The 287,289-nt window shown below is 45.1% G+C and overlaps 10 protein-coding genes across 43 annotated transcripts in view; 6 read left to right on the top strand and 4 right to left on the bottom strand.

Moving 5' to 3' along the window:
* The first annotated feature begins 4,659 nt into the window (after positions 1-4,659).
* On the top strand, positions 4,660-9,939 carry LOC147236733 (arylsulfatase I). 2 transcript variants are annotated; one of them, XM_086173027.1, is made up of 3 exons: positions 4,660-4,685; positions 6,672-7,004; positions 7,703-9,939. In XM_086173027.1, the coding sequence occupies exons 1-3, from the start codon at positions 4,675-4,677 to the stop codon at positions 8,778-8,780; spliced, it is 1,422 nt and encodes a 473-aa protein (XP_086029153.1). In that variant the 5' UTR covers positions 4,660-4,674; the 3' UTR covers positions 8,781-9,939. The 2 variants fall into 2 exon arrangements, 1 of the variants encoding a protein (XP_086029153.1); XR_015108736.1 differs by lacking the exon at positions 4,660-4,685 and having other exon boundaries at positions 6,116-7,004; positions 7,703-8,989; positions 9,090-9,939.
* A 9,224-nt stretch (positions 9,940-19,163) lies between these two features.
* Positions 19,164-79,412, top strand: camk2g2 (calcium/calmodulin-dependent protein kinase (CaM kinase) II gamma 2). Of its 19 annotated transcripts, none has more exons than XM_086173140.1 (21): positions 19,278-19,471; positions 20,250-20,344; positions 48,062-48,121; positions 51,083-51,137; positions 51,331-51,396; positions 54,055-54,127; positions 56,779-56,881; positions 57,406-57,489; positions 57,587-57,681; positions 60,287-60,409; positions 61,308-61,391; positions 61,482-61,524; positions 63,011-63,070; positions 64,913-64,953; positions 68,761-68,835; positions 71,003-71,047; positions 71,805-71,850; positions 75,882-75,957; positions 76,459-76,553; positions 76,625-76,869; positions 78,940-79,412. In XM_086173140.1, the coding sequence occupies exons 1-20, from the start codon at positions 19,407-19,409 to the stop codon at positions 76,855-76,857; spliced, it is 1,617 nt and encodes a 538-aa protein (XP_086029266.1). In that variant the 5' UTR covers positions 19,278-19,406; the 3' UTR covers positions 76,858-76,869; positions 78,940-79,412. The 19 variants fall into 19 exon arrangements, with proteins under 19 accessions (XP_086029308.1, XP_086029266.1, XP_086029259.1 ...); XM_086173133.1 differs by having other exon boundaries at positions 71,805-71,859; XM_086173182.1 differs by lacking the exon at positions 68,761-68,835 and having other exon boundaries at positions 19,164-19,471.
* A 6,580-nt stretch (positions 79,413-85,992) lies between these two features.
* Positions 85,993-157,138, bottom strand: ccdc88ab (coiled-coil and HOOK domain protein 88ab). 11 transcript variants are annotated; one of them, XR_015108746.1, is made up of 38 exons: positions 156,751-157,138; positions 156,535-156,635; positions 145,377-145,485; positions 129,464-129,533; positions 120,731-120,789; positions 119,928-120,011; positions 119,683-119,823; positions 117,823-117,995; positions 114,114-114,195; positions 113,458-113,616; positions 113,226-113,372; positions 113,003-113,147; positions 111,512-111,690; positions 109,267-109,404; positions 108,973-109,156; positions 108,762-108,892; positions 108,380-108,673; positions 108,068-108,250; positions 107,584-107,862; positions 107,153-107,277; positions 106,429-106,567; positions 105,778-105,954; positions 105,521-105,682; positions 103,989-104,266; positions 103,773-103,916; positions 103,504-103,690; positions 103,276-103,421; positions 103,113-103,205; positions 100,530-100,732; positions 100,007-100,054; positions 97,852-97,929; positions 95,744-95,980; positions 95,611-95,664; positions 94,013-94,102; positions 92,116-92,405; positions 89,739-90,186; positions 87,541-87,689; positions 86,812-86,930 (listed from the first exon to the last, which is right to left on the bottom strand). XR_015108746.1 is itself a non-coding variant. In XM_086173105.1 (37 exons), exons 1-37 carry the CDS (start codon positions 156,811-156,813, stop codon positions 86,905-86,907), a joined length of 5,646 nt encoding a protein of 1,881 aa, XP_086029231.1. In that variant the 5' UTR covers positions 156,814-157,138; the 3' UTR covers positions 86,812-86,904. The 11 variants fall into 11 exon arrangements, 10 of the variants coding, with proteins under 10 accessions (XP_086029241.1, XP_086029231.1, XP_086029249.1 ...); XM_086173105.1 differs by lacking the exon at positions 87,541-87,689; XM_086173115.1 differs by lacking the exons at positions 87,541-87,689; positions 94,013-94,102 and having other exon boundaries at positions 85,993-86,930.
* A 9,840-nt stretch (positions 157,139-166,978) lies between these two features.
* On the top strand, positions 166,979-174,818 carry pnpt1 (polyribonucleotide nucleotidyltransferase 1). Its single transcript, XM_086173010.1, has 28 exons — positions 166,979-167,230; positions 167,456-167,516; positions 168,225-168,299; positions 168,409-168,514; positions 168,591-168,640; positions 168,715-168,778; positions 168,859-168,906; positions 168,988-169,101; positions 169,182-169,368; positions 169,477-169,528; positions 169,693-169,750; positions 169,889-169,985; positions 170,086-170,188; positions 170,345-170,415; positions 170,606-170,642; positions 170,769-170,835; positions 170,939-171,028; positions 171,111-171,164; positions 171,540-171,649; positions 171,772-171,843; positions 172,061-172,124; positions 172,206-172,289; positions 172,670-172,753; positions 172,843-172,949; positions 173,052-173,107; positions 173,192-173,270; positions 173,619-173,666; positions 173,742-174,818. Exons 1-28 carry the CDS (start codon positions 167,103-167,105, stop codon positions 173,895-173,897), a joined length of 2,322 nt encoding a protein of 773 aa, XP_086029136.1. The 5' UTR covers positions 166,979-167,102; the 3' UTR covers positions 173,898-174,818.
* A 1,480-nt stretch (positions 174,819-176,298) lies between these two features.
* Positions 176,299-185,993, top strand: ppp4r3b (protein phosphatase 4, regulatory subunit 3B). Its single transcript, XM_086172969.1, has 16 exons — positions 176,299-176,721; positions 177,307-177,362; positions 177,831-177,929; positions 178,112-178,735; positions 179,484-179,561; positions 179,784-179,900; positions 180,014-180,130; positions 181,091-181,222; positions 181,430-181,532; positions 181,665-181,706; positions 182,452-182,610; positions 182,849-183,018; positions 183,102-183,241; positions 183,335-183,483; positions 183,585-183,721; positions 183,948-185,993. Exons 1-16 carry the CDS (start codon positions 176,580-176,582, stop codon positions 184,047-184,049), a joined length of 2,367 nt encoding a protein of 788 aa, XP_086029095.1. The 5' UTR covers positions 176,299-176,579; the 3' UTR covers positions 184,050-185,993.
* A 293-nt stretch (positions 185,994-186,286) lies between these two features.
* cfap36 (cilia and flagella associated protein 36) lies at positions 186,287-196,234 on the bottom strand. Of its 3 annotated transcripts, XM_086172997.1 has the most exons (12): positions 195,876-196,234; positions 195,375-195,439; positions 195,179-195,280; positions 192,250-192,364; positions 192,080-192,167; positions 190,829-190,988; positions 190,555-190,644; positions 189,364-189,454; positions 189,066-189,214; positions 188,820-188,984; positions 188,264-188,356; positions 187,725-187,952 (listed from the first exon to the last, which is right to left on the bottom strand). In XM_086172997.1, exons 1-12 carry the CDS (start codon positions 195,979-195,981, stop codon positions 187,869-187,871), a joined length of 1,308 nt encoding a protein of 435 aa, XP_086029123.1. In that variant the 5' UTR covers positions 195,982-196,234; the 3' UTR covers positions 187,725-187,868. The 3 variants fall into 3 exon arrangements, with proteins under 3 accessions (XP_086029107.1, XP_086029123.1, XP_086029115.1); XM_086172981.1 differs by lacking the exon at positions 190,555-190,644 and having other exon boundaries at positions 186,287-187,952; positions 195,876-196,172; XM_086172989.1 differs by lacking the exon at positions 188,264-188,356 and having other exon boundaries at positions 195,876-196,126.
* A 554-nt stretch (positions 196,235-196,788) lies between these two features.
* On the bottom strand, positions 196,789-271,198 carry LOC147236727 (inactive phospholipase D5-like). 2 transcript variants are annotated; one of them, XM_086172947.1, is made up of 10 exons: positions 270,990-271,198; positions 222,545-222,681; positions 210,144-210,330; positions 207,557-207,665; positions 206,949-207,076; positions 205,981-206,178; positions 201,386-201,522; positions 201,058-201,223; positions 200,881-200,971; positions 196,789-200,572 (listed from the first exon to the last, which is right to left on the bottom strand). In XM_086172947.1, exons 1-10 carry the CDS (start codon positions 271,152-271,154, stop codon positions 200,034-200,036), a joined length of 1,857 nt encoding a protein of 618 aa, XP_086029073.1. In that variant the 5' UTR covers positions 271,155-271,198; the 3' UTR covers positions 196,789-200,033. The 2 variants fall into 2 exon arrangements, with proteins under 2 accessions (XP_086029073.1, XP_086029081.1); XM_086172955.1 differs by lacking the exon at positions 270,990-271,198 and adding an exon at positions 255,846-256,364.
* A 6,263-nt stretch (positions 271,199-277,461) lies between these two features.
* LOC147236726 (SLC35A4 upstream open reading frame protein-like) lies at positions 277,462-278,802 on the top strand. Its single transcript, XM_086172934.1, has 3 exons — positions 277,462-277,515; positions 278,258-278,356; positions 278,448-278,802. The coding sequence occupies exons 1-3, from the start codon at positions 277,501-277,503 to the stop codon at positions 278,643-278,645; spliced, it is 312 nt and encodes a 103-aa protein (XP_086029060.1). The 5' UTR covers positions 277,462-277,500; the 3' UTR covers positions 278,646-278,802.
* Positions 278,803-280,159: 1,357 nt separating this feature from the next.
* LOC147236725 (uncharacterized) lies at positions 280,160-284,973 on the bottom strand. 2 transcript variants are annotated; one of them, XM_086172923.1, is made up of 8 exons: positions 284,866-284,973; positions 284,723-284,788; positions 283,700-283,869; positions 282,769-282,836; positions 282,386-282,416; positions 281,667-281,879; positions 280,988-281,033; positions 280,160-280,861 (listed from the first exon to the last, which is right to left on the bottom strand). In XM_086172923.1, the coding sequence occupies exons 2-7, from the start codon at positions 284,770-284,772 to the stop codon at positions 280,990-280,992; spliced, it is 576 nt and encodes a 191-aa protein (XP_086029049.1). In that variant the 5' UTR covers positions 284,773-284,788; positions 284,866-284,973; the 3' UTR covers positions 280,160-280,861; positions 280,988-280,989. The 2 variants fall into 2 exon arrangements, with proteins under 2 accessions (XP_086029049.1, XP_086029041.1); XM_086172915.1 differs by having other exon boundaries at positions 280,160-280,864; positions 284,866-284,969.
* Positions 284,974-286,899: 1,926 nt separating this feature from the next.
* The window catches only part of srbd1 (S1 RNA binding domain 1), a 50,412-nt gene continuing 50,022 nt past the window's right edge, over positions 286,900-287,289 (top strand). The window contains exon 1 of the mRNA XM_086172903.1: positions 286,900-287,231. Coding sequence (XP_086029029.1) covers positions 287,170-287,231 — 62 coding nt within the window. The 5' untranslated portion in view covers positions 286,900-287,169. The remainder of the gene's footprint in view (positions 287,232-287,289) is intronic.

The raw sequence follows: 287,289 nt of genomic DNA, 5'->3' as shown, positions 1-287,289 counted from the left end.
TAAAAACAAATAACAAAGAGGGGTTTATTTGTTTTATTGTTATTATTATTATTTTTTATTTGTTTATTTTTCATTAATTTATTTATTATTAAGTTATTTATAAAGTACATTTTCTTATTTACAAACAAATAACAAAAAGGGGAAGGTGGAACAGATTAATAGCATTTCAGATCTAATTTCACATACGAGCAAACTGCATCGGCTCGCAGAAACAATCATGCTCTTAAGTCGAAGTTGTTACCGCCAAGAAAGTCAATGAAATACACACAGCTGAACTTTAACCCCAAAAAACATAAAGTGACCCTGAAAAATACACCCCGATGTCCGAATGCTTCCACCTTAGCCGGAATCTTTGTCCGATCTTCATAGTAAATAAATCAACTTTATTTCTTTACATTCTGATATAAGAGCAAATTGAGTCGGAAAGAATTAAACTCATCAGGTATCACTGTGTTCTAAAGGCGTAGTTGTTGTTGTTGTTGTTGTTGTTGTTGATGTTGTTGTTGTTGTTGTTAAAACGCAGTTTCGACCTTCAGAATCAGATTCAAAGTTTCATCCTCTTTTTCTTTAAATCGCACAAAACAACGTTTTCCAGCGGAGACGAGACGTCGCGTCCTCGCTCTCAAGAGAGCTGCATTCCCGCTTCAGTCCACACGGCGGCTCTCTCCGCTGACTCTGCCACTGCTGCACACACACACACACACACACACACACATACGCTGACACTGAGCTTGTGTAATCCGTTTTTATTTTTGATGAGTCAAAGCCAGCAGTCACTCTCCTCTGGGGAAACGTCTGATAGATGCAACAAGAAGGAAGGGGAGGAGGAGGAGGAGTTCTCCCATGTCGGACCAACAACCGGCTCCGACGCTGTTCGGAGATGTTTGGCTGAACCTGGATGACGGCGAGAGAACCAAGCGTGTCAGGCTATCTCCTGGTAAAGCGAGAAGAAAAGAGAGGTGGATTAAGTTTCTGTTCTCTGGAAGACGATCCTGGTCTATTTCAGGAGCGGCGGATCCGAGGTCTCCGTCAGCGTGACCTTCAGGGCCGGTCAGCTGGACGGGTGGATATCCAGATCCCGGGCGCTAACTTCCCTAGCGCTCCTGGAAGAAAGCGCGTGGAGACCCCGTCTCCGGGATGTTCCTTCAGCTTATATATTTCATCGTTTTTAAAAAACACAATTCGAGCTTTTATCATCTTATTTTATTCCTATTTTCTTCTCTCTTTCTCTGCGTCTCCGTGACGATGACGATGCATTTTCCGGCCCTCTGACTCATGTGAGTTCATGGAGGTGTCAGACTGGCCTTCCTTCCGTGGGCCTATCACACACACACACACACACACAGACTCACACACCCTGTGGTTTTGCAGCAGATGCCACGGACGTTGTTTTTTTTTTTTTTTTTAGGGTTTAACCCATTTCCTGGCTTTAAGGTTGTGTTATTCTGCAGGACACGTCGCCAGGTTTGCGCCACTTTAAAGCTATTTTTTATTTTTAATTCATAACATACGCCTTTTGTGCAGGGATTGCCCTCGTCTGCACCGCGACCCATGGTATCGTACAACATCAACCGCACTGTATCTCATCACTCGTGCTCAAACTTAAAATATATATCGAGGGACAAATTTAGGAATCTGTTTCTGTATTTTATTGAGGCCGGCATCCGTCAGCATCCATTACATCATTTACCATCAGCCGTCCTCTGTGCCGTCACGTGCTTCTGGCAGGAACACACCAGAAAAAAAAAAAAATTAAAAAAAAAAGCTCCGATGGGACTTTTTTGAATATAAAAATAGGGCTTCTTTTAATGTTGGTTTCTGAAAATGAAAGTTATTTTCAAACGCAGTTAGCGAACACACACACACACACACACACACACACACACACACACACCACTTTAGCGCTACAGAGTGGGTCCAGATCGACTGAGTCACTTATTCATTGTCATGAATAAATCACACCCACAGCTACTTTCTTCTACTCTGCACCACTGGCTTTTCCAACACTGACACACACACACACACACACACACACACACACTCAAATGTTTGTACAGCAACTTTCTGTGAGGACATTCATATATAATGGATTCTCTATCCCCTTAAATTAGCCTTAACCGTCAGGACCGAGGCGGCCGAGCATTCGTTCTCACCCCGAACTCAACCTGAAGCCCTCAACTTCAAACCCAAAAAGTTGAACACCTGGAAAAAGGAAAGCAGATCGGACGCCCGCGAGCCACCGTCGCTAAATATTTGAAAATATTTAGGTCACATGCAGAGAAGCCCGGCTCTGGGTCCAGGTCAGTGACATGCAGTCAGGTGAGGCAGGAGAAGCCGTGCCTCATTTGCCAATCTTGGAAAGATAAAGACTTAAAGGGTTATATTTATTGGTTATTTGCACTATAGAGGTATTTTTCATTTATCTTCACCAGCTTTAGATTGTTTTTATATTCAAAATCATTGGATTTTCACATTTACTGCCACAGACTGTTGAGCCTCAGTATCGGGATGCTTTGCACTAAGATTCTATTGCCGTTTCTCTGTCTGTCGCTTTTATTAATGTCGAAACACTTTTTGCTATCTAAACTACATTTCCAATGTACGGTTGTTGTTTTTTTGTCAACAACTGTATGTTTGTTACTAATGTCTTAGTGCTGAGGGATCATAAAACGGCCACTAGGTGAGGCACGCAGTTCCCCTGCCTCACCGTAGGCTGTTGTTTTTGTTTGTATCTAATTGCTTTCTCTTGCCTTTTGAAATCGCTCCACGTCTCCCTCCATCAGCCTCGCCGGGCTCATTTTTACGCTCTTGTCATCCCCCCGTCTCCGGACGCGGATCTCAATCCGCCTCTCTTTCGCTCGGGAGAAGAAAGCCTGTGAAACGTCCCGCGGGGCCGAGACAACGCGGGCCGGCTTCTGAAAACCCACCGTAGGAAATTGACTCGTATTGATTTCCCGTCTTCATTACGGGGCGGAAGATGGCGGCGAGGTGAGGGCCGAGAGCCCCTCCCCCCCCCCGTCTTCTTCTCTGGCGGATCAATACCGATTCTCATCGCAACGCCGGATGTCCCTACGTGCCGGGGATTGGTTTCGCCGTCCCCGCACTCACCGGCAATTGATGTCAGGTGACTGGTAATTGAGCTGTTTGGGGCGGTGAAAGGAAAAGTCCGACTTGGATGCTTTAGTTTCACGGCCCGAGTGTATTTTATAAAATCCTCGTATTCAGTTGAATCGTGGAGAAACTTCCTTGTTTTCCCTTGAATGATGGAGGACGGTTTCCCCGAAGCCCCTGGGTTTGAGAATGTTTCCTGTCAATCTGAGGCCAAAAAATAGAGGGGGTTTGAAAATTAGCCGCAGTTATACTTTGACCGATGGGTTAGATTGTTTCCGTGACCGAGCTGTAACTCGATTTATCAGATTAGATTTCCCATTGAAATTAATTGAAACAAATGTTTCAAAAAATTATACACTTAATGCTACAAAGACATAGGACATATGCAAATAAAACAGAATAGAATAGAATAGAATAGAATAGAATAGAATGTGTATTTAATTGTCCTGAAATGGGGTAATTAAAATAAATGCTAATAATTGTAATAAAGTAATATGGATATAATAATAATAATAATAATAATAATGGATTAATAAGGATATGATAATAATAATAATAATAATAATGATAGTGATAATAATAATAATTGATTAATAAGGGTATAATAATAATAATAATAAAGTCATAAAGAAATAATAATAATGATAATGATAATGCTAATAATAATAATAAAGTAATGAGGATATAGTAATAAAGTGATAAGGATATAATAATAGTAATAACAATAGTAATAATAGTAATGGAGTAATGGAGGATATGATAATAATAATAGTCATAATAATAAAGTAATAAAGATATAATCATAATAACAACAACAATGATTACAATAACAATGACATGACACTTCAGACATGTTTTATTTAATATGTAAGAATCTTCTCAAAAAACACACCTCTTCAAAAATATCAAGCCATCCCTCCAGGACCTCAACATATTGCCTTCTTGTTGTTTGTTTTTATTCCGTTCCATCATTTCCTTCGACATGAGGTCGGGGATTTTAATACAGTGTCCGACAGTCGGGTCAGTATAGGCGGTATACATTTGTGTGTGTGTGTGTGTGTGTGTGTGTGTGTGTGTGTGTGTGTGTGTGTGTGTGTGAGAGAGAGAGAAAGCAGGTACTCCCAGCACATCATACGAGGCGCCTGAGGAATGTGGTAAGGTGCTGCAAAGGGCGAGCCTCTCACAGATACACTCGTCTCCACCCACCCGTCCGGCGCCGACCCATCGGCATCTCATTCCGCCGCCACTCGGGCTGGAAGCCGACGAGCCGGCATTTTCGGACCGGCCGGAGATTTACCCACCGGGGGGATGGAAGGAGGCGGCCGCTCCCTGCCGCTCCTGCTGCTCGGAGCGATCTGGCTCGGCGGGCCGAGCGGCCGCGGCGCGCCGTGGCCCGAACCCCCGCACCTCGTCTTCATCATGGTGGACGACCAGGGTTACGGGGACATCGGCTACCACGGCTCCGATATAAACACCCCCGTATTGGACGGGTTGGCGGCCGAGGGGGTCAAACTGGAGAATTACTACGTCCAGCCCATCTGTTCGCCCTCTCGCAGCCAGCTCATGACGGGCCGGTGAGTGGTGACAGAAAGACAGGCCTTCAGGTCTTCAACCCCGCCGACGTTCTCCTGGTTCCGGTCTGCTTCATAAATGTCAGGGAATCGTCGGTGTCTCGTGAGAGGAAGGACTTCAAACGCGAGCTTCGAAACGTCGGCGCTTTTTCAGATTTATCTATTTACAGCGGAAGCTTGACTTACCAGTGCGTCGATTTAGGGGTTTTCGGTTTGGGATCGGAAGCCCAGATCTGAGCGTTTGACACGTGCATGGCTGCCGTTGTCCAGGAAGCGCCGTTTGAAAACAGTTGGACGCGCCGCCGCCACTTGGAGAAGTTGTCGTGGGTGAGATTCACAAGGATTTGGTGCAGTGGACGGCGGGGATGTTGACGGGCGAGGCGACGGAAGAGTCGTTCATAGCCGGTCGTGGACGGTTTGATGGTTTTAGAGAGACGAGTGGCTTCACTCCGTCCATAAATGGAGTTTATACATACCGTGTAGCAAAGTTTGCATGTTACATATAGCAACATATTACAGCATTAAGTGTGTAGCTCGACTAGAGTGCCAAACATAAAACAAGTTTATTTCTTTACATTCTTTTATTATGATTTTTTTTAAAGATTATTTATTAATTTTTTTATCATTAAGTCATTTATAAATTACATTTTTCTCATTGGAAAAACAAATAACAAAAAGGGTTGTATTTGTTTTATTATTATTAGTTTATTTTTCATTAATTTATTTATTATTAAGTTATTATAAAGTAAATTTTTCTTATTTAAAAACAAATAACCAAAAGGGGAAAGTGGAACAGATTAATAGCATTTCAGTTCAGCTAATTTCACAGACGAGCAAACTGCGTTGGCATTTAGCAACCCGGTGAGTGTATAATTTTTTTGTAAGAATAAATTTTCGTTTTTTAAAAATACACAACAAAACTGTTATTATAATATCCTTATTACTTTATTATTATTGTTAGCATTTTTTTTAAATTACCCCATTCTGGGACAATTAAATGCACATTCTATTTCTATTTCTATTCTATTCTATTCTATTCTATGTTGTTTTATTCGCATATGTTTTATGTCTTTGTATTGTATGTCTTTGTATGTCTTTTGCTTTTTTAAAAACGCACAACTAAACCAGCAGCCCTGGAACGGGTTCATTTCGTTTCAATTAATTACAATGGAAAATTTATTCCGATATACGAATAAATAGAGTTACAACTCAGTCATGGAAACAATTCGACTTAAAAAAAAAAAGGTATAACTTCAGCAAATTTTCAAACCTAATCCATTTTTTGGCCTCACATTGACAGGAAACATTCCCAAACCCACGGGCCTCGGGGAAACCGTCCTCCGTCGACCGTGCACGTTACATTTAGCGACGCATTGTAGCATTTAGGGTGTAAGCTAAGCTAAGCTAATCCGCAAAGTAAATCTTGAAGGTAAGTATCCGGTTGTTAATTAAACAAGTTCATTTCTTTACATTCTCTTTGATTATGACTTTTTTCATTGCGTATTTGCTATTTACGAAGTCAATTTTTCTTATTTAAAAACACTGGATTGGCCCGGAAGAGTTTTATAGCATTTCAGTTCATTTTAATGGGGAAATGTAATTTGATATACAAGCCAATGGAGCTTGGAGGTTTGTCACGGAAACAATTCAGCTTGTTAGTCAAGGGTTTAATGTTTTTAAACGGGCGTCAAAGTGATGATAAATGGGGTAAAGCGGCGTCGCCACAACAGCTAATTGCTCGGCCAACTACAGAAAATCTATGATTTTCACGCAAGATCACGCTAAGTTCAGAATAAATAGGGAGTTAACGCCTGGCCGAAACAACAAACAAGCAGAAACCATACACGTGACGTTGAGGATGAATTTCAAAAACGCCCTTCGTTTATGAATACTTCCTTAAAAGCGTCAGACGGCGTGTGAGCGAGAAGAACCGAACATCTCAAATCTCCTCCGTCCGGACGTCTGCACCTCACGCCGCCTTGTCTCCAGTTACCAGATTCACACCGGCCTCCAGCATTCCATCATCCGGCCTCGTCAGCCCCTCTGCCTCCCCCCGGACGTCCCCACGCTGCCGGAGCGCCTTCGGGAAGCCGGCTACGCCACCCACATGGTGGGCAAGTGGCACCTGGGCTTCTGCCGGCCGAGCTGCCTGCCGACGGGACGCGGCTTTCAGACTTTCCTCGGCTCGCTGACGGGCAGCGGCGACCACTTCTCCTACCGGAGCTGCGACGGCGCCGAGGCCTGCGGGTTCGACCTGCACGATGGCGACAAGCCGGCGTGGGAGATGAGCGGAAACTACTCCACGCTGCTCTACATCCAGAGGTCAGCGTGGAATATCAATGAAAATATAGAATAGATGCATCTTTAACGGTCCAAAAACATTTCGGAAGACGGTAGTGGACATTGCAGGGGAGATAGCTTCGCTGTGGTGAAAATTTCATTTTTATCTATATATATTAATAACAATAATACATTTAATTTAAGGTGCCGTACTCGACACTCGAGGACAACATAAAGACGTATAGGTATACACAAAATGAACCCTCATATTATGTTAAGGGTCAATTTGACCCATTTCACCCATTGACCCAATGGGCCAATTTGACCCTTAACATAATATGAGGGTTAAGTTTTAAAACAAAAACATGGGTGGTAAAAGGGAAAAAAGTAAGAATGACAGCTGTTGGAGTCGGGTGGAATCGGCCGCTTTGAACAGAGGTGTTTTGTGATTTGAAATATTTAGATATATTTATACATTATAATAATAATATCTAATATTTAGATATATTTATACATTATAATTCTTATTCAATTAATTCTTATAAATTAGAAAAAGTAACATAAAAAGTATCAGAAAATATGGTAATTCATAAATAAAAAGGAAAAATTCCTGTTCACCTCAAAGAAATTGAATTATCCGAAATACTGTTTCTATGCACATGTTACATTTTACTACGAGGCGCGTCAATATAAGCATACTGTTATCTAAAACCGAAGGGTTGTTCCCTCTTTCCGACCAGAGTGAAGCAGATTCTGAGAAGCCACGACCCCCGGAAGCCGCTCTTCCTCTACCTGTCCTTGCAGGCCGCCCACACACCTCTGCAGGTTCCCGATCGTTTCCTGCAGTCGTACGGTTCCCGGGGCAACCGGCTGCGGCGCCAGTACGCCGCCATGCTGAGCTGTCTGGACGACGGGATCGGACAGGTGGTCCGGGAGCTGAAGGACGGCGGCCTCTACGAGAAGTCCGTCCTGATCTACTCGTCGGACAACGGGGGCCAGCCGCTGTCCGGGGGGAGCAACTGGCCGCTCAGGGGAGGCAAAGGGACCTACTGGGAAGGGGGCGTTCGGGCCGTGGGCTTCGTCCACAGTCCCCTCCTGAAGAGGAGGGGCGCGGTGAGCAAGGCGCTGATCCACGTTTCTGACTGGTACCCCACGCTGCTGGGGCTGGCCGGGGCGCCGCGCTCTGACCGCGGGCTCGACGGCCACGATGTGTGGGCGGCCGTCAGCGAGGGCCGGCCCTGTCCTCGCACTGAGATCCTCTTCAACATCGACCCGATTTCCAGGAAGCGCGGGGAGACGTACGACAAGGCGCTGGTGCTCAACGGCTTCGGCATCTGGGATACGGCGATTCGGGCGGTGATACGGGCCGGCGACTGGAAGCTCCTGACGGGAAACGTGGGCGACGGGGACTGGATCCCGCCCCGGGCCGTCTCAGACTCCCCCAAAGAGTGGCGGGGGCTGGAGAAGCGGCGCGACGAGCCGGGCAAGTCGGTCTGGCTGTTCGACGTCACCTCGGATCCTTACGAGAGGTGCGACCTGGCCGAGGTCCGTCCGGAGATCGTGAAGCATCTCCTGGTCAGGCTGGCAGAGTACAATCGGACCGCTGTGACGGTGAGGAACCCGCCCGATGATCCCATGGCCGATCCGGGGCTACGTGGCGGCGCGTGGGGCCCCTGGTTGGGCCTGGAGAGCGACGGCAGCGAGGAGAAAGGCAGGAGGGAGAGGGTTAGCAAGCTTAAGCACTGCAAGTATTGCAAACTGAAAGCCCTCTTTCGGAAGATGGGGTCGCGCCTCCAGCGGAACAACATGTTCTTCTAAATATCTCCTCAGGAAATTTTCATTTGCTCAGGAGGTCAGTGTCCTTCTGGGAGTGTACAACTCCTGCCCCCAAAGAGCAGGCCGGCAGGGAGCGAGGTCGGGTACTCCTTTGCCTTCCTTTCCTTTAGCCGGCTCCTTCCAGAGGTCACAGCAGCGAATCACCCTCCTCCATCTGACCCTGTTCTCCACATCCTCTCCTCTCACAGCAGGTAACTTCATGTCCTTCTTCACTTCATTGACCAAATCTTCTCTTTGGTCAGCTTTGACCCCAAAATCCTTCTACCAATATATTCCTTATCCCTCTTCTAGCATGTGCTGTCCCTCTGATGGACTCATTCATGATCTTATCCATCCCTGCCTCCCACAAAAGGAACCTCAACATCTTCATCTCTACTACCTCCAACTCTGCCACCAATGCCACTTTCTCCAAACCATACAGCATCGCTGGACTCACCACTGTCATGTACACCTTTGCTCTTGACTGTTGACAGCAAGAGCTGCAAGAAATCCTCCATTTCCTGTAGCCTCATCTTTCAACTCGGGGTCCTTTCATTCACCTTCATACCTCTCCTGTCCGGAGCATACCTCACCCTCACTCTAGATGTTCCGCCATCTACTTCCTGCTCTCTCAACAGATCACAATGTCATCTGCGAACAGATAGATACTCCTCTGCCTCGTTCAGGACAGGAAATTCACCAAAATCGGTACCTCGAGTACCACCTCGGATGTACTTACGGTCTCTTCCCGCCTCCGGGAGTGGATTTTTTTTTTGCAGACGGGCTCACGGTCAAACGCAAGACGTCCGCGGACGCGCTGATTCACCAACTCTCCCGCGGCCGCGCTGCATCGAGATGACTTGTGACCGAGGCGTGTCATGGCGCGTCTATGTCAAAAGAAAGGCATGGAGGGCGACCTCCGGGTGTCTCATCTCCTAGTCATCAGTGGACATCCACGGGGACCGCTTCCCTCGAATGTCACCTTCTTCTTCTGTTCTCGGGCATGAAGCTGATCCGCTTCTGCTCGAGGTCTGTTCCTCCAGACATCGGACTGAAGCGCAACAGCGACAACCGCCCGCCCCCAAACGCAGAGCTTCCATGGAGCTTCTCCTGTAGGAAACAGGCGGAAGTGGTTGATGGCCGAATCCCTTCACCACCAAGAACACCAGAATCCTGTTTTGTATCAGAGTGTGTGTGTGCACCACTTGTGTCTTGCGCAGCAACAGGGCTATGGATTTCTCCCCCGTGGCTTGTTAATGAATATTCAACTGTCCTCCTTTGCCATTTCCTTCCCCTCCGGTCAGGTACTCCCCCTCCTTCGTCCGTCCTCCCCCCCCGAACGTCCCTCGGCTCTCCTCGCACTCCCTCGGCAAAACCGCCCCCTTGTGTTCCTTCTCGCCCCGGCTCGCTCCCTCATTCCCATCGCTCCCCCCGAAAAAAAAACAAAAAAACATTAGCCGCTTGTAGCCGGGAGCTCCGTGCGCGGAGGAAGGCGAGGCGAGACGTTGTCCCAAGCATTTGCAAATTGAAACATCTTGTTTTGCAAAGAACTTGAGAAAAAATATATTAGAAGACAGTCCCGCACAAACTATTTTCCACCCCAGAATGAGTCAGCTAAAAAATGTCATCTTTTACCCGCACAAACCAAGTTTAGAGTAAACAATTCAAAAAGTATCATCTCTTTTTACACCTGTTGATCTTACGGTACCTCAGCAGAAGCTGATTTGACTGCTATCGTGATATCATGGACTCCTGGGCTCCGGCTTGAAAGTCGTCCTTTCCGTACGGCGGTTCACCTTTGGCGGCGTCACTGGTCTCAAACGATATAAAATGACAAACACCTGTGGTATATCAAAAATTCCACAATATAAAAATATGAAAAAAAAAATTAAAAATCAATTAAAATTCCGGATACAATGTTGTATTTTCATGGTAAAATTAGCACTCTGTTTCCTGAGCTCTGATTGGCTCAGCACGGTTCTCTGTGTAGCATATGCATAGCTTAGCATCTTGTGTAAATTATATAAGAAGTGTTTATAAAGAGGAAACTTTAATAAGAGTGTGGGGATAAATGTAAAGCTTTAGAAAACATAAATATTAAAATAGAGGTGGTCGCTACGTCACAGATTTTCATTTATATTGGCTGTTTACAAAAATGTACAAAAATTTTAAAAATTGATTAAAATTCCGGATACAATTTTTTTTTATTTTCATGGTAAAAATGAGCATTTTCGAGTCTGGCGACCAACCAGAGCCGAGTGTTCTGTATCTTGAGCTCTGATTGGCTCAGCACCGCTCTCTGCTTAGCATATGTATAGCTTAGCATTTCGTGTATTATTATATAAGAAGTGTTTATAAGAGTATGGGTAAATTTTGTAAGAGTGTGGGGATAGTTGTAAAGCTTTAGAAAACATAAAAATAAAATAAAAATGGTCGCTTCATTTATCGTGGCTGGTTCTGGAACGTAACCCCCTTGATAAACAAGAGGAACTAATGTACACTCATTGACGCTGTGCAGCTTGACAACTGAACTGACGTTTACTCCTATAAACACACACACACACACACACATACACACACATAGACACATATATTTCATTTTAATGTCTGTAACCTTTGTGCGTATAATGAGCTAATCAGCGCTGGGATTGGACGTCGGCGTAGATCTTCCCCCTCAGCGTCTGCTAGCCAGAGCCGGGTACCTCCTCCAGATCTGGGCTCTAGAGACCATCAATCTCGGATTTACAAAACAGAGCAGCCTCCGTAAGACGCTTCACACACACACACACACACACACATATACACACGCCGTTCGCCGATAGTAAATTCGGCAATAAATCCTCCCCGTTCCCCTCCGACCTGTTTGCCTGCTGCTGTGGCCCACGAGCCACTGTCACGGCTGCGGCGTTTAATGAAGATTAACTGCACATAATGGCGGCGGGTTTGATATATTTAGGCCGTAAAGGTCGGGCAGCCTCCGGAAAGAAGACATTAACCAGCGCGCGTCGCCTTATTTGTCACCCCGTTCGTCACCGTCGTCACGCGTGGAGAGAGAATAAACCTTTGTTTCTGCCGCACTTTTATCTCCCAAGTTTTTGCCGCCGGGGTTCTGCTTTTTTTTGTCTTTTCATTTTTCTTTTTTTATTCGCGCTTTCGCTACAACTCCACTCGTCGGTCCACTTCCTGCTAACAACAGGTAGCGCCAAACAGCTGGAAATCCTACAACACGTAATTTCTAATCTAATCTTAAAAAAAGTTTTTTGATTGGATTATTTTTTAATTTTTTATGTCATTTTCACAGCAGCTGGACTTGAGTTCCTTCCCCTTTTTCCCCCTCGTCTCTTCTTCAAGTCCGGTTGCTAAACATCACCTGGATGAGGGAGAACACACACACACACACACACACACACACAAACATACACACATTTCATGATATTTGAAACGTGTACCTAAAGATGAACGCGCAAACGCCTCGCCGAGGCCCGAGGGTGCACGGCAGAACTGGTGGGAGATGATCGTTAGATGCCCACTCAACCCATTTCCTGTTATACTGCCATGGCCTGCAGAAATAAGGCACTGTCAGATGATATAAATCACAGCGGAGGTGTCACACACACACACACACATACACACACACACACACAGGGACACGATGCTTTCCAGTTCGTGGGTGGGAGCTGTCACATCCATTGTTGGATCATCAGTTAGCGGGGGGGGAGCTAACTCGCTAAAGTCGTGAATTCAAGCACAAGTTAAACCACAGATGCTCTTTTCCGTGTTTAAAAGTTGGTTTCTCAGTGTGAAAATACGTGTCTTTATGCTAATGTAATTATAATTTTAAAAAGGGGTCACCACAGCGCATCGGATCACAATGTCATCTGCATACAATATCATATAATTTATAATAATATAATGTAATATTATAACAGTTTCACCAGAGATTTCACCCAGATGATTAAATGTATTTAATAATTTTCATTTGATAATTTTGGAACGGAAAATATGTATGCTCTTAATTTGGGGATTTAAAATGTTATTTCCCCCCCGTCCTAATCTACTGTTTGACGAAAAGCACAACAGAGTGGGTTGAGTCAGCGAGCTCCACTTCTGTGGAAACATTTTCTGATCTCCATCCAAGGGGGAGGTGGACGTCCTCGCTTTGTTTAAGAATATCCTTAAAACATTTTAAGTTACGCTTCTGGTTAGCGTTAGCCTAGCCCCCTTGTTAAGCTGCCCCAGACCTACTCCGCCGAGGGATATCCGGTGATGCACTTCTTGCATCCTGTCCGCACTCCTGATAGGAACCTCGCATCTTCTCCCGAGTCCCTCATTGGACAGGCTCCCAGGGGGCGTGGCTTGATCTCCTGCAGAGGCGCCCGCCATCGTCATTTCTTTTATCGGAATTAAAGCTATAGTCGTATCATTTAAGTTATCAGCATGTAGCTGTTAGCACAACAGGTATCAATTTTTGCCGTCTTGCTTTCTAGCTCTTTTCCTGTGTTTGTAAACCAAACGGTTGAGGCAGAAGGACGCTCACATTGAGCTGAGATATATCCGAGGTTTCTGCAACGGTAAAAGGCGTTTCATTTTTTTTTTTTTGCCCCTGTCCCTGCAAGTAGAAGGAGTCACGATGAATAAAACCTGACTTGACTCCACAATTTAGTACTTTTTTTTTTTTCTCATTTATAAAGTACATTTTGCTCATTTTTTTAATCAACATTATAAATTATATAAAAAATATTTTTAATGCTGAAAATATATTATTAACTATTTAAAATTAAAATTAGAAATAATGAAATAATTTTTACAAAAAAACAATAAAAATAGGTATAGAAAATGTGAGTAGCGTTTTAGCAGTGTGGTAGCTGGGAGGTCACCAGGAACCACATAAGAACCATAAGGCCACTTTTTCCATCCCTCTCCTCTCCTTTACTCGGACAAAGTAACGTCTGAGTCAACGTGGAAACATCCGCTAACACGCTGGATGACAAACCTCGGCCCATTCAGGGCTGAAATAACACTTGGAAGATTTTTCGCGATAAGATTCACATTCACGCGGGCCGTTACCGGGGAAACATGTCACGTTGAAACCTTGAGAGAGAGAAAAACTTCCCGAATGATGTCCGCTGAACGGTCGGCGGAAGGCGAATAGGACGGCGGGACCCCTGGGTGCCGTGGCAGGAAATCCTGAGATTAACTTCCAAACCATATTTTGTGATGTCAACGGTCGGCCCAAAGGAAGGAGGCTCTCCAAAGACCCGGAAAGCAGCCGCGAGCCCGGCTCCAAAACAAAACATTCCTACCCGCTGAGTCACCGGCCGAGCGCTAGCATTTTACAGTAAACCCGCTGTCACCGTATCCAGGCTGCACGCGGCCGACGGGGGCCGGCGGGGGCCGGCGGGGGCCGGCGGGGGCCGACCGGTGGCTCTGCCAGCCGGGGGCCGGGTCCAGGACAGAGGACTCACCCACTGCAAGGGGTTCAATATTCAAAAATACAGATATAAATACAACCCCGTTTCCTTTTTTGCTTGTTTTTTACAAGCATTTACTGATTCCCACAGGGGGGTGGGGGGGATTTCTGTGTGGAGTCACCATGTTCTGCCCGTGTCTACATGGGGTTCCTCAGGGTTCTCCGGGTTCCTCGCAGTCCAAGCACATGCAGGAGGTCCTTCCCTTGTCCGGTCGTGTTAATCTGAGGGTGATTGGTTGTTTGTCTCTATATGTGGCTCTGTGATGGACTGCCGTCACCCAATGACGGGGTCTGGAGTGTAGATTGAGAATGAATGAATGAATTTTTAAACATCACCACGGTAAATTCAATTGTTTTCTATAAAAATTCTGACCTTACATCTCCCCTAGCAGCAGCGACATTGCAATGGGGTTTATGGCCGTTGAGGCCAGCAACCATGAGGCAGGAGAACTGCGTGCCTCACTTAGTCTTGGCAGCTGTTTGACGATTGTGCAGCACAAGAAACTAGTAACACACATGGTTATTGGCAAAAACACGGTATATTAGAAATGTAGTTCATATAGCAAAAGTTCCAACATTTTAATAGCGAAAGCATCCAGTCTTAGTGCAGAGCATGCCAGCAGTCAGACGTAATCCGCAATCTACGTTGAGGCTCAACAGGCTGCCGCCTCAAATGTGAAAATCCAGCGATTCTGAATAAAACACAATCTAAAACTGGTGAAGTTAAATTAAACATACCTTTACAGTGTAAATGGCTGATAAATATAACCATTTAATTCTTTTTTTTTTCATTTGACATTTTTTTTTTCTAAGATAGGCAAGTGAGGCACAGCCTCTCCTGCCTCCCCTGACTGAACGTCACTGCCTGGCAGTCGCTTCAAAATCACAAAGCTAAGTGGCTGGAAATCAGAATTTGCAGAAGCTGACCTGAAAATGAACCAAATATAGATAAAATTACAGTCAAATACAATGAGAAATGAAATACAAGTCCAGGTCAAATACTGTCTTTCCTACCGTGGAGGACACGTCATGATTGAACGAAAAAACAAAACCGAAGTTGCCTCCCTTCCGCTCAGAGCTCGCATGGAAGCGCGGAGGTTTTTGCGAGGCCACGAGGTTCGTGCACAGCGGCGTCGACAGCCGGGTCGCCGCAGCTCGGCAATTAATATGAGTCGCCCCTCTGCCCCCTCGCTAATTAAGCTTTCAAATTGAAGCGGCTCCCTGTAATTAGGCGGGAACCGATCGAGCCGCTGACATGTTTCTTGTCTGAGCGAATACCAAAAACAGACAAATTTAAGAAAAAAAAACCATGACAATCCTACAAGATATTAACATGTGAAGGAATTCAGTTTTTTTTTTTAGCCTGCAATTCCTGTTACTGCCACTAGGTGGCGCATCACAATTCCAGACAAGGGCTTTGCTAATGAGAAATCTGTTTTTGTCAAAAAGCCGTAAAAATGCATAGCGAGGGTCACGTTTTTGACACAAAGAGGACGGCTAGGTGAGTTTCAGCCGCGACCGGAGCCGGTGTCCCATTGGTCAGCAAGGCGTCGCCAACAAGAAGGGATACAGCATTTAGCGTGCTAACTGTACTAGCCACTTGTCATCTGGTGAAAGGGCCTGCAAGGTAAGCCGCCCACACACAAAGCTTTTTTAGTCATCTACCTTCTGGAGGTAGGACAGCTTAGGAAGGAGACTTTGTAAGCGGGGAACGTGGATGGAGAAGACCTTACTGAAGGCCACATCGTCTCCAACTCACAGGCAACTGGTAGGAAGATGCCTGCGTTTCTTATCCCTCATTACAAACATGGACAGTGGAAGCAGACTTAACATTTGCAAAACGTTCAAGTTACAACGTGGGGAAAAAAGACGGTTTTGATTCCAGCCCGTCGGAAGAAAAACAAAAGAAACAAAGTTAAATAAAAATGACAACGGGGACGTTAATGACTCGGAAGGAGGGAGCGGAGAAGCGGGCAGATGGGCGACGGCGCCGTCGGAGGGTGGCGAGGGCGAAGGCCGCTGTGAAGGTGACGGGTCGGAGCCTCCGGGGCGACGCTAACGCGGGACGACGCGGCCGCGGATGTAAATTGGGTCTCTGCTGTTAATAGGCTACTTTGACATTTTAAAGGCCGGGCTGCAGGTTGAGGTCCACTACGGTGACGTTCAGACGTGAAAAACACGGCAAAGGCTGAAGGACGAACCAAGAAGCTGTGAACGTCTGAGAGGGATGAACGGGGGAACAGCAAAGAAATCTCCATTATTTGTCTAATAAGGATATTAATCATTTGATTTTTTTTTTTTTTTTTGCGTCCTTAGCTGTAGGACTTGATGGAGAAGTATGGATCAGCTCTGAACTCCTTCTTGTTGCTATGGTGATGGACAGGCTGGAGGACCAGGGTGGACCGGAATCCGCGTGGATTACGATGTTTGCAGATGATGTTGTGATGTGTTGTGAGAGCGGGGAAGCAGGTTGAGGAACATCTAGAGGGGTGGAGGTGTCACCTGAAAAGGTTAGGAAAGAAGGTTTAGCTGCAGCAAGATGGTGTGTGAATGAGAGGAACCCACAGGGGGAGTGGAGGTGAAGAAGATGGAGAAGTAGTCAACAGTCCACAACAACAGAGAAGGTGGAGAGGAACTGGAGATGGAGAAGATGGGGGGAAGAGGTGGAGGCAGCAGATGAAGGTGTGGAGGTTCTTCTTTGGGAGCGAGGAGGACGGAGAGGATCAGGAGTCCGTCGGAGGGACGGCGCGTGGTAGATGTTCTGGAGATCAAGATGGTTTGGACACAGACAGAAGAGGGATGGTGAAGACCTGGGGACCGGGGTTGGAGGAGGTCTGGAGGAAGACCAGAGAGGAGATTTGTGGATGGAGGACAGGAAGTCGGCAGGTGATCGGCTGGAGGAAAAGATGAATGATTTAAATTCAGGAATACAAGGATAAAATGAGAAGTTCTCCTGTGATGATTCCTCCTTTCTACATCACATTTTCCATTCAGCCTTTTTTATTTATGTATTTATTGGGTCTCTATCTTTCTTCTCGTTTTTCCCGGTTTTTGTTATATTTTTTCTCATTTGATGCAAAAAAAAAGGGCAAAAGGGAATGAATGTATTGACATTTGTGCCCGGATGAAGAAAATAATCGTAAAAACAACGTTCCCCATCTGAATCCTTGCAGGTTCTTCTCCAGAGGTGAGGGACACAGAAGAAATCCCATCAAATCGATGCGTTACCAGGTCTGGTTGCTTCCGGTGGCGCCAGGAATCTGGTCTCCGTGCAGCTCCTTGTTTTCTGGCAACATTAAAATATTGCGGCAGCACATCTTGGTCCTTCTCCGAGCTCTGCTGCTGATCTGGAGTCGGTTCCTCTGGAGGGGTTGCAAGGGAGACGAGCTGGCAGGCTGAACCTGGATCTGCAGCCCCGGACGGAACCGCAAAGATCTCGCGTTGCTTGCATCCCACCTCCAATACTACCGGCAAAGAGCGTCTCTGCAAGAAACCTCTCACTCTGAGGATTATTTCTCGCCAGCAGAAAGGTAACGACCTGGGCTATAAGTAGAATCTTAACTCGTTTCTAAAAACAAAACTCCAAGTCAATTCGCAAAAATAGAATGGCAGAAATATCCCATATATTTATCCAAATATTTTAAATGAAATTGATTTTTTAAAAGACCCGCACGAGACCGAGCATGTTATTTCTTCACTAGCACTTTTCTCTGCAGCGCTTCACCAGTTATCTCTGCCAGCTGTTTAACTTAATGATCCAAAATCCTAAAAAGTTCATCTGATGGAATTGAGCGATAATTCATGTGTTTTTGTTTTTATATTCATATTCATATGTTTGTAACTCTATGTCAAAAGTGACAGCGACTGGAGAATTTCTGACTGTTATATTTGAAATTGTTAAGTGGTCGATTTTTCATTGAGGGGGATTTAATAACTGTCTTATTCATAACAAGCCTCTGAATAATGAATGGATTTTCCAGATCTATAAAAATTCAGGTCATGCACAAGAAAACCATGACCATTGTATTGTTGGACTGAATTTTGACCTTTGACATTTACCACATATCTGGAGATAAATGCTTTTCCACTTGTTTTTCATTTTAATTTTGTTTTCAAAAACGTGGATAAAATAGTTCACGCAATGAGAATAAATTTGAAATGTTATTTTCAGTGCAAAGTGAACCACGTCTTTCTACAGAACTTCATACCTTTTCAAATATTATAGCTGTCACACTTGCTCACGAATGCTTTTCTGATCACATCAATTAGAAATATAGGGAAAACATATCTTTAAAAAAAACATACAACCACTTTGCAATCATTTAGAACGAAAACCGATGAGGAATGTTAACCTGTTAACTATAAGTTATTTTATGTTGTTGCTGTCTTTCTGCTACGTGTTTCTATCCCTGTTATTGTCCTTTCAATTGTCCCGTCTATTTATATTTATATTCCCACTTATTGATATTGTCATAGTTACGCTGCTGTGACAAACAAATTCCCCCCGTGCGGATTAATAAAATATTATCTTATTTAATTCAAGGGATTCATAGTGTGCATTGTCACATGTGCGGTGTAAAAACATGTTTCTTTGTAAAGTGAAATTCCTTATTTGCTGTCCGCATTGCATCTTGCATACGTGCTGATAGGAAGAGTGTAAACATTATTATAAATATGAATATGAACGGAGGAATAAAGCAGTGGTAGTGCAAGACGCAATCTTATCTTATCTTGTATTAGATGAAAATACTTTGGATAAATATGTTTAGTATTTACTTCCGGGTAAGGAGAGGATCACGTGTCATCCTTGTTTCGAGAGCCAGTCATTGATTTGTCCACAGCTCCAGTGATATCGCCCCCTATTGGTCAGTTTCCAGAGGTTCCTCTTGGACCCGGAAGTTGCGTCCGGCGCGACGTTTGTTTGTTTCCTTCTTTTCCTCATCTGACAGAGTGAGTCCTCGTTCCGTCGAGGATCTTTGCTTACTACAGCGCTTCTCCCGCCTCCTCCTCCTCCCCTCTCTCCGAGCTCTCGCCTCTCTTCCCTCTCCCCGTCTTCACGAGTCCTCCTCCTCCCGAAATCTGCGTGAGGCGATCCCCCCTTTCTCTCTCTCTCTCCTCCTCTCCTCCTCTTCCTCTTCCTCCTCTTCCTCTCCTCCAACATGGCCACAGTGGTGACCTCGACCAGATTCACGGATGAATATCAGCTGTACGAGGAACTCGGAAAGTAAGCGTCCCTGCTCTGTTGCACGGCGTGTCAGTGCGTGTGTGCGTGCACGGTTCTGCTATTACGCGTGTGTGTGTGTGTGTGTGTGTGTGAGGGGGGGGGTGCTGTCAAAAACAGGGAAGGGTATGCAACCTCCCAAGCAACAGTAAAGCTGCGGGCATGTTCACGTTGTCTGCGTGTTCGTGTGCGTGTGTGCGCGGGTTAATCCCCCCCCCCCCCCACACACACCCCTCCACCCGCTCTGTGGCGTTATTTAAAGGTGCACGCCGCCGTAATTGCGGGTGACGCGACCGCAGGGGACCCGCAACTTGTTTGACAATTCGGTCCTTGAAGGCATCACGCCGCGTCCGGGTCCCCCTCCTTCCCCCTCCTTCCCCCTCCTCTCCGTGCACGTCGAGGTAAAGAATGAGGAAAAAAAAAAAAAAAAGAGCAAACAAGTGCTTTTGCACACACAAACACGCACGGGCGTGTGCGCGCCGCATCCTGGATTCAAACCCGGCCGCAGAAGCCGCGCTCACGTCCCGGATCTGCGCTCCACCTTCCTCCTCCTCTCCCATCTTCTCCTCCACCTTGTCCATCTTCCACCTCCTCCTGTCCTCCTCCAGCCTTGCCTGAACCTTCACCCGCTCCTCACATCTCCTGCAAGATATCAGACAACATTAAATATGCATGTGACCCCCCCATCTCCATCTCCATCTCCATCTCCATCATCTCCATCTTCTTGTTTGCTCTGATGTGGCGTTTGAGTGTTTGAGTTCCTGTCCTGCTGCTCCTCCAGGGGAGCCTTCTCCGTGGTCCGGCGATGCGTGAAGAAGTCCACGGGCCAGGAGTACGCCGCCAAGATCATCAACACCAAGAAGCTCTCGGCCCGAGGTACGTCCGTCCGGCGAGGTCCACCTTTGTGGGTTTATTTTCCCTCCGTCCTCGGCGAACGCCACCGCCGTTTTTTGCGTCGTTATGGCGACTCTCAGCTCGCCGCCGTGGAGTGCACGCGCCTGACCTTTCAGGGCCGTGCGTTCACCCCTGAAACCCGTGCGGAAACTTGACAGAGATCCCTCCCCCTTTTGGAGTTAGCTTAGCACAATGAATGGGAGTCTATGGTATCGCTAGCAACCGCTATCGAATGATACACACACACACACACACACTGTTTATTTATAAACTATTTATATGCAATTATTTTGATGGTAAATACATGCTTTCGTGCATCTCGAGGAACTGATTTTATCAAATTCATACCAAACATCGTTGCAAAAATCAAGGAATTCCTGTTTTTTTTTTTCCTGCTACTATCAAATGATACACACACACACATTTCTTTATTTATAAATTATTTATATGCAATTATTTTAATGGTAAATACATGCTTTCGTGCATCTCGAGGGAACTGATTTTATCAAATTCATACCAAACATCGTTGCAAAAATCTAGGAACTCCTGCTCTTTTTTCCCGCAAAAGACAATCACATGGAGTTTGCGTTGGATCGGTCCAAACCCCCCCCGCAAAACAAGGTGGCGTATCCCGTGAGGTGAGTCTTCGAAGCTCGAAGTCATCGAAGTCTTCGAAGCTCAGCGTTGCTAACAGTCTCTCTGATTTTGTTTTGGCCCTGAATGCCTTGGCGTCGGGGTTGTCGATGTAAACGGACGGCAGGCGAGTCGTCGCCGTCCTGCGGTCCTGGCGATGCGTGACGAAGTGTGTTTCTGGTTTCTCCGAGAATCTGAAGCGTCTCCGTGACGTTTGCGTCGCCTCTGAATCTGCGGCTGCAGTTTGTCCTCATTTTTCTTTTATTTTCATTCTTTATTACCAGACTGAGTGACAGCGTCCGATCCCCTTCGCAGGTCAAATGCCGCTTGTATTTTTTATTCGATTTCTTTTTCCTTCTTCTGAACCACACTGTCTCTCTCCCTCTCTCTCTCTCTTTCTCTCTCACACACACACACACACACACACACACACATTTAAGATAAATACCAATGTTTTAGTCAGAGGTGGAAAACTGGACGACACTGAAGCACCTCAAGTGACACTCGAAGTCGCAGCCCATCTCCTGTTGTATGGAGGCTCCTGAAGTCCAAGCTGAAGATCTTGGGCCAGGCCTGGACCAACTAGAACACACACACACACACACACACACACACACACACACACACACACCTTCACACCTCCCCCTTGTCATTTCCTTTTTTTTTTTTTTTTTTTTTAAACTTGCCCCCCTCCTTCTCCTGGCTCTCCCTTTAAACGGGAAGATTGATTTGAGGGAAAGATCTTAAAATATCCTTCTCGCTAGGCGATGTGACGCTGTGTGTGTGTGCGTGCGTGTGTGTGTGTGTTTGTGTGTGTGTGTGCACATTGTGTGGAGTGCTGTGCTGGCAGTGGTCTGGAGCCAGTAACCCGGCAACAGCAGGGGTGAAACTCCTCATCCCATAGGCTGTCTGACAGGGAGACTACTTTTTCATCGGTGCATGTGTGTGCATTTGTGTGTGTTTTTGTGTGTGTGTGTGTGTGTCTTTGGGTCATGGTCACAAGTCTCACACACACACACACACATTCACACACTTAGATGAATGTTCTTTTCTCACTTGTAGCACAAACACATTCCCTCAACTCTTTACTTCTCGGTTTTCACACTTAACTGTATAGGTCCAAAGCCGACAAGAAAGCCCCTTGCAGGCACTCCACAAACACACACACACACACACACACATACACACACACACACACACACACACTCGAGGCTGGAGACAAATTATTTTAGCTGCTTATTATCATCTTATTGTTTTTTTTTCCCAGCCAATTTCACTTGTAAGAACATTGTACTGACAATCAGCCTAAAAAAATTGGAAAAAAGGAATTAAATATATTTATTATGATTTTTTAATGCATATCATTTTATATGGAAATGTGAGGCTGATGTTCTCCGAAAATTTGTTACATATTGATTTTATTTTATATTTATTTTTCTGTGGAACAGAAACACTGGCAAAAAGCAAATTAGTTGCTTCTGTTGTGTGTGTGTGTGTGTGCGTGTGTGTGTGTGTGTGTGTGTGTGTGTGTGTGTGCGTGAAAGAGAAAGAGGCATGTTTTTGGGGCCTTCGGTTTACTTCTCATCGTCATTCAGTGTGTAATTATTAGTTTGCAAGGATTGTCGGAGAATCCGCGCACCAAATAAAAAGGCAGCGGATCACGAGTGCAAACGCAAAAACATCAATGTGGACAGAAATTCATCCTAGTCAAGAGACGGCAAATAGCGATAGTAACGGCCATTGGACGCTAAATTATTCAGCGAGTCGGCGAAAAGCCCCTTCATGGCCTCTCAGACGGAGTGGTTTGAGGTCTTAGTTTATGTCTTCCGTTGAATAAAACTTCAGGACGTCGTCGACTTATGTTGTCCTCGACTTGTGGTGTCTTGACTTTACGGCTGTAAACCGACGAATAATAAAAAAAAAAGGAAAAAAAACAAAAACCCAAAAGAAAACAATTAAATAACAATTAAATAAATTGTAAACAATTAATAATTAAAAAAGTAAATTTTATGGGTATGCGTCCCGGTCTTTTTCCATAAATTAGTTTTACTTCTTACCCGTACATTAGAAGAAGTACGAGAAGAAGAATAAAGCGCTTTTTATAATTTTTTTTTTTTAAGTTCCCTTCACAGAATATATAGTTTATTTGGGAATTGTTCTCATTTTTACGATAAATTTTTATGACAGTTTCATTTCCCTTTTTTATGTACCGCAATTATATTCCCCTTTAATTCCAATGGCCTTGTTTTCTTTCTGGATATACATATGACTTCAGGGTGTTTCAGGAAAGTGACTTAGGCAAGGGGATAAAAATCGTCCGACCGCAGGAAGGGATCTCTGACGTAACTCAAGCTTCTGTGTCCCGTCTTTTGCGCGGTGATATCGATACCCGCGGTTTACGTGAGGCCCTCCCGCGCCCGTTGATCAGTTTGAGGGCTCAGCGTCAAACACAGACGGAGCGGTCTGTCCGAACTCTTCATTTCCCGCCTAGTTCTTCGCGTTTCCTTCAAACGCAGCCAGCGGAGGGATAACGCTGGAAGTCTAGGCGGGCAGTGTTGCGCGATTGGTCTGAGCGGGACCAGCTAGAGCAACACAGAAGAGGAAGCATACAACATGGCGCCATGCATTTAATGGCCATTGGTGATCATCGGCTCCTCTGCCGCCGCCATGTTTGTTATTATCTGGAACTGGGAATTGAACTTGAGCTTTGCAGCGCCCCCTAGTGGACGTCTTGCTCCACAACCATGGCGACGTAAAGCACGCATTGGAAGTACGCCGGACAACGTTGCCTTTAAAAGGAAGTGTCATGGAGATGATATCGAAATGGATATATTTAGAGATTGTCCATTGCGGTGCGGAAGCTCGGAGCTAAGCTCTCACATTTTAGCTAGCATGCTAGCACGTCGCAGTTAACACCGGTTGGATCCGACACGCGGCAATGAATGCCCGGCATCGAGCAAAAGTGCTTTCATCGTGAGAGTATCCGGGCTGGGCGGCTCCGGAGCGGCCCCCACTGCAGCAGCTGGTGGTCCAGTGCCTCTGTGTGTGTGGGTGTGTGTGTGTGTGTGTGTGTGTGTGTTGACTAGTTACAGCTGTTGCGCAGTGTGTGAGTCAGTTAACACATCCAGCGTGTTTGGACTCATCCCTGCACGCCGACCTCGTCAGTGTTTGCAAACAGCGAATGTACAGCGCGCCGGCGATCGGGGTTTCATGTCTGGGGGAAGTTTGCACTGATGAGGTGTGTGTGTGTGTGTGTGTGTGTGTGTGCCTGCATGTGTGTGCGTGTGTTGGCGCGCGCATGCAGGATTAAGGCATACCAACTGTGGCACATGGTGGGTACATTGGCTGGCAGGCAGGTCAGCGATTACAGTATGGCCCGGCAACAGCATGCATGTGCGCAACACACACACACACACGCACACACACACACTCATCGTGTACTTGAAGGTCATTATGGAAATCATGGCTTGAATTCAGCTTGTAAATGGTGGGAAAATATAAATGTTTAAGGGTTTTACCTTTGCGTACAGTTTATTCAACAGTAACGCCGGTCCTGTTTAAGCTAATAAAGATAGCGGAGCAACAAGGACTGAGTCATTCGGTCGCCCGACGTGTCGAGATCCCAAAACGGAGAAGGAACGATGGTGAACATCTTGCAATTTCTTGCTATGAGAACGGCTGAAAGACCGCAGGCTGAGGCTAAATTTAGTGAGAGATGTAGTGAAGACGCTGTGCAGTGACTCAGGCGCTCGGCGAGGAAGCGGCAACAGCCGTGGCGCCCTGAAATACTGTCGGAAGCAGAAGTTATGAGTTGAACTTCTGTCACTTTTACTTTCACTTTTGCACATCCTGCATCTCGCGGTGGAGGCTCAGAGACGTGAAGAGTCGCCGTTTCCGGATTTGCTCGTATTTTAGCCGCGCTTTACCGTTGCTAACGTTAGCACGTTGCACGGCGGGGCAGCAGACGCCTCGGTTGTCCTCGGTGTCGACCCGCCGCGATATCGGCGAAAGATCCGAAAACCATCTACCTCCAGTCCGCGGCGCCTTGTGTGTATTTTCACCGTTTCGCGTCATGTATTGTGTGGGACTGTAACGTGAGCTCGGACTATTAGGTAAGGGCCCGCGATGGCCGCTGAACGGGAGAGGGAGGGGGTGGCGGCTCTTGTCCCGCTGCTGAATTATTGAGGCGCGAGGCTGCTCTGCTCTTCCGCCAGAGCCGAGGAGGACCCCTCGCGCTCCTTTCCTCCGTTTTCCCCTTTTGCTCCCCGCCGTCATCCCATTTCCCTCCAACATGTCAGCCCCCCTCCCCCTTTAAAACCCCTTTTCTTTTGTGTCTTACATTCTCTTCGCCACTTCTTCCTTCCTTCCTCTTCCCAGTCATCTCGTCTTTGCAAGGCTGCCGCATCGCAGACGAGCATGTGTGCGTGTGTTTTACTTTTCAGGCTTTTGGTGGGCTGTAGTGCACTCGCTGGAGGCTGATTGGCAGAGGGCAGATAAACGTAGCAGCACTGCGCGGTGAATGTTTAATGAGACCAACTGTGAATATTTGATGAGTGAGCGAGAGATTCATATGTGCAAAGAGAAGGATGCAGGTTTCGGAGAGGGAGATCGAGACGGCAGGGGCTCTGTGGCCCAGAACAGAAATAGTTTCATAGAAGTGTAACCGGTACGCGTGCTTGAGTCTTCCCACGTCGTGCAGACCCTCCTCTTTTCTTTATCAAGGCGGACGACGGCGGCTGAGTGGGCGTTGTGTGTGTGTGTGTGTGTTGTGTTGTGTTTTCCGAGCTTCGGTGATGTTTTTTTTTTCCTTTCCAAGTCTTCTGTCATATTCATCTTGCCCTCTTTTCTGTTCTGTCAGCCCCCAGCCCCCCACTCCGAAGCATATGGCACGGTATGGGAGCCAACTTGAATGAAATTTTCATCGGCCATATAGTGCCGGACAGGCGCAGGTTGTCCTGTTTGAAACTGTGACTTGCAGGGGGGGTGGTGGTGGTGTCTTCAGATCCTGAGTCTTAAAAGCAATCTCAGACCTCAGTGGGTGGAATGGAATGTCAAAATAAAAACTAGTATAGGTCATTTGATGAGTGGTGTTCAGTGTCCCAATTCCCATCCAATGCCATCCTAATTTTTAAAAGCCTATCCTATCCCATCCCATCCTATCCCATCCCATCCTATCCCATCCTATCCTATCCTGTCCTATCCTGTCCTATCCTGTCCTATCCTATCCTATCCTTTCCTATCCAAATTTGTCCCATCCTATCCTATCCTATCCTATCCTATCCTATCCTAGCCTAGCCTATCCTATCCTAGCCTAGCCTAGCCTAGCCTAGTCTAGCCTATCCCTAGCCTATCCCATCCCATCCTTTTCTGTCCTAGGAATGGGCAATGCTTTTGAGCTCCTATCTATCCTGTCCTGTTCCATCCTGTCCAATACAATTTTATCCTATCCCATCCCACTCTATCCTATCCTATCCTATCCTATCCTATCCTATCCTATCCTATCCTATCCTATCCCATCTCATCCCCATTCCATCCTTTCCTATCCAATGAATGGGTAATGCCTCTGAGATACTCATTAAATCTAGAAATGTTAAATGCTTCGTGCAGGATTTGCTTTCCTTAAACTTATTTTCCATCTTGATTCCCTCGGCATCTGTTAGGAACCACTGTTGGAGGGTGGCGCTAGTGTGCCAAAACTCCAGAAGAAGAATATTGTGCAGGTTTGGTAAAACGACCCATGCTTTCATTTCCTCCTACTAGCCTTGCCTTCTGTTCAAAGTAAACAACATGGTTTCTATGTGTTTATAAACTGAGTTGAAGCAGCTGAGGATGCGAAAGCATGGCTGGCTGTGGTTCTCAAAGAGATCCCACCCCGTCACAGGTGGAGTTTTTCCTGGAAGTTGCCGTCCCGTGTCGTACAGCGACGCATCGCATCGTCTGTTTAGAAGCCGCAGCGACGGCTTGTGAGTTGTGTGGTTGTCAACTTGTGTGATGAAAATAGGCAAGGACTTGCTTGCTGACTAAACAACCAGGGTAGGTAGCCGCTTTCGGACAGGACGGTTCTAAGAAGTATCCAGGAACTCGCCTCGTCCAGGGGAACCTTTTTGTCCGGCATGCCCACAGGCAGCAAGAGACACTCGGAAACAAGCCACTGAAGACGACCCGAAGAGCTCGGACCTCTTCCTTGGTCCACCTCTCGCCGCTTCCGCCCAATTGGTCAGAAGAAAAGAGCTGACAAGTGACCAGATGGCTTTTAAACATGGCGGTCCACAAGAACTGTCTGATGACCAAGCACCAACATCACATGAGCTCCTATGGAACCGTAAAAAGATTCAGCCTTGGTTCTAGGAACTGTAGTTCCTGGAAAGCGCAGTTCCTGAAAAGGAATTGTAAAAAAGTGCGTGAGGGTACAGATGAGGGTCGGAAGAGATCCGTGACTCGTTTCAATCAGTGACGTTTAGAGAAAAAGCATCAACCTCCCCGTAACTCCGAAGCACTGGAAAGACAAGTAGCTCTTGGATTTGTCCGTAGAACGCGTCTTTGTCCCTGGAGGGTTCCCTTTTTTGAAAACACATGAACGCCGCTCCCATACAAGGCTCTGTCTGCTCTGGGTTTCGCTGAGTCCGCCGCGGGGCGACCCCGAAGAACCCCGGCGACGGCAGACGCTCACACGGCGAATCGCGTTCCTGTGTTATCACACACACCGCGTGATAAGACGGTTCGTCTGTAGGCGGACGTCACAGATGTAGTCGTCATGATAAGGTATATCCTGTTGAAATAATTGAATGTACACACACACACACACATATGTATATATTTGTCTTTTAGTCTTTTTCCTTTGCATTGTGGGAAAAGAGTGTGTAGACGTCCTTGGGGAGAGAAGGCTTCAGCATACAGCAAATATTGATCTATAAGCTGAAGCTGCTTTAGGAGGCGCAGTGTTATACACACACACACACACACACACGCACACACACACACACATACACACGCACACGATGTCTGTGGCGCCAGACTGATGAGAAGTTTTAAGTCCTGAGCAGTAATTACATTTTTGACTCAAGTAAGTTCCTGCCGTTCTAAAAGAGACAACCGTAGATGTTTTTATTTTGTTAATGTATGAAAATTATCGTTATTATTTTTCAAATATCAAGGTTATTTATTGTGGAACTCAGGAGAAGGCAATAAAAACGGTGCATACACCAGGGAAAGACCTCCCGTAATGATGTGTGTGTTTGCGATTGCATCCAATGGAAACGCTCTCCCCTTGAACCGTCTCCTTGTTCACGGCTCAGCATCGTTGTGTTCCTCAGCCTTGGGGGTTTTATGAGAATCGTCCGTGGAGATGCCCTTTGGCGATTTTACATTTTGCTAAATATTTGAGCCGGTCGCAGCCCGAGACCCCGTAGGTGAGGGGAAGATGTTTGCTTTCTCTTGCTGCCTTGGGCCGTCCCGGAACGGCTGTTGTAGCTCAACAATGCTTACATCGGAGCCTTTCGGAGATCCGTTTTGGACAATAACAAACATGGCGGCGGCGGAGGAGCCGGTGAAAATGTACATTCCAAGAAAGAGGAAGCACCGAAGTGGTTCATCCGCCGCCATGTCGTCTTCTTCTTCTTTAGCTGGTCGCCGTTAGCATACCGTTAGCATACCGCGCAACACTGCCTCCCCACAACTGCACTGTTTGGCTATGTATCCTTACGCAGGAAGTGAATATCACGCATCATTGAGACCTTTGAGGGAGTGCATGTTTACAGCGCCAGCAAGATAACGTCCAATAGAAGCCTGCCGTTCCGCTTTACAGTCCATTCACATCTTTTCATTGTTTGAAGGTTGTTTTTGTTTTGCCAAAAAGCGAGCGCCGATCGATGCGCACGGTTACCGAACCCCAGGCAGACGGCCGGACGTCTGAACGTCGATGAGTATTGATAGCCCTCCTCTAATTGCGTCGGTTCCCGTCTGCCCTTGTCGGTGGCTTTTCTGAACGATTTAGCGTTTTAATTAGCTGCGGAGACTCTCAGGGTGAGAAGTTTGTTGTTGTTTTTTTTCGTCAGAGCGGCCTTCAGGAAATTAGCAGCGGAGAAATAAGAGGGGACGACGGGGCCGGCAGACGCTGAACTGTCCGATTGCGATCTCTGACCACCGTTCACGATCCCTCCGTTACTCAGATTAAAATTAAATTTGAATTGCGGTTGTCGCCTGCCGCCCCCTGCCGGCTTGGAGACTCGCCCGGACACCGTCCACGTCCGTCGGCACGATGGGTTAAAATGAAACCTGTCATTTTTTCAAAGCGATTTCACAAATTCACATGTTTCTACATGTTAAATCAGTCACTTATTTATTATCTAAACCGCTAATCCTGCACGTAAGGTTACGGCAACCTATACCAGCTGTGATTGGACGAGAGGCGGGGCCATGCACAGAGACATCCAACCATTCGCTCACTCATTCACACTATTTCGCCTGGATTCAAATTTTATTTCTCATCTATTTGACGCTAATTTTATCCAAATTCATTTCACTTTCAGGTTACTTTTGCAGTTTTTTTTTTTGACTGATAGCTACATGAAGTAACTGCCAGGCAAGATGTCATTTCCCATGATTTTTTTTTTTTTATTTAAAACAATTCCATTTACCATGGTGGTATTTTAAAATTCATTCATTCAGTCAACCACGGAGCCACACAGAGAGACATCAGATTATTCTCCCTGTGTTTGGACTGTGGGAGGAACCCGGAGGAACCCCGCATGGAGATTCCACACAGAAAGGGGGAATCCAACCGGGGACCTTCTCCGTGACTCTTCACGGTCCATTCGTTTTCACAGAGAGAGCAGCAGAGGATACATTTCAGCGCTTGTACTCCGCCACCCTGGACTTGTAATGTTCTAATCACCGTTTATTTATTCATGAGCTCTCTGGCCATGTTTACCCCGGGTTTCCGAATGCCTCCTTAAGTGGACCGCCGCGCATCTGCAGACGTGCGACGGGGGATCGTACGCCGCGGACCGCGCCGCTCGCCGGCGCGCCCGTCAATCAAACGCCTCGTCTCCATGGTAACCACCAGCTCGCGCGCATCCTATCCTTCACACCTGACAGGCAAGGTTATATAAACCCGGGTCGCCGGCTTCACCGGGTGTCATAAACAATGAGCAGAAACACGGCGCCGTCGGAGGCGCTTTGAGTTGTGCGCTCAGGGCCGTCAGTCACCCGGGTGGATGTTTTCCACAGCGTCTGCTCGGAGGGTGCGACACCAGTGCGAGATTCGGGCTCCGACGGGGAATATTTGTTTCTCTTTATGATGCGTGGATGTGTGTGGCTTTTCGAGCCAAATAACGCTTACCCGGATTCAGGCTGTAACATTGAGAATACCTATCCATGAAATATTTTTTGTTTTATTGATTTATTAATGAATTACTAAGGTGCCGCGCATGTTTGTGACACCGTTGGTCCTGTCTGAAAAAAATGAAAAGCCCCGAACCATCGGTAAATATACTCCATAGAGGTTGTTTATCCAGGAAGTAGTCGGGTCCGCGTGTATCGGGCCATTTGACTAATGTACGACGACCGAGAATAATGGGGCCGTCGGTTGGAAGCCGACACCTGCGACATTTCAATTGTGCTTATAATGTAAAGACACACACATATACACACACACACACGCACACACGCCGTCGAGTCATCTGTCTAAATATTGGTTCAACTTTTGTTGTCATTATCTCCATTTACACCGAGGCGTTCTTTGCACAAGGTCGCTATTTTCCCCAGAGGAGGATGTTTGATAAGCTTCGCAGAAAGAGGCCTGTGTTAGTCGCACACACACTTTATTGTTCTCTCCGGCGTGAAATACTGGAGGTAGTAGCAGGTTCACCTCAACAGTCGGACTCTGGCGTGCAGGTTTTCCCCGACGGCGGCCTTCCCAACTTCATTTGTCCTCCAGACCGGACGGTGTGACCTTGTTTGGTTGAAGTGGGCGCTCTCTGTGACGGGAAACCCGCCACCGTTGTTTTTCTGTTTGCGCCGGCCTCCTAGGTTACAATCAGAGCCGCCTCGCTCGCAATAAAAACTCAACCCTCGCTCGGATGTAAACAGGTGTGAAGGGATACGTCACTCCGCCGTTGCAGAATTAGAAAACGACAATAGAGCCGCTCGCTCAGAGGGGCACAAACGCACATTGTTAGGGTTTAAGATAAGATCAGCTATTGCCTTTTAAGGCTCATAATATGCGAGGAATAAAAACAAACATGGGGACCGTGTGAACACATAAGCTAAGAAGAGGTTAAAAGATTATATGGAGACATAAAAAATTTAAAATAGATGAAAAAAAGGCTGCATCATGCCGGAGCATCGCTTTCTGCAGAGCAGGAGGAGCTGCAGGAAGATGAGGACAAATACCACTTGTTTTTTTGTTTTTTTTTTGTTTTTTTTTTCTTTCTGTTTCGTCGCCGTGGTTACTCGAAACATCGCACAAAGGTCACTCCGCTGTCGTCCCAGTCGGGGCACAGCATGTTCGGACGTATCTACGAAGAACCCTCTTTCCCATGGGAATTGTTTTGCGGAGGGGGGGGGGGTTCTGGAATGGGGAAAAATAAGTGTGTGCGATCAGCCAGTGTGTGTGTGTGTGTGTGTGTGTGTGTTTGCTGGTCACGCTGACCTGACGGATTCCTTTGGAAGAGCCGCTCATTGATTAGATACCAGCAAGCCAGGACGGACATGTTAAGGCTGCTAACCTGCACGGGTTTATTTATATGATAAAAGTGAGAAAATAAAAGTAAACATAAAAAGCGCGGATCTATTCTTGGGAATCATTTTGGGATTATTCGACAGCTGGATCCAAAACTCAACACAAGAGACCGGTATTTAAACGGTTTTCAAAAAGTTAAAGAAAAAAAAAAGCAAAAGAAATAAAGAAGGAGGAGTTACATGTAGTACCATCGCTGATGTGGGAAATATGACATTTTTGACAGCGATCAATCTAAATCGAGAATTTTCCTGGTGAAAATGTTCGATCATCGTGACAAATACTGACTTACTGATACTTCCAATACCCGGGTGTATCTTTTAATCATTACCTTCATGCGTTGCTGTATTATTAGTAAAAATGTTTTCTTTGCACTTCTCAGTGCCAATTAATTGTGAATTTCTTCCGGTTTTGTATTTAATTTCTTATTGATTCAAATTTAGTTAGTTCTCAGGTCATTTTTGCCGATTTTTCCGCAAGTTCTAATTTGCAGACGGTTAGCTTCATGATTTTGAAGCGACTCCGAGGTAACGTGATTTCCGACGATTTTTACGATTTTACGATTTTTACGATTTTAAACGACATTGTTTAAAAGGAACCCTCGGACAGTATTTCAGGTCCAGCTCTGCATCACTTTGTCTTTCATCGGTTTGCCGCCCGCGGCTCTCCAACTCTGCCGATCAGCTTTCACGCGTACTTCACGGCATGCGTCGAGGCGGCCGTTTGCCGTGGCTCGAATTTTCCCCTCTAATCTCATGTCGGGGTCCTTTCAGCGCCGCGCAGCTGCAAACACGGCCGTTTATAGCCCCGACGTCCTCCCGCCCCTCCGGAAAAGACCGCTGAACTTCACCGGGGACCGTTGGCGTTGCGTCGCCGGACAGAACTGATGAGCCGTGGCCGCGGGAGGTGGACGGGAGAGCGGCGTAAAAAAACACGCAAGCTGACGGAAGCGTAAACATTATAATGCTAAATCAGGAGCCGCCGGCGAGCTAACGTCAAGAAACGCCGCTGACGGCCTTAAAAAGCCAGCGGAAACACGGCGATGTTCCCGTTTCTGGACGCCGTCGGTCCCTATTTCACTTTTAAATCCCGACCTTTAGCCACCCGGCGGGGAGGCGGTAAGTTTAGAGAAAAACAAAAACCCCGATCTCGGCTTGAGGGCTCTTTTTTGTTTGTCCCGGCAACAGAAGAAGCATCCTGAGGAGAGACGGTGAATTCAATATTAGCGTGTGTGTGTGTGTGTGTGTGTGTGTGTGTGTGTGTGTGTGTGACTCATGGGCCGAGAAGGTAACAAACGCCGTCACATGTTGCCCCGGTGTTTGCGTGCTGATGTGAGTGGCGGTGGCGGCCAAGAACGCAGGCCGCCAACTCGTACTTTATCCATCCATCGGTGAATCTCGAAGTTGATCCATGAATTGTTTTCATGTCTTTGTATGAAGGAACAAATACATATTCATTCATTCATTCATTCATTTTCTACATTCATTGTTTCAGATGCGGGTTCGGATGTTGATTTTTTTTTTTTTATTTTGGATCTTCAATGAATTTTCCCCTTTTAAAATAACAGGAAACAAATTAATTCATTCTATTATTAATACATTCAATTACATTCGCGTGCGAAATCGGTCACACGCTCACCACGTTTTTCTGTTGCTGTTATTATTTCATGCTTAATTTCCATAGAAAGGATCTTCTTTCTGGGCTTTCTTAAGGCTCGTGTTAATTTTTAAATAAAAATACACAAAATATCCTTCAAGGTGAGAGCAGCGCCAATTCAGAAGATGCGGCGGCGTCATGAAGCGTGTTCGAGTCGCGGGGGTTTGCTTGGCGCGTACCGTGCGAATTTTCGAATTTTGATTTTCTCACTCTCGTATTCGTGATTTTTTCGTATCGTGATTTTATTTTTTTAAGCATCAAAAGGATAAAGAATTTGCTCGAATCGTGCTATGTATCTCAAAAAAATATTCACGTATAAAGTGATTCATATCTTTAAGGGACCATTGTACGACCTTTTCGTTCTCACGTTCGGACAATCCAGGGTTTCCGATGAACGTCTCGCCTGCTTTCAGACATTTTGGAGGAACCCGGCCGCCGCCGCCGCACCATGTGTTTTTTTATTACGCATAAATTTCAAGTTTAGATGCCGGCTTCCTGTCACTTGTTGATCCTCTGGAGGAGGTCCTTCGCCTCCCCCTCCTTCACCTCCAGGTACCTCTCAAGGTTATATTCTATATCTGTCTCCCTCTAAACCCCGTCTCCTTGGGTTTTACACCGGGATTTCGTTTGGCTTCGACATGTTTGATATTTATACCTCTTTCCCTTCAGAGAGACGCCCCGAGAAGTGTGTGTCTTTGTGTGTGTGTGTGTGTGTGTGTGTGTGTGAAACCCTGAAAAGAAATCAGCAATGTGGCCAATTTTAATTCATTCCAGCAACGACAAGCCCTTCCAGCTCCGTCTCTGTGTACTCCAGCATGTTCCTTGATTATCCCACAACAACACTGACAGAACCCACGCTGGCTGGCAGGCCCGTGTGTCAGCAGTAAATCCATCTCACGTGTGTGTGTGTGTGTGTGTGCGTGTCGTGAGCGAGCGCGTCACGCCTCTTTCCATTCGTAAACACAGTCGACCTGCCGCCAGAAGAGACAGGGGTCTCTGAATGCTGATGAACCTCCGCTGGTCACCTCGAGAAGCAGCTTCTCTTTGTTTTGACCGAAAGTTTGGTTTTAAATTTATATAAATATCCAGTCTGGGAGTGTCAAAGTACCTTGTGAGGGCTCGTGTCAGACGGGGGATCTTCATCTGGCGAATCCCGCGCCCTCGAGGCGAGGGGTTAAAAAACACGCCGTTCTCCTTCACGACGGTTATTTTTCCCCTTTGGTTTTTTTTTTTCTTTCGGTTGCAAGAAATGCAAGACGCCCTTCAGGCAAAGGTCAGGACCCCCAAAATAACTGCATTCCACCTTGACACTTAGCGAGGTGTGTTACTGCAACATGATGAAGCCCGAGCGCGACGCCTCCTCCCTTCCCTTGGTGTCAAACCCCCCCCAGGGTTTGGGGGATTATAAGGGAGAAACTGTATCCCCCCCATCTGGGATCTCCAGGAAGACATTTAGAGGAGGTGACACCATCGTTTTTTTGTCGTCCTGTTTGCCGGAGTGACCTTACGAGATAATGTTAAGGGTCTTTCTCAGTGAGTCAGCTAATCGGTAACAAGGTACGGGTGTTGGAGCGGGTTTGGGGTCCTGAAAGACCCACCTGCTCACCTGGTCTCGTGTCAAACCTTGAGATGTTTAACCATAAATAGCGTTTGTTTACAAAGTCGACGCCGGAAATTCTCGGTATTGCTAATGTTTCACCACATTAGAGTAAAGTGAGCCTTTGAACAACTCTGAAGTGATTTGTTTGGTCCAGGAGTAAAATGGGAGTCATGTTTATTGTCGGTAGGTGTGTGCGTCGTCACCGCCTTCGTGATTTAATTAAACGTTGCATCCGGAAGCAGGGTGTTATCCGGCTGGCGAATCCCGGCGTTCTTAGTGACGCTACGAAGCCTTCAATCCTTGGCCATTAAAAGCTCCGGCGCACTGAGTTTTCCTCAAGGCTCTCACTTGTCTTCCGGACGCGTGGATCTTTGGTTGGGCTGGGCTGCTTGTTTCCTTTTTTGTCGTTAGCCGAGGCTAACATTAGCTCAGCTTGCCATCGGCTAAAGTGGTTCCTCGTTTTAGTAACCGAAGTATTTAAATTTTTGCGCGGCGAGTTCTACAAATAGCGTGGGTCTTGTCAAGTTGAACCTCCTGGGAACTTCAGAAAAAAAAAAAAAAAATTTCAAGATATCCGCCTTCAAATGCGTCGATATTTTTTTTTTTATTGCGCTTTGGCCGCTGCTGCTTCATTCCTCCGCCATCTTGCATCTTCCTTTTTTTTTTTACCGTGCTTGCGCTGGGCTCGCTCGTGTCCCTCACCCATCATGCAACTTGAATTTTAAAACATAATCGTCCGCCCGGAAACGGGAAATTCAACAATCGAACTTGTTTTATATGAATTAAAAATCGATCATGTGACTGAACCGCATCCGAATCGTCCGGTGAAGCATCGAAGGTGTGGCATTCTTGAGTAAAACGACCGCGACTCTTGTTTCTTCCGGTTCCAAATGATTGACAGGTGAACTGAACGGAGACGTTGGGCGTCTCCGACCTGACCGCCGTTCCGCCGTTGAACCTTCGCCCTCACACTCCGGCCCCGCCCCTCAGGCTCGGTGATGCCGGCCTGGCCAGGTCACTGTGATTCAGGCCTGTAAGCTGCAGGAGGATTGGATCTATTTATAGCCCCGTCGGCTCTGGCCATCGTTGACCCAAAGTCTTTGTGTGTTTGTGTGTGTGTGTGTGTGTGTGTGTGTGTGTTTTCTTTTTTTCTTTTCCTCTTTTTTTTTTTCTTCCTTTCTGCTGGCCTGTAGGTTCCCGTCAATCAGTCTGCCCTCCAATCATCTCGTCTGGAGCTCCGGCTTCCTTTTTATCTTGTAGCTCTCGGTACTGAAATGCTAACAGCCAGTCTGAAATGTCAGGCGAAAATGAGGATCAGGGGGTGATTTTTAAACAATTTTTTTAATCGTCTCTCATCAACATGCAACGGAAAAACGAAGAACATCGATTAGATTAGCGGTGATTTTCCATTTCCGAGAAAATATCCTCACATTTTGTATGAATGAGAGAATGAATGGTTGTAAGCCTCTAAATGCTGCCCTGTGATTGGTCCAGGATGGGCAGGATACATGAATGTATGAATGAATGAATCTCAATATAAATAATATTTTTGTCTCCATCCAGCATAATTGTATTTTTTTTGCTGTTTGGCTGGTTTCCTTCAACGAAATTCACCTCGTGATTCAAAAAGCTGGAAAAGACGTCGTTGTCGAGACGCCCGTAGACGTTTATCCTTTATCCGTGGATTCCCCTGGTGATACTGCGACATGTAAGGAGGAAAAAGGGGCTGCGGGACATATTGGTATTTTGCAGGACATTCTTGCGAGGATGTCGCAGACCCGGACCTCGGCCTGTTTACCAGAATCATGGGAAAATACCACGGGAGGAGAGCGTTGGCTCCAGATTGCCGTTATTATTAGATGCGAGAAGGTCGCGGCTGCTGGACGGCGCTTTGGACGCAAAATCTACAGAATCGTATGATTTCCGCGAGACCTGAAGCGAAGGTTCTCGGCTCCTGCGACGATCCTCATCACCACCGCGCCGGGCATTTTTTTTTTGATTTTCATCAGATCAATAACTACTTGCAAGGCTGCCTAAACACACACACACACACACACAACACCTGCAACACTAATGACGTTCCCATTGGCCTCAGCGGTGCTTAGCGTTAGTGCTGGATTAGCAAACGTTGTCATGCAGGTGTCTTCCTCTAAGCACCGCCGCGCTCAGGTTCAGCCTCCCGGGGCCTCCGGCACGGCTCTGGACCGCCCAGCCTCGCAGATCCAGATAATTCATGCTTCCACTTCCGCCACGTTCCTGCCATTCAGCTCAACGCGGAGCCAAAATAGACCCTTTTCGCTCCCACGTTCTGACCTTGTTGTCGCCAGGATGGTTGCCGTGATTATCCCGGAACTTCGCCGACGTCGTGATATCGACGCGACGACTCTTCGAAAAGTAAAGCGACGTTCGCTGTCCCTCCCTGCTGGCCGCCCTGCGAGTTCAGGAAACGGGTGTTTACTTAACGGATTTGTGATTCAAATGTATTTAAAGCTGAGAACAGGTCACACCTGAGGGTTGAATGGATTAAAATCTGGCAAGAAGTGACTTTAGAATATGATAAAAAACATAGCAGTCACAGGAAAATGACCAATAAAGCCTCTAGAAGCCCTTGACTATGTACGTCAGAGTCCTTGATGCTTAAACAGACTAACCTAGAGTACACTATCGCTGTTAGATGATACTCGATGTACTACTTAGAGTGGAGTAGAAGAAGTGGCCTCACACAAAGAGCAGACGTGTGTGAACACACACACACAAACACACTGGTGTGAAGATTTAATGAGTGACATTGAATATGCCGGGCTGTTTTGTAGCTCGGTTACCTGCCTTATCTTGAGTAACGGGGTAGCTGATGACACTTGGCTTGTTGTTGCGTGCGACAATGTGAGGCAGACGCGTCACTTGGCACGCCGGGGATCCGAGAACCGCCTTCCAGCAGCAACATCACACGGATCTCCACCGGCGGATACCGAGTTTTCTCAATTTGGAGTACCTCGGTATTTTTGTCATCTGTCTGGAGACGGGTTTTAGTGTACGTCTGTTTGCCTTTGCCGATTTGTTTACCTTCTGCATGACCTGATGAAGGCCTGGACCAGGACACCAGGTCGAGATTCTCCTGGTGCTAGCTTGGTTTGCTACTGCTGGTACTAGTACCGATGGTAGCTTCTGTTGGTGCTTGTCCCAATGGAATCCGTGCTGTTCCTGCTGGTGCTAGACCCGATGGTAGCTTCTGTTGGTGCTGTTCCTGCTGGTGCTAGACCTGATGGTAGCTTCTGTTGGTGCTGTTCCTGCTGGTGCTAGACCTGATGGTAGCTTCTGTTGGTGCTGTTCCTGCTGGTGCTAGACCTGATGGTAGCTTCTGTTGGTGCTGTTCCTGCTGGTGCTAGACCTGATGGTAGCTTCTGTTGGTGCTGTTCCTGCTGGTGCTAGACCTGATGGTAGCTTCTGTTGGTGCTGTTCCTGCTGGTGCTAGAACTGATGGTAGCTTCTGTTGGTGCTGTTCCTGCTGGTGCTAGACCTGATGGTAGCTTCTGTTGGTGCTGTTCCTGCTGGTGCTAGACCTGATGGTAGCTTCTGTTGGTGCTGTTCCTGCTGGTGCTAGACCCGATGGTAGCTTCTGTTGGTGCTGTTCCTGCTGGTGCTAGGCCAGATGGTAGCTTTGCCGCTCCTGCCACTGCCAGGTTGTATGGTTATGGAGCTGTTCCTACCGGTGCAAGGTCAAATGGGATCTGGGCAGCTCCTGCTGGTGCTCAGCCGGATGCTAGCTTGGTTGATACAGATACGGTGCTAGCTTGGTTTATGGGCCGCTTTCGAGGTAAAGTCGGGGCAACCGGGAGAGGTGATTGACTTCGGCATGCAATCTGTTATCCCTTTCCAGGGAGTTAAGCACTAGGAAAGGGGTTTTCCGCTTCACCCCTCCGAAGTAATCCTCGTAATATCTTGTCAGCATTGTGTCATCTTCGTGTGGAGGACTTCAGAGAGGTATCTTACAGGGATAATCAAACTTTTTAAACAGTCAATGCGCTCATGATAAAGCCTCTAGCGGCAGCGCCATGAATCCCGTTCTTGGACATTTTTCGGACAAATATCAATCGGGAAATGGAAGTCAGCGACTTGAACCGACTGCTCCCATTCAGCTTTTGTGACCGCATCGTCTTGCCGGCGATCTGCCAAATTTCGGATAAAGAATGAGACGGTTAATAAGAAAGCAGCAGTCCTATGAGTCACTCTTAGTTTTCTGAGCACCAATGAGCAATTTGCATGATATTTTTCTCTTTGTGGTTCCTGGATCCTTTTGTAGCCTCAGAGGACGGCGAGTGTCTCAGCTCCTCGAGGGAAAAAAAAATAGAAAGATTCCGATGTCTCTTCGGTATTTTGTTGTTTTTTTTATTTCTACTTGTTAATCATTAGGATTGAAAATGAGGATTTTTGAAGGAAAGGGCTTTTTGTTTTTGTCTCTCCTCACTGTAGTAACTTTTTGCAGTTCCTAAAGCCTTTCCAGGAAGTCGTCCGCTTCTCCATGTATTAGGACTGTAGGGACCACAGTTCCTAGAACCACTTTAGCTCCTACGTCTGTTTACGGTTCCACAGGAACTCATATGAAGCCCATTCGCAGATACATCTTGAGGCCTGCGGAGCGGCACTTTTTAAAAACCGTCAGCTGTTTTCTTGGGACAAAGTGGACAGCGAGAAAGGGGCTGACGAGGAGGTCCTTCTGGTGTGTTTGGCCTCTGAGGGACTCGCAGGGGAACATCAGCTTTTGGGCAAAAATAAGTTAGCTTACGGCGGGGTTCTTCACACGGAGAAGGAGTGCAGGGAGAAGATAAAACCCTTCAACCGTCTGGTAGCCTACGGTTATTCTTCCATGAACCCTGCGGCAGCTTCCACCTCCAGGTTGTCCGTGTCGTCTTCCTCTTCTTCTTCGGTGGTTTGTTTTAGTGTAGAGCCGAAGGTGCACCTCGCAGAAGCTTGCCGCGCACCAAACTGGGAAAGCAAAGCTTAAAAGCTCCCCCTGGAGGAGGCTACTTTCAGGAACCAAGCTTCAAGCCGGAATCTTGTCCGAAGCGGCTTGGCTTCAGAATTCAGACCTGGCGGCTATTTACCCGTAACGTTTCACCACAAAGTAAACGCGGAAGAGCAAACTCGTGCATCGCAAAGGTCGCGTGAATCCCTTCTGCGACTTTATGCATAAATTAAGAAAAATCATCTCGTGCCAGAGAGCAGGGTAAAGAAGTGCCACCGCCAGCAGGGTACTGGCCCTCTCTGAGCGAACAGTATAACGTAATGCAAAAGTCAACTTGTTAAAGTGGTTTCCGGCTGCTGTGTTTACTCCCCGCTCGGTTTGCTGACATCTGCTATAAGGTATTGTCTGTCTCCTTGCGGGCAAGAGGTAATTAATGTACACGAGGCGTCTGGACGTTTTTTTTTTGTTTTTTCTTTTCCGGCCCGGCCGAGGCGGGCCGGGAGAAGCCATCTATCCATCCACTCATCCGCTGGAGCCGTCTGTTCAAATCTCCCCGAGATGAGATAATAATAAGGGGATGGCCAGATATAAATAAATATGATGATGTGCCACGCCGTTGGCCATCACTCAATCCAATTGGGCTAAGTGCTGTGCATGTGTGTGTGTCCACTCTCCACCACAGACACTATGATATCACAGCATCATCTCTGGAACGCTTGTAAAAGGGGTGTGAGTGCGTGCGTGTGTGTGTGTGTGTGTGTGTGTGTGAGTGAGTGCGTGGGTGGGGCTGGCAATTTGTCCCCTAAAAACAAGAACTCAAGAAATGCTATGAAACGGAGAAGAAGCTGCCTGGGAGTTTCTTTACATTTCGCTCGGTGTGTATTTTCCATTACAGACCCCTCCGATAACGACATGACCCAATGTCACAAACGCTACAACAGTTTACCTTAAATGGTTACAATGTTTACGCCTTGTCATCTGGATAGGTTACTATGCAGCTTGTATCCAAAACATCTTAGCTTTATTGATTTATTTATTTCTGGAGCTGCACTGTCTGAGGGTCCAGAATCAAAAATTGTGACGTTCTGCAGTTACAAGATGCTTCCTGTTGAGATGTTGCGGGCCGCTGTTGTTTCATTTCAGCCGCTTGCATTGAACTGTTAGTGCTTCTTGTATCATTACCGTCATTTTCGGACTATTGGGCGCGCCTGAATATAAGCCGCGCCGGCTAAAAATAACTAAATGAATATAAGTGTACATATAAAGGCCGCACTTGTCTTGAATCCGCAGGTGTCCATGTTGCATCATGAGATATTTACATAGAAAGATGTAACATTTTTTTTACTTTTCATTAAATATATACAAGTAAGATCCACAAATATGTACTGAAAATGCTTTTTTTCCCAACCGGTGCCTATAATACGGCTGATGAAACAGATTAATAATTAAGAACACGAGGAAAAGTCCATCCATCCATTCATTTTCTATCCTCGCTTTGTCCTACTCCAGCTGATCGCTCTGTAACTCACCCCTACTGTTCCAGGCAGAAGGTCGCTCATATTGAGCAGGAATCAAAGTTTCTGCCGGCTACAAAAGGCATCGGGTTCCTGTTAATGATCTTAAAGAACATGGTCCAGACCGGCTCCACTTGGATCATCAGACACGGCGTTGTGATTTGGCGCCATATTGATAAAATCTGACTTAAGTCACTCCATTAGCCATTGGCTTGGATCACATGTGAAGTCAAATCTTGCAAAGTCAGTCCGTGGAGGATTCGGAATTCACTGATCCACCCGGGACGAGCAGGGCCTTCTAAAGCCGCCCCGCCGTCAGAACTTCTAACGGCCTCCTGTTGACCCGTAATTGTTGGGTAAGAACCTCTCGCGTTTGACACGGATCGACTTCTGTTCTCGTACCTCCGCCGACGGCCTCTCAGAAGCCTCTTCCTCGCTCTCTCATCTCTCCGTTTCAACCCCTCCACTTTCTAGCGTATCTGAGGAGCCGCCTGCCAACGCTGTCTGCTAATAAATCCATCATCGTGGGCCAGCGTTGAAAAATAGCCCCATTTTTCGCAGGCAGAGCCAAGTTCTAAGAATACCGTCCGCCAAAATAGTCCATTTATAGTTCTGAGACGGAGGTTTTGGAATGTCTGCGAAAAGCTTTGATTCATCGTCCTGTGAACACGACGGTCGGTCAGATTCAAACCTGGGAACGGCGCTTTTGTTGCGTTTTGGGCCCTGAAGCCCAAACAGGGATTGAACGCCGCACCCGATTGGCTTAGACCCATGGGGTGGAATCCCTTCCATGTCTTTACCCGTCGGTGGCCCGGGCAGGTCGGGAAGGCAGGAACGCTCCGATGAAATCGATTTTTTTTTTCTCCTTACGTGGAAGGGGCTCAACAGCACCCCTTGAAGATGATAGCTGCCGTTAAAATACACGCTAACCTCTTTTCTTGACTGACTTGATATTTTGACCCACCTAGACTCCGGTCCAAACCCGCTCACAAATTTGATGGCTTCAGACCCTGTCGGACAAAACGCTAATATTCTCCATAAAGTATTATGGCATGATAGACATGAACAGTGACGTGCAGTCAGGGGAGGCAGGAGAGGCCGTGCCTCACGTGCCAATCTGGGACAGAAAAACAGAATTAAATGGTTCTATTTATCAGTGATTTGCACTATAAAGGTATTTATAGGTATTTATTAATCACCGGATTCTCACATTTACTGTTCAAATACTGAGAAGAGAGGTGTGGTGAGGCAGCGGACTGTTGAGCCTCAACGTAGATTGCGCAATGACGGCTGACTGCTGGCATGCTCTGCAGTAAGACCGGATTGCTGTCTCTGTGTGTGTCACTATTAAATTGTTGAAACACTTTTGCTATATGAGCTACAGTTCCAATGTACAGTGTTTTTTTTTTGTCAACAACTACTACTTTACTGTGCCGAGCACTCATTAAACAGCTGCCAACGGCCACCAACTGAGGCACGCAGTTCTTCTGCCTCATGGTAGGGGAAGATAGCCGATAATAGATTGTAAACATTTTTTCAACGGATTTTAACTGCTGCCAATCAAATGGTGAATAAGCTACTCTGTAGGGTTCATATGTTTGCAAATCTTATTGTGATGAAGTCACCGCCTCACCAGCCATGATCATCACCGCACGTCACTGGACGTTTATTTTAAACACCCACCACTCCAGCCAATCACCTGCCTCCATCTAACTTTCTGCTCCAGAAAGAGGAACCTCCACATCTTTATCTCTGCTGCCTCCAGTCCTTCGTACCGTCTTCTCCTCTGCAACAACGTGGTTGTTACTCCTGACACGTTCAGATGTTTTCCACTTATATAGCGCATCAATGCTAGGCGCTAACCAGACCATCAGCGGCATCTGGTTGGGTTCATTGTCTTGTCCTTGGTGGCCCCCGAGGCTACGGCTCGCTGACGTTCTTTTGTTTTACATAATAACCGTCTTGAAGGTCGTGTTTGTCCATCCGCCCGCAGGGTTAGACGAAAACGACCCGGACAGTTTGTTACCAAACTTCCGCCAAGACGAGGACCGTTTGAATAACTTGACCGTCAGGTTTTAAATTCTCTATCTGTCGTCTTTCAGCTTTGTCTGGGCAAAGCCCGTATAGAAGACCAAGAAGTGATCCAATATAATTGATCGCCCGCATATTTTTAAACTCTCCCTATCTGCGGTCAGAACACGTATCAATGGCAGTCTTGGAAATGATTTTTTTTTTTCCACCGCTCCTGAAGGCCTTGCTGTGTTTTTACAGAAGAGGAAGAAAGTGTTTCCTATTGGCGTCTCCTGCCGGTTGTTTTTCTGGCCTGTCGAGGGGATTCCGGCAATCTCAAGCCTTGTTTAACCTCCAGGTTACTTCCGAGTTCACCGGGAGGTCCCGCGATTCTTCTTCCTGTTTCTGGTCGCGTCCGACTTCAATTCCTTGATTTTTACGAGGTCCAAACACAGTGACTCTGTTTGAAGGAACTCTCCTCTCCCTTTTTGCTGAACTTTTCTCAGTTCCCTCAACATTGCCATGCACCAGGTTATTGTTTGGTTTATTCTTAATAATTCTTCGCAGAGGATCCAGGGACCATTGACCCGAGGCGAGGTCTTTTCACAGTTCCATAGATGCTCGGTTTTTGGTGGAACTCATAAGCCACGCCCATTATCAGATACTTTTTGCAGAGCAGAACTGCTGTGATCACTAGCTTTCTTGTGAAAAACTGGACAAGAGCAGCGAGAAATGGAGTGATGAAGATGCGTGAGCTCCTCTGGCCTGTTCCCCCTTGAGGGGTTTCCATGGCGCGCAGAGGAACATCAACATTTTGGATCAAAATAAGTGCGGGGTTAGCTAACGGCTAACGAGGTTCTTAATGCGGCAGAGCAGTACCGTTTGAAAGTCAATGGTTATTATTTCATGATCGCTGTTTCTTCTTCTCCTCCTTCTTCTTCTTCTTCTTCTTCTTCTTCTTCTTCTTCTTCTTCTTCTTCTTCTTCTTCTTCTTCTTCTTCTTCGGTGGTTTGTGTGGAGCTTCGGGCGCACGTCGCAGACTCCTAGATCGAGGATTGCGAAAGGACAAGCTTACCCACGGATGAGGCTATTTCCTGGAATCCAATTGGACCTGGACACTTCTTAGAATTCTTCTGTCTGAAAGCGGTTGTAGATCGGAAGAGGCACGTGTCGGTCAAGGAGTTTCCTCCAGTGTGTTTGGAGCTCTGAACTTACTTTAGACCAGCGGTTCTTAACCGTGTTGGAGGTCCTGAAGCCCACCAGTTTCATACGCGCATTAACCGAACCCTTATTGGAAAAATAAAGATTTTTTTTTTTTAATTTAAGACATAGGTATATGTTTTTACTGGTGCACAAAATGAACCGTGTATCAACATCACATTATTTGAAAAACAGAACCAGCAAAACATGATTTTCACACAAAAACAAAAACATAACAATGAATAGGAAGGAGTAAGGAAGTGCTAGACTACAGTTGCTCAACTTAGCGTAAAGTCAGGAGGCTCAACACGTTCCGTTACACATGTGAATCCATATTGTATGTATTCGTCCGACCACTTTCTTTTTTGCTCAACATAATTAGTATGAAGGGATTCAAATATGAAGAAATAAATCACATGACGGTCACAAGTTGACTCCTGAGCGCTCCAAAATCCCTGCAGCACAGCACAGAGAGGGCAAGCTATGTAGCGTGATCACCCGCAGCCAGTGATGGCCGAGCGGGGTGTGTCGTCACGAGTTATATGAGTCGGGTGTGTGTGTTGACCCCCGCTGAAGCCCTGGGGCTCGATCAAACCCGCCGCTTTAGACGGAGAAGACTAGATAGAAAAAGATCTGTTCACACCTGCGAACGCAAGAAGAACAAATGGGTTTGATGCAGTGAGGGATGCTCAAACCACCGCATAACTACTACCACATTTCTTATTTCATTTTTATACGTGGTCCAATGAGGTATCATGTAAATTGAACAAAATGAAAATAGCAACTCAATTCAATTTTTGGGGCATTTTATTTCAACTTTAAATCCATTAACGGCCATATAAATGTACCGACATTATTTTGTATGTACCGTATTTTTCGGACTATAAGTCCCAGTTTTTTTCATAGTTTGGCCGGGGGTGCGACTTATACTCTGCAGCAACTTATGTGTGTTATTATTGAGCTCTCTTGCTCTGATGTGTGTGTGTCTGTGTCTGCGTGTGTGTCTTTAGTGTATCAGTGATTGTCACTCACACACACACGCAAACCAATCAAAATTCAGTGGGGGCGGGTCATGGCAGAAGTGCGTTGTGAAAAAAGAAGCTACCAGCGACTTCTGTACCGATGAAAACTGATCATTTCAACATTCGCGGTAACTTATAAAAACAACTGAGAAGGGCTGAACAAAAATGGCACGGATAAGAAAAATCATATTCTGCAGGTTACAAGCCGGAAGTAGTGAAATATGCAGCCGAAAACGGCAATCAAGCAGCAGAATGAAAGTTTGAAGTTAGTGGGGAAAAACGGAGGTTACTCTTACTGAAATGAAGAAAACTTAAAAAGCTAATCGCTGGCTAAAAGCTAGCTGGCCGCGGCTCGGGGAACGAGGTCACACTTGGATGTTTGAACAACGTGCTGCCGGGAGAGGCTTGTCAACAGAACAGTTGCGTCTGCCAAGGAGATGAATATAAATGATAGTTATTTGAATGACTCTTATCATAATATTTTACGTTAACATAGCCTACCAGGCACGCTCTCAGTTCGTTGTTTATGCGTTTTATTGGCTATATTAGGCTATACTTATTCAGCCTGTTGTTCTCTATTCTATTTTTATTTCAAATTGCCTTTCAAGATGAAACGTCTATTCTGGGGGTCGGATTTTATCAAATAAATTTCCCCCCAAAAATGCAACTTATACTCCAGTGCGACTTGTATATGTTTTTTTTGTTCCTTATTATGCATTTTTGGCTGGTGCGACTTATTATCCGGAGCGACGTATAGTCCGAAAACAGACGATAATCCAGACAAAATTAAACAAATGTAAAAAATAAGGAGTTTCTAAATTCAATATTGATTGAAAATACTTGTTAAAAAATTTAAAGAAAATAGTTTGGCGTGTGTGTGTGTGTGTGTGTCCGGTTGCAAATTATTTTTCTGACACGATGAGGTAATCCTTCAGTCAGCCTTCCTGGTAGCACCACGTCAGTTCGGTCCATCTCTGGGTTTAGAGCACAGCGGCTCCACTAACCTTAACCCTCCTGAAGCCTCCACATCCAGCTCAAGTCAGAATGGAGACCTCAAATGGCAACTGGATCATTTCAGGTTGGAGTCCAAGTCACCTTTTCTTGGAGATACTCAGACTGCCGTGCTTCTGCATGAGTATATCCTTCATTTGGGATGTGCTCCTCACCCTTGCAGATAGGATGCGATAAGGACGCTCAAAAGCGTCAACAACAGAGGGTGTAGATAATTTTGCTGGTTTAAAAACCCCCTCCTGGGCCGGGATCCGAGGATTAGGGACGTCCGGAGTCACTCCATCGCTGGCGCGCACCTAAAAAAAAAACATAAAATGAAGCTGCACAGATGTTTGTGCCTCCATGTGAGCTGCACATCTGTCCACCAGGGTGGCGGCGGCTGGGCAGCTCACGTCCAGCACATCTTCTGCGTGTCCGAGAACCGGTCTGCCTTCGTTAAATACACACACACACACACACACACACACACACACACATACTCACTCACCCATCCTCGCCATTAGAATCATTAACTGGACAATGATTATATTAAGGTTGGACTCAAGACTAATTTCGCTAAGTGCAAAACGTTTGTGTGTGTGTGTGTGTGTGTGTGCCTGTGTGTGTGTGTGTGTGTGTGTGTGCGTGCGCTCACTATACCGCAGTCCACCCTGCTGTCCACTCGTGTGAGCTAATGAAGCCGGGTGTCTTCCTCATCTTCCTTTTCTTTGTGGTCCACGTTCATCTGGTGCTTCTTGATGGACGCGTTATGTCCGGTTTGGAGGAAAAAAACAAGCGGGCCGAGAGGGGAGACGGAAACTAAATGGGTTTTAGTGTATCCATGTGCATCTCAAAGCTTGTTATTAAGCTTTAATGGCTGTAAATATTTTTTGCCTTGGAAAAATTCAACAAGTCATCTATTATTTATTGCAGCCGGTGATTCCGTTGCAAGGCTGCGCAGAAAAATAAAGTTCCTTTTCCTGAAAGTCCCGTTGAAAAAGTAACATTTTACCAACTTGGAGATTAATTGGATTTCTGTTTGACATGTGGATGAGAGGGTGAGTAGACGTATGAGAGGGCGGTATAGATAATGAATGAATGAATGCATGAATCTCAATTTGGGCCTTACAAATGAAGCTATCGGACTTCGGGAGTTTTCAAAAATAGGGTCGTCGTCAGCTCAGGAAACCTCGAGGATCCGTGAAACCGATCAACGGCACAATGTCAAGCTAATCTTTTAAGGCGTTCATCATAACCTCCATCTGCCCGGGTCAGGTTCATCCGTGGTGCTACTTCCTAGCTTTTATTTTGAAAATGCTTTTACGGCCAGCGCTTCATTGTCTCTTCTCTTTTTGTTTTTCTGTCTCCCTCAGACCACCAGAAGCTGGAGCGCGAGGCGAGAATCTGCCGTTTGCTCAAACACCCCAACATCGGTGAGTTGTCTTCACTGACCGACCGCTCGGGTTAGTTCGATGAATCCAAATCAAGCGTGGGGTCGAGAAAGGAGGTACATTTTAGAGGGGAAGTGCAGCGGCGTGGTGGTAAGCGCTTCTTCCGCCTCACAACCAGAAGAGAGACTCAATGCAGAGACTCAATGCTCTCCCTGTGTCTGCGTGGGGTTCCTCCAGGTTCACCGGGTTCCTCCCACAAGCCTAAACCATGCAGGAGGTTCATTGGAGACACTAAATTGCCCGGATGTTGTTGTCTATCACCATATGATGTAGGAAAGAGTGAACGGTTGCATCTCCATATGGTTGTCTGTCTCTAAACTTGACCCCGGGATTGACCCAAGGAGAACTTCTCGCTCAATGAGCCCGCTGGGATGGGCTTCAGCAGCCCTGCAACCCTGAGTGCAGGAGAAGTGCCAAAAATAATGAATGAATTGTACTGTTAGTGCAAGTAAAGACAACCTAGTTTGCATTGTCTGGTTCTTTAATAACAGATTCTGTCGCTGCTGGAGCTCCTCTGTGGTTACGGAGGAGCTCCAGTTTTACTGTTTTGATTGCAACTTGTAGGAGAAAATATAAAGTATTTACATAATAAATAAATACATACATATAAATATTATATGTATTTTATATACATTATTACTTATGAATATATTTTGAATATAAGTATAGTATGTCATTTAGAAATATTTGTAGAAATTAATTATAAATTTTATATATATAAAAATATATTATATATTTATTATTATTTTAAAAAACATACAATTTATAATTATATGTATATATATTTATTTTTTACTGTCAGCACTGTACTTATGTCACTCATGTCACAAAATCATGATCTAGGACATAAAAAACATGTAGTAAAGATAAAATGAGATAAAAAATATTTACGCACGGAGTTTCCCAAAAAATAACACTAGCGCATGAAAGCGAATGTAGAAAAATCCAATTTGATGTGCAGCTGGTGAAAATAAACAGTCATCTCTCTCTCTCTCTCTCTCTCTCTCTCTCTCTCTCTATACATATACACATATATATATATTATATATATATATATATCAGTGACCTGCGGTCAGGGGAGGCACGTTAGGCTCTGCCTTACCAGTCATTATGAAAAAAACTGTGATAAGCCAAGATGAATATCAACATCTTTCTACTGATCTGATTTTTAAGTGTGTTTTCTATACGATTCGAATCATGGTTTAAAATAGCTCAAGGACAAATTGCTGAATTCATGCATTTCATGATCAAATATACACACAGTCCCTCACAAACTGGGCTGTGTGGCACGGGATCGTTTATGTTTCTCAGCATTTCGCCTATAGAATGTTTATCGAAAGCTGTTTATTTTGTTTTATACACCATGACCTTCTACAAGCTGTGTAATGTCTTTAGCGTAAGTTTATGATAAAGTTATTCTTGCAGATAGTAGAGAAAAGTCAAGAGGTGAGGCAGAGAATACTGTGCCTCACCTGAAGGGGGTGTTTGTTAGCTGGCAGGTGCTAGATACTGCTGTCCCTCTAAAATCAATGTAGGATGTAATAAATAGGATACACTGAGGACAATAAGGAGGACTTTAAGAACAAAGTAACAGCTTTTTGGGGAGAAAAAAAGGCCACAAATCTTGTTCAGTTATATAAAAAAATGACTATTGGGAATAAGAAACTCACACATCTATATCTATATCTATATCTATATATATATTTATCTATCTATCTATCTATATATATATATATATAATTATTGCTTTAATATATATATATATATATATATATATATATATAATATAATATTATATCAATATTATATATATATTATATTATATTATATTATATTAATATTATATATATATATAATATTTCTGTGCCTGGCTTTACTCGGCCAAATGCTCGGCTGTGAGTCCACCATGTTTTATCACAAAACACCCAGGAGACATTTCTGAAGGTGATAACGGAAATCGAAAAGCAGAGTAGACCCTTTTTGTTCGGAAAAATTACAATACAATATAATCAGCCCCTCCTTCATAAACCTACGTTCATTTGACCTTTGTGCGCACCGCCTCCGTTCCGAAGGCTTTCCGGCCGTGACTCACGGCCCGTCTGCTGCCGGAGAAACAAACCCCGAGGAACCCGGCGGCCGGCTTTGCTCCGCCGTCTGGCACATTATTAGGTCAATAAATGTCGCGGAATATGAAGTTCCGACGTGAGGCCGGCGAGCTGGAGGCTGCAGTATTTATCGTCTCAATACCATCACCGTACCTGGGAATGTTTTTCTCCTGCACGCCCGCCTCCACGCCTATTTTTCATGCGAGACTGTTTTTTTTTTTTTCTTTTTAATATCTCCGTTGGTCCCCTGTGAGGCTGGGACGTCGGACGTGAATCTAGCCTCCGCTGCAGGAGCAGCTGCGCTCGGTCAACGTCCCGCTTCTTTATTTATTGCTTTAATTCGGAGGGAAAAAAAACACAAAACTCGACTCCTGGAGGGCCTCTGAAAGTCGCTCTCCTGAGAAACGCTTGAAACGCTGAAAAGAAAAAACGCTCCAAATCACAGAGAAAATCCATTTTCTATAACTCTTCGCTAAAAGACGCGTTTTTTCATTGACATCTATATGCGTTCTAATAAAAGTGAAATCCGAACACAAATAACCGGGACTGATGTATTCAATTCAAAAGGTTTATGAAGCTAATTTGTGCTTTCCGACCGTTCACTTCTTGCTTTATCCCGTCGGTTTTCTTCGGAGATCTGGCCGACGCGGCGCCAAACAGTGCAGTACCACTAGGACCCTTCGGGGGGCAGTGTTGCGCAGAACGCTCGAGCATCCGTTCACGTATCGCGAGCAGAAATAAGTTCGTAAAAACCGAGACGAGTTTTCCGAGAAGATTCCTTCAGGGGTTCTCCTCACATCTCCGGCTGAAGGTCTCCTTTCTTTTCCCCTCTCCCCAGTCCGACTCCATGACAGCATCTCAGAAGAAGGCTTCCATTACCTAGTGTTTGACCTGTGAGTACACACACACACACACACACACACACACACACACCACACACACATAACACACATACAGGTTTGTTTTGAGGGTTGCCACCCAAATGTTGCCTGGATCCTCGTCTGTTTGTTTGTCCCAGAGCCGAAACAGAAGGATAACAGTATTTCTTCTGTGTGTGTGTGTGTGTGTGTGTGTGTGTTTATTCAGCGTCACTGGTGGAGAGCTGTTTGAGGACATTGTTGCCAGAGAATATTACAGCGAGGCGGACGCCAGGTATGACGTCCACGTCCATTTTTATTTCTTTTTCTTATCAAAAGGGAAACGCGGCTCGAAATATCCGTCCGTCGCCTCGAGGATTTTTTTTTTTTTTTCTTCATTTTCAGTCACATGACGTCCGTTTCATCAATAAGTAACGCGTTTTCGGGGGAATTTTACTTCGGGCTCAGGAAGAAGTCGCCGTTGTCAGCGTTTCCGCCGCCGGGCCGCGGCGGCTGAGCTAACAGAAATGACGCTTCTAATCCTCACATTAGCTACGGGTTCTAATTTTTTTTTTTTTTTTTTCACTTTTTCGGAGCGTCCGCGGGCACGGCGCTCCTGCTGCCGACCCCGGCATCACCTCTGAAAATGTCAGGTCCGAATTGAGCGAAGGGAAGCGAAGGTGACTTTAATCGGGTGCGGGAACGGTGCGAGTTAAGGACACGCTTATGTAATGTATTCGCCACAACAACGCCGTTGATTTGACATATTTTGACTCTGGCTGTCTTTCCCGTCTCCCCGCCGCCTGTCTCAGCATCCCACCCCCCCACCTCAGGGCCGACCTCGGAGCGCCGAGACGACCGCGGCTAAGCAATATATCGGCTCACATCAAATATTACTTTTTTTCCCCCCTCAAATATGAAGCGTCGTCACGGTCTACGATGTAAACCGGTTGTTTAAACAGAATAAATGCACAGCGGCCCTGGTTTGGTGAAATCAGAATAATAAGATACACTCGTACCTTGACTTAGGAGTTTAATTTGCTCGTATATCAAAATACAATTAACTGAATTGTTGTTAATCCGTTCCAGCTTTTTGTTTGTTCCATTTTTAAATGAGAAAAATGTACTTTATACCGTCAGACTGTAAAATTTGGAAGGGACTTGTGTAAAACTATCATCTCACATTTAAAGACTAGTTTTTTTTAGAGTTTTAAGTCTCAGCCTAGATTTGACAAAAAACAGAGGATGCCACACCTTGAGACTTTGGAAAAGACTTGAGGAGAACTACAATTACCGTCATTTCGTGATTTTCGAGCGCGCCTGAATATAAGCAGCACCGGCTAAAAATAACTAAATACATATATGTGTACATATAAAGGCCGCACTTGTCTAAGTGTCCACGTTGAAACATGAGATATTTATAAAGAAAGTTGTTACACAGAAACATTTTTTTCAACTTTTCATTAAAAACATACCGGTAACATCCACAAATACTGGAAATGCCTGTAACACGGCTGATTAAAAAGATTAATCATAAATAACACAAGAAAATCCATCCATTTTCCGTCCCCGCTTGGTCCTACTCCAGCTGATCGCTATCTCGGTCTTTGTCCTGCGCGCTAAAAACCGTTAGTCGTCTTCATCGGTGTCGGAATTGACCGGCTTCAGAATTTCACTGTAATTTCATCGGTCCGATGTCACGAGGCTAAATGTTTCGGCGGCACGAAGCTTGTCAGCCCCCCCCAAAAAATCCATAAATTAGCCTCTTCAGTAAGACTCTTTATTAAGATCCTCCTCCGAACTGTGAAAATTGCAAGGTATAAACCCGGCATTACTCGCTACACACTTGCTAGAATGCTACTATGTGTTGCTAAACTTGGCTCGCACACTTTGCCTCACTACAATGGAACTGCCGCTTTATTCGGATTCTTTATTTGATTTCGTTTTTCTTTGTTAAAACTCAGTCGTGTCTCGCTCGTCGGTGTTTCTACGTACGGCCGGGGTCGGCAACCCGCGGCTTTTTGATCCCGCTGATGCGGCTCCCGGCGGCTTTTGAGTATTTCATTAAAATGTATTTTAATTTAGTTTGTTCATTTTTGTAAATTGTAAATCTGAAAATTAGGGAGATCTCGTAACATCTAAATAAAATGTGTTAAAATATTTTTCTCGCTCTTTCTGAACCCACCAGTAAAAGGATGATAGCACACAGAGACGGCATTTTTGGTTTGATAATAATTTAGGCTCTGCTATTTTTAATAAATACAGTATTGAGTATTTTGCTTAAAAGTAACCTACAACCCAATGTCTTTTTTCAGAGTAGAAAATGTTTTGTAGCATCAGACATCTAAGGCTTGTTTTTGCGGTTGTTCAGTTATTTAAAAAAATGCATCACATATTTTGGTTATACATAGCGTAAAGGCAAAAAAAAAAAAAAAAACGACCAGAAAACGTTGCAGACCCCTGGTCTTGGTTTTTGTTTACTTTTTACACATATGCATAGATAAATAGAAATAAATTAAAAAAAAAATAGAAAATTACATACATATACAATAAAATTGTAAAATTTTAAAATAAAATTTAACAAAATAAATTCATAAAAATAATCAAATAGAATGGATTTTCTTTTCAAGGGGAAGTGGTTCAGATGTGTTTGATTTAAAATTCCAAAATAGTTTCAAAGAAAACCTGTTTTCCGAAATGCTACCTAATTTTGGGCAGCGCGTCTGACTGATTTTAACCGCCACTTCACGGCACGGACGGCGGCGTCCATGTCGGTGTCAAACGCTCCACCCGCTCGATCCTCAATCCGACCTGGACTTATAACTCCAAGCAAAACAAAAAAAATAAAATAAAAATCCCCAAGCGGCGGCTTGGATCTCGGCCGAACCGACGGCTCCGCTGCCGTTTCTAATGTTTGCCGCTGCGGTGGATAAATGTCTGGTATCTTCTGCAGCCACTGCATCAATCAGATCCTGGAGAGCGTCAGTCACATCCACCAGCATGACATCGTGCATCGGGACCTTAAGGTGAGAACGTGCACGCCGTCGGGGGAGAAGGATCGCAATCGGAGATAAAAAGGACGTCCGTTGGCTAGCAACAGGCCTGCGTTCGCGGCCGACGTCACGTCGTGACGTCGGTCTGGCCGAGCGTCATCCCCCCTTCTTCTCTTCACCTGCTCTGGAAGCCCCCACCTCTTTGTTCAAGCCCCCCCCCCCGCCCGCCGGCGCCGCCGAAAGAGTGACGGAAGCGCCACAGCCGCTATTAATAGCAGGCCGGGATGACGGCCGGCGATGATTCCGGCTGCAGCAGGATCGTTCAACCCGAGCAGACGCCGGCGGCGGTGGCGGCGGCGGGGGGGGGGGGGGGGTTCACGGGGGGTCGGGAGGGGGTGAGACGACCCAAACGCCATCCAGATCCCTGACCTTTAACGGCTGCATAAAAAGGCTAATGATGATAGCCGTTAACATTCAGCTCTTAATGCGACTCGTTATTAGCGTTAAAGCTGGTAAAATATTATGGTCTGTTGTCGGAGCGTGTCGAAAACGGGTGATTCAGCTCGTAGAACCTGCAACCAAAACAGGAGGATTCACTTTCCTGTCACCTCCATTTAAATGCAGAAGGCACAGCGCGGAGTTTGACCGGCTAGCACACCAGTGTGTGTGCGTGTGTGTGTGTCACGACTGGCTGCATCCTCTAGCTGTTTCCTAATATCCCCGTCGTATATTAGCGTCGTCCTTCTCAGTTTTTCTCAAAGCTACCGAGCGTGCTCCATCAGTGACGGGCGCCATCTTGACCCCCGGAGCCTGCAGGCCATTATTACACCTTCACCCGAAGCTCTGCTTCACATCTCCGTGACAAGAGGCAGGAAGCCAGACAGATGAATGGATAATAGCGGCGTGAGGCCCGGTTTCGTCAGCCAAATGGATTCCCAGACTCCCGTATCCATATCGTAACGGCCTGCGCGTCGCCGGAGGTTCGAGAAGCTGCGCGCAGATGTTGTTTTTTTTTTTTAAATCGATTATCAGGGAAGTCGCATTGAAAAAAGCCACCATCGCAAACAAAACGAGGAAGAGCAAAGAGTTACGAGTCGCAAAGTGCAACACCCGAGGTGGTTGCGTGGCTCTGACCTCCTCTTCCTCCTCCATGTTGGACGTCCACCAACACCAACAAAGACCCGCCTAGCAGTGACCCATCTCACACACACACACACACACACACACTGTACGCCCCCTTTTTTTTTTCTTCCTATCATCTCTGGAGGCCACCGGCTGAAGGAGGGGGGAGAAGAAAAAAAAACAAGCTTTGTACGGGAACAAGAGTTGAGTGCTGTTGGCAGGCTGGGTTGCCATGGTTACTACAGGGTGAGGTCACCCGGCTGCTGCAGCGCCAGCACAGGGACTCATTATGCCACCTCCTATTTATCTATCTCTATCTGTCCGTCTCCGCGGTTCCTTCAACATCCTCCGTCTCCGTCCCCCCCGTTGTTTTCGGCCTGTCGGACCGGGACGGAGGGACGGAGACGCTGATGGATGAGAACAAACGGAGCGGCCAGACGCTCAGTTCAAGTGTCACACTTCGGGTCCGTCTGTACGCAAAAGGACGGAGACGCACTCTCACACACACACACACACACACACACACACACATACACCGCCTGACAGTCGGGACTTGTAGTGAAGAATGTCGGACAACCACGCTGTGAGAGACAAGCCTCAATGGATTCGTAGCCATTGGGTCTGACACACACACACACACACACACACATTCGTGCTCATCTTAATGAAGTGCTCCGAAAAGTACTTGCATGGGCGAAGGTGTGACGGACTCGCAGGTTCGTAACACTCGCGCTACGCTCGTCCTGTGGAGAGAGAGAGAGAGAGAGAGAGAGCATGTCTGACATGGGAGTTGTAGTTTTAATCTGTAGTTCCGAAGCTGAGCTCTCCCATCCGTGTGTTTATGGACCTTTTCACGGCCTGAACAACAATCCAATAAGTGGAATGGCCCTTAAAGAGAGCAAACAAAAGTTCTGGATCTCTCGTCGAGCCTTTTCATGGGGGGAAAAATAAAGCGCAAAGAAAAAGGAGGGTGCTGTGAATAAAAATATCAATTTCAAAAATGCTGCACCGCTAAAATCACTAAACGGATGTGACCGCGAGGTATCATCGAACCCCAACGAGGAACAAAATCGGGGAAATAACGAGCGACCTCGGATGCGGTAAACAAGCCGCCGTCTCTGGGAATCGGGAGGAACGTCGGGCCAAAAAAGACAGCATCGAATTCAGAAAAAAAAAAAGGGTCTTTCCTCTCGAGGGGCTGAAGATGGCGGGGCGGCGGGGGGGGGGGGGGCAGCGGGGGGAGCCGGGGTCGCCTGCCGGACCACATCATGCCTCATTACCGCTGGAGATGACGGCCGGCTCCTGCAGCCCGTCCACTCATGCACGCACGGCGGACGGCGCTCCGCAGAGGCTACATGCTCATCACTTTGTGCCCTTAATTAGAAGGTTCTTGCTGCTCGCTTATGTCACGCCGAGGAGTTCGTTCTAGGGGAAATTGAGATTTCGGGGGGTTTATTTCACTTTTTATTTTAGCATGGAAGCATTCAATTTTATCATCTGTTCATTGAAGGTTCATAACATGTGTGTGTGTGCGTGTGTGTGTGTGTGTTGGGGTCCCACAGCCAGAGAATCTGCTCCTGGCCAGTAAGATGAAGGGAGCTGCGGTGAAGCTGGCGGACTTCGGCCTGGCGATCGAGGTGCAGGGGGACCAGCAGGCGTGGTTCGGTAAGACGGGAGGGACGGTAAGGAACGAGATGACGGAAAAAGGGGGTTGTGTTTTTCCGCACCCCAAACTGACACTCGCGCCGAACGCCGAGAAAACCTGCGAATTACGCTCCTTTTTTTTTTTTTTTTTTTTGTTGTTGCAGGCGTTCTTGTGATAAAAACAGGAGCTCTGGCTCCAAACCAAGGCGGATGAGTCACTGCGGTTCAAAAACTGCGGTGAAATGACTCAAAAAAAACACCTCGAGCTTGTCCGGACATGTTCCTCCCCCCTGGAAACTCTTCGTATTTTGTCTTTTTAAGCCGAGTCCTGTTACCACACCTCAGAGGCCTTGCCCAGCATATTTGGGAGGGGGGTTTAAGTTACAGTAAATCCTGCGCGATTGAGAAATTGCGGTAAATTGCCAGGTTGCACAATGAAACTTTCTTTGCGTTCTTCCTTGGAAACTTCAAACACACACACACACACACATGCGGTAATTACTGGTTCCGTTTTGTGAGACGGGGGGGTGTTTTTGACGTCGCAGGTTTCGCAGGAACTCCGGGGTATCTTTCCCCGGAGGTGCTGAGGAAGGACCCTTACGGAAAGCCGGTGGATATCTGGGCGTGCGGTCAGTTCCTCAGCCATCGCCCTGCATCCCGTCGGTGTGTGTGTGCATAAATTAATCTGACATTTTTCTTCTTTGCACGTGTGTGTGTGTGTGTTAGGCGTGATCCTATACATCCTTCTGGTGGGCTACCCCCCCTTCTGGGATGAGGACCAGCACAAGCTGTACCAGCAGATCAAGGCTGGGGCATATGACGTGAGTCCACCCTGGTTCAGTGTGTGTGTGTGGTATGTGTGTGTGTGTGTGTGCGCGTGCCATTTGCATGCTTATCGATTGCTTCATGGACCCTCCCCGATCGTCCATGAATGCACTGCAGGTGGTCTCCTTCCTCTCTCATATTTAAAAATGTTGAAAATAGCCGCTAATTAGCCTGCTAGCTGCTAACTAGCTGGTTAGCTAGTGCGCCTATTATTGTGTATGTTGCAATGAAAACAGAGTAACAGTAAGCTCATGGAATAACATCACATCTCAACTTTCTCACATCAAATGCAGATATTTGATCGCTTGCTAACATAAGGATATTGATTTCTTTCTTTTTAATCAATTCCCATCTATAACGGAGCTCATATTTGTGGCCCCTCCCCCCAAGCAGCTGGAGGGCCCTTAATTACATAACGTCGGTTTCTATTACAAAACATAATTTACATTTACAGGGGGGGTGGGGGGCTTTGAGACCATCCCGACATCCATAAGTGTCATCGTCATCCAAGTAATTTAGAATTCCAATCTTGAATTTTAATTACTTGCTACTTGATATCGAGCGATTTTCCTGAGCGGAATTATAAAATAAGAAAAGAGAGAGAAACGCTTCACGAAACGGCAGTGGTCGTGGTGATCAGATCTCACGGCGTTCCTCCGGGGGACGGGAATTTATTACCCGCAATCATTTTCATAATGGGATGCAACCACATCTAATGAATGTGCGCGATGTGAGCGCTGATATGAAGTGACCAGAGGACGCCGCGCAGACTCTCATCACGAACGCCGGGTTTCCAAGTGAAACCGACTTCAATTGTCTTTACAATAGTGTTTAGTGTTAACACGTCCCCGTGCACGCCAGCCAGCTCAGATGTGCTGTTTTCGGGGGGGAAAGATCATTACGGAAGATGTTTACTTGTCAGAAACAAAACAACAATAAGAGGAGATTTGAATAAACTGTTTTCAGTTTATTTTTAGAAGGTCCCTGGTTGGATTCCTTCAGATGGCCTTTCTGTGCGGAGTTTCCATGTTCTCTGCTCGAGGTTCCTACGGGTTCTCCGGGTTCCTCCCGCAGTCCAAAAACACAACACTTCCTTCCTCGGAGATGTTGTGGAAATTATTCTATTGCTGATCCTGCGAGGCGCAATAAGGAAAACAAATGGAACCCAAAAGAGTCGAGACATTTTATTTCTGGAAGCTCAGAGAGCTACGTGTCATGGAGTGGACAAAAAAAAAAACTTGGAGGTCAACGTCCTTTAGGAGGTGCGCTTGTGTGATCATTTTTGTAAGACACAAGACGGAGAAGAACAACATTGTTTGAACGACAGATAGTTGATTAAGCAAGGACGTCTTGTTCGGCGAGTACAAGCTACGATTTAGACTTTCATGGCTTCTTCTTGTCCTTTGGGCTCCTTCAGGGGTCGTCACAGCGAATCAACCTTCTCCAGCTAACCCTTTTCTCTATATCCGCCTTTCTCACGTCAACTAACCTCATATCCTCTCACACGACATCTGTAAATCTTCTCTTTGGTCTTCTCACAGGCTTTCCAACGCTTGGCGTTGTAGCGTAGCGGCAGTTGTGCGTGCCGCTCCGCATTGTTTACAAGGTTCATCGTTATGTTCTCCTATTATAACGCTTTTTTTTCAGTAAGCTAGCCCTCATTATGGCTCCCAAAAAGGTTAAAAGTGCAAGTCGTGTTAAGAAGGTAAGAATTAGTCGATCTGAAGAAGGAAATAATGGTTAAACGTGAGAACAGTGTTGGTGCTACTACGACACGGCTAAGTCAACCATCTGTACGATCCTGAAGGACAAAGTTGCGCTAAAGAAGGCCGGTGTGGCTAAAGGGGCGACTACGCTAACAAGGTTACTAACTTCGTTTCAAGTCTGAGATAAAGTTAGTTTGGATAAATACAGACGTCTTGCTGGAGATAGCATTAGCGTTAGCGAGGGTCTCATCTGAGAGAGGGCTTCAGTTTTGCTGATTCAGTGAAGGATACGCCGAGTACAACTGCTGGCAAGAACAGAAAGAACACCAGAAACACAGCCATAATTAAGATTATCTTTAATTCCTTCTGAATTTTTGCCACAGATAAACCCACCCCAAAAAGTTTCAAATGTATATTTTGGGGGCTGGAGAATAGATCAGAGGGGTTTGCATTGACTTCAGTGGGAAATATTGATTCATTTCCAAACATTTTGGTTCGCGAAGGGAGTAAAAGAACAAATTAAATTCGTTAGCGAAGGTTCTTTAGTAGGACCTGTGAATGAGAGGGTGAACGGTTGTGTGTCTGTATATGAGGGCCTCTGATTGGTCCAGGATGAACCCTGTCTGTCGCCCAATCACAGCAGGGATAGGCTCCAGCACCCCGCGACCCCCCCAGGTATAGGATAATAGTGAATGAATGAATAATTTCAATAATTGCAAATAAAAACAGATTTTTTTTCTGTTTTTTTTTTTTTTTTGACATTTTCCTGGTTATCTTCTTGTGAGCATTCACAATTTCAGAATATTTATGGGACGCCGCTTCCGTCGGGTTTTCCAGCCTCGCTCATTCCAGGACAGTCTTTTTGTGACACTAAAAGGAGTCTGTCCTCCTCCAGTTTCCCTCCCCGGAGTGGGACACGGTGACGCCCGAGGCCAAGAATCTCATCAATCAGATGTTAACCATCAACCCGGCCAAGAGGATCACCGCCGACCAGGCCCTCAAGCACCCCTGGGTCTGCGTAAGTCTCACCCCGGGCCGCCTCCACGCTCCCAAAGTGGACTTTTCTTCTTCCATTACCTGTGTATATGACATAGGGAGACCGAGTGTGTGTGTGTGTGTGTGTGTGTGTGTGTGTGTGTGTGTGTGGACTGATGTCTGTTTTGTAAAGTTGAAGCCTTCTTCCCAATGACTTTTCTCCATCCATTCCCCATGTGATATGACATGGGGACGTCGAGTGTGTGTGTGCGTGTGTGTGTGTGTGTGTGTGTGTGTGTGAGTGTGTGAGTGTGTGAGTGTGTGTGTGGACTGACGTCTGTTTCGTAAGGTTTAAGCTTTCTTCCCAACATGGACTTTTCTCCTTCCGTTACCTGAGTGATATGACACAGGGACCAAGTGTGTGTGTATGTGTGTGTTTGTGTGTGTGTGTGTGTGTTTCTTAAAGTTTAAGCCTTATTTCAGTGGAGAGACAAAAATCAGATCAATTAAAACCAGGGATCCAAATACTTCTAACCCAAGAGAAACACACACACACACACACACACACACACACACACACACACACACACAGGTATGTCTATGTAGAAATACAGAAAGATGAATTTATTAAATGTGGCAGAACATGTGTAGCAATGAGAAGGTGAGAAAAATATATTAGAAAAAAAAAACAATAAGAAAAAAATTAAATAAAAAAAAAAAAAACAGAACACAGTCAAATATATATTTAAATTCTATATCTTGATATCTTGTATGTTTTGTTATGGCAAACAATCATTTTTAAAATGTCACTTTTTATTTTGATTTTTGGACTTTGATTTTATCGAAATTATGGTTTACGAGAATTTCCCGGTCGATGTTTGGTCTTCGCAGCTTCCAGTCATGGATATTAACCGCTGTCATTTTTCCACACACACATGCAGCAACGCTCCACCGTGGCCTCCATGATGCACCGTCAAGAGACCGTGGAATGCCTGCGCAAGTTCAACGCGAGGAGGAAACTGAAAGTGAGTGCACACACACACACACACACACACACACACACGTAAAACACACACGCCACTCACCTCCTCATGTTGACTCTGCTGTTTGTTTAGGGCGCCATCCTCACAACCATGCTGGTGTCCAGAAACTTCTCAGGTGAGTGTGTTTTACCAGAAGGGACCTTTTCGGTAATTTTTTTTTTTTTTTGTTTTTTGTGAAGAGAACGTCATTTCTCTTCGGCCGAGCCGACGTCTCGGAAACACGAGGCCCCGAACCGTCGGCTTTTCTGTCCTTCTCCAGCCGGACTTCCTGTCAGCAATAAATCTTTTTCCCGCCCGCCTTCCCTTCTGCAACCCCTCCGCCCTCCTCGGCCGCGCATTTTAATTCTTTTTTTTTTTTTTTTTTCGCTCGTCTGCACTTTCTGACTTTGCGCCTCGGGGGTTTTGGCCGGGGTTTTCCTCGCAGTAAGCAGTTTGATGGAACACTTTTGATTGAGCGGCCTGTTTCCCGGGCGGCGGGCGTGCACGGTTAATGCATTAATGCTATCGGCCGCGTGTTTTTTAATGCGTCCATGTAAGTGAAGCCGATCCCGGCCGCCAGCCGGACGCCGACGGAAACCTCGGCGTCGCTTCATACGTAACCGGAAAATCATCCGGTGAAGGATCAAAAGTCACATTTTCTGAACGTGCAATTCGACGAGGTGCCTTTTTCTCCAAGCGCGGGGATTTTTTTTTTTTTAAAACAAATATCCGACCGTCTCGACCCCTCGAGCGCCCTGCAGGGAAATGTTTTTTAATCCCTCTGATGCAGCTCCCTGTGGCTTTTGAAAATAATTAACAAGTAATTAATCAAAATGTATTTAATTTTAGTTTGTTCATTTTTAAAATATAATTTGAAATTTTAAGATTACGGCGATCTTTTAGCATCTAAATAAAATGTGGTAATTATAATTATTATATTATTATGCAATAATTATAATTATTTTTGTCGCTCTTAATAAGCGACTGCACACGCCAGTAAAAGGATGACAGCACACAGACAGAGGACGGCTTTTTTTTTTTTCAAGTCCGGCCTTTTTTTTCATAAATACAAGAATGACTGAAATAGACATTGAGTATTTTGCTTAAAGGTAACCTTCAACCTAACGTCTTTTTTTTAGAGTTCAAAATGTTTTGTTCCATACAGAAATGTAATTTTGTTGTTTCTGCAGTTGTTCAGTGATTTAAAAAATTGCAAACCATATTTTGGATATACATAGCAGAAAGGGAAAAAAAAACAAAAACAAAACGTCACATGCCGTGTTAATTCATTTAAAATTTGAAAAGGGTTGTGTGGCTCCCGGTGTTTTCTTCACGGCGGGTCCAAACCGCTATTTAAGTGGTGAAGGTTTAACCGCGCCACATAAAATAGACTAACCTCAAGATTGATTTTTGTGTTTCCCCATATTTATGTTGCCATCCATGGTGAAGCCAGATATATCATATACATCAAGTTGTGAACAGTGCAGAGAAATGTAAACCAGACGTCTTGTGTCGAGTGCAGGTCCGACGCAGACGGTTTTAAACAAAAAAAAAAAAAAAAAAAAGGGCCGTCCTCCGAAAAACACCTGTGCCTCCCCATTGAATCCCTCTCTGTCCACTAGTGGGACGGCAGCATACGAGTCCCGCTGCCACCACCAGCACTGCCGCAATGGCACAGGAAGGTACGTCTGCCGGAGGGGGAGCCGAGACGGCCACTGCCAACGTGGTATCCGTTGGCATGTGGCTGCTCCGTCCCCTCCACCCGCTGCCTGCTGCCTGCCCACCGGCGGACCGCTTTTGAACGGTCGTCATTGCACTCGGGCATCCGGCACACACTCACACACACGTGAGCTCGTATTAATTGGAAAAGTCAAAGTTCGGCGTTTGGCCTTTCGGCGCCGCTGTGCGTCTAATGAACAGAGCTGGCGATTTTTCATTTTCCTCGCGTGGAAACGCAGGCATGACCCTCCCCCGACCGCTGCGGCCGAGACCTAACCGAGCTGCGTTTGCTAACGCGACGCAACGGCTGCACACACACCGTATCAGATTCCTCTGCAGCGCAATATTTTTCTAATATCACCGCAAACAGGTGAGCGTCCGAGTTCTCCAACGGTTTTTCGACCGTCAGTACCGCACCGATGCCCGGTCGATGCTTGCCCGCGAGCACTGCAACCTTCCCCCCCCCCCCCCCGTGCATGGCCTCGGCGCCGACGGGCCAGCCAAGCATGTGTGTGAGCGCGCCGCGGAGGCTGCCAGCCTGCATGGGAAGCTGGATGAGCGGTGTCCTGACAATGCGAGGTTCCCAGTATGCTTCAAGGACGGCCGAGGATCGTCGTTTAGCTCGCTAAGCTAACTACCGGGCTACACGGCTTTTTTTTTTTTTCTCCACTGAGCGCTGACTTTACTAATAATTCCCTGACATGGAATTGCAACCCCCATTTTCAATTTCGGAACTATTTTTTTTGCGTTTTTGTTTCGCGAGGCCTCCCGAACCAGCGCCAAACCAGCGCCATCTTGTGACAGATGCTCGATTTGAAGCATACTGAGTCTGTTCCCTCCCGCTCCGAGGCCCCGATTCGGACCATGTGGACGGACGGACGGACGGACGCAACGCCGACGGCTTGTCTCATGGTTGATAGTGTCGTGGCCGCCGAGTAAATCTGGACACGTGTGCTTTGGTTTTTTGGATTTACAGACAAATTGGGAGTTATTTTCAGATTTTTTTTTTTTTTTTTGTCTGGTCGAATGCTGCATGCAGACGTGACCACACGCCACCGTGATCGCATGAACCCACCACCATTTCTGTGTAGACCGTCGGAGAATGAACCGTTTTGGTTTTTTTCCCCCCCTGCAGTTTTCAGTGTGCAGACAAATTGCAGAAATTAATCACGTCACTGTCCTCCTGCCCTCCTTCCTCCTTTTTTTGTCAACTGAAGGCGAGGGAGCATCATCCGAACTCAGCACCCAGTGCTTGTATGGGATGAAGGCATGAGTGTGTGCAGGAGTATATGTGTGCGTGTGTGTGTGTGTGTGTGGGCGCGTGTGTGCAAGCGGGTTTTTTCAAACGCATGCATGTGATGCTGAAGTATTCAAGTGCGGTTTTGCTTACAATGAAAACGGTCGCTGCCGGATTTAAATGTATTGAATTTTTATTTCAAAAAAATTCAAATTTTGCCAATTTTTTTTTTTCCTTTCCTGAGTTTGTAGTTTAGAACCTAAACTGGGAATCACGACATTTAATTTGATGCGTTTAAAGAAAAAAAAAAAAAATTTTTTTTTTTTTTTGCTATTCAAATTCAGGACTCCAAACTTTTAGGACCTGGACTTAAATCCCGGGCCCGGGTCAGGGTTCTCCCCGCCCACCGTGCGTCCTGTAAACCGACGTTGAAATGCGAAACCGGACGCACTTGACTTGAAAATCTGCTAGCTGGGTGGCGCTCCGGGCCGCTCGGTGGCCCGGTGGCTCGGTGGCCCGGTGGCTCGGTAGCCCGCCCTCCTCACCCGTGTCTCTCTTTCTCTTCCAGCGTGCAAAACCTTACTAAACAAAAAGTCCGACGGCGTGAAGGTAAGTCCCCCCGATCCCGGCGCCGGCCGCTGCACTTCCTGTCTGACTCCCCCTTCTCTTCTGTCGCTCTTCCTCCTCCACCTCCTCTCCTCTCGGGCTTCACCGCCAAACTGAAAAGCGGCCCCTCATTTGGCGTCGGAGACTTTCAAGCATTTTTTATTGGTCCTTTCTTCTTGATCGGCGGTCAGTGCATGCGGCCAGGCGCCACGACCGACAAGGGAATTTCTCACACACACACACACACACACACACACACACACAGAAAGCACACAGCCAGGGATTTGAACCTTCAACACAAATGTGATAACCCACTCCTGGAATTGCCTTGGCAGCTAAATCCCGTTTTATTTGTTTCCATTTGTTTTCCACCCCCGGCGCTTGGATTCAGCTCTCATGGTTTTTGATCAGTTCCCTGTTTCCCCCACGATGACCCCTTATTTTTGATTTTTTATTTTTTTTTCCCTCCTCCCTTTCGCCGCCGTCTGTCAGAAAAGGAAGTCCAGCTCAAGTGTTTGTTTGATGGTGAGATCGGCTCTGTCGTTTTCAGCTCCTCCCGTCTTGCCTCGTCTCCCCGGGTCCGTCGGGCATTCGGTCCCCCTCTTCCTCTTCCTCGTCCTCGTCCTCCACCCCCTTTTTTTTTTTTTCCTTTCTGGCAGAGATGACTGAGACGTCTTCTACGACAGTTTCCATTCCCTCCAGTTGTTTTTGTTTTGTTTTTTTCTGTTGGAAAACTCCATCCCGACATCGCCCACCCCGCTGCCCCCCGAGAGCCACCGAAAACCATTTCAGCTCCAGACAAGTCACACACACACACACACACACACACACACACACAATCAGGAATCTTTGCATCCTCCGAGGGCGGAAGTGCATTTTAATATTTCTCGCCGGTTTCTGTAACTTGCATGCTGTTCAGACGTGAAATCGGTTTATCGAATCCTGGACCGGTTGAAGGCATCGACCTGGTTGCTTTTAGGTCAGATCAGTTGCCCTTTAATGGCGTGAAACGTTCTCCGCGACAAGAGGCAAAATGCAAAGTTTGTATTAGCTAACAGCTAATAGCTTGATTTGAATTTACTTTTTGGGTTCACTTTGGATTAGCCTGGTTGGACGTGTTTTTCCAGTCGGCCCTGATGTTCTCGTTGTCCGTCGGTCAAAACGTCCTCAACCGTTTTCAGGTGACGTCGACATTTCCCATCGATGTTTCGGGGAAAGTCTTCATCCGTCGTTCCGAGGTTCGGCGTTTGCGAAAACGGATTTCGCACAGGAACTAGTTGGTGAACGGAGGAATACGTCTTTCCACCCCAGCGTTAGCGACTTACGCCCCCTGGATTTGCCAAATCCATTTCCATTGCACTTGATGGACCATCTTCATCTAGAAATAACCGTTATTCACATTGTATTTTTTGCCTTTTCAAGAGTTTCCCGGTTAAAAGGGAACAGCGGAACAGTGGAAACATTACTCGCCTGTCAGCGGTGGAGTCGCCTCTGGTGAAGTCGGCCTGAAATGTAAAGTTAATAAAACTAATCGTCCCTCACATTAGTACAGAGCATTATTTTGTCTAAACTAGGGGTCGGCAACCCGCGGCTTTTTAGTCCCTCTGATGCGGCTCCCTTAGAATATTTAATGAAAATGTATTTCATTTTAATTAGTTCATTTTTAAAAAATCATTTTCAATTTGAAGCTCATGGCGATCTTGTGACATTTAGATAAAACATGTTAAATATTTTGGTTGCTATGCACGCGCCAGTAGAAGGATGACAGCAGAGAGGACGGCATTTTTGGTTTGCCGCAGGTGGATCATTTAAGCTCGGCTTTTTTTCTTTTTTTTTTTTTTCGGAAATACAAGAACGACTCAAACAGACCTCGAGTATTCTGCTTTTTTTCGGAATTCAAAATGATTTGTTTCAATGCGGAAATGTGATTTTCTCTGTTGTTCATTGATTTAAAAAAAATGCAACACAAATTTTGTGTCTACATAGCATAAAGTCAGAAAAAAAACAGCGTTATGTGCCGTTAATTCCTTTTAAATTTCAAAAGTGTTGTGTGGCTCCCGGTGTTTACTTTATTTTGGGGAAAAGGGTTCAAATGGCTCTTTAAATGGTAAAGGTTTGCCGAACCCTGGTCTTGGGTTTTTTACTTTTTACACGTATGCAAAAAAAATAGATGAGAATAGAATGTTCCTTTAATAGCCCCACAATGGGAAAATAAAATTAAATAAATTAGATTAAATTAAATTAAATTAAACAAAATAAATTCATAAAAATAATCAAATTAAGTGTTTGATGTGTTTTATTTACATTACCAAAATAGTCCAAAAGAAAACCTGTTTTCCCAAATGCTCCCTAATTATGGGCGGCTCTTTGGGTGGCAAAGGTTGCCGACCCCCGGTAGATACAGTGGAAACTTAACTTACTTGTGCATCGACTTAAGAGTTTGCTGTCGCTCAGTGAGATATTTTTGCTTTGTGACTGGAGCCCAGATCTGAATTAGGAGCGACCAAGATGGGCGTTTAACTCTAATGTGGTAGCCTAGAGAAAAATCGTGTGTGTGTGCCGTGAAGTTAATTTTGGCGGAGAGCTTCGTCTGTGAGAAGGCGGGAGACGTTTACGGGGGATTCGGCGCCGCGGACGGCGGGAACGTCGACGGACGAGGCGTCGGAAGAGTCGTTCCGAGCCGATCGGTGACGGTTTGATGATTTTAGAAAGAGAAACGGCTTCACTCTGGCCATAAATGAAATTACACATAAAGTGTAGCATTTAGCAACACATGTAGCATTAAGGGTGTAGCTGATAAGTTTAGGACAAAGCGCCAAATGAAAAACTCCCTCAACCTCCTCCACTGATCGTCCGATCTCCCGGGACTTAATAAAACCAATTCATTTCTTCACCTTCTCTTTTATTATAATATCCAGTATTTGTTATTTACAGCGTTTCAGTTCATTTTAATGGGGAAATTTAATTTGATATACGAGCAACTTGAGCTGAGAACTCAGTCACGTAACAAATGAAAGTCATGGTATTGCTGTATTTTTTGGAAGATTCGCACACTCTTTTAAACACCAAAGATCGTAACGGTTGACAAAAAGGGGAGAAATTGCTGGAGAATATCAATGACGGGCGCTTCCCCGCCGCCAACTATGACCTCAAGTTGATTGGATCTGGATTGAACGGGTTTTGTGAAGCCGGTCCTCGTAGGAAAACGAACGGAGACGTTCTCGGGGTGACGAGAAGCCATCTCGACCAGCTCAGACGATGAGATGGGGAATCCTGGCAGACCCTCGGTCGCATTAAGAGGAGCCTTTAGTCCAAAGACAACCGGTTGAAATGATGAACAAGGTCTTTTTCACTACAATCAGCCGAACAAGGCTTTTTCTCCGTAATGAGCGGAGGAAGTGAACTTCCCGCGATGTCCGTTCCAGCTGATTCAGCAGAATGTGAGAAAGGAAAGAATCCACACACACACACACACACACACACACACACTTATATCCACAATTAGAGCAAAAAAAACAACAAACCCCCCTTTCATCAAGGCCTTCACTGCATGCACCGACCTGCCCGTCCAGGTTTTTTTTTTTTTTTTTTTCGTTTGTCTTTTTAGCACGGCTCGATGTCGTAATTCTTCGAGGGTCAAAGCCGTCGGGGTACGTTCGGATCCCGCGAGCCTGAAATTTTGTCCGGACAGATTAACAGATTTAAGGGTTTTTTTAGCCATCAGGAGCTAGCGTAGCTCGGTCAGTTTTTAAAAGCCGACGCACGGCGTCCGGGAGTCATTGTGTGTTGTGTTTCTTTGCCCCGTCGCAGGGGAACAACAGTAAAAACAGTGTAGTAAGCAGCAGCAGCACCAAAGACAGCAGCATGTCATCTTCAGCACCAATGGTACCTCATCTCTACTCGCTTTCTGTGGCATCACGTCTCCATCCTTTTCGGTGTTTCATTCCTTCCGCCTCCCTGTCTCATCTTTGTTTTTCCTCGTGTCACCGAGCGAAAAACCCCTTTTCTTTTCTTTTTTTTTTTTTTTTTTTTTTTTTTTGTAATTGTCGTCTCCCGTCCCTTCATCTTCTGCCTTTTCTGCTTTTTTTTTTTTTTTTTTTTTTTACCGAAACGCGAATTGTGATGTTGGTCGGTGTTTCTTTTTTCTTTTTTTTTTTTTTAAAAATCGAACAATTTTAGTTTGAGTGTCTCTCCTGCCTCGTGTTCTACCCAGATGACCTCCGGACATTTTTCTAATATATATATACATATGCATTCACGTCGATAAATGGCTTTTATTCGAGTTCAGCCAGGTAACTCCTCCGCTCGTGTTTTTTTCGTAAAACTCAAAAAGCGTTGCAAGACACACACACGGCGGTTCCTGAGACGTAGACGGAGATCTGGGTGAAGCAGGAGCCGGAGAGTCGACCGAGAGAGGACGCAGCCCCTTCCCGTGTTCGCACCGAATAAACATCTCAAATCACGCCATTTTTAAATAATAAGTGATTTTTAATAAATGAGACGGCGCAGGATTTGATGGAGATGCTGGTTTTACAGCCTCAAACCCGTAAAGTTTTGCAATCCGTCCCGGAGCGGCCGCTGGCTGCTGGCTTACCGCCACCGTAAAACTTTAGCACATCCCGAGTTATGATTTATTGCAATGGTTAAAATTGCAAATTAAAAAGGTCACGGGGAGAAAGGAGTTTATTTTCCGAGGGGAGATCAATGCCGTTATGCCCGCGCATTAAGTGTACCGCGAGCGCTGGAAAGCAATTAGCTTAGCTTAGCAGAAAAGACCGTTTCGATTAGAGAGCACTCTCGCCCAAATTGAGCGCGCACTTTTACACCAAGCTAACGCTATCATTCTATGCTAGATGGCAAAGTCACGGTTAGCAAAAAAAACATAAAAAAATGAATAAATGTAGCCGAATTTGTTGTTATAACCTTTCTGTTTAACAAACATCAAGGCAAAGACACATAATTATCATGATAATAAGCTTTAAATAGGTCATTTCCAAAGCTGCTATTAAGCTAGCCGTTGCCCGTCTCCAGCGTTTGCGCTAAGCTAACATGTTGTGGGAGTCTCCCTTTCACCAATTGGACATTTAGGTCTAATCGCGCCGCAGCATCTCAGCTCCACTTCGACACCTTTACTTTATTTTTCTTTCACTTCAAAACATTTGTCGGCGAAGGGGCTGCGTCCTCGGCGGTCGGAATTGGTGGATGTGCCGCTCGGCATCGCCGGGGGGGATCGGAGGAGGATGAGCGGGACCCACGAAATGCGTGACCTTGTTTTCCGAAACGGCGCGGTTTCCCGTATCTCGCTTTTTGGTGCTAAATGTGGCCGAGGAGGAGGAGGAGGAGCGAGAACCCGCCGTCGCTGATTTTCAGCAGCGAAGTTCCGCAAAAACTAAAATGTGGACAAAAGTCTCTTATCGTAATAGAGGGGACAAGAACAAACAAATTTAAAACATTGTAATTTGGTTTAGAATTTTTAAATGTGTATATTTCAAATATATTATATTTAAATATTTTTTCTGTTTTCTATATATTTTTTTAATTTTATTTTATTTTATTATTTTTATTATTATATATATATGAAAAATACCCACGGGCTTAAATCAGAGCCTTTTCAAGACCTGCATTTTTATCTGTAAATCTGTAAACTGATCGATTGAAAAGTCGCTGTTGTCTGCTTTCACAGTTCACACATTGTAATTCACACACACACGCACAAAAAACAAAATATTATGAAAAAATTAAATTATGAAATGGAGCAAAGTGTGTGAGGTAAGATAGGGCTAGGGGGGGATTTTCACATCGCCGACGGAAACCCTCCTCCTCCTCAGCCGCGGCGAAGCGAGCCCGTGTCCCGCCGTTCACGGGCCGCGTCCCGTCATCTACTCAATCACCAAAAACGCTCCACGGCTCCGTCCCGTAGCTCCCAAGCTTTTGTTTTGGTGTTCTGGATGTTTACGGTCGGTGCAAGATGTCGGCGTTTCCGACCCCCGGCATCTTACCCTTCGCCCCCGTCCCCTCCCTGCATGGTAAAGTGTTTCCTACCTCCCCCCAGGAAGCCCAGACAACTGTTGTGCACAATCCAGCTGACGGCACCAAGGTAAGCCGCTTCTTCTACACCACCGCCAGCAGCCCGACAAAAAAAACAGAACAAAACAAAAAAAAAAAAAAAAAACAACAAAAAATATTTCAATTTTTACCCGAAAAACCATCAACAGAACTGCCCGGAAACGTGGGGAAAATTGTAAAAAATGCCCTAAAAAAAAAAAATAAATGAAAAAAAAATTGAAATGTTGCTTTTTTGGGGGGGGCCGGAACCCCCCGCCGCCACGCACGCTAACCTGCACTTTCGTCCTAGCATGCAGCGCACACGCCGGGTTGGGCATGGGGGGGGGGGGTGGGGACACAAAAACACACACACATCGCGAGCGAGCGAAAAAAAAAACCCCAAACCTGTCGCCGACGCACCTGCACATTGAAGAGGGAGGGAACTAACACACACCTCTTCCGTTGTAGCGTAAAAGCACCCACTAACTCACACACACACACACACCGCTTTTTAAAACTAAGATAAATTGGCCTGAAACAGGCAGACGGCGGTTTTTCGCTTTGACTTGTGTGGCGCCTCCTCTCGCTGCTGTCCTGGCTGGTTTGTGCTCCTGGGAGGGAGTTGTCTGCCCGTCCGTGTGTCCGTCAGGTCGGCCGTGCATACGTCCGTATGTCTGTGTGTGTGTGTGTGTGTGTGTGTGTGTTGTTTCTGAAGCCTCTCAGCCGCGCCTCAACTGCAACATGTCGGCCTTCCGTCGGCGGCGTGGCTCGGCTCATTCCCTCTTGTCTCCACGCTGTGTGTCCGGCAGGGCTCCACGGAGAGCTGCAATAACACGGAAGAGGAGGAGATGAAAGGTAGGAAAGGTACTTGTCCAGCTTTTGTCTTCTCTGCATGCTCACCGCCACGCGTCCGGGTCGTCTCTCATATCGGCATAACGCCCGGCGGGTGTTTTCAGGGAAACAGACGCAAGGTAATCGGAATCAAGTCCAAGTCAAAGTGTCAATTTTATCATTTTTCACGCATACGGGGGGGGGGGGGATCGAAATGGTGTTTCTCGTGGTGCCAAAGTACAAATAATTATAAATAATTTCACAGACTACGACGAGGTGGTCGAGGAAGTCCCAAAAACGAAGAAAAAAAAAAAATTAGAACGCATCGGTCGAGCCTAGTGGTCGCCAAACCTTTTTTACACCAGGGTCCGGTTTTATAGATGAAAATGTTTGGAGGTGATTTCCTGGCAAAAAAGCTCTCCAGCAACTTTTGTTTCTGGCTTATTTTTTTTCAAGGGCTAGCTCCTTGTAGCTGATTTGTGAATGGCGCGACAGAATGATAATAATAATAATAATAATGATAATAATAATGATAATAATAATGATAATAATAAGATCCAGAAGGTCTAATGGAAAAAACTATAATTTGCACCCGGAAAGATTTTCTCTTCAGACCAGTCCGAGGACCTGGGGTTGTGGACCTAAAAGAAAGCTGTAAATCTGATGGAAAATTAGACCAAAAGAATGTATGAGGGAGGAATCGGTTACAAGGAAATCACCAAGATCTGATTTAAATAAAGCGGAACCTCGACTTACCAGCGCTGCAAAGATGCAAAGTCCGAACCGTTGCTCGTCCGGAAACGATTTCGACGCCAACGTTTGTGCAGCAAAGTGTGCGCGTTACATTTAGCAACACAATGTAGCATCGAGCGCTTAACCAGTAATCTCAAGGCAAATGCATTTGATATAACCAGCTTTTTTCTTTACATTCTCTTATATTGTGTTTTATCACGAACAAACTAGGAGGCCGGAAAGGGGAAATTTAATTCGATATACGAGCAAACTGAGTTCCGATCGAACCGATTCCACACGGAAGTCGACGTATTTCTTTGCTGAGACGAAGTTTCTCCGGTCGCCATCTAGAAGCTTCCCTGCCGTCGAGCGGTTTTCCCTCCCTTGACTGACGTGGTCGATTTGGAAAGATTCAGAATCAGAGCCTCCGAACATCACGCCGATGGATTTATCGCGTTCGATTTGGGCGAGCTGATGAATCAGCGGCGGCCTGATGGAATTTGCTGAGAAACAGTTATAATTCAAACTGAGGCCTCATCTAGGTGGATAGTCCATTAGTGTAATTGATCAGGTTATTTATTGATTGAAATGCATCTCAATTATAACGGCAAACATATTAAAATAGAAAAAAAATGGTAAAAAAAATCAGTTTAATGGCTGCGGTTTTGCTGATAATTTTGATTTTTTTTTTTTAAAAAATCAGTGCACGTAATCGGAAATTGAAATTATAGTGTTGCTTTTTTAAACCACATTTTAATATGAAAATATAATACGATATAAAATATATAAATAATAATAAAATGGAATATTCGCTGACCGACATGAGTCACGTCTCCACGTCCATGATTGTGATCGATTAAGAAATAGGAAGTTCTGCGGAGGCTGACGCTGAGGATCCCGCCGTGTCGGCCGTATTTAGTGTCGGTGTGCGTGAGGTTCCAGTTAAGCCTCTAATTACTGGCCTTGAGCTTTTTGCAGGGTTTACATGTGAATGAGTCGAGCTGCGGCGGCGGCCTGGAGATTTCCAGGAAGGAGGTAATCTCCTTACCCCAGGCTGCTCTCCGCTCACTCGCCGCCGCGTCATCTCATCGCGGATCGTCGGAAGCCGCCGCTTCGTAACGATTTGCGCGGTCCGGAGAAGCGTCGGGTTTTCGTCAGAGATCGTGCGACTCCCCTCTTAAATGATTTCATAAGGTCGCCATCGAAATGTCACCCGGATGAAGCACGATTGTGTTTGCGGACAATATGACATTTCGCCCATTTTTTCCAGCGCGTAGGTGAATGTTGTGCATCTGGTGTAGAGGTTTGAAAAAAAATAATAAAACAAGCAAATGACATTTGCAAAAAACATTTAACGCCTATCCCGAGGGGTTTTCCGAGCGCCGGCCTCCACTCGCGGGTCTGTTCTTTAGCCGGTTTAGCGGTAATTGTTATTGTTTAGCGTTCAATTATGGCTGGGATTAAGTCGTGCTTTTTTGGACCCCCGTTTGTGTTTACACGGCTCGGGAGAAGCGATGAACCTCGGCCCCCCCCTTCCGCTCCTCCCGCCGCGGCTCTGCTCTGAGCTTTACAGTATCAGTATCCTTGTTAAGCCGTTTGGCTCGCAAGTTTATTTTCAGAGAAGCCCTGCGGGGATCCGTGGAGGTTGGGACGAAGAAAACCCAATACCGGAATTGAAATTCAGCAGGTGGACAGAAAAATGTCTCCGAATGATCGATCATCTCCCCGCAAACCACTATGTGCTAATAAGTTGATAATTGTTGAGCGGTGTTTCTGTCGCCCCCTGGTGGACACTTCTGGTTACTGCAGCCGTGACCTCTGATTTCAAAGGTGACTTTATGGCGACTTGGTGGATCCTTTCGCGTTTGCAGGTGGTTTCTGGGGGGATAAAGTCCTGTATTCAGTATAATAACAAAATTACTTCAATTATTTTTGGGGCTGTTGGAATATTTGACATCTAATTGGAGAAAAAAGTAGGGTGTGCAAACAAGCTCCATGCCTCCGTGTGTGTTTTGAGCGAACCCTCCACCACCTTTGACTGTCCTCTTTTGTCCTCCAGACGTCCACCAGACCACTTTTAGCGTGAAAACGACTTCCCGCGCCGGTCGCGTGCTTTTGGCCCGTCCTCCTGTGCCGCCATCTACTGGCCGCCGGGCGCCGCTGCAGCCCGTTTCAATTGCTGGCCTCGGAGGCGCTCGCTTCCCCTTTAGGTGTTCAGACTGTCTGCGCGAGCATCTGGGGAGGATGAACCCAACCGGCTGCATTTAGGGCTTTCTGAACTTCACTCTTTTTCTCCGAGTCCGGAAGAACCGGCGCTCAATTTGAGTTTGCCTCGCCGTTCCTCTCCGATGTGTCCGACTCTAAAAATTGCTGTGGATTATTGGTGCGTGAGAGAGAGACAGTTGGAGTCGTGTCAGCCGGGAACAGCCAGTCCTTTGTTGCAGTGGTTTTCGGTTGCAGTCGATGTTATGCAGCAGCAGATACTCCCGGAGGTGTGTGTTTGTGTGTGTGTGTGTGTGTGTAGTAGGGTGTGTTTTCTGCAGGTCAGCCTCAAATGTCACCCTGATGATTACAGCAGGGATCGTCCACGTGACGCTCACACAGCTCAACCTCCACGTACCAGGGTATCGACTGAGGACTTTTCCGAGATCCGAGCTGTCGGCCGGTGGGATTTTTTTTGCTCGGTGATCCGAGCTGAGTCCGGAGCAAGCAGGATAAGCGTTTGACTCGTGGAAAAACACGAGCGAGGTGTGCGCGCGGTAGATTCGTCCGTGAAGAGCTGGAGAAGTTGTTGTCAGTGAGATACGGTGATGGAGAGCATCGTCCGTGAGAAGGCGGGAGATGTTTTCGGGGGATTTTGCGCGGCGGACGGTGGGAACGCCCACGGGCCAGGCGTCCCATGGAAGAGTCCTTCGAAGCCGTTTGATTGGTTTAGAAAAAGGAGCGGCTTCGCTCTGTCCATAAATGAAGTTTAGACATAAAGTGTACATTTAACAGCACATTGTAGCATTCAAGGAAAAATACTTAATAAAACCGCCGTATTTCTTTATATTCTCTTTTATTAGGTATATGATCATTCTTCAATGGTATTTAGTTATTTATAAAGTCCATTAATCTTATTTAAAAACCCTTTACAAAACCTCGGGGTCTGGAACGGATTCATAGCATTTTAAGAAACCGAGAAAAATTGAATTTGAGTGAACGGAGTTAGGAGCTTGTTCACGGAAACGACTAAAACCGTAAGTCCGGGATCTTCTGTATTCCAAACCTCATGTTGTCCTCCACCTCCTGTGTTAACCCTGCTTTCTCCCTGCGGCCTCCAGCGCGCAAACAGGAGATCATAAAGATGACGGAGCAGCTGATCGAAGCCATCAACAACGGGGATTTCGAGGCGTACACGTAAGTCCGTAAGAGTCCGTAAGAGTCCGTAAGGGTCTGTAAGGGTTTGTTAGAGTCCCTAAGAGTCCGTAAGAGTCTGTAAGTGTCCGTAAGAGTCCAAAAGAGTCTAAATGAGTCCGTAAGAGTCCGTAAGGGTCTGTAAGAGTCCAAAACAGTCCATAAGAGTCCGTAAGATTTTGTAAGAGTCCAGAAGAGTCTGTAAGGGTCTGTCAGAGTCCGTAAGAGTCCAAATGAGTCTGTAAGACTCCGTAAGAATCCGAAAGAGTCTGAAAGAGTCCGCAAGAGTCCGTAATAGTTCTTAAGAGTCCAAAAGAGTCTGTAAGAGTCCAAAAGAGTCCGTAAGGGTCTGTAAGAGTCTGTAAGAGTGCAAAAGAGTCTGTAAGGTTCTGTAAGAGTCCCTTAGTGTCCGTAAGAGTCCAAAAGAGTTCGTAAGGGTCTTTAAGAGTCCAAAAGAGTTCATGAGTCCCGCGTGCTGGTATAAAAGCTGATTTCTCTCGGCAGGAGAATCTGCGACCCGGGCCTGACCTCCTTCGAGCCGGAGGCCCTCGGGAACCTGGTGGAGGGCATGGACTTCCACAAGTTCTACTTCGAGAACCGTAAGTTCCTCGTTCCCGACGTCGGACGCGTTGAACGGCGCCTCGATGAGATCGATCTCCCCTCCCCGCAGTGCTGAGCAAAAACAGCAAACCCGTGCACACCACCATCCTCAACCCGCACGTGCACCTGATCGGCGAAGACGCCGCCTGCATCGCCTACATCCGCCTGACGCAGTACATCGACAGCCAGGGCCGGCCGCGTTCCTGCCAGTCGGAGGAGACGCGCGTGTGGCACCGCCGCGACGCCAAGTGGCTCAACGTCCACTTCCACTGCTCGGGAGCGCCGGCGGCACCTCTGCAGTGAACACGGGCACAGGTAGGACCGCGACGGCGTTGGCTTCGGAGCGTGGGTTTTCACAGCTCACGAACTCTCCGGGAACACAGTTCCGCCGTGTGCATTTCGTGTACCATAATTTCCGGACGATAAGCCGCGACTTTTTTCACGTAAACAACGATGTGGCTAATATATGGACTTTTTTCGGTGGGGGACGCTAACGAGATTCACGCCGCTAAAACGTTTATCCTCGTCACATCGGACCCATGAAATGAGTGGGAAATTCTGAGTCCGTTCAACTCCGACACCGAAGAAGACGACTTTGACGGTTTTAGTGCGCAGGAGGAAGCCCGAGATAGCGATCGGCTAGCCGGTGCGGCTTATATTGAGGTGCGCTCAATAGTCCGGAAATTACGGTACTTTCTTTGCCTCGACTTGGGAGTTTGACGTGTTCAGTGACCGAGCTTATGATTCGATTTACTCGTATATCGGATTAAATGTGAAACGCTGTCAATCCCTTCCGGACCCTGGTTTTGTTTCGTGTTTTTGAATAAGAAAAGTGTACTTTAGAAGAGGGGTATCTGATTTGGTGTCATCAGAATAAGACTCCGAGTACTTTATTGATCCCCAAGGGGGAAATTGCTCACGTATTGAAGTGGAGAAGAATCAAAATAGACAGCAAACATGTGTCGTCCCTCTGATGGACTCATTCCCGATCCTATCTTTTCTGGTCACTTCCAAAGAGAACCTCGATATCTTCATCTCCGCGACCTCCGGCTCTGCTTCTTGTCTTTTGGTCACCGTAACTGTTTCTAGTCCATACGGCCTCGCTGGTCTCACCGCCGTCTTGTCCACCTTTTCTTTCTTTCTGGCTTTCTTTCTATCTCAGAGACACTGGCACTTTTCTCCACCCATTCCAACCCACTTGAACTCATTTCTCTACCTCTTTTCCACTCTCTCCGTTGCTCTGGACTCAAAGTACTTGATATATCGTCATTTCCGGACTATTGAGCACACCTGAATATAAGCCGCAGCGACTAAAAATAACTTAATAAATATATTCGTGCATATAAAGGCGGCTCTTGTCTATTAGCCGCCACGTTATAACATGAAATATTTACACGGAAATATGTTATGCACAAACATCTATCTCTGCTTTGTAAAACCGTTAAAGTCGTCTTTTTCAGTGTCGGGATTAAACGTCCTCTGAATTTCACGGTATTTTCATTGGTTAAATATTTCGGTGGCAAGAAGCCCGGTAGCTGTAAAAAAATCCATAAATTAGCTGCATTATTGTTTAAGCCGCAGCGTTCAAAGCGTGTGAAAAAAGCTGCGGCTTATAGTCCCGAAAATACTGTTATACAAATAATAATAATAATGATAGAGAATGAAAAGAAAAAAATGGTTTTATTAACTGTATTTAAAATAAGATATACTTTATCGATTCCCACAGGGGAAATTCCTTTGCCACAGCAGCCGTTATAATGTCAAAAATATAGAAAAAAAAACGAATAAATATGAATATAAATTTAAATGGAGAGACATTAGAAGGGAGAAGTTAGCAAGACATCAGCAAATAAATAGACAGCAGGGAGATACCTTGAGATCAGACACTTTATTGCTTAACTTAACACTTTAAGCTAAAAGGTGTTGCTAAATGTGATGTTCACATTTTGTTAAACTTCATGTCTAAACTTCAGAAGTTCAGATTCGCTGCATAGCAGCCGGTATTTTACCTTCGGCTGCTTTCCGGATTCGATCCTTCCTCCGTTTCCCCTCTCCGGGCCGCTTCCGTCTGGAAACCGTCGCCTCTTCCCGCCTCCTCCGGGTCGTGACCTCCGCGGGTTGAGGTTTTGGCGCCGGGAAGCGTTCTTGTTTCCTCCTCCGGCCGTTTAAATCCAAAGAGCTCATTGTGAACGGTTTTCCTCGGAAGCGTCTGGAAGGCGGGCAAAGATCGCAACCGTGACATCTTGCGAAAAAACCTCAAATACACTGAATGAAAATGACACGCCGGACGCTGCCAGGGAGTCGGAGAAGGTTTTTTTGTCTTGTCAAGTGAACCGAGCTGAACCGCTAACCACTTTTTTCTTTTCTTTTCTTCTCTCCCTTCAGCTTCGCCTGAACTCAAAAGCCGATTGGAGCGTTTACTCTCCGTGGTCGGATTGGTACCTGGACGCCGGCCGGGACGGAGGTGGCTCGGGATAACGAAAAAAAAAAAAACACACACACACACACACACACACAAAAGGGGAGAAAAAAAAAAAAAAGTTACAATTTAGCGGAAAATCAAAACAAACGTACATTTAAGAAAAAAAAAAAAAAAAAAAATTCAAAAACTTGAGTGAAACGAGCGAGATCACGCCGACCAATCCGGTCTAAACCTTGCTCGCCGGCGCCGGGGGCCCCGGCCGAGGTCGGCCCCTCCCTGCAGACAGTGCATGCTTCTGCTGGGGACGCCAGGGGTGACGCTGTCCTCCCCCTTCCCCATGACAGTTGACCCCCCCGTCCCTCCGCACCCCATCTCTCCGTTCTGTGTCTGCAAATAGTATTACAACATTTGGGAAAATTTAAAAAAAAAAAAGAAATTCTACATATATAGATCGTGTACAGATATTATATACAAGCAGGAAAAGAAGAGCACGTGGTGAAAAACGGCACGGGAAGCCAAATATTACATTGGAGGGAAAAAAAAAAAGGAATTTGTTTTTCCACTTTGAGGAGTATTTTGTTTTGTTTGGGTGGGGGGGGGGGGGGGGGGGGGGCACAATATTTAAAAAAAAAATAAATAAGGGGGGGTTAGGTGTTGTGATATGTTACTCAAAGGGATCTTTATTTTTATTTTCCCTTTTTTTTGTATTATGTTTTACTCGTGTTTTTATCTACTGGATGATGTATTTTGTGTTGAATTTAATCAAAAATGGGGTTTTATTTAACAGAAGTGTGTATGAATAGATATTTATAAGGTTCTTTTTTGGGGGGGTGGGGGAGTGTGTGTCAGGAGTCATGCATGAATGTGTGTGTGTGTGGGGGGGGGGGTTCATTTTAAGAGATCCCTTGATGTAAATAGAAGAACACAAACCAAGCATGCACGCCAACACACACACACACACACACACACACACGGTCTCTGCGCTCCAGCCTGCAGGTGGAGCCTCCCTCTGAACCATCTAGGCAAGTTGCAGAGCTTCCCCGCCCCCCCTTCCCTCCCTCCCCCCTGCAGCGTTGCACCTTGAACACCAGGTGGCGCTGCAGGCCAACATCCTCGCCCCCCCCGACCCCGTCCTCCCGTCCTCCCGCCTCCGAGCCGCCCGAAGAAGAGAAAAGCACTGGTTCTGTTCTTCCTCCTCTGTGTCGTTGGGTGTAACGCATGGTTTAGTGGAACTATCTAATGGCCTGTACTGTTTTACCGCACACACACACACACACACACACACACACACTTAAGACTCGATGCTGTTGCGTTCGCCGTCCCCCCCGCAACTTCAGGCTCTGCTCACACAACCTCCGAACCCCATCTCCCCTCCTTCTACTTCCATCATTCCTGCCTGGAATCCTCCGCTAACCAGCCCCATTACCGTCTTAGTAACACACCGCTGTGTGACCATGATGATGATGATGATGATGATGATGATGATGAAGATGATGATGATGATGTCACCCTTATGCCTGTGTCTTGTTCTGGTTGTGTTCTTAAAATGTGTGTTCGTCGTCCGTCTTTCTTGGCTTGCTGTACTTCGGTGTGAAGTCTTGGCGCTATTATCAGAAAAAAAAATTAGAAATATTAAAAAAAAGAAGCATGTTACAAAAGCCGGGGGTTGCCGCGGAGGAGGCGGGAGCCGGGTTGGACGGAAAAAAAGGTCGCGACGGGACGAGGGCTACGGGACCTTTTGCTGATGGCAATCAATGAATTCGGTCCCTTTTTTTTTTTTCGTCACCGATCCTCTTGTAAATGTCGTAGTTGTTAGTGTTCTGGTGTCGATATTTTTATCCGTTGTTTTAAGCAGAGCTGTTATAAAAGAAAAAAACAAACAAACAAACAAAAAAAAAAGATGAGGGGTTGGAATTAAAAGAAGGCAAAAAAAAACTGCCACAGTTCTTTTCTACTGTTAACTCCACCCCTGGACACATGGACTAAAACACACTCCGGTGGCTAATTCACATCATAAAAAAAGCACATGGGGGCGGGGCAACCATTCTCCCTTTAAAAAGGGAAAAAAAAAAAACATATCTGTCATCGGTTTGACTTTTCCATAATCATCACGTCCACAGTGAAATTGCTGAAGAGATTCTTAAAAGAAAAGGCCTTGTGACATATCTGACATGACGTTAAAACTGTGCCCCCCTCGCATCCCTTCGACATACGAACACCGTCCGCACCGCGGTGAGAAAAACAAAACACCTAAATTCAATACCGTTAAGTTTTCCTTTTTGCTTTTTGGCGTCCCGGGTCGTGGGAATGTCTCGGTCCGCTTCGTCAAAGTAAACTCCAAAGTGTGAATCAGGCCGGACTAGTTTAATTTATAACTCTTAAGCAAAGTGACGCGCAGCAGGAAAAATGCAGGCGCGAGACAAAACTCCAGTTGCTGTCTGTCGTTGTAGAAGCGAATCAGATCGATGGCGAGCTTTTAAATTTAGGGGCGGCGTCCGGGTAGAGCGATCGTCCCTGGAAACTGACATTCCCGGTTCGATTCCCGGCTCTTTTTAGTGTGTCCGGGTGTTGTTGAGCAAGACTTGGCTTTCCTGGAAGCCAACCGCTCAAGGTTCGTCCATGATGAGCTAACTGCAGAGAAGGAATTTCCAACAAGGGGTTAATAAAGTATAAGGAAAAAAAAGTATGTCGAGTTGGAATTTGGAGTTTTGGTTAGCCTGGATATTTCCTGCGGTCGCGAGCCAAACCGGATCTGTAAGGGTCTGTGGAGGAAAAAAAAAAAAAAAAAAAAAAAGCTGTCTCAAAGAGGTTTTTTATATTTCGGACAATCAGTCTGGATCCTAAAAATAAAATGATCCGAAGGTATCCTAGTAGTATTTTACAAAGTTCTGTCAACTTGCTACGTGTACTCGCGCAAAATGAAATATTTTCAATATTTAAACAAAAACATCCTTCGCTATTCAAACGCTTTCACAGGTAAATTTATCGTTTTTGTTTTTTTTTTTTTTAATTCAAATAAGCAACTCTAACCAACATTTCCAAGTTGCTCGAAGGACGAGGTGCTACATGTAAACATGCTAACCGGCTACCGAGGTGCTAACGCTCCACACCAGCAGGGGGCGGTACAGGCCCGGTCCTGCAAACTTAGCAAATTCACATTTAGCGCCTCTCAAATGTTCACGTTTCAAAAATAAACAAAAAAAAAAAAAAACAAAACGATAAAAACAGTTTGGTTTTTCCGGCGAAAGTCGTTCACTTCCCGCTTCCGCAACAGGGTACCCACTTCCTGTCTCCGCAGCTGTACATAGGATATGTGACCAAATGTAAAGGCCTCCAGATTAATCCGGGGCCGGTACTACCTAGTAAATATAAATAAGACAAAGGGAATCCCAACAATGATCCAAGTAGTTACGAAGGCAGCGAGGGGCAGAAGGATCCTTGGAACAATTTAAAATAAAATTATTAAAAAAAAAAAAAACAGTCTTGAACTCCATATATGCAGTTTTACAAACCGGAGAAATATGCATGTCTACTTTCTAGTACTTTTTCACTGTTGACCCGGCGGGAGAAACGGAACTGTGTGTTATTTGCATCCTCCAGGTTTATGAAACAACCCGAGAAACCCAGAGTCAGAAGCCTTAGCTTGTACGTCCCCCTTTGGAAGGCGGTCCGATGCATTGTAACCGAACACTGGAGGGGCTACAAATGTCTACTCTCAATGGGATGCTGGATTTTTGCATGACCATACAGTTAAATAAATAAAAATCATATGTTAAAAACAAAATGTGTTTTTGTTGTTGATGTGAAATTGAAGTTTGCATGCAAGGTTGTATAAAAAAATAAGAATATATAGACATAAGCTTTTAAATTCAGGAAGGAAAGAGGGACAGGGAGAGTTTATTTATATAATTTGTGTCAAATTATTTATACAAAAATTGCTTTTGGGAAATCAATTTTGATATTTAATTTTTTTATCTTAATCCAAATATTAAATTTAATTAATTCCCAAGGTCGGGTATTTGGACAAAAAAAAAATATGGGGGGGCTAAATCAACTCTTTATTCAACATATAGTTCAATTTTTGTGATTTCTAAAAAACTTGAAAAAAAATGACCAAGGCGATTATTTGAACAAGGTAACTCTTTAAAATAATGTTCTAATTTAGGTGTTTTTTTTTCTCGCAAATTTATCTCTTTTTTTACAACAGGCAGTTTTTTACACGTTTAAAATAGAAAAATGAACAGGTCGATATTTTAAGAACTGCCAAAAACAAATAAATATATACATAAAAAACTTCACTGACATTTGAGTATTTTTTTCATCTGTTTTTTTGTATCTTTTATGAGAATTTTTCAGTTTTTGAAAATTTAGCCTAGAATTCTTAAAATAAATAATTTACCTTTCTATTCTCAAAAAAAAAGGGAAAATTAACTGTTCGAAGTTTAAGAACAGGCAGAAAATATGAATTGACTTAACACATATATAAATATATTATATATATAAATATATGAGCAACGCTGTTGTTTTCCGCAGCAAAGCTAACCATACCTAGCAGCGTGCTAGCCCCAACAGGTTTAGCATCGAGGTGCTAAAGGAGTTCGGACGGGATCCAGTGATTCTCAAACTGCTTCAGCATGAAGTGAAAAGTACAGCAATTTATTCATGCCTCAACCCAGGAGTTTATTTTCAAAATTCCCTCGCAACCAGTATTATTTGATAACCAGAGCAATTTCACCTGCCTTGATAATCATGCTAATTACACTGTCCGTCTGTGAAAACTGCAAAGAAATTTTGTTGATGGGTAATTAATGAATCAAAATTAACATGGCAAAGTCCTGGCTCATGCTATGTGGGACACAACATAGATGATTAGATATTTTATACATATAATACTATATTCGTATAAAGTGACGTGCGGTGAGGTTCATGGCTGGTGAGGCACTGACGTCATCAGTCGGATTTACAAACATGAACCCTACAGAGTTGCTTTTTTTGCCATTTTATTGGCGGCTGTTGATGTTATTTGTTTAAAATATCACATCAGCATTCTTTATGTATACAAACTGTAGCATAGAAAAAAAAGCACATTTAAAAAAAAAAAAGCCTTATTTTCTCTTACCTTTTACTTAAAAATGAAGTCCATGCGCCGCTCCCTCTGAAGAAAAGCATCGATAACTTGCTTGTAGAAGTCTTCATTATTTTTCTTCAGTTTTAAAAATCTCTCTGTCTCAACGGAAATCACTTTACATTCATCCCTCACCGTTTTTGAGCTATACAGCCTGATCAGAAAAAAAAAAATGAAAAAATAAAAACTGGATGGCTGCACTTGACTTACTGTCTACTGTAGCTTGCTATTGCTAATTCTATTATTCTGTAGCAGAGTAGTAAGAAGTATCCCTGGGATCAGCGGCGCCCCCTAACATGAGGCACCATCACTGCGTGCCTCACCTCCTGTCTCTTAGCAGTCGTTTTATGATTACAAGAAACATATTACAGTTGTTGACAAATAACATTATACACATCAGCTAAACTGTGGAAATTTAGTTCATATATTAAAAGTGTTTTTTGTAAACAATAGTGTAAGCAATACGGTCTCAGTGCATAGCGTGGCAGCACAGCTAGCAAAATCATTGAGCAATCCATAGTGGGCTCAGCTGGTTGCCAAGTCAACGCACATCTCTTCCTCATATTTGAACGGTAAATGTGAATTTTTTTCAGCGATTTTGGAAAAAAAAAAACTACAAACGATAAAGTTAAGTGGAAACTATAATAACTTTATAGTATAAATCACTGAATAAATTTAACCATTTATTTTTTCATTTTGCTTTTTTTTCTTTCCACAATGTCAGGTGAGGCCTGGCCTCCTCTGCCTCTACTGACTGCACGTCACTGTTTTTATATGTAAATTATGTATTTGTTATATGTAAACTATATACCTATATAGAAATTTCCATAGTGCTGTTTGTTTTCTTTCACATGGCACTTTAAGTACAATTAATTGTTCAGATTTTCCTGGGCAATTAGCTAAAATACTACATTATTGAGAGAAATCAGACAGTTCTTTAAACTGTAATAAACATTGATGAAACTTGATTGATAATTTGCAAAAAAAAATACAGAATACAGAAAAAAAAACTAAAATGTCTGAATAGAGGATTCTTTTCCAGGAGTTTCCCCTGTCAGGATCCAAAACCTCGGATCTTCTGCAGATCCATCGGGAAGCCTTTTCTGACTCAATATTTTTGAAACCCGACCGCACAGTCGCACTTCATCTTGCAAGATTTAGATGACAAAAAAACAAGATGAATATTTTATAAATCCCTTTTCAGGGAAATGTCTCGCAGGTTTCAGCTTCTGCATGAAAGCGTCAGAAAAATAAAACAAAAAAAAAAAGTGTTTTCAGACATGATTTGTTGATGTTCCTCCGTCACCTTGGGTGGCGGTGACTCAGGGATGTGGGCGGGCAAACAATGGTAACAAACAAACCTCCGAGACACCGAAAATCCACTTGTCGGCGTTCTGCTTGCGCTGGATGTCAAGTTTTTGGTGCTTTTATTTTGCAGAGAGACACCCTGGGATTTAAAACCCGGATTATTTTTTTGCTTTAATGACAAATCAACATAAACGGGCGCGTGACAAATTCAAATATTAAAAACAACCTGGATTCTTTTGGTTTGCTACGACCAGTTTTTGTTCATTTGGGGGAAATTTCTGGCCATTTCAAGCACAAATTAGAAAAAAAATTTTTTGGAAAAATTTGTAAAAAAAAAATTAAATTTAAAATTGCTTGTTGATTATCCTCGTAATTTCCAACTTCAGTTTATTTTCTTATAAAAACCCATCAACCTCAATAAAAATTAAATCTCAACAACCTGCCAGCGGATTGCAGCTCTTTGGTTGCTCCTGCTGTTTACGTGTTGGTTCCGCAAATTTTTTTTTTCCATCTTTGCTGCAGCCCCTCTTGCTGCCAAAGACAAACACAAAAAAAAAAAAAAAAAAGAAAAAAAAACACACAAAACGCTTGATGAATTTTAATTACATCAAATGGATTTATGTAAAATTGGAAAAAGGAGGAAAACACCAGGTCCAACCATGTTTCATGATCACAGCAACAGACATCTGCACATTTGCGTTTGGGCGGGGTTAAGGAAGGACAGTTCCCAGGTCAGCTGAACCCTGGAGCTTCAGGAAGTGTGCATTTACTGTTTTGTTTTTCTGCAAAGCGGGACGGGAGGAAAGCGATGACGAGTCCGACTCGCGGCGCAGGGATGCGACCGTCGTCTCGGCGACCTGAAACGTTCCTGTCCTCGGCGTCACGCCGCTCTCTCCGTGATTGACAGGCGAGGAAATCTGGAAAAGCCGACTCCCGACTACCTCGGTGGCTTGGGTTCCACATGCGATTGGAAACGAAAACAAACAAAAACAAAAAAAAGGTTTCGTTGGAAGGCGACTCGGCGTCGCTTCGCATGTGCTAGTGCAGGAGGTCCGTCACCGTTTTCGAAGTTGTGCAGAGGTTTTTGGATCCGAAAGCGTCCGGGTGCGGGTTTGGCTGTCGTTGCTCGAACGTTGGCACTTTTTAATAAATCAATCCACGGGGACTCGTGCACATCCGGCGGTCTGGCGGCGGAGGAAGCGCCAATGCAGTCCTTCTATCCAAAACAAAAAAAAAACAAAAAAAAGGCTTTCATCGCGACATCTTCTAGAGTTCTCTTCTGTCGTTTCCTTGATTCAAGGAAGAAAAAAAAAACAAACAGAGAAGGAAGCCACTTTTCTCTACGGAGGAGTCCTGGGATTAGAAACCCATGAAAAGAAAAACAAAAAAGATCGGGGGGGGAAGAAAGTAGCGAGGGGAGTGGAAACGGGGGGGGGGATACAATCTTTTCTCACTGTTGACGGTCTCAGCAGATAAACTCTACTAGGCTTCAGACTCACAGCTCCAAGGCCACCTTTCTCTCTGAGTCCACGGCGGGCGAAGAGGAGCGCAGACACCAAGAGAAGGAGAAGGAGATTAGAAAAGTTGCACAGGAGGAAAGCAAAAAAAATAAGAGCACAAAGGGAAGGAGGAGGGGGTGAAGACGGTGGATGACGGGAGGAAGGAGGCCCGGGTCGACATGCACCTTTCAAGGGGAAGAGGAAGAAGAAGTAGAAGAGAAGCCATGCGGTAGAACAACAAACAGAGCACATCTGGGGTCGGGGGAGCGTTTTGGGAAACCCGGGACGTCACGAGGGAAGGCGTCCAGGAGGAAGAGCCGAAGGCGGAGGAGGAAAAAGGGGGGGGGGGGGCAAGCAGGCGGAAAGCGATCGGCTGCTCCAGAGTGAGGCGGTAAAAAAAAAACAGCCCATATGCCGAGCAGAGCGTCGGGCGTTTGGCACCGCGGGGATGGACAGGACAGCGGGGTGGAGGGGGTGGAGAGCGTGGAGTGACAGCTTAGCGGAGCGACGGTGCAGGATGGATGACATCTGTTACACCATGTTTCAGGGTTCCCATGGAGACAAAAAGTGAACGCCCCGCCCCGGCCCGAAAGCCCTCCTCCTCCTCCTCCTCCTCCTCTTCCTCCACTCACCACGCGCTCACAGCATGGTAGCACGCAGACGAGGGTCGGGGGTGGGGTCGGGGGTCGCGGGGGGAGGGCGTGGGCGGGTGGGAGGGGGGGGGATCAGCAGCTTTGCTGCGGCTCCCCGCTCCTGCTTTTAGACTTTCTGCCCTCCACATCTGCAGGACAAAGGCAATTCATTTGTTACATCAGTGACATTTCTTTCGCGGCGGCAAAACCCGCAAGACGCGGAATTAGAAATAAAAAAAAAAAAAAGGAATAAATAAGCGTCCGGCGGCGGTTTTCTACTGGCACACAAAAAAAAAAAAAAAAGGCGCGCGTCTTGAATTATAAGTTAACGATTACATAATTCTGTACAAGAGCCGGTCGGGTTCGAGGGATCCTGCAGGAAATGGGCTTCATTCACAGTCTGACGCCGGTTAGCTTTACACCACTTGCTATGAAAACACGAACTCCATCAAACCGCCTGAAACTAAAAATTGGTCTTCCTGGTCAACTTCCGCTTATCCAACCGCGCACGTCCATCCTGTCATCCTGGGAATGAAGCTTCATCATTTCTTTTCTTTTTATAAAACAAACCAAAGGGTTTAAGTCCGGGTTAAACCTCATCGTGCCCAAAGCAGAGACCCCTGCTAAACACAGGTAAGGCTGCGTAAAGCACAGGGACACACACCACAATACACACCACCCACAAGAAATAAAGAGGGTGAAAAACAAAAGGAATATATATATATATATATATATATATAAATGTATATATATCAATCACAGCAATCAATGATTTCCAAAGCCATGCAGTTGAGTGGATAAAGAAACGCAGTCGAAGGCGGTGACGACACCAAGGCGACGCTCCGGGATTCATCCGGATATGGAGCGCGCGTGGAAAGCGAAGCTAATATCGGACTTTTTATTGTACTTAATTTTCATCTTTTTGGATTAGCGTCCCCAAAATCCTTCGCTACCTCACGGGAACTGGAAAGCGGTTTCACGCAGAAGGCGCGGCAGCACGCGGGACGTTCGCCTCGTCGATTTTTTACGACCGACGTCGTCCCTCCCGGCTACGGCTAGCATACCGTTAGCTCGCTGCAAGACAAACGTTGTGAAAACCACCTCGCTAACCACGTTATATTTGGCAGAAGACCAACCCTGCAACAGGGATGGGTAAAAAGCTAATGTTGGTAACATTCTTAGAGTGGCTCTAGCCGCTAGTGTTAGCATCATTTCATAACTCTGACGATCTCTTGACATTTTGGGATGTTCTACGCCTGGTTTTGTTGCGCGCCGCTATGCTGCAAGACCCACAAAACATTGTGTGACTTCTTTTTCTTTAGCATGTCTGAGATTCAGTTGTTTGTAGTGAAATTAACCGGCTACGACTCGGCGGATTTCGGAGCGACGCCTCACATGTTTCTGATGATTCATGTTATCTGGACAGGAATAGCCAGCCAAGATGCTTATTCCCAATCCTGCAGATTATAGTTTTAAATAATTTGGCCCCCGTTAACACCGGCTGAGAAAATAACAATGTGGGACGGAGAGGAAAAAAATAACAAAAAACATTCATGTAATCCCAACATAGAGAACAGAGAAGATGGAAAAATAAAAAGAGTGACCAAAAAAACAAGACAAAAAGAAATCCATCAGCCGGCACCATGGCAACCACCAAAACAACAAAAAAAAAAAAAAAAAAAGACAGTGCTCTGATAAACACATGCGGGATATTTCACACTTCACCCCCACGTCAAGCAGAGTCTGGTTAGTCAGGACGCTCGCGGCCGCCCTTCACACACACCCGTACTCGTACCACAGGGACTGGTTGTCCTCTGTGCCGAGCGTCTGGTCCGAACCGGGATCGACGCCGTCGAAGGCCGGGCTCGACCCGGCCCGGCCGTTGGTTTGGCCCAGCGGGGTCTGACTTTGGGCGGAGACGTGTTTGGGGACGGGCGCTTTACCGCTAATCGGGGGGCCGCTAATGTTGCTGACCAGGGTGGGGTTGAGGGAGAGGAAGGGGACGGGTTTGCCCCCGGACTCGCTGAAGATGGAGTCCATGAACACGGAGTCGACGGTGAAGGAAGGGCCGAGGAAAGACTCGAGGGTGGAGAGGTCGGGGTCGTCCAAGCTCTGGCAGGGTAAGCTGAGGGACTTGGGCAGCGGGGCGACGGCGTTACGGGGTCCCTTTAGGTCGGTGCCGTTGGGGCGGTACTCACTGGGTGTGGGCTGGGAGCGCATCCCAGCCTTTGTGGCCGCGACGGGCGGAGAGGCGTCCACGGAGACGGGCTGCCGGTTGTCCTTGGACAGCATGTCGTGGATGCTGGTGCGGCGCGTGGTGCCCTCGGCGGTGGAGATAACGCTGCTGGCCCTGGGCAGCGCCGACGAAACAGAGTCCAGCCGTTCCGAGAAGGAGGTGGCTTTGCCTTGCGACGACAGCGTGGAGCGGACCGGCGCCGAGCCTTTCACGCGGGTGCTCTCCGCCTTGCGCAGGGTCGGACGCCCCGGCTGGCCGAGGGACCTCGGCGGGCGCTCGGAGCCGCTCGGCGCCGCCCTCCCGCTCGCCGAGCGCAGGATCCCGCGCCCCCTCGTGGTCGTGCGTTCTTTTTGCTCAGAAGAAGCGGAGAGGCGGGGAGAGTCCACGGTGAGGTTCTCCTGACTGCCGGACTACACAGGAGAAAGGCCGCGATGAGATGGAAGCATCTCATCTTTGCAAATGGACATGCTTGAGATCTACAGGATCCCCGCTTTCATCCTTCGGAAACTACACTGCTCAAAAAACATAAAGGGAACACTTACATCCTTGATCTAAATGAATGAAATATTCTTATGAAATACTTTGCTCTTTACACAGTTGAATGTGCTGACAACAAAATCACACCAAAATGATCAATGGAAATCAATTGTATCAACCCATGGAGGTCTGGATTAGGAATCACACTCAAAATTAAAGTGTAAAAACAAACTCCAGGCTGATCCAACTTTGATGTAATGTCCTTAAAACAAGTGAAAATGAATCTGTGTTGCTTCCTGAGTGGACACTATGATTGAACACAAGTGTGATTGACTTGGAGTTACATTGTGTTGTTCAAGTGTTCCCTTTATTTTTTTGAGCAGTATATTATCAATCATCTAGTTATTGGAGTAAAAAGTTGACACTTGTACCAATGGAAAGATTTACCAGAGCCCTGAGCCGAAATCCAGCTTAAGACTTTTTTTTTTTTTTTTTCACTGTTTATACAATTTTCTACTATTATTTATTATTGTTATGTTTTACTTGAAACTCTGGCACTACAATTTCCTTTGGGATAAATAAAGTTTATTCTTATTCTTAGACCCTAACCCTCAAACCAAACCTAACTCAACCAAAATTCAGACAGGCTAGTTCAGGGGTCGGCGACCCGCGGTTCTTTCCTCTTTACACTGCGGCTCCGAGTGGCTTGGGAAAATAAATTATGAATATTTAATTGAAGTATATTTCATTTGTGTTAATTCCTTTTTTTAACTTTTAGTTCTAAGTTGGAAGATTATTGTGATCTTGAAATATTAAATACAATTATATTTATTATTTTTCGCCGCTCAAAATAAAGTCACACTCGCGGAAGCCGGTATATCCGCCAGCCGGTAAAGTCCCGATTTGCCGATGCTGTGCGCAGAAGTTCAGGAGCAGAAGTCCCATAATCCAGGTAAAATAAATATTTTATGAAGATATTTTGCAAATATTTATTTTTTATTGTTTACCGAAGCAGTGATTTTTTCCCGATTTATTTTTAAAATTCAGGTCAAGGCTCTGCTACACGCTCTGAAAGCCCAAAGCTCAAAATGAGTTCATTACATAAATAAAATTTCATTTTCTCCGTAATACTTTGTGAATTTCAGGAGCAACACACTAAACACTTGTTTATACAAAGTGTAAAGGTAATAAAAAGCAATATATACAGTGGTACCTTTATTTTAGACGTCAAAAAGTAATTGCCGCTCCCAGTGTTTTCTTTTCCGAGGAAACCGGGTTCAAATGGCTCTTTGGATGTTACGGGTTCCCGACCCCTGGGCTCGTGAGCGGTGCCGTCGGAAAGCGGTCTACCGGTGTCTACCGGTCGATCTTCAGATAAAGAATTTTGAGCGCCACCCCTTAGGCGAAGGCGGTTATCGCCCCCTTACCCTAACTCGACCGAAAGGACCATCATTTTCATTTTTTGGTTCAATCCTTCGAAACCGGTGTCGATCATCTAGTTAAGGGAGTACAAACTTGGTATCGGTACAGATGGGAAGCTCAGATCTACCAGAGCCCTAACCCTCACCCTCATGCCAAACCCAACTCCAACCAACCAAAAGTGGGACCAGCTTGGGTGCAGTTGGAAAGCCCAACCAAGACAATTTGGGGGGTAGGTTCAATTTTTTTTCCACGTAAACCATTTTGAGAATCCCTACTTTGGTGATCCTCACCTAACCCTTGACTCAATGACCAAGATTCTGGATTTTTTGGAGATCCTTAGAAACTACTGTCAGTCGTGTACTGGACTTTCCGGGGGGGCTCGTTCACAAATCCGCAGGCTACGAAAAGAACGGATAAACGAAGGACTCCTCAGCCCTCACCTCCGAAGGGTCGATCCCCTCGTCCAGAAACTGCTGTAGAGACAACACCTCGCTGCCCGGCGACCCCGTCTTCCGGATCTGTCCGTGGCCGGGGCTGCTGCCGGCGGCGGCGGCGGCGGACGGGTCGAGGGACCTGCGCGCCTGCAGGGGGCTCTGGTGGGACGAGCGCGAGGAGGAGGGCTGCTGCACGGGGCTGCTGCCGCTGCTGGACCAAACCTCCTGGTCCAGACTCAGGCTGAACTCACCGCTGCTCTCGCTGTGAGGCCGGCTCAGGCTTCCGTTCAGCGTGCCTGGCGGTTGGATCAAGGATGCATTCATTAGCGCTAGCGCTACATTCAACAAATGGATCATTCTATTTAAAAACCATGATGTTGTATTTGTATGGAAACAATAACATTGGATGATGAAATCTTATTGATTTATATTTGCTTGGATGTTCAAAGATCTTACAGTTGCAATCTTTGGGTTATTGTTAGCTTTTACTGCCCACGTTTAGCCGGAGACAAAATACTGTCCGAGACAAAGTTGGAGAAAAACGCGCTTGCAACGTTTGGGAAGCGGACGGACCTGACCATCTGCGGCTTTTCACCCGGTTGGCCGTACGGCGAGGTCAGATCTCGTCACGTTACGGAGCGTCTCGACCGACTCCATCCCGACACCCGGACAATTTCATCTTTCGGACCGTACGTAAATCTCCTCTCTGGTGTTCCTCGAGACCTCCTTGCCTGGCCGCTCCGACCTCTGCGTCCTTCTCCAAATAATCTAAGTCTGACTTCATCTCGGGACCATCTGATTGCAGATTAGCTGTTATTAAAAGTGTACAATATAAGGTGCGGCAGTTATATTTACATTCCTTGAAAAAGAGGAGGTTGCTCTACAGCAGACACGACCAAAGTCCGGCCCGCGGGCCAAATGCGGCCCGTGTTCAAATTGACACCGGCCGCATCATAAAATCAATAATATGCAGCCGCCAGCGCGGTTGTGCACAGTATGAAAGAGTGTATTTTATATTTCAACAGAATCTGGCAGTAGATCTGTGGCCACACCCTCGCCGCAGGAAACAAGGGTCAAAGGGCATCGCGTGATACTTTCAAGCCCGTTACAAAAATGGCGACTTTAACTAACAAAAAAAAAAAATTAAAAAATTAAAAAAAAATAAAAAAAAAAGAGACATTGTCCGCGAGTGCCGCCACTTTCAGGAGGCGAGGGAGAACTTCTTTTGACAAAATACAAAAACAACTGTGTCAGTCTGATATGCCAGGAGACTGTTGCTGTTTTAAAAGAATTCAGCATGAAGTGGCGCTACCAGATGAAACACGCTAACTACAACAAGCTAACTGGGAATGAATGTGGTGAAAAATTGAATCTGGAAGCTATGCTTTTTGTTTTTTTATGTTTTTTTTTTTTTTTTCTTCTTACAAGAGCCCACAAATCAAATGAAAATGCCACAAACGCGAGCGACGAGGTGGTAACGCTCATCGTCAAGCGCTGCAAACCTTTTACTAAAGGTAAATTTATTAAAGACTGCGTGATGAAAAAGGTAGAGACTTTGTCTTGAGAAGAGGCAAGACTTCGCTAATGTTTCCCTGGATCGTAACACTGCCGTACGGAGAATTGAAGATGTTTCATGTGACATTAAAAGACAATTAGAGAAAAAAAAAAAAAAAACAAGAGTTTGACTTTCTTTTTTCACGTCAGCAACACGAAGCACAGATGCTTCGAAGAACATCATATCCCGGCTTCTGCATCTCGGGAATAACACCCGAGGCGTTTTTTTTTATTTTTTATTTTGTTAAATATCTGCATGTTTTGGGGTTGTGAAGGTTTACACAGAAATACACACAGGTGGAGGTGGAAAAGTTAGCAGTTAGTCAGATGGAGGGGTGGAGGAGCGTACCTTTGCCCTCCAGAGGGGAGGTGAGGTGGGAGTTATTGTTACTATTACTACTGGTGGTCCTGTTGCTATGGAGACTGGAGGGTCTGGAGGCTGGGTAAGGGACAAGAGGGACGACACACACACACAGAGTTAGATTTATATACACTAGCATGCGTCCACATCGACATGCACTAAAGAAAAAAACCCTAAGCGTGACACAGGACGCCCCCCCGCGGGGGCGGCAGATGGCTCCTGCCAGGACGGGAGGCTCGGCGCCAGGATGCAGAACCAACATGTCCGTCGGTGGGGGGGGAGAGGAGGGGAAAAACAAAGAAAAGACCAAAAGACAACAGAGGCATCGCAATCCCAGGACCACCTGACGGGAAATGGCGGGTTGTGTTGGAAATACAGAGGAGAGGAAGAAGAAGTAAAGGAAACGAGAAGGGGGACAAGGTGACCTTGCTCTCGCCCGTGTTTGCGGTGACAGGTCCGGCCCGGAAAGTGGCGACCGTGAAAGCATCACCGTGGTAACCGAGCGGAACGGCGGCGCGATAAACCCTCCGCGTCGCAGCCCCGGTCCGAGCGGAGGCGGGAGGCTTTCACTTACTACAGATGCTACAGGGAACTCTGCACATTGAGCTCGGGCCGACGGGAGAGGGACACGGGCCTGATGACACACACACATACACACACACACACACACACACACACACACACATGCATGCATACACAACGTGGTACATGCTAACGGCGCGTCACATGTTTTAAAGGTTGCTTATGTAAATCAACTCATTGTTTATGAGCTGAGCAACTCCTGCCATTTTCTGCAGGAAACCACTCAGTACCAAGAGCTAGGTTAAATTAGATTAATAAAAAATAAATTAAACACGTTTTCACATATGTTCAACATCACGTCATGTAATGTAAGGTTTTTGTACGGTGTGTGATATTGTTTAACTCACTTTTCAATTTTGGAGGCATCTGACAAAGTTTTATCTGGTAAAAGCCAATATAAACAAAGTGAATGGGTGAATTATTTTGTCAATTTTATAGAACTATTTCATTTATTATTAAGTTAGCTGGTGCACAGAGTGGGTTTGATGGATTTTTAGAAGAGTGTGTTCTGGGAAGCCATCAGCTAAGTAGAAACCCGACAGGCCCCTAATGCAACGTTAAATATCCAGCGGGATCCTTTTAATGACCTGCGAGGATCCGTAGCTTCTTGCTAAACTTCCAGCGACTTGCGTACGCCGTGCATTAAGCTAATAGCTAATAAAAGAGGATTTTGCAGGGGGTGGAAGCGACGGCGGCAGGACGCGGACGCCGCCTAAGTGTGTCAGTAGTTTGTCCGCCGCTTTACAACTGGGTCACGGACACATGGGAGCGGCCTGGATAACATCCCCGAGCCTGGAACGGAGTCAATCCTCCTCCCGGCTCCCCGCGATAGAACTGATTTTCGGACTGAAGATAAGGATTAATGGAAGTGCAGCCCGAAGATTAACCGCGCAGTGATGATGTGACCTGCTTTTTTTTTTTTTTTTTTTTTTTCCCCTTCTTTTTTTTTTTTCTCACGTGCTCGCTTTTGATTCCCCAAATTTCCTGCTTTTGCTCCGCCTCACCTTGGCTCTTGGGGTCGTCAGAAGAAGCGGCAACGTCCTCGCAGGAGGCGTTTTCTGTTGAAAGAGACGGGTTAGAGGATTTTTCGACGGCTCGGATCCGCACCCCGAATGCAGCCGGCGGGAAAACACCGACCTTTGACCTGCAGCTTGTTCTTGGCCCGCCGGTGCCCTGCAGAGGGCAGCGTCATGGCGGCGCAGTCGATGGCGTTGGTGGAAAAGGCCAGCTCCTTCATGCGTTGCCCGCCTCTCCGGCTTGCGCCCGTCACGCCGGCGTCCCCGGGCTCCGCGCCGTCCAGGTTCTCGGAGCTGCCGGCCCACTGGGCGCCGGGAACCCCGGCCACCGCCATGCTCTGCAGCAGGTCGTTCATGGCTGGACGGACGGAAATCCAAAGAATGAACGTCGCGAAAGGACACATTTCATCTAATCTGGCTCTAAGTCGCGTCTTTGCTAATCGGACGTCTGACCTCCTCCGCCTCGGTCCAGGGGTCCATAACCTCAACCTTCCACCTCCAGGCCGGAGATGCAAAACAAGTCCGAAATCGTTCATTTTCAAACCTTTTAAAATTTCGGTTTGTTTTAGGATCCGGCAAGAAGTTTGGAGAAGTTCTCCACCGATGTCATTAATGTTAGCGCGCCGGACGCGGCGGATCCTGACGTTCAGCTTCCCCACAACTTCTGGAGCAGCTGGTTTGATAATCCGGATGTTCGACTTGGAAAATCCCGCTTCTCTAGTCCTCTCCGGACAAGGCCGACCGACGCAGATGCGGGTGGATTTCACACAGATGTTAGCGCTCTAGCAGCCCGATGGTGACCTGCGATCATCACGGGGGGATCAGGAGGACTTTGGTTTTCCAGAACCCCAAAACTCTGCTGTGCCTTTCCAGGGAGACAGACGGTAAACATCTGTGTCAACACTAAAACACTGATTTCTGGATGGTGGTTTCTTTTTATTCACACACACACACATATATATATATATGTATATAGCATCTGTGTACCAATGCTTGCCATTATAGTGTTTTTAACATTTATTTGACATTTTTTAAACCTGTTTTTTTCAAGACATTTATCTTAGTTTTCACGTTTACCGCTTTTTTTATTTTTATCGCGTCTTTTAAATCTGTATTACGTCGCCCTTGACTGTCGAGTAAGGCCTCTTAAATAAGATGTATAATTATTATTATTCCTCAGAAATGGAAGGTGGAAGGTTGACAGGTCGGCGACCGCCTCTGGGCTCAGATGCAAAACCCCGAAAATGTTTCAACAGGAGCAGCTCTGCAACCATCATCTCAGCAAGCTCAAATATCTCGGAGGTGCATGCAGGCCGGCGGCAATGAAGGAGTCTCCGTCTAAAATCATCCGAAGCGCACGAAGACGACGACGGCGGCGCAGGTCCGCTTTTGGGTGCCTCGCCGTCGTCTTCGCGCACTTCGGGCGATAGATGCGAACGCGGAAAGAGGCGAGACGGCGAGGCGGAATCACAGCGAGGCTCGTCCATGTCGGCGAAACAAGATCTGAAATGCAGCGGCGCTTGACGGGAAGAGAGAGAGAGACGGACAGACGCTCCATTTCAAATCCTTCATGGTGAGCGGCAGCAGCGTTGATCACACGGTGATGTTCGGTAGCCATGCTGTAACCTCCGAAGAAAAAGGAAAAAAAAAAAAAAAAATGGCAGCAAACACGCCATGAAAGGCAAGCCAGCGGTCTCTCACACTCTCGCCTGCTGAACACACACACACACACACACGCGCGCCTTTCATTGGGTCTACACAAACGAAACGAGCATATGACAAAGCCGCCCGATTAGCTGCCTAAAATGAAGATAACCGAAGATCAGGGTGGTGTTTTATCCTCGTGGCACTTTTTTTTTTTCCTCTCTGCTAATGTTACACAAACTCTACGGGAGGTTGCGGAGGCGGCGGGAGCGGGAAGGGGTGAGAGGGGGGGGGGCCAGGGGACGAGGAAAAACAAGAAGAAGAAGCCGCCGGTGTGACGTGACGCAGCAGAAAAGGGGCCCCAGACCTGAACCGCGACAAATCCCGACCGGGTTTGAGTCGCCCGGCTCTTTAACCCCCCCCCCGGATTTGAAACAACCTCGGGTTTGGGGGCGTCCAGGCTGTGGCCCGGCGTGCTGCGGCCCCGGCCGACACCGGCGACCCCTCCCTCTTTGTTTCTCTCGGCACTGGCGGGACGGGGAGGCGGAGGCGGAGGACTAGCGCGGCGGCTAACGGTGATCTTACACATGGAGCGGCGGTAGATGGCCTTGGCCTTGTCTTTGTCCTTGGATCTGTTCCTCATGAAAGGCAACCTTTTTATAGCTGTCAAGAGCGCAGCCAGACGGACGGACGGACGGGAGGGGGTTCACCAGCCAGGGGGGGCGAGGAGCGGGAAGCGGGAGGTGGAGGTGGAGGGGGAAACAAAAGAAAAAAAAAAAAAGGGGGGGAGCAGAACAGAGGGAATTTGTTAACGTTTTGACGAGGAGAGCCGAGGGGGAGACGCGGGAGGAGAGCTCAACACGCCGGACGGCAACGCCGCGGCTACGTCGTTCAGGCCTGCTAAAATATACGAGCGTATTAGCTAGGACTTTACTTCCAGTTGGGAATAAAAAGCAGGCCTTTTACAGATCGGGTCAGATTCGAAGCGAGGAGTTTTAGTCTAATTTACCACTGAAAATTTCAGTTTTTTTTTTTTTTTTTTTTAATGCGCAAGGATCACGCTCACGGGGAACGTTGCAGGATCACTTGTGATATTTCATGGTGTGGAATTTTTTAATTTTTTTTTTTTTTTTTTTTTACTTAAAAATAATCGGCATGGATTCCGAAGCGCTCGTCGCAAATGCATGTTTGCAAACGCACAAAACAAATTTTTGAAAAACTTCCTCAAGGAATGTGAGACTACAGTACGGCTCTTATAAGGGCGCACACACACACACACACACACACACACACACACACACTTTATGCAAACAAATACAAGGACGTGTATTTGTTTGTGTGTGTCCGGAGGTGGACACACACACACACACACACATATATATAAATATACTGAGCCTGATGGGCCGTCACTGATGGCTGATATCTGACATTCAGCGAGCAACAACACACACACACACACACACACACCTACATGAAACACAGGGGATGAAGAGTATTAAAGGGTGCAATCGGGCGGCGTTGGAAAGGCATCGAGGAGGAGTTTTCATTTTATTACTGCTTTTAGGACTCTATTACTTCCTGCTCCTGCCGTGACCTGCAGCCAGTGAGGAATTCTCAGCCGCCCGAATCGATGGAGATACGGAAACGTTTCTGCTGACACGGGAAATAACTCTGGATAATCTGGTCTCCATCTACCCGGTCCTTCCTGGTTATTATATACCCTCATTTCCGGACTATAAGGACTATATACCACTATTCCGCACGATGATGCAGCTAATTTATGGATTTTTTTTTTTGTGAGGGAACGAAAACATTTAACCTCGTCCAATGAAATGACCGTGGCATTTCCGAGGCATTTCAAGTTTGTGGATGTTACCGGTACGTATTTCATTAAAAGTTAAAAATGGGTTTCAGTGTAAATATCGCGTGTTACAACATGAACACCTGCAGCTTATAGACAAGTGCGGCCTTTATAGGAACGCATATATTTATTTTAAATATAAATTTGTTTTTTGTTTTTAGGTGGATTATATTCAGTTACGCTCAATAGTCACAAAAATATCTTATATATTATATTTATATGTTCTCCAGGACATCGTGTCCTCTGTTCACCTGCTATTCTATTACCATCCTTCTTCTTCCATTTCTTCTTTTATTTTCATATTTTGCATATTTCCTATTTTGACTGTTCATTTGGTATCCATATATGCTGCTGTGACAAATAAATTTCCCCGTCTCAGGATCAATAATGTTTTTTTTTTCTCGAACTTGTATTTTAAATCCGTCTGTATGGTGGCCTTGAGGGTCGAATAAGCCACTTTAAATATAATGTAAATTTCTATTATTATTATCATGTTATTATTATTATTATTAAATCTCTATAATTTTCTCCTTCTTGGTATGCAAGTTAGTTATACACCGTAAAAGAAAACCATCTATTTGCTGCTGACTCGACTCAACTGTAATCTTGACTCCTTTTCACCTTCTCGATGCAGATATTCGGGATTTTGCGGCAGAATTTCCCGGCGCCCGAGTCGGGACGCATTGCACCTTTTAATAGCTGCGGAGCTAAACCGGTGCATTTGTTTACGGCCGAGCCGCACGGATCGGCGAATCCGTAGCTCGGCCGTAACCCTCGACGACGGCCGACCGACACAGACAGTGGACTCACGAAAACATGCCCCGAGAGACGCGACCGTCGGGTCACGAGCCCCGCCCACCCTCCCCGTCCGCAGCATACCATTGGAGGAGCCCTGCGCCTGGGCATGGGCCTGCTGCCCTCTCCTCCCTTGTGCAGAGAGAAGAAGAAGAAGAAGCACAAGGAGGAAGTTAGGAAGGAAAGAAGGAAGGAAGTGAGGAAAAGACCCGGTCGGCCACTCACACACACACACACACTTTTGGAAGCAACTTTCAGTTGTTACTCTTTCCTACGGAGAAGGTGATTGACCCCAGACGAGGACGCGACCGTCTCGCCATTTTATCCACGCTTTTATTTTGAAGGGGGGGTTTTGAATACAAACAAGTCGGCTAGCAGGGAGCGGCTAGCAGGGGTCGAGGGGGTCACGGACGGGACCCATATCTGCGGCGGGGGATGGAAAATCATTCAAAAACTGCATTTAATCCAGATTACAGGAACTTCCTGTTTTAGCAAAACGATCATTCTTTTCCTCTCTGCGGGCCGAGCGAATGATTTTGCGCAAAAACGAGCCCCGCCATCGGTTCTGGGGCGTCGATCGAATCCCTTCGCCCGCCCGGTTACTCACTGCTGCTCCTCTTCTGCGTGAGCGCGTCGTCCAGCGAGTTGGAGCCGGAGCCGACGGACGAGCTGTCCTGGCTATCCGGGGGGAAGGACAGGAAGCCGTCGCCGGACTCCGAGCGCGACGGGGTCAGCGTCAGGGAACGCATTCTCTCGCGGCTCTTGGGTTTGATCAGCTTCCGCATCGTCAACGTGATCCAGTTGCCGCGCCTAAACGAAGCGAGGTGGAAGAAAACGGGACAAAAGGAGAAAAAAACAAACAAACAACGAAGCCATTTGAGTGTCATTCACAAACACCCAACGATTATCTTTCACTTCTTTCCTGCAGGACTTCATCCGTTCATTTCCCTTCAGCCTTCTCCATCTAATCCTATTCCTCTGGTTCATCCTCTCTCACTACGTCCATAAATCTTCTCCTTGGTTTTCCTCCAGATCGGGGATGGGCAAATGTTTTGGCTCAGGGGCCGCATTGACTTTTACCACAAGATGAGATACATAAAAAAAAAAAAAAAAAAAAAAAAACCCGAGTGGAAACGGTACATATCAGACTCATCTGACATTTGCTTTGAAAATAAAACCGGCTTGCTTTTGGAGGCTCTGGCGTTTGCTCGCATTTCGTGGACAAACCAGTTTTTCCCTTGTAGCTTCGGGTCCGGCTCATTCATATGTGTCAGTATATTCACAGTAAAGGCTATTTTCAACCTTTTGTGAGCCGCGGCACGTTTTTTTACATTTAAAAAATTCTGGGGCACACAAACAACCAAAGTGACACTAACACAGTACATATAACACATAAAATGAATAACATAGTTTTTAATGTGTTAATACTCACTTAGTGTGAAATCTGGGGCTGTTTGTATGAACATATAATGGATATCCTGGCAGTCAGTTTAGCAACAGTGTCGCTCGCTTCGAGGGGTCTCTCGTTTACCTTTTTCTCCAAAAAAATGCCCGTCTCTCATTGTTTGCACGTAAGCGTACAAAATAGTCCATCGGCTTCTTTTCGATGGAAGGATGTTTCGTTTGGAGACGGGGTTTAAGCTGGCTTGGCACCGCGGTGCTATTGGATAGCTTCTCGCCGCGCACCGAGCACGGCGGAGTCGGTGCCGTCGCATCCCAGCTGAACGTGAATCCAAATGAAATTTGCTTTCACTGCGTTGCCTGGAGCTCACCGTCTTTTTCTTTTTGTCCATCTCCATCACCGTCACTCGCCCGTCTCGCTGCGATCCCAAACTGCCGCTGTTGCGCAGCACCGACTTTAACGTGCCGCGACAGATTGTTGTGTGATTGTCTACGATTGACACTCAACAATCTGTCGCGGCACACTGGTTGAAAATCACCGGACTAAATCACGAACACGATCTGTGTCATTCAGCTCAGGAAAATTCTCAAGTAGCTCCACAAATGAAATAATATCCAGTTTGAGCTCCCACAGTTATCGATCCAATCATTCACATCAAGTATGAATTCTGTACCGAACTTTGGCGGGCCGGATTAAAAAGAGCAGCGGGCCGGATTTGGCCCGCGGGCCGTGGTTTGCCCACCCCTGATCTAGACCTCCTCCGAATTCCAGCATCCGTCTACCGATATATTCACTATCCCTCCTCTATACATGACCCGACCATCTCGGTCTGGCTTCTGTGACCTTCTCCCCTAAGCATCTAACATGATCTATTTGTTGATTCTGCGAACAGAATCATTTTTTCCTGTTGAAATCAATGTAAACCAAAAACACACCGTACTTTTTTTGAAACAATTTTTGTGGACAAAAAAAAAAAAAAAACAGGAAGGAATCAAAGATAACCTTAATTATTGCTGTGTTGCTGGTGTCCTGTCTCTCCTAGCCAGCACTTTTCCCATGAGTTTCCTTCATTAAATCAGCTAAAATAAAGCCTTCTCGTATATGAGATCCTTGCTAACGCTAACTCCAGTAAGCTATCCGTCATTCATCCTAATCAACTCATTTTTCTACGTCTTCGAAGACTTGGGTCCTTTACTTCGTTAACGTAGTCGCACCTTTAGCCACATCAGCTGTCTTTAGCGCATCTTCGCCCTTCCGGATCGTACAAACGGTTGACTTAGCCGTGTCGTAGTAACGCCAACACAACAAGTTTAAGCTATTATCTCCTTCTTCGGATCGACTGGAATTCTTAACTTCTTCTGAACACCCCTGACACATTTTCGTGAGCCATAATGAGGGCTAGCTTACTGAAAACACAATACGGAATAGCACGCATGACTGCGGCTACGCTACAACACGGAAAGCCTGTGAGTTTGTTTGTTTGTGTTTTCGTGTACCGAAGCTCGCTCGTATCTCGATTTGAAATTCGACGGAAAACTGTTCGTAGGCCGATTTGTTCACCATCTCGTTCACACGTCTGAACAATTTAAGGTCTCCAATGAAGCCATTGGATGATTTTGGACCATCGGGGCAACTTGGGTCTCATTTTTCGGCCTCCAGGAGGAGCATCGGCTAGCCGCCCTCGATAGCCAATATGGCTTCTATAAGCCCTTGGCATCCCGTCCACAAGCTAGCCGAGATTCTGACGCCGCCGTTCGCCTCAGCGCCGACGTCCGCTCGGGTTCGTACCTGCGTGGAGGCGAGGGGTCATAGAACTTGTACTGGTCCATGATCTTCTCCTCAAGCTTCTCCTTCTGCCTCCTCAGCTCGTTCAGCTTGTCGCTGCAGAAGGAAACCTGTCACGTACCGTTTGCGTACCGGAACAAACGTGCGGCGAGGCGACGGAGCTCACATGTACTGCCGCTGCTCCACGTGGAAGAGATCTTTGCTCTCCATGGTCTGCTCCAGGAGCGTGCGGTTCTGGAGCATCAGCGTCTGGATCTGGTCCAACAGGTGGCGGTTCTCCTCCTCCAGGTTCCCTTTCACCTGACTCAGCAGCTGGAAAGGCAGAAAGACGGCGTGTCAGATGGGGGGGGAAGGACGGCAAGGAGGAGGACAGGAAGGAGGAGGACCTCCTGACCTCGCACTGGTTGGTCAGCTTGGTGGAGGCGATGTCCAGCTGCTGGTACTGCTCCTTCAGTTTGGAGAACTCCGCCTCCAGCTTGGTCTGGTCCAGCTTGGCGCTGTTCAGCTGGCTCTTCAGGTTCTTGTGGTCCAGCTGGAGATTTTCGTTGTCCTTCATCAGCTGCCGATACGTGTTGTTCAGCCTGAAGAGGAGGATGAACATTGAGAAGGTGAAGGGGATGTTCGACGGCGTCGCTCGCTCGCGTCCGTCCGTCCGCCGCCGACCTGTCGTTCTCCTCCTTGAGCTGCTTGCAGTGGTCGGCCACGGCCTGGTGGCTCTGGTTCTCCAACGCCATCTTCTCCTGCTGCTCCTTCAGGTTCTTCTCCAGCTCCTCCAGCTCCCCCTTCCTCTGGAGGAGCTGCTTGTACCTGCAGGCGTCAAAACTTTGGATTCATGATCGTTCCCTGACGGAAGAACGCCGTCCCGGAACCCCTCCTCACCTGTCCTCCAGGTCGCGGTGCTGCTGCTCCAGGCTCTTGTGGGAGGTCTTCAGGCCGCCGTGCTTCCCGATCAGGGCTTCGTACTCGGCCGCCTGTCTCTCGTGGAGCGCCGCCAGCTTCTCGTGGTCCCGCAGGAGCAGCTCGTAGGTGGAGCGCAGCTCCTCCTTGTCCCTCAGCGCCGCCTCGCGCTCGCCCTCCACGCCGCTCTGCTGGCTCTGCAGCTGGGCGTTCTGGGCCATGAGAGCGGCGCCCTGGGAGCTCAGGGTGGAGTTCTCCACCTGGAGGAGGTCCCGGGAACATTTATTCCATTTTTTTTTTCATCCATTTAGAAACAATTCGTGACGGCGCTCGATAAAACCCCGCTTAATCCGATAAAATCCGCCCGCCTGCCTGACCCTTTGTTTACCGCCGAACGGCCTTTTGACGCAAACACCTGTCAGCAGACGCTCAGGTGCACAAACAAGCCACTTTGCACGGCACGCCTTTACACGCGCACACACACACACACACACGCCGGGGAGGTGGCAGGATTCACGGCGAGGTCAGTCTAAATCCTGCAGCAACCTAAGCCGGGTTTGAACGGCTGCCAAAGCCAACGCCGGCGAAAAAAAACAAGCATGAAGCAGATGAGTTGGTACTCCAGCGCTTCTTTTATGAAGAGGGATATTTAACTCTGAGCTGAGTTGAATATAGAGCCGTACAACCGTTCACCTTCATATTCAGGGTCTCCGGTGAACCTCCTGCATGTGTTTGGACGGCGGGAGGAACCCGGAGGAACCTCATGCGGACACAGGGAGGACATGGAGACTCCAAACAGATCCACCTTCTCACCGTGAAGCAGAAGCGCTAACCGCCGCTAATAAAGCTGTGGATCTGATTTACGCCTCTCTGGTTTCATTTGTTTGCCCTGAGAAATATACAGTACAGGACTGTCTCAGAAAATTAAAATATTGTGATAAAGTTCTTTATCTTCTGTGATACAATTAAAAAAACAAAAATTTATTTTTCATGATATTCTAATATTTTGGGATAGGATTTTTGAGTTTTCTTAAGATGTAAGCCATAATCAGCAATATTAAAATAATAAAAGTCTTGCAATATTTCAGTTGATTTGTAATGAATCCAGAATGTTTTTGTTTTTGTAATTGCATTACAGAAGATAAGCAACTTTATCACAATATTCTAATTCTCTGAGACAGTCCTGTAGTACAGCATTGACCCAATTACATTAAAAATAAACTTTGGTTTTGTTAAAAAGAAATTTTAATCCTTCCAGGTTAAATGGGTGAGCAAAACCGGGCTGCAGATGTTCAGCGGGCGTCAACTCCAATGTCAATACGGATGTGTGTTTCACACACATAGAGGATTGAAAGTGTATTTCTGAGCTCCACGGTGCAGTCATCCAAATAAAATGTTTAAATTATAAATAATTTGGGGCTGCAGATCTGCGGTCGGCACGGACAAATTTATCCATATCTATTTCCCCTGCTAAGAGTGACAGCGCGCGTCTTTCTGCGCGTGCAGCCTCGTACCTGCAGCTTGGCGTTCTGCGTCTGCAGGCTGGTGTTGTTCTCCTGCAGGGAGGCCGCTTGTCTCTGCACGGCCACGATCTGAGCCTGCAGGTTGGAACTCTGCGTCTCCAGCTGTTTGAGCTGCGACCTGAGCGCCGCCTTCTCCGCCTGTAGCGTGGCATTCTGGTGGGGGGGGGAAAAAAAAAAAAAAGAAATAGAAAGGATACCGGACGTGCGGGAATTTTCCGAGGGATAAAGAGAACGTAAGCCCCGCTTACATTCCTCTCCACTTCGATGAGCCTGTCTTTGACTTTCAGAAGCTCCCTGGTGGCCTCGTGGCTCTCCTTCTCCCATTTCCTGACAGCCTGCGGGTCCTCCCCGCCTCTAGGGGGCGAGCTCTGCACCATCCTCTCCTCCTCCTCCCTCTGCCGAAGCGCTTCGTAGTTCTTCTTCACCTGCGGCCAGACCCGTCAACCCGTCAACGCGGCACGGCCAAGTGTTTTTTTTTTTCTGCGTCTTTCAGCACTTTTGCATTCATTCCCGGGACGGCGGGGGAGTCGAGAAACTGCGGCGACGGGCGTTCGGAAAATGTGATGACGGGAAAATAAAAATAAAATTGAAAAAAAAAAAAAAAAAAAACGACGAAAACGCTCATCTCATCTGGCCCGTGACGTGAGTGACGGCGTAATAACAGCAGACACGATCAATTTACAGTTTCGCGTCTGGAACCTCATCATTAACTTTTCCGCGCCGAAGCTCGGGTTCCGGACGGGACGCGTGTCAGCCGGTCGGCGCTCCGACGCCTCCAGCCTCCTCATGAATTGATAAACCCGTAAAAAGCGGAGGAGCGGATGAATAAATGATGCGTTTCTGGCGTTTGAGACCGTTTATAAATATGGACCCCGTGCACGTCGGGCTGCGCCACTGACCGTCTTGAGCTCCTGGCGAAGCTGCTGGTTGAGATTAGAGGACTCCTGCAGCCGGGCCTCCAGGGCAGCGATCTTCTCCTCCTTAATCTCCAAGGAAGACTTCAGTGTCGATTCCAGTTTGGTTTCCAGGAGCTTAAACCTGAAAATAAAGACCCGCGTTAGCTCTGTGTGTGCGTGTGTGTGTGTGTGTGTGACCGCACTGCCGTAACCCTACATTAGTGTACAGCCATATGTTCGGCAGGGAAGTCCCCGCTCAGTAGACGAATTTAGCTGTTGTAAAAAAGGGAGCTAAAAAAAAAATAATAAAAAAAAAAAAATCATCTTTTGGGATTATTTCTCCCAAATTATCATTATTATTATTATTATTAAAGGGCAGCGGAGGTTATAAATGAAATGAGTTAAAAAAATGAGTGTACAAAGTACAGGAAAATATATAAAATAAATAAATAAATGGAAAATTGAAACTCTAATTTAAAAATATCTAAAATATATATATATATATATATATATATATATATATATATATTAAATTATTACTTTAAAAAAATAAAAATAATTAGAGCTCCTATTGTGGGTTTCATAACACTTGGTGCAGAATTTTGACTGTGCCATGCTGGTGAACGAACAGTAGGGGGAGAAAAAGAAAAAACAAAAAAACATTTTTTTTTTTTAGCTTCTGTGCATGTGCCTGTGTGTGTTTGTGTGTGTGTGTGCGCGATCGTACCTATCGTCAGAGTTCTCATCGTGCAGCAGCCGTTCCTTGTTCAGCCCGATCTTCTCCAGCTCGTGGGTCAGCTTCTCCAAGTCGTTGTTCATCTGCTGAGTGCGCAGCTTTTCGCTCACCAGCTCCTGCACGAAACACACACACACACACACACACACACTTTTGGGTGACCCTCAAACCTCTCCATAATAACATGCGAGCAGATCCGAGCTGCAGCCTCATGTTTTGGCTTCCAGACTGAGGGGGGCAGCACCTCACCAGGAAGGCGGGTCAGAAGATCTCCCCTAGCGTGAGTCACAGGCACACCACTTTCCCGGCCCGTTTCCGTGCCGACGCAAACCCACGGCCGCCGGATGGAGGAAAACCCAGCGGATACCGGTGACTCGATGTGCCGGTTCCTCTCCGACCCCGGAGAAGGTCCGTACGCTCACCTCTCTCAGCGTGACGAGCGTTCTCTTGTCGATGGTGGCCTGCTTCACCAGCTCCTTGTTCTCCCTCTCCAGGTCTTTGACTCGGGTGCAGGAGTCCCTGAAGAAGATCATCTCCTTGCCCATGGTGCGATTCTCCTTCTCCAGGCCGGCGATGCGCTGGTTGCTGTCGTCCAGCTTGGAGTCGCGGATCTCGGCCTGCTGCCTCAGACGCTTGTTCTCCTTCTCCAGGAGCTTCTTGTCCTTCTCCAGCTGGGAGCTCTCCTGCTCCAAAGTCTTGTTCTGGGGGGAGAAGACCACCACGTGGAGATCATCTGACTGGAGGCGGACAGAGGATTAACTCATGGAGGCCCCGAACCGGTTTCGACAAATAATCCAGTATAATCCGACTGTAATTTTAGGAGCGTGGACCAAAACGGGGCGACCGGGAGAAGAAGATGAGCGGACGCTTGCGAGGGTTTCGGACGATCCTCCTCGTGAGACTTACCTCCTGCTCCAGCTGCTCCAGCCGTTTACTGGAGATCTTGAGCTCCTCCAGGTTGCGCTGGAGCGTCTGGTTCTCCGACTCCACCTCCTGCAGCTCGGCCTCCAGCTGCTGGATCTTCTTGCTGCTGTTCTCCAGGGCCTTCTGCAAACGCTGGTTCTCCGTATCCAGGCCCTGATAGCTCACCTGTGGGACCGATGGAGATATTAAAAGCCCCGGTGAACTAGTTGAGGGCCACAATGGGCGACGTGAACTTTTTCTTTTTTTTTAAATCCCTCAGAAGGGAAATCGGGTTAAAAGAAAACCTCCGGTCACCTCCAGTCTCTCGGTCTTCTTGGAGGAGGCCTTGAGGAGCTCCAGGCTGCGCTTCAGCTGGCTCCTTTCGCTCTCCAGCTCCCGGTTCTCCGCCTCCAGCTGGATGGCCTTGGCGCCGGCCGAGCGCAGGCTCTCCGCCGAGCGCCGCAGCTCCAGGTTCTCCTGCTCCAGCTGGGAGTTCTCCTTCTCCAGGGCCTCCAGCTGGAAGGCCAGGTTCTTCAGCGTGTCCAGCTTCTTCTTCAGGCGCCGGCCCTCCGCCTCCAGCTCGGTGTTCTCCTTCTCCAACGAAGACACCTTCACACACACGGTATTAAGACAGATAGGGTCGAGGAACCGGCTTCGGATAAAAAAAAACAAAATCGAGAATGTGCATCTCGAGAACCTTATCGCAGGTGATCCCCAGACTGGCGACCTTCTTCTGCAGGCTCTCGTTCTCCCTCTCCAGCTTCTGCATCAGGACCTCCAGCTCCTCGGCTCTCTCGCCTTTCTCCTTCATCACCTCCAGCTCTTTGCCTGCGCGACCAGAGCGCGTTCAAGATCCTCGACGCGGCGACGCCCCCCCCCCCGGAAGACGCCGGCGCCGAGCTACTCACGCAGCTGCTTCCTCTCGAACTCCACCTTGTTGAGTTTGGCCGTGGTCTCGCAGATCGACTCGTGGAGGACGCGGTTCTCCTTCTCCACGTCCTTGACTCGGGCCTCCGCGCCCACCTGGCAGCGCTGCCGCAGCGACGACACCGTCTGGCTGAGGTGTTTGTTCTCCTGCTCCAGACCTTTCAGCTGGAGGACCCACAACGTCCGGTCACCGACGCGCCTCGCTCTCATTTTCTACGTCGGATTTCACGATTCAGACGCTTCCCGCCTTCGCCGCAGATCCCCCGCCGGCGTACCTGTCTCTCCGAGTTCTCCCGCAGCGTTTCCAGGGTTTTCTCCAGCAAGGCCTTCTCCTTCATCAGGTCGGTGCTGAGACACTCGGCGCCGCGAAGCGACTCTCTGTCGGCGCTCAGCTCGCCCTCCAGCATCTCCAGCTGCGCAGAAGACACAGCCGAAGCTCTGACCGCCGTCTATTTTTCCCAGCGCGATGATGATGACGACAAGATAATAAAAAGCTCTCCTCTCCGAACTACCATATTAGGTGTTAGGGAGCAACTAGTTGGCGATAAATCTGACCCTGATGGGAAAACAGGACGTTCGGGGCGTCCCGGTAAGTTGGAGTCCGAATCCAAGTGAAGTGTTTCCACAAAAATGGTCAACGTCTGCGTCCAATAGTTGCAAATGACAAGGTCGTCTTCTTCTGGCTGCTCCCTTGCAGTGGCACCACAGCCAATCATCTTCCTCCGTCTAACCTTCTCCTTTCACACCGACCGCCTTCATCTAGAAATCTCAGAATCTTATTCCAGCCTAGTTTCCCCAACCTTCCCCCCAGACCTGCACCATCCCTCCAAAACCGTCTCAATCCAACTCCAGAACATCCACTGCTATGCTGATGACACTCAGCTCTACATAAACACCGAAACAATCACTCCCGACATCCTTTCCGCCCTCACCGACTGCATCACAGACATAAAAACCTGGATGAGCCCAAATTTCCTCAAACTCAACAGCAACAAAACAGAAATGATCATATTCGGCCCAAAATCCATGTTCAATTCCTGTCACAATCTCGCACTCTCCATTGATGGTCACTCTGTTACCCCGTCCCCCCTGGTAAGAAATCTTGGGATCTACATGGACCCTGCACTCTCTTTTAGGCCACACATAAACCACATCACCAAAACATCTTTTTTCCACCTCCGAAACATAGCACGCCTCCGACCCACTCTTTCACCCTCTGCTGCTGAAACACTAATCCATGCATTTGTCACCTCCAGACTCGACTACTGCAATAGTATCCTATATGGCCTCCCCTCTAATGCCCTTCAAAAACTGCAATATGTCCAAAACTCTGCTGCCCGACTCTTCCCACTAACTATGTGTATGTTCTATGTCTTCAGTCGTCAACTTGTAAAGCGTCTTTGTATGCCTTGAAAAGCGCTATATAAATCTTATGCATTATTATTATTATTATTATTATTATTATCTAACGGAGTAGAAGGTCCCTCTGATGGCCTCCTTCTTGAACCCAAAAGAGGAATCTCGACATTGTTTTACCGCTAGAAGAGCCATTTGTACCCTTTTTCTTGCGGTAAAGAAAACACCGGGAGCCGCACAACCCTTTTGAAATTAAAAAATAAATTGACACGGCATATACATTGTTTTTTTTTTTGCTTTATGCAAAGTATAAACAAATTATGTGTTGCATTCTTTTAAATCAATGAACTGCACATTTCTGCACGCAACCGAACGTTTTGAACGTCGGGAGGCCAAAAATGTTGTCATCCTTTTATTGGCGCTTCTACAGGGCAATAAAAATATTTGCACATGTTTAATTTAGATCTTACAAGAACGAATCAAAATAAAAATAGTGAAATACAAGTTGGTTATGTTCACAGAGCCACGGGTTGCCGACCTCTGACCTAAAGCATCTGCGTGTCTGGCTCTTGTGAAATAACTTAACACTGTTTACGGGATTATTCTGTCCCTCGGCCGAACGACTTCCCTCCCTCTGGATTCCCCCGTTTTGTCACAGGAAGGCACGAATTAAAATGTCGGAATCCAGAAACGGCGGCGTACGTTTCTGAAAACGATCCTCTTCCGGGAGGCGACGCGTTGATTTATAGCTTTCCTTTCGCTGCGCCGCCTCCTCCTATTCACCCCTCCTCTTCCACTCCCCGCCCTTCTTTCTCTTCTTGTTCCTCCCTGTCGCCGGTAAAAAAGATCTGTGGTTTGTGTTGGGGTGATATACCGTGTGACGCCGCCGCTCCGACGCGCTAATCCCGGCGCCGCGGGAGCGTGAAACATTTTTAGCTGCACATTCAGGGTCGGCGTGCGCACCCTCCGCACGCGGCCAACTCCTTCTCCTGAGGGCCCAAGACCAAGCCCCGCGGCTTCCCCACAAGATTTAATATCGAAGATATACGACGTTGGAAATTAACCTCCTCGCTAGAAAAATGGACCCGTTTGAGCCCATCTGGATGAAGGTGGTGGCTGTGGAAATATCAGGGGTGTGTGTGATTTATTAACTCAGTATCTTACTTTCTGCGCCAGCCTTTGGTTCTCCTGGCTGACTCTGCCCAGCTTGGCGGCGGCGTCCTGGCCGGCCGCCCCCCTCAGCTCCTCCACCGTCTTCAGCAGCGTCTGGTTGTCCTTCTCCAGCTTCAGCAGACGGCTGGAGGTCAGCTCGTTCACCTCCTCGCCCAGGGACTTCTGGGGGGCTGGAAGAGATAACCGATGTTACTGATATCGACCAATGAGGAAAGAGGAAAAGTCCAAATTTAACAAAGATCGGCCGATTAAAATGGTTAAAGGGAACCCCGGGGGACTAACTTTCATAAAGTATGTTTGTCTCATACTAAAATATGTTGTTAAAAAGAGGGTGAAAAATTATTTCTTCTTTAAAAATTGTAATTTATTACATATTTGAACTTATGGGCGAAGCCGCTGTTTTGCTCGCACAATGCATGCTTGGTTGATAACGAACGCAGGCTAGATGTGTTAACTTTAGCTTTCCGCTAATGTTAGCTTTGGCTCTGCAGAATCCGCTAATAATGCAACATCGTGCTGCTTTTGGGGGCCACTTCCAGTGGAAGGGGAAACAAAGGGACTGATGCTAGGCTACACAAGGGACACCAAGAGAGGAAAGGAGTGGGAAATCGCTTGTGCGCGACTTCCTCAGGATCCAAGGCCGTGCTCTCGCCGCTTTTCTCTGGAGGCCAAAGCCTACGGTTTTCTTTTACAAGCGGACAAAAGATCCTCTGGAAACGAGTGAGCCCGCAGGAGAGCATCGAGCATCTCCTGCGAGGACGTCAACGACCCGCTACCGCAGAAGTAGCATCTAAGCGGGCATCGGCACGACCCCAGAGGAAGCCTACGGTAAGTCTACAAGATGACAAAAAGTGGAGCTCCTCACAACAGACACTTTCTCTGTTAGCATAGCAACACAGTTGCCTTTTCGCGTCGAAATGAAAGCCGACAGATCTTTATTTCGAAGCTCGTTCTGACTTCTGCCTCCGGCGTTCTCCTCCTCGCTCACGTCTCTCTCGGGTTTGAAAGGGTTGCGCAGACGACGCGTTTTTGCAGCGCGCGTAAAATGAACATGACCGATTCCGGACGTCACTACCAAGACTGCGTCGAAAACACAAACAACAATGGCGGCCTACGAGAGGAAATTTGTTTTTTTTTTTTTTTTTTTTTTTACAAACTAATTTATAAAGAGATTTAATCAATATCGATCAGACAGGACGACAAAAACTTGGTAACCGTGGATCCCTTTAACCCGAAGCCCTCTGGACCAACATCATTGGTGCTTAAGCCTTTAAGTGCTATTTTAACAAACACACACACACACACACAAAGACTATACAGATCCCTGGCTAGTTAAACCTCTTAGCAGCTTTGATCATCTAAACGCACAGATAATCCTCCTGGAGCCGCTGAATATTAATTACAGGACTTAACCGAGTGGAAAGAAAACGGCGGTAGAGGTCTGGCGAAGGCAGAGGGACCACCGGAGGGAGGTCTCCTCACCTTCGGTCAGTTCCGGCGTCTTGGACAGCTGCTCCAGCTCCCAGCCCAGGTGCAGGGACTCGTCCATGCTCTGCTTCTGGGCCATCTCCAGCACCAGGTTCTCTTCCAAAAGCTCCTCCATACGCTTGCGGTCCAAATCGCGCTCCTTTGGAGCGAGAGAAGAAGATGAACGCGGGGAAAAACATCTGAACATGGGCGTCCACCCCCAGAGCCGCCATCTCACCATCTCCAGGTCGTGGATCTTTGATTTCAGCTGCAGGTTCTCCTTCTCCAGCAGATGTAGTTTGTCAGACCTGGTCCTGGTGGCGTACAGCTGCTCTTCCAGCATGGCCTTGGTCTCCAGGAGAACCTGGTTGTCCTCCTTCAGCTCCTACAGAGTCAAGAGTGAGCTTAGCCCCGCGTCGGCGACGCACGACTTCCTTCTCCGACCCGACCCGACCTCCAGGGGCCCGTACCTCCACTCTGGCCTTGTAGAACTCGATATCGTGGAGCTTCTCCTTGTAGCGGCTCAGCTCGCTCTCCAGCTTCTCCACCCGGATGGCTTTCTCCCGCAGGGCGTCCAGCTCGTCGCGGTAGGCCCGCGCCGACCGGGCGTCAGAGAGCAGCTGGTAGCTCTGCAGGAGGGCCACGCCATCGTACACCGTTAAGATAAAGTGAAGGAAACGCGAGGAACCTTCTAAGAACTTCAAAACTAACATGGAACGGCTGTGAAGAAGATGTTTTTTTTTTTCGCCGTGAATTATTTCTGCAATGTCAACAACCTCGCTTTAAGTCCGTTACGTAAACAGACGAGGTTGAGGAAAAACTACACACACTATCAATTATGGCAAACACGAAACACGCGTGCATGCACGCACACACACACACACACGCACACACACACACATTTCAGATGGCAGTCGGCGACAAGCGTGCTCCGCCCCGACGCCACAAATCAAAAGTCATGCGAGGCAGTCGTCGGACTAAAGATAGTTCTAATAGCCCATAATGAGCTAAGTCGCCTGCTAGCTGATTACAGCCTGGCAGCTCATGGGAGGAGGAGGTGTGTGTGTGTGTGTGTGTGTGTGAGCCAACGTCGGTTCTTTGCTGTCACTCCGAATTGTGGTCTCACCTCCTGCTGGAGCCTCTTGAGCTCCACCTCCATGTGCTCCAGCTCCTGCCTGGTGTCCAGAAGCTGCTCGCTCTTCTCCTCTCTGAGGAATGACGACAGGAGAAGTTAAACCCCTGAGGAGACGTGGGTTCCACCTCCTCGCTCCAGCTTCTACGACGTGACCTTTCACGTGAGACCACCTTTTCACAGCTGATGGCCTCGCAACAACTACAACTCTATATCAGACGCCACGTGCGTCTGTGTGTGTGTGTGTGTGTGTGTGTGTGTGTGTGTGTGTGTGTGTGTGTGTGTGTGTGTCGTCAACTCAAGCGTGAAAAGAACATTTCTCCCAGGCTGTTTCCGTTCATTTCAAAGTGAATCATTTAATGGCGGCGACCTATTGACACACTTAGGACGAACAGCAGCGACTCCACAATCGCTATTTATGTCGGAGATTCTGCAAATTTCACCAAATAGGTCATTTATAAATCATACATCATATTTTACAGATAAATAACTGGATTTTAGAATGTAATAATATTTATGTTTCTTCCTTGCGTGTTGATTTGATTTTTAAAAATAAGCCCGGAGCGGGCCTTCGTGTCCGCTGTCGCCGCGACGACCTTGAAGCGGGGATTCTGCAAACGGCCTGGTTTTTGAGCGACAGACCAACATCCGATCCAGATTCCAAGGGGGAAACGGGCGATACATTGTATTCGGAGCCTCGTTCGTCCTCTTCTCTTTGTCGCAATGAAGAGTCATTCGAGTATTCCGCTAGCTTTTAGTCCAAGGAGACGACAAATCTGAACCCCCGGCTTATTTGATCGGAGCTCCTCGGAGTTTTAAGATTCATCCCGACGTGAGCCTGGCGTTTTATGAAGTTCCACTCCTGTTTTCACTTCGTCCAAATTCATTTTTTAATTTTTTTAAATTCCTCTTCCCTCAGCCGCAGGGAATCTTCAATCTTTGTAGTTACTGCTAACAGTTAGACAATTCATATTTCATCATATTTCTTATTCTTCCTCCTTTCTACTATTATCTATTACTGTTATGTTTTTTACTTGAAACTCTGGCACAACAATTTCCTTCGGGATTAATAAAGTTGTTCTCATCTCATCTCATCTTAAACACACCTGCCAAAGGTGACAGGACTCGGAATAATGCTGAATTATATTTGGAAGCAGCGCGGAGAAGTTCACCGGTGGACCCGGTTGCTTTTTCACCTCGCCACAAGTTAAAACGTTGAATTCCACCGCCTGCTTTTAGACGTTTATCAGATCCCGGGTTTGGTCGCGCCTTGCGGCTGCGTCCGCCGGTGACCGGCCCGGCGAGGAGGAAGCTCCGCGGCGGTTAATGATTTCCCCACCCGGACGCTGGTTTTCGGCCGATATCACGGCGAACGGGTGACGATTTACTCCGGTTTTACGGCTTTCTTATTACCGTATAATTAGGACGTGAAAAGGCAGTTTGATGTCTGCAAAGCCATCTTTGGATCATAAATCTACAGCTGCTTTGGCACATGAAACCATTGGTTCACTCGGTTGAAACCCTGACGCGCTGCCACGGGTATTAAAATAATGACTTGTTGGTTTCTGCCGAGTCCATCGACTTTTAACGCCCCTCTGGTTTTTATGACATAGACTAGGAAAACCACAAATGAATCTGCGCTGAAATTAAATCAAGACAATAAAATATTTAAGGTAATTTTCGGACTATAAGCTGCTAATTTATGAAATTTTTGGGGGCTAACAAGCTTCATGCCGTCAAAACATTTAGCCTCGTCACATCGGACCAATGAAATTACCGTGAAATTCTGAGGCCGTTCAATTCAGACACCTAAGTAGACGAATCCGGGATAGAAAAATGGATGGATTGACTTTTCCTTGTGTTATTTATTATTCATCTTTTTCATCAGCCGTGTTTCAGGCACTGTTTGGGGGAAAAAAAATCCTTTCCAGCACGTATTTCTGGATGTTACCGGTATGTATTTAATGAAAATCAAAAAAAAAAAAGTGTGAATATTACAACCTGGACACCTGCAGCTTATAGACAAGTGCGTCCTTTATACGTACGCAAATATTTGTTTCGTTATTTGCAGCGCAGGAGGAACCCTGAAAATCTATCTGCTTGCAGTAGGCCGCATATGAAAGTGTTTAAATTTTATGTGCAGATAAACATGTTTTCTTTTTAAATTTTGCGCCCAAAAAATGTATGCGCACGCTAACGTCTGCCGCCCCGACACAGATTCTTCTTCATGTAGGCAAATATCTCATCGGCTCGCAGACTGAAGTCCTTTTCAAGACTGCCGAAAGGAAAAAAAATAAAACAAAAAATAAAACAAGATGTAGGCCAGGAGGGAGGAGGAGGCGGGGGGGGTTGAATGTCAGACAACATGGCAACAAATGACTTCAGGCTCGCTTGAGGAGACATGGATTCTTTCTTCTCATGTGACCAAGAAGAGGCTGGTCTGCTCTTCAACCGCTCCGACGGAAAACAATAACAACAATAGCCACAGCGCGGGGTTGGTCTGCTGAAGGAAGGGGGGGGCGGAGCCACTGAGGCCGGCGTCTGGATAAGGGGAGAAGACCAAAAAGGTGGAGCCGCGGCATCGCGAGTTTCTATTTTCACGTCTAACACCTGCAACGGAGCGCAGAAGTTCCATCTCCATGTGTGATGGAGCGACCGAGCAGACGAGACTCACGACGCCGGCTGGACCGTTCGAGGCTTTTTGTCCGGGGAATACAGCACTCTGGAACGGAAGCTCCATTATTCATAGGCAGGCTTTAAAAGGCCGTCGGGCTGTGAGAGTGTTTTTCTTTCTTTACGAGACCGAGTGACTCATATTGGCCGCCGGTCAGCTGGACCATTCCCTTCCCCGCTGCTCTGTCATCGTGGTGTTTGCACTTTTTTTTTTTTTTTTTTAAACCTTTGACTGGAAACCTGAGGTAAAGGTAGAATCTGATTGGTTTATCCAGAGATTGGAAAAAGGAGGCGACGGAGTGCAATAAGTATCTCCCAGAAATGAACTGTTTGGAGAGACGCCGCAGCCACAACACACTCTTTTGTTGAGACGATCCCGTCCCTGCCGCAGAGATTAGATAATCTGTCTGCCGGGTCTGAGCGAGTCCGCAGATAAGAGGTTGTGGGAGAGGCTCGGGATCTGGAAATGAAAAGACTTCACTCTCATCCTCAGGTAGACGAGCCCTGATGGCGGCGAAACGGATCCAAATTTGGCTCTGACTTGTATGCTTCGGAGTCTCTCAGTTTGGTGGGGTCCTTGCTCTTCATGACTCGACTTGAATACACCCTTTAGTGTCTAATCTGCCGACTGGCTCAGACGCTCCCGCTGTTTGATCCAGAAAATGATGAAAAAGGCAAGTGCCCCCCCCCCAGGATGAAGACTTTAAACATCCTCGGTCCTCGGTGATGAAAGAAACCAGAAATATTCGCTCTTGGGAGGCCGGCCGTCCCCCCCCCGAGACGACCCACAACAAAAAGTCTTTGCGATTGATCTGACAAGACGGGAAACGATCCATGCGCCGGCGCGTTTGAGAGGAAACGTTCCAGGGCTGTTCCTTGGTCTTCTCTTCGTGAAGAAACCCTCGCCGCCTTCGACAGGATCGTCACAGCGGTCGTGCCAAAGTCGAGCGGTTGGAGGTGCCTGGACCGAACGGGACGAACTCCACCCCCCCAAAAAAAAGGACCAAAAAAAAAAAAACCAAAAACTTACAGTTCCTGCCGCAGGCGTCTGATCTTGGCCTTGGCGTCAGCCAGCTCCACCGAGAGGTGCTGCCGGCTCTCCGTCCTCCTCATGCTGGGCGAGTCGTTGGGCGACTGGGCCGGGTAGGGAGCCAGCGGAGACAGCTGCACGCAGTCCCTCTCCTGGGTCAGCTCCACGATGGTCTGAACGGAGAAAATAAAAGAATCTGTAAAAGATAATTATCGCCACCGCGCAGAGGACGTACTTTCACGTACTTTCGCACTTTGTATTTTACGATAGGATAGGACTTTACTGATCCGTTGGGTGACTCCCACTGGGAACCGGGGGAAATTTCCAATAATAATAACAAAAATTTGCTTCATTTCATTTATGAATGATGTTTTTGGAGCAAATGATGAGAGGAAATAGAAAAGTACTTATTTCAAAAACTAAAAAGAGGACTTTTGAAAAATGAGCCAAATGGTTGATGACTTTGCTACTTATCATTACACATAAATATATACTGATAAAAATATTAGAAGAAATACGTTTTTTAACAGGTTAAATTCATTTTTTTTCCAGAAATTTTTTGTATTTATGGGAAGAAACATTTGTTCTACCGACTCGGCATGATGAAGATCGCGCAGGGAAATTCAAATTTCTTTCATAAGAGACGGGAACGAACGGCAAAGGGCAGCCTGGGATTCTAGAAGCAGAGAGGAGCTTCTGGACCACTGGGGGCCCGTAGAACGTCCAACACACAACTCCGCTCATCCAGAGCCGGCCACAGGAAATGGGATTCTAATTGAGAACTGCTGGACATTGCGGTGATAATATGGAGCCTATTAGAGGCCCTGACACACACACACGAACACACACACACACACACACACACACACATCCGAAGCTCAGCCATATCAGTTGTGGGCATCTGCACCCGATGGGTTGGAAAGTCATTCAATGACGCACACATGCACTCACACACTTCGACCATGAAACAGTTAACAGTTTCAACCCTTCCTTCCTGAGGCGGCTCAGTTGTGGTAACGACAGAAAAGAGGAGGAAAGTTTCCACGGAGCGAGACGCAGCTCGCAGCGTTCCAGGGTCTGCAGAGGACCACCGACACCGACAACACCGAGAGATCCAGTTTTAACCTTTAATTGTTCTATTCTTAGCAAATGTGTACACACACGTTGCATACGCTACATTAGCCTGCGGTTTATTGGTGGGTTCGCTGGTTGATAAGCTCAAATATTGCTTTTTTTTTTTGTTTTCTTTTTTCAAACCAGGGCAGCCGAGGCTCAGGCCGTCCCTCCAATCGCTAGATTGGTGATTCCATTTCCAGGTCCCATTTGTCTGCATGTCAAAGGGTCCTCGGGCGAGACGCCGAACCCCAAACTATTCCAGAGCCTGTTTAGCGCCTTGCATTCGCCGCTCGAGTGTATGAGGTTTGTTAAAGCAGCATTTTCCATAAATGATTGCAAAAAGTCTCTTGTAAATCACAGCCCACATGATGTACCGTAATTTCCGGACGATAAGTCGCGACTTTTTTCACGTTAACAACGATGCCGCTAATATATGGACTATTTTGGGTGGGGGACGCTAACGAGCTTCACGGCGCTAAAACGTTTATCCTCGTCACATCGGCCCGATGAAATGACCGGGAAATTTCGACTTTGACGACTTTGACGGTTTTAGTGCGCAGGAGGAAGACCGAGATAGCGATCGGCTAGCCGGTGCGGCTTATATTGAGGTGCGCTCAATAGTCTGGAAATTACGGTACTTCTGAAGTGCTAACTTGGAATAGCTTGTTTATGGCTAACGTCAACGGCTAACGTCACGAACGCCGAGTTCGGTTTTGTTTAATCGAGAATCGCGTTCGCCTTCACCTCCAGCTGCGTGTCCCTCTCGTCCACCAGGTGTTTGAGGTGAAAGGCCAGATTCCTGGAGAGGCCGTCCAGGTCCTCGGGAGGCATCTCCCCGCCGTCCAACCACTGCAGGTCCACCACGTTCTCCTGGTTGTGAGTCACCTTGGATCGACGGCCACATCGGAAAACATCAGCAACGTCATGGGAGGGGGGGGGGGAAGATGTCCGGCGGACTGACTCAAGAAGAGGTTAAGAACGGAAAATACCTCCTGGATGTGAGACGCGATGGCGGCTTTGGTGTCAAAGTCCAGGGTCTGGATTCGCTCGATGTACTCTTCCTTCTTTTCACACTGTCGGGAAGACCAACACACAACCATCAAAACTCCAAAACATCCATACACTAGTATTGGAGACGCCAAACAAATGTCAAATTCTCAGTTCTGAATGGAAAAAGCCTCTTAAATGAGGGGTGAAAGTTCTTCAAGTGAAGAAATTCAAGTCCAGTCGCCACAACAAGAAGATTTCAACAAGATTTCACCATGACCTGGAGGATGGAGAACCTCCCCAGACATCTTGTGCGATAAAGACAGCAGGAAAATGTTCGGATTAGATGAATGTCAGATTCGGGATGCCATAAATCCTCAAAAAATCGAATAAAAATTGTTAAAAAATCTCAGATAAAAATCGAGCATTCTTCAGCGCCGATGAATATCGGCCAATATTGGGAACGAAAACACATTCCCGACTGGAGCGCGGACCGTGATGTATGTTTGACACAGACATAACATTATCTCATCGCGAGTGAGAGTGCACGTGCCGTCCCCCGGCCAAGACGGCGAGCGCAGCAGAAGGTCAGCGCCGGACTTGAATGCGAGCTTTTGTCCGAAGGCCGCCGCGCGCCGTATTACATCGCATTTAGCATCGCGTAACTGGATTTGTCCGATCAAAGGCAAGTAAACAGACTCAACAGACCAGATTACATTCAAGGACTCACAGTCTGGGAAAAAAAAAAAAAGTTTGAATGAAGCGGAAACCTTGAGAAGTGTGTGTGAGAGTGTGTGTGTCTCACCTGAACGGCGCAGCCGAGGAGCAGCAGAAGTAGCTTCTTCATCTCGTCCAGTCCTTGCTCTGAAAAACATAAAAAAAAAAAAAATGTGTGAATCTCTTCTATCTGTTCGTTTCCCGATCCGACGTTGCTTTCACGCCCGCATATTTCTCTGATAAGAGGCGACGCGTTGATTGACGGTCTGTTGACGGCGGTGGAAACCGTGGCTGCGAATCCGCTCCGCCACAAACAGACGACCTGATGATTGATGGAGGAGCTCGCCGACGCTTCCTGGTTGTGAAACGTATGTGTGACCGACCGAACGCCGCCATCCTGCTTTCAGCTTCGTTATGAAGGCTGGTAAAATGTCAACCAAACTAGAAATATATATATAAAACCGCACCGATTCGGTCTGTGAACCGCCAACTCCGAATCGGCCTCCGGTTTTAAATTTCTTTTCCAGTTTTATTTCCCATTTTCCTCCTAACGTCACGCTTGAGTCGCCACCTTCCCTCATATTTCCTCATAACACCCCGACGAGCTGCTACGGTTTCCCCGTCCTCCGGTTACGGCGCCACGACATTTTCCACCGCAGCATGAGTGTGTGTGTGCGCAGCCTTCCAGATCTTGCCGCCCACACACACACACGAGGACAATATACTCCTGAAATTACTGGGAGCAACAAACACACACACACACACACAAGGCCTAAACTCATCCATGGGGTTTGGATGGAATGACAGTAAACCAGGTGGCGTATGCATTTGTGTGTGTGTGTGTGTGTCACACTGACGAAGTGCGACGGTGTTTGCAAGCTGTATGCATCTGTCGGTGCTAGGACAGTGTGATTTCCCTATTTGGAGCAGGCCGTGTGTGTGTGTGGGTGTGGGGTTGAGATAAGCCAGCTCATCATGTGACCTGAGTCGTGCATATGTGTGTGTGTGTGTGAGCGTGTGTGTGCTAACACGGTTCGGCTCAAACAGTAAACCAAGATTAGTGCCACAAACAATGTTTTGCGGGCCGCCTGACGGCTCCACCTTCAGACTTTCACGGCAGGAGGGGACGCACCTGTTAGCGCATGTTGTTAGCGCATGCTATCGCTGCGCTTTTAAAAACATGAAACTGGAAAACTCATTCATCACTTTGACCCGTGACCTAAATCCTGTTTGGCGTGCTTTCCACGCGATGCAAACTAGAAATGCACCGGCAGAAATGTCGGGTTTCTCCATGTTTTTGGATGGACAAAGAATCCAGAAAGACCTACGCTAGCATGCGGAGGTCATGCAAACTCCATCCAGAAAGGAACTGAACCAGAATTGAACCTGCTGTGAGGCGGGAGCGCTGGACCACCTAGATGTCTTCTAATGCGCTTCTGAAGGTCGGCCTCAAGGGGGAAACCGTCTGAAGGAGATGCAAATCACTCAAGTCCTTGGCAGGAAGACCCCCCATGTAATATTAATGAGCTGTCCAGGTCCCGCCGGGCCCCGTATGAGCGCCGCATCGCACCGCTTGTCGATGACTTTCCACAACACAACCGACTTTCAAGCGTTTTTTTCCCCCTCGTCAGCGGCCCCCATATGCAAAAAGCAGGAAGTGTTCATCAATTTTTACGGATTCTGCAGCGCGACTGAATCAATCCTTTGTCGTCTTCACCGCAACGCAAGTGTCGATGTGTTACCGAGCAACCGACATCTCCCCCCTCGGTCAGCCGTCAGCTGAAATATTAATTCTGAGGGCGAGGGGATGGACGGCGGCGAGGCCTCACATGCAGAAAATTGAAGAATTAAACCAAAAATTACGATTCTGGCTGTATTTAAAGGTCCGATCTGTGACGTGCGGTGAGGGTCATGGCTGGTGAGGCATTGACTTCATCACAATAAGATTTACAAACATATGAACTCTTATTCACCATTTGATTAGTCGCAGTTAAAATCTGTTTAGAGAAATGTTTAAAATCTCATATCCGCTATCTTCCCCTTCCATGAGGCAGGAGAACTGTGTGCCTCACTTAGTGGCTCTAGGCAGCCGTTTTAGGATCGCTCAGCACAAGAAACTAATAACACCTATACAGATGTTGTCAAAAAAAAAAAAAAAAAAATTTGCATTTGAAATGTAGTTTATATAGCAACAGTGTTTCAACATTTTAATAGCGACAGCAATACGGTCTTAGTGCAGAGCATGCCAGCAGTAAATATGCTGCAATCTACGTTGAGGCTCAACAGACTCACCCCACATCTTTTTTTCTTTCCAAGATTGGCAGGTGAGGCACAGCCTCCCCTGCCTCACCTAACGGAACGTCCCCGCTCTTTAGTACTTGTGTAAAGTTCTGATTAGCTCTCTGAACCTTGATCGGGTCGAGATACCGATCAGGCGGATTCAGGGATGTTGGGGGATTTTCTTCCGGGATGCGAAAGCACGTTTATATTTTGAATTACGCCATAATGGAGCAGGAGATGCCGACACGCTAACGGCTATGTTTTCAACTGCGTTTTCCTCATGATGCACCATCTCTTACAATTTCCTGGCAAAAGAGTGCATGTGTGCTGAGTCAGGCTGAATCAAGCAACAGCACCCGCATCCACGGCGGACCGGGAAGGGGGAAACGAGCAGAGAGTCTGATAAAAAAAATTAATTCTCGTGGCTGCGGGGCTAGCTCTGCAAATCCGCTGGAGCAAGGTAGATAAGCAACCTCGCGGGATAAATAATTGATCCAGCCAGAGAGGGGAAAAACAAACTGTTCCAGTGAGGGAGTGAAACGCAAAGAGACCAAAAACGGCAGGACAAAGAAATAAATGGAAGCAAGAGAAAGAGGGAGGCGACGGCCTTCCTTCTGCTAGGAGAGCATCTTTTCCTCCCTTCTATCCATCTATTCTCTGCAACACACATCCACCCATTCTTCCTTCCTTCCTCCATTGTCCCTCCCGAGCCGACTCACTCCGAAGGACGCCGACTAACCGCCTTTTTCCGGCGACGCCATTGTCGATGTGTGCGCGAGGATGTGAGTGAGCAGAGAAGGGGAAATAAATCATAAATGATAAATAAGGAAAAAGGTGCCAGGATGTGTCGCTCGTGTGATCCGCGACCCCCCATCTGCGGTCGTTCCTGACCGGATACGCTGCGCCGCAAGGCGTATCGCTTGGACAGCGGCGCCTATCCACTGGGATATAACCAGGATATAATATTAGGGATTATTTAAATATCAAATAATCTGTCTTTAAGCCAACATTGAGGAATAAATTCTTCTTTTGCCATCTATTTTCCTATCGGAATAAGAAATATGTAAATCCAACTTCTATAAATACAGTGGTCCCTTAAGATACAAAGTTAATTTGTTCCAGCAGTGGGTTCATATGTTGATTTTATCGCATTTTAAATGAATTTTCCTCTTTTAAAATAACAGAAAACCAAATTCATTCCAACCCCCCCATAGAACTCACAAAATAAGGATATTAATACAGAAAAACCCTAAAAAAAAAGGATTCGAACAGAAACCGAGCGAAAAACGTACACTTATGATAGACGTATGTATATTAAATTAAAATGTAACTTTACATTACAGTAAAACGGTGATTATTGAATTAAATGTAACTTAACTTCAATTTTACTGTAAATTTCAGTGTTCCCTCACTAGTTTTTCTCTTTAATTCATTTTCCTCTGAATCATGGTCGCTAGATAACACACTTTTCTTAAAGAACTGATGTAATGAAGTTTGCTTCAGAAAATGCGTCGGCGTCATGAGTCGCGGGAGAACGCTGCGCACGCGCCGCGCAATTTCCAATTTTGATTTTCTCGCTCTTATATTTGTATCATGAATTTTTTTCTGTATTTCAAGGTTTAAATTTGCTTGAATCACGCTTAGCATCTTAAAAAAGTTGTATAGAAAGTAATTTGCATCTTAAGGGGCCATTGTATATAAATTAAAAAAGTATGGTAAATTCCTGTCTGTCCTGTCAAGGGTTTTTTTTTTTTTCTTATCTGACATTTATGCTAAAATTTTATAATTTCAATTATTAGCATGTAGCTGTTGGTTTTTTTTTTTTCTCATCTGACAATTTATGTTAAATTTTATAATTTCAGCTATTAGCATGTAGCCGTTGGGTTTTTTTAACTCATCTGACAATTTATGCTAAAATTTTATAATTTCAGCTATTAGCATGTAGCTGTTAGCGTTACTGGTATTGGCAGTAATTTGTGCTTGTTCCTCCTGATCTTCAACGCCCGTTCTTGGGAAAATGCTGGGTTTCTGCAAAGAGTGTAGTCCAGACCTGCTCCATGCGGAAAGTGTCGTCAAACAACACCAAGTTGATTTTGGCAGCGTATAAATAAAATCTGACTTTCTCAGTTGATTGACTTGAAAACGTTAAACAGCCTGAGCACATCGGGATTTTCAACCTCAGGAACTCTATGGCGGGGTTTAAAAAAAAAAAAAAAAACATTGGCAGGAGAGTTTCAAGCTATTTAGTGATGAATAAGCTCTGTCTGGTGTGTGTGTGTGTGTGTGTGTGTGTGCACTCACTCAAAATGTAATAAATTCAGCCTTGTGAAACTCTAACAAGCAATTCATTACTTTTTTAAATGGTTTAAATGCGCTACTCTCGCTTCACTGGTGACAAAGACAGACAGACATTCTTCACATTGATCTAATGTTTTCCAGAACGTTGGGCTTCTCCGTTAGTCGTTCATGGTAATGCTAACGCTTAAAACAAACAAAAAAAAAAATGGAAAGAAATCCTACAGAGATGCCTTGCGGCCAGCTGAAACGGACAAAGTAAACACTACGATAAGTAGTGTGAAGTCATGGAGTCTGGAGCGAGGCAGGACAAGGTGTGTGTGCACACACACACACACACACACACACAGAGCTTATTCTTGCGACAGCTGCCGCGGAACAACTGTCGTCCTTCCTCATGTTGCCGTTAACGGGTGTTTTCCGTCCCTGACAGGTGCTTTTTGCCTTTCGCCCCTCGTACGTCGGGTGATTCAAACTCATTGCAAAGTATTCATGTTTCCAGGGGACCAAAGCTCATCGGGGCGCGTCTGGAGTTTTCTGCGTTTTTTTTTTTTTTTTTGGGTGAATGCGGTAACTTGCTGCAGACTGGACCCACGCGGTAATAATAATAATTATAACGGAAATGACGCGTTTCTGCCGGGTGACCCTAAGCTTCGGATTAAACCGGCGTCGGGATCAAAATAGAACCGACAGAACATTAATAGTTTCGGGGTGGAAGAAATAATTCAGGGCACAGACACGACTTTCCAGAAGCTCGGAGCGGATCCCCCGCTGAAAATTCATGGTCTCGTAGCGAAACCAACAAAGGAAGCACTGTGCACGCTAGCACACGCGTGAAAACGCTACAAGCATGCGCGTTCGTATGTGTGTGTGTGTGTGTGTGTGTGTGTGCATCTCTCGAAGCATACCAGTGGGTGCCACTGTGCTTTCCCACTGTTCCCTGTCGGCAAGAAGCCCCTCCCCCTGCAAAACACACATGCGTGCATTCACACACACACACACACGCAGTCGTCCCTTGCACACACACACCCCCCCCACTTAATGAGAGCATAATAAAAGCCACATGGCCAATGACTTTCAGCTGGCAGATGCAGAGAGCAAGACTCCAGAGCCGCCGCCGCTCCGACCGAATGATTGAGGGTTAAAGGGCGAAAGCAAAACCCGGAGGAATGCGGCCTAATGTTTTTCTGCCCGTTCCGGCCCACCGACCTTCACTACTGTCTGCGTTACCATGACAGACGTGCACAAAGTCCTCCTGCAAGGCGGTAAATCTGGAAGACTTTAATGCGGACGTTGTTAAAGAGGTCGTCTAATATCGGGATAATCCCGGCGTTCGCTCCGAATGTTTCCCGAATCGCCGTTTCCTCCGCGAATCCCTGCGAAGCAGAGTTCTGGTTCCCTTCCAGGACCTGCAGATTTTCACTCATCCGATCACAATCAGCTGATCGGATCAATACCGAATAGCGGTTCTGCACCGGGTTTTTGTTCAGGCATCAGGACAGCGAAGGAACCAGGAGCCATGAACCTTTAGCTCCTGGAACCATCTTAGCTTCGACCCTTGCAGGGTCTTTTTACGGTTCCATGGGAACTTATTGGTGATTGGTGGAACTCCTAAGTCACAGCCATATAGATATCAGATACGCCATTTTTAAAATCTATCATGGTACAATCACCGCTTGGATGTTTTCTCGCGTCAAAATAGACGGAAGCGGCCAGAAACGGAGCGACCAAGAGGTCCCGGCTCTTCAACTAAGAGGGGTTTCCAGGGCTCGCAGAGGAACGTCTACATTTTGGACCGGAATAAGTGCGTTAGCTAACGGCTAACAGCGCTTTTCACAAGGCAAAGCAGTGAAGGGAGAAGATAAAGACACTCCAACCCATGGTTATTCCTCCCGCCATGCAGAGCGTGAACCGCATTAAACCGGACAATTTTACGATAGCGGTCGAGCCGAGCAGCTGGCTCGGGTCTTGAAGATAAGGACAAACCTTTTTTCCTTGTCACTTCACAAAGAAATTGGCCATTTTTTTTTTTTAAATCCGGACATTAAACAAACCTCAGAAGGTATCCTCACATAGAAATCGTGGCACAAAAGCACACACTCGACTGTGTGTGCGTGTGTGCGTTTACACACACACTGTGCCGATTAAAGAGAGACCTGTAACCAATGAAAAGTGATGAAAACCCAAAAATAACCGCAAAGGACTGCGGTGACAGAGCGATGGAGGCAGCAGAGCGAAGGACGAGGATTTAGCAGCCATTTCATCGGCTCAAAACCAAAAAAAAAAAAAAAGGTGGACGCCGGGAACAATAAACTCCGATGACGGAAATCCGCCGGGTGCACAGACGGACCGACCCGGGCGCGGATGCTTCTCTGAGAGCCAAACAAAAATATAATAATCACAAAAAGTCTTCTGTATGAGTCTGAAGTCGCCGGGTATCTTCTCTCCGCCGCGTCATCAAGGTCGAGCGGGGCCGGTCCGTCCGATGATGTTTTCGAAACTCAAAACGCTTTTGACGCCGCGGGTTTCGGACGTATCGGATGGCGCCGCTCGGCCCGGGAAGGTCAAAAGGTGCTCTTTGGAGTTTCGGGTGATGGGAGCTTAAAACGTCAGCGGGCGGACGTATCAGCCGACGCTGCGGGTCAGAAATCGCCGTCGGTCGGCGTTGGGGAAGTAGCGATATTAAACGGCCGGGAGGAAAAGTAAAATCGTTCTGCAGAGGGAGGGAGTCGGCGGAAACATCAAAGAGGACGATAATTAAAATAATCTTATTGTTGCATTTTAATGAGGATCCAAATGTAGCAGTGAAAATGGAGCCTGTCCTCTGAGTGAACCCCCCCTCCATCGGGAGCTTGGCGAGGACGAGGACCGTCTCGGAAAATGTTTCGCTTGATGCGCCGTGTTTACGGACCGGGATGTGTCGCGTTTGCGTTATGTAATGTCTACGCTCCAGCTGGGCCAGGAAATATTATGGGATGATCACCTGGGATCCAGGATTTTTTATTTCAGGTCTTTATGAAAAAAGAAGAAGTGAGTTTCAGTCTGAATCCGGATGAAACTGGGAAAACAATATTCATTCATTTTCAACATTTTATCCCACACGTGGGGTCACGCTCGTTCGCACATCAGGCCGGTGAACCTCCTGGACTGCGCGAGGAACCCCGAGAATCCTGAGGAACCCCACGCAAACATGTGAAAAACACGGAGCCTCCACACGGACAGGCCGCCCTGTGGGAATCCAACAAAGGACCTTTTCGCTGTGTGGCAGAAGCGCTAACCGCAACGGAAAATCCTATCCTGTCAAAATCATGTAGAGGGCATCATTTTGAAAAAAAAAAAAAAAAAAAATTAATTAAAAATAAACAAATCAATACATTTAAACCATGAAAAATACAATTTAAGGTGAAAGGAAAAAAAAAAAAAAAAAAAAAAAAAAAAAATCGAGTATTTCCTAAAAGTGATGCAAATGAGAATAAAAATTTAGCTGGAAACTTCCAGCTAACTCACAGCCAAACAATGTGTCTGTTCACTTCAACTGGGAAAATCTACAATTAGGAATAACAACTTTAAATAGTATGCTTTAAATGTATACTGGAAGAACCTGAAGTATGGATAAAGATAATAATGCACTGATTGTTTATATTATTGTTCATTTGTTACTCTTTACATTGATATATTGGTAGCGACGACGCACTCTGCTCTTCCAGATCATATCAAGATCATGTTTCACCTGCCGTCTGTTAGGAAAGGGAGGAGAGAGGAAGTCGTTGTATTGATATTTACATTCTGCATGTCATCTTGACTTTGCTTATCTTTTTAAGAAACGGTGATCATCGAGCTCGGTCAACCTTTTGGTGGGGCATCTTTCAGTTTACAAACGCAAGCTCAGCCTCTCAGCAACTTGACACTTCCTTTAGTTTCTAAATATCATAAAAATACTGTAATTTCAATGATGCGGCTAATCTATGGATCTTTCGGAGCTTCGTGCCGCCAAAACATTTTGCCTCGTCACATGGGACCAATAAAATTACCGTGAAAGTCTAAGGCCGTTCAATTCCGACACCGAAGAAGACGACTTTAACGTTTTTCGTGCGCAGGAGGAAATCGTAGATCGCGATCAGCTGGAGAAAGCGGGGGATTCCCCTTCATTATATTGATCCCCTACCCGTACGGGTGACACCATGCAAGACTAGCAGAGAATGTAGCTTGGGACCGGTTCTCCGCGGTTCGGGCGCCTGTGACTCACCGGAGAGGGGGTTCCGGCCGAGGACCAGCACGTTGGGCAAAGGCATCATCACCAGCTGCTGGAGCGTCTCCTGCGAGGGGGAAACAAGCAAGGCGGTCAGGAGGAGGTGCAAATGATCAATATAAAATTACAATGTTTACGACGTCCTTGACGCTCCGAATCAAACACTTTTTTTTTTTTTTTTTCGAGAATACAGCATTCCTTCGGAATATCTCCAATCATAGGAGGGACTTTTTACCAATAACGCCACCCATGCATCCGAAGACCTTGAAAAGACTCGTGGAAAACTGTCATCTCTCATCAGCTCGCATCCGACGGCTAGTTTTTTTTTTAGAGTTGACCGAGATTTCACAAAGACCGTGAATCCAACAGGGTTACAATTTACAGATCACAACTAGATTCTTTCAGCCATGTTTTCCCCAGCATGCAATGTTTGCCTCTGCTGTTTCACTCCAATCTACTAATACCGCTCTGGTGATCGCTTTTCTACCTGGCTTCCTGTTTACGTTTTTGTCGGAGCTCAGCTACTGGTTGTTGATTTCGTTACGTCACCATCATAAGGACGGAAAAACTTGGTCGTAACACCAGACTGGGGAAAAGCCGCTCCGGTAAAACTCTAAGATTTCCTTCCGACGTTCGGTTTGAAGTCTGCGACCATAAAAATCCTAAAACCCGGGATGAGTGAGAACGCCCAAAAATCAATCTTCTAACACTCGTGTGTGAGATGGTGTAAGTGACAGTGTTATCCAAGCGGCTTAAATTGCTGGTGTGTGTGTGTGTTTGTTTTGCCACGGGAACCCCCGCCCCGCCCCTTGTTCATTCACGCATCAATCACGGAAAACCAAAATGAAACGGCGGGCGGTGACTTGCGACACGCGTGCAGATACACAAACACGGCAATTAGGGCCGGGCGGGACCGGAGCCATGTTGACGGTCGGGTTTGAGCACAGTCACATCCAATGAGCGCGCAAAAAAAAAAACAAACAACCGCAGACGCATTCGTGCGTTAACATCATGTAATCGGCCTTTACTGGGATCCGAGACTCCGCTAAAACGAGGGCGGGCAGGTCGGTTCGCCCGAAATCCTTCGATCGGGAGGAAGGAGCGCCGTTAGCTCATTATGGTGAGCTAACGGCGGTTGAGTAATTGGGTTTCTTCAGGGGCTTATGCACCCACCGTACCCATCTGGCCTATGCATATTGCATTACCTCATCGTGGAGGTAAAAGGAAAAAGGGCTGGGATCAGTGGGCGGTTCAGATTGAACACAAACGGCACGTCTGTGGTGCATTCAGGTGTTTCGCAAATAACCAGCCCGAGGCGAGACGCGGAGCTGACGAATGGAAATATCTGCGCGTTGAGTCCGACGGCTAATTGACATTTTTTCGGAGCTGCGAGAGCCGAAGGCGCCGAAAGCGGAGCGGCAAATACTTTACCCATCGGTCGGGACGGACGGCGTGGAACGTCTCGTAAGCCACGAGCCATAAAGGCATGGAGGGAAAGGACGCCAACAGATGGGATGCACTGGTCAAAAAGGCAGGATCTGCTGTTTGCTCCAAGCTGGTCGCCCCGGAGGAGCTGCTGGCAAACATGGACGAGACCCGCCTCTGGGAAATCTCACCAGACTCCTACAACCCTGCTGCCGGTCAAGGAGATCCTTCCTGCCTGGTGCCATCAGACTCAAACACAACGAACTCATCTATCTATCTACCAACCTACAAGTTGTTCAAGCTCAAGGAGCGCAGCTTGCAAGTACTCAGACCAGGTCTCGGTCGTGCAAAAGGTCTAAATGATGAAACATCATCTGGAAGAATGAGCGAATCTGTGTGAGCGCCGATGCCAGTTGGATCCCGGTGATGGACGGATATTGTTGTTAGGCCGACCGAGCCGTTGCCATGGTTTCCTGTCGAAAGAGACCCCTGATTCCGGCGGGGGCCGGTGTGCTCGTCCGTCGGTCAACATTAACCTGAGAACCCGGCGGGTCGGATCCGTCCAGTGGAGAGAAAATAACCGAAACGAAGAATTCGAAGAAGCTACCGAAGCCCTGAGACGTCCGATGTATAAATAGCTCGGTAATTCAGCGCGGACTCCATTTTTTTTTTTTTAGCCCAAACTAAACCACACGCGCTTTGTCGAGCCATTAATTTGAAGCGCTCACGGCGTCCCAGTTTTTGCACAGAATCTGGATCTGCAGGTCAGGAGATAGAATCTGTGTCACAGCAGGACCTTTTTTTTTTTTTTTGCAGATCCTGGAACCCTTTCAGGAAAAAAAAAGGCCGTTTTTAATCGTGCTTTTGGACAGCAGAGGAACTGTGAACCATTTTAGCTCCTGTTCTGAGGCAGGATCTGTTTACTGCTCCGCGACTGTTGGTGGAACTCATAAACCACACCCTTTGCTAGATACCTCTCATGGATTGCTGAGCGCCGGGTTTTAAAAACAATCACGATATGATGTTTTCTCAGGGACAAAATGGGCATAACCATCGAGGAACGGAGAAAAAAAAGAGGTCCGGGATATTCTGGACGCCAGAGAGGCAAACATCGACATTTTGGCCAAAGTAAGTGGAGTTAGCTCGTGGCTAACGGGGTTCTTCACACAGCAAAGCGGTGCTGGGGGAAGATAGAAACAAACCATCTGATAGTCCATGGCAGCTTCCACCTCCATGTTGTCAATATCGTCTTCCTCTTCCTCCTCGGATTGTTTTCGAGCGTGGATCTCAAGGTGCACGTCACACCGGCCCCTTGTGGTCCCTCACTAGCCGTGGGAATGCTAAACCAAACACTTCCCCTGGGGGAGGCTACTTCCTGGAACCAAATCTTCTTTTCTTTTGGGCTTTTCCTTCCAGGCGTCGCCACAGCAAAACAACCCTCTCCATCTAACCCTATTCTCTGTATCCTCCTCTCTCACGTCTACCAATCTATTCCTCCTCTGTACATGACCCAACATATCAATCTGACCTTCTCTCCAAAACATCTAACATGTCATCAATGCAAGGTGAAAGCCACTAATGTCAAAGGCTATGGAGAGTCTTGTCGGATTATTCATCAGCTCTGACTCGGACCTGCGGAATCGGAAGGCTCGTATGGGAAATAAAAAACTGACTCATGATGGGATGATTCACTCCTGATGTGACGATGATGCAGAGAAGCTGGTTCCAGTCTGAAGACCGGGAGACGCGACGACTCAACAAGTGCCACACAGAAATAGTCTGCGTTGCGCAGAAGACGCCCGTGCTTCGGCCTGACAGCCCACCTCCCACGCGGAACTGGGACATCGGCTTGGAGGAAACGGCGAGCGTCAAAGAGAAACACACCGGTGGATAGAGTCGAGTTTCGACCTCGGGGCGTGGGCTCCACGTCACCATGCGGGGTCTCATTTTCCCCGACACATAAAGAACAGCTTTGTTTTTCCCCCCCAAACACGTCTCGCACTGTTTGGACGACCCGTATGGGAGGCGATGAGTCGGCGCGGCGTGGACGGACTGACCCGCTCCCCCTCCCCGTTCGCTCCACAACCACCTGTCATGGCCGCCGACACCTGTCCCCTTCGCATCTGAAGACCGGAGCACCAGATTCTCTCAAAAAAACAGGCGACTTAACCGCCGTGGGCTGATTTATATCTACTGGACGTCCCTGCTGGGGGCTTGCATCCCATTCAACCGGAGGAACGGGACAATTTTAGCACATTTGTTCCACTGCCCTGGCGAATAGCCACCAAACTGACTCCCCAGCTGGGCATTCGGTATACAGTTTCAATTCGTTTTCACGCCTTTTATTGTTGTTTTACCCGAGTAGCGACGTCCACGGCTTGCACAGAGAGCAGCCGGTGTATTTGTGTTGAGATTTTAAAGACGCAACTAGAGCGCTGTAACCGAAGCCCGACCAGTGTAAATGTTTATAAGACCCTTCGGCAGGGTTTAATAAACAAAATGCAAAATGTATCGTCCACTGTCGCGGTGGAGAGTCATTTGAAAAGGCGACAGAGCCGATCCTGCCTGTCAATCCACCATCGGAAACGCCTGCAAGCGTGTTTTCGGCCAAAATGAAAAATCGATGCGACGAATTCACGTTTCCGAAGGTGGAAATCTCAACAACGTTATGACGAATTACAGCCCCTTGAGTTTAATTCTAGCAACTCGACCTGCACCAGATGGTGGCCGTCTGGGATGTAAACACAAAATTGGCAACAACTGCTTCCAGCTTTTTGAGGAATCCCGGGATTCGAGACTCATCAGAAGGGCGAGTTGGGAACGTCGCCGTAACGACGACGACGACGACTTTTGGTCAAAAGTCTTGCACCGGGGTATAAAATCTCATTGAATCGTGACAGTTCATATCAAAACTCTTCCGTGAATTGAATTTCAAAGGGGCGCTAAAGCGTCCCTCTAGAAATCGAGTTAGCCAAATTGAATTTTTCCGTGTTTGTTCGGAACTCCTTCTGGAAACCGAATCATCCGCCGTCTAACCTTGTTAAAACGCAGAGTCCGGAGACGGGAGGAAAAAAATAAATAAACCGCAGTCTTCACGACCAAACGGGCTTCATTTACACTTCGATCATATCACCGGGAAAAGCTCGTTACTTTTCCGTATTATTGTATTTTTGAAGGGTAACGGTACATAAAATGCTTTTGGGGATTAGCTTGCGGGCTAATAACAAAGTACAGTAGCCTAATATTCCTCCCCCCCTTGGATTAGCGGTAGCGGGCTTAGCGCTCATACATTAAACATGGGACACTGCAGGAGAGAGACAAGCCGCCGCACCGAGCACGTCATGGCGATGCGCTGCAAACCGGAGGCGAGGCAGCCACGTGCGCACACACACACACACACACACAGACAGACACACCCTCCTCCTAGCCGTGGCGACATCGGCAACGCCGGCACAATGTCACCCTCTCATCATCATCATGTCCATTTCATATGCGGGATGCGGGGAGGAGGAGGGGAGCGGCGGACTTTAAATCTCAAAAGACGCAAACAAAGAGGGAGTGATGGCGAGGAGGAAGACAAATAGAGGGGGAAGGTGGTGGAGGGGAGCCGAGAGGAAGCAGGAGATGAAGCTTTGATTCCATCACTTCTCACTCCAGGCACGCAGGGCAGGCCTGCCTCCTCGACCCCCTCTTCTTCTTAACATCCCCCCCCCCCCCCCGTCCTGACACTGAATCCAGAGATGCTTTGGACAGACGGCTGCAGCGCCACGTCGGTCCGAGAGGAAGTTGTCAAACGGTCGGCTCCCCGGGAGGCTCGAGACAGAAAAAGCACGAAAACACGGTTGGCAATTTAAGAATAATGCTTCCTTTACCCGAGTTGTGAAATGGCTTTTTCCTCGAGCGTGCACGGAGGGCCGCGTTAAATAGCCGACGTTAAGAGTGGTCCGGGGTTTCACAGGAAACCGACCCAAACGTGCACACACACACGCACGCACGCACACACACACAAGCGACACTTCCCAAATAGCAAAGCAAAGGCAAGTTCCGCTAACAGCACAGCATTAACAGGGGGCTAATTGTACCGCTATTGAGTCTAAGCATGTGTGTGTGTGTGTGCATGTGTATGTGCGCGTGTGTGTGTGTGTGCTGCCTGAACCCTGAAAGCCTGAATCACACCCATTCTGCAGACATCGAGCGTTACCATAGAAACGAGGAGATGGGCTTATTCTCCCCCATGCTAGTTTATCTGACACTTATAGTACATGTGCGCACACACGCGCACACACACACACACACACACAGTGGTGGATACGGCAATGCCGACCTCTCCCCCTGCTGAAAAATTTCAAAGATTATGAACTTGAGAAGGTTATTAGCGCCAACAATGGGAAGAGGAACACTTCCCCTTTTTGTAACATCTAACACACACACACACACACACACACAGAAACCACCTGACAGCGAATTTCACAACATCTTCACGAAACCAAATCGATGCAAAGGCAGCTTTCCCGCTGCTGAAAACCCATAATAGAGGCGTGAGCCCACACAAAAGGGGGCTTTTGCACGGCGGCGGCGTGCGAGGAGCGCTGCGGCACACGGCGCCACGCAGACGGACAAACGGGAAGCAGGGAGGGAAACAAAAACAAGAAGCCAAATGCAAGAACGATTCCTCCATATCTGAGCGAGACCGGATCGTCACCGCGCTTGCGCTGATTTTTAAGCTCCTCCATCGGAAATCGCAGCCGCTTTACATCCAGTTGTTTTTAAGGAAAAGATTTCACACTTGCAGTATTAACCCTGTTTTTTCCCCTTTTTTTTTTTTTTAAATAAATCACTTCTAAGTTGAGACAAAGACAGAAAGTGCCTAACAGTGGTGGACCAGCCGGGGTCCGGTCCCGGCCAGATGGGCAGATCATCCTTCCGTGCACAGGCGGGGAAGACCGGCCATTAGCGCCAACTTCCCTTTGTTCGGCGGTGTTATCTATCAGTCGGAGTGCTTTTTACGACGTAGCCTCGAGGCTCCGACCGGCTCGCGGCTTCATCCCGCTGCTCGTCTCAAAGGTGGAAGCAGGTGGGGGCTTCCCGACCCCCCCGGCCCCCCCGCCATCATCCCCAGGGCGCCGCTTCACACTGGAAAGTTGACACAATCACACCGTAGGCGAATTCTGGACTTTTATGGGAGGTGTGTGTGAGTGTTTGTGTGTGTGTGTGGGGGGGGGGGGTAACATTCGTGGAAGACGTCTACTGTGTCCTACAAAGGCTTCTTTTACATTTCTATTCAAGCCGTTTCTGCACGCGGGGCGGTGCGTTGAGATAAACTGCACGCGGAACCACGATTTGGATAAACTGGAAAACCAGAGGGTAAATTAGCCAAAGAAGAACACGCAATGAATCGCTTGTTTTGTCTAAAGAAAAAAAAAAAAGTGGCTTTCATAGGTTATTTTTCCATTTCAGGAAAACCTTTATTTACCTCCATTAGCGTGTATTTGGTGAAGGTCCAGCTGCAGAATGGCAATTATTGTTTTTCAGAGACCTGCTGCCATTAGCGCGCGGAAAAAACAGCATTGGGAGAGCGAAGGGCCTTGGAGGTTCATGCCCACCATGAAGAGTTTTATTTTAAAAACCTTAAAATCCTCAAACCGCACGCGGTTAATTGCCACACCGGCAGATGTAAACTAATTTCCCCCAACACTCCATCGCAAACATCACCGCATGCAGACTGCGTGTTGCCGAGCAGCAAATCCTGCAGATGTCACACGTTTAAAATCTGCGCTGAAAAAGAGGAACCCGGCTCGGAACTTCCTCTGCAAAACATCCGATACTTCCCGCTCAGATCCTCGACCGTGTGACGCGACTGCCGAAGGGTTTGAATTCATGAATTAAGAGAAATAAAAAAAAAAAATTAAAAAAAAAAACACTGAGGGAGTCTCTACGCAAATGCATGTGAGACAAAGTCCTTTTCTTTTTTTTTTTTTTTTTTTTGGAACCGATAAAACACCGATTATACAACCGGTGGCGAAGCGTCACGCTTTTCCCCCCGTTGTTGGAGATCAGAATAAACTAGATCAGAGGGATTTCCAACTCGGGGATATAAAAGGCACCGCAGGAGAGGACAGATTGTCTTTGTTTGCTTTTTAAGTAAAACAGTTTCATCATTTCCTCGGCGGGGCGGGGGGGGGGGGGATTATTCCACCCGTCCCTGCACCGATTGCCCAAAGTTTAATTTAACTTTACGCAAATGACTGAGTGAAACAAATACGATTGCATTTGATGAAAAATCACCCATGACGAAATGATTCATTTTGTAATTTTCTGAATTAAACCGTTCAGAGGTTTTTTTTTGTTTGTTTTGTTAGACTATTTCTGCACAAGAAATGCAGCTTTTAATTCCAAAAGCGTGATCCACCTCGGAATCAAACCCCTTTATTTGACTTCAGTGACCAGCATCAGACTGTTTGTGTGATTGTTAATACACAGACACACACACACACACACACACACACTGGGGCTACAGTAGCAAGCTGCTGCATCATCAACAGGACATTCAGACTAGGAAGCATGTGAGTGTGCATGACAACACACATTTGGCCTGCAGCGACGAGCACATGCTCTAATAAACTGATTTACTCATGACATGCTGAAAGAAAGGGGCAAGACAGCGAGCCAGTGGGGAATTCCAGACTCAAAAATATGTTTGACCGAGTTCTAGTTAAAGGCAATAAAAAAAAAATAGAGGAAAAAAAAAAACGCTTGAGGCGAAAGATGCGTTAAACAAAAATATGAATAAAATCAACCGCTGCACATGATGGCGCCCGAGTCATAAACAAACACGGCGCACGCTGTGTGTTTTTGTTTCAGCTTCACTCTGGCGCGCTAACATAACATCTCTGCGAGGCGTGAGGGTTGATGACAAGCTCTTTTTGTTCTTGTTTCGGAAGAGCTTTGCTGCTACCGGATACCCGATGGTTGCAAATGGGGCTGCGACGACTAGTCGACATCGATATTAGTTATTAGGCGTGTAAAGACATGCATTTCACCGTAGCCGAATGAAGTGAGAAACACACTTTTCCCAAATCTTTAATGCGCTGACAGCGTATAGGCGCTGGTAACCCTGGAAAAAGAAAAAGCTAACGCCAAACTAAGATTTGGGATTGGTTAACTCTAGAGTAGTTTGTTGTTGTTTTTTGTGCACAAAATTGACTTTTGTGTAAGAAAAGCATACCCTAAACCAGACCTGGGCATTTTACAGCCCGCGGGCCACATCTGGCCCGTTTTGCATTTTTATCCAGCCCGCCAAACTATTTTTTTTGAATATTTCAACAAGTATATCAATCAATTTTGAATTTAGAAACTTATTTTTTCCCCTTTTAATTTTTTTTTCTTAATTTTTTTTTTCCAAAATAATGCCGCTCGGTACATTTATGTTAAATTGAAATAAAATGCCCAAAAAATCAAAATATTTGAATTTCAATTTTCATTTTGTTCACCTAGTTGGCCCGTGTATAAAAATTAAACAAGAAATGTGGCCCGCCAACAAAAATAATTCCCCCCCCACCCTAAACGTTCATTTTATCACTTGATATATCAATCAATTTTGAATTTAGAAACTTATTTTTTCCCCTTTAAATTTTTTTTCCTTAATTTTTTTTTTCCAAAATAATGCCGCTCGGTACATTTATGTTAAATTGAAATAAAATGCCCCAAAAATCGAAATATTTGAATTTCAATTTTCATTTTGTTCACCTTGTTGGCCCGTGCATAAAAATTAAACAAGAAATGTGGCTCACCAGCCAAAATAATTGCCCACCCCTGCCCTAAACCCTATACGTTCATTTTATCACTTATTATTTTTTAAACGCGGTTCATAAAAGCACAAGCACCTCTTGTATCCATGGAGGGCCGATAGATCCGTCATGCTCTAGTTTCATCCTCCCTTGAAGCCTTAAAAATGCCTCAAAGTGAAATAAATGCTAATCAACAACCGCAAAACGATCCTACGAGGCTGTGATTCTTTCCTGGGTTTTTTTTTTTTTTTTTTCTTTTTTCCTCAACTCAGACCTGAATTTGCCTCTGAGGCAAGCGGTTGTCTTTTAAATAACAAATACAGTCCTGTCCCACAGTGCATCGCCCATCCTCACCGCCTTCGGGGGGCCAGACGCGCTCGATATGAATGGCGGCCTCTGTTACCCCTTTGAGAAGTCAAAACAGAGCTCCCGGTTTTTACACCACACCCCAAACCAAAAGTAGCGGTGCAGGGAGGACAGACCAGCCCTTCTTTCCACGACTCTCTTCTGAAGCCGTTTTGAGAATGAGACCCAAAAAGGTGCTACTCTTGAATGAATGCAAAAAAAAATTGCAAAAAAAATGCAAAAAAAAAAAAAAAAAATCCAAAAAATGGATAAGTCAGCAGTCGTTTTCATGTGCAGAAAAAAAAAAAAAAAAGGGGGGGGATTACGCTGAGATGAGATGTTTTTGGTGAGGATGCTGCTCTCTGAGCTCCGTTTTCACCGAGGGATTCACTTATTGACCTTCGGGGAGACGCCGCTAAAAAGCAGAGAGGAATGCAGCTCGGCTGGCCGAGGCGCTGTTTTACACGCCTACGGAGAAAAGCCAAACCGAGGCCGCTGAATTAAAAAAAAAAAAAAAAGAGGCCCGGCGTATATTTGGACTGAGTGAAACTTCCCTCTGCTTGGAGAAGTTAATATGCCCCTGAAGGCACCGTCATTTATTGCTGAAAATACGATCCCGCCATCATATCCGCCGCCATGTGTCATCACAGCGGCGGATTTAGAGCGGCACAACCTGGATCTGTTCTGCAGATTGCAAAGTCTGGAGTCTGTCTGGACACCCCACTCCTACGCATTGTCCTGCGGTGGAGGAATAACTAAAGACCCTGAGAAAGCGCACGCAGATGTACAGTCAGCTCAGCCCGGAAAATTTTTACCAAAAATATTTCCGCAAGTTCAACCTTGCATATTGTTTTGCATCTCTTCTGTGCAATGGAGTCCATTTTTTGTGTTTTTTTTTTCTGCTTTTTTTTTTACCCAATTTGTCCTCCCAACAAACTATTTTTCCATTTTAAAAATGCACGGATAATGCACGCTCATATGTTTCCTGGAACTTGGCTAGCAGTTGTCATGTAGCAGCGTCTGCTATTGTGTAATATCAAAAATTCACCACCAAAATATTTGTTTTTTGCACTTCCCTCCCACCTCAATCTTCCACCGACGCCATCTGTGCAATATTTATATTTACATTTGTATTTATATTACTTGACATTTTCTCCAGGAAACATCTCTCACTTGTCATTTCCACAGTAATTTCTTATGCCAGGCATATCATATCTGTATACTCGGAGTGCAGAAAATAATCTATAATTGATTTTTAGAGGAAAAATATAAAAAGTTTAATGGTTGCCTTTCTTGTTTCTGACCGGACCATAAATTTTAAGAATTCAAGTTGCATTATAAGTGAAGGGCATGTGCGAGCTTAGCACGAGCACAGTAAAAAAAAAAAAAATCATAAAAAAAAAAACAAAAAACAAAAACAAATGCAAGATGGAGGAGCAACAAAGCCCAATCAAAATAAATTGCAAATGTTTTTTTCCGATCAAGCGTATTTAAATCTTTTATGCCTTCAGACTTTGAATTTAATGCTATTTAATGCATTTTAAGGCCTTAATGTTTTGTAAAATCTATTTAATGACTTTTAATGCTTTTTAATGACCCACAGAAACCCCGGCTCTGTTTTGTACTAATTTCCTACGCCTTCTTCCGCGCCGCTGTGACCACTGAATTTCCCCGTCGTGGGATCAATAAAGTAAATCCAATCCAGTGGTGTTTTTTTTTTTTTTTGGTACAATTTGCATCAACTGCCAGCAAAACGGAAGTACTCAGCAATGGCAGACGTGATATCACGCTTCTGCATTTTCTGCACGACATATTCATGCTAATACAAGCCAGATCACGTTCTATCTTTTGGATTCATAAGGAAAGCTTTGCTACCGGTTTCCTCGAGAATATAAACTCAATTTTCTTTTTTTTTTTTTTTTTTTTGTTTTTTCCCCATAAATAGCCCGGGTTCACACCCTGCCAGGTGGGAGGCGTGAAAAAGTGAGAGCGACGTTGGAAGAAATAAGAGTGAAGCCATGGAGGAGGACGGAGGACAAAGAGATGTCCCCGGAAAGTTCAAAAGGGTTAATGAATGAGTTTCTCTCTTGCCACCAGAGGATCCTTTGGCGAGTCAGCAAGAGTTCAGACTTCATAAACCTCCTCCTCCTCCTTCGGGACGGACGCCGGCCGAGGTATTGCTTGGCCCGCAGTGGTAACACATCTGCCTTTTAGCGTCCTGAAGCCGGTGCGTGTCGCTTGCGTGGCTTTTTAGAGAAAGAGCCGCCTGTCTCGCTCCAATGTACGGAAAAATGTAATAAAAAAAATAAAAGTGTGTGTGTGGGGGGGGGGTCCTCAAACAAGATCAAGTGGTTCAGCAGAGCGGAGCAGCCGTCCCTTCCGCGGACAGCAGACTTAAAACCTGCTACAACCATTAGCTTCAGACATGTTCTGTTTATATCCGCAGTCTTCTTCTCCTTTGAGCTGCATATAGCACATCTATTTCCTCCATCTCACACCACCAACTCACTTCCTGTCCTCTTTTATACCCAGAAACCTCCTCTCTAGACCTCCTGCCTGGCAGATCTGACCTCAGCGTCCTTCTACCACAGAACTTCACCATCCCTCCTCTGCCCGTCATCCCGATCGCTCCACATCTTCGTCGCTTCGACCTCCAGCCGTGCTTCCACCTTTCCCTCGATGTCGCTCGGTGCCTCAGGGCTTGAGGAATCTGAAGCCGCATCTCGGACGCAACCACAGTTGAGACTCTGACTATCATTATTTCCAGAGTATCAGCCGCTACTTTTTTCCGCCCCGCGCGCTTTGAACACTACGGCTTAAACAATGATGCGGCTAATTGATGGATTATTTTGGGGGGGGCTAAAGAGCTTCATGCCGCCAAAACATTTTGCCTCGTCACATCGGGACGATGAAATTGACGTTCAATTCCGAGGCCGTTCAATTTGGGACACGGAAGAAGACAACGTCAATGGTTTTAGTGCGCAGGAGGAAGACGAAGGTAGTGATCAGATGGACAAAGCGGGGATAGAAAACGGATGGATGGACTTTTCCATGTGTTATTTATTATTAATCTTTTTCATTAGCGTATTTGTGGATGTTTAATTAAAAATTAAAAAGAATCTTTTTGTGTAAATATCTCATGTTACAACCTGCAGCTTATAGACAAGTGCGTCCTTTATATGTACACATATATATAGTTATTTTTAGCCGGTGCGGCTTATATTCAGGTGCGCTCAATAGTCCAGAAATGACGGTCGCACCATCTTCTGTGGGAGGGTAGATTCCATTAAATATTAAAAGATCTGGTCTGTGAGAGCGTGCAGAGAGTGGAGCTGTGTACCAAACACAACTAAACAACTATCATTTTACAAAACTACCAGAAACATTTGCGAGAATGGCTGGTGAACACATTTACATGCACACACTAAAGCCTTTGCATATTTTGTAAATATTATATTATATTTGTTATATTTGTGTTGCTGTTGTGTCTAACAATGTATGTCTTTGACATCATGAAAAATAGCCTCTTTGGCTAATTCTCGCTTTTTTCAGTCATGTTTTATTCATGTGTTTTATGAAATTGCATTGTCCCCTTTTGAAATAAACTAATCTAAAAAAAAAACAAACCTTCGAGGGGGCTTTCAGATACTTGTTTTGGAGAAATCGGTGCAGAAGGAAGAGGTAGAAATCAAAGCCCGCCATAGATATGAGGTTATAAGGCGGATTGCAAGCATTAAACGCAGTTCGCCATGTAACATGTGACAACACTAGAAGCTACAGTGTTTAAATGGGTGACTTGTTGACCGGACAGATGTTTTTCATAGTTGTTCAGGATCACAAAACACCACCACCACTTCCCCAAACTTGCCTTCCCCCATCCTTCCGTGCTTCCAACCACATGCTACAACAATTTAGCATCTGCTAACATGTCTGAAAACCCGACGCCCCCCACCCGCCGTCCCCGTCGGGTCGGTTCAGGCTGGGATCCCGTCTAACAATTCAAGAAATGAAGTCCCGGAAACCCGATAGCAGAGGAGATCTAAATTGTGGCTTTCCAGAGAAATGTTCTGTCACGATAGCGGACAGATCGATGTGGAGTCATCTTCTTCCAAGAACCAGAAATTACACAGCTTGCCGTCATCTGATGTATGCAGCCAAAAGACTTCTACAAAAAAAAAAAAATACAACTCGTCTCACAGGCAAGTTCATCTAGATCCCAGCTAATTCACGGGTGTTAAATCACGGGGAGGTCACGGCGAGGGCAGGCCGATTCACGGCGCGCCGCAGACCTTAGAAGGGTTTAAAACCGTAGGTGGTCTCCGAGTAGCCGAGCTTGCCGCACGAGTGGTCGGACAAAAGCATGGCCGGGAGTCGGACTGGGCGGGGGAGGTGTAAAAAATACACAGTGTAAATCTACCTGAATAGTTCCACAACTAGTTTGCATTGTGTTTGAATAGATTTTGCCATTAATGATTCCTTTTGAGAGGCTCCGCGTTAATGTCCTTAACCTCTTTCCTGTCATCGGATCATCCACCGACCCTGTTGGTCACCACTTAACCTCCGGCAGCCACCGGCCTAATTGCCGGCTCTGCCGCGGATAATTCTCCCCGCCATTTGCCGTGACCCCCGGGACCTCTCGGGTGAAAATTCAAATAAGGCGTTCTGGTGTTGACAAGTACAAACAAAGCAACTGAATCATTTGCAGACTTTAGTAAACTGACCGAGACGTGACGAAATGCAGCGCGGTGGATTTGTTGCGAAAGCGTGACCGGTTGAAAGTCCATCTTTTTTTTCCGTATCTTTAGATGACAGTTTCTGAGTAAATAAGTGCATCCTCCATCCTTTGCAGAGGCCCCTTGGGATTCGGTTCATGGTCCTGACCTCCAAGCGTGGGAAAGACGCGTCTTTGTCAGAGCGAAGAGGCTCGACCATCAAGACATTCCTCAAACGCGCCGCGCTGTCGCAACAGGGAGGGGGATGCGACGCCGCAGAGGCTGACGTTCCCCACCGGGCGCTTCGATTTGTCCGGCTCAGGGGATCCGTGATGGGCAGAGCAATTACCCAGAACACAAAAGACACCCTGCGTTTAAAAGGCGATGGCCAACAATGGCCGTTGCAGCAGTACACCCCAAAAAAAAAAAAAAAAAAAAAAGTCACGTCAATATAGCTGCATTCTGGTTTGCGTTGAAATCACATTGTCGTCCTTAACGACGGCAGGCGATTCCAAACGGTCCTGATCTTAGTTCCCGATCCACGTATTCAACATGGATCCGCCAGAAAGAAGTACTAATTTTGGGATCTGCTCCGGTCTGCGGCTCGCAGGGATGGCGACGCGGCAAATTACGGCATGAAAGCGGAGTAGGAGGGTGTATACGTTGAAGGAGGGTCTGAGCGGGTATAGCAATAAAGTGTTCTCGCGAACGACTCAATTGTAATGTGCGACATTTTCACAAGTGGCCAGCGGGAGCGTGACCAAGCGAAGTGTTTTACCTAAATCTGGATACATCTGTCCTTGTTTTTATCCAACAGCCAAACTCCTGGTAAACTTCAAAAAACACACGTTACATTTTTTGCACCTCCTTCAATTCAACGACTGTACTGCATGTGTTGAACTTTGTCTAAGTTCGGCGTCACCCTGCCGAGAACGGTTCCCCTTTTTTTTTTTCGTTGTAGTTCCTTCCGCCCGTTGTCCTATCAACCAATGTTTTGAAACATCAATATTTCTTTTAGTCCAGGTAACAACTCCAACTCCACCCAAGAGCGTATCTGATTCTCAGAATTCCGTGTTCTTCTAGGTTTATCGAACCATCAAGACGACTGGAAGACGTTCAAATGCATTTTCTTTTGGGTCGATATCTACGTCGCAAAGATAGCAGTAGCCCCGAAGGACTTTTATGCAAAATTGTAATTATAAACAAAAAAAAAAAATACAGTAGCTTTGCGAGTGTGCGGCGGCTCAGGACCACATCAGTGTCGGTGCTTCTGGGGTGATTCCCAACTCTGACGTCTCCGTATATTTACTGACATCTGGACAGAAGTCACGAGACCACATCACTCGCTCGCACTCAAGTACATCTGCAAATAGATCCGTGTTTATACTTCCACGACTCGGCGGTTTGCGTCGGCGTGGCGGAAGCGAAAGCATCTTGTCGGACCTTATTATCGTTAATCTACGGGGGAAAAGGAAGAGCGGCGAATATAATCCTCGGAACTGCGCGGAAGCTGCAGTCTTATGACGACTGGTTCACTTTCACAATCTCGGGATTACTGCAAACGCAACGCATTGTTCCCCTCGATGTCGACTCGCGGAACCGACCGAAGGTCCACGGGAGGTAAACCCGGCCAAATCTTACCTGATAGTAGGTTTTAATCTGTCTGATGAGAATGGAGAGGTTCTGTATGCGCAGCGTGGGGTCGTTGTTCACCTTCTTGTTGGTCCTCTGCACCGTGGCCTTGGGATTTCTATTAGATAAAAAGACGAGATAATCCTTTATTAGTCCCTCCGAGGAGGAATTGAATCACGTTATCTCGCCCATGTGTATGTAAGGTGATTGATGAGTATATTGTTGCGCACCGCGATGATAAGGTGCCGAGTTCTGCTTTGAATACAATTCATTCAAACAGAATAAATCAAAGCGCAATCATTCTGACATAAAAAAAAAAATAAAAGAACAACATCCGATATACTGATACGACGGCTTGGCCCTGTCGGGCTCCGTTTAAAGTGTACGTTTCCGTTTGACGCCAGGTTGCTATGTTTGCGGCTTAGTGACTCCGGGCTTTTGTTTGAGGAGGGTCATTGTCAGGGACCCGCTAAAGAAACCACGGTGACTCTCCGAGACGACAAATCAGACGGCGCCAGGGATCGGGCGCTCTGGCCGGTCCGTGCATCGAGTCGTGAGCGAAGATAAAGGCGACGTTCTCGCAGGATCGTACCACGCGGGTCCGAACGAAAAGGGCTCGATCGATTTCAGGAGGAGACACGTACAGGTGTTGAACCGTGATCCTCGTATCTACCCATCTGAATAAGAGGCGAATTAAGTGTCTCCTCGCCGGATCGAGCGTCGATCCGGGGCTACCGTCGCCCGGGGGACTCCAGACTGAGCGTGTGTGACGACTGATGCTATCACGGGTGTCGACACGTTTCCGAGAGCCTCGCTGACATTCCACAAATGCACGCGGCGACGCCTCCCTTTAACCTCCCTCCATCTGCATATCTATGGAAATCACCTTTAGAGATTAGAACTCCGCGGCCATTTCGAAACCGCCGCCGCCGCCGCCGACACGATGGAACGAATCCCCGCGATGTGTCCGAAACCGACTGTCGGTCACGTGATCGGTCAGATGCGGCCGTCCGTGTTTTACGAGTTAATGGCTTCCCTGTGTTTCGGCTTCTTTCTGAGTGGCTGTTCCCGTGCATGAACGTCCCTCTGAATGTCAATGAGGGGAAATTATCATGCAAGTTGTGGCGAGGACGTAGCGCGCCCACCCCGAAAGGGAAAATGCCATTTCTCAGGCCCTCTCTTCATCGCGCCGACCAACACTCGAAGCGGATACGGATCCGGCACTCAGGAAAGGGGCCCTTTGGAAAAGTGGCCACTTGTAGTTGTAATTAACTGGCCTGAAAGGTTCGAGGCGGAGGGGCTGGTGATTCGCGGTGATGTCCTGGTAAAGACGTACCGGTAACATCATTTGGACTCTTCCACACCGAGGTTATTACGGGTTGATTTTCCACATTTTTCCACCGCAATAAAAATAGAGAACACAATCTGGTGATACCAGAAATGGTATGAAAGCTGGTACGTTGTTTGCTATTTTCTTTAAAACGAGGAAACGGATAAACATTGTTTTCTACTAAACATGTCAAAAAAAAAAAAAAACAACTGGCGAAATACATTATTAATGTTCAGACCCGTCGCCTGGGAGTTCAGGCAGTAAAAATCCTGCAGCTTCAGCTTCTGAAGATCAGATTGTGTCATGTCACTTTACTGCCACATAGAATTTATCATGAATATGAAAAAAATACTTGAAAAGGGATTCTGAATTATTCTGAAGGGAGACTGAGTTATTTCAAAGATTTTCCTCATTGTCTTGTACTAAATCTCCAGGAGTGCAGTTGTTAGCGCTTCCGCTAACAGCAAGAATGTCCCTGATTGGACGGCAACAGGAGCCCTTTCTGGGTGAAGTTTGCGTGTTCTCCCCGTGGGTTTCCCTCCAGGTTCTCCGGGTTCTGCAGTCCAAACACATGCAGGAGGTTCACTAGTGAATGGTTGCATGTCCGGCCCTGCAAACCCAGCCTCTCACCCGATGCATACGCATCCCCTCGCTAGCCTGCGTGCAGGATTAGCAGCATAGTTACAAATGAATGAATAAATCTTAACACCTAGTGACACGGAGGACCTTTATCCTCTTGAAATAAAAGCCGTTTCAAATATTATCACCCTCATCCCTCCTGATATTGTCTCAGCGGGAGATGATGCAAACCTGATTTAGGCGATCTAAAGCGGGTGTGACATGGAATACTTGCAGGTGACCATGTGTTGTCATTTTCAAGTAGCGGTTAGCCGAGCACAACGAGGTTACGCACTGCGGAGCGATGTGATATTTCACTGCTTTGAAAACCTCCAGCGGCAAGATCAATACTGTTAAATCGCTCCCTGCGGACACATTTCAACCTCAAGACAGTACAAGAGGTACAATGCAGGCCTGCAGGAATAATGTGTATAATGTGAATAATGACTTATTATAACACGGCCACCAATGCGCAAAGTAAAAAAATCACATCCTTCACTCCTCGGAGCAGTTAGTATATTAAATGCGTCTCTGAATTGTTCTGGAAAACAACACGAGGAAAACTAGCAACAATTCCCCATCGAGAGCGGCTCCGTTTTCACATCATGTACCGCACACTTCAAAGTATGCACAAGCCGTGACCTATATATGGGGGTCAACATCCACTAAGTGTGGGGGAAGGAGAGAACTGCTTGTGTGTGTGTGTGTGTGTGTGCATGCATGCAGTGGGTAGCACGTGTAATCATGCATGTTTGTGTGTGTGTGTGTTTGTTAGCATGCTCGCTCCTGCATTTCAAAACAGAGCTGCCTCGTGTCTCTGCAGTCAACCTGCTCCATAAAGCGTCTGCATAAAATAAAGAAATTCGTGAATATCCTTTTAACCCGGCTAGTATCACTGCTGTCAGGAGGTCAAAAGGTTAAGGGGCTTTTCTTTCCACCCCTGGACGCTCGGCTAGGTGGGTTTAGATCTAAAAAAAAAAGAAAAAAAAATGTTAAAAAATCTAATTTCATTTCAAAAAGCAGATTTGTAAACGATTTTTCATTGGTCACGACGAAACAAGCGTGCCTCAGTTGGTCAACTGGCAACAGTGTAGATGTGTTAATTAGCCTTTTTATCAGGCTCAACACACACACACACATACACACACACACAGAGAGAGAGGCTAATCAGGGAGAACACAGAGATCTTTTTAACGCTGGTCTAAATGGACTGTCATGTGGCCTCCACGTCCCCCCCCCCCCCCCAAAAGCCCTTTTGAGGTCCATAGTAGGGGGTCTATTTAACCCTTTAATTAAAAAGCACAGTGGAGGCTGTAATCCTGTCAAGGCGAGGAGGTCGATGCGGCGAAAGAGTCGTATGTGCACGCGTGCGAAGGGGGTGAAATGAGAAAGGCGGCACACAAAGGGTCGCCCGTTCACGCATTCCATCATCATCATCATCATCATCATCATCGGCGCCCGGAACGTACGACAGAGACGCCACGCGCAAACCGAACCCCTGGATTCTCCGGCGTCCTCCGAAGTGCAAGAGCACGCGACGCAACAGAACCCCCCTCCCTCCTCCTCCTCCTCCTCCCGTTAGGATCAGCAGGAAAAAAAAAAAAAAGGCAAGGACTTAAAGCTGAAACAGGGGTCAAAAATCCCAGATATTCACCCCCTCTCGCTTCCTGCTGTTACAATAAAGCTAAGGCTTTAAATAGATAAATAGATTAGTGGTAGACGGGGACGCTAAACTGTGGGCGACGCAGACAACTTGTCAGCAAGTCAGACAGACGGACAGAAAATAAGCCGGACCGTCGGTGCCATCGACCGGCAGCACGGGGCCAGCGGGCTTTCTCCGCTCAACTCCTAGCCACCATTGGCCGAGCACTGTTAACCTATATATGACAGGCTGCATTACAGTCAGCACGGTCAGCCAGGCACACACACACACACACACAAGGGGCTAAATGCACACACACAAAGGGAAAAAGGCAAACTACATTGGGACACGTGTTGGGGATGGAGTCTGTGAACTGTACTGTCTAAACATAGCAGGGGTGTGTGTCATGGCGTCTGTACACACACACACACACACACACACACACACACACACACACACACACACACACACACACACACACACACACACACACACACACACACACACACACACACACACACACACACACACACACACACACACACACACACACACACACACGTGGGGAAATCCAGACTAATTTGGGGTGGTGGGAGCTTATAAGCTGTTTGTCAGGGTTACCAGCTCAACCCAGGATAATTCTTTGCATTGTTTGTTTAAAATCCACATTTAAATACACACACACACACACACACACACACACACACACACACACACACACGCGCACACCCTACAGTGTACTATGAAACTCTGTCTTCAGATCATATTTCATCACCGTGCCAGAATTCCACACAATATTTACAGTTAGCTAAATGACCCGGATCAGCCATCTTTTAACCCGTTGCAAAAGTGTGTGTGTGTGTGTGTGTGTGTTGTGGACGCTTCCCGCTGGCCAGCAGGGTGCGAGTTGTGTAACAGACCAGGATGTGAGGACAATACAATCATATTTAATCGAGTTGTGTGCTTTTTTTCTAGAATTTAACAGAAATATGTAACACTGATCCCTTAATTCTGCAAAGACACGCAAACCAGTTAAAAAAAAAAAACACACCACCAGAGAGCTGCAGCGCAGCCGTGTCCTAAAATGACGACTAATCCCAAGACGATGTGTGAGCGAGAGGGTGAACGTGTGTGATTCCTCCTCTGTTGAGTACTTTCCGGAAAATATCGTGCGAAGCGCGTTACAGCCGTTCTACATGCTTTACCATAAAAAAATTTAAAAAAAAAAAAAAAATTTAAAAATAAAAAAAAATCTTCTTTTTCACGCTTATGTAGAACGGATGGGGAAAAATAAAAGTTGGTCATGGACATTATTGTTGAAATGCGTGCAAGCAGCTGCCTCCGGTATCAGATATAAGGAGGGGGTTACTGGCAGATATGAGGATATGCAGATAAGTGCATCTTTTTTTTTTTTCCCACCCCCCCCTCCCACTCTTCGCCTCCGGGGCCTGCAGTGTACAAACAGGCCGGTGGGAATCTGGCGACCGGTATGTGCTTCTCATCGGCCCCGTTTCCTCGTCTCTGGCTTTCTCTCCGCATTTTTGTCTTTCTGCCTGCGCCGGGGCCTCCTCCCCATTCATCTCTCCTGCCACCGTATCCATAGGTGCTGCCGCTAAACTCATTCCTGCCAAGTTGGAAGCGCTTTAATGCGTTTACCTTGTTCCCGACTACAAAAAGGGAGGCCGTAAAACGCCGGGAAACGATTCAAAATCTCCAACCGGCGACACTTCCTGTAATGTATCGGCCCGCAAGGTAAATCCCGTACCGTACCATTTATTTTTCGAAAAGATCGGCGTATTCGTGCCTGGAATATCACCCTCGGTCGTCGCGTTCGGCGGAGCTCGGCATCCACCCGCCTTGCAGGGAGCAGAGGGGATTAGGTCCCCGGAGCTACTGGAAGGCCCGTAACATGAAACAGATGGAGGAAGTGTCGAGTTTGCATTAACGGTTAATAGCAGAGGCAGCAAATTACCGCAGACAAACGAGCGCGGGTCGGATAAATCGTCCGAATTTCAATCCCGCCGCGAGGACTTACGAGTTTTAAGTCCCAACTGGCGTCTTTGTGAGAACGATAGGAGCTTTGGGAGATTCAAAAGCGCTGCGCTGAACGCTTTGGGGATTTTACTTCCAGCGGTGTTCAAATGGTGTCCTACACGAGAGTTGGTGATTGGACAGGTTTACCGTTGCACGCGGTTCTTCTATCAGTGGAAAGCAAAGGTGCAAATATTCATCGACAGGGTTGGGCTGCACGTTTCGGAGGATTTAATCGCTTCGTTAACTTCCGTTTTATCCAATCGGCTTTTTCTCTGGTTGTGTTCATGTTTAACTCTTTCCCGTTGAAACAGTAACGCGTCCCAGTGAGCGTTGCCTTCCCTTTTTAACTTCAGCCGGAGGCACGTTACTGAAAGGGAAGTAGTATTCAATACATTTATGGATAGCGGCTTAATTCTGTTATAATATTGGCACCGAATGCTGTTTTTTGCATTGCCTGGACTTGCAGACTGGTTCGCCGAGTCTTGAAAGTCTAACTGCGCTTTTAAAATGTCCCGGGTTGCGGGGAATTTTAGCCGCACGCTAACGCAGCCTTGTCGCGGTTTCCATCCGGGAGACGTCTTAAGAGTCGGATCGGCGTCCGATCCTACGTTTCGATATGCGAGACAGAACCGCAAAGCAGCGGCGGTGGGAGAATCTTACATCTCCGCGGCGGATCTGCCTCCTGTCTCTTTCTGGTGCAGCTGGAATTTCAGCTATGTCTGCAGCAACCCGGCGCTAGGAAGAGCTAACAAAGGCTGGGACGCGCCGCTCGGAGACAGCCGGAGGAGAGGGGAGGGAGCCAGGGAAGGAGACACATAAACCAAAGTTCACACAACTCCTGTGGCCGTGGCGTCCACATGACACAACATGCCAGTTTTAATTGGGAATCTGCCGTTGGTTGAGGTTTTCTCGTCTGCAAACTGTATGTCGGGGCGGGGAAAAAAGAAAACAAAAACAAAACAGAAGCGCGCACCAGAAATGACGACGAAAAAAGGAAAAAAAAAAAAAGCGCACAACTGTGGATACTTCATTCCGGACGCGGATGTCCGAGAGTCACGGCGCTGTTTTTGCCACGATTTGCAACCGCTTTGGGACCTGCTCGAAACGTACAGCCGGTTTCTAAAAGCATTGAGGCCATCCACGGAGTTTCCTGCATGTTTCAGGCAAGACGAACAAACAAACGGGATTCATTTTGAAATAAACATTCTCCATCTCAACGTGTGATGACTCATTCCAGATATGGAAATCACACTCTTCACCGCATCGGTCAATTTGTCATTTCTGCATTAAAACTGCAGATATTTACGATTCTAAAGCGTCCGGGCGAAAGAGCAGAACGTACGTCTCTCTGTGACATTTTGCAAAATTCTTCTTATATTAAAAAAAATTTGCCAAACGGTTGACTGACCTCAGAGTTTTCCACAGCAGAAAACCCATTAAAAATCCAATGACACAGCATTCGAGCAATCTGGCCTCCCTATGAGAGTCGAACAATCACAGAAGAGCCGAGTCAACCTTCAAGACTCGCGACGGAAATATTCAAATATTCACCGGTTTGCAAACGCATGGCGGAAAATTGTTATGAACGGATGAAAACCCCATCCCGCGTTTTTCAGCGGCCAATCTACGTCAATGTGGCCTTTGGGGGCAAAATAAGGTTACGCCGGGTCTTAAAGCGCGTGAAGCATTAGCTGATCCTCAATGACTTGATGGGTTTACGATCAAGAACGACTAGCATTCGCCACCGTGGGAGAAGAAAAAGGATGAAAACGCTGAGAGACGCCTGTCGACCTTTGCATTATTCATGCTGCGATTCCCACGTGTGCAACCGTTCAGACATATTTGCAGCGCGGACGTGTCAGGATCCGTCTGGATACGCAAATATACGGAAAGGTGAGCCTGAAGAGCTGGGTTTCTTTTTTTTTTAATGTGCAGGTAATCTATGCATTCTACCGGTTATCAATTCCACTGCCGCCACCCAAACAAAGCCTGATGAATTCTCAAGTTGCAGCAGGTTAAGCAAGAAAGGGAAGGGGAAATATACTTTTATTCCTTCATACCCTGAAACGCGCTTCATTGAGGAAACATTTATTAGTGTGCTCAATAATAAACGCTGGAAAAAGATTTATTTTAACATCCAACTAGAGTGCGATTTGGAAATCTTGCACCTCCAGGTCAGAAAAATGCACTTTTCCATCAACCTGCAGCTTATTTTAACATTCTACGTATGAAATTTGATATTTCTATCAAGAAAAAAATCTATTTTATGTCTTAATAGAAGTGAAAGGGTTTGGTCTGGTCTTATTCTTGTCGAAATCTTCAAGTCTTGGCAACTGGACTCGAATTTCTTCACTTTAAGATGTTTCTTCAGAGTTGAAGAATGGGTCAAAACACCTTTAGGCGAAGAAATTCAAGTCCAAGTTGCCACGACGAGAAAACTTCGACAAGACTTCACCATAACCTGGATGACACGTCAGGTCTTAATTCACTGAATTTCTGTGTTTGCTGGCGTCTGTTTCAACCAAGAAATCCTTATCTGTAAATAGCGTTGACACTTATTTTACACTGCAGCCGCGTGTAGAAATGAGGGAAGCTGCGGTCGAGGAAATTGACAGGAAAATGTCATAATCTGCTCAGATGGTTATGATAAATATCAAATACGGTTGGGGTCGGCCAGCGGAGCGCCTCCGAAAGGGTCCGACGCCGTCAAACCGGACTGGACGGTTGTCACTCTGACAAACAAAAAAATAAATAAATTGGAACCGGCTCGATCTCGCTGAGCGGGAAAACTAATTGGTGTGACAGTGCGGAGGAGGCCATTTAATTGGGTGGGTAATGTCAGTCATATCGGGGCGGGTAAAGGGGGGACGCCGTGCCATCTGGGTGCCAGCGGACCGTTGAGATAATCCGGCAGTCTTTCCACAGTTCAATCCGAATGGCGACTGCTGCCGCACTCGCAATGCAACAAAAAAAAAAATCCTATTTTTTAAGAAAAATGTAGTTTTTTTTCGTTTAGTCATCGGTCTGGAAGTCTTCGGGTGGCTACTGGCTCGAGGCAACCGTATCCACGGCACCAAGCCAGCGGCTGCTCGCTACATCCAAACTGTCAGAGCAGAAAGGGGGGGGGGGATTTGCAGAGAAGGTGCAAACCAGTGCGTATGTGTGTGTGTGTGTGTGTGTGTGTGTGTGTGTGTGAAGACTTTGAATTGGAACAAAAAAAAGCACAGTTCTGGATAATCATCAACAGCACAAACGGAAAAAGGCTAAAGTTGAAGCTATTGCAAAGCTTCAGATGTGCGCAAACTGGAACTATGCAGGGGGCCTCCCGTGGAAGATTCGGTATCCCACCTGCCGGGCGGTGGCTTGGGTGCACGAGCTTTCACGTGCACGATCCAGTCCCTCTGACTTTGGCGAGGTGAGACAAAACAGACAGACAAAGACCGGCCACGCCAACACGACGGCCGACGGTTACTGTGGGCCTTCTGCGTGGGAGGATGGCTGGCAAGATGACTACCAACAGCTGCCCGTCCCCCAAATGCGGGCCCACACACACACACACACACACACACACACACACACACACACACACACACACACACACAGGAAACACACAAATACACATATTCCCTTGCAGACCAGCAGAGGCCCTGAATGCAGACACACACATAAACACACTGAGCTCACTGTGACTCCCCCACATCCTGTGAGGCGACCACTGCAGCCCGATTCAGGTCAACGCCGGCCCGTGCACCAAAAATCCCTGCCCGGATAAAATCCAGAATACCGAAAAATGTCGATTTTGAAGGAAAAACACGGGTTTAGCGTAACACGGTTTGGCACCGTGGGTCCGCTAACCTTTCAACCTGATGTTATTCTAGTCGCCCTGCTACATCCTGCGCTGGAAAACACTCATGAAATAAATGTAAAAAAATGGCAGGTTGTTATGAGGAAGCCATGAGAGGAAGGTGAAAGACATCTTTGTTCGACGATCGGCAGAAACCGGCACGGACCGTGCGACCATATGATCCGTGACCGGGATGCATATCTATAAAGGAATCCGGTTCCTCTAAAGCGGCGACGAAGTCAAAAGCAGAAATCTCTGTCACGATTTGACACTCGCCAGAACAACAACAAATAAAAGCAGAACTACTGAATGTTTGTGTAGTTAATGATATAAGTGTACTTTAGATGGGTCACAAGTCAAAAAACTGCACGGGAGTAGCAGAAGTTGGTGTTGGAGAACATCGAGGGGGAGGGAGGGACGAAAGCGGAGGAGGCCAGAGGAGGAGCACGCCATCCAGAGACAGGAAAGCAGCCAGCTGGGGCTAATCAGCTCCTTCTGCTACGCGCCGCCGCAGCTTAACCTGTCCGAGAACCATTCACGCCGCGAGGCGACGTAAACAGAAAAGCAACATCGGGACGGCGGGTGCGTTAACCGGACCAGGTTGCGATCCCTAACGAGGGGAGGAGGAGCGGCGGCGGCGGCGGCGGTCTGACTGACGCGGCGGAGGAGGAGGAGAAAACGCTGACAGCGTCGGGTTTAGGATTTGCGGAAAATGGGGAAAAACTGGCCCGCGAGCAGGAAGTAACCGTCCGGAGCCAGACAAAGGAATAAAAGACTGCGTTCTATCATGCTTTTTTATAAAATTATGAGGAGAAACAGCTGAAGGCGCGGCTTCCTCCGAGCATCTCCACCCGGAGATCTGCGAAAACATCTCCATGACGGGACAGAGTGCCTTGAACCAGCACGCCTACGAGGGCCTCGCTGTGCAATCAGCATCCAGATTCCCCGCTTAATGCGGCTATTTCTAGTTTTAATCTACGGCACAGCAGGAGGGGACACTCGGCCGCTCCTGGGGGGGCGCCGCGGCGGCGGCGGCGGCGTCGTCTTCCGGCCGGCTGCAGATGACGGTCTGGGGCTGCGGCGGGCGAAAGCTGAAGTTTCAGCCACGGTAGATAACATCTGCGGTTTACGCGGAAGACGTCTGAATCAAAAGCCGTCGACGAGCGACAAGAGAAACAGATCGTAACATCTGATCGTAAGACGGGTTAACCGACGGATTGATGATGCTCCGATCGGGATTTTCACACTATCACACCGTTCTGTTTCAAAACACTTTGCAAGAGGTAGCGTCGGGCTTTCTTGCTGGGCGCCAATCAGGCCGACGAGCGGGCAAATGAACGACCGACCTTCCGATCGGACGCGCCGGCTGTATTTTTTGGAAATAAGAATTCCGCGCAACCCTTGAGGTTTCCTCATCACGGCGCATCGTGAGGGGCGAATTCACTTCTTCGACATTCAGTCACGTGATCCAACCCCATCGATCCGATTATCACGATTGCGCGACCCGTCGTCGGCCCAAATACAAGGGGCGTCTTTGTGCGGAGGCAACGCTCACTCACTCCGGCAGGAAATTGCACGTGACGGCTCAAGTTCTCTATGAGTTGCTTCATTTACTCAGTCCAGGGGTCGAAACCCCCCGACTGGTCAAACACCTCCAACGTGTGGATGCTCATCCTGCTCCCGGATCATTGTTACTCACATCTCCAGCATGATCTCGTTCAGGTAAATCCCATCCACTAATTCCATATATTCCGATAATTTGGTGCCGTCTGTCGTCGCCGGCGGCCCGACCGTCTTCACCTGCGGGGAGGAAGAGCAAGGGATAATCAATAATTATTTTGATAGAAAACGCATGAAATTATAAGAAAAAAAAAAAAAAAAAAAAAAGACATGCGCAGAGGTGACGGAGGTTTACCCAGCAGACCAGGGGCGTGTGCATGAACTGCTCCAGCACCGGGGCGAAAACCTCACAATCCATGGTTTCTTTTTTTTTTTTTTTTGTTCCTTAATTTCTCAGCAGAGGTGTTGAAAACAAACAAAAAAAAAAAAAAAAAAAAAAAAAAAAGGCGTACTCCGCAGGAGAACTTCTTGTTTGTTTAGAGTCCACTCATGTGGCCGATTCGTTTGCGACGAAGCGCATTCTGGCCGCTGGAAAAACCGTCCGGGGTTTCTTGAGGAGAAGGAGGAGGGTGGATGGAGGGGGAGAGAAACCCGGTAATCCACGACAAGACCCAGCTGTTTGCCAACGAAGAGGCTCGTCTACCTCAAGGTGTCACATTTTCTTTTAAATTAAAAACAATGATAACAATAACGCAGGATTTACGCAGCGTGCGCTCAGAAGGCGGTGGGGCTGCATGGAGACGAGATTTTTTTTTTTTTTTTCCCCCCCCCCAAAGATATCAGCAAATAATTGGAATATATCCCCCTGTGAAATCCACCGGTTCAATGATCCAGTTTTGTTTAAAAAAAAAAATGTATGAAAATGAAAAAAAGGGCAAAAATAATCCCCGGTTGGTGTGGCGGTCAACGGCTCGATGCGGCTCCGTTCAAATGCAGCAGGCGACTGAAGGCGGGGAGGATGAGCGGAGCGCGCCGGAGCGCCGCCTCCACCCCTGGCTCTCCTCTGCATCTCCCTCCGCCTCCTTCCACCCGACCGGAGAAAAATAGGGCATCGCTTCTTAGCATCCCTCCACCCTCAACCCCCTTTTTTTTTTTTTTTTTTTTTTTTTTTTGCGGGGTCTTGTTGGGAGTTTCCCATTCCCGACGTCAATAGGATGCGTTATTATAACACATGGATGGGGAAATAAGAGATAAACATCCGGTTGACTTCCGTTTTTAACAAACGTGGTTCGTATTTGGGGGTTAAATCGGTTTTGTGTTGAAAATATATGCATGCGTTCATTTTTTGTCAGGATGTTTCAAATGCTTGGTCGCGTCTCTGACAGGTACATATTAAATATTTCGATTGAAAGCACTCCTTGCTGGACTGGAGGAGCATGAAAAAATATTAAAAAAATATGTGTTTGTGTGTGTGTATATATATATACACATATAAAGATTTTTTTATTTTTATTTAATAGCTTTTGGAATATTGTTTTCTGACCTCACCCAGCCTGCATGTAACTTAGTTGATATTGCAGTGTATATGTGTTCTCCATGTACTGCACCAAAAGTACAGTTTTGAAAAATCATCTTTTTTTATTTTATTTTATTTTATTTTATTTTATCTTATTTTATTTTATTTTATTTTATTTCTAAATGGACCTACCTTTACTTATTCATTGTCTGCACTGTGTACACACACACACACACGGGCCTGCAGACTACTGACACCTGCTGGACAGGAAGGAGGGTTAACTAACAGTTGTAATAGAAAACTGCAGTATTTTGTTGTTTTTCTGGTCGAGTAGTGCTTATTTTCACCTGCATCACTGTATCCTCACTGCGCTTCTCATCATTTTAAATGTGTGCTTTGCATAACTTTTCATTTTTTACTTCATTTAGAATTCAGCAGGAAAAAAAAAACAGATAATGACAATTCTCTCTTTCTAGCTTGTTTTGGGGGCTCACTGATGTTTATGCACATTTTACATTATTGTTTGTTGTCTCAGAATCGGCGGGTATTTCATTAACTAAAAATAAACCCCGATTCTTTATTTATTGAGTGAGAAATCCCTCGGGGGGAAGGAAGCTGTCAGCGCACCGAGCGTCCTTCCCGCTGTATCAGCAGGAAGGTAATGGGAGATAAAGTCGGGCTGTAAATCATTCGGCCTGGATGTAGGAGACGCCGGGTCGACAGCTGATAAATGACTCTTCTGGAGTGAATAGAAGGCCGGGGCCACGTGGCCAAAGAGACGATTATAACCCAAAAACCGAGCTGGGAATTGGGGACCCGCGGGGTGAACTCAGCATCTACCGCCGCTTTACTATTTTGAGTTTCCCCTCAAACTTCGGGTCCGGCGAGGAGAGGACGCAGCTCCCACCCGCGCCGCCTACAACGGTCGATTTCGGGCTTCGGGGTGCGATTCTGGAAAGACCTGTTTTGGCCGTATTAGTGTGAAACTTGTTTGACGGGAGGGGGTGTCGGGGAGTGGCTACGCCATGTAAAGATAACTTTACAGTGATATCTATGAAAAGAATTGTCTATACAGCCGTTCATCTATTGCATATATTGATTTCCTTGTAGTCATCGGGTAGATTTATTCAACTCTGAATCGACACTTTTACCAATCGCAGTCAGCTTTCTTAAAATGTACTGGACATACAGAGGAATAATGACATGAAATGAACAAAATAATAAGAATAATCGAGTGCAAATTAGCAGTAAAGTGCACAGTTACATTAAACATTAAGCCATGAAGTATAAAGTGCACGCGGATACAAGCTGATATTTGACGGCATGAGAATAGCGGTTTTGTTTGATGTTTTTTTTTGTACAGTTTAGTGTAAAAGTCAGTAAGTAGTACCAAAATGCTATATGCAAAATGCAAATGCAAAATGCTAATGCCAATAGCAGCACAATGGTAGCAGTAGTGCAAAAAAAAAAAAAAAGAATGGGAGTGTTTCAATATAAATAAACTGTATATTTAGTCTGACTTAGAGATTTCAAGGTACTTTCACTTTTCTGAACATTATTGTGACATTCAGCAAATTCTTGTCCTAACATTTATTATATTTTGCTTATAAATTCTTTCTCTGCTCGGTGGAGACCTTCACCCATCGAGACGTGTGAATGAAAGGATGAATGGTTGTATAACTCGACATGGAGTTTAAATAAGAGGGTGAAAGGTTGCAGTGCTCTAGTCGATATGTGAATGAGAGAGTGAATGTTGAACATATTTATATGACAGGGGTGTCAAACTCATTTTGGCCACATACATACAATTTGATGTCAAAGGGGCCGGACCAGTAAAATCATTAACTAGAAGTAGCAGTATGAGTAGTAGAAGTCCAAATTTTTCTTTGTTTTTATGTAAAGGAGGTAAACAGGTAAATTATGATAATCTTAATATGTAATGAACTGTTCCTCTAAAAAAATGCATTACGAATGAATATTAAAAATGAATATTAAAAAAAGAATTGATGAAATTACAACCTAAAAATATTGTTGAGTTAAATGGGAAATCTTGTCACCGTGGGAAAATTTGCCACATAATTTATTAGAAAATTGATTGCTGGCATTTATAAGAAGAGGTATAATGTTTACAAGGCTAATGGTGGCTATTCTGGTTATTAAATAAATCTTTTTAATTTTGCCTGTTTTTTTTTTTTTGCTGTCATTTATGCTGTTTTTATAGAAATAAGAAAATGAAAGATCGATAATAAAAATCAATAATAATAATAATATAAATGTACCGACCAACATTATTTTGTACTGAATCATCCATACAAAATTAAACAAAATGAAAAAATAAGTTTCTAAATTCAATATTGATTGAAAATACTTGTTAAAATATTCAAAAAAAATAGTTTGGCTGGCCGGGAAAAAAAAAAAAAAAAATCCAGGTCTGTTCTATATGGAGTTTGAACGACAGAGTGGATGTTGTTTACATAACATGTGAATGAAAGGGGAAAGATTGCAATGCTCTTTTTTAGGGGTCACCAACCCCCGGATCATTTGTTACTGGTCCGCAAAGAAAATCTGTCTGTACGAGTTGTATTTTTTTTCATTATTATTCTGAAAAACAACTGTTTCCGCCTTCACCTCTGCCTTAATGTAATTGCCTGATGTAAAGGGAAATTGTTGGACGGGCAGGATAGGTTTTAAGATGATGGATGAATGAATGAATGCATTTCCATCCATGAAATGTCTATATGTAAGCATTTTTCACAGCCTAAAATCGAGTATTAACATTTGAGTTACAAATCGAAGCAGCTTTAAATCAAAACATTAAAGATCCAGCTACGAACCGGGGGTGAGGAGTTGGGAATCGACGCGATCACATCCGGAATCACTGAAAGTCTACGGAAAAACTCCCGCGGCTTCAACCTCACAGAGATGAAATTCTAACAATAAATAAAACAAGCCGGAACTCCAGACGACGGAGGCAACAAGGAAGTCGACCTCCCCTCGGAAATCAATGGCACGTTTCTTATCTTAATGAGGTCAGATGAGAAGGACACTCTGCTTCTGCATCCTCTAAAATTTAATCAAACAGGCTTTTTATTCCTCCCTGAGCACATAAAGAAAACCACACACATCTCAACCTGCTGAATCACCACCTAGAAAATTATACATGGATGCACATAATAGAAGCCTTTCAAGGCGTGCGCGCACACACACACACACACACACACACACACACACACACACACATAGAAAATGCACACCAACGTGGAGGAACAAAACCTACTGAAATCAAATATCACCCAAACCAGAAATTTAATTCAATGTTCCATTTTATAGTTAATGTAAAGCCAACATGTGTTTTTAGCGCTACGCTAGTGGGGTAGAATGGTTTATTGTTGCTGATTGTTCATTCATTCATTCATTATCTTCTCCACTTATCCCACAGAGACCATTCACCCTCTCCCTTTATTTATTTTTTAATTTTATTTCAACTTTTCAAATTTATTTAATATATTATAATTTTATTTATTTTCATTTTATTTTAATTTTATCTTACTTCATTCCTCTTTTCCTCTGGGCTTTTCCCTTCTCCATCTAACCCTATTAAATTAAATTAAATTCAATTAATTCTAGTTTCATTTTATATTATTTCAACTTATCAAATTTGATTTAATGTATTATAACTTTATTTATTTTCATTTCTATTTTATCTTACTTCATTCTTCTTTTCCTTTTGGCTTTTCCCTTCAGGAGTCGCCACAGCGCAACAACCTTCTCCATCTAACCCTACTAATTAAAATTAATTGTAATTTTATCTTATTTAAACTGATCAAATTGAATTAATTTATTAAAATTGTATTAATTTTTATTTTATTTTATCTTATTTCATTCGTCTTTTCCTTTGGGCTTTTCCCTTCAGGAGTCGCCGCAGCAAATCAACTTTCTCCATTTAACTCTATTCTCTGTATCCTCCTCTCACACACCAACTATCTTCATATCCTCTCTCACTACGTCCATAAATCTTCTACGTGGTCTTCCCCTAGACCTCCTGCTCTCCAAAACATCTAACACGCGGCGTCCATCTGATGGACTCATCCCTGATCCTATCCATCCCGAACCTCGACATCTTCAGCTCCCGTCTTCTCGTCAATATCGCTGCTTCCAAACCATACGGCATCGCTGGTCTCACCATGCAAGTCAGACTAAATATAACGTTTATTTATTGGTGAAAATTAAGACGCGTCCCCACAGGAATCCCACCAGGGGACCTCCTCCATTCCAGTCTTTTTTTTTAGTTATTTTGGCCTTTTTGGTCCTCCATAGAATTACAGCAAAGATATTTTGTACCATATCGATATTTTATCTCACTTAATTTCTCCAGGATCTTTATTTGTGTTGCTCTTAGGTAGCGCCTCCACCTCCGCCCTCACCCGAGTCCACCTGATGACTCAGTGAGTGTGCAGACCCACAGCAGCATTCCTCAAACACACTCAGCTCTCAGTGTAAGCAGCAGTGGAAAACCACCAACCGCCTCTTTGGCTCAGAGAACCGTCAACTGATGTGCGCGCACACACACACACACACACACACTGGTTGGTATTAATTGTTAATAATTCATGTAGCCCGGGGTGAGTACCGACATACCGCTGCTGCTCTGACGTCCCGACAGAAAAAAAAAAAAAAGGGGAAAACATGCTTTTATTTCATAGGCGACTCTGCAGAGCTTCAGACACAACGCACATTCCTCTCCGTGTTTTCTGTTAGTTATTCCACTGGAATTTACAAGTTGTCATAAACTTTTCAGAGTTGGAAGTGATTTCCTGCGGCCCGCGATGAGCCATCGTAGAGGTTCCTCTGGAATTAACCATTTGTGCCGGAGACGTTCGCTTCTTCTCGCCTCCCGCCGTGTTTGTGATTGATTTCATCGGAAGGAGGAACATTCTTGGCGCGCAGGAGGACGCCTCGGGTTCAGAAACCTCAGTTTGGCAGATGTTTGCGTGGTTTACCGTGGGCCCGGTTTTGGAGATCCAGGCTCGGACTGGGACCTCGCGCTTGCCACAGAGGCCGGATCTGTGACTCCGTTTTTGAGTCACTGCGGTGATTCAAGGCCAAATATGCACCGGGACTGTGCGTTCACTGAAACATTCACCGCTGCTGGGGTCGACGCTGGACCGCAAACCCTCCGCCCAAAACCGAACCGTCACAGTTGAACGTTAACTGTGGTTCACATAAATATTAAATAAAAAAAACAAACTTCAAACTGTTCAAAAATTCAAAAGCCTTGATTGCGAATTGAAATGGAAATCTAAACCTTGCATTTAAACGCATGTGTTTAATAATATTGAAAATATTACAAATCTATTTGAAAATAATTTATATTAATTTAGTCTTTTTACATTCATTTATGTTTTATATTAATTTTTTGGCCATTTTTCTTCTTATTTCAGGAAATTTTGCCATTTTTGGACATTTTATTTAATAACTATCTTTATCAGTTTTATTGGCACAGATTTGGAGGTGTATTAAACGCATGCGTTTGATAATATTGAAAATATTATAAATCTATTTGACAATTATTTGTATTAATCAAGTGTTTTTACATTCATTTTTTATTTTATATTAATTTTCTGGCCATTTTTCTTATTTTTTCCAGGATTTTTTTTGCCCATTTTTGGACATTTTATTTAATAACTATCATATCTTTATCAGTTTTACTAGCACAAATTTGGAAGGGTACTAAATGCATTTGTTTGATAATATTGAAAATATTATAAATCCATTTGACGATAATTTATATTAATGTAGTGTTTTTACATTCACTTTTATTTCATATTAATTTTCTGGCCATTTTTCTTCTTATTTTCGGGAATTTTTTGCCCATTTTTGGATGGCGATGAATCTAGTTTCTGGAGACATTACATGGGCCTGAAGAAAATAAACTATTATGGGGATGAAATTATCAGAAACCAATAGCGCAAAGATGCGTTTCACAAAGATGAACAGGCACCGTGCCGCCCACCTGGACGGAGAACGTTCTGCAGATGCTTGATCTGCGACAGAACGATTGAGGGCCGATGGTTCGCCTCCTCTGTCTCTGCTACAGGAAATCGAAGTCTAATGGCGACAAAATGAAAACGACACAACGCCAGCTTGGGTCGGTCCTTCGTCTCAGACAGAAGAGGAGAGTTCTTTAAAGCTGGGCTGGATTTTGGTGTGGAGGATCCCATCGGAAAACACACAGAAGCAAAAGAAAAGAGGAGGAAAGAAAGATTTGTGGTTCCAGACCACAGCATTCTCATTTAATAGTGTAATTATTTTAATAATTCGGCTCTTTAGACGCGACGTTGCAAGGGAAATGGGGTCCAGATTGACAAGAATTAACTTTAACTGTTCAATGCTTTACCACTTATCCCCTATTTTACAGGAACCATCACACACACACGGACACACACACACACACACACACACACACTGGATGCATGTTTTCTAATGTGCATCCAATAGATCCGCAGATCCTGTGAGGTTAATTTATCACAGAACCTGCTCCACTGACTTACTGCGCATTAAACTGTATGCGTAATTAATTCACGCACGACAGGCTTCGCTATCAACAATATGCAAAAGACATCAGATACAGATTCAGTGCGGATATCACCCTCAGCCACATTGTCACTAATAACATTTTAATGACTGCCATCCCATCACCAGGCAGAGAAGTACGTTGTTCACTGAATGAAAATGATGAATGGTTTTCCTTAATTTTCTGGTATGTACTGTACTGAGATAAACCACATAAAGTACATTTAAAAGTCAGTCAATTGAGAAAAATCACTTCTTCAAAAACAGGCCCAGAAAGGTAGCGTCTTATCAGGAAGGAATAAAACAATTTGCGGGTAAATGCATGATTTTTTTTTCCGGGGTCTTCATGTATCTCAGTCCCTGATTAGATGTTAATTAAGCACTCGGTTACACTTATCACGTGAAATTCTGTACGTTAACGTGTCAAGACGGTTAAAACATCGCAGTGTTCGATGAAATATTATGCATCGCGCCGGTTTCCACATGAAAAGTCAGTTGGGTGAAGCTGTCAGCGGGCGTTTAGGATGAAAGATAATCCCTCCAGATGCTGCCATGTCTGGTTGCCAGGGACCCAGAAACCTCAGTTCTCACCCCTGCTGAAAAGCCCTGTGGATTCTGCGTGAGTGTGTGTTCATGTGTGTGTAAAGAGATCAGTGTGGCGCGCGCGCAGGCCTGTCCTTTTACCACCTCCTGAAACATAGCCGCATTAAAATCAGAAAAGCACTTAATGCTCTCGCGTTCTGAAGTGACCAAGGTGTGCGCACACACCAGAGCGCGTTAATCCTAATCCTCGGTGAAGGAAAATGCAACAATGGGAGACACATTTGCATTTTTATGATTTCGCACATGGTGTAACCATTTTAAATGCAGCAAATATCGCTTAAACCGTTGCGTAGCCCTCTTCCAAAAAAAGTGCATCTGACACCTCGGACACAAATAAAAATGAGAATAATTTTGATGTCAAAGGTTTCCATTTTAAAAAATCAGCCTGTTTTGATTAATATGTGGATTTGATTGCTCATCAATAAAATCAATCAGTCAATCAGAATTGATCAATGCCCTGTGTTTTTGCACAGGGCAGCAATAATCACTTCAGGGTCACTGAGGTCAATGACCAGGATCGGGGAAAAGAATGCACTGATATGGATTAACAATCCATAAGTGACTTCTCCGTGCACTGCCCGATAAAACATTCAAATGTGGTTTATGGGAAAGTGCAGCGTGGCAGCCGCTCCGGTGAGCCGCCCGCGGTCCTTGAAGTTTACCAGACAACACCGATGGCTCCATTACGCGCTCGCCGTCCAGAGCTCTGTGTGATAATGAAGAGAATTCATTTTGTCCCAGAGCCATGGAAACAAGATAATACCTGCACAGACGCTGGTAATGACGCGAATGTGCGCTCCTGTGAAGCCTCTGCTATTAGCTGGAGTGTGTATGTGTGTGTGTATATATATGCATAAATGTAATTTGAAGTGTAATGCAGATGCTGATAACACTCATCTGTTGCCATAACAACTGCAGCATCCCTCGCTGACTGACTGACTGGAGGGCAGCTGACTGACTGACAAGCACTGCTCCACTTCCCCTCCGCTGACACAATGATGAGATTTTTATGATAGCTTATGCCATTAAAGGACATCCTTTAGCAGGAATTCCATCAAATACAAAGAAAAAGTGAAAATAAGAGCAGTGATTCTGCCTCAATAAGGCCTCTTAAATGAAACAAAAGTAAATTTGAGATGAATCACGAATGGACAAACATGGACGCTAAAAAAGTATGACATTAAATGCAATATAACGAACGGAGAATTTGAAACTATGAAGACAGTAGTAAGTAAAATGTTGCACAAGTTTGCTAATATTGAGTGAAATGTGGTAATTTTAAACACGTAAAATTATGGCACAATAACCTGATCATCGGGTGAACGTATTTACATTTAAGAAACCCTGACATCTAGTGGTTAACCCAGCAAACTGCTTAATCGGCGGTTTTCTCATTGGAAAAGGGAACGGGTTCAATTTAAATAAAGCAAAAACAACATATGTAGGGAGACAGAAAATATCAATAAAATAAATAGAAAAAATGATGCCGCTATACCCGGTATATTTCTTGACAAAACAATCATCTCCTAAGCAAATTGTTTTTACAGATCAAATGCGTTGTTTTTAAAGATTCAAATATTGTCTGTTTTGTACATTCTTTCATTAACAAATATATACACTACAAATCTGCTTAGCCAGAGTTAACACTATATGTATGTATATGTATATATACATGTATACATATATAGGTATGCTTATATACACATATAAATCTATATATATATAATATCAAAAGCCATATAAAGAGTTTAACTAAAATACGTTCTATGCACGTATACGATTTTTTTTTTCCAAAATAACGAGTTTAATAACGAGTTTGACGTTTGTTGCTTGTCGGACACCTTACCCGGTCACACATGTGACCTCGGCTCGCCCAATCAGAAGCCTCCGCTCGGAATCGCACTTCCGCCCCACGTGACCAAGGCTGCAATGGAATCCCCCACGCCCGCGTCGGAGCCCTAAACATCACCAAATAGGTTTCCCGCCGGGGTTTTGTTTGGCGTTTGTGGGCGGACATGCGGTGTTTCTTGCTCCTGAGGCGGGCGGGCCGCGCATTAGCCTGCCGCCACGCACGTCGGTGCCATCAGAGCGTGTACCGGAGCCACGGGAGCTCCCTGAGGGTGGCCGTGGACCTTGGGGAGAAGTGAGTTGACTTTCCCAGCTTCCTTTCTGCAGTTCACCATCATGACTACCAACCACTTTCACGTTGGTATCACCAGTGTTGCGTTTGAAAGATGGCAATTATGAACAGCGTTAAAGTGGAGTGATTTTGTCATGCTTGTCATAAATCTGACCATGCATGTGATTCCAAAACACACACACATATGTTTCAGTGGAGTGTCATCCCCTGATTATTATCTCTTCTCAGGAAGCTTGAGATCTCATCCGGCCAGTTGGCCAGATTTGCAGATGGATCAGCAGTGGTCAAGGTAAACTCATCTCACTGCAAGGATGTGCTTCGTCCTGCAAAAGTTTTGAGGGAAGAAACCGTGTCAGTTCACACATATTCAAGATTCAGAGTGTTCATTGTCATGTACAGTGAAATTCTTATGTTGCGGTGCTGACAGATAGGTAACATACTGTAAACATACTATCTTAACCACATGTAAATAGTGCAGGGAAAAGTAAACACTATTACCAGGATGTGCACGTTAAAGTTGAGTGCAGCTTTGAATGTGCAAACTCAGAGAAGGTGCAGGTTGTATGGAGAAAGTTTTTAATAGATACTTGAGTGCAACACTGGCTTTGCTGGATAAGATAATACCTAATCGATCCCCATAGGGAAAATTTGTTTGTCATAGCAGCGCAACGATAACAATATCAATAAATGTAAAGAGAAGAGACATTTAAAGGGACGAAGGCAATGTAAGGTAAAGAATTGTCCAGAAGCAGGACATGTTTATTGACTACTGATAGTTGTTCAGGAGTCTAATAGAAGTTGGGAAGAATGAGTTATTTACTTGTGTTGTTCTACATTTCACACCCCTGTACCTCTGGATGGAGAACCGGAGTGTGAACAGTCCGTGTTGGGGTTGTGTGTGGTCCATGGCGATGGAAGTAGCTCTCCTGTGGACTCTGGTAGATGCTTTGCAGAGAAAGCAGTCAAGTACTGTGTCTATTTGTGTGTCTGTGTGCAGCTGGGAGAAACCTCTGTGATGGCCACGGCCGTCAGCAAAACCAAGCCGTCCCCGTCTCAGTTCATGCCCCTGGTGGTACGTCCTCGAAGCCCTTCTTACCCTTCTCACCCTTTAATCCGTAACCTTTGTCGGTGACCTCGAATAATGTTTCCTCAAAGCGCCTGTCCGTCATTTCTACGCACAGGTGGACTACAGACAGAAGGCTGCGGCTGCAGGGCGAATCCCTACCAACTATTTGCGCCGAGAGCTTGGAACCACGGACCACGAGATCCTCACCAGCAGGCTGATCGGTGAGTCCACCCGATGTTCTGGTCCTGTCTCGTGAAGGTCCCGGTCGAATAACCGTCTCCCGCGTCTCTGGCTCAGACAGGTCCATCAGACCTCTCTTCCCTGCCGGTTACTTCTACGACACTCAGGTCAGTTCTTTATTTTTTTTCTACATACTTCCCCAGATTTATTCCATTTTTAATTTGCACTTTTTCTTATGAAGATCCTCTGCAATCTGTTGGCTGTTGATGGCGTCAACAATCCAGATGTGCTGGCCATCAACGCCGGTAAACCTCATGGAAAAGAGTATATTATTGTCAATTCCTGACCAAATAAATTAAAAGTCCATATTTTGTTCCCCCCAAAGCTTCTGCTGCTCTGGCCTTGTCTGACATCCCCTGGAAAGGACCCATCGGTGGGTAAACCGTCAAACTGGACAACACACATAAATGTTTTCCCCTGACACACACACTCTTAACACTTGTGTGTGTTCTAGGTGCCGTGCGTATGGGCATTGTCGACGGCGAGGTGCTGGTTAACCCCACCAGGGTGGAGATGGCCTCCAGCACCCTCAACCTCATTGTGGCCGGAGCCCCCTCCAGTCACGTGGGTACGTTGTAAACATGGGTCCGAAAGCCGAGGTCGCCCTCAGGGAAAGCACCACTCACCCTCACCCCAAACGTCTCCCAGTGATGATCGAGGCGTCGGCCGAGAACGTCCTGCAGCAGGACTTCCTGCACGCCGTCAAGGTGGGGGTCAAACACACCCAGCAGATCATCCACGGCATCCAGCACCTGGAGCGACAGCAGAAGGTGGTCAAGCGAACGCCGGTCAAAGTCTTCACCGCCCCAGCCGCCATGGTGGAACATGCTCGGCAGTAAGAAGGCTTATGGGGGGCAAAACAGCTTCCTGAAACACAAGCGGGCGCTAGAGTCAATTTACGAATCTCAGTATCTGAGTACTGTTTGTTTTTCGTTTTGCGCAGATCAGCCTCGGAGAGGATCCACGCCGTTTTCACGGACGACACTCACGACAAGGTGAAAACTATGTCACCTTATCTAGGTTTACCACTCAGCTGCCGCGTGCACTCTGCAAATGCGACCTAAATTCATTGACTGTTTCTGTTATAGTTTGGGAAAAAAAAATGGTTGGATTTTTGAACGCTTTTTCTTGATGAGTAACGACGGTCATCCTGGCGCAGGTTTCTAGAGACGATGCCGTTAACAAAATTCGACTTGAAACAGAAGAGAGTCTTAAAGGTAAATCCTCCTCGTTATTCATGTGGACAGCATTAAGAAATGTCCGTGATATTTTTTCAATCTTATCACACAAGACAAAGTCTGTATTATTTTCAATTAATGGTATGACTTTATTTTTATTTTATTTTTTTCGGACAGAAACATTTCCCCAAGCCGAGCCTTTTGAAATCATCGAATCCTTCAACGTTGTGTGTAAAGAAATCTTCCGCAATCTGGTACTGAACGAGTACAGGAGGTGAGCTCGGTCATTTTGATCTTTATATACAGTATATATCGACGCACAGATATACACACTGCGCTGTAATTCAGATTTCCAACGAGTTCTGTGTGTTTAGGTGCGACGGGAGGGAGTTGACTGCGTTAAGGAACATTTCATGTGACATCAACCTCTTCAAACCGCTTCACGGTTCAGCTTTGTTCCAGAGAGGGCAAACACAGGTATTGAGTTGTTGATTTTTTTTGGCAACTGGAAAAAGTGCCTTCTCAAATGACCTAAAGCTAATCTAATATTATCAGAGAGCATGACATTTTCATTGGCTCAACAGCCTAGAGAAGTGCTTTTTCCAGAGCTCAAGCAGCCCGTCTCTCCTCCAGGTCCTGTCCAGCGTCACCTTTGATTCCCTGGAGTCCAGCATCAAAGCTGACATCATCACCACTGCCTTGAGGTGCCTTCACCGTCATCTATCACACGAGAAATATCAGGCAGCTCTCGGCAACTTCGCAAATTTTATGCCCGTTCCCTCTGACACAGATCAATCCTTCTCCTGTGTTAAACTGAATTTTGCTAATTTATTTAGCATAATCCAAGTTCTTGCAGTCAGATAAACCCACATCTCCTATGTCTTCTTTCAACAGTGGCATCAAAGATAAAAACTTCATGCTTCATTATGAGGTAAGATCACGTTTGCACATTTGGAGTCCGATGTGTAAAATTATTCACGTTTCGTCTAAAATTCACGTGAAACTTGTTTTTTTTTTTTGAAAGAAACCAATTTTAAAGTTAGCCCTTTCATTACAGTTTCCACCGTATGCAACCAATGAGATTGGAAAAATGGGAGGTCTGAACAGGAGAGAGCTCGGACACGGTTTGCATTTAAATTCATGCCTATACCTGGATTCTGCATCTGCTAATGCTAGCCTCCTTAACAAGTAGACTGTTTGCATTTCAATGTGTGTGTGTGTTCCTAGGGGCCCTGGCTGAGAAGGCTCTGAGGCCCGTCATTCCCCAAGACTTCCCCTTTACCATCAGGGTGACTGCTGAGGTGCTGGAGTCAAACGGTAAGACACACGGAAAGAGACGGGACCATGGTGTTATAAAACAATAATGGCTGCCTTCCTGTCCCGCTGTGTTCCCGCTCAGGATCCTCATCCATGGCATCTGCGTGTGGAGGCAGCCTCGCCCTCATGGACGCAGGTATGGAACGTCCACATAGCCATTATTTAACGATTGGATGCTGTGGGGTTTCACTTATTGTGTTGAGTCTATATTGAGGGTTATATTTTGTCAACGTATTCAAGGTTCTATTTTATCTAACCCTATTTTTCCTCAAACTTAAATTATTATTTACTGTGTTCATATTGATTGGGCACAATGAACGCAGCTTGCTAATTGTGGAACGAATTCGTGTTCTGTGCCCGACTCAATTTGGAATTGTCTAACGCCATTGCTTCACACAGACAGAAAATTTACCAGATTGAGTGTCCTCAAACCTTCAGATGAACATCTGTGAGATCTTCTGCCGAAAGCAGAGTGAGTGCGTCACTGACCGAAGCCCTTTCTGTCTCCCAGGTGTCCCCATCTCAAGTGCCGTGGCGGGCGTCGCCATCGGACTCATCTCCAAACCCAACCCAGAGAAACCTGCTGAGATCCAGGATTACAGGCTGTTGACTGACATCCTGGTTCGTAAGGCCAAACGTCCGTCGGGTAGCATCTGCAGGAAAAACATTTGGTCAGATATTAAAAATCTGAACAAAAATCTTTCGCAATATTGTTTTTTTTCTTTGTTGGTACTTTTAATTAGGGAATAGAGGATTATCTTGGAGACATGGACTTCAAACTTGCTGGAACCAACAAGGGCATCACTGCATTACAGGTACTGTGTCTGTGAAACTTTTAACAGAAGTAATCCACATTTTCCACTTTTGTTGATGTTTAGTTGAGTAAGATACCAGTGATTAATGGAAATAAATGTTTTTCTTGGTATCTGCCACGGACAGAGCCTCCTCCTAATTTCTTCCCGCACATGCTGATTATAACTCCAAACTTGCACGCGTGTGTTTGTGTGTTTCTATTCCCTCTGCTCACCACAGGCTGATGTGAAGATTCCAGGTTTGCCCCTTAAGGTGGTCATGGAGGCCATCCAGCAGGCCACAGGTAGACACAGTGGTGTTTCTGCAAAATAAAATGTAATTTCTAACGAGAGATAACAATGGCTTTTGTATTATTATATTTCAGTGGCAAAGCGGGAAATCCTGGGTATCATGAACAAATGTATAGCCAAACCAAGGGCGACAAGGAAGGAAAACGGACCTGTTGTAGGTACGTTTGGGATCTGAATTCAGCGGTAAACATTTGTTAATATGCAGCACGTGGCAGTACAAAATTGTCATTGCTTCAGAGACGAATGTCCTCTGGGATAAACTGATGAGAACTCAATGATCAAAAATCAAGATCAGCGTGACCTCACAGAAAACACTTTTCCCTTTAGATCAAAAATACACAATGGCTTTCTATAAAGAAAAATTACACTGAACATTTCAGCCTCTTCGGAGTGATGCATTCCAGGTCACTTGGGATTTTTCCTGTGAAAATAACCCAAAGCAAAGGAAGAGTGCTCCACCCTCACTAACGCCTGAGCTGATAAGGATGTGAGCAAATTAAGTTGCGCTGTTAAAACATAATCATCATTTTGTCTCCAGAGACTGTGCGGGTTCCCGTCTCCAGGCGAGCCCGCTTCGTGGGTCCCGGTGGATACAACCTCCGCAGGCTACAAGCTCAAACAGGTAACGTCTAAATGAACATGACCGGATTTTAATAAATCAGAAAAGCTCGGATTTTAATTGCCACTGGCTTTCCTTTCGATTTATCAAAGGTGTGACGATAAGCCAGGTTGACGAAGAGACTTTCTCCGTGTTTGCGCCGACGCCGGGAGCCATGAACGAAGCTCAGGAGTTCATCGGTGAGCTCTGCAAAGATGATGTGAGTCCACGCTTTTCCCCGGCTTTAAAGAAACACAACAGAATCTGGCTGAGAAGGGTCAAGGAGGAGTCAAGACCCAACGTTTGTTTTTGTCTTTTGCAGCAAGAACAGCAGTTGGAGTTCGGCGCAGTTTACACAGCGACCATCACGGAAATAAGGCGAGTGCCGCCGTGCAGTCGGAGCTCACACATGGAAAGTAAACAAACACTCGCGTCCTAAATCCTCCTCATCCTCTGCTTCAGGGATATCGGAGTCATGGTGAAGCTCTATCCCAACATGAGTGCCGTCCTCCTACATAACTCGCAGCTCGACCACAAACGGGTTAGTTCACACTCTTTGTCAGAGTTCCTGTTGCCTTACCGATGTTTGAGTGGGACCGTCTCTTAAGCTGTCGTGTTGTTATTAAAGCACTGATATTAATAGCAGAAAATGTTAAACAGTCCTTGTTCTGAAAAGAACTGGTTCCATCCATGTATTTTTACTATCTGGTTTACAAAAAATAACTTTTTTTTTTTTTTTTTTTCAAATTTGTTTTTTGTACATTTTATCAATGATAATTTATGGTGACTTTTAAGGTCATTTACTCTTTTTTAAGGTTTTCTGTGAAGTGGTGAAGGAGTGTTTTAAATGAAATACATTTAAGTTTATTTCTCTGAATTCTACTTTTAGATTAAACATCCAAGTGCTTTGGGATTAGAGGTGGGCCAGCAGATTCAGGTGAGTGTCAGTAAACCTAAAACGGTCGAGTCGCATGTTTTCATCTGTGATAACAATCTGGGCTTTTGCAAACAGGTCAAATATTTTGGGAGGGACCCGACCGACGGCCGGATGAGACTCTCGCGGAAGGTGCTTCAGTCACCCGTAGCGACCGTCGTCAAAACTCTAAGTGATAAACAGAGCATCTCCATTGGATCAAGCAACAGCCACACATCCAACACGGACTTGTGACAGGATGCAAACGCAGCAAAGGAATATGAACCGGTGTTGTTCAGGAAACTGTCCCGGTCACGACGGGAAGTGCATCGCGAGCTTGACGAGTGCAGACTCCCGCTGCTGACATCACGGGCCAAACTGTCAACAGAAGTGGATGATAGTGAGACAGAGCCTTACCTTTCCAAATGTACCAGTGTGTCAATATGTTAGTTTTCTGTTTCTTTTTTCCACAGCGAGCACTGACAGCAACACAAAGAAGGGTCATGTTTGTTTTAAATCCTTAAAATTGAAAAATTTTGTCAAAATGACCGTTCCTCAAGTATGTGCCTCGTCTCTGTGTTCACCAAGGTAATACACCTGACAAAAGAAAATGCTAAATGGACATTTGCCTTGATATTTGTGCAAAAAATGTTTTTTATTTGTTTTAGTTTGAAAATGCACAGAAAAGACCCAGACTTCAGTCTAAGGCCCAGACTAAATAAGGACGCCCTTCTGATTCATGATATTGAAAGACTAATAATATATTGAACCTAAGCACTGACTGAACTGCGGCTGCTGCTAATTCCAGTTTTAAAACATGGCCCAGCCTCGAGCCTTTTGTACCGAATGGATGTAAAGAGTGCATCTTTGTCAACCCCTGCCGTCATCTGCATCCAGGTGTTTGGATCAGCCCCTGAGAAAGAGATGTGAAAATAGATTTTAAATCCACAGACCCAGGAAATAAATTGAAAATATTTGTGTGAAGACCAAATTATGTTTTACATTTACAACAAATGTTGTGGGCTGTTAATTCAATAGATTTAAGGTTTGAAAACTACAGAGGAGGCTTTGGGCTTCATATCCTTTTGTAAGGTTTTTTGGTGGTTTGCATCTTTGGCAGTTTCAATCTCTAGTCCACATTGAACCAATTGTATTTAAAAATACATTCAAACCCAAGTTGTTGTTCTTGTCTTACTTTTCCTCTCTCCCTACATCCATAAATCTTCTATGTGCAAACCAGGTTATTGTTTAATAATGTAGATATTTTTTCCCCTAAATACATCAGCTATTTTTGTTAAATACTTTCTTCTCATTGAGTATGAGAGATTTCAAATCAGATGATTTTAAGAAATTAAAGAATTTGTGAGGTGTCAATAAACCAGGTATTCAATAAAAATAGCCAAAGAAGTGTTGACGCATCAAGGAAGCATCTTCTGCCCCAACACAAACACCTCCTAACAACACAAAGCAAAAAGTATGACTAGAAGACCTAAAAAGCAGCAAAAATCCTTCATATGACACTTTTTTTTTTTTAATTGTCAATTGGTCCATTTCCTTATTTCACAGTCATTCATTCCCCATGTGAATTGACTGGCTGCTCACATTTACATACAGGTGCCTGTTGCTGATCAATAAAATGCTATTGTGTGTTGCAAGCGCTGTAGTCTTGATTTTTTTGGCCCCGAATTCTCACTTGAAAAGTGAATTAGATGTTGGACATATTTGCAAATGTAAGAATGTGAAAAGATTGTTTGTGCAGTTTAAGGTTGAGTGGCAACAGTTGGCGAGGATGTTTGCTTTTTTGCTTGGCATTTGTTTTAGAGCTGAGGTGACAGAGCAATTTCATTATGTACAAATGGAGAAGTATTAGTTGGTAAAGGTAATAATAAACCGCTTCCTGCATCATACGTGCTTTAATTCTTTCATTAGTCTTAATAGACAAAAAAAATATAACTTTGGGTTTTCACGTAACTTTAGTGAGAAATGTCCCTTGTGTGTCAATTGCGTTACTACAATAGAAGAGCACATTTTAAGTGCAAATCCCCGTCCTATTTCTATTGTATAGTTGAGGAAAAATGTCAAATAATATCTTAGAATTCAAAATGTATATTAAGAGGTCGCCTTTTTATGGCAGATAAATATATAATGTTGTATTTCCATACACTATGAAAACAGTCGACATTTTTGCTATTTCGATATTAGTTTTAAGTCCCTACCCAAACTGGGGGGTTTTGTACTTCAAACTGCGTCAACTCATGAACGTTTGTTCGGCTTGGAAATGTGACATTAAATTATAATGTAACATTAAATGGAGTTTAAGCCGAGTTTGGGGGATTTATTTCGAATATTGTGAAGGTTTAGAAACCAACTCTCACCAGCCAGCTCTGATCAACAAGTAGTTTTAAACATCACGAAAAAGGCTTGCGGCATGCTAGCTACAATGCTACGACGTCGAATTAATAAGGATAGAAACAATGTGAATAGTTAAAACTATACTGAAATAATGGGTGTCTCGATTAAAATCTTTCAAAACCTCGGAAGCCGTGAATATATATTTCGACCGTTACCCCTGCAGTGGAGCTACGAGCTGGGAACCGCATGGTGGAGCTTGATTGACGTCGAGGGGAAAAAAAGAACACAAGATCGGATTACAAGATGGCGGTCTGTGGACGTTAGCAAAGAGGCCGTTAGAGTTGTTGTGTTCTCTATGAATTTTACTACGTGATATTGGGACCTCTCGTCAAATAGTTTGGCGGCCTAAAATGTTGAGGAATTAGCGTAAATGATAAATTGCCGTCGGCGTCAACTTTGCGTACCCCTTGCATGTTTTGTAACATGCGGCTGGTAACAAAGTTAACAGGCTAGGAAAACAGTAGACGAGGTGAGGTGATAGCTTGTTAGCAGCCAGCTAGCCTGCTAGCCCCGACTCGTTTAACCATGTCGGACACTCGGCGGCGAGTTAAAGTCTACACGCTCAACGAAGACCGGCAGTGGGATGATCGGGGTACCGGACACGTTTCTTCCACGTTTGTTGAAAGTCTGAGGGGGATATCGCTATTAGTTGAGGCCGAGTCGGACGGTAAGTTCACAGATAGCCACACAGACACTACGTTGGCTAGCGTTAGCATGCTAAGTGCTGGTTGTTCGGGCAGAATCACCCACTTAACCACTCTGTCCTCGCTGTGTTTGTTGAATTTAAATTTGCGGGATTTGCAGTACTTTGGACCGGAGGCTCCACACAGTTGGGACAAACATATTTAAGCCGCCTCGACAAAAGACAGCTCGATATCTTGGCGCTAACGTTACCAAACCTGCTACTTTAGCAGGTGACGTGATGTCGGCAACACGGGGCCCTCGAAGTGTTGGACGTACTAAGTTGTTTTTGCTCCTGATAATGAACACTCTTCACTTAAAGCCTTGATTTCCAGCAAACTTGTGGACTCTTGAGTCGGTCGGTGACGATCGGAAAACATTTTATACAGTACTTTATGTGATCGGTGGTCCTCAATCAATGAGTAATTGATGTTTCACAATGTCTAACGGTGGTGTTCTCCGCCTGCCACAGAGTGCCAAGAACCGTGAACAACTTCGTTGAGAAAGTTCGTCTTAATCATCAGTACTAAATCGAAAATTAAACTCTTTGTCTCGATTATTTGCGTTGTAGGATCGTTATTGTTGGAGTCCAAGATAAGCCCCAATACTGCATATCAGAAACAACAGGTAAGTGCAGCTATTGGAAGACTGGAGGAGCCACATGTGGCGTGTCTGTGTTTAATTTTAAATCTAAATTCTCCATCAGTATCTTGCTGTGTAGTTTTCAATTGTGTTGCAACATTACTAGCCAGTAATGGTTTGTAAATAACTCTTTGTGCAGTTTTTGTTCTGAATACAATTCTGAAGAATCAGCAAGGGGTAGGAGGGGCACAATAAACAGTTTAAATAGGAAATATAACAGTAAAATCCCATAATTGAACAAAAATCTCCCCCAGGCAAATTCAGATATTGATAAATGTCACATGACTCAATTCAGTTTCAAGCGTAAGATTAGGTTTATGTGTAGCCATTAAATCTGCTCCTGTGATTTGTGTTTGCTTGCATGCTGATTTCTTATAAGTATACTTAAGTGAACCATGTGAGTTTAGAAAGAAACATTTTTCAATGTTTTCTCGTCTCCTTTTGGTTTCCTAGGACACGCTGATTGTCTGGTCCGAAGCGGATAACTATGATCTGGCTCTAAGTTTCCAAGAAAAAGCTGGCTGCGATGAGATCTGGGAGAAGATTTGCCAGGTAGAGCCATGAATCTTTATGGGACCTGTCTAAACTTATTTTGATAGTAAAATGTCAACGTGGCATGTTTTAAGTCCATTATGGGTAGAAAATGTGCTCTCTCCAGGGCTCGAACAAGTTATTGTATTTCTATGGCGAATTCTTCTGCTTTTTCTAAAGTTTACCAAACATTTTTCATTAAGGTGCAAGGGAAGGACCCTGCTCTGGACATCACTCACGACCCCATCGATGAGTCAGAGGAAGAGAGGTTTGAGGAGATCCCAGAGACGAGCCATCTGGTGGAGCTCCCCCCTTGCGAGCTAAGCCGACTGGAGGAGATCGCCGATCTTGTAACATCTGTCCTTTCCTCGCCCATCCGAAGGGAAAAACTTGCCTTGGCCTTAATGAGCGAGGGCTATCTCAAGAAACTCCTGGGTCTCTTCAGAGTATGCGAGGACCTGGACAACAGGGAAGGCCTTCATCACCTCTATGAGATTGTTCGAGGTGTTTTGTTCCTCAATAAAGCGGCCCTCTTTGAAGTGATGTTCTCGGACGACTGTATCATGGATGTGGTGGGCTGCCTTGAATACGACCCAGCTCTGGTTCAGCCTAAACGGCATAGGGAATTCTTGACCAAGACGGCAAAGTTTAAGGAAGTGATCCCGATCACAGACTCTGAGCTGCGGCAGAAAATACACCAGACGTACCGGGTGCAGTACATCCAAGATATCATCCTTCCCACGCCTTCTGTGTTTGAGGAGAATTTCCTCTCGACACTCACCTCCTTCATCTTTTTCAACAAAGTGGAGATTGTCAGTATGTTGCAGGTAAGACGAGAAACCGATGACTTTTAGGTCACTAAGGCTGTTAGTGCCATCAAGGCATCCATGGTTATGTTACCAAATTGAATTGGCAGCACGGATCCGGGAACAGCATTTACTTTACTCGCTGATATTAGACAAATAGAAGAAAAGGTGTCTTACCCAACCCACCGAAACAAATGGTCTGTGACGCGTACCAATGTAAAATTACCGGAGATTAACCGCTGCTTGCAATAATTCCTTTATGTAAAGTGGCGTCAAGCTGGATGTGATGAGTGCCATGATCAACCAGTAGATGTTTGAGACTCTTAAATTCTAAATGAAGGAAAGGCCTTTCGGTTTTGTATCAATGTCTGAAAAATGTCCGCTTGTTCAGAGAATGAACCATAATGTCAAGAGATTGTAAAGATTGCTTGTCATCTTAATAACCATCTCTTAAGAGAGTACAGTTTTTGGCTCCGTAAATGGGCCTTCACAACTTGACATCATCGAATATGTTTTCCACGCTCTTATATTTGCTTTTTTGTGGCTTTTTTTTTTCCCCCAATTAATGTATAGCAGTACAAGGTCTCACGCCACGTAATGTCATGACTAGAATCACGTGTTTCTCTGTTGTGGGTTACTGCTTGCTTTGATACTCCAGTCTTCCTGCAGCAAAACACTGTGTGTTTTCGTAATTTATTGCAGCTCCCCTTGTATATTTTCCTTTTTTTCTATGTTTGGATGTGTAAACCCCATTTTCCTGTTGTCACAGGAAGATGAGAAGTTCCTTACAGAGGTTTTTGCACAGCTCACAGATGAAGCCACAGATGATAGTAAAAGGAGAGAGCTAGTAAGTCAAATATGAGTTGTGTCTTGGCCCACTTGTTGAGCTCATGCACAAATGTTAACTTTGCACCATTTAATAATTTGTTTTCCCTGCCTCTAAATTGCAATCAGTGTGATTATTAGCATTGCGGGGAAACGCAACCACATAGATGCTGCAAACCAATCCAAGCTGATCTTGTTTTTGTTAATTAAGCTCTATTTTTGCCATATATCTTGTACTCCTCAGGTGAACTTCGTCAAGGAATTCTGTGCTTTTTCACAAACATTACAACCGCAAAACAGGGACGCTTTCTTCAAAACTCTGGCCAATCTAGGCATTTTACCTGCTCTTGAAATAGTCATGGTATGTTCGTGGTCCAAGGTGACATACTCTATTTTTGCAATAGATGACAACTTTTAACCTTGTATGAAAGCGTCTATGTCCACTGTTTCCAGTGAGTGTTTTAATCTGTTCAGGGGATGGATGACCTGCAGGTGAGAGCAGCAGCTACAGACATCTTCTCCTACCTGGTGGAATTCAGCCCCTCCATGGTCAGGGAATTTGTCATGCAGGAACCACAACAGACTGATGATGTAAGAATTAAAATGCCAGGGTCAACAAGTCATTCTGTTTGGAGTTACACAGTGTTGTTTAGACTGGAGGACTATTTGGTATATTAATCATTAAACCTTTCCAAGTTTTATAAATAAGACCGTTTAGATCCTGTGCAAATGTTTGGTGTTCTAAAGGTGTCCATAGGAGCAACATGTATAAACCTGAGCTGTATCATCAACATCTGCCTTAGGAACTGAAAGCCTCTCATGCCATATGATTGCTTTTCTTGCTTTTTTAGTGTATATTGGCCAACCCTAATCCTCTAGACAAATACCAGGGGCTCATGAATCACTAAAATACCAAAGTCAATATTCAACACTGTTCGAGAGAGAGAAAGAGAGCCTCCAAATGCTGACTGGTCTGATAGTCAACCTCGGGGGTGGGCAATTATTTTGGCTGAAGGACCACATGTCTTTTTTAATTTTTATGCACGAGCCAACTAGTTGGCATGTAAATTGTTCAATTTGGATACTACATAATTTACAATTTAACTGAAATATAATTTTTGGGGGGGAATTTTATTTCAGCATTAAAATCATTGATGATCATATTAATGTACCAAGATTATTTTGTATGAAATCATCCACAAAAATTAAACAAAAGGAAAAAATAAGGGGTTTCTAAATTCAATAGTGATTGAAAATATTCATTAAAATATTCAAAGAAAATAGTTTGGCGGGCTGGATAAAAAAGCAAAACGGGCCAGATGTGGCCCACGGGCCGTAAAATGCCCAGATCTAGTTGAGCTGTTGGCTCCCGTTTAATTCAAGGGGAAGTTCGGTGAATCATTAGTCAGGTTTGAAAGAACCTTCAAGAAGGCATTTGGAGTTTGTTCGGTAACATCCAGATTTGCTTTCGGTGTTTTTAAGTCGTACTGCTCCTTCAACGGAAACCTTGTACTCTCGATTGATTGTTTTTGTGTGTCTGTGTTTTTACAGGATGTTCTCCTGATTAATGTTGTGATCAAGCAGATGATTTGCGACTCTGACCCAGAGTTAGGTGGTGCTGTCCAGCTGATGGGCTTGCTCAGGACACTAATTGACCCAGAGAACATGCTGGCTTCTACAAATGTAAGTGGATGAGATAATTAATTAAGAATTAAAGGGAGATTTTTTTTTTATTTTATTTTATTTTTTTTAAAGCTTGTGACGAGGGAAATTATTTGTATTTCTTTCGGACTTCCAATCAGATCTGTGAGCTGTTACAGCACGCACACTACATTGCCAAATGAAAAAGCACAGTAGCACTTAGAGTCTCCTATGTTTTGTTTCCTTTAGAAAACTGAAAAGACAGAATTTCTGAGTTTCTTCTATAAGTACTGCATGCATGTTCTAACTGCTCCGCTGCTGGCCAACACAGCTCATGACAAAAACTCGAAAGGTAAGCCATGTTGAAATATCAGAACAAAACATTAACAAAAACACTTAGAATTAATGGAAATGAAATTTGAACGCTCTTTTTTTTTTTTTTTTTTTTTTTTTTTTTTTTTTATCTTTTTTTTATGATTTTTAGATTTGCAGGAGGGATCCACCAAGATCAACCCAGTCTGTCCAGGTGAGTCAGTTTAACTTGCGCAGGGGTCGGCAACCCACCGCTCCAGAGCCACTTGCGGCTCCACGTGGCTTTTGAAAATAGTCAACAAGTATTTCATTAAAATGTATTTAATTTCAGTTTGTTCATTTTTAAAATGCAATTTTAAATTTGACGATTATGGCAATGTTGTAACAACATCTGGATAAAAGGTGTTAAAATATCTGTGTTCCTTTTTATAAACGGGTTCATATGCTAGTAAAAGGATGACAGCACACAGAGAGAGGACGGAATTTTTGGTTTGCAGCCGGTGGATAATTTAAGTTCAGCTTTTTGTCATAAATACAAGGAGGACTCAAATGGACACTGAGTATTAACCTTCAACTCAACCTTTTTTTTTTCGGAGTTCAAAATGTTTTGTCCCATGTATTTTCTCTGTAGTTGTTCATTGATTTGGAAAAAAAGAAAAATGCAACACATTTTGGTTATACGTAGTGTAAAGGCAAAAAAAAAAAAAGAGTTCTATGCCGTTAATTGATTTTAAATTTCAAAAGGGTTTTCTGTACTGTGGGAAAACGGATCCAAATGGCTCTATGAATGGTGAAGGTTGCCGACCCCTGAACTAAACAAACCATAGTTAAGAGGCACGTTCCTTTTCAGAAGACAGACAGTCGCCAATTTTAGTAAAATATGAGGTTGATAAGGATGAAAATGGACTTGTATGTCTTTGGATAGAAATATTCATACACACAATCCACTTTACAAACAGATAACTTCCAGACAGCTCAGCTGCTGGCGCTGATCCTGGAGCTCCTGACCTTCTGTGTGGAGCACCACACCTACCACATCAAGACTTACATCATGAATAAGGACCTGCTCAGGAGAGTGCTGGTGCTGATGAACTCAAAGCACACCTTCCTGGCTCTTTGTGAGTAGCAGACACGTAGGAGTTGCACACTCTTGTTCCTTTTTCTCGGTTCTCTTGTTTTCAGAATGAAGCTTTTTTAAGGGTTGCAGACCACGACACTTACGGTAGTGTCATTAATGTGCACGGTTCTTATCAGTTTAATAGCAGTGACTCATATGTTCATCATTCAGCTCGTTTAAAAGGTATTTCTGAATAAAGAATTGCCTGAAGCATTAACGTTGTCGCCCGTATGTCCCAGGTGCCCTGCGATTCATGCGCCGCATCATCGGCCTAAAGGACGAGTACTACAACCGCTACATCATCAAAGGGAACCTGTTTGAGCCGGTCATCAACGCCCTTCTGGACAACGGAACTCGATACAACCTCCTCAACTCAGCCATCATCGAGCTCTTCGAGTTCATTAAAGTGGTGTGTACTCACATAAAGAAGTGTAATGCGGCACACGGAAAGGCCCGTTAGTGATTTCCCGCCACGTCGTCTTCTCTTTGCAGGAGGACATCAAGTCACTAATAGCCCATATTGTAGATAACTTCTACAAAGCACTTGAATCCATTGAGTACGTCCAGACTTTCAAGGGCCTGAAAGGCCGGTACGAACAGGAAAAAGACCGGCAGAGTCAGAGGCTCAACAGGTCAGTGGACGCGCAGGCGACGCCGCGACTCTTTTCCCATCCCGCCAAACTTTCCTGCGGCTGGTGTCATTTGAAAGAAGGTCCGTTGCGCAGGTATCGCAGAGATGCGCGGTCGTCGGACCAGGACGAAGAGTTGTGGCTCAACGACGACGACGACGATGACGACGGAGAGGCTGTGGAGAAGAGCAGAATGGAGGACGACTTTTCCGATAGCTATGGGAAGTACATGGAAGCCAAAAAAGGTGAGGTGCTCAGTTGTTAAGTCTTTTCTTCCCCCTCCCTCCTTGGTTACAAGTCTCTTTTTTTATGCGCTATCTCTGTAATACTGGCGTCTGTCTTGCAGGAGCAGCCAACGGAGCCAATGGTGCCAATAACAACGGGAAAGCCGCGGTGATCCCACCCACCTCGTCAGCCGTCACCCCGAGCAGCTCCGCCTCCTCCGTCAAGACCGTCGCTCTTCCCGCCACGCCAGTAGTGAAGGTATTTCTAGAACCGACACCCGACGCTCGTGTTATTTTCCTTCACTGATGCCGGCCGAGAAATTACAGCGCGCATTTGTTTTGAATGAATCAAAAATGCACCTTTCAGTGCTGCACGGTGACTTCAGTGATACCGGCATTATGCCGCATTCAGGACCTTTGACTATTTCAACTGCTTCAGATTTGCTATGTTCTTAAACATCTGATGCTATTTTCCTCTCTTTTAGACTGCTCTGGTTGGTCTGGTGGACTACCCTGATGATGAGGACGAAGAGGAGGAAGACGAGGAGGAGCAGTCTCCGAGGAAGCGGCCCCGTCTGAGCTCTTAAAGGCTAAGTCCTCCTTTTAGTTGCAGCGGGACGGACGTAGAGTCCCTCCTGTCCTCCCTCCTCTGGTAGTGTCATTGGTCGTCGGCCCGCTCGTGCCACCCGTCAGTCTCACTGAGGAGACGGACAAAGACCGGCTCCTCCTGATCGCTGTTCCTCTTTTCTCCTTCTGTGCAAGGAGGTGGAGAGCTCCTCTTTCACTGGAAAGAGAGACAGATCACCCCATTGATTTTTTTTTTTTTTTTTTTTTTTTTTTTGTTTTGTTTTTTTTTTTCTTCATTTTTTTTACCTCTTCCTCCGACCGAGAACCTCCTCCAGGAGACCCCGAAAGCTCCTCTTCTCTCCCATTTACCAACTCGCTGACCTTTTCCCAAACATTCATACCACCTCACTCTCCCGGGTCTCTCCTCCTTCCGAACGACGTTCTCCTCCTTGTCCACCATCTCACCAACCAGAGGGGCCGCAGCAGAAATAACAGTGCCAAGGCAGTTCCTAACTGCCCTGTTGCTATAGCAACAGTGACAGGGAAGCTGCAGTAGTACAGGAACCCTGACATGTCCATATTTGATTACCCTCATCCCAAACAAACGTGAGCTCCAGAGGCAGAGGAAGGCGAAGCCCGCCAGCGAACCAACCGTCGGGGAGCCAGTCGGGCAGCGGGACTCGCCGTTGTAGTTTTAGGGAGGCTTGACTGGCCGATGCGGCGCGAGCCGCCCTGCCACGCAACTGCCGAGTCTCACCGGGGTCCGAGGGATCGAGCCATAGATCGAGCCAAACACGACGTTTCAGAGACAAGGGCGGCGGGGACTCGCGATGAAAAACGAGACTTAGACCCGGAGGAGCAGGACTCGACCCTCCAGCTACGCGGCGTCAGTTTGGCCAAGGCACACAAACCACGACTCACACGTCTCAGACGCGGGACTGCGTTTGCCAGGAATCCTGTGTTTCATGACTTTGTTAGAAAGTACTGTACAGATGTTTTTTTTTTTTTCCCTTTTATTTTCTTTTTAATCATTTGCCCCCGAGTTCATTTGGAAAGGGGAGAGAGATACCTACCTGTGTATTTTTTTTGTTGTGGTTGTTGCACAAAAGGTGGGGTCACTGTTCTCTCTTTCAGTCCAGTTCATTTGATTTCAATGTAAGATGGAAAGAAGTTGCAAATGCTGGTTTTAACAAAAAAAACAAACAAACATTAAAACTGCAGTAAAGTCAATTTTGCAGCCAATATCTTGGGGGATGTCTTGTTTTGCATTTTGAATTTCAGAATGTAGTGGTGTTGTATTGTTCTAACAGATCTCAGGTTCAGAGTGGACTCGGCATCACAAGGATGCTCCAGCTCGTCCGTGCACTGTGACACGACCCGCTAGTCAAGATTTGACTGACTGATCTGAGACTGAGCCCGCGGGCTCCAGGGAGGGGAGGGGGGCCGTTTGACAGTCAAGGTTAGAAATGTTTGAACGGCACCACAGTTCGCATTCATCCCGGTTTGGTGTTGAGCCGCACAATCAAAATGTGAGAAAACTTTCTGATGCAGCCTTTTTTCTGTTTTATTTTTTTATTTTTTTTATTTTTTTTTAAGATTTGACCCCACAGCTGAGCAGCAGCAGTATTTCTGACATAATCAAGTGTTGGTCTGGAAAGCTTCATGAGTTGCATTTTCTCTCACAAGCACACCAGGAAGAAGATGAGGGGAAGTGGCTCTCGTGTTAAAATGACGTGCATTTTACGTCTTGCAAACTATAAGCGGCAGCATCGGAGTCGGAGCACAAATCTTATTTGGAGGGAGAAATCAGTCTGTGATTCTCATTTGTCTCCTGCAACATGTGGCCTGCCTGCTGGCGCCTCCCCGGGTAAATCTGTAATAAGTGCATTAACTTCCACCATTGATTAATAACGTTTGTATGAATTTTGATACATTTTGAAATTAAATGTGACCTTGATGTTGAACTTGTGAATCTAATACGATTTTTTTTTAAATGTATTAATTGGCTGTGAGAGCCTACAAAATTTCAAGTTAAATTTTTTTTTTTTTTTTTGTTTTAATACTTTTACATCAGATAGAACCTTCCAGACCCTCTTCCTCCTCAGTGTTGGACTTGCTATACTCCCAGTAAGTGCTCTGATTGCATCGGAGAGTAACAGACAGTGGTAGAATCCCGTTAGAATTGCCGGTTCCAGCTCAAAACCGGCCTACTGTCTGAAGTGTTTCAGGTTTTATACACAAAAGTCTGACTTCTAGATCGTTTTTATAAAATGTGATTTATTAAACAGTATATGATAATACAGAAACTGTTGCATCGCGATTGCTTAGGACTGAAGAGATACTACATTCCTCAAAGTGACACACTGATCCCCTGTCCGCATTTATGAACACATGACACTTGAGCAGCTACAGTGTAATCAGACAAACATTGTTTTTTTCGAGAGGGCGCGGGGATGAACACATTACCTGGAAAGAACGGGTGCGGAAACAGTGAGGAGACTTGTTCAGTGCAAGAAATGCTACACCGAAGATGGTCCGACGGCCCGCCATTTCACTGCATGCGTTTCTCTTCGTTTACCACTCAGGCTGACTAGAACGTCCGGTTACGCTAAAGACAGTAGAAAATAACTTACGCCGTGCTAGTTAATGCTATTGTCACGTCACAATAAGATAAGTCCTCCCCGGTCCGTAGTTTACCCGCGGATCAACTCTGACGCATTTGGTTTGACGTGTCGTACCTGAATTCTCCTTTTTCAGTTGCTCTTCACTATCGCTCAACAGTTCCGACTGGCTTGGAGCGAAGACATTTCTGACATGAAAAGAATCGAGACTCCGGTCCAAACCGGCGGGTGTAGTGTTGCATAAAAAGAATTATTGGTTTGCTGAAGGTTTAGCTTTGCAAGTAGTTTTTGCATTTGGAAGGCATTTTTGTTCCACCGTGCCGTGAGATTTGTGACGCTACGCTTAAAATGTTTTGGACAAGAACAGCGTCAGAATACAAAGGATGCACACTGATGGCCCTAGGCGACGTGATCGACTCAGTCAAACACTGAAGTGTGTATAAAATACTTGAACGGTGTCTTTACAGTGAGAAAGGGCTGGATCACAGAAACCAAAAATCAGATGTTTCATGTTTTTCCCCCCCACAGAAATGCCCCACGTGGGATCCAGACCACGAAGTATGGATTTGATAAGAATGCATGTGTTGACGTCCCAGGCCGCCTGGGATCGAGCGTGTACGCGAGGATCAGCTGAGCTTCCCGCCCCTCAGGAGGCCAGCTCTGCTTCCGGGAGACCCGGACGACGGGGCAATCGCTCATGGCGAGTCAGGATCAGCAGAGGATTGCCTCGCGCACAGAGGCTGCTCAGACTCTGACATCTTAAAGGTGTAACATCCGACGCACGCTTTCAATTTGATCACAGAAAGCCCAGATTGACTGATGTCCTCGTTATTTGCGATCATCTGCCGGGTTCTCAGCTGTGCCCTATGAGCTGCCCGGACTTTTCACGGAATATTAACCACACGCGGCTTTAGGATTCCGCTTGCGGGTGAAAATACCCTATAGATATACATTTAATGTAAAGTACTATGAAATGTGAGAGCGACGTCACTACAGTCTGGCCTCACTCCGCTCCACCAGGCTCTCCAGTCTCTGGACTTCTTGCACGAGGAAAGGCGCGCGTGACTTACGAGAGAGACACCTGGTCTCGGGCGTGAAAGCGAATATCCCGGTGCAAGGGGCGGGTGTGAAGGAAAACGGCGGGTGTGAAGACCAAAGTAAAAAGGGGTGACGGGACGCAGAGGAAGACCAAGACGAAAGGGGGAAAAGGGGAGGGGGCTACTTCTTGATGACCTCCTCCTTCAGTTTGTCGGCCAGGTGTTTTCTCTTCTGCAGCTTCTTTCGCTCCTCTGCAGAGATCTCCTGCAGTGAGACAACCCAGAGCAGGGCGGTAGACTTATCAGCACAATGGACTACTAGATTAAATAATTGCGGCGTACTGAGGACAAAATGCTGAGGGAGGGAGAAAGCGATGGGAGCACAACGACGCACACATGTAATAGCAGGAAGCTAAAGGGCTGTAACGGACAGCGGGAATACGGTAATAACACTGGATACTACTCCATGCAGCTGGGACATGTGTGTGTGTGTGTGTGTGTGTGATTGAGCAGCACGGTAAGCATGAGTAAGTACACACAGTCACACAAAGCAGCGGACGCTGTTGACGCTGTCACCTTCTGTCTGGAAGTGTTAGAGTGTTGTGCTGGAGAGGGAGGAGGAGGAGCAGGGGCGCAGGCCCCGTTCCTCTGGGACGCACCCACCGCCTCCTGACAGGCCGGGCCGGGTCAGAGTGGAAGAACCCCCCCCGCCCCCCCGAAAAAAAACAAAAAGCAAGTCAGGAGGATGATTTTCAAAGGAAAGGGGATCAGAAAGAAGGGTAACGAAGGGTAGAAAAAGACTGTGTCCAACGTTAGAAGTATGCATGTGATGCCACCGCTTGTAAGACAGATGTTTCCCTTTGCAGACGAGTGATTTGAGTCTTGGTGTGTTTGCTGTGTCAACACGGTCACACCTGCCTCTCGAACGCACCGAGTTCTCCTCGGATAAAGCGACCCGTGTTGATACAAGCGTGAACTCGGTGAGGAGGCACCGGTGCATCGCTCACTCTGCAGTCTGACCCAAGGCGAGATTCAGACCGTTACACTGCGGCTGCAAACAGAGCCTCGGACGTTTTTTTTCTTCCTTTCCACCTGCGACCTCTCTTATGAGAGAAGTACTCCGTGTACTCACCGGGACGGCAGGGGGTGCCAGTGCGGGGGCGGCGGGCGCTTCCTCTCGCTTGGTGGGCTGCGTGGTTTTCTGCTGCTCCTTCTTCAGCGCGTGCAGCTTGTCCCGCTGCTGCCGCAGATATGCCGCCCTCTGCTGGAGCTGCTCCTGCTGGGCCGCCGACAGCTCCTGCACAGACGGCTGTGCCGTTAGCCGCCGCGCCGAAACCCTTAAAACCCTGAGGGATGAGCCGCTGTCGTCCAGACTCACGGTGTAGGGCTGGGAGAAGCCGGCCTCCCTGTGCGCTTCTTCCAGCCACCGCTCGCCCGCAGCCGGGCCGCTGCTCTGCTCTGGACTCGGGCCGACGGATGCTCTGACAGCAGGGAGGACTTTGGGCTCCGCGCTTTTACCCGCAGACCCTGCAGAACATTCAGAGCGACGTTATGACCCGCCGCTCACTCGTGTGTTTATGTCACGCTGTGCACTGAATGGTACAGAATCACTGAAAAAAGGCTGATCTCAGCCTTTGAATTGTTTTTAATTTTTTTATTTTTGGGACAGCCTTTACCTGGCGTAGGTTTAGATGGAGACGTGCTCTTCGCTTCACCTCCAGGGGCGGCCATCTTGGTCTCCGCTTTCCTTGCAGGTTTGCCATTGACCTGCGCGAAGGGGTCAAAGGAAATATCACAGCTTTTAAGAGAAAAAAGGGACAAATCTCTGCTTCTGCCGCTGGGAAGCGGGAGGCCTCTCCGGGGACATACAGGACAGCGGCGTTCAGTTTGAAGGCATCAGACGGAGCGGTTTTGGACAACGTGTTTAAGATGCCGCTCGCTATCTGGTGCATGGCAGTGACGCCGGTAACAACGCCGAAATGTTACAGTCTTGCCGCCGAGACTTGGCGAGGAGAAAACTACAGGCGCAGGTGGTTTCTGTCTGACGGTCCACCTCGGATTTCCTGCAGGGGATTCTTTGCTCCGACATTTTGCACGGAGGCTCTTAGGTCACAAAAACAAGGAGGGTGCTTTTACAGCTAAAGCTGTGAAACAAACCTCCCACCCCCCAGGGTTTGAAAGGTGACACGGAAATAAAAGTGAAACGGAGTGAAGGGAGGGGGCATGATGGCACAAAGGGGATGCTGTGAAGGAAGGGGTTACGGGGGGTCAACCCCCCCCCCCCCCCCTTCCCACCTCCCACCCACCCAGGGAGAGGGGAAGCTGCGACGTCTAAAGGAGAGCTGGTGGGGATACAAGCGGCCGTAAAACTGAACCCCAAGCTAACATTAACACAAAGCACACACAGACACAGACTATGGAAACACACTACCGCTTTGCATGATTTGAACCCAATTGACATATGGACGATCCCACCCAGCGAGTGTGCGTGTGTGTGTGTGTGTGTGTGAGAGGCACTGATTTTTACACCAGTGACAGTCTACACATAGGCCTGTAAAACATACAAAGGTACATTTCCATTGAGGATGCAGTGATACCAGAGGTGTGACTTCTGCAGAAAACATGAATGGGTCAAAGACAAGGTCTGGCTCATCAGAATATTTCCCAACCGTGGTTTTGTATCTTAGATTATTTTGGTGCCAAATTGTTGGTTTATCTTATCACCCAGGTTTGGCCACGTTCGGCCACTGCTAAACGCTGTGTCGGCTGCGTCGGGCGAAGTGTCTGTGGTATAAATGCATCCCCGGTGATGGTGACGTACAAAGCTGCGGATTATCGGGTCACTCCTACGGGGATGGTTCAGTTACCGGATTAGGTTCAGAGGCGGCGTATCCGTTCACTTGTGGGGTGTCGTGGCCGTTAACGTGGCCGACTGAGCCGTTCTGGCCGGCTTTGGCCTTCGTGTGGGGGGAATAGCACAATCTTTTTTTTAAACAGACATCATCAAACAGTGGCTTAACACGAAAACAAGGTTTTAGTGAGTGTGTGTGTATCTCATCAGGAAGATGGCCGTGAAAACAACAACAAAGCAGACAATAACAGTAATGCTGCAGTTTTAACACACACCTCTCGATGCCTCACCTTGGTGCCGCCGTCTCGCTGGCCGGGAGGCGAAGTGGCGCCGTGAGCTTCTCCGCCCCCCGCCATTAGTTTATCAGTGGAGCCGCTGGAGGTAGAGCCGAACTCGTCTTCTAATAGGAGCCTCCTGGACATCTCCTCATCATATTCCTCTTTTGACCTCCTGCAGACACAGGACGAGAACGAAAAAAGAGAACGTGCAGCTCAACAATGGGAGGTTTTCAGCCGCGCTTTATGTCTACGCTTTCTGAAATTAGCGCTGCAGAGGCTGTTTCTTTTGCAAAGCGGAGAGTGCTCGCATCAACCATTTAAAACCGAGGAACCGGGCGATTGGGCCGGTAACAAGATGGAAGCAATAGCTTTTTTCCTTCCTAGGAAACGAGACAAAAATGCTACTTTTTAGCCTTGCTTCATAGCTGGAGTTGTAGTTTAATTCCATTTCTAAAAGTCATTCATGTCAGAGTTTTTGGTGCAATTTTTGCAATTTTGTGGGTCCCGTTTCGGATGTTTTGAAAGGTGACAATCAACTGGTGGTATTTAAGTCTCGAAATAGAAAATGTTGAATTTGGTCCCGGTCGAGCAGCAGGGACTTGAACCCTACTTAAGGTAAGTCATTCAGATCCATCGCAATTGACCTTTTGATGAAGGTAATGCTGCTGCAATCAGCGAGGGTGTAATCATGGTTGTATCCTGGACATTTTGAAGCCTCTCCAAATTGATTGGAAGGTTTCCCCAAAATAAACCGAACATCAGGGGGCGGAGCTTGGACAAGAGGAAATTGAAGTTAAGGGATCACTTATAAGTAGCCGAGGCACCCAGGTAAGACAAAGGGGATAAAATTCTATTTTCCCAGCTGCTTGTTTAGTGTCAATCCCTCCAACCTAAATTAGCTGGACCCTAAGGAGCTTAACTGTGGCCCCGTTCTAGGCAGGGCTGCCACTGATACAATCCCATTAGGGCTCGGGGGATCTTCTGGCACACTGGGCACACGGAGAGTAGGTGATGAGCCGAGAAAGAAAATGGGGAAATTTGCGCCTGTAAATAAATCTGGAAATCGTCACTCATCAATTAGTTTGCGTTGGATTCTTCTTCGCCCGCTGACGGCCAAGCTTATCTAAATAGTAATGAAACTGCGGTGAAACTGCGGTGTATAACGATCCGTGTTTTGCAAACCCTGTATTTAAAATCTGAATCTTGTATTTCTGTGGAGCTGTCAGATTTCAGGAGGAATGCCAAAGTGAATGAGTGACTTACTTCAGAACCTCCTGGAGGATTTTCATCTCCTGCTGCTGCAACTCTGACATCACGTCGGCACCGTCAGTCAGACACTCGGGGAGGGCGCCTGCAGCGAGAATATTTGAGAGCATACATTTGACTGTGTGCGCGTGTGTGTGTGTGTGTGTGTGTTTGTTATATTAGCCTACCGTTCCTCTCCTTGATGACTCTGAGGGCCTGGAGCTGCAGCTCCATGTTCTTCTGGACCATCAGTGACCGAAACATCTGGAAGTCGTCCGTGGCCAGGACTGGCTGGAAAACCGACTGAATGACCAAAGAGAGAAACACCTGACAGCTGAGTGACGGGATCGATGGTGACGAGGGAAGATAAAGTGTCAGACCGCTGACTCAGAACACACGCATGGCGATACTGATCTTTGACCTTTCCAGATGATGCCAGCTCACATCCGACGTCATTTTTTTCTGATCTGAGATGTGTCTTCTCGCTGTGACATACTCGGGTCGAGGCCTATTTGCCGACCGCTTCGCGTGGATTGAGGAGGGCGGAGGCATGAGGCTGAGCACGAAGGAGGGAAACCGGGCTTTTCCCCCGTATCCTAGCTCAGCTCGACATCTGTCATCTCATCGATTTGATCTCTGTCAAAAGCGGTCAATGTCTCGCCGGCACCTTTGAACGACGGCCGACACCAGCGGTGTAAAAATGGGCGAGACAGACGAACATGCCTCGGATAAAAGCTCTGTATAAACACTGTCCATGCCTTCTCTCAAAGCCTTCTGTCATCTCGTCCAGGGGGACCAGACTATTTTCTTGCAACGGGATCATTAGCGTCTGCGTCTCTCTATCAATCGTTCTCGTGTCGTCCACGGTCTGCTCCCGCAAGCACGAACTGTGAGGTCAGCCTACATCAGAGGTAAAATGCCGTCGGGCAAAAATGGCTGATCTGAATTCAAGTGGTGACTATTTCAATAAGGCACATGGTTATTTCATTTCAAGGAAAGACGGCTTACATGACTGGTTTTCAAAACAGAACGATGCACAAAAGTCCAATTCCCTTTATTTTCTGAGTATAGCAAAAGTCAAAACTATTTACCAATTTGTTTGAATTATTCTGGATTTTGACAAGTAATTTCTTCATGTTGTCATTGCATAACACCTCCCTCTGCATTCTCTGGTCCAGCACCAACCGGGTTTCCTCAGGAGTTGCTGACCTGCTTTGCAAACTATTTATCTCAGAGGTAATTAATGAGATCTGAGCATCCGTGTATCTCCTGGCAATCAGGTACTATCTCCTTAAACCCAATGATCTATGCCAAGGACAGACTGTAAAAAGTACACTTGCAAACAACTGGCTGCATCTTAAAATTCAACCGTAATTTCACACTTTCAAAACCGCGCACCTTATTCCAAGTGATTTTGATGCTGCAGAGCTGTCCGAAGCAGATTCATTTTGTAATTAACTGGAATTTACTGGGCCAAGTTGGCTCCTTCAGAACACTGTGCTGCCCTTTCCCTTGTTTCCTTCACCCTCCAGGGAAATACATTACGGAGTCCTTTTGTTGTGTAACCCCCCTCCGTCTGTGGTTTCTATTTCAGTTCGGAGGCAAATACAAGCAGCACGATTGATATTCCGGATCTCAAAAATGAACATGTGGGCCAAAGGGGAAAGAAGCACAAAATGGTCGGGAGCAGCCCCTGAAAGGATGTTAAACGCCAGATAGCATTAGCACATTAGCACTTTCCCCTCAGTGTCCTGCGATAATAAGAGAAAGGGACATTTTACATTAAATATCAAGGTGGAATTCTTGCATTAGCTTTAATAATTTGGTTTAGATAATAACCACAGACAACGTGGTCAGTGAAGTGCCAATTTCTGGATTTTAATAATGTCTACTCCCGACATTCAACAGGACAAATCCTTTTACCTGAAGTCCATCCTTCATCCTTAAAGTGTGAAATACAGAAATGCAAATTTGCTCAGCATGAGGTCAAACAGGCAAAGTCCTTAGTTTCCAACTTGAGGTTTTTAAAATGTTTGCCTTCTCAATGGGTTTTTAGATTAAATCAGTTACAGTAAGATGAATGCAATTTAGCAGATTCTGATAGTGCTGGGTCGCCCCACTAATGTCATCCATGAAGATTAGTGCATGGTTGCATACTATCTGAATGTAGATTATTCATTTCTGTGTGGAGTTAAGTGATATATATATATACACTCACATTGCCCTCCTCAAAATATAGGCCACATGCTGTTGACTTATATTTTGTTGATGTTGCAATACTTTGAACTGAGCTCAGTGTGAGAACGTTGTGATTATCTTAGGCCACTAGATATTTCTCTCCAGCACTCTGTTAAAGCAAGCCTGTTTGAGTGTGTGGGAGTTTGTGTTTGCACACAAAAGGGTTGCAACAAGAGGCGAAGACCATTAAGTGAGGAGATAAGTGTTAATCCCTCTACAAGGAAAAATGAACAGCTGCTGATCCCAATTAACAGACGGAGATGCAATAAGTTGTATTTCAGACTGGATGAACTATAAGAAATACATCTTCATGCTGTCATTTGAATTTGTCATCCGGACAGAGAGACAATTCATCAAAGAATGTACTCCGTCTTGCCGAAAGAAAGATGGCGGTGGAAAGAAGCAAATATCTAGCTGGTGTACCAGTGCATGTCCACCCCAAAGCTGATAAACTGAATTTGGTGATAGATTTCGGGGGATGCTGGAGGCTCAGCTGCTAATACAGAACTAAATCCCAGACAGAGTAGACGCTGTCCTGCAGATTACACGACTCCTTCATCCACTGGCATACAAAGGAGGACATTACTGTCACAGTAACTTCTCATAATATAATTTAGGCTCATTTGGTTATAGCAAGGACGCTTGTGAAAATAATGCCACCGAAGTGCAACAGATCCAAATTTTTCAGTATACAAAAACGTGCGGATTTGTGGATTAATAGCCCCCATTCATGTGTTTCATAAAGATCACGGGGACACAGTGGGAGACAGGGCATCATCTCCGCTTGGTGCCAGGTGGGTGGGGATTGCGTAAGCAAATCCTTGATTCTTCATGCAGGTTAGGACTGAGAGTGGTGCGCTAACAAGGAGCTTAACATACCTGCAGAGTTTTAGACTTGGCGAAGGGGGATGTGCACGCCTCCAAAAACTGCTGCTCATTGATGCCAACCTCCTGCATGTAATTCTCTAACAGCTTCTCAACCTACAGAAGCAAAGCAGCTTACATCAGGGAGGGTGTGGTGAAACAGCAGAAGAGGAATAACAATGATGAGGCAAAACGACACATGGGCACTCACCAATTTTTTATACTGCTGATGGATCTCCGTGTACGACAACTTGTTTTCGTCTTCGTCGTCAAATACTGAAATTAACACAAACGGGTCAAGAGGTCGGGCTGAGCGCCGTTTCAGGCAGAACTCGGATTTCCGTTAAATTTGCTGTGCCTTGAACTCAGCAGTAGCAACGCTCTCGAGTGTTCGACAGCTTTATTAGCTACTACCAGCTACTTTATCAGACACTAAATATGCGACTTTAACTGGGTTTTGAGGGGGGGGAAACACACTCCCTAGTGTCATTTACATCTCAAAATGACGTAAACTCGCATGTTTTACAAGTTGAAGTGAAGCCCAACCTTATTCGAGCCGTCAAACCGTCCAGGTGTAGCACTCGAAACACCACCCCCCATAAACAAAAACATGCTAGCATTAGCTTAGCGGTCTTGCTAGCGATAAAGAGCATTGGGTTCCAGCCGTTGGTACCCTACCGCTCTCCCTCCCGGAACCGACGACCCGACCCACCGGTACATTTGTTCTCCATGAAGTCCGACACGGGAATGACCCACTCGGGACTCGCCAGGTAGCCGACGATGCTCTCCACGACCCACTCGCTGTCATCCTCAGCCATGTCGGCCGCTGCTCGCCGACGACGCGGCGATGCTCCTCCGGGGTTCGGCTCGTCCGGCTCCGCTACGACGACGCGCACACACACGACCCGCACGGCTCGAATCGGGCATCGGGGTCGGCTCCGTCCGTCATGGGCTACGCTACGGTCATCCCCACGGCGAGGAGGAGCAAGAGGAGGCGGCGGCGACGGTCTGCCCCTCGGCGGAGGAGGCGGGTGGAGGAGAAATGCGCACTCATGAGTTCGCGTCCGAAGGGCGGTGGTGACGCCTAATCGGTTGCCGGGGTAACCGTGACGTCACTCCCTGCGTTGATTGACAGGTGAAGGCCGCCGGAGTCTGCAGACTTGTGTGCAAATCATTTCTCATCGTTTAATCTTTCAATTTATAGATTTCTTTTTAAACCCCTCTGGTTAAATTGTTCTTTTGCACTCAAGCTGTGATGCTTTTTAATTATTTTTTTTCATATTTTCCAGACTCGGTTTTCCCTTGCCGACTTGATAATCTGTTGTTAATCTTTTACTGTGATCATGACGGAATTAAGATTTATGATGAGCGGCGGCCTGCCAGTGCAAACTGGCCGTTTGTGGGCCGGTCTGTTCTTGCGTTGACCTGAATCCTCTTGGCGCCTGTTCTTTCAGGTTACAAGGAGGACCTGATTGACAACCGGCCCGCAGCACAGTGATTTAAACATGCTCACCGAGGATTAACTTTTGCTGTAAGCCTGCTTGCTTTAATTAACAGATTTTGTGCGAAAAGCAGACAAGTCATTTATCCCCGAGCGCATATAAACACACATAACAGACACCAATTATAAGAGTAAGGTTGTTTTTTTTTTATTATTAATAGTACAAATGTTGCAATCATATTATTCAGTAGTGAGCATAAACAAAGATATTCCAATAAATATACATTCCTCCTGTTTTTTTTAAAGGTATATAAGATTTCATCATCATCATCATCACTAGAAAGACTTGTATATATCTACTGTGCACGTTTGCATGAAGGCGAGGGCATGCAAGCCGCAGTCGAAGCCGAAAACAACAGCATAAAGGTGAGCGACATTGGAAAAAGCTTGACACTGATCATTTAGATCGGAACAGTCACGAGAGGCGCCGCGTTGTATGCAGCTTAACCTCGTCCACGTTTCGTTTGGATTTTTTTTTCTTTAAAAGTGTGTCTGCAAAGACTATTAGGTGAAAATACATCAGTTCTTCCTCCGCTTGCTTTACACGTAATACATTCTGTCCCCGATTTTCAGGCCGTTTAAGTGCGTAACTGGCTGACCTGATGCTAAATGTGCGTTCTGTTCTGCGACTAGACATGCATTTCTAATGCCTGCCAGACCAGCTGTTAACTTAGCACCTGTTTGCACCCCTTTTGGGAAATTCTAGTCCTTATTTTACAAACTTGGTGCTTTTGGGTTCGCAAAAGCTGTATTTTGACCCGGTATGCATTGTTCAACAACAGAAGACACAGCACGGCGTGCATGTGGCAGATTAAAAACCGTGGCTTCTGTGTTAACGGAGCTGCAGTACATCCACATTTAAAATTGCAGTTCAAAAGGTATTAGTAGAAAAATGGTCAGTTTATCAGGGTTCAAAATGAGCCGTAAAAGTGGTCTGTGAATATTGACCTTAGAACAGGGTAAAATTGCAATATTCCTGATTTAGGATTAAGAGCCAAGTCCCATGAATGAAAACAGAAATGACAAGATAATAAAAAAAAAAAAAGCAGCAAAAGTAGAAATCTGTCCGCAATGCAGTTTTCAGATTATCATCGATGCAGTCTCTTTGACACAGTGCCTTAGCGGGAGCAATAATCATGAGGTAATATTCTCCACAATCTTTTTCCCATTACAGAGATACAGCTTTACGTACGAAACATATGTGTTTAGTTTTGGAATCAAGTGTATGACATTACCTGTTGTCTATTGTGAAACCACAGGATTCTTTATCAAATAATATGTATATGTAGTTTTTGAAGTTTTTGTAGTTTTTGTTATCGTTCGTACCCTCGTGACACCCGGCCAGACCCGAGCGCTGAATCATTTCTATTTGTTTAGATGGAAGGGCAAGACCTTTTGTCTCTCTGACTGGGGAACAGCCAAATGAAAAAAAAGAAAAGTGGTAAAATACCACGTCAGCACCAAAACACACTTGAGAGACCGGGAACAATTGTTGATTAAATATCCCACCATATGAAGAAAGAGTAAACAAAGAACTTATGCATTGGCTCATTATATTGCCATGGCTGTGGTCCAAATATACATAATGGTGTCTCTGTTCACTCTAAACCACCACCACCAACAAAACAAACAAAATAAAATAGATTAAATGTAGTGCTGTGCAAGAAGTCAGGCATAGCGGTATCCTCTAGATGGCAGAATTCATCTACAACGGCCCGGATTAGGTTTGTTATAGGGTTTTTGTCTCATAAATCCCTGTTCTACTACCGGGATCGGTAGTTTGTCTGTGGATTTGCCAGCATTTAATATGACATTATATTGAATGATCTGCCTGGTTCATCTAGTTTCTCCTCAAAATGACAGCAACCGCTTATCGCCAGAAGTACATTCTTCCATCTTCTAAAACAAAACAGGGGAAAAAAAACAAGAACATTGAATCGATACATCCGTTCATATGGGTTTGTTGGACTGATATCAGTCTCATAAAGTGACACGCTGTGGTTTAAAACACAACAACAGGAGCTTCTCCGTGTTTTAACTCCACGGGTCGGACACAGCAGAAGGTGCATCCTTGAAATTAAGCTGCAGCTCCTGCATCTGTCAGGCCGTTTTAAAAATTCATTTTATTGATCTGTCTGACAGCACAGACCCTCCCCCGACTGTAATAACTGCCCCTTTTAGTGTTTGTCCAATAAGTCACAACTTCGAGTTCGGTCTGCCGGGGCTTTCCTTTTCTTCAGATTTTTTTATGGGATCTTCAATGATTATCGGTGAGGATCCTCTCAGGTCGTTTCAGTCTCTCATTTACGCGATGAACATCTCACGGCTTCACACTTCTAGTTATGATCTTTTGGCGTTCGGTAGTAAACCGTCGAACCGCTCCGTCATATTTATGACAGCTCGGCGGCCGTAAAATGCGAAAGCCGACATTCGCGGCCTCGCTGTGACGACACCCTCCACGCGCCGATTGTGTTTTAAGGAGCCGCGGTGTGTGTGATAGTTTCAACGCCGAGTTCCACTCCGACGGACCGGCTCCGATCGATCTCCCGTCGAACGCCGCGAACCACGAGGCCGCTTCGCTCACTCAAGCTGATGAATGAGTGTAAAAGAAAACCATCATCGCATCGCTTGATATTCTTTGGATCTGATAAATGTACATTCAGATATACGACGGTTTTAAAGGTTTAACAACTTGCGCCATCTTTCGTTCGCTCCATCCACGGTTGAATCGATAGCTTGTAGCTTTCCGTGACGTCGCCGTCGGTTGTCCGACGTTTTTGTGCAGTTTCAAATATCGGTTGAACGCGAAGCAACTCAGAATACAGCTGAGCATGTGTAAAACTATATACACAGTCCAGGGTCTCCTCCACCACGCACCGGGCAGAGGGAAACGGACTTTCGGTACGGTAAAATGTGTGTGTGAATGTCGCAGCAGCTGCTTGTTTTACACTAATTTCATTTCCTACATGGGCATGCAGGTATCTCCCCCCCCCCTTTGCCACGTCCATTGTAGGTGGCATACAGTGTAGAAGGAATCAGTGAAACTTTGTCTGAAACCCTTTGTATGGAGACTTCAGCAAGGCAGGAAAGAGTTTCAATAAATAGCAGGGTTCAAATATCCTTAAAAAAAAAGGAATATATACATATGTGTATATATTTTGGCGTATTCTTCAACTGTCCATCACAGGTGCCAGATTGCAGAGGAGCATCTAGGTCCCTTCCAGAGTTCCTCTTGAAATGAAGCCCATGGGTTGTTTTTTTTTGCACATTTTATAGAAAAAAAAAAAATACAATAATAAAATGCTACAAAGAATTTCTTCAAGTCGGACACGTTGTCCAGAGACGGGCGTCCTCAGGGGCGCCTGGCGGTCACAGGAAGCCGTTGTAGATCTCCCTGCTGCCGCTGCTCTCGGCCGACTGACTGTGTGTTTCCGGGGGATGTTCAGGATAGCCGTCTTGGACCGGAGCCTGTTTGTTGTCAAGGTGACTCAACTTCACCTCCTGGTAATTGTCCGATATTTGCACCGATCCGCCGGATATGCTTTGGTGACCGATTTTGATTTTGCTCTCGTGACGCCAACCCTTGACCGCGGGGCGTTCATCGTCCTTGCGGCCGTTCTTCATCTGCGCCGGCGTGATCTCACGCTGGCCCTCCCTGATAGGCGCGGGTCCAGCATCCAGATGTTTGGCCTTGACCGGCGCCAGCCTGTTGTTGTGGTGCTTGTCGCAGATGGGGACCTTATCGGCCTCGAGGGAGCGAGTGTATTTCGAAAACCAGTCCCTCTCGAACGCCTTGCGCAGCTGCTCCACCACGCTGGAGTTCTTCTCGTCGGCGTGCTCCGGCTGTGTGATGACCAGACCCGCTCCCGCGTTGAAAGTGAACTCGTTGCCGACCCAGTCCAGGTTACCTGTCGGGGAAACAGGACAAAAAACTCCATGGTAAAAGGAGCCAATAACTTTTTGACCAATTTTTTTGAGTAGCTTTCATCTATTGTCAGGGAATGAATTATGTTTAAATGTGCGAATAATCGCGTTATGATGTTTTTGGGTGTATTTTTTTTTTTTAAATCCCTCATACAAATCCAGGTGAATTTCATCAAAACATAAGTGTTTCAACTGGAGAAAGCTTTTATTTTAAAACATTGATTTGCTCCTTTGCTGCTGATGAAAGCGATGCCCGAGGAAAAGCACTAGGAAAATGAATCATTGAGCTCACCCAGATAAATGGCTCTATCCGTCACCATAAACCTGTTGTGGTTAATCCCCTGGAGAGTGCCGTCCCACTGCACTCGCGGGTCGAAGAACTTCTGCACACACACGCACACACACACACACAGATATTGGTAAAGCGTGAACTGGAAAACAGCGTAGTTGCTTGCTACCCCATGCTTACGGCTTCCAGCGAGCAGTTGGCCTGATCCATGCAGAGACTCCTCAGGGACCAGACGAAGTTAAAAGTGAGAGGATCCGTGTTTTCCCAGCAGCTTATCAGCAGACGAACCCGGACTTTCCTCAGGATCAGAGCCTCCCGGATGACACCGTCGATACGAGACCAGTACCTTGGCGCGGACACAGACAAACGCGGGCAGATAGCCAGACGGGCAGACCGGGGATACCGCGCGTTCGATCACACCAGTCAAAACAAAGCGTCCCGCCTTTTTAATGGCGATGCTGTCAGACGATGCCGGGGGAAAAGGGGATTCCACGGCTGCTCGACTCACCTGTGAGAGCTACTGCCCAGGAGCGGCAGGTAGTCGGTGATGGAGATGTAGATGAAACGTTGGGCCTCTTGTATGACCTTGGAAATGGCTTCTAGGTCGCTGCTGCGATCCTTGGGGAGTAAAACATCCGGGGAGCTCTGTCAACAGAGGAGGAACACGAGATGTTTTCAAAGATGACAGGGGTTTCTTTAATATGACAGTGGTTAGCTAATGAACTCTGGGAGTTAGTGGTTGGAATCTCTGTATGATGTATTCTTGTCGTGGCAAATGGACTTGAATTTCTTCGCTTGAAGACTTTTCCCCCCATAACGTTACATGACATTAGAGTTCAGTCATTTGGCAGACGCTTCTGTCCAAAGCAACTTACAATTCAGTCACCGAAGATCCAAAGTACCGGTAGTCGGACGTCAGAAGTGACCACTCAGTCAAATAGCCATCTCAGAACCATGTACATACAAACATTCAGTTCATCATTCATTTTTTGGGGGGAGGGGAGGCTAAGTGCAATTATTAGGATAGTGCTTGGTGAAGAGGTATGTTTTCAGCTCCGGTGAAAGATTGGCAGCAACCTTGTTGTTCTGACCTTTTTTAAGAGCTCGTTCCACCATTGAGGTGGAACGGCTCTGAGTGACGCGGTGGTCGGTCGCCCAGAGGTGGCAGATCGGAGGGGACGGGTTGGGACATGTGGCTTGACCATAACCTGGAGATAAGACCCATTCACCGCCCGGTAGGCGAGAACCAGGGACTTGAACTTGATGCGGGCGACTACCTGGAGCCAGTGAAGGGACATAAGAAAGGGGGTTGTGTGGGAGAATTTGGGACGGTTGAACACCAGGCGGCCCGCCGCTTTCCAGAGGCCTGATGGTCACCGCTGGGGCATCAGCAAGGAGGGAGTTGCAGTAGTCCAAACGAGAGATGTCTAAAGCCTGGATGAGTATCTGCGCCGTATCCTCAGTCAGGAATCTGCGGATCTTCCTGATGTTGTAGAGGAGGAATCTGCAGGAACGTGTGACTGAGAATGACAGTTGGTTGTCGAGGACCAAACCCAGGTTTCTCGCAGTTGGGGTTTGCCTTACCAGGGTTTTGTCAATGGCGATGGCCAGGTCTCTGTGCGGACAAGAGTACTCTCTCATCCGAGGGGATACTTCATTTCTTATGACCTGTGGGGAGTTTGCGAATATAGCCGCCAGGGTTTTGGGTGGGTCTAGGTCAAGGATGGGCAATTATTTTGGCTGTCGGGACACATTTCTTATTTAATATTTAAGTGCGGTCCAACTGGGTATCATGTAGATTGAACAAAATGAAAATTGTAAATTCAATATTACATTTTTTTGGCATTTTATTTAAACTTTAGAGGAATGTTTTCTAGTTTTTCCTTTGTTTTAGTGTAAAGTGAGTGAACAGGTAAATTATAAAATCGTAATAATATAATGAACTGTTCCTCTAAAAAAATACATGATGAATGAATATTAAAAATGAATATTAAAAAAGAATTGATGAAATCACAACCTAAAAATGTTGTTGAGTTAAAAGAGAAAATCTTGTCACTGTGGGAAAATTTGCCACTAGAATTGATTAGAAATGGATTTTTAGCATGTAAAAGAGGAGGTATAATGTTTACAAGGCTAATGCTCGCTATTCTGGTGATTAAATCAATCTTTTTAAGATGCATTGTATTGTTTTTATGGTTTGTATAGAAATAAGAAAAGATCGTTTTAGCAATGTCTCTAGACGTTTTCCATCAAAAAACCAATTTGTTTTCAAATTTCAAACCAAAAAATACTTTACAAAGGTACTTTCCATTTTTGGAAAGTATAAAACCCCCTGATGTATGTGAGAAAATAAGGCGCACAAACACAAAGATTTGATTTCAGGCAGGGGGCCATAAAATATTGTTTGTTCTGCGAGTCTCGGACCCTCGGCTTGGAGTATCAGTTTGGTCGAAAAATGAAACCAACGTTCCTGAGACAGAGACCCCTTTGTTCCTTCAGAATACTATTTTCGCATTTATTAAAGACTTGGCTTATGAAAAGTGCATCCAATATTTACTCTGGCATGAAATGAGTTGTTCATAATCTGTGCGCCTGTTCGCTTCCCCTGTAAGAGCGAGGAGACTTAGGACCCGCTGTTACTTACCTATAGGGACAGGAAAGTTAAACCCCCATGACACAGTTTCCTCCCATTTGCATTTTCAAACTGTATTTAACAAAAACCCAAGTGAGGATGTGGAAAATGTCATAAAAAAAATAAGATAATTGCAGAGTGCATATGACGGGAGATGGCATTGGCTTTTTGGCTGATTTTAGACGAAGATTTTGCGCTGAATCTCAGCGATCAAACTGGGATATTCTCCCAACGGCTGTATTTGGGACTTGCCTCAAATTTAAACACAACTTAACTTCCCCGAGCGGGTCTTGTGAAGGTTTAGGATTTGTGTTTACATTGATCATTTCATCGTCTGACAGCTCAGCATCGCCGACTGATTTTGGCTGCAGGTGGGGATGACATCGGCATCAGTCATCCCGAGGGCGGCGATGATGCCGGGTCTCCTGCAGAGACAGGCTGTATAAAAAATTTACTCTCCCACCAAGCTGTCACCTCCGCTGGATGTCGCCTCTGCATCTCAAGTGCTGGCTGGCTGCTTAATGTGACGTGCACATTGTATATTCTGCACTTTTTAAAGTTAAACCTGTTGTTATGAAATCAAAAATCGTATGTATGGTATTTTAAGTCTGTCCTGAATCAATATAGGTGATTATCTGCAGGATCACAGAAATGAGGTTCCATTAAAAAAAACCTTAAAACACATACATTGTTAAATTAAATAAACCAAAAAGCCATTTGCATGCTCTATATTATTCATAATCCTGAGCACAGTAGTGGCCTAATTCCCAGGAGAACCAATTTCAATCTCGATTTGAGCTGGGAAGAGGTGAAATTCTCAAAGCCGCGACCAAAGCGCATGTGAATGAATCGGAAAAATCAGGACAGTCTGGAATATCAACGGCGAATAAAAAGAAATCCCCTTTTTTTTTTTTTTTTGTTAAACCCATGGGATTTGCAACCCAATGCTAACAGCTAATACGTGGCGATCGGCTCACGGTAGATCCGGATAGACAACGGAGGAGAAGACTAAACTGCAGCACGTGATTGAGATCTGCACAAAACATGTGACCATTAAACTATTTTGTGTCAGCTTCACTCGACCAGACTGGAATTTATGTCCAGTTGTTTTATACGATTTGTGACTGCACCTTATCTTCTGCGTAATGCAGTCCATGTCAACTTTCATAAACCCGAGTGTGAAATGACAGAGTGCAGCCTCAGTTCGGAAAATCAAAGTGGTCGTAGGACGTGAAGGACTCGTACATGAAGATGTAAATAAATCCTTTTTCTGTTTACATATTGGGGCGGCGCAGTAGTTAGCGCTTTGTGAACGAATCTGCGTCTACATACGATGTGTGAATGAGTGAGTGCATGTTTTTGTGTCTCTTTATGACGTCTGAATGACTATGTTTCGAAGTACCGTATTTTCCGCACTATAAGGCGCGCCCAAAAGCCTTTAATTTTCTCAAAAACCGACAGTGCGCCTTATAATCCGATGCGCCTTATGTGTGGATCAATATTGGTTAATTATGGCTACCGCAGTCAGGGGGCGTCGCCGAAGTAGCAGCGGTAAAAATGGTAAAGGTGAACTCCAGTCCCACATCACTTGTGGTGCGGGACGCAGAGTTCAAACCCAAGGAGATGAGTCAGGCAGTAGAACACGGGAAAACAGCAGCAGCGAGAGAATTCAACAATAATGAACGGTGCGGAAGGGGAGGAAGCGACAAGATGACCCGCGCCGAGTAAAGACGACTTAACAGTATTTCCCAACAACAGTATTGTTGCGAGATGGCAACAATTGGAGGACAAACTTGAACAGTGGGTTGTTGAACAGAGAGCAGCAAGTAGAAGCGTCTCTACAGTCACTCTTCAAATGAAGGCAACAGTGCTAGCTAGCGACATGAACATCAATTAATTTAGAGGCGGTCCTTCTTGGTGCTTTCGTTTTATTAAAAGCTTTGAACTGTGACAAATGGAGTTGGAAATACATTGTTTTCAATGAACGCGGCGCAAATACCGGTAAGAGCTACGTACAGTGCCGTGTTGTGATTGCACTAACTTGTTTTGGGAGTTAACGGAGTTGTCAGAACGTTGGTTTGTATTCTATTAATGAAGTTTGACTGACTTATCTGACTGTTTTGTTGACATTCCCTTTGGCGCAGCTTCACCTAGTGGATGCATAACGCAAACCCAGCCACTGCAGTAGTTTCTATTCTATGCGCCTTATAATGTGGTGCGCCTTATATATGAAAACAGTTTTAAAACAGGCCATTCATTGAATAATCCGATGCGCCTTATAGTGCGGAAAACACGGTGGCTCAGTGATTGACAGGTCCAGCATGAAACGGCTCCTGCCCCCCATGATCCTGACCGGAGGATAAGCTTTATAGACGATGACAAGGTCCATGAAGCTCTCCGTAATTAAAACTTGACATTTCCTGAAGAAAAATCGATCTCAACAAAGTAAGGTTTAGCAAGAGGTGACTTACTGAGACGTAAGCCTGAGCCTTGGTGCTGTTGAAGGTGAGATCGAGGGGTTTGTCTCTGTTGAAGAGGGCAAATAACCGCTTGGACCAGAAGGTGGGGATGAAATCCCTGTACTGGAGCCCCCAGTAGAGATTGAACACTCTGTGGAGATCCAAAGCCAAGCAGCTGCAGTTGTACACCAGCACTCCCAGCTCCTTCCTCTACATCAGGACCACAAGCACAGTCACATGACACCGCACGCCGTTAGCATCTTAAACTGAATGGATATAAGTACCTCCTTTACATTCATCTGATTCCTGTCAAAGTAACACGCCCTTTTAAGATACTTTCACGCATTTAATCCTGCAAACAGAGCTTCAGTCCTCTCGAGGCACAGGAACTTTGAATATTTATCCAATTACAGATCTTTGCCCGGTGCAGCGGAAGACAACGTTCTGCCCTCTTTTCATTGCTCCATTTTTCACTTTCATTTAAAAGAGGCACTTTGCATCCTCAGCTTGTTCTCCGGGACCCTCCATGGACGTACCGTACAATGAGCAAAGTGTCCACGTAAACGTCTGACAGCCTACGTATGAGCCCTGAGTGGTGTTTGCAGGGGCGATCGCGAACGTTTTGACCCCCGCGGGCTTTATTGCTGCAGGCCGGAGCAGCATCAGGGGCCCAAACCCCAACCCAAAAACGTGGGGGACGCACCCCGTGGACCTGCATTTCCCCCTTTTTTTTTTCCAGTTTTGTGATATATTATATGACTGAAATCTAATGGAATTTTTTCACATCATTTTTGTTTCACATGCAAACTTCACAGCAAGAAGAGCCCCTGGTCGGATTCTGACGGGGGCGGATTCAGTCTCCATGTGGGGTTCCTCCGGGGTTCATAGGAGACCCTAAATTCCAGCTCCCGAATAGTGAACGAATGAACCAAACGTTGTGTGTGTGTGTGTGTGTGTGTGTGTGTGTGTGTGTGTACTACAGTGGCTAGGGATCTCCAGTCCATGCTGGCGCTGCCGATGTAGAAGTGGCGTCTATCGACCACCCAGAAGGAGGCGTGGAGGTGGCCCTTGATCAGCGCCGCTGTGTTCAAATAGTGAATCTCAGCATCTGCAGAGAGAGGACAACGTTTCACACGTGAGAAACATTTACGATCCAAACAGGCCGATCGTGACGATGCAGATGGGAAGTTTTGATCTTTGACCTCTCTGTGGCCATTGAAAGCACTTAAAATCCGTGGATGGACAGAAACTACTCTTTATTACTCCCGATATTTCAGGTCATAATTTAACAAAAAACTTTTACTTGCTAATTTTAAGGTGAGTTTGATTAAAAATAATAACTGCTTCAGTGCCGAAAATGCAAAAAAATAAACAAACAAAGAGAGAGGAAAATATTCGCACATAATTTCCCGTTTCTGTAATTTTCCCTCCTCCCCGCGGATGCGATAATTACAGACATGAACACAAACACACTGATGACGTATGCACGTACACACACACACACACAGCCGGCAAAACAGAGGAGTCATGCAGCATCCCGTCTAAAGGACAGACACACACGCAGGAAGTAGAATACAAGAGAGCTGACTGTGTCTGGAGAGCATCATGAGCTCGCTGGAGTTGATCATCCCGCTGGAGATCTTCAGCTGGACTCCTTTCTCCTCCAGGCCCCGCAGCCTCGACAGCAGAGCCCGGCCCTGGGTGGTGGTGGTGGTGGGGGAGACAACCAGAAAACCCACGTTATCAATGCAGAACATAACCTTTTCCATATATTTGAATAACCTATCGATTTTTATCATGTATTTTTTGGATGTGAAACTTTTCTGTAACGTCTCCTCACATACGTCTCCTGTTCTAGCGAATATGAAATTAAATCACAACAACCTGGTAACTATCGCTATAAATATAAGATAAGATAAGATAAGATAAGATAAGATAAGATAAGATAAGATAAGATAAGATAAGATAAGGACAACTTTATTAATCCCGAAGGAAATTGTTGTGCCAGAGTTACAGAAAATATAACAGTAATAAATAATAAAAGAAAAGGCAGAATTAGAAATAAAAATAAACTATAAACTATAAAGTGTCTCAGTGAAACTATAAAGTGTCTTAGTAAACAAGTGATAAAACTATAAGTGTCTTAGTAACAAGTGAGGTAAGGAGTGCACAATAGTATGATAAAAGGAAAAATTGTAGTGTAGCTGTTATGAAATGAAATATTGCACAGTTCTGAATATTGCACAGTGAAATGAAATATTGCACAGTTTTTGTTTTTTTTAGGTTAAAGATAGGTTATAAATATATATTTCTCCGTTTATTTATGCTTGGAAGTTCCGAGGAATGAAGCGATTTAAAAATCCAGGTAAACTCAACGCATCGTTCATGTTCCGTCGCTCTCTGATGTTTTCGGGGAATGTCTAGGTTTCTTGGCGCCAGGCTTGAACATCAAGCGTGAAAGTAAAATCAGCGAATGTCTTGAGATCGCCTGCAAACCTGAGAGGAAGCTCGCTTTCCCCCTCTCTCTCTCTCTCTCCCCAGAGTAGGACATTTCAGGACGCCATTGCATGCAAAGACTTTTTAGATACGCCAGATCACCTTCTCTGATGAATTGCTATAGCAGTGTGTGTGTGTGTGTTGTTGCCATCGGCACCCCCCCCCCCCCTTTTTTTTCAGCTTAATCAGATTCCCCGCCCAGCCTCACCTGCAGACGAGGGTTTCTTTTTCAGCGTCTGCTGGCCGAAAGCTGGCCGCAAGGCTAGCGGGCCATTAGCCCCTCCGACCCCGGGGCCGGCCAGGAAGGGATTACTTTTCAATGAGCGGCCTAGGGCCGTCATTAGTCCTGACATATTGGTCTCAGACATATAGAGTGGTGTGTGTGTGTATGTGTGTGTGTGTTCCAAAATGAGAAGCTGACTTGAGGTGGCCTGAAATCACTTCAAATCACTGGTCCATGCTTCTGAGCTCCACTTCCGGTGCGCGGTTAACTTCCCATATCTCACGTTCCCTCAAGAATAGCGGAACCTTGACTCGGTTGCGCATCGACTCGGGAGTTTTCCGAGATCCGATCCGTTTTGCTTTGCGGTTTGAGCCCAGATTTTGGTTAGTAGCAAGCGGGGGTGAGTGTTTGGCACCGATTGTGGCCGCCGCTGCCCGTGAAGTGGCATTTAAAAACAGGTGGATATGCTGCCCGTCGCTAGGTAGCCCCAGAAAAAATCATGGAAAAACGTGAAAAACGTGTGGTGGACGCGTCCAGGAAGAGACGGAGAAATTGTTGTCGGTGAGATACGGCATCATCTGTGAGAAGGCAGGAGAAATTTATGGGAATGAGGCGTCGGAAGAGTCGTTCAGAACCGGTTTGATGGTTTTAGAAAGAGTTTAGACATAAAGTGTAGCAAAGTGTGCATGTTACATTTAGCATTAGGTGCGTAGCCAGTAAGTTAGCGATAGAGCACCGAATTAAACTCCCCACCCATCGTCCAGTCTTTGAGATAACGACACTCAATTACACCGCTTTATTTCTTTACATTCTCTTTCATGATGTTTTTTTTTAATTTAAATTATTTGTTATTTATGAAGTACATTTTTCTTATTTAAAAACCCACCAAAACCGGGGGGGGGGCTGGAACGGATTCATAGCGTTTCAATACATTTCAATGGGGAAACTTAATTTGAGTCATGAGTAAATTGCATTAGCGCTCGCTGATGGAAACAGTTCATCACATAAATCAAGGTATTGCTGTATATCCGGACCTTTCATTGACGCCGATGCATCGTGACACTCGATATCATCGTCGAGTCTCGTCCAACCGGCTGTCATGATATTGATTGTCTGCAGCTGGTTCCTTCTCCTCGGTCTCTGGATTGTCCCTTCCTGCTCCCCATTCAAATGTGATGCAAAGCGCTCAGCCGGAGCCCCTTTTGTCCTGATTTTACCCCCTGATTCCGCCTCTGGTGTTATTCCCGGTGATATCCCTGTTTATGCGGAATCCTTGCTCGCGTCGTGCTTCTGCCAATAAATAATTGGGGCTCCCAGTGTTTTATTTGCCGTGGAAACCGGGTCCAAGCGGCTCTTTGGGAGTTAAAGGTTGCCGACCCCTGTCCTATGCTATTTTTCAATGCTAATTTTTTAAGCGCATTGAGCGCTGGGCTACTACTATGATACCTTCCTTTACCTGTCTGGCAGCGGGCTGGAAGCTGGACTCATACTCGGAGGAGTTAAGGAGCCACAGCGGGGACACGATCTCCACGGCGCGCCTCGCTCCGTCCAGCAGGCTGTAGAGCCCCTCCAAAATTGGGAGGTGGGACGTACCGTTGTCCGGGAAGGCAATGTCCTCTGGGATGTTCTCCACGAGCACCACCCTGCGGGAAATAACGAGCGAAGAGGGAACATGACGACGCAGGAGAATAAAAGTTCAGGACCTGCATGGAGGAAGGAAAAAAGGGAAAGCATAATCGCGCTGATCCTTATAGACGAGTTAATGGAAAGACACAGAAGAAAATGGACTTTTTTTTTTTTTTGCCGCAGAGCAATTAAATGTTTGCATTAGCGGCAACATTATCAGGAGCTGAGGCTGCTTTAAAACAAAATTGCGTTTCTGCCGTCCCGACCCAGGACCTCTGCCTAACAAATGAGGTGTCTCTGGATCATTAGCTTAATGAGAGGATCATCTCCAGACAACACAAGGCTTTGGCTTCCAGCGGGCATCATTACATCTTGCACATGTTGTGCGAGTATCGTCGCCGACGCGGAGAGCTGACTTTTTTCCGTGTTTTTGTCCAGATTTTAAACTCAACGTGCATTTAAACTCCGCGTGCGTTTGACCGGAATGAGTGGCCCGATGAAAATTTGGCTTCACTTCAATTTGGTTTTTCATGATGTACATTTTGATTAAATATGTGTTTGTTTAATATGCAAGAGGTGAACAAAATTACAAATAAAGTTTAAATCCACGGAGTCTTGGATTTACGTCGTCCGTAGGTGTTGCAAATTTACAGCTTACGCATTTCGTCACATTAATCATTTTAAAAATGAATTTCAACTTTTCAACAAACACCACAGGTGAACTAGTTTGTGAGCGCAGCGGAAGGATACGCGTCAAATACACAATTTTAGTTTGTTCTTGTTTTTGTCCGCTCTCTTATTCTTATGTTTTTTTCTTTTATTACAGTTTCACTTTTGTCATTTTTTTTTTTGTCTGATAATTTCCTCCAGTTTAGACTTTTGGGTGTTTCAGGATAGGTAAGTGTAATTATGTAATTCTGTTGGCATTTAGCAAGAAAGCTAATTTACATCTGCTGTTGGTCATTTCGTTGCTAAGTAGAAGAGAAAAAATTAAATAGCATAAGGACTCTTTTCACTTGTGCAGCGCTTTGATGGAAAGGGCTCTCTAAGTATATTTAGTATCTTTATTATTAAGGGGTAAGTGTAGGACACTAATTCAATTCTTGGATTTCACATATGAATCCCCTCTGGTTTTTGGACTGTGGGCGGCAATCAAGAATTGCAGAAAATACTAATATCCTTGTATACAAGCAGATGTATAAGGCTCCTAAAAAGCGCTCACTGGTCCAATCCATCGGGGGTGGGTGTTTCCAGATTTTACCGCGACTTATTATTGGCTCAGGGTTCGCTTGTGACAAAATATGTTTTGCACGACCTCCATCTTTACTTACCACTCCCATTCGTGCAGTTATAATATGTATACACTCTCCAGGACACCTTATTTATTATTTCATTTTCACTATCCACATCTACTGCTATTTCTATAACCACTCCCTGCACAAGGCATTTATCTTTTTATTATTTATTGTAGTATATCCTTTATTTGAAGTACAGAGAAGATCAGAGGGCGCTATTTGCTCTTTTGAAGTCCTAGAAAAAGCATACGACAGGGTGCCAAGAGAGGAACTCTGGTATTGCATGAAGAAGTCTGGAGTGGCGGAGAATATGTCAGACTGGCGCAAGACATGTATGCTAGCTGTGAGACAGTGGGGAGGTGTACTGAAGGTGTAAGTTCAAGGTGGTGTTGGGACTCCATCAGGGATCTGCTTTGCCCCTTCTTGTTTGCAGAGGTGATGGATGGCATCCATGGACCATGATGTTTGCAGATGACATTGTGATCTGTAGCGAAGACTGTAGAAGACTATAAGCCAGCATGAAAGGAAAGGTGTACAAGACAGTAGTGAGACCAGTGATGCTGTATGGCATAGAAACAGTTACAACGATGAAAAAAACGGAGGCAGGGCTGGAGGTTGCAGAGATGAAGATGTTGAGGTTCTCTTTGGGAGCGACCAGGATGGATAGGATCAGGAATGAGTCCATCGGAGGAACAGCACATGTTAGATGTTTTGGAGAAGCCAGACTGAGATGGCTGGGTCATGTGCAGAGGAGGGATCGTGAATGTATTCCACAAGGATGCTAGAATTGGAGCTGCCAGGCAGGAGGTCAAGAGGAAGACCAAAGAGAAGATTTATGGACGTAGTGAGAAAGGATATGAAGTTAGCTGGTGTGAGAGAGGAGGATACAATATTCTATCTAATATGATTAGATGGAGAAGTTGATTCGCCATGGCGACCCCTGAAGGGAAAAGCTGAAAGGTAAAGAAGATTGTGTATCCTTTATATACACATTTTCTATTGTTACTATTTGCACACCTTTCCTCGCCCTAATGCTGCTGTGACAACTGCATTTCATCTTATTCACCTTATTTTTTTCAAATCCTAAGCTTAGTGTTAAACAAGCGGTGGTTGTTTTTGTGTCACACACTAAAAGACCCACCACTCACCACTCGTGCGGCATGCAAATCTGCCTCCCATCCCTTTTTTTTTCTGTGAAAATGGCCCGGGCATTACCGCCGACGTCTGCAGATTGAATCAGCCGTGGCAGCCCCAGATATGCAGCCACACAGAACTGGGCTATTACCGAGCCCGACATTGATTCCCGCCGTTTAGTCGGCAGAGAGGAGGTTCTGGCACGGGTGGCGCCCCGGCTCTCCCCGACGCAAATTTGTGCTGTATCACCGTGGACAGTTGTGTCTCTCGGGGGGGGGAGATGCAGTCATGGCAACGAGCAGAAAACACTCCAGCGGCGGGGGTTGGATATTAGCATTGAAATAGTCATTACTTTTCCAGTGGGTGGTTCAAGAATTTGATAGATTTGAGAGAATCTAGAGATGCAAAGAACAAGCCTACCTCATGCCATAACCCCAAACAATAACACATGCTAATCCGCGCTACTTCACATTGCTACTTTGCTCATTATTTATTCCTGCATATCGGTAAATATGGAGAGACTTTTTTTTTTTTTTATAGATTTTACTTTTACACTTCAGAGCTTATTTATTTTTAAAATGTATTCATTTTTACTGGTATTTTTAGCTAGCTTGTCGCTGTCTTGTCCTTGCATGTCTTGCTGCTACTGCTAAACAATTTCCAGAGCATGGGATCGTTAAAGTACATCTCATCTCATTATCAGGCGCAAATATCTAAATGATAATCAATAACATAATTTATAGTTAATTAATTTATAATCAATAACATAATTTATAATTATGGGATCTGGGTTGGAGCGTCCAATCCTTCAGTTGGACGACTCTTGCAGTTCTGGATTTGTGCACCTTCAAGACAAGTTTAACGGTATATCTGCAAAACTAGTGCTTTGCCCCTCTCAGAATCCGGCGCTATGATTTTTATTTCCGATATTTCTGGCATCACTGATATGAGGAAAATATGTATAAAGAGTTTTTGAATCAGATTTTAATTTGTATTATTTATTATTTATTATTTATTATCAATATTTTTTAATTATTTACTTTCATTTTTACTTTTATTTTTTTTTTATTTTAATTTAGTGTGTCATTGTCTGCTCTTAGTATGCTGTGCTTCTGTTGCCAAATAATTTTCTAGTCTTGGGATCAATAAAGTAAATGTCTTCTCATCTAATCCTGACCTGATGGAGGACCGACTGCAAAACGGCGGCGGGAGTCAGTGCTGTAGCGACAAGGAGAGCGTCGCGCTGCAGGACCTTTCCAGGCTACGGTCCAGCCAACATGTGACGGCTCAGGGTCTAACGAATGTTTTCGCTCAAGGGCACGCTGGCCAGTGTGTGTGTGTGTGTGTGTGTGTGTGCTGTGGGTGGTAATTCACAGGCGTTGCTTTGAGAGGAGAGCTGGCAGCTCACGGTGTGCAAAGGCATTTCTGGCCAAAGTCGTGCGGTGTCAGGGCCCGGGAAGCCGCCAGAGGTCAAACAGCCGGACTTACGACTTCTGGAATAATAACAGGAGTTCATCCCGCGGAAAGGAAAAACAATCAGTGCACTCAGATTTTGATTGAACCATTTGAAAAGTCGGCTTTCCCACATTGTTTGATGGCTGGATTCACTTACATCTATCAACTCCGTCTCAGGAGCGGAGCAGCGGGAGTCGATGCGTGAAGATGCTGCTTCGTCTGATTTATTTAATGAATTCAGAGTCTGTTTTGCTCTCATACCAACACTGACGGCTTAGAAATTGAGCTTTGTGAAGGTTTTTTAGTGTCATCTTATTCTGTATATATATTCATTCCCGTGTTTATTCTTGTTTCTGCTGCTAGATTGCTTTCATTCGTTCATTGCGGATGGGAAGGTCCGGGAATTGATCTGCCGACCCTTGAACCGAAAATAGAAGTTTGCGGGACCTCACAGCAAGAAGGTCCCCTCTTGGGTTCTTGCAGGAGGAGCCATGTTCTGCATGTCTGTCATTGGAGCGTCTAGATTTTTTTGTGTGAATGAAAGAGTGAATGCTTGTATGTCTCTACATGGAGTGTGAATGAGAATTTTCATGTCTTGATATGACATGTGAATGAGAGGGTGAACAGTTGTGCCTCTATATCAGTGTTTCCCAACCTTTTTTTGAGCCACGGCACATATTATACATTAGAAAAATCACACGGCACACCACCAAATAAATATGTCAAAAGCAGTTTTTAATGAATTAGAATGAAACAGTAGTCTCAATTTACTTGAGACTTGAGACTTACGTGAAATCTAATATATCTAATATCTGTAGATTCGTCAAGTTGCAATGCAAATTTCTCACTGATGTGCAACTTTTCCAGAACCCTTTTTTGCAATGTCAGAAGACATGTCATCAATATGTTTGGAAATGGTATTATTTGAGAGAACTCTGGCTATTTCTTTATCAACGCCAGAGCCGAGCATTTCTTCTAAAAATGATTTTGCCGGCAGGTAGTATTAATGTTTTGCTACGGTGTGTGGCTGTTTGGATTTAGAGATGAGTTCAGCAGCTTTATAGCAAGCTTTCACTGCTTTCTCACTCGTCTTGGTAGTTTTCAACAATGCTGCCTGTTTGTTTACGCAGATACAAGTACTTTTTATTTTAAAAATGTATCACACAAAGCGTTACTAATCACTCTGATACACAAATGCACAGGTTAATTCACTACCCGTTGCCATCGAATGGGCACGCTGCCCACATAGACATAGGAAGACACATTATTTGCGTTGGATAAATAATTTTCGGACCAATCAGGTGAAAGTGGGCATTTTTCCATGGCACACCTGATGATCTCTCACGGCACACTAATGTGCCGCGGCACAGTGGTTTGGGAAACACTGCTCTATATGATGCATGAATGAGAGGGTGAATTCATACGTCTGATATGTTTGAATGAGAGGTTGACTAACTATATGTCTCTCTATGATGTATGAATGAGAGAGTAAATGCTTGGATGTCTATATGACGTGTGAATGAGTGAATGGTCATATACCTCTATTTGATGTATGAATGAGGGGGAATTTTCATACGTCTCTAATATGCATTATAATAGACGTATGAGAGGGTGACTAGTTATATATCTATTATGAATGAATGAGAGATTGAATAGTTGTATGTCTAATTGATGCGTGAATGTGTGAATGGTTGACTGTCTTTATGATGTACAAATGAAAGAGTGACCGCTTGTATGTTTAGACAATACGTGAATGAATGGTTGCATGTCTCAATATGATGTATGAATGAATGAGAGGGTGAATAGTTGCATGTCTATATGATATTTGAAACAGTGAATGGTTGTATGTCTCTATGACGTGTGAATGGTTGTATCTCTCCATGTGATGTGTGCATGTTTGCGTGTCTCTAAATGATTTTTTATAAGTTTTCATATGTTTATGATACGTGTGAATGAGAGGGTGAATAGTTGCATGTCTATATAAGTGAACGGTTGTATGTCTATATGATGAACCCCTGGATGACAGCTTGGATAGACTGCAGCATCCCCGAGTGCAGGATGAGTGATAATGAATGAATGAATGAATGAATGAATGAAATAGATGTCATTTTTCCAATTTTCTCCATCCTACGGTTCCTAATGTGATTTCATGAGCCTGTGAGTTGCTGCGTTGAAGCGGCAGAGGTAGTTTCATCAGGACATACAGCCTGCAGCGCATGCAGAATTACTCTCTGTGAAAAAAAAGAAAGCTAGAAAATAAACCTCCTGCCGTTTTGTTCTGGACGCAGAACATAAAAGAGCATATTTCCCGCCGTTGTGTGACAGATGTTGTTACTTAGAGCAATAACACGGCGCTCATGTTGAGAATCGCCGCCCGACAGAATCGTCTCCTGGCATCGGATGTAATTTCCCCCGGCGTCTTGTGAGTCGCTCTGGGCGGACAGCAATCACAGATATTAGAAGTTGCAAGCCGTCGCAGAAAAATCACCTCAGGATTGTAAAGATGGATCTGGAGACATTTTGAATACACTAATTTTTCTCTGACGGCGTGCTTTTCACATAAATTGGTTGACACGACACGCCGTTAGTTCACCGTGGTATAAGAATAAGAATGAGAACAAGTTTATTTACCCCGAAGGAAATTGTTGTTATGTGTGTGTGAGCGGGGGGGTTGGAAGCTGTCAGGCAGGTGGGTCCGGAGCGCTTTCACAACATCTGAGCAGGAACCGGGCCCTGCCGGATGAAACCGCCAACATTTTTGGTGGTTTCATCATTTTTGGACACCAGAAACCGTTCAACGTGCTGTCAAAACCCCTATTTGGAGTTGCAGCAATTTTTGGAGTCTTGTAGAAACACGGGTTTGCTAAACTGCATCTAGATCAGGTTTGCCCGATACGTGGATCGCAAAGGTAGCACCGGTCGATCGTGTGGCATTAAAACGTAGACGTCAGTCTATCGTCCTCACTATGAAATTTGTCACTTGACTGACAGTCGGTCTGTGCACATAACGGTGCGTTCTAGCAAGCTAGCGAGTTAGCCTCCGATTTATGTCTTCTAAACTTATGGATATAAAACTGAGTGGGGGAGCCGGACCAAGTAAAAAGACTAAAATTTATCACTTCTGCACGGAATAGGAGGTGGACTTTTTTTTTGCTGAGTCATTTTCAAAGTGCGTTCGCCTCATCTGCCGTTGCTATACCGAAAAAGGGAAATGCGGAGCGGCATTTTCAGACCGCTCGTAAAAACTACGACACCGATTTACATCCGAAAAGTGAGCCGAGAAGGAGAAAAGTGAAGGAACTAAAATTCCATCATTCATTTTTTTCCACAGCTAACTTCAACAATGCTGCTGACTCCATTCAAGCCATCAGAATAAGGTGTTTACCAAAAAAGTACTCTGTTGTAGTGTGACATAAGGGTTCATGCAGTTATGCAAGATCCATTTAGTATGTTAAGTATACTCGGTAGATATATCAATAAATATATATTCAGCATTTTTAGTGGAGGTAGGTCACTTTCACACGGTCATTTGAAAAGTAGCTCTCAGGGCGTAAAAGAGTGGGCACCCCTGATCTAGATTATAAATTCGGCGGTCCCTTAAAATACGAGTTTAATCAGCTCCAGAAGTGGGTTTGTATGTTGATTCTTTTTTTTTTTTTTTTTGTATCTTAAATTAATTTACCCCATTTAAAATAACAGAAAATAAATTAGTTTATTCATTCTCACTTATGATTGTCTGCGTTATGGTATTGCCAGCGATCTGTTTCCTCATTCACACACATTTTACATGTCGTCATGTATAGATTTTGGGACATAATAGTAAAACCCTTGGAAGGCTTCATAGCCTTTTGCTTTAGGATGGTACATATCCTGGATGTATTGCGATCATATTCACGTGCGATATCGACAGCGTCATGAAAAGTATAATTTCTAATTTCAATTTTCTCACTTTCATCTTTCTATTGTTTTTTTTTTTGTATTTCAGGGATAAAATTTACTCAAATCGTGCTTCGTATCTTAAAAAAATTCCCATATGTAGTGATTTGTACCTCAAGAGGCCATTGTATATACAAACAGGTAGGAATTGTAACAAGATGCACCTAAACAATATGTTGACAATATATAAACAGCATTAACATGTGCAAAAGTGGTGCATGAAAAGTGATTGGTATCTTAAGGGGCCACTGTATTAGTACATAAAGCAAGGCACCAACCGTATGTGCAAAACCATAAATAATCCAGGTCCTGGTGTAAAAAAGTATAAAAGCCCTAAATTCAGTGGGTTGGAGTCATTCAATAATTAATGGTGAGTCCCCTGGCCTACATTATTTATACCTTTTTTTTTTGTGATCGGGTCATCTCTTCATTCATTCTTTCATTATCCACACATTATCTACACACTCTGTCGTGCCGCCCGAGATCTCATCTATCTGTCAAAAAATAACAAAATACTTTACGGAAGAAAACTACCGGCATGTGTTTAAAAAAACTTAATTCATATTCATTCATATGCAAGTCAGATATAGGTCAGACCTGGGCATTTTACGGCCCGAACTATTTTCTTTAAATATTTTAATAAGTATTTTTAATCAATATTGAATTTAGAAACTCCTTTTTTTTTTTTTTTCCTTTTTGTTTAATTTTGTACAGATGATTACATACAAAATAATATTGGCACATTTATATGATCCTGAATGATTTTAAAGTTGAAATAAAATGCAGAAATATTTAAATTGCAATTTTCATTTTGTTAAATATACTTGATACCTAGTTGTCCTAAGCATAAAAATTAAATAAGAAATGTGTAAATAAGAAATAATTGCCCAACCCTAATGGCCAATTTGTAGCATACGGTGAAAATAAAATGCCATCGGTGGCAATTGAAGCATTTAATCTAAAATACATGGAATGGTGCTTATAAATGTAGTGATTTATTGCCTGTCACAAACCGCTAACATGGCCAGCTTAATAAATAGCCGCATGTAACGGCCCCAAGCGTAAAAGCGTCGTGTTCGTTTTAAACGGCCCCTTGTTTGTAAAGCCGTTTAACCGAGGCATCCCCCGAGCGTCCGTCCGCTCCGTTTATGTCTTTTCGGGTTCAACCAGGAGCGTAAATCACATTAAAACACTTATCGAATTACCGTGCAAAATGTTTTAAAATCCTCCCGGAGCCACGTCAATATTTTTCTCTCTTATAACTCTCTTGCCGTTCCGGGAAGCGGGAGATGCTCGGTCCCGAGCAGGTTCAAAAATCCCAAGCGCCCGTGCATCCGCGCCCTAAAAACGTCGGAGATGCGGGTCTCGAAGCTTCACCAGGCGCTAAAAGCCATCTTAGTGACGGCAGCGCGTCCGAACTACTCCATGGATCGATGCTAACGCGCTTATTGGTTGCGCGACCCCGGGTCATCGCATCTGGGACACGTCGGCTGCCACTTCACGCAACGTCGCGGCGCTAAAATCGCATTTGTCAAGTGCCAATGTGAACTTGTTCACGTTCAGAAGTGTAAAATGAAATACTCGCATTTATGGATGTCGGTGATATAAATCAGCGGGAAAGAAACGGCAGGTTTTGAGCCGGATGAGAGAATGAGAGAATCGGCAAATTGAATTTGCGCGGACGTGTGAATGAGTGAGCGAATGGTTGTACTGTTTGTCTCTGCGTCTCTGAGGAGCTTCTCGGTCATCCAGGTCACGGTGAATTATTGTTGACATCTTCTTGTCGCTGCAACTGGATTTGGATTTCTTCACTGGAAGACGTGAGGCTTCATCGCTTCTAATTCCCCAATATCGCAAAAGTTATACTTGGAAAGGTCATTCGAACTGTATGACTTCATATCATCCCTTCAGTGAAATAATTGCTTATGTTTTTTTTTTTTAAATAAATGAATAACAAAAAAAAAAAAAAAGCTTAATCAACTCAACATATAGCTCAATTTTTTCATTTTTTTTAGTTTTTTCTGAAAAGGTTAAGAAGGTGACGATATGATATGAACCAGGGGGTGAATGATCGTACGTTGGTATGACGTGTTGGTGGGAACGAGTTCAATGAAGATTAAGTGGATAAAATGCTACGTAATGAATGAATGAATGTTAGAATGTTTGTTCCCTATGTCTGGGTCAACACACGACGACACGAGTACAGTTGATTCTGCGTGAATTGTTCATAATCCGTATGAACATCCGCGTGGGAATGACTGGAGAGACAGCAGATAAATGTGAAAGTTACGGACATTCCTAGAAATTTGAGGATTCTAGTTGTAGTTTCAAGCGTGTCACAAAGCTGCGCTGGCTTCTCGTGAACAGATCATCTTTTTCGCCGTGAGTTTCGCCCTTTCTGCCTTCCAGACGGGTGAATCGCTGAAAAGTAAAGGGGTTTTGAACGCATGTCCTTGATGGATCACCGGTACCTTTAGGAATTTAGCGAAGCGCACCCCAATAATTCACCTCGTATCCACGGGAACTTGCTTTCGGCGAAAAATACTTCATCATTAACCGCCCCTCTCGGACACCTCGTCGGTCCGCTCAACGATGCGGGCAAAAGGAAACCTCCATTATTCAACCCTCACCCGCCGAGTCGAGGGGAAGTAAATGAATCTGACGTCCTACATTCTGGAAATTTGTTTTGGGGTCAAGTATCGAACCGTTTGCACCCGGCCGTGAAATTGACAGGAGCCGTCGTCGGCGCCGGTCGGTCGGACGGCAACGCCTTTATTTCTGCTTCTCATTGGTCTCGAGGCTGAGAGAGGATCGCCTAATGCCTCGTGTAGCTGGAAGGGGAGAGGAGACGGCGAAAGAGGAGACAGAGCAGCAATTCAAGAGCGAGCCGCGGCTTGAGGGATGGCGGTGATGACGGGGAAGGCTCGGGAAGAAGCGCCAGCGACGTCGTGATTACTAATCAGACCCAAGAAATGGTTTTCAGGCGCGTGGCTAGAAAGAGCGGAGGTGAATGTAAGAACCAGATGAACAACATGCGCAGGACTTTGCACCCCATAGCAGGAAATAGAAGATAAGAGTTGAAAAGAAGCATTATCATAGCAAAAACGTTGAAAAGAAAATAAGAATTGTATCCCTTCATATCCCTGAACTAATTTAAGGCTCATTTGAGCCGATGCTACGTACGTAAACAGGTATTCCATTTAATGTGGAACATGATGATGGTGTGGGAACTGGTTATAATGTACATACTAAGAGAGAGGCGTTGAATAAATGGCGGCATTGTAAAAATGGCGCCACGTTCTTCTCATCTGGCCGTTCGCTGGTCGTACTTGAGCATTCTGCGCAACATTGCCTCCTAAAGGCTTCTCTTGGCTACGTTTAGCGTCTGTCATGGACAAAGTTACACAGGAAATGAACTAATCCGAACTAGGAAATGAATAAATACATACACACATTTTCACATACACACTTACCGTATGTTCAGGGGCTGAATTGTAAATTGCAAATTTATACTCTGATTGAAAGATTATTTCTCCGGTTTTATTTCTTAAGTATTTTTACCTTTTAAACAGAAAATTGAGGTTTCCATTAAATTTAAACTTTTCTTTATATTTATACATACACACATGCTTAAGTAAAAAATGTTGTACTCAAATTTCTCCAGTTTTGACTATCAAATATTTTACCTTTCAACTGAAATTCCAATTTCATAAAATTATAAAAAAAAAACAATGTTTTCAAATTCTGCTGTTAGTTTTTTTCCTGCACTCTTTTTTTTTTTAAATGCATGATGTGGCACTGCATCAAAATTGGCTCGATTTATTCATTTTTTGGTTTCAACATCCCGACACAGTTACCTGCAGTGTATAAAACATGACAAAAAAATAGCGTGTATGTGTGTTTATGTGTGTGTGTGTGTGTGTGTGTGTGTGTGTGTGTGTGTGTGTAAGCATAGCCGGCGTCAGCATCGAGGCTGATTGAAAACAACTACATGCAGAGTTAAGACAGAGGAAGGATTAAAAAGAAATCTTGGCTCAGAGTCAGAAGATATCACTCATTTATATAACAATTCCATAAAATTACAATTTTATAGAATTCTCTGGGTAGCTGATTCCACTATCTGTGTGAGTGTCTGTGTGTGTGTGTGTCCTTGTTAAAAGGGACATCAACCACCCAGCCGAGGTCATAAAAGACACTCAAATGAACAGCTGTTGTCATTTAATGTAACATTTTGAGTTAATTAAAAGTTCTAGCATCAGATTTTGGAGCCCCGGGCTTTTAAAGACAAATTGAAGGGGATGGGAGGTAATTAAAAATGTGTAAATGGAATTTTTTTTTTTTGTTTTGGTTTGTTTTTTTCTAAATGATCAAACCCAAAGGGTTCAGAGCCTGGAGGCGAGCGGATTCCGACCTGCAGTTCCTGCTGCAGTTGTCCTCCGTGATCCCGTCGGCGTCTTCGCCCCAGATGTCCACCGCTGAGAAAATCAAGGCCACCAGGACGGCGAAGCAGCAAACCAGGGCAAAAATCACGATGCACTTCTGCTGAGACTGCAAGGCAGGAAAAAAAAAAAAAAAAAAAAAAAAGCATTGATTTCCGGCGCGTATTTCAAACAACGCGGTCAAAACGAGGCCAAAGGGCCCCGAACCCGGGCTTCCATTAGCCGCTAGTTGAGCTGACACGTCTCGGGATTTAAGGCACCGCTCAGCTGCGTGACGTGACATTCAGGGGGGATTTAATACAAGCGCGCAGAGGGTCCGTTACGACGTGCTCACGTAAATAACGGTAAAACACGGTGATTAGTGAGACAGATTCCTAGCCGTTAGCGCTGCATATCCGGGGTCTGCGTCGGGATCATCAGTAAACATGTGGAGGAAATAAAAATTCACAGTTGTTCCCAATGACCGGCCCCGATATTTTCTTCCCCTATTTGACTTTTTTTCTTTTGTACATATAAGCAAGCTTGATGTGAAAGTGCATTTAATCTAAATTAATAAAAAACCTTGATCTGTCCTCTGGGGTGTAATTGCAGACAAGATAGAGCAACATGCCATGGAAGACAATTTATACAAGTAATACCTGTCAGAACATAAAATAATACGAAAAATAATAAAAATGAAGAATAAAAAAAAAATTAAAAAAAAAAAAAATATATATATATATATATATATACACACACACACACACACACATACACACACACACACACACACACACACACGTATACTATATATATAAAATACATGACAACCTATACCAAATATTCTACACTAAACATCGAAGTTGTAGTGAAATATATGACTAAAAGCTGAATATTCAAATATATCCAGCTGTATTTAACAGTATCTTACACGCATTCAAACACACACACACACACACACAGTCACACACACACACACACACACACACACACACACAGGAGATCTACAGATTTGTGTCTTGCAGGAACGATGCACATTGTAAATGTGCATATGGGTTGCAATAATACAACTTCTGGAGTGTAAATATTGCAATAATTACTATCTCTATTTCATTAACAAAAAAAGGATTTGAGCAAATCACATTTTGGCTATCTTTCCAAAACACCAGCATCCAGTTAAAGAAAAGAAAATGCAATACTGGCCGAACAGCCCCACTGAGCATTAAATTATTGATAAAAGTGCCTAATCCATTAATATTGACAGGAGAGCGAGTATTTCTGCTCCCCGCTGGGAGGAATTCCCCGAGGGATTGGCGAACCTTTGGAGGACCTCATCACAAATCCAGCCAGGTCTGCCTTGCAGGCGTCCTACGCAACACACATGCCGTGAGAGGCCACATTCAATGTTTATATAGAAGGATATAGGAATGCGTCACTTGCAAAAATCATATTAGCCTCGGATGCCCATCACAAGCCCCACAAATCAGAGAGCTGATTTTCAAATTCGTTAGGATTGCAGCCCCGTAACTTGGCAACAAGAGTCTGCAGCCAGACGGAAGCAACGTGACATCTTCCATCTAGAGGAGGGTTGACCTTGCAGATGATGAAGGTCAAGTGAGGTTATTAAAATGTCGAAGCAAACGTTGAACGGCTCCGTGCGTAAATCGGCGTGGCATCAATTAATGAGCTAAGATGTTTGTTTGTTTTTTTTTTGCTGATCTTCTTCTCCCTCCTCCAAAGAAACGTACGGGATCAAGCTGATCCTGGATGCCGGCGGGCCGATGGGCCGACGGGCCGACGGGCTTGAAATAGTGCCATTACCACACCGATGCTTAGCGGTCCCTTCCCGTATTAGCATGCTAACTAGTGCTACTTGACACCCTGCAGAAAGTACAGCTGATGGGATTGGCAGCGCCCTCCGTGGAGGGGTGCCTGGTGCGGCTAGTAATCTTAACCATCACCCTTCTCAGTTCAGCTGCCCAGATCATTAATGTCATTAAACTCACCGCCTAGAGGGATGTACCAAGTCATCTCAAGGGGGGGAGGGGGGGGGTATAGACACTGCCCCAGTATAGTGCCTGGCATGCTTTGAATAGCAATGCAACCTACATTTGGTGTTGGCTCAGTTTTCCCTTCATGTTGTTACATCAGATGCCGGAGGTTGTATTTTAATGCAAAAGCTATGCACTTAAGTCAGTGTCTTGTGTATAGTACATTATACAGTCATTCATTCACTCATTCATAAGATAAGATAAGATAAGATAAGATAAGATAAGATAAGATAAGATAAGATAATACTGTATTGATCCCCATAGGGCAGGGGTCGGCAACCTTTAGCACTCAGAGTCATTTGGATCCGTTTCCCAGCAGTAAAGACGACAACGGGAGCCACACAACCCTTTTGAAATTTAAAATGAATTAACAAGGCATATAATGTTATTTTTGTTTTGCCTTTAGGCGATGTAGAAACAAAATATGTATTGCATTTTTTAAAATCAATGAACAATTGCAGAGAAAATTACATTTCTGCATGCAAGAACCCATTTTGGGTAGAAGGTTACTTTTAAGCAAAATACTCAATATTGATGTGAGTCCTTCTTGTATTTATGGAAAAATAGAAACTTAAATTACCCACCAGCACCAAACCAAAAATGCTGTCCTTTCTCTGTGTGCTGTGTTAATTATTTTCAAAAGCCACAAGAAGCCGCAGGTTGCTGACCCCTGATATAGGGGAAATTCTTTTGTCACAGCAGGGCAACAATAAATATAAATATAAATATAAATATAAATATAAATATAAATATAAATATAAATATAAATATAAATATAAATATAAATATAAATATAAATATAAATATAAATATAAATAAAAGAGACAAAAAAAGAAGCAAAATCAAAATCAGAATCCAAAAAAAATTAATTTGTCACCAACATGGGGTAGCAGCATCAAACTGTGTACATCAAAGAATAAAATAAATTGATATAATATAAAATAATATGTATATAATATTATATATATATATATATATATATATATATATATATATATATAAAATAAAAATGAATAAATTAAAAAATTAAAAGAAAAGAAATATACTGTACACAAATTGTAAGTAAGCTAGCTCTACATTTATATATATATATATATATTTTTTTTCCAGGAGGTGAGCCATTAGAAGGCCGGGTTTGAGATGTGGGACTAATCTTTTTGGCTGTTTTTAATATTTGAGTGTTATGGAAGCGGGAAAGAGGCCAATTATTTCGGAGCAGACCAAGTTGGTGCGTTCCAGGCAATTCCTGTCGTGTTGGGTGATGGAAGGGAACCAGCAGGTGAGGAAGAAGGTCAATACCTTCTCAATGAAGTGGTAAAAGAACTTCGATGTGTACGATGCGATATACGATGATTGTATTCCATTTATTTCGACAACATTCTTTTTTCATGCTTCTTCGATCACAAGCTGCCACACAGTACAGTAGATGCTTATTTCGGCCTTGAGGTGCAGTCAATAACAGTTCCACCGTCGTGAGCAGCTAATGTTCAGAAGCTCTGACCCGCTCACCCGCCCCGACTATTTGTAAAGCGATAACAAATTTATCTTGATCCCTTTGAAACGCAGACGGATGAGCCAAAAACGGATTAGGCCTAGCGCGGCGGATCATTAGCGCGGCTCCTTTTTTTTTTTCCTCAGAGACGCATCTCACATCGTACTCCATCACAACCCCGCGAGCAGCATAAACACAAGCACGCTTTTATTATGTTTAATGTTATCCTAGAGATTTATAGCTCGTGCGGGGATTGAATTAATCGACGAAGCAGTGGATGCGGTGTCAAAGTGATACTCAATTCCACGCGGCCATCTGTCCGGACCGATGTCTGGGGAAAGCGGCTCTCCTTTCGATCATCCATGTTTCCGATGTGCAACCGTAAACGCAGCGACACCCCCATGAACGCTCTTTCAACCCCGCGCTCAAGCTATCCGGAAAGTTAAACTGATGGACATCTGACCCTGACATTCAATAAAACACAAACAATGAATAAAAAAAAAAAAAAAAAAAAACGCTCCCGGCAAAAATTGTTCTGTCTATCCATTTTGATTAAAAAAAAAAAATGGATGCACTTGTGAAAAGCTCACGGGGGTAAATAGAGGTTAAATCAAAATTAGAAACCAGACGAACAGCAATAAAACCCTGAAAGACTGAATATTGCATGTGGTAATGGTGTATGTATGTGTGTGTGTGTGTGTGTGTGTGTGTGTGTGTGTGTGTGTGTGTGTGTGTGTGTACATAGTATGAGCTATATGAAGAGGTCAGACTGAAAGCGTGCACAAGGGACGGTGCAACCTGATACCGGACCGTAGCTCTGGATCGATAAGCCTTCAATTACAGGAAGAACGCACAACAGCCGGGTATGTAATATATAGGATTTTCTCGGATGCAGTCGACAGGAGGGCAAGGTAAAACCTGCGATTGTGCCGCTTTGAACTGAACGTGCACGTAATTCACGCACAGTACATGTATGCATGAAGCAGTATATATGTATATATAAAGCTTATGATGTGCAAATGTATTTATATACATATACATACACATATACACATACATATACATATACATATACATATAAACATAGTGACATTGGATTTCAGAAATGTGTCAATATCAATAAATGAATTTTCAGCAATAATAGCAAACAAACAGTTCAAATGGAACACTGAAGCCTAAACCGCTGCAAAAAAAAAACATACAAAAAAAAAACCAACTCAGCCATGTCAGGTTTATAAACAGGGAGGGGAAGCAGGGAAAAGACCTTCATCGCATGATTGTGGAGGTTGACAACCGGAGTCGGGGTCGATATTTCTGCTGCATAAGCATGGGCGCGTCGTTCTACGGCCATTTGTGAATTTTCCTGCAGGGACCGTTTAACAAGGGCAGGAAACGCAGAGGGTTGAAGGGAAGATGGACCGCACGTGTCTGAGGAACACCAGCAAGTTGAGAGTTACCGCTGTCAAATGGAGAAAGGTGTGACTGGTGATGATGCCGAGGACGCCACCGTGCCACGTTACGAGGGCCGCGGGTTTAGCTGGCGTCGAAAAGAACGGTAATTTCAAAGCGTTTCATCAGAGCCTGGACAGCAATGAAGAACGGGAAGCGTTACTATGGCGATACGATACCGACGCTAGGAGGTTCTGCATGTGCATACATCATGACAATAAGCGGGGACCTTGAGATCCACGACCGAACGACATCAAATGAGACACTAGCGACAGAAGAAGCGTGATGTGAATGCTTCAATGCATATGTATCAATCTGATAAAAGATCTGATAAAATAAAAATATGTATCATGCAAGACAAAGAAGTGCAACAATAGTCAGTCAGGATTCAGAAGAAGAATACAAGCCCTCCAAATCCCCTGATTTAGAGCTGATTTGGGGTTCTTTTTTCCCCAATGTCATTTTTTTTAATTGGATTTGACTTTCAAAAGGACAAATAAAAGCTATTTTAAAAATGTCCCCGGAGAGGCTCAGAGAAAGACTCGCGTACAAGGTGAACGTCAAAAGTGCCAGACACGCAGATAAAAACACAAACACGCGCTGGCGATCACCCTCTGCTTCCCTTTCACAGACACCACCGAAGGCCAGACACCACGGAGGGTTTATAAGCGGGGATCAGACAAAGCCTGTTTTGAACCAAGGCCGTCTGCCCTTCTCTCTGCAACCTAATGCCAAACCTGTTACGTTTTTTTCCTTTTATTCAAAGTCTGCCCTTTTGCGCCCCGATAAGGTATTTCTCTCACCTCAAAGCTAGAAATGATTGAGAAGCTATTCGCATTAACAGCAATAATGTTCCTCGTTCCGGGTGTTTCCTTTGTTTTTGTTTTCCTTTGACGAGATAACTATCACAATTTATGTTTGTCTCGTCAAAATTACATTGCAATACAACTTGCAATCAATGGGTGGCGACATAAACAAAAGAAGTTCCCTGTAGCTACATAAGCTACAAGCTCGGTACATCTCTAGTAGACGCTCGGGGATTACTTTCCAGAACCAGCTACAAGAAAGACAATCCACGAGACAGCGACCATTTTTATTTTATTATTTATACACATTTTAAAGGTTTATGGGCCTCCCCACGCTTTTATTAACCTGTACCATACTCATAAACCATAGGTGTCACATTTGGCCTGCAGTGTAATAATATAAAAATCCCAGAACGCTCCTCTGTTGTGTTGGCGCAAAAACCACAACAGCACCCGTAAAAGCCTAACTCCTCTGTTGACAGTAGTCATAGCAACCTTATGCTAATACTAGCACTGTGCTACCATTTGGAAAAATGGTGAAAAGAAAGGCGGAGTAGATCAGTGTGTAGCAAACTGAGCTATAATTACCGATTTCTTTACTTTTCTTGCTACTCCAAGACATGGGTTTGAACGGTTTCATGTTCATTGAAGGATATTGTTATTAGTTAATTGATTTATTATTGTTATTTTATTTTTACATTTATTATCAGCCTGTGGAAAAAGGTTATTAAAGGAAATTCAATTCAGAAGGCTGAAAACAAAGAGGCATAGAAGTTTTATTTAATTGTTATTTAAGAAATGAATGCCAATGATTAATTTGAATTTCGATTTTACACGTTTGCACATTTTGCATGAAAAGGTTCATTGTTATATCTGGAGGAAGAATTTCCTTCAATAAATATCAGTGTTGGCTCACGACTTTATCCTAGTTTTGAATATTGGCCAGCTGTGTATTTGAGTTTGCAACCCCAGTCATAAACGCTTATACATATGCATATACATATACATATACATATACATATACATATACATATACATATACATATACATATACATATACATATACATATTTATACAATACACCTCACAAAGACAGACACATTGCACGTCAATGTAAAACGCATGCTACCCACAGGACATGCAGAGAATGATGCTACCGTCGCTGAGCCAATCAGAGCCCAGGATACACCATGCTCCGGGCGGTCGCCAACCCAGAAAATACTTATTTTGCCATAAAAATGATTGAAACCATAAATATAAATATTAAAATACCGTAATTTCCGGATTAGATCCCCCTACTTTTTTCACACGCATTGAATACTGCAGCTTAAACAATGAAGCGGCTAATTTATGGATTTTTTGGGCGACTAACGCATTACACGCCGCCAAAACATTTTGCCTCGTCACATCGGACTAATGGAATTACCGTGAAATTCCGAGGCCGTTCAATTCCGACACCGAAGAAGACAACTTTACCAGTTTTTGTGCATGGGAGGAAGATAGCGATCAGCTGGAATAGGACAAAGCGGGGATAGAAAATGGATGGATGGACTTTTCCTTGTATTATTTAGTATTCATCTTTTTTTCATCAGCTGTGTTGTAGGCACTGTTTGGTAAAAAGCATTTCCATGAATTTGTGGTATGTATTTAATTAAAAGTTTTTAATTAAAAAAAATTTCTGTGTAACATCCTTCTGTGTAAATATCTCATGCTACAACTGCGGCTTATAGACAACTTTATATGTAAACATATATTTATTTGGTCATTTTCAGCCGGTGAGGCTTATATTTAGTTGTGTTCAATAGTCTGGAAATTACAGTGTATTTACACCGCATGTCCGCAGCATTATCCTGTGACATAAAACGAAAAGGTGAACCTGCTAAGGACGACTGAGGAGGTCACGTAATGACACAGCACGTTCGTGCAAACCCTCCCAGGACCCGTGGGGAACGCACTGAAAAAAAGGATTTCACATGGGAGCCTATGAGAGAACTCGACCTGACTGAAAATCGCCCCAGTGCTGCTGCACACTGATTGGACATAACATTCAGAGGTAGCTAAGATGGTCAGAACTGCTGTAACAGTGGTAGAATTTAAGAAATTCCCTTCTTTTTCTGCCCTTTTGGTAGCGCATGACCTGTATGAACAAACCGCCCTTGACAGTATGTACTGTATATGTGCCATACGGTTTCCCGGTGCTTTAAAACATAAAGAGTCCTGACTGAATGGGGGTGCGAAATGAATTCCTCTGCGGTGTCAGCTTTGAAAAATCGCCAGCGGTCCAATTATTTCCGCGATGAGCGCCGTGCTCCTCAGAGGGACGTGATTTCCAAGGCCGTGACAGAAACGGGGAGGGCTATCAACAACATGTCGCCATGTGATTTGTCCTGCGAGGACCCGCAGATGTTCTGTTGATGCTGGGAAGACACGGGAATGGAGGTGATCGGCGTGGAGGGGGGGGCGCCGCCAAGTTTCCACTCGGGATGAACGCGAAAGAAAAGGCCGGGAGGAGATGCCAAGTTACAGCTGCCAACAGAAGACAGACCCTCATGCATGCAGACTGTCACCGAGCTGCTGCACAATCTCACTCGCACCACATTCTCAGCCTGCACTTTAAAAAAAAAAAAAAAAAAAACGCTCACGCTGATAACTTGCTTTGGTCACATGTAGAAATTAAAATTATTTTTTTGCAATTTTTTCTTTTTTTTTTTTTGCATTACTCCACAACCTCATGATGCACATTAAAAAAAAAATCATAAGAATAGGACAATTAAATACTGCTGGAGCTCTTATGTTTAGAGGATCACAATGCTGCTGATATACAGGACTGTCCCAGAAAATTAGAATATTTTGATAAAGTTCTTTATCCTCTGTAATGCAATTACAAAAACAAAAACGTCATCCATTCTGGATTCATTACAAATCAACTGAAATATTTCAAGCCTTTTATTATTTCAATATTGCTGATTATGGCTTACATCTTAAGGAAACTCAAAAATCCTATCTCAAAATATTGGAATATCATGAAATTTGTTTTGTTTTTTTAATTGCATAAAGAACTTTATCACAATATTCTAATTTTCTTGCTGTGAGTAGGAAGCGCCACTTTGCGTGACGTTCATTTTGTGTAGAAAATAAATTCAATGTCCACTGGATCTGGTGTTGACATATTATTGAGAAAATTCTCAAGCATGTTTGTCGAAGCTGAAACTCCACACTGGTGAGAAGATGCTTTGCATCGTCCTCCGGTCAGTGATCGCGACACCATCCCCAACTTAAAATCTAAAGCCCCCTAAAAAACTCATTGTGATGATGGTGAGCCGAACATGGAGCATCTCAGTGAGATATTTCCAGTGTATCTGAAAAGATAAAATCCAGCAGATGCACAAACACATCAGCAGGAGCTGCCAGATTCAGATGTCCTTCAACATCAAGGAACAATAGCTTTCCTGCAGTTGTCTTCTATGTATACATATATATATATATGTGTATATATATATATTCAAACTTCTATCTCAGAAGAGAATCAGTATTCTTGATTTGGACAGAAGTCAAAAATGTGTTTGCAATCTGTTGTAACATTGATGCTGCCTGCGTCTTATCTTCTCTGTCTCGGTGTCCGACTTCCAAAAAATAAAATCTTTCAAGGGGATATGAGACAGCAATGTAGAGCACCAGCAGGTAGATAAATAAATGATCCTTTGCTCAGGTTCTTCTGGCTAATGGGAGTCCCGCCAGGAATCTCAGCTCGTCGTTCGGTTGTAAATATTGATCTGCCTCGTCTCCGCTGGAGGCTGGTAAGTGATATCGGTTATATATTTGATGGTATGACATGCATTAAGGTTCATGGCTGGTGAGGCCCTGACTTCATCACAATTAGATTTACAAACATTATGAACCCTACAGATTAGCTTATTCACTATTTGATTGGCAGCTGTGGCAGAGGAGTCCAAGAAGAATCCCTGGAAACACGAGCGCCCCCTACCATGAGGCAGGAGAACTGCGTGCCTCACTAAGTGGCTCTTGGCAGCCGTTTTATGAATGATCAGCACAAGAAAGTAGTAACACATGCAATTGTTGACAAAAAAAAAAAAACCCAGTACATTTGAATGTAGTTCACATAGCAAAAGTATTTCAACATTTTAATGCACTAAGACATCCAGTCTTAGTGCAGAGCTTGCCAGCAGTCAGCCCTCATTGCACAATCTATGTTGAGGCTCAAAAGCCCGCTGCCTCACTGCACATCTCTTCACAGTGTTTGAACTGTAAATGTGAAAATCCAGCCATTTTCAATTAAAAAAAAATCATAATTGGTGAAGTCAAATGTAAAATACCTTTATAGTGCAAGTCACTGATAAATATAACCAGTATTTTTTTCTTCATTTGACATTTTTTCCTTTCCAAGATTGACAAGTGAGGCACAGCCTCTCCAGCCTCCCCTAGCTGCACGTCACTGCTTCACTTACTACCATGAACGTTCTCAGACGTGGTTTAGTAACACCAGGAGGCGCAACAATGCCTCCATACCCTCCCATGCAGAATTCATCGTCCGACTTTCTTTAAAATTCTGCTTCCAGAAGAAGTGACATGTAATGATTGGCAAGTGAGGCACGGCCTCTCCTGCCTCCCCTGACTGCACTTCACTGATTTGATGATATATAACAGAATGGTGGTGTGGTGATGGGCAGATGACCCAACACAGGAGAGCCACCACTTCAGGACAGGACTCCGCGGTCCACCTACACCTGAAGGACAAGAGCCATTTTTTTATTCTGGCCAAAGAAGACAGATGGTTCAAAAGAGAAGTCAAAGAAGCCATCATCAGAAAAACCATCTCTGAACAGAGGAGGAGGCATCGGGCACAACCCTCAAAAACACATAGCGTCATACTAGCGTCAATAGCAAGATTGATTTGTGCACACGGACCAGGACCTTTTGCATCCTCCACACTTCCACATGAAGTAACCTATGGATCCGACAGGTTTCACTCCTTTGTTTACCTTTACCTTTTCACCTTCTGGTCTAGGGTACTCTTTTGTCCCCAGTGAACAACACTCCATTAGCATAACGACCCCCTAGGATCTAGTTTCTGCTGATCAACTCTTATATTTACAAGCCACCATAATGTAGACCCGCCCCAAACCTTGGCAGTTATATTGGGAAACTTCCCACAGAACCCACGAAGCCTCTGGGACGAGTGCTGAAATGTCTCCAAGAAAGAAATTCAAGCCCAGTCGCCACAACAAGAAGGATAAGCAGTATAATTCATGAATGAATGAAGGGCCATTGAAGCCTTGTCTCCATGCTAAGATTCTTCTGGGCTTCGCTGCTGAAACAAAAACTCCCAGCCTCACACCGTCATGGCGGGAGGATCGCTAGAGTTTGTGTGTCCCAACTTGGAAAAACCCGACAGGTTATTTACATCTGGCCATTGATCTGAGAGAAGAGCCGGCGGCCGTTGCTATGGAAAAGATTCATTGTCACCTGTGTTTTGAGAAGTTTGAATTTCAAGTGACTGCCCCGATTACACGGTACAAAATACACACACACACACACACACACACACACACACACACACACACACACACACACACACACACACACACACACACACACACACTTGCCTGTACAAAGCAGATCAAGTGGTTTCTAGTCTTTCGCTTGATATGCGGCGCTGCTGATCGTGACCAGATATTCAGCTTTACTGGTTTGTGCGTCCACACACACACACACACACACACACACACACACACACACAGTGTCTCTTCTCCATAACAGGTGCAAGAAGAAAGGACGTGTAGACACACTCACACCTCACCACTCACACAGAGAGCGATGATTGGAAGGAATTCTTTTGCCGACCCTCTGTTTTACATTTTTTATTTGTACTTTCACTTTCAGAGAGTTCAGTAGGAATGTTTCACAAAATACTTCTCATCGGATGCCGTGGTGTTTATGGATGCAAAGCTGAAGGTTAAACATCTTGACAAGCAGTGAAAGATCATGCTGGTACGTCTGAAACAATCTAAGGTGGTTGGCTGAATGTGAAGACTGTGGATGTTAAAAGCTATTATTTATGAGGGGCTCTGTCCCAAAAATGTAATTTGGCTCCTGTGACAGTGACATTTTCTAATAAGTTTTACAAAATGCTGCCTGCAGGGGAAACCGACATGTTGCTGAATATTCCACTGGATGCACGGAAATGATAATGAATCATGACTATAATAAATGAATTTATAATGAAAAAAAAACTACCCTTAATAAATATACAATACAGTGGTTTTAGTTAATACACTGAAATGAAATTGCTTTGTTTTGTATCAAAAATGAGTAAAAACTAAAGCATTAGTTAAGAATCTTTAATCTGACGATGACTCCAAATCCCACAATCCCACAATTGCTGCTCCAACGCTATTGGTGGCTGGACCTTTATCAAGATGGCCGGCTCTAAACCTCACATCGGCCTCCGGACGAGAAGTTTGAGTCCAAACAAACTCTGGGCGAGACAGCGGAGCGACAGGAGTGAGTTTTGGCAGCCGGCTGGAAGAGGGTCACGTTACTATGGTGATTATGTCTTCACGTTTTATTTCTTACTTTGCAATCAGGAACACTTAATCTGGTCTCCAGTTTAGATTACAAACATGTTAAGTGTGTTCAGTATATGTATACATATATGTGTGTGTTTATATATGTATCTTTATATACATGTTTTGCCCCTACAAAACTACATAATGACAATGTTTTAAAAGCTATTAATATAAATTAATCCACTTAGTGCATGTGTTTAATCTGATTAAACATATTTAATTGTTCGACAGTCCCGATAAAAACATATTTTTGAATCTCATTAGTGGAAAATACATATCTGATCATGTATTTGGTCCAAATGACTGACATCCTGATTTAAAGACTGACCTCAACAGTCGAAGCAAACAAAACAAAATCAACATCCAAGTCGTGAAATTCGCTCTGAATTTTAACATTTGCAATATTAGAGAAAATGTTGTCGTTTATTTCCCACACGGTCTATCAGACCACATACTGTCATGCACCCGAAGCGCTGACCTGGCAAGTCTGTGCACGCGTGTTTGTGCGTGTGTGTGTGTGTGTGTGTGTGTGTGTGTGTGTGTGTGTGTGTTGGACCTTGGAGTAAATTGCCAGGAACACAGTTATTTTCCAATAAATTGTCTGGTTACTACACACACACACACACACACTCCTGCTTCTTCTGCCCTGAGTGTTGAGTCAGGCCAGGTTCATAACCGTCTTCCCAGTCTGATGCTGTGTTTGCTGTCTGAGTGGGTGTTTGTGTCTCGTCTTTTCACTATATTTTGCTTCTTTTGGAAGCGTAATTTAAAAGAAAGTGCAGACCAGTAGAGCAGAGGTTGGGATGTTCGGAATGCAGAACTTTCCCGCACGCGTCACTCGGTTTCACAAAACAAAACCTTCATGGGAAGGTATGGATGGGTTGTTGCGTTGACCTCCGAGAACGTTCAGGGTCATGCAGTGACGCAGTGACGAGCAGTCAGGGGAGGCAGGAGAGGCCGTGCCTCACTTGTAAATCTTGGAAAGGAAAAAATGTCAAATTAAAAAAAATGGGTATATTTATCAGTGATTCGCATTATTAAGGTTTGGCTGGATTTTTGTATTTACTGTTCAAACACTGTGAAGAGATGTATGGTGAGGCAGCGGACTGTTGAGCCTCAACGTAGAGTGTGCAATGACGGCTGACTGCTGGCATGCTCTGCACTAAGACCGTATTGCCGTCACTATTAAAATGTTGAAATGCTTTTGCTTTATGAACTACATTTCCAATGTAAAGTGTTTTTTTGTCAACAACTGTATGTGGTGTGTTACTTGTTTCTTGTGCCGAGCGATCATAAAATGGCTGCCAAGAGCCACTAAGTGAGGCACGCAGTTCTCCTGCCTCATGGTTGGGGGCGCTTGTGATTCCAGCAATTCTTCTTGTGACTCCTCGGTCACAGCAAGCTAGAGTTAGCATTTCAAGTGCCCCTCCTCACTTTCAAAATGGAGGATCACATATCCGACAATTTTCTAAAATTGGACTCGCATGGACTGCGTTTATAAGTAAAGGTAAGACAATAATAACTTTTTTTTTATTTCATGTGCTTTTTGCATACTACAGTTTGTATGTGTGAAGAAAGTTGACATGAGATTTTAATCTGTTAACTGCTGCCAATCAAATAGTGAATAAGTTACTCTGTAGGGTTCATATGTTTGTAAGTTTGATTGCGATGAAATCAGTGCCTCGCCGTCCATGATGCATGCACTTCTTCGGTCAGCCCGTGAGTGGCTCAGTTACCATGGCGATAATTCACCCATGTTGCATTTCTGGGGAGGGGGGGGGGTTGCTTTTGAAAACACGGACGACACGCAGCTTTATAAGGACGCATCTGGCCGGGAGTTGCGGCGGCGCAGGAAGCGTGATATGTTTTGCAAAGATGCCTGGCGACGCAGGTCGTGATATTTCAGAGATGAACTCGACCGGTCGGAGACGACGATTATGAGTCATAAAGCGTTCCAGGGTAAGAAGGCGGGTTGAGAGACGGTTGACGTTGGGACTCCATTAGCCGGCTGGACGCCGTCCCACTTTCCAGCCCTGGCTAATTTGACACAGCGATCGTCCCGATGCCGCCTGTCAAATAAAAGTCAGGTCACGTTTATTTGTTCGGTGACGTTAAGGAGAGCAGAAGTTGACGGGTAAATCCGTACACCTTTAAAGGAAGAAGAAGGAAAGACGAGCGAATGGAAGTGATTTACACGATGGCGTTACATATGTGACATTTCCCCGATTCCCTGCTATTCTTTGTTTTTGTCAAAACGGCTGGAAGCCCAAAGCATGGAGAACCAAATTAGCTCTGGAGTTTCCACCATCAGTCTCAATGACGGGTCCGTTTAAATGCCGGTGCAAGTGGATGGACTCATACGTCTCCATCAGCGGTTCAGTTGTGGTCAACATGTTCTTCTTCGCACTTGAGGACTCCGTCGTCACGCCAACTGTTTGTTTTATTCCTGTTAGCCTTGACTTTTCCTTCAAAGAGAGGAGAAGCGGGGGGCTCGGAAATGTGCGCTGTAACCTAGCAACAGTAAAAGCTAGGGGGTTCCTCTTCGAGATTAAGGTCAGTCACACTTTTCACATCAAAAATGAAGCATCTCCTGCAGGCTGGAGGACACAACCGTTGACCATCAGAGGACTCCATCTGAGCCGAGCGCGAGGAGGACGAGCCGATAGAGGTCACGTGACTTTATCAGCTGAGATATCAGCTTGTTGATGCTCAAAATTGGACAGGCAGTGGCGAGTACATCAACACGATCAGCAGTTCCGCCCCGGCGTCTGTCAAAGCAGCTTTGTCTGCCCCTTTGAAACTGTAGGAACTTTTTACAGAATCTGGAAACTTCAGGAACTAGCATGGGAAAGCAGAGGACCCATGGATGTCAGCTGCTGCTCCAGGGCAGGGTCTTTTTACGGGAACTCGGACGATATCGGTGATTGATCGAGCTCATAAGCCTTCACCGGATGCTTCTTGTAGGCCGTGGACACCATTTTTTAAAACGATCCTGGTCACCGGTTGGATGTTTTCTTGCGACGAAATGGAAAGAAGCAGTGAGAAACGAAGAGGTCCGAGCTTTTCCGGCAGGAGGAACATCTACATTTTGGGCCAGTGCGGAGTTCGCTAACAGCTAACAGGGTTCTTCAAAAGGCAAAACAGTGCAAGGAGAAGATAAAAACCCTTCAGCCCATCGGATTGTCCATGACTGCTCTTCATGAACATGAATGTGGCGGCTTCCACCTCCAAGCTGTCCGTGTTATCTTCTTCTGTGCGGAGCCTAAGGTGCACTTCGCAGATGGTCCTCCATGGAGGAAGGCTAATTCCTTCAACTAAAGTCAAGCTGGACACTTCTCAGAACGTTTCCGTCCAAAAGCAGCTTTTCAAGAAATCCAATCAGTATTTTTGTTGGAAAGCCAGAGATTTCTTCATTCAGGATAGAAAATGAGAAATCATTTGCATCTTCACAGCTAAGAGACAAAGCCCTAAACCACATCAGATGCGTAGCTCTTTGCACTATAACGTATCGAATTTTAGCGCATAGCATTTGGTCACTGGTAATATTTGAAATCTTGTATGTCACTCAACAGCTGTGCACGGTTTCTTTCCAGCGAGCAGAGCAGGGGCCCAGAACTTTTTTGGCTGAGAGAGCCATGGAAGCCTCATATTTCAAAATATATATCTGTGAGAGCAATATCATATTTTTGAAAACACTGAATACACCTGTGTGAATTTTTAATTAAGAATCTGAATTTATTTTTTTTAATTACGTTACGTTACGTTACAAAATGCGTCTTGCCATTGTCCGGTTGGTACGTGGTGAGGTTAAGCTTCATTCATTCATCTGTGAATGACTTTACGTCCCTTCCTATTGCAAAAGAACCAACAAAACTGGCTGGATTTCAGTCACCTTGTCGGGTCCATACATGTATCATGTGTAAATGCGGCATGGAGTGTCCATATTTGACTGTTTTTAATCACTTTATCAGCGCCTATTAGACATATTGCAGAACCTGCAAATTCCTCTGTCCATTCCTATTGAAATGTACGGTACTTTTTTTTCTTTTCGCCATCTTCCTACTCAGAAGGGTTTGTTCTGCATAAAGTAGCGAGCTGACTAGTTCATTAGAAAAAGGGAAGTTTACTTCTTGACCTCACGACAACTTGTGTGGGCAGTCGCATTATCCAATAAAAATAAGAGTTGAGAAGTCTGACCCTCCCGAAACCCTGAATTACAGCTAGGATCGGCTCCTGGCGTCTGCAACCCTGGACAGGAACAATATAAAACAAATATATATGGATCTAAACGGAATTATTTATTGCTTATCATGTTAAGAAATGTCAGTTAAGACTTCTCTGTGAGCCAGATGCAGTCATCAAAAGAACCACACCTGGTAAGATAAGATAAGATAAGATAAGATAAGATAAACTTTAGTGATCCCCATAGGGGAAATTCCTTTGTCACAGCAGTGTAACAGTTATGATGTCGGAGAAAAACAAAAAAAAGGAAATAAATATGAATATAAATATGAGTATTGATAGAAAGGCAGAAGACATGATATAGCAAGACAACGACAACAAACAACAACAACATCGGGGATGACAATGGGCAGCATCAAGGAACAATGAGGATGAAAATACACAACTAGAACTAAACAATATAAATAGAGTGACAACTAAAAAACAATATAAATAGAGTGACAACCAAACAACAATATAAATCAGAGAGACGGCCTTCTATTGTTGTAGGGTTTCAGTATCCAGGGCGGACGCATTTGTGGGGCGACCAGAGGAATAACCGTCCCCTTCCGGATCTCTAGCGGTGACATATTTCCTCGAATCTTATTCCAGGAGTATATTTCTGTCTTTCTGATGTTTTTTTTTTTTTTTTTTTTTTTTTCCAAGAGGCCCGGAGCTGAGCCATCAGGCACTGGAACGAAGGTTGAAGACAAGACAGCTGGAGGGATGGCTGTCAGTAACCCAAATAATAATCCAGAATTGTCACCTCAAGGTAACTGTGCGGAAATTTCTCTCTCGCGCGCCGTTGTAACTCTGCACAAATGCCGACATGCAGGGATTCTGATTCGCTGATGCATTTGAGAATTGTTTAAAGTGCCAGGAAGGTAATTTCTCTCCAAACACCTTTGATATCTAATAGAGTTCTGGCATCTGATAGCAAGTGAGAGTCGTTTCCAGAACCTATTTGTTGAGCTCAGTGATATTATAAGTCGGCACGGTGGCGCAGCAGAAAGTGGCTACGCCTTGCAGCAAGAAGGTCCCTGGTTGGATTCCCACAGGAGGTCTTCCTGTGTGGAGTCTCCATGTTCTCCCCGTGTGTGCATGGGGTTCCTCAGGGTTCTCCGGGTTTCCCCACAGTCCAAAAACATGCAGGAGGTTCATCAGAAACGCTAAATTGTCCAAACCACCCCCTTAGACTAAGTTACTGCTGAAAAACCTGCCATTTACATAACAAGCCACCATTACTTAGCTCCGCTCAAATCCCCGGCACTTATTTTTCGGAAACCCCCCACGGGTCGTTCGAAGCGAAGAAGCCTCTCGGATGACGGCTGAAACATCATCAGGTGAACAAATGTGAGAGTGCAGTTGCCACGACATGAAGATTTCAACAAGAATTCACCATCACACGGGTGACTGAGAATCCAATATTCAAAATTAGCTCAAACAATAATGGGCTTGTGAATTTTTCTATTTGCAACCTGCGATATTGTACATTTCAATCAAGTTATTATAATTTTGCACGACAAATGTTGCTATGTAAATTCCAATGATTCCAGCCATATTGGTGTCTGTGTGTGTAATATTCACAGGCATTTAAGTGTTTTTTTTCCATCGCACCACGCCAACGTTATCTCTTATTGTATTCCCATTATTCTCCGTGTTTATTGCTCTCCATGATTACACTCCGCTGCGCTGATGTATGTTATTACATGCCATGTTACGCTTCCCAGGCAAAGATTAAAAGCCCCGCGCTGCGTTTCGGCGGTCCGACGGCCTTCTGCTCGGCAGCCATAAAAACACACTGGGTTTATATAACGGCAAGGAGGTTTATATGTGAGATATATAATCATCAGGGGTGGTAGTTTTATATACATCCAAAGGTTGTGGGCGTCTGATCCTTCCAAACTTGCTTTTTCTTTTACCGCGGAGTCGGTGGGGCAGCATCAGATCCACAGAGCAGTGACAGCATCCATCTTTGAGACGGGATGAGGTCATGATCTGGAATCCTGAAGTGGCGTCAGATCCGATATTTAACGTAATGGGCTTCTGCTGAGTCACGAGTGCGTCGAGACGGCCGCTGATTCGTCTTTTCCCCTCGATGTGTGTGTGTGTGTGTGTGTGTGTGTGTGTGTGTTCTCCTTTGCTGAAAATCAAGCTCACAGGCCAAAAACGGGAGATCTGCGTCTTGAGAAGCTCCTCGTGTCGTGCAGCGGCTTCTCCTCGGCTTGCCGGCCTGTCAAGCCGCCGCTTGCTCCGATTTGTTCTTGAGTTCGTATTTCTTCAGCGCTCGTTTCCCCCGCCCAAGTATCCTCCTCCTCCTTTTTTATGATAGGTCACGTTTGAGTCCGGTCCTCTCCGTCAGCAGGAACCAAAGTCTCAAAAAAGTTGTAAGAATGGTCCAGCGCGAATTGGATTCCAGGAAGTAGCTACATCCAGGTGGATCTTTCACTTTGCATTCCTGCAGCCAGGAAAGGAGCATGGCGTGCACGTGTCTGCATGCAGTCATGGAATAATAACCGTGTACTCTCAGATGGGTTGAGGTGTTTTTATCTTCTCTCTGCACTGCTTTGCCATGTGGAGAAGCCCGTTAGGCACCGGCTAACTCTGCATTTATTCAGGCCAAAATGTTGATGTTCCTCTGCGAGCTTGGAACTCTTTTGCCAGCCCATTTCTGGCCCCTTCTGTCCATTTTTGTAAAAGGAAAATAATTATGAGAAGTAGCAAGAAGTATCCGGTACCTGGCGGGGCTTATGTGTTCCACCAATCACCAAGCACCTATCTTGTGGGAGTTCTTGCGAAAATGTAAAAAGATCCCGCCTCGGAATAGGAACTGAAGTAGCTGCAGTCCTTGGTCCCTGGTTCCTCTGCCGTACAGATGCACCAAGAAATGGCCCGGTTCCTGGAAAGGTCCTGGGAGCTGCAAAAACTGACAGTGGGAAAAGGGCTGATGCTACTCATTTAGACCACCGGGTCACGCAAAGAACCAACTTTCTCCAAAGTTCGACCTCCTCTCTCTTTTGCTGACTTTAAATCTACCTCCTGCCACAAAAACTCTCCTGCCAGTGCTGTGACACGGCCCAAAAATGCAAAAAAAAAAAAAAGGAAAACAAAAACAAACCAGAAGGTATTTAAAGTGCGCTGAGCTGCGGGGGACATGTAAACATCGTTGCTCCGGCACAAATCAAATTAATTGTTGATATAAAACAAGATGGGAACACATTAAACAGAGTCAATCGTTGCTCATGGTGGAGTTGGACTGGATTTGCCCATAAAAAGGGATTATGCAGATGCGATGCTATCGCACTCCCTTCTGTGGGCCGGTTGTAATTCGTAGTCTCTTGGATCGTTCAGTGTGAACACCCGGTCAGAAAACCTCCTGCCAGGACTGGGTTTCATCCTTGTTTTTCCCCTAGTGTGTCCAAAAAGACGATAGCCTTCATGATTAACTGCACACGTTCCATCCCAATGTGCAGAGCTCCTGAAGGTTAGCACATTGGATGCCCGGCTGTTCCGCAGAGATTATCCGTCTCCCACCTTAATCCAACGCGTCGTGTTTTGACACGTCAGGTTGTCTGTGCGCGGAGGCCGTGTGGTTTATGTGGGTGCAGGAAAAAAAAAAACTGCAGAAAAGCTTGATTTATGATTCAGGCCACAGCCTTCAGGTTGCAAAAAAAAAAACGTTCTGACTGATAATCAGCTCGGGCCGGAGACTGAATGATGTGCGAGGGGCCGGTGACCGATGAAGCTTCCGTCCACATGGCTCAGCCACTCATTCGTTTCTGACACGGACTCTGAACGCCGGCACCTGGATCCCCGGATCAATAAGGGCGAGGCGCGACTCCGTTTTGAATTCACGTAAATATTATCGCAGAAATTAGTTTTGGCCCGTCTGGTTGGGACCTGTGACCGCAGACAGCTCATTTTGAGGTACATGGCTGGCGGGGCACGCCTATCATGAGGCAGGAGAACTGCGTGCCTCACTTGGTGGCTCATTGCAGCCGTTTTACAATTGCTCACCACAAGAAACTAGTAACACACATACAATTGTTGACTAAAAACACTGTACATTGGAAATGTATTTCATATGGCAAAAAGCATTTCAACATTTTAATCGTGACAGCTATCCGATCTTAATGCAGCGCATGCCGGCAATCAGCCGTCATTATACAATGTAGGTTGAGGCTCAACAGCCCACGGCCTCATCGCACGTCACTTCTCAGCATTTGAGCGGTAAATGCTAAAATTCAGCCATTTTGATTGAAAAAAACAATCAAAAACTATTGAAGTAAAATCTAAATACCATTATAGTGCAAATCACTGATAAATATAATCTTTTTTTTTTCATTTGACATTTTCTTTCCAAGATTGGCAAGTGAGGCACAGCCTCTCCTGCCTCCCCCGACTGCACGTCACTGCTTAAATCTACTTCCCGCCACAAAATATCTTGTGAGTGCTGTGACCAAGCCCAAAAATGTAAAAAAAAAAAAAAAAAAAAAGGGAAACAAAAGGGAAAAGGGAAAAGGGAAAAAAAAGGGAAACAAAAAAAGGGAACCCACTTTTGGAACAAAAGTGGGTTCATATGATGATTTTTTTTCCTATCTAAAATGAATTTTGTTGATTATCATTATTATTATTGATTTGATTCGTAACTTAAGGGGTCACTGTTTCTATAAACAGGTAGAACTTGTTTAACGAGTCGCACCAAAACAATATGTTGACAACATATAAACAGTGTTAAGTATTATAGTAGCGAACAACAGCAATACTTGCAGTAGTAACAGTTGATAATTGTTGATATAAAACAAGATGGGAAAGTTGGAGTGCATTTGCCCATAAAAATGGATTATGCAGATACAATGCTATTACACTCTCTTCCACTTGTAATTCACATTAATTCCAAGTCCCTCTGGTTGTTCGATGTGAGATGTTGTATGTTTCAACACAAAAAGCCACGAATGAGTGAAAGGTCTTATGCTAAATTAGAGGGTGAATGGTTGCGTCTCCAAATGGAGCCCATTCCAGCCCTCCCTGCAGGAATTGTGGAATAGATAACAAATAAACGTGATATAGAATGTGTCCTCACATCGTGCCCATCATTTGTCAACAGTAGCGCTTGTTTTCTCAGTCAAGCCCCATCTGGCGGGTAAAAACTGACCCCCGCTGTTCTCCTGGTACGCCGTTCAAAAAAAACGGACTTGCACTTTTCCACCAATTGCATGTCTGTAGGTCAGAGGTCGTCAACCTTTATCACTCAAAGAGCCATTTGCATCCGTTTCCCCACAGTAAAGAAAACACTGGGAGCCACACAACCCTTTTGAAAGTTAAAATGAATTAACACGGCATGTAGCTTCATTTTTTTTTACCTTTACGTACAAACAAAATGCGTTTTTTGCAATTTTTTTTAATCAATGAACAACTGCGGAGACAACAAAATTACATTTCTGCATGCAACAAAACATTTTCAACTCGGGTTGACTTTTATGCAAACACTCAACGTCTATTAGATTCTTGTATCTATGAAAAATTAGTCCTATTTAAAATATTCACTTGGAGCAAACCAAAAATGCTGAAAATGCTTATTAAGAGCGACAGAAATTTTTTTAAATGTTTTATCTGGATACTCGGAAGCCACGGGTTGCCGACCCCTGCCGTAAGTGATGTGTGAATTCCAGTGAACGGCTGTGCGTCTCCATGTCAGGGTGAATGTGTCTATATGCGGCCCTGTGATCGACTGCCGTCCAGTCCAGGCTGAACTCCATCAGCGTGTCCCCCGAGTATCTCCACTCTCGTGCTCCCCCGCCCTCATCCTTACCGCCGCGCCCGATGATCCCCGCATAAATAAATCAATCGCGCAGTTCCATTAAAAAGACACAAGAGCCTCGTCGGCCATGATGACACCTGACCCCCCTCCCCTCCGTTTGATCCGTCCGCCCCCCCCCCGGGAATCTTATCGCTTTCACATTTATTGAAATGACGTCTCACCACGTGACGCGTTTTTTTATCCTGGACTGTAACGAAGCAAGTTACTCACAGCAAGACAGAATATATGTGTGTGAATGAGAGGAACCCGGGTGGAACGGTGAGGCTACAAGGAGTGGAGATCAAGAAGCTGGAGGATTTAAGGTACTTAGGGTCAACAGTCCAGAGCAACGGAGAGTTTGGAAAAGAGGTGAAGAGACGGGTCCAAGCAGGTTGGAATGGGTGGAGAAAAGTGTCAGGGGTACCAAGAGATAGAAGACTATCGGCCAGAATAAAAGGAAAGGTGTACAAGACAGTGGTGAGACCAGCGATGATGTATGGACTAGAAACTGTTACAATGACCAAAAGACAGCAGGCAGAACGAGAGGTTGCAGAGATGAAGATGCTCAGGTTCTCTTTGGGAGTGACCAGGATGGAGAGGATCAGGAATGAGTCTATCAGAGGAACAGCAGATGTTAGATGTTTTGGAGAGAAGGTCAGAGAAGCCAGACTGAGATGGTTCGGTCATGTACAGAGGAGGGATTGTGAATATATTGGTAGACGGATGCTGGAATTGGAGCTGCCAGGCAGGAGGTCTCGAGGAAGACCAAAGAGAAGATTTATGGACGTAGTGAGAGAGGATATGAAGGTAGTTGGTGTGAGAGAGGAGGATACGGAGAATAGGGTTAGATGGAGAAAGTTGACTCGCTGTGTCGACCCCTGACGGGAAAAGCCGAAAGAAGAAGAAGAAGAAGTAACGAAGCAGGTGTTAATAACGTCCAATGTCAAAGCGGCCGATCCCGACCAAAAAAAAAAAAATTTAATGTGCTGTACTTCATTTGCAGTGCTTATTGAGTTCCCTTGAAAGCAACGGCGCGAACGCTGAGTCTGCTGCCGTTGTTATTCCCTGCACCGAAATACATTAAGTCTGAAAGCACCATTAGTGCATTATGACTGCCATCTGAAGGCCGTCCATAGCTCTTCTTCAATAAATTCTACACCTTCTAAACGAAATGGATAGTCGTGACATCACGCCGTTGTAGGGATACAGAAGATATCTGCGTCTCGGTCTTCTCATCTTACCTAGATGTGGAGTTTTTTTCTTTTTTTGTTTAGTTTTTTGCACACCCTTGCATTTTTTTTCCCCACACGCCACGTCCCGATTGCATTTCCTGCCGCCGCATTTCCGTAAAAGCCGGAGTATCTTATTGCCTCCGGGGTTTCACGTGTTGTGCACGGTGCGACGGGGCGTGTTTGCGGCGCAATCAGCGGGATGTTTAATTACACCGGCTCAGCAGGTGCATGCAGACGGAGGGGGGGGGGCAGGCGAGCGACGTTTATTGGGTTGCACGGTTGCAAAAATCGAAACTCGCCCGTCGTTCACGGGCCGAAAATGTTTCATTGAGCTCTGCAAGCGGGCCGATTCCACCGACAAGCTGCGAGCTTTTGCCGAAATTAAGACGGGCAGGCCGGGGGGGAAGACCGCCGTGAGTTCACCCACTTCAACCAGTTTGAGACGACAAGAACAGATGTGTTTGCACGATTGAAAGTGCTCACAGATGATTAAACTGAAGTCCAAAGTGCCCGTTCTCCCGCTCGGAATTTTTTTTTTTTTTTTCTTTGTAAAAAGCCGAACAGAGTTATCACCTTGGGAACAGATAGATGAATAGCTCTCTGCGGAAGGGGCTTCGGCGCAGCATCCGCAGTGCAGCTGAAGTAAAGCGTAGCTTCGCCGTGACCTTTTTTCAAAAGATCTGTAGCCTCTTCAACCGCAGCATATAAAGAGGTTTGTGAAGGTTTTTTTTTTTTTTTTTTTCAAAAGCGCTTTGACATGATGAATGTGATTTGCTTCTGGAAATAGAGGGTGCATCTCAAATGCACGTGTATGAGCGTGCATTTGAGATGTTTGCCGATCGGATTATTAGCAGAATTACACACACAAACTACCAGGGTGATTTTTCACATCATCACCCGGAGCTTCCTAGCTCGCTGAACTGCAATAACGACACTTATCACGTGCAGCTTTCCCGCTCTCCTCAGCCCGTCAACATGAGGAAAAGTCTGTTTTTTTGAACGGCGTACAAGGAGCACAGCGGGGGACGGTTTTCGCCCGACAGATGGGGCTCGGCTTAAAAGGAGGGCGCTAATGTTAAAAAATGATGGGCACGACGTGAAGACCCATTCTTCATCACATTCGTTCGTGATCTATTCCGCGATTCCTGCATTTGGAGGCGCAACCATCCACCCTCTAATTTACACGTCATAATAACACAACTGTTCGAAAGCCCACTTTGCTTCTGTGTATCTAACTGTTTTTGAAATAATACTGTTCTGCTGGTGTTTATCGCTAAGTTCTCGTAGCATCCTACGCTCCTGAATGCGTCGCAGTCATTCCAGCGCATCACACCTGTGTACGATACTGTAGAAGCTATTTTTAACCTTTTTTCACCTTTCTTCATGTTCGCCTGTTTTCCTCGGTTTATTTCTGTGTGTGAGTGACAGAAGGTGAATTTAATTGCATTTAATGTTGAAGATGAGCGCTAAGTTATTGCTTATCCGCGCATGGGCTGATACTAGTTTTACTGTTGTGTTAAGCCAATCACCAGACCTCACTTTTGTGAAGGATTTGTTTGTTATATGAGTCACATAATGTCATCGTTTAGTGAAATAACGTCCTTTATTATGCTCTGTTTGTGTATAATGTACAGGATTATACTGAGGGTTCTGACCGCAGCAATAAATCCATCTAAAGGGAACATCTGTATACCTGGTGTTCTTCAACGAGAACGCCTACCCACATACTTTGCCTGCCTTATTCCCGTCGAGAACCACTCTTCTGTTTGACAACCATTCACTCATTCATTCACATTTGGTATGGAGACATACAACCATCCACCCTTTCATTCACACCTATGGCATTTTAGGGTCTACAACGATGAAACCGACGAAACCCACGGCGACTCGTCTGTTGCAGCCCAACCAGGGACCTTCTTGCTGTGAAGAGCACAGTGCCGCCCCATTCATCACATATTATTGCATGTTATTAGTATGAAACGCCCCATTTTCACACACCGCCAGTTCCAAACTGTCATGGGACTTATTACATTTCCTCAAGATCAGCCCTGACATTACAACAAAGCTTTCAGTTGTATGAAACCCAAATAAAGAGATGTTGGTACCAGATGATGGTACCAGACGGACATGTCCTTAGAAATGGATCCATTTCTGGTATCTGGAGTCAGACGCTCGGAAGTCGCAGTCTTATTTGCAATCGTAGCGGGAATGATGATGTAGCATGAGTAGATAATGCACTTATTGCGGAGACGTAATGAAGCCACAGAGTCATTTAAGCTCAGACAGTCCCGGCCCAGTCTCTGCAGAGAGCAATCTAACCGTCCTCCCCGTTTTGGCTGAGGCGCGACTCCAGACCCTGTGAATCTGGTGATTCCGTCGACAGGCTAGCAGCGCTGGTTCGCCGCGCATACCGTCTGAAACGCATAGAACCCCGATGGAGCTCATCGCAGCGGCTGCGAAACGATACTTCTCCTCTATCATGGGACAGCGGGGGGTTCGGAAGCTTCTCTCGGCTACCGAAAGCTTGCGGAGCACATCTATGAAGCCGAATCCGCAAATCTGATGAAAGCGATTCAACAGGTTGCAGATCTGCTCGTGTCTTGACGACAAAGCGGTGATTCTGAGGAGCCCATTAGCTTACGCATTTAATCAGCAGTTTTTTTCTCTCTAATTTCTCTGCGGATCACTTTCTTGCTGTTACCGCAGTAACAATCTTGTTTTAGTATGCATACCATAATTTTCAGACTATTGAGTGCACCTGAATGTAAGCCGCACCCACTATTTGACAAGAAAAACAAATTGGACGCACTTATCTAAAAGCCGCAAGTGTCCGTTTGTAACATGAGATATTTACACTCCTACCTTCATATCCTCTCTCACTACGTCCATAAATCCTCTCTTTGGTCTTTCTCCAGACCTCCTGCCTGGCAGCTCCAATACCAGCATCCGTCTACCAATATATTCACCATCCCTCTTCTGTACACGACCAGACCATTTCAGTCTGGCCTCTCCAAAACATCTAACATGTGCTGTCCCTCTGATGGATTCATTCCTGATCCTATCCATCCTGGTCGCTCCCAAAGAGAACCTCAACATCTTCATCTCTGCAACTTCTAGTTCTGCCTCCTGTCTTTTTGTCATTGGAACAGTTTCTAGTCCATACAGCATTGCTGGTCTCACCACTGTCTTGTACACCTTCCCTTTCATCCTGGCTGATAGTCTTCCATCTCATAGTACCCTTGACACTTTTCTCCACACATTCCAACCTGCTTGAACCCACTTCTTCACCTCTTTTCCACACTCTCCGTTAATCTAGACTGCTGACCCTAAGTACTTCTCGATCTCCACTCCCTGTAGCCTCGCCGCTCCACCCGAGTTCCTCTCATTCACACTCATATCTTCTGTCTTGCTACCATGAACCTTCATCCCTCTCCTTTCCAGAGCATACCTCCACCTCTCCATATTTTCCTCAACCTGTTCTCTGCTCTTACTACCGATCACAATGTCATCTGCAAACATCATGGTCCTTGGAGATTCCTGTCTAACCTCATCTGTCAGCCTGTCCATCACCATTGCAAACAAAAAGGGGCTCAGAGCTGATTCCATCTTGAACTTCTCTGTCTGTCACCTCACCACTGTCTCACAGCGAGCATACATGTAAACGCATTTTAGCCATCAGTGCCTGCATCATGGCTGATTTAAAAAAAAAAAAAAAAAAACAGTTGCCTAGCAGGAAAATTGATAACTCTGCTCATCTTAATCCACTTAAAAAATCCATAAATTAACTGCATCATTGCTTTGACATCAGAGTGTTCAATGCTTGTAAAAAAAAGTAGCAACTAATAGTTTGGAAATTAGCTTTTATTTTTATTTTTTCTTAACGATTATATGACATTCCACGTCGTCCAAACTTGTGCCTCCGCATCTCCACATGTTTGCGATCACCCTTCAAGTTCGGTCACCTCGCGCGCCCTGCATCCCATCTAATAAAGGTCCATCCATATTTAACGCGCCGATAAATCAAAAAGTGAGCTCCGTACTAAGACCTTGTAACGTTCGGAGAGGCGTCGTTTGTTTGTTGGAACCCTTGCTAGCACAGCCTGATGTGACGTGTCTATCCACGCTGCAGAATCACAGACTTTAGGAAGGAAAGATTGAAAACAAATTGGTTGTTATAAGGGTTAAGTTTGGACCGTCAATCATTAATGCAGTTCCATGCAACATCTCGGAGACTCTTATACGTGTGTGTTTGTTCAGCTCGCCGGTATGAAATGAAGCAGAAATCTGGAGGTGCCTTTTCAGAAAACCCACCGGGGCACCTCCGCCCTCGGGATGATGGAGAAGAGGGAAGTTTTCAAGGGCAAGAACAAAAGACGCTGGCTCTTGTGTGCGACGAACACCAGCCAGCATCTGCGCAAGTGGTGACAGATGCCGCCCCAGGCGCCGGAACATTCCAGCGAACGACATGGCTGCCAATCAAAGGGCTTAAAATCCACTTTTTACGCCCTCATCCCACACCCCACCCCCGTCTGAGTTTGCGAGGCGCCCTGATATGTTTGATGGCATTCCAACTTCATCTGGATGCAAAGGCTTTTCGGTGGCAGAGAGGGAACACTGGCCCTTAAAATGGAATGTGAGAATCTGTCATTGGCTAGTTTTTCAAAATGATATTCTTCACGAGAGTGCAGGTGTTATAAATGTACACCAAATAAATGCTGCTCACCCACACAGCAGGCTTCGGACTGACAGAGGAGATGACCAGCCTCAGATCTAGGATCCAGGATCAAGCAGAACTCCAGTACCAGACCAGCGACTGATCAGGGACCAACTACAACTACAGGACCAACTGCAGATCCAGGAACAACCAATTTCCCAAAACCAACCGCAACTCCAGGACCAACCAGGGGCAAAAACAGCTCCAGGACCTGACCAACCACGGCTCCATGACCAGCTACAGATCCAGGATCACCTGCAGATCCAGGATCAACCAGAACTCCAGTACCAGACCAGCGACAGTTCCAGGACCAACTACAACTACAGGACCAACTGCAGATCCAGGAACAACCAACTCCCAAAAAGCAACCAGAACTCCATGACCAACCAGGACCAACCACAGCTCCAGAACCAGCTATAGTTCCAGGACCAACTATAGAGCCAGAACCAACTACAGATCCAGGACCAACTACAACTACAGGACCAACTGCAGATCCAGGAACAACCAACTCCCAAAACCAACCGCAAACTCCAGGACCAACCAGGACCAACAACAGCTCCATGACCAGCTACAGATCCAGGGCCAACTACAGATCCAGAACCAACTACAGTTCCAGGATCACCTGCAGATCCTGGATCAACCACAACTCCAGGACCAGACCAACCACAGCTCCAGGACCAGCCACAGTTCCAGGACCAACTACAGATCCAGGACCAACCACAGCTCCAGGACCAGCTATAATTCCAAGACCAGCTAAAGATCCAGGACCAACTGCCAATCCAGGATCAACCACAACCCCAGGACTAGACCAACCATCGCTCCAGGACCAGTTGCAGATCCAGGACCAACCACAGCTTCAGGAACAACTGCAAATCCCGGATCAAGCACAGCTCCAAGACCAACCCCAGCTCCATACACTGTCATCTTGATTTTTCAAAATGTCCAGGGCTGTTTTTGGACACCCTCGTCCACCAAGCAGTGTCATATCCGTCTGCATAACCCCTGGATGAAAAAAAAAAAAAAAAAGAACTATAACAGCAAAGCAGTTTAAGTGCGGACTCATCATCTTTTCCTTCTTCTTCTTCTCCCAATTATGATGATCACAGGAATAATGCTGATCGGCTGCAAGCGGGGGGATGATTTGCATGGATGCACGCACGGCGACGCTCCCCGTTATTATTATGCAGCTTGTCAGCGGGGGTTCGCCACCTGTTGTTTCTCGTCTGCGAACGGCGTTGAAGTGCCTCGGACGCCGTCTCCGTGCACAGACTCGCCTTAATCCTCAAATACACACCGCCCTCGTTTTACTTCCCCAGTGTAAACAACCCCCGGCTTCAGGCCCCGGTCACCTGGGCGCGAAGGGGAAACACGCCACGCGACAGTTCCATTTGCACGGGAGACGGTAATTTGGTCGTCATGGATACCAGTCCAGGTGTTACGGCTCGGCCAGATAGCACTTGCGATTTCAGCGTGTGAGGCAGGAGGGCTGCGTGCCTCCCTCACTGGCTCTTGGCAGCCGTTTTATGATCACTCTGCATAAGAAGCTGGTAACACACACACAGTTGTTGACAAAAAACACTATACATTAGAAACGTAGTTCATACAGCAAAAGTATTTCAACATTTCGAGAGAAAAGAAATATGGTCTTAGTGCAGAGCATGTTGGCAATCTATGTTGAGGCTCAAAAGTCTGCGGCCTCACCACAATATATGAACAGTAAATATCAAAATCCAGCCATTTTGAATAAAAAAACAGGTGATCTAAAACTGGTGAAGTTAAATGAAAAATACCTTTGTGGTGCAAATCACTGATAAATATAGCCGTTTAACGATTTTTTTCATTTGACATTTTGGCAAGTGAGGCACGGCCTCTCCCGCCTCCCCTGGCTGAATGTCACCGCAGGCCGGCCGGGCATCTATTGGCCAGGTAGCGCCGGTCGTCAGCCGCCGAGCTGTGCGGCCGTGCAGAAAGATGGATTAGACAAGGACACGGTGAGAGACAGAGATGGAGAGGGAGAACAAATAATAAAGGCAGAAAGGTATGAGGAGTAACGTCCGAGGGGAAGCCGCCACCGGTCCTGAGGGCGAAGGTCGGCAATAATCGGTATAACGTGGCCCGTTTTCAGCCGAGTGAAGCGGACCGTTCTTTTCTTTTGCAGCAGTTTCCAATGTTTCTGGTTGGAACAGAAGTTGGAGTGATCACTTTGTTAATCTAAAGAGGCACAGAAAAAATGGCGGTTTTCTTTTGGGTTCCCGCCAGTTTACCGGCATATCAGTTCACCGACCAGTTTACCCTGGAAAATCCTCTCAGGAGTTCAATGCCAGTCATCCAGTAATTCATATTACTATATTTATGTTCCGTAATTTCCGGACTATTGAGCGCACCTCAATACAAGCCACACCGGCTAGCCGATCGCTGTATCGGGCTTCCTCCTGCGCACTAAAACCGTCAAAGTCGTCTTCTTCGGTGTCAGAGTTGAACAGACTCAGAATTTCTCGGTCATTTCATGGATCCGATGTGACAAGGATAAATGTTTTAGCGGCATGAAGCTCGTTAGCCCCCCCCCAAAAAAAGTCCATATATTAGCCGCAGCGTTGTTTACATGAAAAAAGTCGCGGCTTTATCGTCCAGAAATTACGGTATATAACATCAAAAACAATTATGGATGTTTCATAGTAAAACCGAGCTGCGCCTGAAATCCGATCCCAATCACCACGCCATTGGGAGGGAGGGGGGTTTATTATTGATCCCAGCCATGATCAATGGAGTCACCGCTTTGATAAAATAATCCGCTGATTTGGAATTCTACATGAAAAGAAATGTCGGTATTTGAACTTCTCTCTTCTGGAAAGTGAATGCAGGCGATAATAATGTTACAGGTCAGCAGAAAGAAGTGGGGAATTCTGCGCTGCTGCAGCATTTTGTCAATAAAGTAGTTCTAGTGGTGAAAACCAACCTGGTCAACACTAATACCAAGTGATTTGTCAATGACCCACGAAGCCACGGAAGTGAGCCCTGAATCTTTTTAAGCGTTAAACTCATCAGGAAAACGCTGGAGTCAGATTAAAAAAAAAAAGAGCCAATATCCTGTTGCGGTGTTGTATAATGAGCTCTGGGGAGCCTTTTCCCGACCTCCATTCTTTATTGAACGAGGAGGTGGGTTTAATTATTTTGCAGGAATATTTGCTCCGATCGCAAACCAGACAGACGTTTCCTGCGTGATCCGTGAGGTCTGCAACAGATGTGCCATCCGTCGTGCTCTGGGTTTCAAAGCGGGATTTTCGTCTGCAGGGGTGGCGGAGCCGTTAGCGCTTTCACCTCACAGCAACAAGGTCTCTTTCTGTGTGGTGTCTGCATGTTCTCCCTGTGTCGACGTGGGATTCCTCCAGGAGGTAAATATAAATATAAATATAAATATAAATATAAATATAAATATAAATATAATAAATTATTTACTAATTAAATATTTATTTATAAATTATTTTTTATGATAAATAAATATAAAAATTATTAATATAATAATAAATATGATATAAATATGAATAGAAGCGACAATTAAAAGGGCGAAGACAATGACAAAGATAGGGACAAATAATAGAATGACAACCAGGATAAATATAAAAAGGATGAGAATGGAGGAAAAAAAAATAGATGAAAACAGAATGATGACAAGGATAAAAATAGATAACAAAATGAATAGCAACAATGATAAAGATAGATAACAACAACTTCTCCACATGTACAAGATATACAGAGTAATTGAGAAGATGTTTCTCAGAATCCAATGGTGACATGAAATTAACAAAATAATAAAAATAGATTGCAAATTAGTTACATATGACATGAGAATGAAAGAGTGAATGGTTGTATGTTTTTATATGTGGACGACTGGAAACTGGCCCAATAGGCTCCAGCTCCCCTGCTGGATAAGTGGTATAGATAATAAATGTGAAAATGAATAAATGAATGAAAGAATGAATGATTTGCTGTTTAATAATTATAGCTGCACCTCATCTACTTTATGTTAGTGATATTAAATTAATGGAATATCTAATCCCTCTCCATGATCTCCACTTTTTTCAACCATTTGATGGAGATTTTAATAGTTTCTCATGACTTCGTAGTGCTAATGCACCGCACCTGAAGTGTAGGTTGCAACTGGAAATTTAATCCTGGTCAGTAATGCACCAAAATCACCGTTTGGCACCACATTATTTTTGTGCTGCGGTGACTGTTTGCTTGGGTCAGCAACTTCTCCAGTCCGCGCCCCCTATCTGTGTGTTGTTTTGACACTTCAAGCTTCCGGCACACTCTCAAAAGCTGCATTCTAAGCCATAAAAAGGGGCGTTTGTCCCGTCCTTTGCGTCTGATTACGCGAGAACAGATGCGAAATCAGACTCCGAGTGGCTCCGAAAGCCCCCTTAATCTGTCGCCGACGGACGGCGTGATGAATGCAGGTTCATGTCAGCGCCTGAAGTGTTTCACAAATGCTCCTCGTCCCAAAGAAGCTGTTGCAACCATTAGCGTTGCCGCTGTTTTACCCCAATCGCCTTATAAGGTTCATTAGAAATAACAACATTGAATGTTAGGTGATTTTGACCAAACCCGGTCAACATCAACACTTTCTCCCAAACATTCTCCAGTCTGCACCAACAAACAGGGACACACACACACACACACACACAGTCATTTAGCAGTTATTCAGATGAGTAAAGTCGTCAGTATACACAACTGTCACGATTATGTTTCACAGTTGCTCTCAAGGCTGCGCACTTTCGTACCCCCAAGTTAAAAAGAGCCGCGCATCCAAAGCCCCTCGCACCAAAAAGCATCAAACGTGGCATCGTTCCCAGAAGACAAAGAGACGGACATCGGTTTTACTTGCATCACAGTGACTCCGACAAAAGTAAACAGCAATAAGAGAATCAGAAATTAATCTCACCTTCATGACGCATCACTCTGTTGCCATACCCGAGACGCATGTGCTTTTCTGTGCATGTGTGTGAGTGAGTGTGTGATGAAAGAAGGAGGAGAAACCTGTATGTGTGTGTGTGTGTGGGTGTGTGTATGTGTGTGTGTGTGTGTGTGTGTGTGTGTGTGTGTGTGTGTGTTTGCGTGCCCCTTTTTCCCCCAGGAGTCAGAGGGGAGGGGAATGTGTCCCTCTCTGCAGCGCAACTGAGAGGGTTGCTGTTTGTGAATGCATGTGGGACGTGTGTGTGTGTGTGTGTGTGTGTGTGTGTGTGTGTGTGTGTGTGCGTGCTGGAGAAAGTAGTGCCCCTCCTCGTTTCTCTGTTTCTTGAATGATCTATCTATCTATCTATCTATCTATCTATCTATCTATCTATCTATCTATCTATCTATCTATCTATCTATCTATCTATCTATCCCGATTTCTTACTTTCCTCCCCTGGCTCTCCTCCCTTCTTCTGTCCTCCTTCCTCTCCTCCAGTCCCTTCGCCTCACTGTATCATGTGTTCCTCCACCTCCTAGTAAGTCTCCGTCTCCCCGACCCCTCCCTCGCTCACCCCTCCGTCTCCCCACCCTCTCCCTCTAATAGAAAGCTCACGTTTCCCTGTTCCGCGATATAGACACAAAAAGAGTGAGAGGAAGGCAGAATGAATAGACGGTGTGGCTCTCCTCCCCGTCCATCCCTGCGCCTCCTCTGTTCCCGTCCTGCTGTGTGTGCCGCCGAGCTGCCCTGCCCTTGCTGTCATAAATAAATGTGATTAACCCCCCCCCCAAACACACACACACACACACACTCACACCATGCAAGAGCAATCTCCTCAGATATATAGTAAATAACCGCATCCGACATTAAAACACCTGTAAAACGTACCCAAATATTTTGTTGTCTCTATTTCTCCTATTTTGTGCAAAATTATTTTTAAACAGCGCAGGATGTGCGCTGATACTGAGCTGTTTAAAAGAAAACCTTGGCTGTTTGCGCGGAAGTTGACGGTGTCTTATTTCAGGCTTACGTTAGCATCAGAGGCTGCCTTTCAAAGACGGATCCAAGCATTTGGACCCATGTGAGCCAGTGGGTCCACCGACAATAAAAAAGAATTTTTAAAAAAAGACTTTGAATGATTCATTCATTTAATTATTTAGTTCTGCTTATATGGAGAAGCAACACATCGAGATGCTGTGCAGCTCCAGTGGATGTAAAGATTGGGACCCTGCAGAGCTACAATGACGCCAAGCTTCCAATAGAGGGCGCTGTGGCGCAGGAGCAGAGAAAAGCTTGAAAATCGGATCCAACTTAAAGCTACTTCCTCACAACGTCACATGAAAATTCCTTTTATCCATTCACCCTCTTAAAAAGCCTCTTATTACAGCATTTTCACCCTTAATTTTGGGATATTTTTAATCTTCCGATATACTAATCCCCGTCTGAGGAGTCGTGTGGCCTGGCCCGTCAGACATGCACGTCAGGTCAAGGCAGGTCCAAGTTGATTAGATGAGAGATGAGATGAGAACAACTTTATTAATCCCGAAGGAAATTGTTGTGCCAGAGTTTCAAGTAAAAAACATGACAGTGATAGATAATAGTAGAAAGGAGGACAGGTCATTTGAGAAAATGACGGCAGGCGTGTTAAAAGCATTTCCGATAAAAGTATGATAAACTAGTTGTATTGCAACGGAAGCCAAAGGTGTCGATGTTTGCCCAGATGAAATGATGAAGCGTCTGAGCAGTTCGAATGAGAAGAGATAAGCACTTACAGAGAGAAGCCCTCCTGTCCTAAGATCGGGCTGTGAGCTCGGAATTTGAGTTTATCGTGGAGAAGTGAGAAATAAAACCTTTCTTTTTATGGATTAAAGCAGAGCTAATTGCGTTGAACAGTGGACAGCTCCGGGTTGACTAAATAAGTGTCTCTTTCCCCAACAGCCGCAGGTGTAACTAGCAGTATAAGTATGATAATCACTTTCTTAGCACTGAGGCTATCTCATTTAAATTTAAATACTTATGAGTTAAAAGGGATTTCAGAGTTGAATTATTGATGTCACTCAAGCCTCTCCGTCTGTGATATAATGTATATATGTGTGTCTCACTTTGAATGTCAATGCGATGCTTGATCTCTGGTCGGTTTCTTCTCTGAAGCTGATTAATTTGCCGCGATTTGTTTCCTGATGAGACTCACTCTCGAGTCTGATATTTCCCAGCGAGGCAGGACATGTCAGAGTTGTTTTTTGTTTTGTTTTTTTGATCTGAGGAGATACAGGGCTCATAGAGCAGCAGAGAGGCTTCAAATAGAAATTCAATCATCAACACCTTCACTCAACCCAAGAACACGAATGATCGCACAAGAAGATGAGGCAATTACGGGTTTTAATGCATCGAGTCCTCGAGACAAATTAGCACCACCCGAAAACACCCCGTGTGTTACTGAGAAAGTATCAATTTATGTCATCTACCCACAAAAGCTACAGCTGCAGTTCCTGGCCTCCCCTGCAGAATGTAGCTAATTTTTGATAAAGCTCTGCTGAAGACCAATGGTTTTGTGCGCGTGTGTGTTTGTGCACGTGTAGTCCCGCAGCCGGCCCTCAGTTAGCGTGTTATCGGGCAGGTGGTGGCGGTGGCGGGGGAGGCCTGTCAGATGCAGGGCTCTCGGAAAGGTCAAGCTGCAGTCGTTCTGCTCATTGTCAGCTTTTTCTGTCAGAGGCGCGGCATCACACCGATGTGTTTTTTTTCTTTTTTCATGATTCCTCTAACTGCATTTCATGTGTTTGTGCTCGCCGTGCCCTTTAATGCCGCTGTGCTGCTGCAGGATTCCCCTTCCTTTGAATGGAAATGTCACAGCAGAATTTATTTTATTATTATTTCACTTCTTCCGATATAAATATTTGGTTTGTTTCGGGCGGTCCTCTCATAACTTCTTTATCTGTTTGTTTAAATAAATATCATTCCTAACTTGAGTTCAAACTTAGTAGGTCAGAGTTTACTCCAAATGAAATAGTTCCACAACAAATCAACAAAATTTAGTCCACCTCTTTAGAGGATGGCAAAATAGAGCATCGTAGTAGTTATTGATTCTGAAAAGAATCGATAAGTTATTCAAATTTTCTAAGCTGCGAACAGAGATGGCACTTCTTTGAATTTCAGCGGACATTTGTGATCAACCATTAACTTTGACGATGCTGCGAGACCATTTTCGGCGAAACCCGAGAGTGCGACACACAAGGACATCTGTCAATCACTCATGTCAGCGGTTAAATTGCTATGATGACATGATATTGATTAAATGTGACGGGTGTGGATGCTGAGGAAAATGACTCGAACTTAAAGTCAAATGAAGCCGACAGTCCCAAGTATATCTATTTGTTTATTTAATAATTCATTCATTCTTTTGTCTTAAACATTGATGTCCCATTAGAAATCATTCATTTCTTAAAAAGGAAATTAGAAATCATTCATTTCTTAATAAAGGGATCCACAGACGCCTTGCAATGCGCCCCATGGCCACTAGGTGTCGCTGTCGCGGTGCTCCAGGCAGGAACGCCTGCTTCCGGCTAATGCAAAAAATAAAATATGGCGCTTTAGCGACAGGTGCGTTAGCTTAAACCGTTAACCGGTAAACCGTTAAAACCGCTTAAGTCACGTAAAGTGTGGTTTGAAATACGTCTCAGTTGTGAAATGTTATTTTCAAGTTGCATTTAATATAAATGCATTTAATTTAATGCATTTAAGGTAGCCGACATCGTCTTCTTTGCTAGCTAAGCCGACATCTTTTGTCTTTGCTTGCTAAGCTTGCATCGTCGTCAATGCTAACACCCAAAGTTAGCTGGAAGTCATCTCTAAGTCGCTTATTGTAACTGCAGAAGGACTTTTCTTTGTGTTATAACATTTAAATGATCATAGAGCGAAGAGGGAAATATGTAAATACACTATAGGTATTTTTGGCATCATATAGTTGTATGAAATATCACAAGAGCTGCAAGCTAAAGCATACGTTTACTGTCGATGTATGTGGTTGATGAACTTCAGAGTGTAATATCTCCTTCACAGCATGAATATTTCGTCGGTAACTGGAAATTGCATTGAATATGGAGATTTCAGGGTAGAGGGATTATGATTTGGCATGCTGAAATAAATACATTGCCTTTGCTGGAAGTACAATGCAAAAGCCATCTGTTCCTTACTGCTCCACTTCTCTGGGCTGGAGGTGAGTACCACATTTCGATAGACATAACATTTACTTTCTACCGGAGCAACTTTGGTATGTTTTGAGGCAAGAGAATTTTTATAGGCCAAACAGTCTGGTAACTCAGAATGGCTGCGACATAAATCAAGTTAAGACTATTAATAGGGTGGTTGTCTGCCCCTTTATCCCTGTTCATTTAGCTTTGAAGATGAGAGAGCAGCTACAAAGAGGTAGAAATAATATGTCCCGGGGATGTTAATGGGTTGCTAAATATTCACAGCGTTATGTTAATGGCTACCTATTCTTCTCCACTGATGTGGACGAGAACAAAGCAATAAAATGTGTTTGTGTATGATTGTATTGATGTGCATTTTACAGTTTCTATTGGATTTAATTTCAGAACGTGGCGGGAAAAAAAGGCACGCTAATGTCAGATGCATGATGGTATTTCACACACAGCAGATTGTGGCTTGGTATTTCAAATGTACCAGTGGTTTTATGCTCTCGAACCTGTGTGGCGCACTGACAAGATGCAGTGTTGGGATGGACAGACAGATGCCTGTGGCATCAGAGGATTTTATGCATTTACCTGCATATTTTTGACTTTACCTAAAGGTTTACATTACTTTGATATAAAATGACAAAATCTGACTATACTTCAAAAAACTTTTTGTCTGTCAACAGTAACTTAACTGTCACATGTACCTGTTTTGATATTCATCGCTCTCCAGCATAAATGAATATTTCAAAATTTCTTCAAATGAAGTATATTTTACTGAAATATATTGGTTCTTCCATTTTTGTGGTCCTACTTTGTGCCATGATAGGCTATAGTGAGTCACTGGACAATGAAGTTAAATGTAGAACACACCCAGTTTGCCAGAGAGGGAACTCATCTCTGCTGCTTGGATTTGTGATATTCATACCAATAACTACTTTAAGCCTTAGACTGTAAGTTTTATCATTTATCGACTTGGAATTTGAGAGCTTTGCGTGGTCATGATGCTATGTTAAGAAAGTTCAAATCACCCTGATTTTAACACTGGCGGTGGACCACGCCTGGTCTTTCCAATTTTGCAACCACGATTGTTAAAAGTATGAATGCCAGTTGTATTTCTCTAGCATCCATTTGGCTGTATTAAAACTCTTGATTGTTACAGTAAATCAATCATTCTTCCTTCCTAATTGGGTAATAGTTGGAACTTTAAGGAGGGAGTTTAATTTTCAGGTTGCTCGTAACAGCGAGTTTGGACATTAACGGTCCCATTAACATAATGCTTTCCACCAACAGTTGTATAATCATATATTGCCTCTTGTTAATAGTCTCTTGATAATGTTCAAGGATTGAGAACATGCTCCAAGACCAGTTGTTTTCTTTGTCTCACGTCTCCTCTCCAGTATAATTAATTTTCAGAAAACGCTTAAAAAAACAGCCTCTCACACCGAGTGATTAATCAGCAGATTCGGACACATCAGTAACAACATAGGCCATCAAAAATCTCATATCTCAACTTTAAGAAAGAGTTTCTGAACAGTGCATTTGGCATTTGTATTTTCAGAGCTCTGATGCTATTATTCAACGCAAGAAATTACTTTAAGTCAACTACTGGATAAGGCTGATTGGGATTGAATTATGAAATGGCATCTCTCCTCGGCTTCTTAACAAAAGCCCCAGACCCAGATGTCAAAAAATGGATGCTGGTCGTCTAATCCAGTGACATTTTGATGATCTATGAATTTCACAAATTACCCGTAGAACAGCTGTTCTCTAACAAAAGACTGTTCTAAGTTTCAGCTAATTAACAATAAGTTCATCTTATAATAGAAAAAAGCCTTAGGTGGCCGTTTGGATTATTTGTCTCAGCATGTGGGTGTGTTAGTTTGTGGAAAGACACATGCAAAGATAGAGACGACAACAAATAAACATATCAAGAAGAATATCTAAGCTAAAGGCAAGACTTGAAGTTCACATCGTGGAGACTGACCTTCAGACCCTTACCGCTTGTGATGGCGTGACACAGACATGTACCAACAAATAACACAATTTCAGTGACTTTAAATGCTTTTTTATTTCAGTCCTTCACTGAACTGTTGATGTTTAACATTGAACAACAGCTCCCTCTGTTGCTCTTTAAGGCTAATTGCGATCAAATCCAGTATCCATTGAATGATTAATAGCTCTTCTGTATATCTTCTTTCTTTTTGTTTGAGCTTTTCCCACAGCAAATCAACCTTCTCCATCAACCCCTATTCTCTGTATCCTCCTCTCACACCAACTACCTTCATATCCTCTCTCACGACATTTATAAATCTTCTCTTTGGTCTTCCTCGAGACCTCCTGCCTGGCAGCTCCTATTCCAGCATCCGTCTACCAATATATTCACTATCCCTCTTCTGTACATGAGCCGAACATCTCAGTCTGGCTTCTCTGACCTTCTCTCCAAAACATCTAACACGTGCCATCCCTCTGATGGACTCATTCCTGATGCTATCCATCCTGGTCGCTCCCAAAGAGAACCTGGACATTTTCATCTCTGCAACCTCCAGCGCTGCCTCCCTTCTTTTTGCCATTGGCACAGTTTCTAGACCATACAGCATCGCTGATCTCACCGCTGTCTTGTACACTTTGACAGCCTGTCTGTATATGATGAATGGATATTTTGCATCTGCTGGCAGTGTTTTGAGTTTTGGAAAGTTGTTCAGAGAGCTGTATGTAAGATTGTTGCATTTACACTCACATAGCTTAGATTTACAGGTGTAACAGGAAATACCGGCCCTTTAATTTTTAGGTAGCCTTATGGTCATTTGACATGACGAGACACCTGTGGCCCACAGCACAGGTTTCCTCGTTGTTCTTTAAGCCGCATTCACATGGCAAACGCAGAAAGGCAAGCTTCTGTACAACTTAGCTGTGCCGGCGGGGAGAAAACAGCTCGTCAAGATGGATGCCACCACGCCACCATTATTTTGAGGTTATAACACTTGAAACCCTCAACCTCGTGATGTTTATCTGTGTTCATCTGTAGGCCATCAGGCGCTCGCTATTCTGTCCTGTAGCTCCAGCTATATTGTGAAACTACCTCCATTTCTTTAATGTGTTTATTTCTCTGTCTTCTTATTTCTACATTTAGTTTAGTTTGGTCACTGCTGTGGCTCCTGCTTGCTGTTGAGTGAATAGCCTTTGTGGCTCGGCTCATGTTGGTGTGGCGTGAACAGCCCTCGAGTTGGTTCCTGTTGGTGTGTATTGAATAACACTTGCCATTGTTATCTGGCTGCATTTTGCGTGGAGTGAATTCCCAAAAAGGTTGCTTGTTTATGGTTGGGGTGTAGGTGTAGCACTTGCAGCCAAAGCTGACTGGTTACACTAGGTTGTCCATCCTTGTCATCTCTATTTTTTTTTTTTTTTTTTTTATCAGAAATCAACAAATGAGCATACAATTTTACCTGAATTATAGTTTAATACAACTGACTTAATTCTGCACATAAGCTTCTTTCCTTTCTTCAGTCATTCTACTGAGTAACTCAACCTGTGTAATACTCCTAGTGGCCTTTAGGTGGGCTACACAAGGATCAAATTCTGGGGTAAGTCGCAGAGACAGTCTTCCCCGCTGCTGCTTCGGTTATTCGGTTCAACTGATGCGGTGAAAAGGAAGGAAATTAGCAATTAGATGGCAACGGGAGGAAACTCAACTGACAGGCAAAATCCTTAAAACATTTAAATTACTGCTGAATTCAGTGAAGCCTGACCTGGAGCTTGACAACAATATGACATTGTTGGGTGATTAATGAGAATGTGTTTCTTGCAAACTCAAACGAAGAATTTCCTGGTTTTCTTTTCCAAAAATAAACTCTCTCCCATGAATCTTAATTTCTTCAGATCTGCACTTGACACTGATCAAAAATTAGATCTCTAACACAAAGGTCAAGTGTAAATATTTTAGAGCCATGAGTTCACCGAAACTGGGTAAAATATGTAACATTAATCGCTCGGTGGTTTTGTTTTGTATTTGTTTTTTTTTTTGTTTCTTTACAAGCTTGGTGTCATCTGTCACTGAAATGCCATGTTGCCCATATCACATAAATGAAAACACATTTTTCCAATGATAGTTTGCCCCATCTTGTTTTCTGAAATTCCTTTCACGGTTCTTGTGTCGGGATTTATCTAAACTGTGAGCCCGTTGTGCTCGTCTTTCTTCTACCTTTCTTGCTAAATGCAGCTCCGCAGCATCTCTGCAGTCACTCACTTGACACCTGGGACCAGCAGATTGTGCTGGAGGTTTGCAGACCGAGATGGAGGTCCCGCAACAGCAGACATCCCAGAAGAAAATGAAACAGAATGAGGACACAGGCACCGGTTTTATATTTAAAAGAATGTACATTTTGGCTGAGCACAATCAAATCCCATTTAACGCTTACACAACACAGCGTTGTGGTGTAATTACTTGTTCTGAGTGGCAGTTTGCAATTAAACTGCAACAAAATCAAAGGCTGAGGCATCCGTCATCCGGACAGCCTCCTGCATCTCCTATCCCGGCTCTTCTACACATCAGTTTCATCATCTTGGCCTCCTTGGGAATGTTATGGGCTGGGAAATTACAGCATTTAGTTTTCGTGTACCAATTCAAGTCAGAGTTCTTTTTGTGGTTGTTTTGGGAGACAAAGCAGGAGAGCGTTCTACCCGAAGCGTCTCAAGGACGGACCAGTCAATCAGGCCGGTAATGGAACAATTAAGTAGTTCTGATTCAGTAGTTGTGACAGTGTGATTGCTTCTGCAGGCCCTGAGCTCAGCACAGAGAGGGGCGAGGTTCGGGACGTCACGTCTTGGGTCCTTTAAATCGTTCCCCCCGTATTCACTGGAGTGAATCTGCTTTCATTTTACTTGCCTCCCTTCACCGGCTGACCTCCCTCTTTCCGCAGCGAGGGAGTATCTCGTCTGATGGAGGTGAGGAAACCTAATTAAGCGATCTGCCTTCCTCACTAACAGTCTGACTGCGGCAGATAACGTGTCTGCTCGGCAGGAGGGGGGTAAGATATCTGAGCTTTAGTCGGACTTGAGAGCAAACCGAAACGCCAGAGCGCCTCACCGAAAGCCGAAAGGATCTCAAAGCCTTGGGCGTTTTTGCGCGAGTGTTGATTGACGGCCACAGCTGAGCCCTTGAGGCGATCATTTCCTCCCGTTCTGACAAAAATGCTTCTTTGAATCGGAGAAGAAGCCCGAGGTCTTCACTGGATAATGGGAGGGAAGAGCAACTAAAGGCGCAGCTTTGTTCGGCTTGTCAGGATCGCCCACTGTCGACAGACAAATTAATGAGGCTCTAGCTTAACTGCGAGGTGACCCCCCCCCCCCCCTCCTCCCCCCTTTGTCGGAGGGATTTGAGAGGATTTCACACGATGAAAGGAAATCTCTTCGGGATCATCCGGCAGACAGATGTTTAAATCTCATCATTGAGTTTTTTTTTTTTTTATCCTGTTAAACTCAATAAATCTTGAGTTAATTGGTGAATATGCTAGCAGAGTCAAGCCTATTTGACACGAGTAAACTTTCTGTTATTTAAAGACCGTGGAAATCATTATGATGTGTGACGGTAGATGAAATGTCATCTCATGAATTTTACACTATTTCTATCATTTATAAATATACTACAAACTTTAACTAGAACCAAAGGTTGATGTGAAAAGGGGTCAAACTTTCTAACCTTTTGTTTTTTTTTTAAAGTTACATTTATTCACTTTAACAATGGATGAAACTTTATCTGGATTTGCCGGGTAGCCTTTACATAAAGACTCAATATTCTGTTCCCTTTGACCTCCTTTAAGCAGGTGAAACCAAAATTTGGGTTGCTTATTCTGAACTTGTCTAAAATCTTACTTGTCTTTTATTTCTTCCTATCCACTGCCTGATGTATCTATTTTTGGTTAGAAGTTTTATTCTCGTTTCACAGCTGACATCCCATAACGCTCATACAACAAAAATATGATTCACAACGGAGATACCGTTCAGGTCTCCAGCAGGATATGAGTCACAGACCATCAGCAGAATCATAAAAAATGTACTGGGTCATAACAGCAAACAAATCAGATCCAGATGATAAAACACATCATTATGTTGCAGGATGAACGTTCAAAATGAATTTTCTCCGCCCGCCATCACCACCTCCATTATTCTGCCTCTCAGACTCCAATGGCACGCCACATAAATGGAAGGAAAGACGAACCTCTGAGACCGAAGGAACGGCGTGAGTTTTACCAATATCGGCACGTACTGGGTCAATACATCAGCAAAGTCACAATGAAATTCAGTCTCTGTCAGGGAAACTCTAGTTTGAGCCGCCACAGAACTCCTGAGGGGGGACAGCAGAAGTAAAGCTGGTTGTCAGCTGCCACTGGGTTATTTTTTTCACTCCAACCCAAGAATGCACCCAGATCCCGGTAATTGCCACAACAGTAACCTGTAATATTCTAATTTATTCACTTCTTTCTTTTGGTTTCATCTATCGTCAGTACCAAGAAAGCAAAGAAAACGCTGACGTACAACAAGGAGGTACCAGAACAAATACCGGTCCGATTAGAATCGTATTGAATCCATTTATCAGCGCCCACGCGGCTTCAGAACGGCAACTGCATTAAATCCGCTGTATATGAAGTGCAATGAATCACCCTTTGTTGGTAACAGAGCGGAGAAGTAATGGCCGTCTGTGGGCTAATAACGCCAACATTGTGCTGACCAGAGCAATAACAACGATATCACAACTGAGAGAGAGAAAGCCGGGTGAGCGATGAAACCGGAAACGTTGATAGTGTGAAGTGTTATTGCAACACACATTCAGCGAAATCATTGGGGTTCACAGTATATAACACTAGAAATGGTAGTTTGGATTCCCCTTATATTCATTCATTCAATATCTCCGCCGCTTATCCTGCACTCAGGGTGGCAGGGGCCTGGATCCCAGCTGGCATTGGGCAAGAGGCGGGGTTCACCCTGGACCCGTTGCCGGCCCTTCACTGGGCCACATGTATGGACGTACAACCATTCAACCTTTCATTCAGATGTCGCGTAGAAACGCACAACCGTTCACTCATTCACACACCGTATGGAGCAAGATAGTTGTTCATCCGCTCATCCATGCAGAATAGATACATAGAACCATTCACCCTCTCATTCACACCTCTTAGAGACATACAATTGTTCACCCTCTCATTAATACCTTATGTAGAGACTTTTTTTTCCACTTTTCACTTTTTTTACATACAATCATTCACTCTCTCATTGGTATGTTATATCGAAACGTACAAACATTCATTCTTTCATTCACATGTGATAGTGAGACATATAACCATTCACCGTTCTCATTCACACCTTATATAGAGATTTTTTTTAACTTTTCTGTTTTTAACTGTTTCACTTTTTTCTTTGTGCATATTTATCTATTTTTTCTTGTAGATGTTATTTGGGATTTTTTTGTCTTATATTTTTTTTCTGTGTTATATCTCTAACCCAGAGATGCTGCTATTGTTGTATTGTCGTGTTATGTCCTACCTTTTAAGGTTGGTTTGTGTTTTTGATTACACCGAACCTGAGAGCTGCTATCTCTTTATTTCGCTGCATTCTGTGCAACAACAATAGGTCTCGAATCCTTGAATACAACCATTCACGCTCTCCTTCACTCCTCATATAGAGATGTACGATTGTTCATATAGAGTCCTACAACCATTCACTCTCTCTTCCACATGAAATATGGAGATCTGCAACCATTCACCCTCTCAGTCAAACCTCATATAGACATACAACCATGTCTGTTAGATGGTTTTTCTAAGCAGGTGGTCCTGTGGACGGAACTGTTTGTCCGTGAAACTAATAAGTTGTGCTTTGCTCGCACTTAGTGGGCGCATATACATTCAAAAGCGATTTTCCGGTATTGAAAGAGATGCCCAGCGAACTGCATAGGAGGTGCTTTGTCGAAAGGGTTTGTCACAAACACCGGGTCCTTTGTCTCGTTTTCAAAACGAGATTGCAGCCATATTTTTGTACAACTGCAATCTATATTTCATCTGAGAACTTAAGCGGCCATCGGATTCCATTAAAGCTCCGCCTTGGAAGCGTCCAGGAGCTGAGAAACCGTATCGTTCCTCCATATTGTGTCTGTGCTTTTCAAGTGTGAGAATATTTTGTTTAGTGACAGAGCGCGAGGGCATAACTTCAGAAGTGTTCATTTTGTGACACTTCAGCTCGTGATTTCCCAGAGCCCATGTCTTGCAGGCGAGAAAGTGACTCAGCATATGACAAGTCGATGGTAAAATCGACTCACCAGGGTCTCGCCGCGGTGCTCGATGCGCTTCAAGAACTCCGTTTTCTAACTTCTTAACAAATTCTCTTCCCAGTTTCCCGATAAATCAGAGTTCCCTTGTCAGCGGGGTGAATCTAGTCGGTTCATTAGCAGAACGCCTGGACTAAATTTGTTGGAAGGAGTGCCTTGATAAACAGCTTTTTCATGAAAGGAATGAGAAATCCGTGGGTGTTGAATAAGAAGCATCCAAGATTGGATAGTATGATTTTTAAACAAGCCAAGTTTTAGCTTGTGCCTCAAACTATTGATGGGAGTTTTGACGTTTTTACTTTGTCATTAATTTTCAGCAGCAGGATATTATTTTAAGCAATAATAGAACAGGCAGCTATTTCATTTCATGTTATTGTTACATTTATTCTCTTGTTTTTTTTTTTTTGAAAGAAGGTTAAGCCCACTGCGCTTGGATATCACTCGAGTGCCCGTGATTTATTCGTCGCTGTCTTTACTGTGATTGGATGCAAAAACCTCCTGCGCCAAAGGCAAACAGTATCTTGACTCTAATTTGATATGCTGTTTTCACCTCTCCCTAAACGGTTACAAACTTACTCCAGGCAAGCGAGTACAGGAGAGGTGATGCGTTGCTGGGAGGTGATTTACCAGAAAAAACAATGGGTCACTCAGAAACCCTGATTTTCTAATGTTTGCTTGTTTTCTGGACAATAAAAATGGTAGCTCCCCGTATAAAATTTCAAGTATTTAGTTCAATACATCCTGACCTTTCAATGTGGATCTTTGAGGAGGCGGTGCAGGTTCACACATTGTACGTCTTATATTTTGGTGTATTGTGCAGTGATTAACATTCGCTGCTCTCTGGTCTCTCTGCCATGGGTGCGGTCACGACTCGGTGGCCCCGACTGAGAAATTGAATGTCACGTGCACATTTCTGGAGTCAGCAATGATTGGGAGACGTATCGGTGTGTCAATTGTTGATAGCGGTTTCCAGTTTTCTTTCCACGTTAGAAATTGAACTGCTGTTCTGCTATGCAAGTTTTTCATCACTTTCAAACACAATAATAAACGTTTTTGAACTTTATGAAGGGACGATGCACATTGGAGGATTGAGCAGCGTCTGTTACTTTATGTCTGCGGCATCACAGATGAGGACTGATCAAGTCGTTGGCCTACGATTCTGATCTAACTGACAATCTGCACGTGGTTCTCAACTAGAATCGGTGTTGTATTTAAATACTTGTCCTATCATAGCATGTCTGTGTGTGTGTGTATGTGTGTGTGTGTGTGTGTGTGTGTGTGTGTGTGTGTGTGTGTTTGCATATGCCTGTCAAAGCAGCCTGTTAACACAATGTCAGAGCCTTGTTAAGTAGTGTGAAAAACAGCATGTGGTGACTGCTCAAACAACGTGTGTGTGTATGTGTGCGTGGACACGCTTGTGCACACTGACTTTGCGTGCGTGCTTGTGTGTGTGTGTGTGTCGGTCTTTAGATAAGGCCCAGGCTGATTCATCACTCTCGTTGGTTATGCAGACAGGGTTAGAAAGCAGCATAAAATATTCAGCACACACCTTTTATTTCTCTCTGACTGGATCTCTACACCTTGCCTCTCTCTGTGGAATGCTGATATTGTTTACCTCCAAACAACGTGTCTCCTGTGGACGTCCACGCCTTAACGTGCCTCGGCAGTAAGTGCTACTGAAGACCGGCGCTCGCAAGAAAATCTATGGGTGTCTCCGGAACAAAAGTGGAACTCCTTGTTTTCTTCCCACTGCATGCAAAATGCAGAAAGTGACACGCGATGCCTTTTTTTTCAACAGAGCTTTAAAATTGAATGTGCTTTACCTGCGATAATGTCTGGTGTATATGAAATGTCAGAGTCCCCAAGGGGGGGATGATGGATGTTGCAAACAACCGGAAGTGAATTTTTATTGGTATGAAAGCACCAGATTGAGTCTGACAGTCAGGAAATTCAGTTATTCAGCCTCCAAGTAAACATAGGCTGGAAATGAGTATTTTGTTTACCCTAATTATGATCAGGAACAAATGGAAAAAAAAGGTCCCCAGGAGGAATTCTGACACATTCAAAGCACAGTTGGTTCCAGAAAAATAATGCCTGATGATGAATTCATATCCATTCGTATTCTCACATCTATCACAACCGAGCTTCAGATCACAAGGGGATCGCCACAGTTCTGCCATTTCTAAAACAAACTCTCGACACATCCCCAAAAAAATAAAGATCACAAACCAACATCAGAGAGGATTTATTTGAATGAATGATTTTTAAAAATAAACACAATAAATGGAAATACCCGACACCGGACGGGGTTGTCTACCCGTAACGCGCCATTTCTACCACTCAGATGGATTTCAGTTCTAGACTTAGGCAAGGATTTCGGACAAACATGTGTCTTGAGCCAGCGGCTCGCGAAAGTTCCCTCTCAAGAATGATTTTGAACCCATGACATCACCGATCACTGAAAACCATGTGACCTGGATTACGTCGGAACGTTCTTCACAGTTCCACTTCCCTTTCAATAAGTCACAAATCGTGCCCAACTTACTAACTCAAGGCCACTTTTATCTCCCTCTCCCAGCCTCCCTCCACCTGTTTCCCAGCCCCGGCGCTCCAGTTTCCAGAACTTACGTGCTCTAGTTTGTCCCTCCTGCGTAGCCAAACGCTGGCTGAGTAGTCCTGCTGCTGCACGGCGGTTATGATAGAAGTGGCCGGAATGCCGGCGGACGTGATGCCGAACCCCAGCCCCTTCAGGTCCTGGCCGGCGGTCGGCCCGCGCAACCCTCGAAGCTCCATGCGGCCGGATGGACGATCGTGGTGGACAGAGCGGTGAGTCTCGGTAAAAGACCCTATTACATTTTCGATCTCAGAAGAGCTGCAGAAGCCTCCTCATTTTTGGGGTGGTGGGGGGGATGCAGTTTAGCTGGCGTGCAGCCTTAACTTCTTCTGTGCACGGTAGACCACCCGCGTGTAAATGTGCAGAAGAAACGAGGTCCCGATGGCTGTCAGTGTCTTCACGCTGCTGCGCTTGCAAAGTTGTCAGCAGTGAATCGTCTTCTTCCGTGCATCCTAACGACTACCTTCATTCACTCTGTTTTGCGGAGAGCTTCGTTTCCAGAAGACTCCTGCCTGCCCGGACCGCCCGAGCCGAGCCGCAGGCTGGACTGGAGTCACACAGACGTGTTTGGCTCACCTCTGAGCGGGAGTTCCACCGAATCAAGCATCTCCAGAACGGACGCGCATGTGTGGGGGTAAGGAATGGGAGGAGGAGACAGGGAGAAAGCGGTAGAAAGAGAGAGACGAGAGAGAGAGAGAGAGAGAGAGAGAGAGAGAGAGAGAGTTCTAATGATGCTGATATGGTGTAATGGAGGACAGAAAGACCCAGCGGAACCAGCAGCCCAGATGACACTTTTTATGGAGACACTAAGCCTCAAATGCACCCTTCCTTCTCTCCTCTTTTCAGGACTTCCACCTTCGCTCACTCTTCTCCTCCTGCCACTCCCCCCCACCCCAACTCCCGCCGGTACTTAATCAGTCACTCTCTTGTCTACATGCATCCTCTCTTTATCGAGTGTGATCCGTTTTACACATTCAACGCACACAGGCACGCGCGCCAAACACCCCGGCACATCACGTTAGAGTGGTGCAGTGAGGCTGCAGTACCCCAGCCCTTTCACTCAGAAGTGCCCTGTTGAGCCGGCGAAAGCACCAAAGTGCATGAAAAAACTTGAAAAAGACACGCACATTTTGCCCTCCTCTTTGTTTCCCCCCCCGAAGAAACGTGTCGAATCACCATATCGAGAGTCCTTAAGATGGCACCCCCCTCCCTCATTCAGCGCAAAGTTGAGAATATGCAAATGTCTCTCAGTTCAGAGACGCAACTGCTCTCCACTCAATTTAAAAAAAAAAAAAGGCAATTTTCCCGTGTCGGTGCAGTTGAGGCTTCGCTTTTTTTTTTTTTTTTTTTTACATCCTGACCGGAGAAAACATCCACAAAGAGCTGCAATGTCACGAAGCACTTTAGTTTTTAAATCGAAGTTCTGCACATTAAATCTCCGTCACAACAATGTGCTCCATCCGTAAGTGGTTAGGGGGGGATTTAATTTTCTCTTAAGTGGCATCTAGAGAAGCTCACGAAAACACACTCACACCACATAAACTTAAAAAAATCAGGCGTAAACAATCCGTGCATCTTCACTCTGAGTGAAAAGATTTTAATTGCCTTGCCTTTGGGCCTCTGTTGTACATCAGACCACAAGGCTACTGCGCTCATTAGGCAACCACATAGCTGCTTTGCCAATTATATTATACACTAATATGACGTGTGTGTGTGTGCGTTTCACGATGTGTGTTGCCTAAGCAAATGTGCACATTATCACCCTTCCTCTGTTCAATCATCCTGAACAAAGCACATCTCTGTTTTTTTTTCTAAATGGAGATTTTTATCTGTTATTCTCTTTCGAGAAACAACAACGCCGCATCACTTGTGGCCAAAAAAAGAGAGTCCGAGTACAATCTCTATAAATTCTTTACACTTTCAAATATCATTTTCAGTTATAGGAGTATCAGATTGAACAAACGGGATCCAATGGGAACGAGTATCCATCATCACTGTTTCTAATTTCATGGTTGACAGTTACCGTTGTTGCATCTGTAACAGTAAAATATTAAAAGTCTGGGTTATTGATGGGCAGAGGGGAAACGTCAATCTCTAATGGCCGTCATTTTCACGGCTTGAGGTTCATTACAAAGGGCATCCAATAATGAACATTTTATTATTTCAAAAGTATATATCAATACAAGTGTTTGCGCCATCCCTCAAAATACACGGCCTGTCAGGTCAGAGGTAATTGTCCTGCTCCGCTCATTTGTTTCCATCTCTCCATTGATAGATTTATTTATTTTTTCCCCCCAAACCCATGATAAGTGTCTGTGTGGCCGTGCATTCCTGTGTAATAATGCTGAGTCATTTATAAAGACGCTCACACAGTCCACGGAGCTCTGTGTTTATTATTCAGCAGCACCCGAGGGCTATTCCAATCACATTCTCTCTGCTGGCAGCGTGTGCGAGCCTTACTGCATCGGGATCCATCAGCGGGAGCGCTGGCTGAATACTGAGCGACGGGGAACTTTAGTGAACGCGGGCCAAGTCAACCCACAAAAAAAAAAAATAAAAAAAAAAAAATGGAGACACCCTGAGAGGTTTCCAGGCTGAGGCTGTGGAGAAATGCATCCCATTATGTACCGTGCAGAAAAGTGCATGATGAAACCATTTCATTTCATGGAAGTGAGTCGCAAGCAGCGTAAATCTTTTTGGACTGTAGCTGCAAACCAAAGAGGGGGCTTAGAAAAATCACAGCTTGAACGGCTCGGGCCTCCGCTTCCAGTCATAAAGCATGTGATGTGTGTGTGTGTGTGTGTGTGTGTGTGTGTGAGTGCTGTGCACAACATGGCTCCACGTGTATTGAAATACAGAGGAACGGCCTTATTTAACACAATGCAGAAGGACACTTTAGACTCCCAAGGCAGATCACTATCGCTCAGCGCTTTGGGCACAAGGGGGCCATTCAGAAGCAATCAATTACATTTAACTCCAAGAATACGTAATTTGGACTGGAGCTCTGCACAATCCAGATACGTGAACTAGAACTTCACATTCAGGTATAAAATGACAATATGAAATAGAAGGAACTGAAAGTACTGCATTGTACAGAGACTGAATCCTTTCCTTGTAGCTGCTCTCTTCAGGGAAGACAACCATCTGCCTCATATTCACCCTTCATTCTAGGTCTTTCTACAGAACTCCTTCATGGCTGCTCCAAGCTCAGCATCCTTCTACTAAGATCTTCACCACCCTTTCTCTGTTCATGTCCAAAGCATCTCGGTCTGGCCTTATCTCCAGAACATCTACCGTGCCCTGTCCCTCAGATGGACTCATTCTCCTCACTCCCAAGGAGAACCTCCACATCTTCATCTCTGCTGTCTCCTGCCTTCTCCTCAATGTCTCCAAAGCAGACAAGATGACCGCTTTCACCTCTGTCTTCTACGTCTTTCTCCACCCATTCCAACCCTCCTGCGCACGTTTCTTCATCTCTTCTCCGCCCTCTCCGTTTCTCTGGACCGTTGACCCTCCACCTTCTTCATCTGCGCTCCCTGTCGCCTCGCCGTTCCACTTGAGTTCCTTTCATTCACACTTTTGCTCTATCTCGCTGCAGCCAACCTCTTCACCACCTCTCTAGATGTTCCTCCGCCTGCTTCCATCTCTCACCACAGACCCAGATGTCATACGCAAACATTGCATAGATGTAGAACATCGAGGTGAAACAATGTGCTAAGGGAGTTTTAGTGATGAAAATGTGTGTGAACAGTAATAGTCCTACAAAAAAAAACACCAACCAATGAGGATAACCATACTATGTTTAGAATTGATCACCATAGAATGGGAACCGGACTACTTTAAAAGCTGCAAGAACACTGCACCGTTTATCAGGCAGAAAAATCCAAGTACTACCAGTGGAAAATAAAGTAACCTGGATCGCCGCACAGGGAGACAAGTGATTTTACATTTAAAGGCCTGAAACCGCCGTACAAATAGAATAGAACTTTATTAATCCCGAGGGAAATTCTTTTGCTCCAGCATTAATGCAGTTACTCAAGAGTCATCTGTGTTTTTAGTCCAGTCTAGTTTAGTGTCTATATCAGGTTTCAGCAACCTTTGCCACTCAAAGAGTCATTTGGACCCGTTTCCCCACAATAAAGAAAACACCGGGAGCCACACAACCCTTTAGAAATTCAAAATGAATTAACACGGCATGTAATGTTATATATTTTTTTTGCTTTCATGCTATGTATCCAAATTCACTGCAAACTGCAAAGTAGGAATTTCACTGTACAGGGAGACATGTTTCTATACTGTGCATGTGACTATAAACGCTTTGAATGTATGAACAAAATGTTTTGCAATGAACAACTGCAGAGAAAATACATGCAACAAAACATTTTGAACACCGAAAAAAAGGCGTTGGGTTGAAGGTTACTTTTAAGCAAAATACTCAGTGTCTATTTAAGGTATTCTTGTATTTATGAAAAAAAAAAAAAATAACAATAATCAAATTATTCATCACAAAAAAACAAAAATGCCTTCCTCTCTCTGAGTACTGTAATCCTTTTACTGGCGCGTGCACTCGTTTATTAAGAGCGACAAAAATATGTTAACACGTTTTATCAAGATGTTACAAGATTTTAATTAAATACTCATTGATTATTTTCAAAAGCTACAGGGAGCCGCATCAGGAACATATATGGAGGCCAAGGTACTTGTACTCATCCACAATGTCCACATCTGTCCTATTGATGGAGATGAGGTTTGGACAGATCCTCCATTTCCAAAAGTCCGCCATCAACTCAATCTCAGATCAACATCAAATTAGCAGCTTCCCAGTTTCCTAATACGTTATACTTTTCATTTATAAAGGTGAGTTCCACATCTTCCATAACCTGAGTGATACTATCACGTTGTAATGGAGCAATTAAGTGTCTTAAGGCAGAGTGATGTCCGGTTTTGGTCAAACCTGCGTGAATCTGAGGCGATGTTGATGTTCAGACGATAACCTCATCTGAACCCATCACCTTGCAGTTTCTCGCATCTCCTGTGAAACCGCCTCCAACGCTGGGGTGTGACCGTGCAACACGACAGTCAATCTAAAAGAATCTAAAAGTCTACGATATTCATGCACTGGACATACACGGAATGCCCTTTTACCATTATCAAGATTATAATAGCACACGCAGCTCAACCGAAACAAAGTTAGTCTCATTGTGCGAGAGTAAAAAATCGTACCCGGCTGTTGAATAATTGATCGAGCTTAATGAGGAGAGCCGTGAAAGTCAAATTGAAGTTTGGTGTTCGCTGAATATAAGCTGTATTATCTTTGTTTTGCAGCACCTTCTGCACCGCGGCTGCCGCTTCTTTTGTCCGCCCGGTGAGTTCACATTTTCCACCGCAAGCTCGCCTTTTGGACTGATGGCACTGTAAGCCGCTGTGAACTTTCCCTTTCACGCGCATCCAGAAGGCAGTCAGCCACGCTAGCCCCGGCCAAAATCAATACCCCTCTGAATGACAAACAGCGGCGAGGACCAGACGCCCTACCTCCATTTTTCGTTCCTTCCTGCTCCTAGATGCCTGCGGTCCTGAGGAACGTCTGACCGGTGACTCAAATCTTGCAAAAAGACAACGTTTTATTCCAGCTTGAACAGACCATTAAATAGCCTGGTCCATATCAACTTATGTTAACCCTGAATACAGAAAGGTTAATGGACACTCTGTCCTGCAGGCTTAAGAGGATTAAATATATTGACGTCCCGTGGAGAAACAAAATGTTCGTGCTGAATACAAGTCGTACTGAAGTAGTAGTCGTTCGTGCTGTGCCGAAATAAGTCCCCTACAGACTGCTCCCTCAGGCGCTCTTCCTATCTTCCAGTCAGATCTCCATGTACGCTGTGAAGTCTCTACTCTGTTTTTCTCGCCTCTCGGCTCGCCGATCTTGGGCGCTCACCGTCAATCACAGCCGCGGTGTGAATAGCACTTCTCCCCCTCCAGTCACTACTTTGAAATCTGATGGAATTTTGTGCTCAACAGATAAACAGATGTTCAGTGGGGGGGGGGTCACACTGTTTGCTGCTTGCCGTACCCGTGACGTGGATAAAGTATCAGCTCTGATTAATGACCGTGTCACTTCCTTGGTTGACGTGCAAACGGCACCTTCTGTCCCCTTCTCTCAAACACCAGGACGGAAAACTCACAAGAACAAGTTCACCAGATGGCACCACCTCGTTTCTGGGAAAGTTTTCAGATCGCGACAAATGTTTGACTCAACAGTTTTGCAAAAACTGCACAGTGTTGCAGAATGGCTGCATATTATTTTAAATGTAATATTCTAAATGCTCTGACCCTAAGCTATTGTTGGAAAGAGTCCAGTGTTTACATTTTCAAGGGCCCACGGTCTGATTTGTGCTGTGCGGGCAGTGCAAGCGTCACCTGGGTGCTCGGAAAATGACCACTAGGGGGCAGCAAAGCTCTCCGTGAACGCACCGCTGGAAAAGAAGAAGAAACACATCACTAGTTCAATTCACCTCAAGAAAAATGGCAAATGACAAGGTCGGTGTCCTCATGCATCCAAATGGGTTTTTTTTTTGGATACATTAACGTTGCTCTGTAATACTTACAAGTAGTCGAAACATCCGGCGATCGTTAGCTAAGCTTAGAGTTAGCCGCTAACGGCAGTGCAGCTGTCCGGTGTGTATTTTTTAGCCTAGCTCTTTCCAGCTACATTAGCCGAACTAAGCTAACTTCAATGCAGCTGCTAACTATGACTCATATCCGACTTTAGACCCGGATTTTCTCTTAAAACTACTTCTAACTTTAACACTCTGGTGGAAGCGAGTTATCTGCCTGACATCCCATAGTCCGATGTTTGAGTGACATTTGTTGCCTTCTTTACTGGAAAACGATTGAAAGTTGGACAGCTGACTAATGTAAAGATTTATTATGTAATCGACAAAGAAAAACACTTGGGTGGAGTAGCTGTGTAACAAACTGACAGCTGAGTTATTCCAAGAATAATTTCAGTCTTTTGAAAGAACATAATGCTTCTTGTCTCTGAAAAGTAAACCGTTCGGTGTTCATTTTTTGTCAAAGTAGCTCTTTGGAAAATAAAAGAAGCCGTGGATAAAATGGTTACTACAAATTATTCCCCCATGCGAAATAGACTGACTTGAAAAACAAAAAGCTTCTGGAGCCCAGGGTTTCATTCATTCATTTTCCATGCCGCTTATCCTGTAGACCATTTTTATTAAATATATACTGAACTCATATTCAAACTTAATATTTGCATGCATAGAATCCTCTGAACCAGCTCAGAGACCTGGTGGAGCTGAAGGACCAGCTGGAGGACATCCAGAGACGGATGGAGGATGAGATACAGGCCGGGGTTCCTGCGGTGAGTCATTGCACGTAACCCCAAGTTCTGATGCCAGTTTGTGTTATCTCCAATGAAACAAGAGGGTCTTATCTTCTGTCTTCTCTCCTAGGGAGGAAGTCTGCTGGCCTCCCCTTTCCTTAAGGGCTTTCTGGCAGGGTACATCGTCGCAAGGTTGCGCTCCTCTGCGTTGCTGGGGGTCGCCATAGGAACATGCACGGGAATCTATGCGGCGCAAAGCTACGTCGTCCCCAATGTGGAAAACACCATCAAAGACTACGTACGCAGTCTGAGAGGAGGTCGCAATTGAGGAGAAAAGAAAAAGGAGCTGAGAGGTGCAATAACAACAGCTTGGAGCTGTGGAATGTTTTGGTTTATCTTTCACACGCTGGGATGCATAGGAAACGTCCAGAAAAGAAATCCAAAGCACAGCGGGACCTGATCATGGAGAATTGGCGACTGTTACATTATCAGCTAAAGGAGTACAGATGCATTTTTGTAAGGGGGAATACCCCTGATTTCTTCTGATTTTGTTGTCAAGAGCATGCATTTAAAAAAAAAAAAAAGTGGCATAATTTAATTTTGCCATGAACCCCCTTACTCCAGAAAGATAGGTCATTCACTGGACCACTAGATAAGCAGTTTCATCTACCTGCAATACTATCCCAAGTGTGATCTGAAACATCAAGAAATGTGATCTAATCACCGCTTTTACACATGAATCTCCACGCGGAACCAGATAACTCTTCCATATCAAAATGAAGCAGTGTGTTTTACTGTCCCCTAGCGGTGACCACCACCAGTTCATCAGTTTTACTTGACTAGTTTGCGCTTCGTGGCTCACGGTGTTTTTCATTGGACAAGCAAAGTCATGTGACTTTGCGGGCAAATTGGTTCCTGCCCTGTGGGGTTATTCAAGGGTACGAAACGCACGAGATCTTTCAAAATATATTTTCAGAATATCACCAAAAATAATTTAGAACCCCCCGAAAATAAGAGTACGTTTTCAGTGCCAAAGGTCAGGTTAAAGATGTTGGTTTTCTTTGCATTTTTGAACTTAAAAACCAAATGTATGTCCTTTTATTTAACATCACGTCCACAAAGAGTGCCTCTGCTGGGTCTGGAGTCTACATACTCATCTCAAGCCGTTTGTGGAACGGCTACTTATTTTTATATGCTGGAAACTCTTAAAGCTGCTGCACTTGTTGGAATATATATCATTTTCTCATCAAGCCTGTCAATCATTTTACAATATTCTATGTACTGTAAGGGGTTTGTGAGCTAATATGATGGTCTGTGGAGGCAGCAGTTGCAATTATTGCACAGTTGCTAGAGATTCTTCCTCTATGGATTATCTGGATGACGTGCTTCTGCACCTGCACTCATTGAAACGCACAAATAGCGGTGCTCTTATCCTGTCAGGACCCTTTGCTTTATTTGTTTAGAGGAAAAATGTGTTCTTTAAAGTTTTATATGAGAAGTAGATCCTGTCACGCCTCAGGTTTCATCGCTGTTGGTGAATAATGAACGTGTCACGTGTGTTTGCAGGAAGCCAAGAGAAAGGAACCATGAATGAGTGAGTTTTTTGTCTTTGACCAGAAAGGTCTTGGTGTTGGGAGGACAGCGTGCACTGTGCGCGTTCCTGTCCACAGATGCCGGTTCGCTGTCTGCGTTTGCTGTGTATGGCATGCTTTTGTTTTGTCAGTTTACTATCGTGTGCACGTTTTCCCTGCCACTCACTGGGAGTTATATTCTATTTTGTCTCTTGTCAGAGGGTTTCTCATCCCAATGTTTTTACCTCCTTTTATAAAAATAAAGTTCACACATTGTTTAGCAGGTTTATTTGGGTTAAAATGCATACAGTAAAAAAATTATGTCAAAAAAAAAACATGGATTATTGAGTGTCGTCCTTTCAACTTCAGTCAAAGGTGCAGTTTACTTGGTTACTGGGTGCTCGTCGAGCCCCCTAGTGGTCGTTACTGGAATTACAGCCATGCACCACCAGTAACGTCTTGTCAAACTTAAGAATGATGTCACTTTAAAGGAATTTAAAATATTAAAACAAAAGAAAGATAACTTTCTCAACATGATTAAGTAAAATGATATTTTTGTATGCCAGATTTTTAAGGCATCTCATGATCTAATGGTAAAACTTAAACCGAACCTCTGCCCTCAGGTCGACACTACCCTAGCAGACACGTCACATCTTTGTATCCAGACCAACTCTCTCACCATATACATGTACATGTAAAAAAGAAAGAAAGCGGGCTACTATCAATCATTACAACTGCAAGAAAACATTTGCAGCTTTTAATTCGACGCTTTATCAAATGCCAGACGGTGATTAAAGATGAATAGCGCAGACAGCAAAAGGCACCCCTTCCCCGGGAAACTCGTGAAGCCATATTGATCGGGTACCTCAACATAATAGAGCTCCATCACAGCGTGTGAGATCGTCGCGATAAATCAAAAGCCTGCGGCACGATCAGGAGTGGGATTGCAGCCAGAGGAGAAGAGAAGCTCTGTCTGCTGCACGGGAGAAAACAGGAAATGAGTACTCGTCAATCATTCGCATAGTGACCGGATGTAGCCACGATGGTCCAAATGTGAAGCAAAGTGGATGTGGGGCGGAGAGGTCAAGAAGGTTCTCACCTCTATTCCTCCAACTGGGGCGCAGCCAGAATGTTGGTGAGACGGCCTGCGGGTCCAAGAAACATAGCCATCAGTGTTCTGCGTTTGATTAACTGCGCTCACGTTTGGAGAGGAAACCGAGGTCTGAACTGAAGGCGGTTGGAGAAAGGAAATCTAGATGGGTGGAGGTTAATGTTAGCTGCAGCAAGACAGGAAACATGCGGAACCATGAGGCTACAGGGGGTGGTGATGAAGAGGGTGGAGGGTCAACAGCACAAGGAAACGGAGAGTGTGAAGAGACGTATGTATGGAGAAAAGTGTCAGAAAGGTGTAGAGCACGGAGGTGAGAGCAGCCATGATGTCTGGTTTGGAGAAGATAGTAGGCACAGTTGGAGGCAGCAGAGGTCAAGAGGTGGAGGTTTGTCTTTGGGAGCGAGGAACATGGGGAGGATCAGGAACAAGTCAATCAGAGGGACAGCATGTGGTAAATGTTCTGTAGGAAGAGCTAGACTGAGATGGTTTGGACATAAACAGAGGAGGGAGGATGAAGATCTGAGCAGAAAGATGCCGAGGTTCATGGATGGAGGGAGAAAGGACAGGAAGTTTGGTGGCTGATGGTTGGCTGTGGATTAGACGGAGGCAGGCAACACAGGAAATCATCTGACGTATTTCTGTGAGATTCAGAAGTGATGTGTCTCACCAGCGTGGACTTGGGTTCCGCATTTGGGCTCCCCGCTCATCATGGTCCCACGGATCTGGTCCCCAGTGTCGGGGTTCACACACCAACAGACCTGCAAGAAGCACTGGCGGGCCTGGTAGAGGCCGCGCTCGTCACAGGACGGACGGAAATTGGGCAGCTGAGTCTTCTTCAGTCCCAGGGCCTCCAGCTGGCAGCTGGAGAGCTTTGGGGCAACTGGACGGAAAAGAAGACGACAGGGAAAGACAAGGGAACCAGATCATGTGACGGTCAGAGCGACAGGGCGGAAGTTAAAAACAAAAATCTCGATTCATTTTTTTTTCCTCGGCAAAAAGGAATGAATTGAACTTTTTTTATATTGCAACTTGACATGATGGAAATCTAATTTGAATAAATATTTTTTTTAAATAAATTTATAGGATCATTTTTAATCATTAATAATTTTTATTTGCTTCAAATTTCAATATTTTTTTACTGCTAAATTCACACTTTTTTTATTTTCAGGTCAATCATTTTTTTCTCTAACCAAACCATTTTGAAATGAAAAAAATTGAAAAAAAAACAACTAAATTTTAGATAACAACTAAAAATGTCTTGTTATGATGACAGATTAGAATTAGACAATAATTTGCACATTCAGTTCATGACTAATCAGGTCACAGATAATGCATCGTGGGTCCCTTCACATGTGTGCTCATTGAATTAATGCTCTTTGCACATACATGACGATGACTCAGCTCGAGGAGACTCTTCCTGAAAAACAAACATGGAGAGGAAAACATGCAGGCATGAGTGAGTTGGATATTATCGATAAGGTAATTAAAACTAATCGCTACAATAACAGATGATCAATAAACCACGGTGACTATTTAAAATCAGGAAAACAACATTCTGAATCAGAATTAATATAGAATTACTGCAAAAGTATGTATTGGACAAGCACTTTTCTATATCTACAAAGAAAGGATTTTAACCGTTAAGACGTCGTACCGCACAATATTTAACTATTAGATTGTCCTTTTTGTGGGTAAGGGCTGACTTACACCCTAAAAATCATAGTCAGTATTCAATAAATCAATCAATGAATCATTGAAATGATCCAGACCTTATCCATGTTGTAAAGTACCGGCAGCATGGGGTTGCTGGCCATGTTCTTCTGGATCACATAAGAGCCTGTGGAGATAAACCCAGATATTTTTATTTTAGGCAAGGAGCAGAAGAGCTGCCGAAGAGGGAACGCGGAGGTTTGAATCCGGTGTTTCCTTGTTCCTCCTCGTTTGCAGATAGTTAGTGTGACTTCATGTCAATTTGGGAGTTTTTGCTTGATTTATATGGAGAACCCCTCAGCCCAGACCCTGATCTAAAACCTAACTTAAACCGGAACCCACACGGGTTTGACTTCCTCCTGAACCCTTTTACCCGTCGTGACTGAGTGATCTGAACTGCAGCCTGGATCAGGAAGTAAATCCAAGAACGGCTTGAAACAAAGGAGTGCCGAACATTTCTAAAATAATCTCAAACTTGTTTTGAACAATACGTCCAAACTTGTTTTCGTCTTTTTCCCCACACAGGGAACCGCCAGAGTTGGCCGGCTGTCCAATGTTACCGTCTTGTCGTTCATCAAATAAATTAATTAAAAGACATTTCTAGGTTTTTCCCTAGGAATTGATTGTTTTAAAATATCATGGAACAAAGCATTGATATTAGCATAATATCATGATGATGAATTATCTCATAGCTAACACAAATTTTGTTATAAAAAGCGTCTTCTTATGATTTCCCTTACATTTTTACATTTTTTTAATATGAAAAGAGTTATCACATTGTATCATGATTAACCTCACTTAACAATACCTCTTTGTTGACATGTCATACCGATATGAGCAATAAAGCAAAAGCAAAAGCCATGCGAAGTCCGGGGGAATTCCCGCAAAGAGAAGGATTCCTAAAACTTGATTTGCACGTCAATCAGCGACCGAGATCAGCTGCGTGAAAGAGGAAGCGTTCTCTGTGCGGACGCCGGACTTCCCCCTTACCGGACCGCGCTCTGTCCATGTCGTCCCTCAGGTTGCTGGTCTCCTCCTTCAGGGACTTGATCTCGCTTTTCTCGCCCATGAAGACGTAGATGAGCATGGCCTGGCCCACCAGCAGTGTGCACGCCAGCAGGGTCACGGCCGCCACCTTGCATGCGCGGCTGTTTCTGTCCCTGGGGAGGTGGGGGGAGATGAGGCGCGGGAGGGAGGGACGGTCAGAGGAAGACACATGAAACCCAGACGCTCTAATAGCGAAAGAAGAAGGAAACTTTCACGTCCACAAACAAGAGACCAGGGAGATGGAGACATAAAACCATTCACCCTCTCATTTGCACGTCACATGGAGACGTACAACCGTTCACCCTCTCATTCATGTCGTATAGAAATTAAACTATTCATCCTCTCATTTTCACATCATATAGAGACATACAACTCATTTGCTTGTCACATGGAGACATGAAACCATTCACGTCAAATAGAAGCATACAACCGTTCATCCTATCATTTTCACGTCATGGAGAGAAAAAAAAACTCTTGCAACATGCAAACATACAACCATTCATTCATACCTCTTGGAGACAATCATTCACCCTCACATTTATGGTTTAGAGTCTCCAATGAACCTCCCACATGTTTTCGGACAACAAGGGAACCGTTGAAGGAAAACAATCATCGGGCATCTTCTCCGTGAGGAGTGCCTTGGTGGTTCTTGACACTGATTGTGATCGCTAAACATGCTCTATCGCCGTTCCACGAAGAGACTTCGTAAAAGAAGAAGTGGCATAAAAAAGCATCTGTGACAGGAAAAGTATGCAAATGGAGACTGTTTTTAAAAATGTTATGAGAAAAAGGGAAGGCGGTGTAATCAGCCAACAACGTCCTCATCTAATCTTGAGGTTCGGACGGTTGCTTTCTGGATCAGAGGGCCTTCGCTCTATTGTTTCTGTGAGTCTCGCTGCTCACAGGTCGCAACGGACGGGCAAATTTCTGCCATGTAACGACAACAATTACAGCAGCTATGTTTACCTGTTTTCTGGAGCACCTACGTTGATGAGAGGACTCTCTGGATCAGCCATTTTCAAGGATATCAACCTGGAAACACCACAGAGCAAAGGTTACCAGAAGTTCAAACAAGGGCCGTGGGACATCGGTAACACCTCTCGATGTACCTTCTCTCAGGACGAGTTCTTTCGCAATTCTGTGAGGAGGATCTACTGGATTCAGCTCATATGAGGAGAAAGACACAGAAGTGAAACTAACACCAACAACCCCGACTAACCAGACTGACTCACAGGGGATTTTTTTTTGATCAGGCTTGATTTCTGATTGGCTCCTTTTCTTCCCCATCATCTGTTCCCAGGTAAAGGAGATATCAGCCTCACAACCACCCTCTGGCTCAGGAAGGAGGAAACGAACATGTCAAAATAGACTTGGAAATGGGCTAATCTTTGATCCGGCGCTGTTTCAACAATGGATTCTAAAGAATTAAAACAAGTTTGGGAGTCATTTTTAAAAGTGCTCAATCACCTAGAAACACATAAACGGGCTAAAAAATAAACCTGTTTCTGCTATATCTGTTGGAAAAGACGTGTTTCGGCTAAAAAGCAACCAATCAAAACAACTTATGACTAAGTATTGGATATTATGTCAAAACAGATGCGATTTGATTTTCTAAAGTCCTTCCTTCTCTTCACAGGCTCATAAAAAACTATTGGATATGATCGTTAAAAGCCTTGTTACGTCAGAGCCACTGCGAGTAGGAATTAGATGGAAGCCACGGTTTCTGTAAAAGCCTAAGCAAAAGTGCCCTGCTGAAGGGAAGTGAGAGCTGGAGACGCGGCAAGTCAACGCTGGTCAATCATGACCTTTTGAAAACAAATGTCAGTGCGATGATCAATGGCTTGAGTCTGAACCGACTGCTGACGTCCTCCCGAGTGTTCCAAAGTCAGGGCTAAAGGCTCACAGCACCAAGTGATATGTTATTTTTATTCAGTCTGTTTTATTGATACGTACTTTTGTAAATTTGCTATTATTGCCCCATATGCAATGTTTTCATTCATTCATTATCTGTCCTGCTTGTGCCGGACACAAGGTCGTGGGAGCCACTGGACCCAATCCCAGTTGTTTGACCTCTTCCAGAGCCGCAGAATAGAAACGTACAACTCACTTATAGCAGATCATCAGACAACTGGCGGTGATTAACCTATTCCACTGGACTTTGGGAAGAACCAGATTTCACATGCTGTGTTGTTGTTGTTAACATCATCCCCATCGTCATCATATTATTATTATTGTTATTGTTATTATAGTTGTTTTTCTGATTATGGTAATGATGATGGTCTTCTTCAGGGGTCGCCGCTGCGAATTAACCGCTTAGATCTAACTAGATTCCCTGTATCCTCTTCTCTCAAAAAATATAATCATAATAATGATATTTATTATTATAATAATTATAATAATATGATAAATATATAAGATCTGCTATGAGTACTTCTTCTACTTACCCTCCTAATATCAATAATGATATTATTATTATTTTCGTCATTATGATTTTTATTATTGTTTGGAGGGCAAGTAGTACTAGTAGCCATATTAGTATTAGTAGTCGTTTTCAAATCTTATCCTGAGATGGTTGGGCCATGTACAGAGGAGGGATAGTGAATATATTATATATATATATACATATAGACAGATGCTGGAATTAGAGCTGCCGGGCAGGAAGTCTAGAGGAAGACTGAAGAGAAGATTTATGGACGTCGTGAGAGAGAATGTAAAGGTAGTTTGTGTGAGAGAGGAGGATACTGAGAATAGGGTTCGATGGAGAAGGTTGATTCACTGTGGTGACCCCTGAGGAGAAAAGGCCAAAGGAAAATATGAAAATCTGGGATCCACAAATAAGGTAGACACTGTACAGTGTTTTGAAGAAAATAAAGCAACTTCTGATGCTTGATTTAAACATCTTGTTTTACTGCAATGGATGTCCCATCAAAAAGAAAATAAAAACAAACTAAGCTGCGATGCGTCCTCCTCGCCACTAGATAGCAGTAGCATGTTTTCTGAGGGACGGGTGTCGATGAGGGACTCTCTTGAAATTGTCGTTGGCCAAACAAACCCTTGTTGCAGGAAAGAGAGTTTTGTTAACGCCGGCCGGTGTCAACTCGCTCCCAAATACAGTGGGCGTATTTAATGTTGCCACTTTTAACGTCCTAACATATCAAACGTTAAACGTGAAAATAATTTAAAAAGTAAACGTGTCCCGTTGCGGCGGAGGTTAGCCTGCCCACTTTTTGTCCGTTTGAGTCGCCGCGCCAAATTTGAAACGAGAGCTAACGCTATGTGTTGTGAGCCAGCGCAAGCTAGCTCGATGCGCACCTGTAGCCTCCAAGCTAGCTGAGGGTATTAATTCTTTGAGTTCACGTCGATATAAATACATGATTTTGTTATCACGGTGACGTTTACCGTTTTGAAAAAAGATGACGCGAAGACTGCGAACAACCGCCAAAGCTGTCGAGTACGTAGACTTGGACTCGGACCTGTAAGTGGGTATTTCTTTATTATTGTATCCGACTAGCTTTTTCTTGAGTTTCAGAAAA

The sequence above is a fragment of the Fistularia commersonii genome, chromosome 2, assembly GCF_037954325.1.
Source record: "Fistularia commersonii isolate RoL2024-O1a breed Wild chromosome 2, RoL_Fcom_v1.0, whole genome shotgun sequence".
In the NCBI taxonomy this organism is placed as follows: Eukaryota; Metazoa; Chordata; class Actinopteri; order Syngnathiformes; family Fistulariidae; genus Fistularia; species Fistularia commersonii.
Note: the sequence above shows the minus strand (reverse complement) of the source record. Positions and strands in the feature narration are given on the sequence as shown.

Coding starts and splice junctions, on each gene's coding strand:
- LOC147236733 (XM_086173027.1), top strand. Junction 7,005..7,702: donor ACGCTGCTCTACATCCAGAG/GTCAGCGTGGAA, acceptor CTTTCCGACCAG/AGTGAAGCAGATTCTGAGAA.
- camk2g2 (XM_086173133.1), top strand. CDS start 19,407: ATGGCCACAGTGGTGACCTCGACCAGATTCACGGATGAATATCAGCTG. Junction 51,138..51,330: donor CATTACCTAGTGTTTGACCT/GTGAGTACACAC, acceptor GTGTTTATTCAG/CGTCACTGGTGGAGAGCTGT. Junction 63,071..64,912: donor TGCCGCAATGGCACAGGAAG/GTACGTCTGCCG, acceptor TTTCTCTTCCAG/CGTGCAAAACCTTACTAAAC.
- ccdc88ab (XM_086173049.1), bottom strand. CDS start 156,813: ATGGATTGTGAGGTTTTCGCCCCGGTGCTGGAGCAGTTCATGCACACG. Junction 113,617..114,113: donor TCAAGAGGCTCCAGCAGGAG/GTGAGACCACAA, acceptor GCCCTCCTGCAG/AGCTACCAGCTGCTCTCTGA. Junction 92,406..94,012: donor CTCCCCTCTGGAGGGCAAAG/GTACGCTCCTCC, acceptor TCCAACCGCCAG/GCACGCTGAACGGAAGCCTG.
- pnpt1 (XM_086173010.1), top strand. CDS start 167,103: ATGCGGTGTTTCTTGCTCCTGAGGCGGGCGGGCCGCGCATTAGCCTGC. Junction 169,369..169,476: donor ATGGTGGAACATGCTCGGCA/GTAAGAAGGCTT, acceptor CGTTTTGCGCAG/ATCAGCCTCGGAGAGGATCC. Junction 170,416..170,605: donor ATCATCACCACTGCCTTGAG/GTGCCTTCACCG, acceptor TTCTTTCAACAG/TGGCATCAAAGATAAAAACT.
- ppp4r3b (XM_086172969.1), top strand. CDS start 176,580: ATGTCGGACACTCGGCGGCGAGTTAAAGTCTACACGCTCAACGAAGAC. Junction 177,930..178,111: donor TCTGGGAGAAGATTTGCCAG/GTAGAGCCATGA, acceptor TTTTTCATTAAG/GTGCAAGGGAAGGACCCTGC. Junction 180,131..181,090: donor AACCACAACAGACTGATGAT/GTAAGAATTAAA, acceptor GTGTTTTTACAG/GATGTTCTCCTGATTAATGT.
- cfap36 (XM_086172997.1), bottom strand. CDS start 195,981: ATGGCTGAGGATGACAGCGAGTGGGTCGTGGAGAGCATCGTCGGCTAC. Junction 189,455..190,554: donor CCGCCTCTGAACCTAATCCG/GTAACTGAACCA, acceptor CCCTTCGCGCAG/GTCAATGGCAAACCTGCAAG. Junction 187,953..188,263: donor CTAACACTTCCAGACAGAAG/GTGACAGCGTCA, acceptor GTCTCACTGCAG/GAGATCTCTGCAGAGGAGCG.
- LOC147236727 (XM_086172947.1), bottom strand. CDS start 271,154: ATGGAGCTTCGAGGGTTGCGCGGGCCGACCGCCGGCCAGGACCTGAAG. Junction 207,666..210,143: donor TCCAGCCCGCTGCCAGACAG/GTAAAGGAAGGT, acceptor ACCACCACCCAG/GGCCGGGCTCTGCTGTCGAG. Junction 201,224..201,385: donor CTGGGCAGTAGCTCTCACAG/GTGAGTCGAGCA, acceptor GTCCGCGCCAAG/GTACTGGTCTCGTATCGACG.
- LOC147236726 (XM_086172934.1), top strand. Junction 278,357..278,447: donor TACAGGCCGGGGTTCCTGCG/GTGAGTCATTGC, acceptor CTTCTCTCCTAG/GGAGGAAGTCTGCTGGCCTC.
- LOC147236725 (XM_086172923.1), bottom strand. CDS start 284,772: ATGGCTGATCCAGAGAGTCCTCTCATCAACGTAGGTGCTCCAGAAAAC. Junction 282,417..282,768: donor TACTTTACAACATGGATAAG/GTCTGGATCATT, acceptor TTTGTTTTTCAG/GAAGAGTCTCCTCGAGCTGA. Junction 281,034..281,666: donor CGGAACCCAAGTCCACGCTG/GTGAGACACATC, acceptor TTGGACCCGCAG/GCCGTCTCACCAACATTCTG.